General features: G+C 49.3%; 7 protein-coding genes, 1 long non-coding RNA gene and 1 pseudogene across 31 annotated transcripts; 4 read left to right on the top strand and 5 right to left on the bottom strand.

Annotated features, from left to right (window-relative positions):
- The first annotated feature begins 10,219 nt into the window (after positions 1–10,219).
- WIPF2 (WAS/WASL interacting protein family member 2) lies at positions 10,220–49,942 on the top strand. Of its 7 annotated transcripts, none has more exons than XM_082442513.1 (9): positions 10,220–10,399; positions 28,058–28,171; positions 33,853–33,984; positions 37,819–37,951; positions 38,665–38,781; positions 39,137–39,793; positions 47,695–47,904; positions 49,267–49,368; positions 49,611–49,942. In XM_082442513.1, the coding sequence occupies exons 3-9, from the start codon at positions 33,922–33,924 to the stop codon at positions 49,649–49,651; spliced, it is 1,323 nt and encodes a 440-aa protein (XP_082298639.1). In that variant the 5' UTR covers positions 10,220–10,399; positions 28,058–28,171; positions 33,853–33,921; the 3' UTR covers positions 49,652–49,942. The 7 variants fall into 7 exon arrangements, with proteins under 7 accessions (XP_082298639.1, XP_082298641.1, XP_082298638.1 ...); XM_082442515.1 differs by having other exon boundaries at positions 28,058–28,166; XM_082442514.1 differs by having other exon boundaries at positions 10,253–10,279.
- Positions 49,943–50,148: 206 nt separating this feature from the next.
- Positions 50,149–68,081, top strand: CDC6 (cell division cycle 6). Of its 6 annotated transcripts, XM_082442496.1 has the most exons (13): positions 50,149–50,841; positions 56,728–56,792; positions 58,075–58,265; positions 59,120–59,401; positions 59,526–59,725; positions 59,971–60,146; positions 60,558–60,664; positions 61,434–61,573; positions 62,422–62,522; positions 63,691–63,755; positions 66,312–66,514; positions 66,954–67,094; positions 67,391–68,081. In XM_082442496.1, the coding sequence occupies exons 3-13, from the start codon at positions 58,088–58,090 to the stop codon at positions 67,478–67,480; spliced, it is 1,683 nt and encodes a 560-aa protein (XP_082298622.1). In that variant the 5' UTR covers positions 50,149–50,841; positions 56,728–56,792; positions 58,075–58,087; the 3' UTR covers positions 67,481–68,081. The 6 variants fall into 6 exon arrangements, with proteins under 6 accessions (XP_082298622.1, XP_082298623.1, XP_082298619.1 ...); XM_082442497.1 differs by lacking the exon at positions 56,728–56,792; XM_082442493.1 differs by lacking the exons at positions 50,149–50,841; positions 56,728–56,792 and adding an exon at positions 57,142–57,301.
- A 900-nt stretch (positions 68,082–68,981) lies between these two features.
- On the bottom strand, positions 68,982–77,640 carry LOC309650791. 3 transcript variants are annotated; one of them, XR_014257732.1, is made up of 4 exons: positions 73,465–77,640; positions 73,128–73,284; positions 70,563–70,698; positions 68,982–70,014 (listed from the first exon to the last, which is right to left on the bottom strand). It is a non-coding gene; the product is annotated as an uncharacterized lncRNA (long non-coding RNA). The 3 variants fall into 3 exon arrangements; XR_014257731.1 differs by having other exon boundaries at positions 68,982–70,698; positions 73,619–77,640; XR_014257733.1 differs by having other exon boundaries at positions 68,982–70,698.
- On the top strand, positions 73,000–116,644 carry RARA (retinoic acid receptor alpha). 6 transcript variants are annotated; one of them, XM_082442505.1, is made up of 9 exons: positions 73,000–73,135; positions 93,381–93,923; positions 107,741–107,889; positions 109,199–109,340; positions 111,382–111,542; positions 111,794–111,970; positions 113,228–113,432; positions 114,282–114,440; positions 115,087–116,644. In XM_082442505.1, the coding sequence occupies exons 2-9, from the start codon at positions 93,746–93,748 to the stop codon at positions 115,302–115,304; spliced, it is 1,389 nt and encodes a 462-aa protein (XP_082298631.1). In that variant the 5' UTR covers positions 73,000–73,135; positions 93,381–93,745; the 3' UTR covers positions 115,305–116,644. The 6 variants fall into 6 exon arrangements, with proteins under 6 accessions (XP_082298631.1, XP_082298630.1, XP_082298632.1 ...); XM_082442504.1 differs by lacking the exon at positions 73,000–73,135 and adding an exon at positions 81,206–82,083; XM_082442506.1 differs by lacking the exon at positions 73,000–73,135 and adding an exon at positions 93,115–93,134.
- Positions 116,645–121,994: 5,350 nt separating this feature from the next.
- On the bottom strand, positions 121,995–125,735 carry GJD3 (gap junction protein delta 3). Its single transcript, XM_082442532.1, has 2 exons — positions 123,739–125,735; positions 121,995–123,091 (listed from the first exon to the last, which is right to left on the bottom strand). Exon 2 carries the CDS (start codon positions 122,959–122,961, stop codon positions 122,095–122,097), a length of 867 nt encoding a protein of 288 aa, XP_082298658.1. The 5' UTR covers positions 122,962–123,091; positions 123,739–125,735; the 3' UTR covers positions 121,995–122,094.
- Positions 125,736–134,574: 8,839 nt separating this feature from the next.
- On the bottom strand, positions 134,575–160,239 carry TOP2A (DNA topoisomerase II alpha). Its single transcript, XM_082442488.1, has 35 exons — positions 160,082–160,239; positions 159,054–159,209; positions 158,747–158,837; positions 158,197–158,260; positions 156,879–157,024; positions 156,588–156,685; positions 156,126–156,338; positions 155,607–155,780; positions 155,316–155,417; positions 155,069–155,206; positions 153,565–153,703; positions 152,392–152,549; positions 151,965–152,090; positions 151,210–151,320; positions 150,960–151,065; positions 150,759–150,868; positions 150,414–150,506; positions 149,891–150,005; positions 149,679–149,800; positions 148,312–148,460; positions 146,376–146,607; positions 146,049–146,183; positions 145,724–145,924; positions 145,350–145,545; positions 143,184–143,275; positions 142,916–143,080; positions 142,708–142,791; positions 141,766–141,948; positions 141,356–141,446; positions 138,071–138,223; positions 137,704–137,827; positions 137,553–137,596; positions 136,996–137,136; positions 136,357–136,556; positions 134,575–135,681 (listed from the first exon to the last, which is right to left on the bottom strand). The coding sequence occupies exons 1-35, from the start codon at positions 160,100–160,102 to the stop codon at positions 135,553–135,555; spliced, it is 4,602 nt and encodes a 1,533-aa protein (XP_082298614.1). The 5' UTR covers positions 160,103–160,239; the 3' UTR covers positions 134,575–135,552.
- Positions 160,240–177,710: 17,471 nt separating this feature from the next.
- Positions 177,711–190,114, top strand: IGFBP4 (insulin like growth factor binding protein 4). Its single transcript, XM_082442533.1, has 4 exons — positions 177,711–178,306; positions 185,365–185,522; positions 186,472–186,606; positions 188,852–190,114. The coding sequence occupies exons 1-4, from the start codon at positions 177,958–177,960 to the stop codon at positions 188,984–188,986; spliced, it is 777 nt and encodes a 258-aa protein (XP_082298659.1). The 5' UTR covers positions 177,711–177,957; the 3' UTR covers positions 188,987–190,114.
- Positions 190,038–222,830, bottom strand: TNS4 (tensin 4). Of its 5 annotated transcripts, XR_014257704.1 has the most exons (14): positions 220,184–222,609; positions 217,915–218,443; positions 211,899–212,301; positions 210,348–210,769; positions 208,741–208,860; positions 208,290–208,415; positions 207,101–207,193; positions 206,931–207,008; positions 205,429–205,500; positions 204,396–204,564; positions 203,521–203,589; positions 203,254–203,280; positions 202,219–202,786; positions 190,038–199,088 (listed from the first exon to the last, which is right to left on the bottom strand). XR_014257704.1 is itself a non-coding variant. In XM_082442492.1 (13 exons), exons 2-13 carry the CDS (start codon positions 218,351–218,353, stop codon positions 202,645–202,647), a joined length of 2,160 nt encoding a protein of 719 aa, XP_082298618.1. In that variant the 5' UTR covers positions 218,354–218,443; positions 222,674–222,830; the 3' UTR covers positions 201,071–202,644. The 5 variants fall into 5 exon arrangements, 4 of the variants coding, with proteins under 4 accessions (XP_082298618.1, XP_082298615.1, XP_082298616.1 ...); XM_082442492.1 differs by lacking the exons at positions 190,038–199,088; positions 220,184–222,609 and adding an exon at positions 222,674–222,830 and having other exon boundaries at positions 201,071–202,786; XM_082442489.1 differs by lacking the exon at positions 190,038–199,088 and having other exon boundaries at positions 201,071–202,786.
- A 4,268-nt stretch (positions 222,831–227,098) lies between these two features.
- Positions 227,099–231,932, bottom strand: LOC309650766 (methylsterol monooxygenase 1 pseudogene; annotated as a pseudogene). Its single transcript has one exon. The product of its transcript is annotated as a methylsterol monooxygenase 1 pseudogene (transcript).
- Positions 231,933–254,667: the final 22,735 nt, after the last annotated feature.

Below are 254,667 nucleotides of genomic sequence, written 5' to 3' on the forward strand. Positions count from 1 at the left end.
AAAACTAAATGTACACCGTACCTGTGACCTAGCATTTCCATTCCTAGGTGTATACCCAAGAGAAATTAGTGCTTATGTCACCAAAAGACATGTACAATGGTGATCATAGCAGTTTTATTCATGATAAAGAAGTTGGAAAAAACCCAAGTATCCTTCAACAGGTGAATGGACAAATCAATTGTAGTATATTCTTATAATGGAATATTACATAGCAATGAAAAGGAACAAACGACTACTACCTGTGTAAATGAATCTCATAGACATAATATTGAGTAAACAAAGCCAGACATATAGACCACACACTGTATAATTCTGTTTAGAGAAGTTAAAAAACAGGCAAAATTATGGGGATTGGAGTGAAAATAGTGGTTACTCATGGGGTGGGAGAGAGTATTGAAGGGGTGTGAAGAAGCCCTCTGTGGTGATAATAATGTTCTGTATCAGGGACTTCCCTGTGGTCCAGTGGTTAAGAATCCGCCTTCCAATGCAGGGGATGAGGGTTCGATCCCTGGTCAGGGAACTAAGATCCCACATATGCCGTGGAGCAACTAAGCCCTTGTGCCACAACTAGAGAGCCCGCACGCCACAACTAAGACCCGACGCAGCCAAATAAATTAATTAATTAATTTTTAAAAATATGCCCTGGGGAATTCCCTGGTTTAAAAAAAAAGTTCTGTATCTTTTTTTTTTTTATTGAAGTATAGTTGATTTACAATGTTGTGTTTAGTTTCAGGTGTACAGCAAAGTGATTCAGTTATATATATATACACATATACATATGTATATATGTATATGTGTATATATATTCTTTTCCATTATAGGTTATTAAAGATATTGAATATAGTTCCTTGTGCTATACCATAGGTCCTTGTTGTTTATCTATTTTATATATAGTAGTATATATCTGTTAATCCCAAACTCCTACTTTATTCCTCCCCCACTTTCCCCCTTGGTAGCCATAAGTTTGTTTTCTATGTCTGTGAGTCTATTTTTGTTTTGTAAATAAGTTGCTTTGTATCATTTTTTTAGATTCCACATATAAGTGATATCATATGATATTTGTCTTTCTCTGTCTAACTTACTTCACTTAGTATGATAATCTCAGATCCATCCATGTTGCTGCAAATGGGATATTTCATTCTTTTCTATGGCTGAGTAATACTCCATTGTATATATGTACCACATCTTCTTTATCCATTCATCCGTTGATGGACATTTAGGTTACTTCTATGTCTTTGCTATTGCAAATAGTGCTGCTATGAACATAATGTTCTGTATCTTGACCTGGATGTGGTTACATGTGTGTGTGTGTGTGTGTGTGTGTGTGTGTCCATTGAGATTTATATATTTCACTGTAATGCTACAGTTCAACTAAAACAATTCCGATTATTATAATGCTCCTCTGTTTTTGATAAGACTTAGATGAAAAATCAAAATTCTCTCTCTCTGACCTCACCTCCTCTCCCTTCTCTCACTCATCCCACTCCAGCCACGCTGACTGCCTTACTGTTCCTAAAACACATAACACTCATTCTTCTCTCAGGGATTTTACCTTTGCGCTTCCCTGAGCCTTTCCTGACTACTCTGATCCCACCCCTGCACACCCCCGACTCTGTCTCCCCTAATCCTCCTGTGTTTTCTTCAAGGCTCTCATCACTACCTGACATCATCTACTCTTCTTTGTGTATTTGCTCCTCCAGCCCCCAGAATGTTAGCTCCATGAGTCTCTCTTGTTCACTCTTCAGAACCTAGAACAGTACTTGGCACCAAGAAGACCCTCGATACATATTTGCTGAATGAGTAAATTAGGTTGTTTGAAATAGGAGCCATAAGAGGGGGACAAGACACAGGATGATAAATGCTCTAGGAGTTAAACCAAGGAGATTCATTACTCGTCTGGGGATAGGGGGGTGGGGGACAATAAGAGAAAACTCCTTGGGGGACTTCCCTGGCGGTCCAGTGGTTAAGACTCCATGCTTCCAGGGACTTCCCTGGTGGCGCAGTGGTTAAGAATCTGCCAGCCAATTCAGGGGACACGGGTTCGAGCCCTGGTCCGGGAAGATCCCACATGCCACAGAGCAACTAAGCCCGTGCACCACAGCTACTGAGCCTGCGCTCTAGAGCCCATGAGCCACAATTACTGAAGCCTGCGTGCCTAGAGCTCGTGCTCCACAACAAGAGAAGCCACCGCGATGAGAAGCCCGCGCACCGCAACGAAGAGTAGCCCCCGCTCACCACAAGTAGAGAAAGCCCGCGCACAGCAACAAAGACCCAATGCAACCAAAATAAAAAAAAGACTCCGTGCTTCCAATGCAGGGGGTGCGGGTTCAATCCCTGGTCTGGGCACTAAGATCCCACATGCTGTGGGGTGTGGCCAAAAAGTACACACACACACACACAAAAACAGAGAGAGAAAACTTCTTGGAAGAGATGACCCAGTCCTTGAAGCAGGCAAAGGGTTTGATGGGCAAAGTGTGGACATGGGAGCATTGCTCAGCACTGAGAGCTGCCCCTCAGGACACGAGGTGGTCAGAGAGCCCTGTGGGCTGTATGGGGAGAGGATGAGCTTACTTAATAATGTTTCACCTCCTAGGCTGGCTTAGCAGTGAAAAAAAGGTGGAAATAATTTGGTGTGTAATAAATAAAATGTAATAAGATGCTCTCTGGATCTGGTGTACAGAGTGAAGAATTTAAGCAGTGCCCTTTGAATCCACTAGGTGTCGCCACCAAGATTACTTCTCACCACACTTGGGAATAGGGAGGAGGCCTGGGATGGGGAGAGCAGGGTAGAATCTTGAATCTCTCAGAGGGTGTATCTCCAGGCATGAGAAATTTGACCAGAATAACCCATATCTTTCATTCTCTGCCTTTCTACTGGCTCCTTCCCATTAAGCGTTTAAACCCCTCTCAACTCTCCATTTTTACAAACTTTTTTTTGTGTGTGTGTAATCTCAGTTCCCTGACCAGGGATTGGACTCAGGCCACGGCAGTGAAAGTCCAGAATCCTAACCACTAGGTCACCAGGGAACTCCCTATAAACGCTTTCCTTCACCCGACATACCCGCTCTAGCTTCTGTACCCCCTCACTTCCAGTTCTAGGCCAAACTTCCTGAAAGGGTTGTCTCTACCTCCTCATGTCCCATTCATTCCTTTTTTACTTTGCCTTGTTTCCCCAACTTTTCATCATGAAAGATTTCAAACACAGAAAAGCTGAAAGATTAGTACAATGAATACTTAGATCTTTTTAGACTCTATAATTAACATTTTGCTAAATTTGCTTTTGTTCTCTCTGTCCACACACACACACACACACACACTTTTTCTTTTGCCAAGCTACTTGAAAGTAAGTTGCAAACGTTAATATCATTTCATTCCTAAAAGCCTCAGCAGAAATCTCCTAAGAATAAGGACGTTCCCTTACATGTCTACCACAACATTATCACACCTAAGAAAATCAACAGTTGTTCCATGATATCAGCTAATATTCAGTCTATATTTAATTTTCCCAGGTTGTCTCAAAAATATCTTTAAGAAAACTTTAAAAAAATCCGGATCTAATCAAGGTCCATGTGTTGCATTCGGCTGTTATATCTCTTTAGCCTCTTAATCGAGAACAGCTTCTTTTCTTTTCAATGGCATTGACTTTTCAAAGTCTAGGACAGATGTCTTGTAAATTCTTGACTTGTCTGATTGTTTCCCCATGCTCTTGTTTACTTGCATCTCCGTCCCCTCTATAGAGTATAAGCTATTAGTTCTGTCTAGAGAGGAGTGTCCAATACAAATATAATGTGAGCCATATCTGTAATTAAAATTTTTCTAGTAGTCACATTAAAGAAGTAAGAAGAAACAAGTTAATTTAATACTTTATTTAACTCAATATATCCAAAATAATATCATTTCAACATGTAATCAATATAAAAATATTGAGACATTTTACATTCTTTTTTTTGTATTAAGTCATTGAAATCTGGTATGCATGTTATACCCACAGCATATGTCAATTCAGACTAATCACTTTTTTAAAATTTATTTTTTGGGCTTCCCTGGTGGCGCAGTGGTTGAGAGTCTGCCTGCCAATGCAGGGGACACGGGTTCGAGCCCTGGTCTGGGAAGATCCCACATGCCGCGGAGCAACTAGGCCCGTGAGCTACAACTACTGAGCCTGCGCATCTGGAGCCTGTGCTCCGCAACAAGAGAGGCCGCAATAGTGAGAGGCCCGCCCACCGCGATGAAGAGTGGCGCCCGCTTGCCGCAACTAAAGAAAGCCCTCGCACAGAAACGACGACCCAACACAGCCAAAAATAAATAAAATAAACTAATTTTAAAAAAGAAAAAAATTATTAAAAAAGAAATTTTATTTTTTATTGACATATAGTTGATTTACAATGTTGTGTTAATTTCTGCTGTGCAGCAAAGTAACTCAGTTATACACATATATACGTTCTTTTTAAAATAATTTTATATATTTATTTATTTTCTTTTTTGGTTGCATTGGGTCTTCGTTGCTGCGCGGGCTCTCTCCAGTTTCGGCGAGCGGGGGCTACTCTTCGTTGCGGTGCGCGGGCTTCTCATTGAGGTGGCTTCTCTTGTTGCAGAGCACGGGCTCTAGGCGCGTGGGCTTCAGTAGTTGTGGCTCTCAGGCTCAGTAGTTGTGGCGCATGGGCTTACTTGCTCCGCAGCATGTGGGATCTTCCTGGACCAGGGCTCGAACCCGTGTTTGCCTAACTAGATGAATTTGAGCTTTTTCCAGGTCTTGTGGGAAAAGAAAACACCCCAGGACCTCCTCAACAGGGGAGTTTAACAGGACATTCTCCTTCATAAAGATGGGACCCCAAAGGACTACATCCTCATGGTTAGGGTGAACCAGAAATAAACCTGTCCCCTCCTCCCTTGGATGTAGAGTTAATGGAGATAGATTCTAGGCTCAGATGATAATAGATTTTTCACACAGAATGTTCAGTAAGACAGTGAAAGTCATGTGGATAATTCTTGGTTGTGCAGAATGGTCCCTTCCATTGCCAAAATCTAGCATCCCTAACTCCTGCCTACCAAATGCCAGTAGCACGAACTTATCATTGTGATAAACAAAAAAACCACCACAGGGAATTCCCTGGCGGTCCAATGGTTAGGACCCCATGCTCTCACTGCTGAGGGCCCAGGTTCAATCCCTGGTCAGGGAACTAAGATCCCACAAGCCTTGCAGTGGGGCCAAAAAAAAAAAAAAAAAAGCCACCATGAATTTCCAACATGCCCCCATGGAGAACCACTGCCCCATGCTACACTGTCAAGTTGCCAGGGGCCAATTTGTGAAGGACTTTATTATCTCTCATGAAAAGTTAGATTTTATCTCTAGGGCAAGAGGGAAACCAAGTTAGGCAAGTGTCCTCAGAGCAAAAGCCTGCTTCAGTGTTCCACTCATCTCTCTTTATGTCCCCTGCCTTCACTTACTTTGTTTGCCCTGAAAATTCCTCAATTTTCCATCAAAGCATTTAAGAGTTAAAAAAAAAAAAAAATAGGGACTTCCCTGTTGGTCCAGTGGCTAAGATGCTGGGCTCCCAGTGCAGGGGCCCAGCTTCGATCCCTGGTCAGGGAACTAGAGCCCACACGCCGCAACTAAGAGTTTGCATGCCACAACTAAACATCCCACATGCTGCCACAAAGATCCTGCGTGCTGCAACTAAAAAAAAAAAGATCCTGCATGCCGCAAGATAGATCCCACACGTGGCAACGAGGATCCCACAACTAAAACCCGGTGTAGCCAAATAAATAAATAAATATTTTTAAAAAATTTTATCTAGGATTTTTAGTTGTTAGGGAGAAGGTCGCCAAGGTACTTAGTCTGTCATATGGTCAGAATAGGAAAATAGAAATATACAATATTTTTGCACATATTTAATATAATCCGCCTTTTCTAAGAATACAACTACTCTGTTGTTCTGTGTTGTTCAGAACTTTAACAAGAGCTGTTCACCATTTGGGAAAATCAAATCGCAAATGACAACATTGCCCAACATAATACCCTTAGGTCAGTCTGCATTTGTCCCTGTCACATTCTTAGTGATTCTAGGTATGAGTGCTAGTGAAACCGTGCACCTCAGACTGGGACTTGAACCTCAGTGCCAGGACTCGAACCCAGCCTAAACCCAGATTGGGACTTGAAACCACGTGGCTAGGACTCGAACCCGGCCAAAACCCACAGTCTTCCATCTGAGATCACACACCTAGTTTCAGGACTTAATGAAGTTCAGGTTCTTGATGTCTCATGGCAGAAAGAATTCGGTGAGAGACAAAGTGATAGGTAGGAAGGATTTATTTAGAGAGAAGCACACTCCATGGAGAAGAGTGTGGGCCATCTCAGAAGGCGAGAAAGGTCCCAGGGTATGGGGTTGTCAGTTTTTATAGGGATGGGTAATTTCACAGGCTAATGAGTGGGAGGAATATTTCAGGTATCTCAGGAAGGGGCGGGGATTTCCAGGAACTGGGCCACTGCCCACTTCTTGATCCTTGTGGTTGGTCTTGAAACTGTCATTGCACCTGTGGATGTGTCATTTAGCTTGCTGATGTGTTACAGTGAGCGTATACTGAGGCTCAAGGCCTAATGGAAGTCGACTTGTCTGCCATCTTGGACCCATTTGGTTCTAATCAGCTTATGTCATGTCCTTGGGCTATGTCATTCCTTCAAAGGTTGTGCCCTGTCCCCTTCCCTCCTGTTTCACAAGCATCTGAATACTTCACTATACATCTTCCAGTGTAGTGATACCTGAGCATTGATATATTGAAATGCCTTCCTCTTATTTGTCTTTTTTATAGTGAGAGCATTACATTGATATATTTTTTGAAATCATGTTTTTTAAAAAAAATTCAGATAGGTTAAATTAGGTTAATTTCACTTGGGGATAGTAAAGTTGAGTTATATTTGTTATAATAAAGGGATGCTGGGGTCTGGTAGGGTGCAGGGTCATTTGGTATGCACAGGCTCTGCAGATAGTTCTGCTACTTTGTAGGTACGTGTCTTTTTTTCTTTAAACTACGCTATGATATTTATTTTATTTTATTTTATTATTTTTATTTTGGTTGCCCTGGGTCTTTGTTGTGGCACGTGGGCTTCTCTAGTTGTGGTGCACGGGCTCAGTAGTTGTGGTGCGTGGGCTTAGTTGCCCCGCAGCATGTGCGATCTTAGTTCCCTGACCAGGGATCAAACCTGTGTTCCCTGCATTGGAAGGTGGATTCTTAACCACTGGACCACCAGGGAAGTCCGTGTATGTATGTGCCTTTGGACAAGATGGTTAACTTTCCTGTGTCTCAGTTTCTTTATCTGTAAAATGGAGGTAACAATACCTACCTCAGAAAGTTATCGTGAGGATAAATGAGTTATGACATGTGAAGTTATGACAGTGCCTGGCACATGGCAGGTATTTTTAAAATTAATTAATTAATTTATTATTTATTTTTGGCTGCGTTGGGTCTTTGCTGCTGTGTGCGGGCTTTCTCTAGTTGAGGCGAGTGGGGGCTACTCTTCGATGCGGTGCACAGGCTTCTCATTGCAGTGGCTTCTCTTGCTGCGGAGCACGGGCTCACGGCGCGTGGGCTTCAGTAGTTGTGGCACACGGGCTCAGTAGTTGTGGCTCGCAGGCTCTAGAGCACAGGCTCAGTAGTTGTGGCGCACTGGCTTAGTTGCTCCACAGCCTGTGGGATCTTCCCAGACCAGGACTCGAACCTGTGACCCCTGCGTTGGCAGGCGGATTCTTAACCACTGCGCCACCAGGGAAGTCCCTGTATGTATGTGTCTTTGGACAAGATGGTTAACTTTCCTGTGTCTCAGTTTCTTCATCTGTAAAATGGAGGTAACAATACCTACCTCAGAAAGTTATCGTGAGGATAAGTGAGTTATGACATGTGAAGTTATGACAGTGCCTGGCACATGGCAAGTATTGATAAATGTCAGATGTTATGATTACTTCTTCGATCAAATTTCTTGCCTCTCCCATAAGTTCCTGCTCTAACTACATCAAAATGCTTTCAGTTTTTGGAATGGGGCATGATTCTTCTTGTTTAGTTCGTATTCTCCCTCTGCCCTGGAATGCTTTTCCTTACCCTCTGTGCCTGGCCAATTCCTATTTACCCATCAGGTCTCACTTAGATACTACTTTCTTTATGCAGCCTACACCTATTTCTCCCAGTCTAGGTGAGATGTTCCTGTATTGCACCCTAGTGGCTGCTCTTATCATGGAGTAATGTGATAAAAAATGGAGGGCTTACATTAGCTATGGTGGGCAAGGAATGCCCTCTGAGGAGGGGACATTTGAGCTAAAGCCTGAAAAATGAGGAAGAGGCAGAGCGCAACCAATACAAAGGCCTTGAGGAACCACTTGGTGCATTGCAGCACTAGAAAGCGGGTCTGGGGACTTCCCTGTTGGTGCAATGGATAAGAATCCACCTGCCAATGCAGGGGACACGGGTTTAAGCCCTGGTCCGGGAAAATCCCACATGTTGCGGAGCAACTGGGCCTGTGAGCCACAACTACTGAACCTGCGTGCCACAACTACTGAAGCCCTCGCGCCTAGAGCTCGTGCTCCCCAACAAGAGAAGCCCCCGCTCGCCGCGACTAGAGAAAGCCCGCGTGCAGCAACAAAGATCCAACACAGCCAAAAATAAATTAATTAATTAATTAAAAAGAAAAAAGATGTGGGTCTGCACAGTGTATAGTGAGTGAGGAGGGGACAGAATGGTGATGAGGTTGAAGAGCTGGGAGTTTAAATCTACCGTGTCCCTGGTCCAGTCACCCCACCTTCAGGCATATAGGACTACATACCTGAAAATCTTTATCTTTGCACCTACTGATCCCTATTCCTGGAATATGTTCCCCGCCTTCTCTGATTAGCAATAAAATTCTACTGCTCCTTCAAGGCTGAGTTCAAACCGTTTACCAAATCTTCTCCCATTCTTTAGCAGAAAATAATCACTCCCTTGTCTGAGGTCCCACAGCCCATATGTCCCCATGGCACTAATCACATGCTGACTTGTATCTCAGCCAGATGTTTACATGCCAGTTTGCCCACCACCCAGTGAGTTCCTAGGGCAGAGGCTCTGTCTTCGTCACCTCTGTAGCCATCTTCTGATGCCTAGCCCAGTGCCTGGCCCACAGCAGGTACGCAGTGAATGTTGTGACATTTACTTGACTAGTGGGTGGTGCAGAACAGAAGGAAAACAAAAATAATAATGACGTATGGTTTATCACGTGCTTTCCTATTCATTACCTCATTTGAGCCTTCCAACAACCCTATGAAACAGTTGGGACAGGCACTATTATGTAGACCCATTTTACAGATAGGGTGGCAGAGGCCCAAGGGCATGCAGTAAGTAGTGAGAACTAAGTCCCAATTCTGTCCGCTTACTTCGGATTCAGCGTAAATAAGGATGATGGAGAGACCCAAAGGACATTGTGAAGATATAAGACAATGGGGTTGACTGCAACGGAAAAGCACTTTTGTGGGTGAACTAGGGAGGGATCCTTAGTCAGCTGGGACCGAGTTAACAGCAGCCCCACCAGGGAGGGCACAGGATTCCTTTCCCTGACCCAAGCAGCTGGAAGTCCGCAGCACCAACCCCCAGCTCTGGAAACTGAGGAAGCCCAGGCCCGGCAAAGAGGAAACGGATGTTCACAGGTGTTCGAGTCAGGCAGCTAAGATGACGTTAAGGATAACTTGTTAACAAGGCCTGCCTCTGTTGCCGTGACAACCGGAGCTTGACTACTGAGCCCTTGCAAGGTTGACTGGGGCGGGTTCTTCGTTAACTCGAAATTAGGAAAGGACATTTATGGTGTGTGTGTGTGTGTGTGTGTGTGTGTCCGCGCGCGCGCGCCAAAAAGATGAAAAAGATATTCAAAAAGATGTTCAGCTCAGTGATTCTCCACCTCCGCAACATGTTAGAATCACTTTCGCAATTTTAAAAGTTCCGATGCCTAGCCATACACAAGACCAATTAAATCAGAATCTCTGGGGATGGAACTCAGGTATCACTATTTATTCAAGTCTTCCCAGGTGATTCTAATCGCAGCCAAAGTTGCGATCCCTGCTTTTAGCCGCTAAACCAAATTCCTGTGACCTTCTCCAGATGCCGGCCACCCGCCCACTTCCGCCTTTACGTGCGCTGGCAGGGGGAGGGCTTTCCAGGGGCGCATGCGTGTAGCAACTCTTCGCGCTCTGCTCCCTCCTCCTTTTTCCCCCTCCTCCATTTTGTTCGCGGACGCTGGGGACGGTGGGAGCAGATCCATTTCCGGGTTGGCAAAAGGGGCGGCGGCGGCGAGAAAGGGAGCTTGCCGGGGGGGGGGGGCGAGCAGGACGGGACGGAGCCGGAGCGGAGGTGGCGGAGGATTCGCTCCCGGAGCTGCTGTGCCTAGGTCGGGAAGAGGCCGGGGAGGGTGGGTCCGTCGCTGAAATGACCTGAGGACCTGAATGGGAGGGAGAGCCGGGGGAGGGGCGATGGGGGCGGAGCTTGAGGAGAGAGGGGGACTTTGGAGGAGGGGCCTGTGGGAGAGAGGGGTCCTGGGGGCGGGACCTGAGGGGAGGGGGAGTGGGGGCTGGGTCTGAATAACCTGGAGAAGAGGGGCCGTGGGGAATCTAAGTAGGGAGGAGTGGTCGGGAATTGGTGTGGGGCGAGCGCTGACTGTGAAATGGGGAGGAAGGTTATTGAGAGACGGGAAATAAGGGATCCTGAAGGGTTGGGTGAGTAAGACGGCAACTCAGGGTGAGGAACGAGGTAACCGTGCGCAAAAAGGGAGATGGGGAGGGAGGACCTGTTGGGAACAGGTAATTAACAGGATGCTCCGGGTGAGGAGGCCGCCGTGACATTTTGGGAGTTGATGAGTGAAAACCAATGGTTGAAGGGATAACTGAGGAAATTGCTTACACTAGAGGGAATCTGGAGAACATTGGTTGAGAAGGAATCAGATTTGAGTCAAAGGCTGGATTGAGATACTTTGGGGTTCGCATGGGAGCGACCTGCAGTTGAGGGTTCAGGTTGGAGTGATGTGAAGTCTTAGTTCTGGGCACCTCCAGGATCCACCTCCCTTTTCATGGTGTAATTTTTGCCCTGTGTTTGTTTCTGAGTGACTTATGGCATGTTTTGGGTGACTTTTTTCTCCTTTTACAAACCAGAACAGAATCTCAGGGAACAAGGACTCTTAAGGATTTACTAAGCGACTTTGAGGCAAATCATTAAAGTGTCTCATTTTTTTCACTTGGAAATGTAGGTTTGATCCCTCTCTGCTTCTAAAAGATTGTGTTAACCAAGTAGGATCTCTAAAGTGGTTGCAAAGAAGTGATCCCCGAAAATTGGATTGAGCTATTGATATTTAGAAGACATGTCTTTCCCAGTTTCTTCCTCTCAGCCTTGCACATTTTGTGTGTGTGTGTGTGTGTGTGTGTGTGCCAGGGAGGAGTTGGTTTTGATTTGAAACATGCCCAATTTTTAAACTTTTCTCAGTGTCAACTTTTAGTAGCCAAAAATTTCATATTGTTGTGTTACATTGTATTGGCTGCCATCAAGACCGAGATGGGGAAGTTAGAATTGGGAATAAATAAGGTTGGTTGATGGAGAATGTGGAAGAATGCAGTATTTTATTTTCTATTTTATTGTCTTTGAGAATTCACTGAAAAATAGTGTTGTAGACAGTTGAGCCTTTTGCTTTGGTCCAGTCACTTTGGCCCTTTTTGCCAGTTGTTGGGGAACCAGTGTGCTCGTGGACAATTTTAGCTTCTTTATTCTTAATCCTTTAACATCTTGACTGTTCTAGCTTTTTCTTTGGGCATAATACTCTATAAACACTTTGCCCTTAGGTGAATTTGTTTAGCTTGGAAGTGTTCCTGAAGGTCTTGGCATTTCTGAAGTCTGATGTGGATTTGCTTAAGAAGGGGCAGATTCTAACTCACACTTGATATCAGAGTAGTGTTTACCTTAGTTGGTACTGATTAGTTAGGTGATGTCAGCACAAAGGTGAAATGCAGAGGAAAGTGGAAGGTGTTGAGAGCTGTGCAGTTTTCTGGTTTTACTGATGGCTTTTAAGAAGGGAAGGGACGAGTCCTATTTCTTTCGAAGGGAAAATTGTCGGATATTCTTTCTTGACTTCTTGGGCTCTTTGATTGGGAGAGTAACCTGGTGGACTTGAACCTGTGTTCCTATTGTTCTGAAGTAATTCTGAAAACCGGGGGCTGCTGGTTCAGCCTGTTTCAGCAACCCAACCCCAGGAAGAACTGCAGGTATGAAGTGTATACAGGTGGTCCCTGACTTACCGTGGTTCGATTAAAGATTTTTCAACTTCACAATGGTGTGTGAGTGATATGCATTCAGTGGAAGCTGTACTTTGAATTTTTGATTTTGATCGTTCCCTGATTTGGCACCGTACTCTCTTGTGATGCTGAGCAGAGGCAGACAGCCTCAACTCCCAGTCATCCGCACCAGCTGATACACTTAAAACCATTCTGTGCCTATACAACCATTCTGTCTTTCACTTTCAGTACAGTATTCAGTAAATGACGTGAGATATTCAACACTTTATTATAAAATAGGTTTTGTGTTAGGTGATTTTGCCCAACTGTAGGCTATTGTAAGTGTTCTGAGCACATTTAAGGTAGGCTAGGCTAAGCTATGATGTTCCGTAGGTCAGGTGTATTAAATGTCTTTTCGACTTAACAGTATTTTCAATTTACAATAGGTTTATCAGGATGTAACCCATCTGTACACTGATTTGGGAGTAAAAACTTGCTTAATATTTTGCTGTCATTTCAACCTACAGTGTGTCTTTTTGGTTTGTTTTTAAGGTATTGAAGTAAGTTGTCAGAGCTCTGGGCAGACTTTTGATATAGCCTTCTTCTTTCACATAATGGTTTTCCATTTTTCCTATCCTGTCATGTGTTTCCATTGCTCTACTGGAGCCAGTCCCAAGTGGAAAACGGCAAATTGCACATTTTTTTCCTCCTTTTCAGTCTCTGGTGGACATCTTGTCTGTGTCACAGTTTGATACCACCAAATTGAAAGGATTTTTGACTGCTTCAAATGGGGAGGGTGGACAGAAGCTGAGCTGGGTTTGCTGGGCCAGAGAATGGACTCTGTCAAAGCAAAGAATAGTTGCAGAAACACAAACCAGGACCTTGAAGCTGTGACTAACATTTTGGCAACATGCTTCCCTTTGCCACATAACTTCTTTTCTTCTTGAGTGTGATTGTTGATCTCCTTCTCAAAGTAGGCTCTTGTTGCTGCTGTTCTTTACACAGCTCCCGAGCAGAAGTTGGCAGAGTTCCGGTTGACTGTCTCTTGAGGGATGTGGCCCGGATTAGAGTGGATGGGGTGTTTCATGTCAAAGTGAGGTTCATTGGCAGATCCTGAGAGCTGCTCTGCAAGGAAATGGAGGCGGTACTCTTTACTGAATGTTCTTACACGCCTTTATGTTTCTCCTAAATTCAAATCTGTTACTTATTCATCTGGTGATTAAATGCAGAATCATTGCCTTTGCCTAGCTTTGAAAGTCCAAGGCATTGAGGAAGAGAGAAAGAGTGTTTCCAACTTTTTTTTCTCCTCACTCTCAGTCCCAAGCCTTTGAGCCTGGGGAGCCACGGGCTAAACTCACGAGCACTTCTTGGTATTATTATCGAGGGGTATTTTAAAATGCTGAATAGAACTTTATGGAGAAAAACAATGTTAGTAGGGAACGAAGGTGATACATTTGCTAATGTCTGTGTCAGTCTTAGATCTCTTAATATTTTGACTTACCATGCCTGTGGAGGCAAATAGGTTATCAAATAGGGGAGCCAGGAATTGGCTTCTAACTTGCCATTTAGGCTTGGCAAAGTTATAACAATTTAGTATGGCTGTACTAAATACTTAATGCTACTTAGTAAATACCCTTTTCAGTGTGTTCTACTTAGTGAATACCCCCTTTTTTTAAAAAATATTTATTTATTTATTTGGTTGTTCTGGGTCTTAGTTGCTGCATGTGGGCTCCTTAGTTGTGGCGTGCGAACTGTTAGTTGCTCCACGGCATGTGGGATCTAGTTCCCTGGCCAGGGATCGAACCCGGGCCCCCTGCATTGGGAGCGCGGAGTCTTAGCCACTGAGCCACCAGGGAAGTCCCTACCCTTTTGTTTTTCAGGGGATAATTATTTGAAGATAACTGTGTCTCCATTAGGTCTTGGAATGGATTATGAAGATCATTTCTTGCAGTGTGTGACAGTGGCCCTTGGAACATTGGAGATAACCCCAAAACAAATCCTCTTCTTGGTGGCCCTGGATTCACCTTTCTCTTGCCATTGTTAGTCCAGAGTATTCTGTTCCTGATATGCAGGTTCAGATCCAAAGGTTTTGACTCTGGTCCAGGGCTTTGATTGTGGTAACAAATATGATTATTGGAGTTGTGTTCAGCCTAGTCTCAGGTCTTTCTTTCCTGAAGAGTGTCTTGAAGTTTGGCACATCTGTATATCCAAGGAACGTGTGTAGATGTCCTCCCCATTTTAATAATTGGTTTTCAAAAAATTTTTAGTTTCTTAAACTTCATGGATTCATATTAAGCTCCATTTAGATTGAGGCCCCTGAGTGAAAGTAATTTGTTTTTAGTTGGTATTTATGATAATTCTTCAGTACAAATTCATCAGCCGGCTTTCTGTGCTTATAGAAATGCTGAATCCAATAATCCCTTTTTTTCCTCCCAATAATCCCTCTGACTGTGAAACATTCTCCATAAGTCCGGATTGGAACAATTGGTTGTTTAAAAAAGAAAAAAAGACATTTTCTAAAGTGGTACAGTCTACTATGGGACAAGCTGTCTGAGATTTGTGGATAGTGAGTTTTCCTTCTTTCCACTTCTACCTTCCCTGTGCTCAGATGTAGGCAGGGTGTTTGTCATCAAAGATCCAGGTATGAGATTAATTTAAACTCTTGCTATCACTGTCTTATAAGGACAGGACTGTCTTTAACAAATTTTTTTTTTTAATATTTTATTTATTTATTTATTTGGCTGCACCAGGTCTTCATTGCAGCACACTGGATCTTCGTTGCTGCGTGCGGGCTCTTTAGTTGTGGCATTCAAACTGTTCATTGCGGCATGCATGTTGGATCTAGTTCCCTGACCAGGGATTGAACCTGGGTCCCCTGCATTGGGAGCGTGGAGTCTTAGCCACTGGACCACCAGGGAAGTCCTGACAAATATTATTCTTTTAAATAGATAATACACTCACGTGGCCCAGAATTTGAAAGGTAAAAAAAATGGTATACAGTGAATAGTCTGCCCTCCACCCTTGTCTACTTTTCATTGCAGTTCGTCTTCCCAGAGCCAGCTAATATTATCAGTTTCTTGAGATCCTTTCCAGAGATACTGTGTACATGTAAAGCAAATACATACATTTCTTGCATTTTTTTAAACAAGTGTAGCACACTGCTAATTCTATCTGCAGTTTTTAAGAAACTTATTTTGACCATCATTCCGCATGAGCAGTAAAGAGAGTTGGCACCTGCCCTATACTGGTAGATATTTAATGTTTCTAGTCTTTTAGATATATAATGTTTCCAGTCTTTTGCTGTTACAAACTATGCTCCAGTGAATAACTATATATATTTGGCCCTTTGCATGTGTGACTATGTCTGTAGGGTAAATTATAAGTAGAATTGCTGAAACTGCTTGTTTTGGGCCCTGTCATTCACTTATGTGACAATTTTTGAGCTCCTGCTGTGTGCCAGGCACTGTGGTAGGTGCTGGAGATACAGCAGTGAACAAAACTGACTCAGACCTTGCACTCATGCGGTTATGGTCTAGTGGGGAAAACATCCATTAAACAAATAATTAATTACTCTTGCTATAAGTGCTGTGGAGAGAGCTAATGTGAAGCCTAACCCTGGTTCATTGGGAAGGCGGGCAGTCAGGTAAGGTCCCTGAGGAATTGACTTCTAAGGCTGAAACCTAAAGGATGAGGGGAGGAAATGGCATAGATGAAGGTCCTGAGGAGGGAAAGAACTTGGCTATTTTGAAGAATTGAAGGAAGTTCCAGTGTGTCTGGAGCTTAGGGAGTGAGAAGCAGAGAGATAGGAGGCAAGGCTTCAGAGTGTGATCTCTCCAAAGATACAGATAAATGGCATAGTGAATTTTGAGCTCAACCTTTACAATAGACGTTTTTTCCTGCCACTTCTTTCCACATGTAGTAGTTTACCAGTGTTGATGCTGAAACCATCAGTATCATAAAGGAGTATGATGCCTGTAGAGTGGAACATGTTTTCTAAAAACTTTCCTGGGTAAAGCCTATTCTTTTATCTTGATTTCTTTTAGGTCCTGCAAATTAAACTTGCGTGGCTGGATTAGGACTTAAAATTTTGGGCTCTCGAGAACTGGTTTGGAGATTGTTGGGGAGCAGTTCTTATATGGGGAATGATGGGATTGTTAGTTTGCCAGACCTGCTTATTTAGGAAACAGAAAACCTCTTCACTTCTGGGGACTATTGACTGTTGTTTTTGTAAGCCTCATGGGGCTGGAGAGAGAACACAGATGTTCTTATTGTGAACTACTGAATATAATTTGTCATACCCGTCATCTAGGACATATGTCTTAACATGATGCCTACGACTTATTGGACATGCAAATGAATCAGTAGCTCAAGGGCCATTATAACTCTGAATATATGAAAACATTTTTATCTGCTGTATATATATTTTTTAAATTAATTAATTAATTAACTTATGGCTGTGTTGGGTCTTTGTTTCTGTGTGAGGGCTTTCTCTAGTTGCGGCGAGCGGGGGCCACTCTTCATCGCGGTGCGCGGGCCTCTCACTATCGCGGCCTCTCTTGTCGCGGAGCACAGGTTCCAGATGCGCAGGCTCAGTAATTGTGGCTCACGGGCCCAGTTGCTCCGTGGCATGTGGGATCTTCCCAGACCAGGGCTTGAACCCGTGTCCTCTGCATTGGCAGGCAGATTCTCAACCACTGCGCCACCAGGGAAGCCCTATCTGCTGTATATTTTATATTGACGTTTGTTCAGGAATCACAGTACTCTTCCCCAAAGCCCAGATGGTCCTGTTTGATTTAGTACCTTTCTTGTGTAATTGGATCAGCTTGCCCTATTTTCATAGCTCAAAGTAGACTCTTGGTTTAGCAGACCATCACTAGTGATCAAGGAATGAAAATGTGCAAATTTTTCTAGCATTTCAGCAAGGAGCATATGTGTATCTGATGGCTTAAGGGTGTTAGAGTGAGAGAAGAGACTCTTCAATGAAAGTCATAGCTTTGTTATAAGATTATCTGTGGTGAGTTGGGACTTAATCTATTATCTTTGAAATGAGGCATGACACTTCTCTCCATGTGGAGCCTGAATCAACATTTTATGGAGCATCTTCTTAAATTTTCTTTCAGGTCTTTTTTAAAAAAATTAATTTATTTTTGGCTGCGTTGGGTCTTCGTTGCTGCATGCAGGCTTTCTCTAGTTGTGGCGAGTTGGGGCTACTCTGTCGTGTGCAGGCTTCTCATTATGGTGGCTTCTCTTGTTGCGGAGCACAGCCTCTAGGCACGCGGGCTTCAGTAGTTGCGGCACGTGGGCTCAGTAGTTGTGGCTCACGAGCTCTAGAGCACAGGCTCAGTAGTTGTGGTGCACGGGCTTCGTTGCTCCACGGCATGTGGGATCTTCCCGGACCAGGGCTCAAACCCGTGTCGCCTGCATTGGCAGGCGGATTCTTAACCACTGCGCCACCAGGGAAGCCCAGACCTTTTCTTAATGGAGACTGTCATCACTGATTTTCCTTCTGACTGTTCTCTGTATAAACTTTCTACTTTTATATTTGGGGTGTGCAAATGAAGGAAGGCACGTAGAAGCCGAGGGCTAGTACTGTGAGATGGCCAACCTAGAGTGAGAAGAGCTGCTTTTTGTCATCAGTGACTAGGTTTCAGCCTACCTGGTAACAGTCTTTTAATCTCATTAACAGTTTCTTAGAACTTCTAAAGATATTTTGACAACAGATGGTTATTTTTGCTTTTCAATTAGTTGCATTAAATTGAGGAGAAGACCTTTTAAAAAGGGGGCTAAGTTAATTGATTTTAAGATTTATCCCTCTATTTTTGTGCTTACATTTGCAGTTAAATTTTGGTCACGATTTCTCATAGTGGCCTGGAAGTTCCTCCCATATTTGACCTGTGGTGGAGTGAGCTCTGGGGTGGTGAACACTGGTTGCACCCAGGCTGTGCCAGAGATTCGGGTTGCATTAGGCAGCCTGCTTCTGTTACAGTTGAGTGAGACACGGGTTATTTTGGTTTGTTTGGGATTTTCTACTCTCTTTAACTGCATTGGTAGCAGATCCAGTACTGACCTCATTTTTTTGAAATTTTGGTCAGTCTGAAGCTTGGTTTTGCTTATACGGCGTTAGATTTTTTTGATTTTTAGTAATTAAATTTAAAAAATCAATATAGTAAGAATACATCGTTTAAAGAGTCAAATAGTACTATAAGTCTTACAATTTAAAAAGCTGCTCCATTTCTCCTTATTTGTCCTCAATCACTTTGAATACTTCTGGTATTTTTTCCTGATGTATATTACCTTCATGCTTCTACATAGTATACTCACACTATTATGTCTTGGTTTTTCCATTCTTAGATATCTATTGAATTTCTACTGTGGACACTGAATTTTGCATTCTTATGCTGCTTTTCACGCTCAACCCTTCCTGCTATCTGCCTAATAGAGATATATCACAATCTTGATTAAATCAATAATTTGTATGTTTTTGTGTTATATATCAGGATTCAAATAGAAAAACCAACCATTCTTGATGTTTCACAGATTACCAAATCATTGAAAGGCCAGGGGAGCATAGGTCAGGGAAAGCCACTTGCAGGGATTGTAAGAAACTGCAACCATTAATAATCTTGGCTGCCTTAAACACCAAAGCAGGCAATTTACAGAATATTGAAAACTGCTGCAAACCACATGTCTGTCATCTGTTGGAGGCCACACACCTGCTCATTGCTCCTGGAAGGTCAATAATAGCATCCACCTTCCTTCCATCTTCCAGATAGTGAGTGAATGAGTTGTGTCGGTGGAATTTAAACCACAGCCCCATTGACAGGGGATTCTAGGAAAAGTAGTTCCCAGACCTCCAGCCTCCCTCCTCTCCCATGAGTCCAGAAGGGAGTAGAGGTGAGTGTTATCAAAAGAAGAAAAAAAAAAAAAGCATCCAGTATATTGACTGTGTACTATGATTATATTTCCTTCTTTATACTTCTTTCCCCTAAGTATAATAATTGCCTTTTTTCTTTTCTTTTTTTTTTTTTTACTTGATTTTCTGAGTGTCAATCATTAATTCATCCCTAAACTCGGATGAAAGTTTCTCTTTTCAGTACACTCGAACACATTAGTGGAGTCTCTTCCAGAGGCTTTATGAAAAAAGGTCTATAGGAGGGGGTGCATTTTTTGAGGTCTTGCATGTCGGAATCATCTCTTTTCTACCCTCACACTGGTTGGTAGTGTGATTAGATATAAAATATTATGTTGGGGATCATATTTCTTTGGAAATTTTAAGCCTTTGTGGTTTTCTAACTTTCAAAAATCATATTGTGAAGTTTGATGCTATTCCAATTCTAGATTCTTTGTGTGGGATCTGTTTTTCCTCTGAGAGATTTTAGGGTCTTGTCTTTACCTGCACCCCTGGAAGACTCTGCATTGGAAGTGCAGAGTCTTAATCACTGGGCTACCAGGGAAGTCCCATTTAGGGTCTTGTCTTTATCCCTGGTATTCTGAAATGCAATGATGTGCCTTGGGATGGTTATTAGAATTCATCATGCTTGGGAATTCCCTGGTGGTCCAGTGGTTAGGACTCCACACTTCCACTGCTGGGGGCCCAGGTTTGATCCCTGGCCAGGGAACTAAGATCCCACAAGCCCGGTGGTGCGGCCAAAAAAAAAACAAACCATCATGGTTGACCTTCAGTGGGCGTTTTCAGTCTGCAACTTATTTCCATCTGTCTTGGGAAGTTTTCTTGTATTAACATCTTTTATAGTATATTCTCTCTCTGATAACTATTTCTCTCTTCTCTCTTTCTGGGAACCCCTTTCCTGGGAATCCAGATGGTGAAACTCCTAGAATGGCCCCGTAATTTTTTTTCCCTTGTGAATTTCTTTTTTTCTCATTCAATTTTCAGATAGCCTTAGCTTTTTCTTCCAACTCTTCTATTGTATTTTTAATATTTGCTATCAATTTAAAAAAAATAAATTTATTTATTTATTGGCTGCATTGGGTCTTTGTTGCTGCATGCGGGCTTTCTCTAGTTGGGGTGGCGAGCGGGGGCTACTCTTGGTTGCGGTGTACGGGCTTCTCATTGTGGTGGCTTCTCTTGTTGTGAAGCACGGGCTCTAGGCGCATGGGCTTCAGTAGTTGTAGCACGTGGGCTCAGTAGTTGTGGCTCGCAGGCTCAGTAGTTGTGGCACGTGGGCTTAGTTGGTCCACAACATGTGGGATCTTCCTGGACCAGGGCTCAAACCCGTGTCCCCTGCATTGGCAGGTGGATTCTTAACCACTGCACCACCAGGGAAGTCCTTGCTATCAGTTTTTTTAATTTCCAGGAAATCTTTTTGGAATTTTTTTTTTTTAAGTATTTGTTTATTTATTTATTTATGGCTGTGTTGGGTCTTCGTTTCTGTGCGAGGGCTTTCTCTAGTTGTGGCAAGTGGGGGCCACTCTTCATCGCGGTGTGCGGGCCTCTCACTATCGCGGCCTCTCGTTGCGGAGCACAGCCTCCAGACGCGCAGGCTCAGTAATTGTGGCTCACGGGCCCAGCTGCTCCGCGGCACGTGGGATCTTCCCAGACCAGGGCTCGAGCCCGTGTCCCCTGCATTGGCAGGCAGACTCTCAACCACTGCGCCGCCAGGGAAGCCCTAGAATTTTATGTATAAATATTTTTGCATGTTGTCAGGAATTGTGTTTTGTTTGCTTTGATTCCTGTCTTTCATGTTAGAGGTTTTCTTGAAATGTCTGATAATTCTTGGCTATGTCTGTTCATTTTTAAGGATGAGGCACTAAAAAGCTGAGTGTGGAGCCCTGGCTCATCAAATGGTGGGCACCATTTTAGGGTGAATTGGCACTGGTCACTTTCCTCATAGAGGGCTGCTCCAGTCTTCTGCCTAGAGAGTATAAGCCCAGCAGCAGGTGTTTTGGAGCCAAGTGGGAGAAGAGAGCTGGGGATGGGGGAAGAGGTCTCATTGTTGAGTACAAGTTAGACATTCACTTGATCCCTCTGTTTTCATTATGGCTCTGCTGCCCTTAGCTATGACTGGTCCCTTGGTTCAAGAGGCCCTCTGGTTCAACTTCTCTCATCTTCTGCCAGGCATCATGGGGAAGGGGACAGAGAGGATGGAAGAATCTTATTTCTTATACAGATTTTCAGCCAATTCTGTTTTAGCCCCTCCTACACTCCTTTATGCAGAGGTATTAGGTGCCTCCAATTTCTGAGCCTTTTCTGAGAGTCTGTGGTAGGAACCTGCTTGCTTCTTACTGCTGCAAGCATTTAGCTTTTTCCTTTCTGTGAAGTTATTTATCACTAGTGCATCTGCTTTCCAGCTTCCAAAATTTTGTTGACGTCTCTCTTTATGTTGTTGTCGCCTTTCCCGTTTTTTTTTCTTTTTTGAAGTTTATGCCTTAAAAAATCCCTTTGCTGTAATTTTGATGGTGTTTATGTGTGATAAATGCACGGACATATCATGTTTAACCAACGTATTCATCACCTTTTCTTTACTGAAACCCATTCAGATAGCAGTTGATTGCTAATGCTCCTTTAGAACACTGTTTTCCAGACTTCCCTAACACCAAGAATACTTAAGGTGCTCATTGAAAATACAGATTCTCAGATCTCTCTCCTGTGAAATTTCTGATTTTAGTAGGTCTGGATTAGGGCCCAGCAATCTTTTTTGTGTTTGATTTTTAAACAAATGCCCTAGGATGTGTCTTATCTTCAGACAAGTTTGGAAGCTGTGTTTTAGAAGGATCTTCTAAACCATTTATTGCTATCCTAAGTTGCTTTTGTATTCCGACTGTGTTTTAGTCTGTCTAGCTTTGGTCTGGATTTCTGAATTAGAATGTGTCCTTCATCTGATTAACTCCTCTCTTCTGTAGTTAAATGCTGGCTAATGGTAATAACTTTGGCCTTGTATGACTCCATTTTTTTAGCCAACATTTGTAAACCCACTGGTTCCTGGGATGTGTGGGTGGGGAGGAAATATTAGTTATGAATATTGAGCTACTCTGCATCATTTCACTGTCCAAATCCAGGAATCTGTTTTTTGTTTTTGAAATGGAAAATTGACTCAGGCTTTAAAAACAAATCTACTAATTATCTGCCTTAGATTTATGCAGCATCATTTTTGGAGATGTTAAAGCACTGTGATTTGAAGTTTGTTTTTAACTTTGACAATATGAGAGGGCACATTCTCTTCTTTTTGTGTTGTAGATTCCTAGGCCTTGGAAGGAAAAACAGTTGTATCTTTTACTGTTGGTATGTAAAACACCTGGAAATGAGGTGTTTACCGTTGCTCCTTGGTTGCTGTGAGTCGCTTGGAGATCAGGAGCTAAATAGTACCTGTCTTAGCTGTGTTGTAGAGGCCAAGTGTAGTACCCTAGTACTCAGGTGTTGGAAGTCTTGCTGTTATTAGCTAAAATGCAGCCTGAGGAAGCCATGTCAGCTCTGACATAGAGGATTTACATTCTAAGATGAACAGCTCTATCAAAACAGCTCTAGTAGAATTTTACAGGTTTCACTGAAACAGTTTTGCTGAATGAAGCCACAAAAACAGTGCTAAATCTAAAGTGTTATTGTCTTGGGAGTTCCCTGCTGGTTTAGTGGTTAGGATTCCAGGCTTTCACTGCCATGGCCCGGGTTCAATCCCTGCTCGGGGAACTGAGATCTCGCAAGCTGCACGGCCAAAAAATAAAAATAAAGTGTTATTGTCTCATTGACTGTGAATCACTGGCTATGTTTTGAAGCACTACAGCACTCTCAACTATTACTGATTTACTGAAGTTGACTATTTTCTATATATGTTCCCCCACCTTCCCAATACTTCAGTGCTTTCAGGATAGTAGGATTTTCTCTTTGCTTTGAGGGGTGTGGTAGGGGCTGGGGATGTTTGGTGAGGTCATTCCCTGATCTCTGTGTGGGACGATTTTCAGGTATTATGTTTACAGTTGCTCTTGCATTAGTTATCTCTAGCCGTCTTTTTAATGAAGCCATTTTTCACAGATGCGGTTATTTTATTGCACACAAGAGTAGACTTCTCATTGATTTGTGATCATTTTAGATGAGAGGACTTGGCTGCTGGGTTGCCCTGTAACTGGGAATCATAATCTGTGGTACCTAATATTTACCACATCAAGTTGTCTATGAATATGTAAGCTTCTGAGTTTATGTTTTTCGGGCTTTTGAAAAATAATCTGAGACAAGAGGAAAGAGTCATATTAGGGGGAAAAGCTGCATTTTGGGATGTATAGTTATGCTTTTATTAGGAAAATTATATTTGAAAGGATTTCATCATATAGTTATATATCTTTCTTTTGCCTTTATCCTTTTCTAGGGTTGTGTTCTGCTTGTAACAGTGAAAAATCATTGAGGTAAAGAGTAAAACATCCAGGTTTAGTTGTAGAAGTCTAGGATTTTCAGTTTAAATTATCATGGTGTACGTGTGATTTTTTTAAAAATTAGTTTACTTATTATTTATTTTTGGCTGCATTGGGTCTTTATTGCTGTGTGTGGGCTTTCTCTAGTTGCGGCGAGTGGGGGCCACTCTTCGTTGCGGTGTGCGGGCTTCTTATTGCGGTGGCTTCTCATTGTGGAGCATGGGCTCTAGGCGTGCAAGCTTCAATAGTTGTGGCACAAGGGCTTAGTAGTTGTGACACGCGGGCTCTAGAGCGCAGGCTCAGTAGTTGTGGCTCACAGGTCCAGTTGCTCTGCAACATGTGGGATCTTCCCGGACCAGGGCTCGAACCCGTGTCCCCTGCATTGGCAGGCGGATTCTTAACCACTGTGCCACCAGGGCAGTCCCTTTGTGATTTTTTAAAAAATTACTTGTTGGATCAATCAGATTTGCTGCAGAGTTGAATTTCCATGATGGAATATGCGTGCAGTTGGAAAAGTGATTTTTTTCCCTTCATGGAGTAACCTTGGAATTTTAATTAATTCCATTTCTACATATGATAGAAATCTGTTTCACCAGAGGTTTGACTGAATTGAATTTCAAGGGGGAGGGAGCACCTTTTCCATTGAGAAACGAGGGCTGTAGATTATTTTCAGACTATATAAAGCTTTTTGCGGCGGGGGGGAGGATGGTAAAATATGAATAACAAGAATGTTACTCTAGTCTGTTTCCTTGTATTTTAGAGAAACCAAAAATGCTTTAGTGGAAACTCTCTGCTGTATTCTGTCCTAGAACACATGGAGGCGTGTTCATAGTTCTATGTTGACATCAGTTCCTCCGTAATTATAGGAACCTGTTTGGCTCCTGCTGTTCATTAGTCTCCTGCAGTGGCATGTGAATACTCTTAGGCAGTAGCTCCTGGCTGTTCTCCCATGTGGGGTTCTGTGGCTTAGGAACTGGATGCCATTGTGCCACTGTGGCAATGAGCTCCTGCTTCCCCATACTGTACTGCTTTTCAGGAGCAAGGCTGAAGGGCAGGTGGACAGGTGGGCAGACTGCCATCAGGGGACTTTTAACCCTGGAAGGCTTCCAGTTAGTACCTAGGTCTCTAGCTGTACTCAAGCCAATGAGAGATGAGGCGCAGTCTGTGGGATTAGTGAACGAGATAACTGATGGAACTTGTTTACTTTGGGTGTGAAGCTGTTGGTTTGTTTAGACTTCTTTGGTATAATAGGCATATTGGATGGAGAAGGATACTACTTTTGGATTTGGAGGATGGCCTACAGAGGCCTCAGATTTCATCTCCTCTCACTCTTCACCTCACCCTGTTCTAGTTACTCTGGCTTTTTCACTAGTTCTCTAACACATCAAGCTCATTACTATCTCAGGGGGTTTTCCCTTTGATGTTTGTGAATGCTTTTTGGAATGCTCTTTCCCCAGATGTTTCTAGGGCGTGGCTGTTCATGGAGAGACTTCTTCGGAGAGCCAGCCCCCAGCCCCCGCCCTCATCTAAAAGAACACTATACCCTACTCCTGCACTCTCCCTTTATGATTCTCTTTTTTTTCATTCTTTTTGTTAGTAATGGAAATGTTGAGATTATATTTGTTTCCTTGTTTATCTCTTCCTCTAGAATGTAGGCCCCAAGATTGTAAAAAATTGTCTAGTTCAACCTCTAGAACAGGGTTTATCAACCTCAGCATTACTGACATTGTTGGACGGGAGAATTCTTTGTTGTGGGAGGTTGCCCTGTGCACCATAGAGCGTTCAGCAGCATCCTTGTTTTCTGTCTACTAGATGCCAGTAGCACCCCCTCGTCATGACAGTCAAAAATGTCTCCAGACATTTCCAACTGTCTCCTGGGGGACAAAATCACCCCGCTTGGGAACCATTGTTATAGAACAATGCTTTGGCACCTAGTGGGTGCTCAATAAGTGTTTATTGTATGATAGATGAATTAATGAATGAATAAATTCAGCAAGTTAAGCAAGTTAAGATTTTTTGGAACACTGAACTACACATGTGTATATAGCCTTGTGTTTCTTCCTTAACCTCTTTTCTTGTCTTTTCCATTTCTGGCACATTGATCCATCCTTCACTGCTTTTTTCCCTCAACTCAGACTTGCTTGCTCTTTCAGACAATGCTACTTTTAAATTTGGTTCGGTTCAACAAGTGACAGTTGAGCCCCTACTCTGTGCTGTAAAATAATAGGGAAGAACTATAGAAGGATATGGTGCTGTCTGTGCTTAAGAGCTCATTGGGTAAAATGGACACAGATACATGAAATGTTCCTCTAAAGTTTCTTAGTTCAGGGTAATGTCTAAACTGGTACCAGGGCCATTATAGGGTTATTTGAGGAATAGTTGTTAAATGAAATGCTTATCAGAATGGGGTGATTGCTGTTGAATTTGGAATCCAGTTTTAACAAAAACCTACCCATTCAGGGAATTCCTTGGTGGTCCAGTGGACTCTCACTTCCAAGGGCCCGGCTTCGATCCCTGGTCGGGGAACTAAGATCCTGCATGCCGCACGGTGTGGCCAAAAAAAACCTACCCAATCATTTTCTACTTATTTTCATTGTTGCAGTTACCCTTGGTTTCTTGCTATTGAGTCTGTCAGTAACATGGTTGAGAAATATGCAAAGTGGGCTTGCTCATTTTGCACTTGTTTGATGGGAATGTTTCTAGGGTTGGTTATTTTATTGAATGGTCGTGAACAGCTGATTCATCAATGGTTCTTTTTTTTTTAATATCCGTAAAACCTTTTTTTTTTTTTTTTTTTGAAATTCACGTTCTTTTATTTATTTATTTATTTATTTATGACTGTGTTGGGTCTTCGTTTCTGTGCGAGGGCTTTCTCTAGTTGTGGCAAGTGGGGACCACTCTTCATCGCGGTGCGCGGGCCTCTCACCATTGCGGCCTCTCTTGTTGCAGAGCACAGGCTCCAGACGCGCAGGCTCAGTAATTGTGGCTCACGGGCCCAGTTGCTCCGCGGCATGTGGGATCTTCCCAGACCAGGGCTCGAACCCGTGTCCCCTGCATTGGCGGGCAGACTCTCAACCACTGCGCCACCAGGGAAGCCCCTGTAAAACCTTTTTTAAAAAAAATTTATTTATTTACTTATTTATATTTATTTTGGCTGTGCCAGGTCTTAGTTGCAGCACATGGGATCTTCGTTGTGGCATGTGGACTTCTTTAGTTGCGGCATGCGGACTCCTAGTTGCGGCATGCATATGGGATTTAGTTCCCCGACCAGGGATTGAACCCAGGCCCCTTGCATTGGGAGCTTGGAGTCTTACCCACTGGACCACCAGGGAAGTCCCATCATTGAGTTTTTAACGTCCTTGCTTGGAAAATCTTGCCACCTCTATCCACCTGGTATGAAAATACACCAAACAAAAACCCCATTGTCTGTTATGTGACTTTTCTTTGTCCTAGAGCAACTGATTTTTCTCTTTCTGCTGAATATTTATGTTCCATCTGTCATACTGTTAGAGAGGTGTTTTGTTTTTTTTTTTTTTGAACTATGGGATCAGAAGAATTCCATTGGGGGAACATTTGGAACCTTTTCCTCTTGAAGACACAACTGTCTTCTCTTTAGATTATCTGGAGACAGAGTAGACAGAGCTAAATGGTCTTTCAGTGAGAATCTTGAAATGTCTCTTTTAGCTGTCTCTCTGTTTCTTTATATTACGAAGTGGTTTAGTAGGATATTAAAGAATTGAACATGTATTTAACAAAGGAGAGATAATTTTCTTGTTGAAATCCCGAATTCCTATCCATATGACTGAGTCTTGTAAGGTAGAACTAAGGCCCTTGAGACTTTGCTGAGGGAGACAGCCTACGTAAAAATGTTCAAGGTCAGGTGTTTTTTTTGTGTTTTTTTCCCCTGTGGGATTTTGTTGGGTACTTTGGTACAAAAACTGTAATTTACTCTGTAATCAAAGCTGAGATCAAAGGAGAGTGCTGTTACCTAAGGTCGCTCAGCATGAAAGTGGATGTCATTAAGATTTAGATTTAAAATAAAAATTTTTTTCTTTGTAAAATAACTTGGTATTGAAACCTGAGTTTTATAACAGCAGAATACCATTTGAGTAAAGCCCTCAAATTGTAGTGGTAACTGGAATACCTCTTAGATCTTTTAAAATATATGATAAAAAGCAACAACTAAATTGGATTCTTCGTTTATCAAATGTAAAAGGAAGTAGTTTCTGTCTTTGTCCTCAGGAGGTTTCCTGCTCCTAAAGTGTATGAATATTTGAAAATTGAATAGAAAAATAGGTTTTGTCTTTTGAGAAATAGAAGAAAGCACTTTTTAAAAGTGCATTGCTTGAGTTTTATGGAGACTTATCTCTGAATTCTGTGATAAATTTGACATTAAGAAGACTTGAAATAATGCTCTCTGATCTTTATTTCAGAGAAACTGACTCCTGAGGATGTGAAAAGCTATCATGGTTTTTAAGTGGAAAGGCTTAAGAAGGGAATGAGAATTTTTCTGAAAATCAGGGACTCTGAAGAACACAGATGGTGAGGTTTGTAGTTCTAATTTAATAGATGAGAAAGGAAAGACTTAATTCTGTGATGAACCCTCTTTTTTCCTTTTTTTAGTTTAATCTCAGGTTTAACTTCAGGAATGTTAGATTCTTTTATTAAAAAATAAATTTATTTTATTTATTTTTATATTTTTATTTTTGGCTGTGTTGGGTCTTCGTTGCTGCGCACGGGCTTTCTCTAGTTGCAGTGAGTGGGGGCTACTCTTCGTTGCGGTTCGCGGGCTTCTCATTGTGGTGGCTTCTCTTGTTGCAGAGCATGGGCTCTAGGTGCGTGGGCTTCAGTAGTTGTGACACGTGGGCTCAGTAGTTGTGGCTCGCGGGCTCTAGAGCGCAGGCTCAGTAGTTGTGGCGCACGGGCTTAGTTGCTCTGCGACGTGGGATCTTCCCGGACCAGGGCTTGAACCCGTGTCCCCTGCATTGGCAGGTGGATTCTTAACTACTTCGCCGCCAAGGAAACCCGCTTCATTTGTTCTTAACTGAAAGCAGTTCTCAAAGCAGACCCTCTGCATTGCGTTAGTGCTTGTAGTGTCGATCCTGAATTGGTTTGAATAAAGCTTCTTTAGGGAATCTTGAGGGCAAGGAAAGTTATGTTCATTTAAATTTATAGGGCTTCCCTGGTGGCGTAGTGGTTGAGAGTCTGCCTGCCAATGCAGGGCACACAGGTTCGAGCCCTGGTATGGGAGGATCCCACATGCCGCGGAGCAACTGGGCCCGTGAGCCACGGTTGCTGAGCCTGCGCGTCTGGAGCCTGTGCTCCACAACAGGGGAGGCCGCGATGGTGAGAGGCCTGCGCACCGCGGTGAGGAGTGGCCCCCGCTTGCCACAACTGGGGAAGGCCCTTGCACAGAGGCAAAGACCCAACACAGCCAAAAATAAGTAAATAAATAAAGTTTAAAAAAAAAAAAAAAAAGAAAAAAAATTTATATAAATTGGTTTGCTCTTGGAAAATATAGAGATCTGTTTGTATTCCATCACTAAGATAGGAATTTGGAGTGGGTTAAGTTTTCATTTAGGAAAAATAGTAGAAAATTGCTAAACCCAACCAACTTGCAGTGGAGATTTTTTTCATTGGTGAAATAGAAAGGGATCAGGAGACCTGAGTTTGAGTTCTAACTCTGCAGTTTACTCCTGAGTGATCTGGGGGGTCGCGCTTAGCTCAGTCAGTCTGTCTCTCTCCCTAGTGTGCATACACGTAACCCCACTCCTCGAGCTTCAGGGTCCTCACCTGTAAAATGGGAGTGATAATACTCTACTGTAGTGTATCATTGTTTGCTCAGTGTCCCTGGTAGGAGGGTGTCATGCCTGCAGTCTTTGTGGAGACAGAAGAAAAGTTGAGAGCCACTGCGTGTAGTCAAGCATGGTGCTGGTAGTGATTTTTTTTTTTTTTTTGGCTGCGCTGCATGGCTTGCAGGATTTCAGTTCCCTGATCAGGGATTGAACCCGGGCCACAGCAGTGAAAGCCCAGAATATCCTAATCACTAGGATACCAGGGAACTCCCAAAAGTGATTTTTTTTTTTTTGATGGGTCTACTTTGAAATTGGAGTTTGAATTGAGCCTATTTTAAGAAGGCATCTTTAACTGCGTAATGTATTAGTGGTCTTCTGCAGTGGGTGACTTTAAAAAAAGATTTGCCTTGCTAGAGAACTACTGCTTTGCCTAATAAATGACTCTCACTGTCAGACTTAAGTTTGTCCCTTTAGGTCATTTCTTACTCCATAGCATGTAGATTGGATCAACTGTGGATCTGGAAAGAACTAGGGACTTGTCTGAATCTCTTTTCCGGGTCATTCTAGGAGACCATTTCAACTGTGGCAATGGCCAAAGTAGGTAGAACTGGAAGCCCAGAAAAGGTGGGAACTGAGGTGACTGGAATTAGTTGAAAATGTTTGTTTCTGAATAAACTACTATTTTCCTTATTCTTGGGCTGCTAGCTTTAAGACTGCTATGGGGACTTGAGTGGAATGGTCATAGTGAACCCAGAGAATTTTTTATTTTTATTTTTAAAATAAATTTATTTATTTATTTTTGGCTGCATTGGGTCCCCGCCGCTGCGTGCGGGCCCTCACCAGTTGCAGCGAGCGGGGCCTACTCCTTGCTGTGGCGTGCGGGCTTCTCACTGCGGCGGCCTCTCTTGTTGCAGAGCGTGGGATCTAGGCGCACGGGCCTCAGCAGTTGCAGCACGCGGGCCCAGCAGTTGTGGCAGATGGGCTCCAGAGCGCAGGCTCAGTAGTTGTGGCACACAAGCCTAGCTGCTCCGCAGCATGTGGGATCTTCCCAGACCAGGGCTCGAACCCATGTCCCCTGCATTGGCAGGCAGACTCCCAACCACTGCGCCACCAGGGAAGTCCCCCAGAGAATTTAATAGAAGAAAGTTTTTTTCTTCTTCTCCACGTGTTTCTTTCACTTTAACATCCCCCACGCCTCGAGATAGATGTTCTGCTTATGAGGATTTACTATTTTGATCAGTTTTTCAAGCCTAGTATGTTAGATTCCTGGCAAAGAAAGACTAGACTTAATTTTGAAACCAGAAATGAGAAGGTATTTCCCTTAGAGGGGAGTCAGCTGCTCGTTCCTTGAAGTGAGATCAGATATCATTCCCTGTGGGAACCACCTAGCCAAAGTACTGTCCAGTTCTTTGTGATTGGAGGAAAAAGCTCTGTTGGGCAGCCAGCCTAGAGTGGCATTCCACTGGAAGGAGTTGGGATTTTGAAGATGTTCACGGCCATGTTTTTGATCAAATTTACTACCTACAAAGGTTCTTGGTTTTATAGAACCTTTGGAATATTTGCCCTTGTATCATTCTCAGGGCACTGAGAGAAGTGCTTAAGTGGTTACTTCTTTATTCACAGAGAGATTTTGATCACCCATGTAGAGTTTAGAGCCAGACCTCTGCAGTTATTTGGCTTTGACTTTTGGGGGTTCAAGAAGTGGGATTTCCTTGGGGTGACTTTTGGGGGGTATTGTTCTTGAGTTTTAGTTTTATCTTTGCCCCCTGCTTCAGTGCCTTACGAAGACTAAAGTTCCCTGGCTTTAGTCTCATTTGTGAAATGAGCATCACTTACAGACTGTAATAAGGAGACAACTGTATACTTTTTGAAGTCCCGGTTTTTACATTTTTAAAATATAAAAATCAAGGGAATGAGAACACAAGCCACAGAGTAAGAGAAAATATTTGCAAAAGATACATCTGATAAAGGACTGTTATCTAAAGTGTACAAAGAACTCTTGAAACTCAACAATAAGAAAACAAACGGGCTTCCCTGGTGGCGCAGTGGTTAAGAATCCGCCTGCCAATGCAGGGGACACGGGTTCAAGCCCTGGTCCCGGAAGATCCCACATGCCGCGGAACAGCTGGGCCCGTGAGCCACAATTACTGAGCCTGCGCGTCTGGAGCCTGTGCTCCGCAACAAGAGAGGCCGCGATACTGAGAGGCCCGCGCACTGCGATGAAGAGTGGCCCCCACTTGCCACAGCTGGAGAAAGCCCTCGCACAGAAACGAAGACTCAAACACAGCCATAAATAAAAATAAATAAATTTAAAAAAAAAAAAAAAAAGAAAACAAACAACCCGATTAAAAAGTGGGCAAAAGACCTGAACACGAACCTCGCCAAAGAAGATATATAGGGGCTTCCTTGGTGGTCCAGTGGTTAAGACTCTGCGCTCCCAATGCAGAGGGCTCGGGTTCGATCCCTGTTCGGGGAATTAAGATCCCACATGCTGCAACTAAGCCTGCATGCCTCAGTGCAGCCAAAATAAATAAATTAATTAATTAATTTCAGGGCTTCCCTGGTGGCGCGGTGGTTGAGAATCCGCCTGCCAATGCAGGGGACACGGGTTCGATCCCTGGTCCGGGAAGATCCCACGTGCCGCGGAGCAACTAAGCTCGTGTGCCACAACTACTGAGCCTGTGCTCTAGAGCCCGTGAGCCACAACTACTGAGCCCACATGCCACAACTACTGAAGCCCACGCACCTAGAGCCCGTGCTCCGCAGTGAGAGAAACCACTGCAATGAGGAAGCCCACGCACCGCAACGAAGAGTAGCCCCGCTCGCCGCAACTAGAGAAAGCCCGCGCGCAGCAACGAAGACCCAACACAGCCAAAAATAAATAAATAAATAAAATAAATTAATTAATTTCAAAAAAAGAAGATAGGGCTTCCCTGGTGGCGCAGTGGTTGAGAATCTGCCTGCCAATGCAGGGGACGCGGGTTCGAGCCCTGGTCTGGGAAGATCCCACATGCCGCGGAGCAACTGGGCCCGTGAGCCACAACTACTGAGCCTGCGCGTCTGGAGCCTGTGCTCTGCAATAAGAGAGGCCCGCACACTGCAGTGAAGAGTGGCCCCCGCTCGCCGCAACTAGAGAAAGCCCTCGCACAGAAACGAAGACCCAACACAGCCAAAAATAAATAAATAAATAAATAAAAATAAATAAATTAAAAAAAAAATCCTGGAAAAAAAAGAAGATATACAGATGGCAAGTTAGCATATGAAAATATTCCAACATCATATGTCATTTAGGAATTGCAAATTAAAACAACCGGATACTACTACACACCTATTAGAATGACCAAAATCCAAAATGCTGGCAGGGGTGTGGGGCAATAGGAACTCTCATTCATTGCTGGTGAGAATGCGAATTGGTACAGCCATTGCGGAAGGTATTTTGGTAGTTTATTACAGAACATACTCTTACCATATGATCCATCAGTCATGCTCCTTGATGTTTACCCAAATGAGTCAAAAACTTATGTCCTCACAAAAACCTGCACAAGGATGTTTATATCAGCGTTATTCGTAATTGCTAAAACTTGGAAGCATCCCAGATGTCCTTCAGGAGGTGAATGGATAAACAAACTGTGGTACATCCAGACAGTGGAATGTTATTCAGTGCTAAAAAGAAATGAGCTATCAAGCCATGAAAAGACATGGAGGAAACTTAAATGCATATTACCAAGTGAAAGAAGCCAATCAGAAAAGGGTACTGTATGATTCCAACTATACAACATTCTGGAAAATGCAGAACTATGGAGACATTAAAAAGCTCAGTGGTTGCCAGGGGTTCAGGGGTGGGGGGCAGGGAGGGATGAATAGATACAGCATAAGAGATTTTTAGGACAGTGAAACGATTCTATATGATACGACATTGGTGGAGAGTTGTCATTATACATTTGTCCAAACCCATGGAACGTACAACACCAAGAGTGAACCCTAATGTAAACTATGGATTTCGGGTGATAACGAGGTGTCAGTGTAAGTTCATCAATTGTGACAAATGTATCACTGCAGGGTGTAGATAGTGGGGGACTCTGTGTGTGTGGGGGGGCACAGGGGCTTTAGGGGAACTCTGTACTTTCTGCTCAGTTTTGCTGTGCACCTAAAACTGCTCTAAGAAATAAAGTTTATTAATTTAAAAGGTTGCCAAAACAAAACAAAAGAATAATGTGTGACAGAGACCATATGTGGTTTACAAAGCCTAAAGTATTTTTTTATCTGGCGTTTTACAGAAGAGATTTACCGAGCCCTGGACTATATCACAGTGCGACTGGGAGATGAGTGCCTAGTTTCTCTCTGGTGTCATGCTCAGTCCTCTGGTTCTCCTGGTACTCAGTGTCTCTCATGGCAAAGTTGTTCTCATGAATTTATTTCTGTTTCACTTGCAGGTATATGAGTGACCTAAAGCTGCAGATTAAAAAGGAAAGAGAGCAGTGCCAACTGCAAACAGGGCAAGGATGCCAATTCCTCCTCCCCCTCCACCACCCCCCGGTCCTCCTCCACCTCCCACTTCTAATCAGGTAGGTAGTCCATCCACCTGGCTATCTCAAGACCTGAATGGATACTTAGGGCTTCCTGGTATAAGACACAGTGTACTCAAAGACATGTGGTGTAGGAAAATGGAGAATAAATAAGTAAAGTCTGTCTTCCTCAATTCATTCTGATTCCTGAGAAGTCCTCTTAGGACCATAATGGCTTGTGTTGGTTTTTTTATCCTGGTTCAGCCTAAATGGAGATTTGGGCAGGTGGCATCAGAGTAGGAACTAGTGTGTCTTCCCTAAAACTATTGTAATATAAAGGTCAATGTGTCCTTTCCCTGCATCTTTGAGAAAAGGGATGGCAATTCCTAATTGTTGTTTCTTGCTGCCATTTCATTTCCTTCTCTTCTACTCCAAATCAGTTCACTTTAAAGTTGAGTCCATCAGGTCTAAATGCCCCCGCGCACCATATCAAGAAAGAAAGGAGTTAATGGAATTAGGAAGAAGACTAAAGGTTCAGTAATGGGAAGAAAAAAAAGCAATGTGGCTTCTGAACCAAGGAGACAGCCACTTTTACTATATCTGAGTTGTGATACCTGGAGTCACATGAGAAAGAAGGAAGGAACCTGGGTGCTTCATCTCGTGTGTGTGTGTGTGTGTTGGGTGTGTTGGGTGTTTAACAGATGAGAAATTGTGCCCTAAAAGAGGAAAGGTGACTTAACCTAGCTAATTTGTTTCAGAACTAGGACTAGAGTTCAGGTCTGCCAACTTCTGGGTTTTTTCCTGTAATTTTTGGGGTGTGGAGGGAGCTGAGGCTGGAGGTGTAGGTGGGGGGTTTGGAGTTTTCTCTTGGTCATGATGGGGAGATGCTGAAGTCTCTTCAGCAGCAGGAGGAACCTGCTTGGGTTTATATTAGGAAAGTTACTCTTTACAGTGTGGACGGTAGGTTGGGAGTTGAGACTACAGACAGGGAGGTTGAGACTGGAGACAGAAGCCTGTGGCAGTTGAAAATGAGAGTCTAGACTAAAGCAGTGAGGATGGAGAGTGGAGACAAGAGACAATGACAAAGTAAAATCTTAAGAGTCTGATGACAGATGGAAGAGTGAAGAAGAGGAAGGAGATTTGAATGACTCTAGTTGGGGGATTGATTGAATGCTGGTGCTATTTACAAGAGAGACAGGTTTGTGGGGGAGGATATGAGCTCAATTTTGGACATGCTTAGTAATATTTTTCTCTTTACAAAAGTAATATGTTCAAGAAATTTATGAACTGTGGTTAAGCAAAAAGGAGCAGTTACCTGTAATCCAACCATTCATAATGGTTTTGTGTCTAGCCTTCCCCTCCCTCCTTCCTCCTTTTGTATCTGTCTACCTTTTTAAAAATAATTAATTAATTTATTTATTTATTTATTTTTGGCTGCATTGGGTCTTTGTTGCTGCACACAGGCTTTCTCTAGTTGCAGTGAGCGGGGGCTACTCTTCATTGCAGTGTGCAGGCTTCTCATTTTGGTGGCTTCTCTTGTGGAGCATGGGCTCTAGGCACGCGGGCTTCAGTAGTTGTGGCGCATGAGCTCAGTAGTTGTGGTTCGCGGGCTCTAGAATGCAGGCTCCGTAGTGTGGCGCACGGGCTTAGTTGCTCCGCGGCATGTGGGATCTTCCCAGACCAGGACTCAAACCCGTGACCCCTGCATTGGCAGGCGGATTCCTGACCACTGCGCCACCAGGGAAGCCCGTCTACCTTTTTTTTTTTAAAAAAGGCTGTGCTTTATATACATACTGATTTCTGATCGGCTCTTCTTCCTCATTAATACATCATGAATGGCTTGTCATGTCATTAAATGTTTAGTGATATCATTAAAAAATTTTTTACTGTACTAAAAATCCAGAAAAAATTAGAAAACACCAATAAACGTAGAAAATGTTAATCTATAGTTAACCTTTGTTAACATTTTGTATGTTTATTGTAGGAAAACTAGAAAATACAGATAAACATAAATAATTATTACCCCAAATTAACTTTTGCTAGTATCAGTGTATATCCTTCTAGAAGTTTTCTGTATGTGTGTACCTTTTTTGTCTTCACAATATAAGCTAGCTACTACTTATTGAACTCTTACTATACACCAGGCACTGTGCTAAGCTCTTAAAAAGTGTTATCATTTAATTCTCAAAACTACCCTATGAGATAGCTCCTGTTATTATTCCTGTAGAAAACTGGAATCATGCTATATGTATTGTTCTATAATATTTTTTGCTTGATTGTGTCAGATATTTATTTCCATGAAAAGATGCTTACTTCTACATCTTTAAGAGCTTAACTGGCATCCCACTGTATGATTATACCATCGTTGTTCTTTTCGGTTGAACTTTTAGATTACTTCAGCTTTATGCTGTTATAAACTGTTTTTTGCTATTATTATCGTCTTTGTGCACGTCTCCAATTATTTTCTTAAAGTTAATTTCTGGAAGTCGAATTCTTGTGCTAGACTTTTAAAAGGTGTTTGATACATAAATTACTTTCTAGAAAAATCATACCAATTTATCCTACCACAGGTAGTAGGAAAGAGTACCTGTTTTCCTGGATCCTTATGATCACCATAGGGCAGTGTTTTATTCTATACATTGTTTTGAACATCTTCAGTGTGCCAGGCACTGTACAGGCGGTGGTCCCTGCCTTCACAAAGCTAGCAGTCTCTTTGTAATTTTAACCTTTACCAGTATCATAGGTAGATAATGATAGTTTTACACTACATTTTTTTTATTATAGTTGATTTTTTTTCATATTTGTAGGCTCTTTTGACTTCTTTTATGCAGTGTTGTTCGTATCTTTTGCTTATTATCCTGCTGATTTCTAAGTCATCTTTATATGTTAATGCTCTGTAGATTTAGGCCACTACCTTTGTTTCTATCATATGTTACATTTGTCACCGACAATTTTTCTTCCAGTGTGTCATCTGCATATTTACTTATATTCCTAAGTAAATAATTTGTAATAAGCAAATCTGTCGATCTTTTCCTGTATTTTGGTTGTCTTGATTAGAAAGTCCTTCCCGTTACCTATTTTTTTCCATATAGTACTTCTGTGGTTTTATTTTTTTACACTTAAATTTTATAATTCAGCTAGAATTTATTTGAGAGTAAAGTGCTAAGGTAGGTATTTAACTTTATTATTTTTTTCTAAAAATTAACCACTTGTCGGACTTCCCTGGCGGTCCAGTGGTTAAGACTCCACGCTTCCACTGCAGGGGGTGTGTGTTCGATCCCTGGTTGGGGAACTAAGATCCTACATGCCGCCCGGCATGGCCAAAAAAATTAACCACTTGTTATTAACACCTTGTATTTAATAATCTATCCTTTCTGCACTGAAGAAATTACTTTTATTATTTCTATATAGACCTGGGCCTGCTTTATGGACTTTCTGTTTTGTTCCATTTATCTAGCTGTCTGTCCCTATGCTCCTGTTGTTGTTGGTCATAGGAATATTTCAGGATTTAAACAAGATAATGAAAGTAATGTGCTTATTATTAGCACAATGCCTGGGATATAGTGGGGGCTCAATAAACGTTTGCCTTGGTGGTGATGATACAAATAAAGTGTCCGACACACAAGCCTAGCACATAGGTGCTCAGTAAGTGTTGGTGCAGGCCTCCTGTCAGAAGCTTCTGAACAGGAGGAAGACCTGTACCCTTCACAGAAGGTACAGCATGAGAGAAAGGTCTAAGGAGGAGGATAATGGACATCGATACTGTCGTTTGGCACATGTATCTTATTAGGTTAGACAGGCATCTCGTGGAATCCAGTTTGGCTTAAGGCATTTATCCCGAGCTTGTGATGAAGGGGATATTGAGGGTGAACTTATGTTTCCCTCTTCCTTCAGGCCAACACTGAGCTGCCCAAGCTGAGTAGAGATGAGCAGCGGGGTCGAGGTGCTCTCTTACAGGACATCTGCAAAGGGACCAAGCTGAAGAAGGTGACCAGCACGAATGATCGGAGCGCTCCCGTCCTCGAGAGTGAGTCTAAGCTTCATCTGCTGATGAACCACTGGGATCCCAGGATTGACTCGGAGACTAGGCTGGGCTGTCATTTTTATTGTTGGGTCGTGAGTGGGAGAGTTTTGTCTTGGGATGTTCTTTGGCTGTCTTCTCATCTGTTCATTTGGATACCTTAGAAATTTCTTTTTGACCTTTGAGAAGCATTCTCGGGGTCTTAAGCCTCCCATCTCCTACTATAACTAGTGCTTGTTAGGGCATATCCTTGGCTCTTCTCTGAGAAGACCACCACAGTCCTAAAAACCTGTAAGCTGAAGCCAACGATGATTTTATAATTGCTACAAGTGTTCATTCTGAAAGGCCTCTGGGGATTTTCTCACACCTGGGTCCCTGAGCCATTAAGCCCCCTCACCATCTGGGACTTGGAGAGGAAAGCCTAGAGAACTCTGTTGAACAGGTCTTCATCCTGGTTACCGCTCTGCCCCAAATAAAGGAAGATTGGCTCCTCGTTCCTTTTGTTTTCTCTCTTCCATCACAGCACAGAGTTTCATCCCCACACCTACATGAAGCTGTGGAGCAGAGAAGCCCAGCTTTCTGTTTCAGTGGAAAGGCAAAAGCAATATCGGTTTGTTTGCAAATTAAAGCCCAGGTAGAGGAGGGGTTTCTCCTCAGGATTGACTTGGTCACCAGCCTCAGAGCATATGAAATGAAAATCCTAATGGTGTGCTTTCCAGAACCCAAAGGAAGCAGTGGTGGTTATGGCTCTGGAGCAGCTGCCCTGCAGCCCAAGGGAGGTCTCTTCCAAGGAGGAGTGCCAAAGCTCCGCCCTGTGGGAGCCAAGGACGGTTCAGGTATGTGATAAGTACTTTCTTAGGATATTTCCCAAGCGCATTCATTTCCGACTGGTCCCAGGTGGGCCATCTGGGGTTGAGGAGTGTGGTAGAGATGGGAAGAAGGAGGGGTGGGAGCAGGGGAGGAGTTATAAAGTAGAATAAAGCAAAAGCTGAGGGTAAATAAGAATGCATTCAGCTTGCATCAGTAGTATTTGTTAATGGACGCTGAGCCTGAAACCAGGTTAAAACCCAGAATCGTACAGCTATTTGCCCTGCTGCCATGCAGGTTGCACTAAGGAGGCTGGGTGACGTGGAGATACTCAGCAACATAGGTCCAGCTCTGTTGACCCAGTGCTGTCTGGTGTATTTGTAGAGAACCTAGCTGGTAAGCCAGCCCTACAAGTCCCCGGTTCTCGAGCTGCTGCCCCAAGGCCTCCAGGGTGTACAGCCAGCGGGCGCCCTCAGGATGATACAGACAGCAGCCGAGCCTCACTCCCAGACCTGCCCCGGACGCAGAGACCCTCGTTACCGGACCTCTCTCGGCCTAATACCGCCAGCAGTGCGGGCATGAAGCACAGCTCCTCCGCCCCTCCTCCGCCTCCCCCGGGGCGGCGTGCCAACGCGCCCCCTACACCTCTGCCTGTGCACAGCAGCAAAGCCGCAGCCTACAACAGAGAGAAGCCCCTGCCGCCCACACCTGGACAGAGGCTTCACCTTGGTCGAGAGGGACCTCCTGCTCCACCCCCAGTCAAGCCACCTCCTTCCCCTGTGAATGTCAGAACAGGACCAAGTGGCCAGTCTCTAGCTCCTCCACCGCCGCCTTACCGCCAGCCGCCTGGGGTCCCCAATGGGCCCTCCAGTCCCACTAACGAGTCAGCCCCTGAGCTGCCACAGAGACACAATTCTTTGCATAGGAAGACACCAGGGCCTGTCAGAGGCCTAGCACCTCCTCCACCCACCTCAGCCTCCCCTTCTTTACAGAGTAATAGGCCACCTCCCCCAGCCCGAGACCCTCCCAGTCGGGGAGCAGGTAAGTGCCTGGAAGCACCTTATTTTTCCTACTGTACTGAGATGGAGTTCATCCTTCCTCTTCACCCTTTTCCCCAAAGCTCTCCTTCAGTGATTGAAGTGAATACTCATTCAACAGATTCACTGAGTGCCTTTTTACGTGTCAGACTCTGTTGTTAGGAAAACAGCAGTAAATAAAAAAGACAAAAAATCCTGTTCTCCTGGACAGTTAACAAATAAATTAGTAAAAAAAAAAAAAAAAAAAAAAAAATATGTATATATATATATATATATATAAATACATAGTATATAGATGCTTTAGAGAAATATAAAGCAGAGAAAGGGAATGGGATATACTGGAGTGGGGATGAGGTAATATTTTAAATTACAGGGGTGAGGGTAGGGGTGGGGTCAGGGAAGGCCTTACTGATAAAGTGACAGTTTGGCAAATACCTGAAGAAAGTGAGGGAGTACGCTACACAGGCATTGAGGGCAGCAAATGCAGAGACCCTGAGACTGGGGACAGCAAGGAGACCATTGTGGCAAGACCAGGATGCGTGAGGGGAAGAGCGGCAGGACCTGGAGGTCAGAAAGCCAGACGCCGCGGGAGAACATTGGAGGACTTTGTGAAGACTTTGGGTTTTACTCTGTGTGAGATGGGGAGTCACTGGCGGGGGGCGGGGGGTTGGAACACAGAAGTAGCTTTGATTTACCTTTTGAAAAGGCAACTGGCTCTGTTGTTGAGAACCCACCGCAGGAGGACAAAGGGGCCAAAGGAGACCATGTAGGGGGCTAGTGCAATAATCTGAGTAGATGGATAGGATCACAGCAGGTTTGGGGGAAGGTGGGTGTTCAGTTTTGGATGTCAAGTTTGAGGTGCCTGTTAGACATCCAAGAGGAAATAACCAATTGTCGATTGACTCTCAGACTCTGAAGTTCAGGGGAGTGGTCTGGGCTAGAGAGAGAAATTTGAAGGATATTGAGAACCACATGCTGGGGTGAGATCACCTGGGGAGTGAGTATAGGGAAGAGGAGAGGTCCGCGGCCTGAGGCCTTCCTACATGACAGGTGAGAGTGGTAAGAGTACTGAGCAGAGGAAACTGAGAAAGGGCCTCTAGTGAGGAAGAAAGGAGGAATGCCAAGAGAGTAATGGAGAAAGTTCAGGATAGAGTGAGTGAGCAGCTGTGGCCTGTGCTGCAGGTGGGTCAGGGAAGTTGAAGTCTGAGAATGACATTGGTCTCAGCAACGTGGGAGTCATTTTGGGGACCCCAAACTACCCTTCTAAGTAGTTTCAGTGGAGTGCTGGAGGGAGCGTGAGGGTCAAAGTCTAATTGGGGTGGGTTCAAGCATGCAGGAGTAGGAGAGGACTTGATGAAGATAGCAATAGAGAAACTCTAGGGAGTTTGCTGTAAAGGGGAGTGGGGGGTACAGGTATGTGGAATGGTGGCTGGAGGAGGATGAGAGATTGAGGGTTGGTTCCCCCCGCCCCACCCCACCCAAGACGGGAGATATTTCAGCATCTGTTTGTACGCTGATGGAATGATCCAGTAGAGAGGAGGAAATTGCCTGGATAGTGTCCTTGGGGAGGCAAGAAGGAATGGAACCTGATCCACAGGTCAAGGGTTGGCCTTAGATAGAACACAGTTCTTTGTGGTAACAGGAGTGAAGGCAGAGCAGATAGGCAAAGAAGCAAGTAGGTAGGTGGGTGTAGTGGTAGGAGCATGTGGGAAGTTTCTTCTAAATTTTTTTTAAATAAATAAATAAATTTATTTATTTATTTATTTATTTATTTATGGTTGCGTTGGGTTTTCGTTGCTGCGCGCGGGCTTTCTCTAGTTGCATGGAGCGGGGTCTACTCTTCCTTGCGGTGCGTGGGCTTCTCATTGCGGTGGCTTCTCTTGTTGAGGAGCACGGGCTCTAGGCACGTGGGCTTCAGTAGTTGTGGCACACAGGCTCAGTAGTTGTGGCTCGCGGGCTCTAGAGCGCAGGCTCAGTAGTTGTGGCGCATGGGCTTAGTTGCTCTGCAGCATGTGGAATCTTCCCGGCCCAGGGCTCGAACTCGTGTCCCCTGCATTGGCAGGCAGATTCTTAACCACTGCGCCACCAGGGAAGCCCTTTTTTTTTTTTTTGCTTCTATATTCTGGGTGAAATTGAAAGCAAGGACATATGCTGTGAATGAGGGTAAGGAAATAGAGGGAGATTTGAGGAGAGAGGAAAGAGGGCACAAAATGGCCATCTGGGCATGCAGGAGAATGAGTGGAGGAGAGAAGTGTGCTAGGATGACCAGCATCACGGAAGGCCCACTCGAGCTTAGGGGCCACACATTTCAAGTGAGATTCATCAGCTCCGTGTGTGTTCAGCTGTGCCTCTGCAGGTACGGAGTTGGAGCAGAGTTGTATTTAACCAGCTTAGTGTGTTTTAGGCATGTGCGGCTATAATGGAGAGCAGGGCAAGGGAGTTAAGGGTGTGTGTAAGGGAGTGCTTGTAACAAGGAACCATGGTCCTGAACTGGGTAAGGAGGGGATTAAGGCACCTTCAAAAAGGTGGGAGAGGTTGTGTCATCTTACAAAATAGCCTGACTGAAAGCAGAGAGTGAATGAGACCGTGCTGGGGCCTTCTCAGACCCAGGAATTTTGGCTCCTGTATTCTCTTGTTTCATTGGGCTTTGAGCCGCAGCCTTCACAGATGGCTTTTGAACTTTGATTTTAAACAGTCCCTGCAGGTATAGATGAGATCATCGATTAAGCAGGTATGTCATCAGGAAGCATGTATTAAAGGCCCATTAACTGGTACCGCTGCTTGATTAGGTACAGAGACTTGTATTCTAGGAGCTGGCAGTAGCATCAGGCGGTCACACAGGAACCTGGTACGTGGCCGACCCTGTATCTCCCTGGCTTTACCCATAAGGATATAGTCCTAACGTGACCTTTGACTCTACAAAGTTTAGGTTAAAAAAAAAATTATTTTTTTTAACTTAGGGATTTTTAAAAAAATGACCCTTTATCTGAGCAGAGCCCATATCTTTCTGAAGCCAACCAGGAATAGAAGCGGAGAAAAATGTAATTTCTGTGGGTTGAACTGAGTTGTTTTAAATGTCTGCAGACTTCTTGCTTCCCACTTCTCAGTTCTTTTTTTGTGATTTCTTTAGAAAAATGTGAAGTTATGAGCCTTGTTCTTCTGTCTACTAGCCGTCACCAACTTCGAGGCCTGACATAGGCCTCAGCCTGCTTTCTGTATCAGTAACCAGAGCAGCAGTACTTAAGAGTGACACTCTGAAAAAAAATTGAGATATTTTAGTCAGAGATCTTTGAGTATTGGCTCCACTTGTTTTGTGACATTGGGCAGATCACTCTGAGTTTGTTTCCTCATCCGTAAAATGGTGTTCACAGTACTTTTCAGAGGTGGTTATAAATAAAGGAATGTGTAAAAGTGCTTTATAAACTGTGGTGTGCTGATGAATTTAGTGGTTTTATGCAAAGGACTTCTAGGCAGTTTTCATGGACTTATCTCTATGAATAAATCATACGGTGTGATAACATGGGATAATTTACTTTTGTTTCTTTATGAATTATTTACATTTGAATGAGTATGTAGTCTTTTGCCTTCCCTGGGGTGCTCAGAGACCAAAAAGTCCCTTATTATTGGTCCATAGGGTTTGTTTTCTGAATTTTTCCTTTGCAGAGTGAAACACTATTTAAAAAAAAAAAAAATATATATATATATATATATATATATATATATATATATTTTTTTTTTTAAGAATGGAGAAGTGGGAACCTAGTTCACAAACTAACTTCTTTTTTTTCTTTTTTTAAGTTAATTAATTAATTTATTTATTTATGGCTGTGTTGGGTCTTCGTCTCTGTGCGAGGGCTTTCTCTAGTTGCGGCAAGTGGGGGCCACTCTTCATCGCGGTGCGCGGGCCTCTCACTATCGCGGCCTCTCTTGTTGCGGAGCACAGGCTCCAGACGCGCAGGCTCAGTAGTTGTGGCTCACGGGCCCAGTTGCTCCGCGGCATGTGGGATCTTCCCAGACCAGGGCTCGAACCCGTGTCCCCTGCATTAGCAGGCAGATTCTCAACCACTGCGCCACCAGGGAAGCCCTAAAAAATATATATATTTATTTATTTATTTTATTTTGGCTGTGCCGGGTCTTAGTTGTGGCATGAGGGATCTAGTTCCCTGACCAGGGATAGAACCTGAGCCCCCTGCACTGGGAGCGTGGAGTCTTAACCGCTGGACCACCAGGGAAGTCCCTAAAACACTATTTTTTTAAGGGAATTTTTTTTTTTTTTTAAAAATCGAGGATGGAGTGGGAGGTTGGGTTTAGCAGATGTAAGTGATTATATATAGAATGAATAAACAACAAAGTCCTACTGTATAGCACAGTGAACTATATTCAATATTCTATGATAAACCATAATGGAAAACAACATAAAAAAAGAATATGTATAACTGAATCACTTTGCTGTACAGCAGAAAGTAACGCAACATTGTAAATCAACTATACTTCAATAAAAAAAAAAATAACATCATGCTTTCTTTAATACGGGTTTATCTTGGATTACAAAAAGTCAGTCTTCCTACCCCAAGGTTTCTTTTGCACACTGCTTGTTTCTTGGGGTCCTTGGGTTCTGGCTCTGTCACTTGAAAGTCTTAAAACTGGATGTGACAAAGAGCTCAGAAACTTCTTAGAGATGGCAGAATCTGGTCCGGATGACCGGCCCTGAGGGAGGGTGCTGAGGGAGCCAAGCAGGTAGCTCTTGGTCCTGCTCCGTTTTGCCCATCCAGGTTGGCCCTCATCACTGCCTCCTGCTCAGAGTCTAGCTGGTGTCCTTTTGAGCTTGACCGACCCTCTACCTTACTCCCCCGGCCCCGCCCTCGCAGTAGATGCAGACTCTCAGGGCCCTGAGAAATCTGAGTCTTAGGGAAGTATTTTGAGGATGACCTGAAAGAGCTTTGGTTTGGGCAGATTTGGAATGAAAACAGGGTTCGGAGATCTGCTGGGAGGAGTTAAGGAGATTTCTCTTTAATTATGGCCTCTAATGGCCCTGTCCATACTTACACAGACCTTGGAGAGTGAGGGAGAGTTGACATTCTGAGTGTGTTTTATGGGAAGCTAAAACTAACATTTACTGGGCCTACAGTGCCGGACTTCTTGTCTATAAGCATCATCCCAGGGACTTCCCTGGTAGTCCAGCGGTTAAGACTCCACGCTCCCAGTGCAGGGGGCTCAGATTCTATCCCTGGTCAGGGAACTAGATCCCTCATGCCACAACTATAAGATCCCACACGCCACAACGAAGATCCCTCGTGCTGCAACTAAAGACCCGGCGCAGCCAAATAAATATTTTAAAAAAACAAAATCATCCCATTACTGTTTCATTCTTAACTATGGTTACTCTATAGAAATTCTGACAGTAATTCAGGAGGAATGATATATACTCTTATTACTAAGACAGTGTTGTCTGTTAAGCCGAGTAGTCTCCATGTACTGTTTGGTAACATGGCCCAGGTACCAAAAGACACATTTCCATCTCACTGGGTTATACATTTGTTCGGGAGATATTTAATACTTGAGGTTGTTGTGAAAAGCATCGTGTAGCAGTTTTCTTACTATGGAAGAGCAGACGTATGCTGGGTCTATTAGATCTGTGACCTTAGACAAATAGCCTGAGTCCCAGTTTCCTCATTTGTGAAATGGGGATAATGCCTCATACTTGTGCAGTGGTGGCTACAAGAATTTTTAAAGATTTAATGCATATAAAGTGCCCAGAACAGTGCCTGGAACATGATGGATATCAAATAAATGGTAGCTGCTATTATTGTTAGTGCAAAGCATAGAAATAATCTAACTTAAACACATTCGAACCTATTGCAGTGATGTCCAACATGCTTTTTATTTATTTACTTATTTATCGGCTGCATTGGGTCTTCGTTGCTGCGTGCGGGCTTTCTCTAGTTGCGGCGAGCGAGGGCTACTCTTCGTTGCGGTGCATGGGCTTCTCATCGCAGTGGCTTCTCTTGTTGTGGAGCACGGGCTCTAGGCATGCGAACTTCGGTAGTTGTGGCACGTGAGCTCAGTAGTTGTGGCTCTCGGGCTCTAGAGCGCAGGCTCATAGTTGTGGCACCTGGGCTTAGTTGCTCCGTGGCATGTGGGATCTCTCCCCGGACCAGGGCTCGAACCTGTGTCCCCTGCATTGGCAGGCAGATTCTTAACCACTGAGCCACCAGGGAAGTCCCCCCAACATGCTTTTTATTTGTTTGTTTGTTTTTATTTTTGGCTGTGTTGGGTCGTCATTGCCGTGCGCGGGCTTTCTCAGGTTGCGGCGAGCGGGGGCTACTCTCAGTTGCGGTGCGTGGGCTTCTCATTGCGGTGCCTTCTCGTTGCGGAGCGTGGGCTCTAGGCACACAGGCTTCAGTAGTTGTGGCACGTGGGCTCAGTAGTTGTGGCTCGCGGGCTCTAGAGCTCAGGCTCAGTAGTTGTGGCGCACGGGCTTAGTTGCTCCGCAGTATGTGGGATCTTCCCGGACCAGGGCTCGAACCTGTGTCCCCTGCATTGGCAGGAGGATTCTTAACCACTGCGCCACCAGAGAAGCCCCCCCAACGTGCTTTTGACATTACATTATGCTTGGTGGCAAATTTTGTCTTTTAAGGGTGAATTTGATTTTCGAAAATGGCCAAAAATCAGAGTCAGATGTAGGTATGAATTTTTTTGTTGGTGGTGCAACCTCAGAAATGAGAAGTGACCATCATATGACAATATTTATGGATCTGTCTGACAACCGGGGTTTGGAGGCAATTCCAAAAGAGGTGTTTCCAATTTTTTTTGAGCAATGAGCCTATCATTGGAAATATGTAACTTCTGCAGATGAAATTATTATACATAATTTGAAAATCACTCATTTTAGTCTGTACTACTAAGTGTTAGAATAAGTGACATAGCCTGTAAATGCTGTGGGAGAGCAAAGGAGGGAATCAGATTAGAGTGGATTGCTTTGGAAAAGCCTTGAGAAGATGGGACTTGAGTTGAACCTTAAAGAAAAGTAGGATTTGATAGTAAGGGATGAGGGGTGGTATTTCTGAGTATTGTGGGGGAGTCACAAGAGCAAAGCATATGTAATTTGGTTTATTTAGCACGTATTGATTGAAGACCTACCATGTGCTGAGCTTGGGAACTCAGATGAATGGACACTGCTCTGATGACTTTAAGAAATATACAGTACACTCGGGAAGAAGCACGTGTAATACAACATAGTAGTGGTAGAGAGAGACAGAGTCGACAGAGGCAGTACAGAAGAGTGGTACCTAATCCAGTGTAGGAATCAAGGAAGAAAAGAAGGTGCGATCAGGCTGACTGATGTGGTGGGTTACTGTGTAAGAGAGGAAAATGATTGGGTGAGACCCAGTCAGTGTGGAAGCTAAGGATTTGAAACTTTACGATATGGGAAATGCAAAGCCCCTGGAAAAGTTTGAGCTGGTATTTTGGGGAGATTAGTGAGTTGGTGGTATGCAGAATGGATTGGAAGGCTAAGAGATTAGAAGCAAGGAAAACATTTGAGAGGCTTTTTGCAGTAGAACAAGATAAAAATGAGAAAGCCCTGACTTAGAATTGTGGAGGAAGGCATGCAAAAGCAGAGAAAAAAATCATCAAGGATAAGTGGAATTCTTGACTGACTTGTCATGGGAAATGAAAAAGGGTCATAAATTTATTCTGAACTTTGGTATCGAGAAGAATGGTGATGTTGTTAAAGAAATAGGGATGAGGGGAGGGTGAATATGATATTTAACATGCTGCCCAGTGGTTCACAGTGTCTGGTTCTTTGGGAAAGCACCGAGCACTCTTTTGGCCCATGTCTCTCAAATCCCTCCGCCCATCACCGTCTCTACATCCAAACCTAACTGCTTTGAACTTTAATTGCAGCTCCTCCACCCCCGCCACCCATGATCCGAAATGGTGCCAGGGATGCCCCCCCTCCCCCACCACCGTACCGAATGCATGGGTCAGAACCCCTGAGCCGAGGCAGGCCCCCACCTCCGCCCTCAAGGACGCCAGCTGGGCCCCCCCCGCCGCCTCCACCACCCCTGAGGAATGGCCACAGAGATTCTATTACCACTGTCCGATCTTTCTTGGGTGAGTAGCTAGCTGTTTTAGTCTCATAGTTCCTGTGGTGACTTCACTAATTCCAGTGGCCGCTGCAGAGTGGGAGTGGTCGCTTGGTGTCCTCTGTTCACTGCAGTTCCTCTCCTGACCTTCCCTCAGACTTCTGGGTCCCATCCATGGACATCCCTTTCCTTAGGCAAATTCTAGGCACGATTCTTTTGGAATAGATGGAAGTAAAATCAGCAGGTGTTGTGCTAACGCTAAAGCCAATCTCTTGTTCCCCAAGGCTCATTATTTGTGGTTAGCTTTTAGGTCAGAGGCTGTATCCTCTTCAGTATTATTGAGACAGGAATTACGTATCCTCCTAGGAAGAAGAGCTCCTTTCTGGACCTTTGAAAACAAAACAACACTGTGTACACAACTTTTATCTAGTAATCCAAAGCCACTGACTAGTTGTGTTACTTTGAAGAAGTCACTTCATTTTTTTGGACCTCACTTCCCTTATCTGTGAAACAAGGAGACTGACTAGCTCAAGAGTGTATCGGATTAACTTTTCCAAGGTTATAAATGAATCTTAGACCCCACCTAAGAGATTCTAATTCATTAGGTCTGGGATGGAGCACCAAGTAAAGATTGTCCAGCAGGTGTTGTTAGACCCTCTGTTGAGGAAGTCTGGAAGGATCTGCACAGTCCCTTTTAGCCTGAACGCTGTAGATTCTTTAATGGTTGACTCTTCTCTGGCTCTGCTCTAGTCTGTTCCTGTTAAGTGGACCAGTATTTTTGCTTGGAGGATATGCCCTTTGGAATGTGATCGAGCCACACCCATAGAACATTTGAGCCTTCTTGTAGAGGGGTCATGGAAAGTGGGAGCGGGAGCCACGACATGGCCATCCCGACTGTGTTGCAGAGCTCAATGAGGGGAGCCTGGGCCAAAAGGGAATTTTCTGGTCAGATTGTTCACTAGCTGGTGGCATACAGTCCCATTTTAGATTAATTTCTACCAATTTGTGGATTCAGTTCAGTTGGTTTCCCATGGTGATAGTCTCTAACATGACTATGTTACCGAAACACAGAACTATATTTCCTTCTCCTGCCATGCAAACAGCTGGGCTCCTTTCCTGGTATGTGCCTGGTTTGGGGTGGAAACATTTAAAGAACCAGTTCAAAGACTCATTCCTTAACGTAAAGAGCCTTTGAACACACTCTGTGCATGCGAGGCGCAGAGAGTAATGCTGTTGCTGCCCTCACGAACCTTGCTTTAGTGGGCAAGGCAGGCCCTCATGGTACATCAGGAAGCCTGGGAGACTAGTATGGGGAGGGTCAGAAGTGGCAGAGGTGTGTGTGGGAGCACATGGAAGGGTGATATGAATTAATATTCTGTTCCTTTTGCAGATGATTTTGAGTCAAAGTATTCTTTCCATCCAGTAGAAGACTTTCCTGCTCCAGAAGAATATAAACACTTTCAGAGAATATATCCCAGCAAAACAAACCGAGGTGAGAGAAGAGAATCATGGAAGGTCTTCCATAATTGCATAGGCTGTAGAATTGGTGTGTGCTTTTCTTAGCTTAAAATTTGCTTCTCCTTGTCTGCATTTTCTTAAAAAGACAACGAAGCCTTGTCCCAAATTTTAAAGGTTAGCTTGAAGAGTCTGTCTGTCTCTCATTTTAGGAACGTTTGGGTTATTCAGGGTCTGGTGGGTGACCTTGCGTATGTGGCTTTTATTTATTTTTTTCAGCTGCCCGTGGAGCCCCACCTCTGCCACCCATTCTCAGGTGAAGCCTGGCTTGGTCCTGTTCCTCAGGAAAAGGGTGGACCCTCTCCTCTTCTCAGATGGTCCCTTCCATTCTCCCTGAAACCTGCATGACAGCTCCTAACGTGTTTCTCCAGTGCAGCCAACCTCGAGACTCCAAGCGTCCTCCCAGCCACCTCCATCTATGCATCTCGTCTCTGGACTTGGTGACCGGACTCTTTATATTGACAGTAGGGTCTCAAACCCTGCATCCATCCCTCCTCTTGCAAGCCCTGCTGGCCAGATGAGGAAAAAGATTCCATGTCTCCTGCTTTCCTCTGGGGAAAGGTGCCTTGTTGTGATGAATGAACTCATTGTCGGGGCAGGGTGGAGAATGGTACTCCTACCTTCTCCTACCCACTGTGGGGGGAGCTTGGTGGGTATATTATATTTCATCATTTTAGGAGGCTGGCATGGCCAGGACTTCTGGGGGTGGGCATTTTTAGTGAAATGGGAAAGGAGTTTGCAGAGAAGTGATCTGTTTTAAAGGTCAGGTTTAGAGCATGGGCAAGGAAGTGGGTCTGCTTTATTTTTAGGGGTATTTTGGTTTTGCCCTCACCCCACTCCACACTCATACCCAGAAGTAGGTTGGATATAAATACTAAATACTAATCAGTTGAACTAAACATCTGATAAAAAGAGAGGGTGAAGTAAACTGGGGGTCCTTTTAGAGCTAGTCAGTTCCTCTGCGGCACAGGGCCCAGGAGCCATGTGAGCCCTTTGGGGCTCCCTGCTCCATTTCTTCAGGTGCTGAGGCTGAGGGATGTTTTTCCTCCTCTCACCACCTATCCCCTCAAGAGAAAAGTCCCTTTCATTCATTCATTATGGATTCAGAAACCCCCAAAACCTCTAGTGAGAGATAGGAAGATAGGACCTTGGCCTTGGCCTTAACCTTGACCTTGAGGCTGCCTCAGTCTTCTCTGCTTGGCCCTGAAGGCCACTGGCCCTGTCAGTCCTGTTCAGAAACTTCAGCCCCTGATGGGTGCTCCGGGATGACGAAGAAGGGAAGGGTGAAGCACCTTGTGGAAGGGACCAGCTCTGCGGGCTGTGAATGACTTTAACTAAGGCCCGCTCGTTGTGAAGTTCATAGACCATCTGAGTGAGCAGGCTCTTCCTGTTCCCTTCTGCACCGCTCAACCCCAAGACTGCAGGGGTTAACACAGCAGAGTGGAGAAGGGTGAGTAAGCTTATGGGGGTAGTCAAAGATTCCTCTGCCAAAAGCACAAGGACTTTGGTGCGGTGTGCCTCAGTCCAGTTGATCTTCCCTGGCAGCCAGCAGTATGTTGTTTCGTCTTCCAGGTCCTAGTTAAAGAGCACAGAGAAAATGAAGGTTCCCAATCTAGGTAGGAACTGAGCTTGGATCATGGTACAGGGAATTCCCCTTCACCAACAGCACGATGGAGCTCCTGGGCTCCACATCCAGCTGGTTTGGTTTGCTAAAGCTCTTGTCAAGTGCAGAGGCTGCTCAAAGCTTGAAGTGAGAGCAAAGGAGCTTTCATCAGATACATCACAGGCTTAAACTGCCCTAGGGACCTTTCCTATCTGTTGGATCACAGACGAAGGATCTGTACATGGTGCCCAGTGAAACCCAAGTCTTCCCAGTGCTAGATGAGAGAGCTCTCAACTTGGGTTATTTATCTGGGGTCTGCGATCCTTTGCCATCCCCTGGACCATATTGACTGTTGGGGCAAACCATGATTAAGTCTGTGACCATGCTTTTTCTAATCATTCTTTATTTATCATTCTTATTTTCAAATCTGTTAGCAGTTACCTCCCAGCAGTATCCCCCCAGCATCCTGAAGCCAGTGGAGCTTAGAGAGAGGATGCTAGTAGAGGGAAAAGGAGAAAGTACAAGACTTGATACTGCAACAGAGTTCCAGGGTAGATGCTGACCCCAGTTACTGAACTTGGACTGTGAAGTCTTCCCATTTATTTTTGAAATGGGAGTTGATGCCTTTTGTACGATGTTATCAAAGCGTATCTCTTTTCCCCTCACTACTCAAACATAGAGAGCATCGAAATGAGCATCACACGTAAAAGCCAAACCCCAGCTTTTCAGTGGGGCTACTATCTTCCTCCTGTATGACCTGATGCCCCTCATGTTCCCCAGCATTTGGACTGTGTCACGTGGGTATTGACTGTACTTTCATTTTCTTGGCCTCATGGAAAGAGGCCTGGGACTAGATCTAGTCCGATGGATTTTCTTCTTCAGAGCATGTTGATGACACAGTACCTATTTAAATGTCTTTGCCTTATACCTTATTTGGTCCCTGTGTTAATAACAGATTTATTATCATGTATATTTACTATTGATGAATGGGAATGTGAGCCTCATAGTTATTGATCTATTTTGTATGCTGTAAAAAGCTTGTAATATAGGTTTGAGGTGGGCTGGCTACAAGAGCACTAAAACTTCTCACCTTTTAAACTGCTCTTTTTATCTGCTTGTGGGAATGTCATCTCTTCAGTGGAAGATTGGGTGGTCTCACGTTGAGGCTGTTGCCCAGTCCCATTAACCCCCTTATCCCTTCCCAGAAGGAAGAGACATTGCCCAACTAGGCATCAGGAAGCTGTGTTAAAAGCCCTTGTGTGGGTTTGGTTTTATGATGTTTTTCTCGGGTGGGAAAAACTTCATAGTTGTTTCTTACCGCCCTTTCTGGGAAGCAGGCCAGTGGTCTGCAGGTTTTTAAATGAGCTAGATGCCCCTCTCCCCCTCTCCTCTGGTCCCCAGACCTGGATCGTAGCGCTGTGGTGCTCCAGGTGTGGTTTGCTCTTTCGGGGGGGGGCGGGTTTCCTCCAGCTGCAGAGGCCCAGCGTTTTCCCAGCTGGGCCCGCAGAGTGAGAGCACCTAGGGCTATCCCACCCAACGGACATGAGGCTTCTGTCTCCAGAGTTCATCCCAGCCCTCCGAACTGGCAAAGGCAAGGAGACTAGCCACTGGCCATTGCCCTGGGGGCATCCCCTCACCCCATAGCTTCCCCTCTTGAAACCTAAATTTACCTCCAGGGAGAGGTGAGATAAAATTGTAAATAGACTTGCTACAGAGCAACTCAGGGTTGGGGTGTGTTTTAATTCTCCTGATCACTTGAAATAATCTGTAGGCTGAGTGCTTATGGGAGTGGGGGTGAAGTGTGACTGCAGGGTCCTTCCCTTCTGCAAAGCTCTGGGGGTGGAGTAGAGGGCATCTGAGGCCCTTTGATGGCACTACACTGAGCTGTCTGTTCTTCTGGAAACCCAACCTACAATCAACTGCAAATCAGATTCCTCACATTCCAGCTGTAGTCTTTCTTTCCCTGTTGGATCTCAGTCCCTGGCTGTACGTGGTCAAGGTGGCTTTCTGTGAGCCACCCTAATTTAGGGAATGGGAGGCATTACAACTCTGCCTTCAAGACTCGTCTCTTAAAAGCAAAATGAAGCAAAACTACAACCACCTTCAAAACACATACAAAAAAAAGAAGGATAATTTTAACCGAAGGAAGGGTTTGGTTCCATTCAACTCCACATTCATTGTGCCTTTACTTGTGTTAGATTTCTGTGCTTTCTTCCTCTCTCCCTCTTTGAAGCAATTAAAATCTTCCTTGATAACTGCTGTTTCCTTCTTTCTACTCTTGTCTGACAACTTAGTGGGTTCCCTCTCTAATTGTCTTAGATCTCATTCCACTGGTGGCAGAGGGGCCGAGCCTTCTTTTCTCACGTCTAACCCTTGTCCTTTTCCACGGTGACCAGCATGGGAGCCATCGTCAACACTGAATAAAAGACGAGAGTGACGTGTGTGAAGAGTGTATGTATGTATGTGTGCGTCCATCTTTGTCTGCATGTGGATTGGTTTCTTTTCTTCTAAAAAATAATTTATTGTATGATTTATTTTGGAGTTGTTTCTGATTACAGTACTCCCTCTCCCAATTAGCATTGATTTCTTTACCCCCTTCTACAATGTATAATCCGGTCTCAGGTTGGATTCTTTGGTACATTTCTTTCTTCTGGATGCCGTGCAGTTTAATTAAACCTTGCTTAAAAACAAAAGCAAAAACCTGAAAACTGTGTAGTCTTGTCTGGAATACCACCGCAAGTGGTGGCATAGAGGGGAGAAAATCTGTTGCCTCCGGTTAGGGTAGTGGTTTGATTCCAGATCCTGTGAGAAAGTAGAAATACTAACTTGGGCAGAAGCATCTGCAGCTTCCTGAGAGTTTTCTCTCCTCCCCTCCTGCTGTGTTTTGAAAATCACAGTTCCAGTTAGCCAGGCTGACTGACTGATTCTGATAGAGTTGGTCATTATTTATATTTGCCACCTAACTCCCCTTTGCCCATGATTCCAGGGAACTCAGGAGACCCCCTGGCCTTGTGTCCTTTCCTTATATCCCTAATGCTTCTTTCCACCTGTGTGTGTGTGGTAGATTCTCACACTATAGTGTGAAGAAAAGGTGAGGGCAGAACACACAGACTGTGTCTGTTTTTATGTGGGTGTTGCCTTTTTTTCTTCACTGCTTAAGTTGAAATCTTAGCTGGCTTTCTTGAACTTTGACTATAGGTGTCAGAATTGAACCAGACATTCTCTGCTTACTGTGGTCAGCTGACATAATCACCACTAAGATTTAATGAGCTTAACCTACACTTTCATCACTAGCAAAGGTCTTGAAATTATTTCCCGTACTGGTTCATAATAGGTGTGTGTATGAGTCACTCTCACACGGTTTGATATAAAAACCTATGAGGGTGCGGGAGCGAGGGGAAAAAAGGGCCTCCTTTCATTTTCATCCATATTTGCCAGGTTGGCTGAATTCCTGATTCTTTGACCCATCATTGTTATTAATATGATTAATAAACTACCTATTTATTGATTTAATTGTTCCTCCTGTGACTTTGAATAGCCCTCAAATAGAGCTTGCCTAAATGACCCTCAACTTCCTAACCCTGTAAGCTTTCTCTGTCCTATTGGGATGGTATTGCTCGTCTGTGTATGTGTGCACATGCCCAGACACACATAAGGATGCCGGACAGGTTCTTCCTGTGTCATTTGGTTCCTTCCCCCATGACACTGTGTATGGATTAGCAAGTGATAAGGACACTAGTTTGCCCACTTTAGTTATTACCAAGACATAGCCGCTTATGGTGAATGTGCCTCTTAAGTATTTTCTGGCCCAGCCCAGCCACTAACTGCAACTTACTGCAAGGAAGCTACCTGTCTCTGACTTCCTATTACTCTGCAGACAGAGGTAAGAGAACTAAAATGTCAACCTCAGGATCCTAACCACCCCAGAGGATAACTATGGGGAAATGCTTCGTCTTTGACATCACTGGAGCCCAGTCTGGATTGTTTTTACACATAATTGAATTCATTCTCCACTCCTAGGTTTAGGGGTGTGAGATCTAAAGGACTGTATGCTGTCTGACCACAAAAAATGTTGAAGCAAAAGATGGATATCCACTTGGCAGGAATGTCCTTTCCATTCATTCAGCAAGCGTTGATTGCATATTTTACTCTGTGCCAGGCACTGACAATATGAAGACGAATAGGACATGGTCTTTGCCTCCAAGGAGCTCAGAGTCTAGCAGAAGACTTCAGGACAGCCACCAAGGGAAACCTATGCGGGGCATTAAAGGCTTTATGGTAATTAGCCAGGGCGGGAGGATGGTGACTGGCATTCCAGACATAGGAAACAGCAAGGACAAGCCACAGAAGCGAGAAACAGTATGATGGTATGCTCATGTTACTGGAGTAGTGAAAAGAGAAAACTTCAATTAGGTAACCTTTTAGAGAACTTTCAATCTGGACATTCCGTGATTCTCTGCCTGCTTCCACAATAGTCACTTATTCTTGTAGGCTTTTCTTGGACCGGTGCTATATTTCCTGGTGAATGCTTTCATAGGCTCCAATATGCACGTTAAGTACTCATGGCTTCCTCTGCCCCCTCTGTCCCACTGTAACTGAGGTAGTTGTTCACCACCATCCCTTAAAAGCTGGCTGGGCACTTGTTACCATTTCTGGTTATGAAGGACAAGTTTTAGGTGCCCAGGTTATAAAAATAAATATAAACAGTGAAAGTTGCTTCTTTCTAGGTTCTATTCCCCTGTTAAGAGATCAGACATACCAGCTGGTAAAAAAGTCTCCATTCTGTGGTAACACTTTCTCCATTCGTGGCAGCCTACGCTCTTCACTCTTGTAGTTTTCAGCTCCTAGAAAGCCATCTCTCCCTCTAAAACCTGCATCTGTCTATTCCCCCTCGGTATGTTTAAGTGGTCAGGAGTTTGATCTCCTGTCAGACTCCCTGAGTTTGAATTCCAGTTCTTCCACTTACTAGTTGTGTGACCTTGGGCAGATTTACTCAACCTCTCTATTTCAGTCTTCTCATTTGTGAAATGGAAATAATTCCAACTTCATGGGGGTGACTGTGAGAATTAATAAGGTGATATAGGTAAAATACCAGAGCTCAGTGCCTGGCACACACACAAGCACTCAATATTGGCTTTTATCTCCTATATCAATGAACTACAATTAAGTTGATTGTAATATTGTTTTCCTATTTCTCGGCTTGCTCTATTTCATTTGATATTGAAGGATGACAGATAAATGCTTACCATCACCTAGAACTGGGTTTGGGTTTTTAGTGGAACCTGGGTTATTAGCATTGGAAGCTGGCCTGTAAATTACTGCTCTAATTTATATTTTTCATTAAAAGCTCAGATTGCCACTCCTTCTGTAGTGGTCTTCTCTGGCCCTGAAACCCTTGTATTTAGCCATAAAAAAAAATATTTTAAAATTAAGGGGCCATAATTCTCTCCACTCCCCACATTTGTGGATTAATGGGATTAATGATAGGAAGGTGCACAGAATACCGTATTCTTATCTTTAACAAAATAAAAGCAAAGGCCTGGCCCTTTTTCTCACCCTTGAAACACAAATCAGGGAGATACTGTGATGAAGTGCAGTGTATTTATGTATGTATGTAGAACTTTACAAAGAAACATTGCTTTTGGTGTCAGGAAATGGTCCTAGGCCCTTCGAGGCCACCAAAATTCTGTGACCTCTAACTAACCCTCGGCACATTTGCTTTGTGTCTTGCAGTGTTGAGCATTAGATATGTAAAGCGTCTAGCATCATACCTCGCACCCAGAACCGCCCAAATAATGGTAGGTATTATGTAGTAACTCTCTGAAAATCTAGCCCATTAGGGTAAGGAAAAAATGGGTACGTGCAGCAGTGAGAAGGGGTACTGAAGGTAGGGCGTGGGAATACAGTCGCTAGCTGCAAAGACTACAGCTCCCGCCGGGCCTCACTCAGTCGGCCGCGGCGCAAGCGCGCGTCTTTCCGCCGAGGCCCCGGATGTAGACTGCCCCCACGGCTCGGTGGGCGTGGCCTCACGGTGGCGCTGAGGCCTGAGGCTCTCTTATTGGTTGTGCGCCTTCCCGCTTGATTGGTTGTGAAGGAGGGGGCTGGGGCCAAGGCGCGCGGCGCTACGGCGACACCCAATCAGAAACGTGGCCGGGCTTTGGCGGGAGGCGGGAAAGCTGCTGCTGTGCAGATTTGGCGCGAGTGCGTCTGGGTTTTCCGGCTGACGGTGTGGGGGTTTGTCCAGGATCCTGTCGTGCACAGTCCCTTTAGTTTTGTGCGGGAGAAGTGAGAAGGCGCCGGCACTGAGGTGACGCAGCACTGTGAGGTGGAAAGGAGAGGAGGCCCGGGTCCTGGGGGGCGGCGGAGTTGGGTGAGGGGCTAGGGCGAGGACCGCGGGTTCCGTAAGAGGAGGAGAGCTCAGATCGCGGAGGGTGAGAAGGTCGGGGTAGGGAAGGGAGACGTGCGCTGTCGGAGTGCTCTGGCAGTTGTGCTGAGTGCGGCAGGAGGGAGACGTTCCCCGAACATCTGGGGCTGTGTGGGGCCGAGAGTTGGGTAGAGCGGGGATTGAGTGCGGGGTGAGGGCTTGGGGAAGCCGGTAAATGTGGGAGGCTGCTGGGCTAAGCTGGTGTTAACGGTGTACCCCGTGCCTGGAGCCAGGGGAGTAGAAGTACTATGGACGCCAATTAAGATCAACTTGCTATTGCACGTCTCGAGTGGTTAAAAATTTGGGCTCTGGAGCCAGAATGCCTGGTCTTATATCCTGCTTTGCTGTGACGTTGGGCCTCTCTGCCTCTGTTTTTTCATCAGTAAGATAAGGATAATAGTACCTACCTCTAAGGTGGTTGTAAAACTTAAAGGAGTTAATACCTAAGATGTTTATGACAGCCTTTTACTCGTAGTAGGTGGTGTTCGCTGTTGTTGCATAGATTCGGATATGAAGCAGAATTAAATGCTAAAATATTGTTACAACATAATCTACTTCTGAAATGAATTTTGATCTTCGGTATAAGTTACATGTTAGTTGTTTTTTCTTCACTTTTACATATTGACTGGCTGTCCTGTTCTCTTTTTTGTACACAGCTGTGTTGCCATCATGCCTCAAACCCGCTCCCAGTCACAGGCTACAATCAGTTTTCCAAAAAAGAAACAGCCTCGGACATTGGACAAAGCTAAAAACTCCAGTGACACCAAACTAGAACTGACAAATGTCCAGGCCATACCCCGTTCTCCTTGTGCAAAAATTCTGCCTCTTAGCCCCAGGAAACGTCTGGGTAAGCTATCCATTATTTGAGTACAACTTTTTGACTGGTAGCTCTCGACCTCTCTTTCTCAATAATAAGATGCCTTTGAAACAGCTTTCTGAGTTCAGTTAAGACCACTCTGTTCCCTTTGGTTATTTTCAGAATGGTTGCTAAGTGCTTACTGAACTTCAGAGTTAAGCTACTTATTGAGATCACTTTCCGAACTACTTAATGGGTCTAATCTTCAGTTCCTTAATACTGAACTTGGTTCTGTTAGTGTTTTAAACGACCTTGCAGTTAGTTATATAGTATTTTGAGACTTGCCTCGATAGTTGTGAAATTAAGAAAAACAGGTGACAATTCTTGTTTTAGAACAGTGGTTGGTAATCCTTTCTTTTTCTTTCCTTTTTTTAAATTATTTTTTGTTTGTTTTTGTTTTTTCCTTTCTTGTTTTAGATCATCTCTTTTTAATGAGGGGTGATTTGGTAGGATCTGGAGACATTTTTAGTTGTCATAACTGAGGGGGTGATACTGACAATAAAGGCTGGGAATGCTGCTCAATATTCTACAGTGCACAGGACAGTCCCCCACAATGAAAAATTATTTGGTCCAAGATATCAGTGGTGCCAAGGTTGGGAACCCCTGTTTTAGAGCAAGCCTAGAATTTCATCCCATTAAAACCTCTATCAAATAGTAAGACTCAGTGGTGCCATCTGGTGGCCACTAGTTGCTTCTGAATGAGAGGCATTTTATTTTGGTGGTTCTGACCATGATAGAAATTCATCCCCCTTTTCGGTGGGCGGCGGGGGGGAATGCAGAGATCTTTCCAAGTCCTTTTACTATCCACTGCTATGAATGACCACATTTTGATTTTAATGTTTCAGGTGACGACAACCTGTGTAACACTCCCCGTTTACCTCCCTGTTCTCCACCAAAGCAAAGCAAGAAAGAAAATGGTCCCCCTCGCTCACGTACATCTAAGGGGCGCAGATTGGTATTTGACAATCAGCTGACAACTGAGTCTCCTAGCAAAAGAGAACAAGCCAGAGTTCACCAAAACAAAATACGTTCCTCAGGTCCAAAAGGTCAAGACATCGCAACAAATTCTGAGCAGAGACGTCCACTGGAGAAAGAATCTGCATGTCTGAGACTTCTCAAGCAAGAAGGTTGGTTCTTACATGGCAGCTGATAGTGCAGCCTCGTAAACAAGGCTGGTGATTCCAAGTGAAACCTGGTGGGTCTTCTCAGTCACCTCTGTTGTGTCTAATTGTCCTTTCATGTCTGGCACAGGCACTTGCTACCAGCAAGCAAAGCAGCTTCTGACGACAGCTGTCCCAGATCAGCTGCCTGCCAGGGAAAAGGAGATGGATGTCATCAGGAATTTCCTGAGGGAGCACATCTGTGGGAAGAAAGCTGGAAGTCTTTATCTTTCTGGTGCTCCTGGAACTGGAAAAACTGCCTGCTTAAGCCGAATTCTGCAAGACCTCAAGGTACACTGAGAGTCTGAATGCTCTTGCCAAAACGATACTTGGTTATCAAGGGTTAAGAAAAAGTAGAAGTGCTTAGGGGACTGCAGTTTTCCCCAAAATAAGACATTTTTAATTACACTGTCTAAATCTTTCCAAATGAAAGTGGACCTTATTCTCTTGTATGCTGTTAACTCTTCAAAGACACTTCAGGTTCCATCAAACCTTTATCTGAGGCCAAAATAACTCGCATGTTTGCATTTTTCTAGAAGGAACTGAAAGGCTTTAAAACTATCATGCTGAATTGCATGTCCTTGAGGAGTGCCCAGGCTGTATTCCCAGCCATTGCTCAGGAGATTTGTCAGGAAGAAGTATCCAGGCCAGCTGGGAAGGACATAATGAGGAAACTGGAAAACCATATGACTGCGGAGAAGGGCCCCATGATGTAAGCATTGCTCTGCTGCATGTTGCTCTGTGAAAATCTGCAGGATCCATTGCCCACAAACTCACATTCTCATCTCTTGAATTTAGCAGTTTGCTCATAAAAAGAACATTTCCTATATTTTCTCTCTGAGGGGTAGTTACATAAGCTTAAAAGGAAAGAAGAAAAGAAAAAACAAAAACCTTCTAATTTTAAATTGGGGGGAAATGTTTTTAAACTAATTACTTGAAAAACCTGTATGTTATTTTCTGGTGATGATGGGGGTATCATCATAACAGTGACTGGAGGTGGGACAGATTATGATCTTCAAACTGGTCTTAGCTGTAGGAATGTGACCTAGCGTCAGCCCAGATCAAACAGATTGGAGAGTTAAGAAGGTGAACATGGGTACTAATTGTTTCTCTTTTTTTGTAGTGTGTTGGTGTTGGACGAGATGGACCAGCTGGACAGCAGAGGGCAGGATGTATTGTACACACTGTTTGAATGGCCATGGCTAAGCACTTCTCGGTTGGTGCTGATTGGTTAGTGCTCTGTTGTTGATGTTACGTGGTGGTTCTAAAGACCTTTTTTTAATCTCTTCAGTTTATTCATCACATATTTTGTTTTGTTTTGTTTTTTGGCTGTGCCATGCAGCTTGCGGGATCTTAGTTCCCCGACCAGGGATTGAACCCGGGCCCCAGCAGTGAAAATGCCAAGTCCTAACCACTGGACCACCAGGGAATTCCCTTACCAACTATTATTTGGTCTTACACCAGCTTTCTGCTTTCTTACCAAAATAAGAAAGTTACTATAAAATAATAAGAACCTTAATCTAAGTCAAATCAACTTTGTTAACTCTGGATAGAAATGACATAATGCTGCATTTCAGAGACAATTGATTTTGGGAGTATCTGATCCTGCTTATAATTGAACAATTCTAATCCTAACTCGAAAAGAGCATTCTTCGATGATTATGTACATCTTATCTAATGGATATTCAGGGTGGAGGGTGGGGGAAAGTGGGAAACAACAGTTGGAATGCCGGATTATAACTGGAAATTTTATTCAGTTTTTTGGTGGGTGTTTTTTTGTTTTTTTAATATTTATTTATTTGGCTGTGCTGGGTCTTAGTTGTGGCGTGCGGGATCTAGTTCCCTGACCAGGGATTGAACCTGGGCCCCCTGCATTGGGAGCGTGGAGTCTTAACCACTGGACCACCAGGGAAGTCCCTTATTCAGCTTTCAGAGGGTTTAGTTTTCCTTTTACGATGATTTGACCAATGATGCTTAGTGTTATTTATCTCCTTCTCAGGTATTGCTAATACCCTGGATCTCACAGACAGAATTCTGCCGAGGCTTCAAGCTAGAAAAAAATGTAAGCCACGGCTGTTGAACTTCCCACCTTATACCAAAAATCAGATAGCCACTATCCTGCAGGATCGACTTACTCAGGTGAGTGCCAAGCATTGTACCAAGCTGAGTGTTCCTTGTATCACCTGTGAAGATGGTTCAAAAATATTTTGCTTTGATTGCATTACTAAACAGGGAGTTCCTATAGCCCATTCATTTTTATATGAATTTCTACTCTTGGCTCCATTTTAGATGCCTTAGTGTTGGAATAAAAAGAGAGGAGTCACCCAAATGCTTCTCTAATGGCCTTTTAAAATAGGACCTATGGGGACCTCCCTGGTGGCGCAGTGGTTAAGAATCCGCCTGCCAATGCAGGGAACACGGGTTCGAGCCCTGGTCTGGGAAGATCCCACATGCTGCGGAGCAGCTAAGCCCGTGCGCCACAACTACTGAGCCTGCGCTCTAGAGCCCGCGAGCCACAACTACTGAGCCCACGTGCTGCAACTACTGAAGCCTGAGCGCCTAGATCCTGTGCTCCACAACAAGAGAATCCACCGCAGTGAGAAGCCCACCTACCGCAACGAAGAGTAGCCCCTGCTCACCGCAACTAGAGAAAGCCTGCGAGCAGCAATGAGGACCCAACACAGCCAAAAATAAATAAATAAATAAATTTATAAAATAGGACCTATGAAAACACTTTCTCTATTGAAAATGACCAAATAGATTTTAGTTTAGTTTAGTTTTGCTAATTTAAGTTTCAACTGCTTTTTTTTCCCCTTTGTGAACCTCTACCACATTCCTACAAAATGCTTAAGTGTATGAAATCTCCATTTACTTCTAAGCAGAAAAGGCATCTTAGACCCTAAAGGCTGGTCAATCAAGTCTGGGACCTAAATTGCAGAGGGCAAGTCTTATAGTTCAAACTGTCATCTTCTATGTGTTGTTCAAAGGCATCTAAAGATCAGGTCCTGGACAATGCTGCCATTCAGTTCTGTGCCCGCAAAGTCTCTGCTGTTTCGGGAGATGTTCGCAAAGCGCTAGATGTTTGCAGGTGAGTTATGGCACTGTTGGCTGCTTTTATTAAAAAAAAAGAAATGCTGTTAATTGTCTCATGTAACTCAAGTGAATGTGGCTTAAGAGGCTCCATTCTGCCACATTTTACACTCAGAAAGGAGGACTTGTTTCTCAGTGGGGAGCTCTGCATTTCCACCCTGTTAATGTCTGAAACATTATCAGTCCATTACCTACAGAGGGAGAAACAAATGAGATGTTGCTGGCACTCCCTGTGGTGATTATAGATTGGTTAATTACATTTATATTAAAAAAGACTCCAGTTTACTTTTCCATTAGCTGGTCTCAAGCAGGTTTATTTATGGACCTGAACCATCTTTGCCTTTAGACTTTTTTCCCTTCCTTTGCTTTTGTGAGCACCCCTTCCTCCAGTTGGTAGTCCCCCACAGTTGTACTCCAGACCTCTCTCTCCCTTCCCATCCCCCGGCCCCTCCTGCTGGGGAAAGCCTCTGTGCTGACTGATGAAATGTCTTCCTTCCCAGTAGGGACACTTGGTCCATTAAAATGATACTTGCTGCGTTGGCCCGCTCGTCCAACTTCCCCCTACTGCCATGCAGAAGATCCAAGTCTGGCTTATGGCTTCCTGTGGGCAAAGAACTTTGGAGAGAGCAGTGGGAGAGTAAGCTCTTCCTGTTGCTAGATGGTGTGATCCTGGATTTGAGTTTCCCCTAGTCAGCAAACTACTTGGGTAGAGACTGCAACTATGAGCAAGAGTCAAGTAGGCCAGTGTGGTCTTAGCCTACACATATCCTGTGTATAGATAACTGAGGACTGTCCTCTTAGGTCTGGTGTGTATGGGTGGTACTGGCTCTCTTCAGTCAATCACCCACACTACGTATCCTCTCTCCTGTCCATGACGGGTTTTCCTCGTCCAAAATGTTATCATTGGCTCAGTGTACGATGACTTACTCGGCCTCTGTAATAGGAAACCATGTAGTGTTGAAGTTTCTCAGATTCCCTGGTCCATGAATTATTTCAAGGCAATTAAGTCTCCTGGAGCTGAGACATAACCCAATTTTGTCTGGGGGCTTTAAAATTATAAAACATGTTGCTTTTTGTTAATGTGCCTGTTTTTGAGCTTGGTGGTTTGGTGTGGTGTTTGGTTTGGCTCAGCCTAAATTAATTTTAGAAATATTTTTTTTTTACAGGAGAGCTATTGAAATTGTAGAGTCGGATGTCAAAAGCCAGACTATCCTCAAACCACTGTCTGAATGTGAGTAGTTTATCTCCTTTCTGTCTTCCTTTATAATTGGAAGCTTAACTTCTCTGAGGAAAGAGATAGAGAGCTGAAATGAGCATAGTTAAATCCACACTCACCCATTTGTGTATGGGTGTCGTGTTTTTCATCAATTTCATCCACTTTGTTTCCATCTTGCCTGCCAGTGCTATAATCCATGCGTTACTGGAAATGAGTTCTCCAGGGTGTTACATGAATGGTTGGGACAGAGTCAGTTTTCTTTCCAAGCTCTAGGAATGAAAACTAGACAGTAAGGTTGGATCAGCTTCTCTCTGGGTACTTATGTTGAGTGCACTTTAGGTCTCAACATAGGTGAAAGCAAAGCCTGGGAAGTAAGAGAGTCAGACGGGAAAGAATTGAGTTCAACTTGAGATATCGCAAACCTTTAAACAAGTCTAGGAGGGTGGAGGTACAAAGATAGTATTGCTACATTAAACTGCAGGCTTTTACAAAAATGACAAAATTAATTTTCCTTTCCCTCAGCCTTGTTCTCTTAGCTATGGCAGATGTAAAATGGCCATGGACTACATATCTTGTGTTTAATATCCACTCTTAATCTTTAGAAACAGGACAGTCTGATTTGATTGTTTCTTCCTTCACTCCTGCACTGGTTGAGTGTTACTAAAATTGTTTCTAGCACCATAGTTCCACAGAAGACTCTTTTTTTCATCAACTTGTTGAAAGAAAATTACTAAAAATATTTCAGAATTAGCCAAACTTAGTGCTTAGACTCATAGCAGGTAATATTTGCCAATGCATAGACTAGATACTGGTTTCTCTTCAACTTTTCACATTATTCCCTTTTTTCCCTTACCAATAACATTTAGACTTGCCAGTGGACCCTGTGAGCACCGCCCGCACACATACAGCTAAAAGGGGTTGTGAATTCCTGTCATAAATTATTAATCTAATTCCTGTCTTTTGACCTCTGGTAGGTGTGGTTAGCTTTTAATGGCTCTAGAAAGCTATAGGGAGACTGACTTGAAATAGATATAAGAAGACACTCTCCAACAAATAGCACTAACTGGGCTTCTTTGACACAGTGTGGGTACCCCAGTGTTGAAGATACTCAGACACAAGCTGGATAGGTGACCACTTTTTGGGATTGTTTTGAAGAGACTCAGCTGTTGGGTAGGGAGCGAGACTAGACCTCTAAATTCTTCTCAGCTTTAAGATTCTGCTTGTTTGATCGTTGATCTCCAGTTTCTCCATGACGATTAGTCCTCGGTAGCATCCCATCTGTGTTCGTGAAACAGAAGCAAACTCTTGTGAGACAACTGACTTAGTCTCAGGAAGTAACTTTAGGCAAAGGTTGTTACAGAGCAAATCCCTCCTCTGTCTTGCAATTCCTGCGTCCAAACAATGAGGCCACAATCCTCCGAAGCTTGTTGGCAGTTTCCCAACCTCCAGACTCTGAGATGGTGCTATCTGCTAAGATATCCAGTGACATTTTCTCAAGTGTTGCTCTCCTGGAGATCAGCTTGGGCAAATGAACCCAACCTCAAAGGTCATTTGGGGAGGCTATCTAGAGGACTTAGGTAGGATTGTCCACGTTTAGCCACTCTTTTTTTTTTTTTGATGTGGACCATTTTTAAAGTCTTTATTGAATTTGTCACAATATTGCTTCTGTTTTATGTTTTGGTTTTTTGGCCATGAGGCATATGGGATCTTAATTCCCCAACCAGGGATCGAACACACACCCCCTGCACTGGAAGGTGAAGTCTTAACCACTGGACCGCCAGGGAAGTCCCCTAGCCACTCATTTGATTTGAAATATTAGGTAATTTTTTGAGCCTTTAAAAATGACCAGGGACTTCCCTCGTGGCGCAGTGGTTAAGCATCTGCCTGCCAATGCAGGGGACACAGGTTCGAGCCCTGGTCCGGGAAGGATCCCACATGCCGCAGAGCAGCTAAGCCCGTGCGCCACAACTACTGAGCCTGTGCTCTAGAGCCTGCGACCCACAACTATGGAAACCTGTGTGCCTAGAGCCCGTGCTCTGCAACAAGAGAAGCCACCGCAATGAGAGACGCCCGCACCACAATGAAGAGTAGACCCCGCTCGCCGCAACGAGAAAAATCCTGCACGCAGCAACAAAGACCCAACGCAGCCAAAAATAAATAAATGAATTAAAAAAAAAAAAAAAAAGACCAGGCCCAGCCATCTTTGTTTCAAGGTTCTATCCTTCTTTGCCTTTGAGATATTAGGAACCTTCCAAGGCTGAGTACATTGGTTCTCTGTCTGGTCCTTATTCTTTCATGAGGTGGATTTCGTCTCTCTGACATTAAATTGCACTCTACAGGATAAAATAGCTCACCGTTCTGCCCAGAAAAAGGATAACTCTACTTTCCAAGTCATGTCACACTTTGGCATCTTTCTAAGGATCACATTTTGTCTCATCCTCTGGCTTCTAGTTACAGAATTGGAACTTCTGCTTTGCTCTTGAATTTCCTTCTGCTAAAATTTAATATCATCTGTCTCAATACCCACAATATTTAAAAAATCTAATTAAGCTTGATTTATTTACTTTATAGGTAAATCACCCTCTGAGTCACTGGTTCCCAAGCAGGTTGGTGTTATTCACATATCACAAGTCATTTCGGAAGTTGATGGAAACAGAATGACTTTGAGCCGAGAAGGAGCACAAGATTCCTTCCCTCTTCAGCAGAAGATCTTGGTCTGCTCTTTGCTGCTCTTGACCAGGCAGTTGAAAATCAAAGAGGTCACTCTGGGGAAGGTTAGTTGGGAATCTCAGCAGATGGAGCTGGGGTGGAGATGAGAATCTGCTTTGCAGAGCAGATATTTTCCAAAAGGCCTATCACGCTCCAGCTGATGTGAATTAAAAATGGATTTTAACAGTAAGAATAAGTACTGGTATCATGTAAAAGGCAGCTGACTTTATTTCCCTTGGGTTGTGGTTGAGACCTTACCATTAATCTTCTCCCCTTTATTTCTGCCTCTCCCTATGAAATATATAAAGCCCCTTTCTTGCATTACAGTATAGGTTTTTGGCAGTATCTCCAAAATGCCTTTTCAAGGACTTCATTGAAAAGGGAGAGAATTAGGGTATTTAGATAACTATTTTGCAAACCCAGATTCACAGTCTTTTAAAAGATTACAGGGTTACAAGAGATACGACTTTTAAGCAACATTTGTTCTCCCTTGTTTCCTCTCAGTTATATGAAGCCTATAGTAACGTCTGCCGCAAACAGCAGGTGGCAGCTGTGGACCAGTCAGAGTGTTTGTCACTTTCAGGGCTCTTGGAGGCCAGAGGCATTTTCGGATTAAAGAAAAACAAGGAAATGCGCTTCGCAAAGGTACAATGAACTGCTTCTTTGTGACATTGCTTTTAATTGTCCTACTTTGGCGAGCTTATCTTTTGCTCAAGTAAAGATTTAAAAATGACCACAATTAGATAAACAATTTTTTTGTTAGGGTGTGTGAATATAGGGCTGTAGTATGAATGAGATTTTTTTTTTTTTCTGGCTATTGCAAAAGCAGTGTTTAACTTGCTTGCCTCTTGTGAGAAAAGTTTAACACGGTAGAAGTTTGTGTAATAAAAACTGCTTTTGTGAGTTCTCCACCATGAAAAGTCCTTTTCTCTTCTTTGCAGGTGTCTCTGAAGATTGAAGAGAAGGAAATAGAGCATGCTCTGAAAGACAAAGCTTTAGTTGGAAATATCTTAGCTACTGGATTGCCTTAAATTCTTTTCTTTTATACTAATACTCCGCCTAAAATTATCTGGCTGGCATTTAGAGAGGGATGGAATCTTCATTTTATTACTTTATACACTTAGGTCTGAAAGCAAACATGACCTTTTTTACTTAAAACTGATAAAATTTAAGCTATAAATTCATGAATATTAGCACAGAATTATATATCTTTGGGTCTTATTATGTTTATGCATTAAAGACTACCAAGTAGACCCTTTTTAATTATTCACTGCCTCTACCTCTAGTGTGCCTCTAACCAACATGCTTGCAAGTATACAGACTTAGGCTGTGGAAAGTTTATATATTTATCTCTGTTTCCTCAAACATTGGTGTATTTTAAAGAATTTTTGGACTAGAGGAAGAAGAATGAAAAAGGGGATGATCCAGGAAAATAAGCAAGTCCACGTGGAGATCTGGAGGACACTTTGATCAAAGAATGTTTTTCTTTTTGGAGTATACTGTGTTCATGTTGCAGATACGTCCACATTGTGACATTTTAAAGACTCATTGAGTGTCTTGGGCACTCCCAAGCTTGTGGAGGTGGTAAGGAGAATGTGACTACAGATTGTGAATATATTTATTTTCAAGTTGCATTCTTCGTCTTCTTAAGCAATCACATTTCAGGAGAGCTCAAACTTTCGGAAGGCAATGTGAAAATTGTGAAAATCCTCCCCAAACTGTCCCACTGTCCTAGCTGCCCTCAGATGAAGCCACTTGTTTCAAGATGCCTTCATTTGGGGTTGGATTTTCATTGACACCTCATTTTCCCAGTCTTCTTAGATAAATGTATCCATATGGTTACTCAAGTCTCCCCTTTTGTCTGGGTTTGGTTTCCAGTGGCATTAAATGGCAATTTGTGACAGGGACACCAGAGGGCACCATTATAACACTGACTGCCTTGAAAGTGCAGGCATAGGGCTGGGGTAGTTTTGAGAGAAGGGGAAAAGAGAAACTTAAGTTTGCTTCATTTGGGAGGTTGCTGTACTTTTATAACTCGAGCAAATGCTTGGAATGCAAACCATGAGCGCTGTGAATGGTCTGAGAGCCAGTGACCAAGTCTGCTGCTCCCTGAGCTCTTCTGCCTCCTCCCGCCTTCCTGATATGGCTTGGGTTTGAGAACTTGATATGTGTACAAATGATCTGTTGGCCGCTGTTTCGTTCATGCTGCCCACTGTATCCTTGCAATGCGATCTGGGCTACAGCAGGTGGTATGGGATAGAAGGGCACACAGAGCCCTCTGAAATGAACACTACCCACCCGTGTGTGTAGCAGCGCATAGTCTATAGACAGGAGTCTGACTGTCTCACCGTCACACTCCTTTACTAGAGCATTCATTCCCTCTGAGAGCAATTTGTGAGGGGAGGACACAGTTCTATACCTAGAAGCTTGTAAAGTATCTGGGGCTATAAGGGTTAACCAGCATAATTGCAGAGATTGTCCGAAGGCTGATGGAAAGCAGAGACTGAATGGGATTGAGAACAGATGCGAGGCTTGATTTAAATTACATTTTATTGGATGCTGCAGCCTTAAGAGACGTGACTGCTTTACAGTTTGTTTCCACACTGTGGGCAGCTGCTGTCTGTTCTGTGTCCACAGTAGGATCCTGCCCAAAAAGGAGCAGCCTCCCCACCTCGTTGTGTTGGAGGCTTGGCGCCTTCCTCTTAACTGCAGGGCTGGAGTCAGGAACGTGGTTTGCCTCGCAGTGGGGCGGCTATGCATCCTCCATGGCTCTGAGCCAAGATCGCCTTTGCAGATTCAAAGGGGCCAGATTTCTTTCCCCTCTACCTCCTTTCTCTTCCTTTCCCCTGGTATTTGGAAATCAGGTTTTCTGTGTACTGGTTTGTTAGTTTCCTTTCCTTCCATTCTCCCCACACTGTCAATTTCTAGGTCATTGATGCTCTTAAGACTTCAGCAATTGGAACAGGGTTGGTTCTGTCAATGATGCGTGAAGCTGCCTTAGAGTCCCTGCTTGGCTTCCGCTGCCCTTGTGGGAGCAACACCTGATGCATGTTTGTCAGTGAGGTCTTCAGTGTGATTCAGACAGCTGGAGCGGACTGAGGGGGAAGAAAGTCCTTTTCTCACTGAAGCTGACAGCTCTGGTGGGATTTTTAAGGGGCTGGACTGAGCCTGTGGTTACTTGTTTTTTGCCAGGAGCATAGGCTGTTTCGCAGGGAGTAGTGGCAGAGATGCTGACCTACATTCTTCCTCTTGAAGGTGGTGGGCTGTGTGTCTGTATCCTGGTTTATTTATTTTTCTTCACAGTAGCAGATGAAGCTTCCATAGAGTGTTGGTGGGTATTGCCATGGAACGCACACAGACACAATAAAATTGGTGTGAGTTTCAACCCCAGAGCTGCAACTGACATTTCTGGCTCAGTGAAGACCTGCCTGTGGCTGGATGACTGGCAAGAGAGTGTGAGGTCCAAGCTATCCAGAGATCCAGAAAGTCGGCAGAGCTCTCTCTTTCTTCCCCTTCGTTGCTCCCTGCCTTTATTCAGTGTCCTTTTAAGATGCAGCAATAAGAACTGGGAAGGGGGAAAGAGATACGACTTGGGGCTTTTAAAAAATATCTGTGGAGAGGTTACCTTGACTACTGAGGGAGACCAAAAGAGAGAGCCGAGATGGAGATTTTATTTACATTTGTATCTGTCCCCAGCACTTCGTACAGTGCCTGAGACCTGGGAGGTATTCAATAAACTTGTTGAGTGAACAGATACATGACCAAGTAAGATGCTACCTCGCCCTCCATCTCGGGGACAGTTCTAATCTGGAGGCAGACATTGCTCGAGCTTTTGCACCAAGGTGGAGCAGGCCGTTGTAAAAGAGGTGCTCCATCCTACAACATGTGTCAGCACAGCATTTGTCGGCCTCACAGATGCGTTCCAATGGCTCCCTCTGATGTGGTACTTTGCTTGAGGCAACTTCCATGTTGCTCCCAGGAAGCCTTGGCTTTGGGGAGAGAGTCCACCTACAGGCTGGGAAGAGGGGGTGCCTGTCTGGAGGCTCCCTAATGTCCCTAGAGATGGGCCAGAAGCTGTGCCTCTAGTTGGCAAGGGATCAGGGAGGAACCCACCTCTGATGTCCCACTTTTTAACTTCTGGGGAAAGATGTGACCTCCGGTTCCTCCCGAAAAGATCAGGTGCCCTCGAAGACATTTCTGTCTTAAGCTACGAACAGCAGCAGGTCTCCGTCTCCCAGAAGAGGTGGTTCTGTAGGGGAAGAAGGCTTGCCCTCTGGCCTCCGCTTGATTTCAACCCCAGCCCAAGGCGCTGGCAGGAGAAGCTAATTGGGTGCAAGGGGCCTGGGTGAAGGCTGTCTGAAGACTGGCGAAAGGAGAGAGCTGGCTCTTTTTTAAAAAAGCTCTAATTGAGTTCTGAATCAGCCTGGCTCCCTTTGATCCCTCCTCTGTTTCCCACACTGCCTGAAAGAGCTAGATCAGCACTTTATAACAAGGGTGCGCCTGCTCCCCACACCCACCCACCCCCCGCGCTCTCTGCTGCCGCCATCCACTGCTTGTCTCCTTCAGTTAAGATAATGAAGATGCTGAGAGATAAAATGTGTATTTAATAAGGGTGGGGGGAGGGAGGCGGGAAGGGGCAGCCGGGGCCTTCCCTAGTTTGGGGCCCCGCCAAGACTCAAGCTGAAGGCGCTGAAGGCGAAGCCAGAGTAGGACTTGGCCCCAGGGTGTAGGGGTTTCCGGGCCCCGATCCTGCTGACTTCACTGCCTGCTGCTTGCCCTAAATTCCCCCACCTCCACCCTCTCAGCCCCACACTCCTTTCTTTCCTCCCTGCTCGCTCCCAGTGGCAAAAAGGGAGTCTTGCTTCAACCTTATTTTCAGCTGGTAGCTTGGCCTTTGGTGCGGTGCCCCCCACCTCAGAGTCAGCTGCAAGGTCGGGCTAGGGCAGCCCCTCCAGCCTAGGCCTGTTGAAGCTGTGGGTTCACAGTATGGGGCGGGGAGGGGGGTGAAAAAAGCTGGAGTTAATGAAGACCAGCTGTAGCCTGGGTTCTGCCCACAGTTAGCTGCAGGCCAGCCTTTGGTGGTGGTTGGAGGGATGGAGGTGTGTGACCTCCATCCCTGGGCACAAGGATATCCTGTGGCAGCTGAGGCTTGCGCTGCTCTGTGAGCGTGGCTTTATCCTTAGGTTGTAAGAGAGTAGTCTGTTTCCCTCTTCCTCTACTCCTCCCCTCCCCAAATGACACTCAGCCCTTATTGAGCTTTATAACTGTAGTGGTGGCCCAGCTGAGATTTGAATATCTCCAGGCTCTTCTGTAAACACTCATTAACTGCCTGGGAAGAACCGAGAGCCCTGTTTAACAGCTGGGAGAGAATTGAGGCAGATTAGGGTGAAAGGCTTGACCTGAGCTCACCCCATGGACTCCACCCCGGGGCCCTCCAAACTTCCCGTCCAGGTCCAGCTCCTTTCCCCAGTTCCTGCCAGACAGATGAAGAGGTGGAGGCAGAGCTGCTGCCCTCTCCCCTTCTAGGAAGAGGCCATGCCCTCTCCCTTCCCTTGACTCTGTCCCTGACTTCCCCTGGCCCTTCACCCCGTGACATTTTCCCTGCCCTGCTGCTGGGGATATGTGCAACTCTCCTTGCAAAATGTTCTCCCCCTAGCCCTCTGCAGCCTTCCCATCCACCTTTCCCTGGCCCACCTGGCCCACCAACCGTGAGTTCTCCCTTTGGAGAAGGTGGGCTATCCTAAACGGGGTCTGTAACCTTGAAGTTGATCTAATTGTGCATAAGAGGCCCTCTGCCCCCCTATATTTATCCTAAGTCGTACCTGGGAAAATATTCTTTCTTTTACGTATTCATTCTAGTAAAGTCTCAGGATCCTATTAAGGGCTGGGTAGGGGCCCGAGTTGACCCCTAGGTTCTGCGTCCCCTTCGTTCACTGACAATTCCACTTCTGCTAATGGTTGTAACCCAAAGTCCCCCAGCCCCACCTGCTTATACTCTCACCTGGCTCCGTGTATCTGCACACACTCCCAGATCTAAGGATATAAAACTGCCAGTTTCCAACTGCTGTCCAAGTCATACTGCTCTTTTTACTTGCTGGAAATCAGGACTTCCCCCCCCGCCCTTGGCGTGGCCTTCTAGGCAGTTAGGAATAGTGGGGGAGAGATGGGGAGACTGTGCTCTGTCTAGGAGGGGGAGGGTAGAAGTGAGCTCCCGTCCAAAATGAACGCCCCCTTCCCCAAATTCTCAATAGCCAAGCTACTTGGGAGTGATTAGGAAAACGATCTTAACCCCAGCTTCAGTCCCAAAGCCCAGATTCATCTGGTCAGGGCAGGCAGAAGAAATGTCTTCTCCTGTCCCATAATATCGTCAGCTAAAATCAGCCATGTGCTGTGTATTTGACACTGGGGACTCTTGCTGTCCCAGCCCATGACTCAGACCTCGTCTTTCTCCAGTGAGTTCTTTCTGCCCCATCAGTTCAGCTCTGCATCCGCTGACCCAGTCAGGGACGGTGGGAGAGGGTGGGGAGAGCCTCCTGGTTGGAGAGTGGGCTTTAGGACCCAACGGGAACCCGCGCCTCTTGCAGCAGCCTAACCCAGAAGCAGGGGGGAATCCTGAATCGAGCTGAGAGGGCTTCCCCAGTTCTCCTGGGAACCCCATCGCCCCCCGCCGGCACGCACCTGAGCAGGTAGGACCACGCACACCCCTTCCCAATTCTCGGTCGGCCGCCTTCCGCCTGGCTTCTCCGCTTCTGATCTGGTCTTTTCCCTCTCGGCAGTTCAGGCTTTCCCCATGCCTCCTCCCCCACGGCTCGCTGTAGTGCAGGGAGGTGGGAGCCTGGGAACAGAAGGGTGTCTGGAAGCTCAGAGCCCCTGCGCCCTCCGGCGCCCTTGCTGCACGCCCCTCGAGGCATTCCCGTTCTCTAGCTAAGAATGGCAAGTGGGGGAAGGTCTGCCCAGGCCCCAGCCCCTGCACCCTCCTTTGCAGTATTGCCTAATCCCCCTTCCCCCACCTCACCTCGAGGGGAGAATTGGCAGAGCTGGGGTAACAGAGAGCCGGACAGGGAGCCGGACGGGGACCCGAGACTCCCTGGGAGATTTCTCTCTTGCTTCCTCTCTGCCCCCACCCCAGCCCTAAGAGCTCAGGACTTTGCCCCCCACTCCCTACTCACCTTGTAGAACCAGTGCCTCCTTCCAGGCTCATTGCACATTTGAGTGGCCAAAGGCTTTGCTGGAGGGTAGTGGAGGTTGTGAACAATTCTGTGTGTGTGTGTGTGTGTGTGTGTGTGTGTGTGTGTGTGTGTGACCTTTTTCTCTGGGGAAAGTTCTTTCAGGTTAAAGAGCTGTCTTTCCCATCTCTGCCAACACCTCAACCCCTATGAAAAGCACCCCCCCGCACCGTGTGTGTGTGTGTGTGTGTATGTGTGTGTGTGTGTGTGTGTGTGTGTACCATATGGTTGTAAGATCTATAATCTTAGGATGGAGGTGGCTGGGTGCGTTGAGACATCCCAGAGCGTGGCCCAGGCCAGAACAAACTCAGCCCAGATGGCTGGGGAAGGGGGTGTGGACCAGATCAGGGAGGCCGCCCAGCCATGCCAGCTCCCTGGGCTCCTTGGCTTTCAGAGCTCAGGCTCCTGGTGTTACCCCAAAGCTTCTGCCCTCCTGCAGGCTCTCTGGGAGAGGGTTGGATGATACCTACTGTTTACAGTGACTTGTTTGTCCCTCTCATTGGGGGCTGACAGGCCTTGTTCTCTGAAGATCTAGGGCATCTCATTCTGGCTTGGTGGGTTTGCAGGAGGGGTGTATGGCTTGTCGGGGTAACCGTGTTTGTAAGTGTGGGTGTTGCCTCTGGGCGTAGCAGACTGGGGTGGGGAGCAATGGAAGAGACGGGTCACATTTTGAGGGAACCCCTCTAGCTCTCTGTGCGGTAGGTGAGTGGCACATCCCTATCTGGTAACTCTGTCTGGTGTGGGGTGTGTTCTGTATCCCTCCATGACTCCCCAGATACCCGAAGGGTTGGTTTTAGAGGAAAACTTGGATAATGGCGTGACTTAATTCTGCTCTTGACCCAGGAAGGGAAGTAAATTCTGAGTGTGAGCAGTGGACTGAGAATCAGGCCTGAATGAGAGACGCAGCTCGCTCTTTTAACCATGTGCGTTTATACAGCTCTCTAAGCCTCTGGTTTCTCCATTTATAAAAATGGCTATTAGTAACAAGACCCGCTTGCCTAATAGAGATACGGCCATAAAGACCTCATAAAGCAGTGTATCCTACAGCCCAGTGCAAATGGTAGTAATGGCGGGGGCGGGGGGGGGGTTTCTAGGATGGGATTCTCTTTCTAATCTAGGTCATCTCTCCGCCTTCAGTTCCCTTCCCCCATCCTTGCCCATCTGGGGGATGGAGGAACCAGACAGGCTTTTGCCCCAGGGGCTGCAGAATTCCCCTAACGTAGGTTGTAGCCGGCCACCAGCTCTCGTCCTCTGGGGCTCCACACCTTCTCCCCTGAGCCCTGTCTCCACCTTCCTCCTGTCATCCCTGCTCAGCGTCCTTGTCCCTGTCTCTCCCCTGCCCAGTGGCCTCCTTGTCCGGCTCACTGGGCAGGAGCCCTAATCGGATTCGACAGCTGAGATATGTGTGGCGGCTGAGAGCAGGCAGGAGGGAAGCCAGTGGGAGGATGGGATGAGGGCTGCCCCTGGCACTGCCCAGGCCTCCAAGGCACCACCTTGGGCCTGCTGACTCCTGGCTTGGCTTGGCCCCAGGGAAGGGGTGCCAGGGGAAGCTCAGGAACGAACAGGCTGGGGTCTGGAGACAAGGGAAGTGGAGAACACACCTAGGACCCCAGGACCTCTTTGATATTTAGTGCCCTTAACCTCAGCATTTCGCACTCTGACCTGGACAAGAGGAGAGTAGGTGAGAGACCGGCTGGCCCAGCCCCCTCCCCATCCCCAGGGCTCTGCTTTCTTCTCTCTTCTTGTTCAGAAATGTGTTCGCCTGCCCCATCCAGCCCCTCTGGCCAGTTCTTCCTGAAGGGTCACATCTGGGAGCTGCTGGGGCACCATGTGTCTGCCTCACTCTGGGCTGTTTCCTCCACTCCAAGGTATTTCTCTCATTCACTCTCTGGGCCGGGCGCCAGGACTCCTGGGTTTCCCGCCTGCCTCATGGTGCAGGGCTGCTCTGCAGGCCTCCAGAGAATCGCTAAGCTGGTTTCCTTCCTCCTGCGTGGGGAGGGCCTTCTCCCAGGGCTGGGAGGTGTCAGAAATCCCAGGTGGGTTAGGGGTGGGGGCACTGGAGCCCCTGGTGCCCCAGCACCCCGGCTCCTCCCTCCTAACCTCTGACTCAGCTTCAGGGCAGCATCTGCCCAGCCTGGCAGGCATGGCCTCTTCTTGCCTCCAGGCTTCCATCTTTACGTGTGGGAGCCAAGATCTAGCCTCTTGAGCTTTTTTCCCATGGTATCTGGCGGGGGTCTACCGAAACCCCTCTGTCTGCACCCACATGTTTGGGGGAGCAGGGGATTAGCGTAATTGAGGCTGGGGCACTATTTTGTCTTCCTTCCAGCTGGGCCAGGATGAAGAAAACCAGCACAAACTTCCCCACACCAATTCCCTCTGCCCTCAAAAGACCAGTCAGTGGAGCCAGGCCCTGCCCTCTCGGTGCCCACAATGTGGTTGGCACTGATTTGTCAGAAATTGGGAAGGTTTCCCTCTAGACCGCTGGCCTCCTCCCTCCTCCTCCCGCGGGGTAAGGACAGCTCTCTGATTGTAGGCACTTCTGGGCAGGCCTCCCCCTAGAGAAGGGGCGTGGGATGCCCCCGAGATGGCCAAGTTGGCACTAGCCCCAGGCTGGAGGGCTGGACCTGATTTGGGGCTGGGAGTTTGTGGGGGAGAGCAGGACATGGGCCTCCCTGCCCCCTCATTTCCTGCTCTTTGGGCAGCTGTGGGCGAGAAAGGCTGCAGGGACTATTTTTAGTTGGTCTGTCCCCTGGCAGGAGGGACGTGCAGAAAAGCACGGGGCAGGCAGAGGGGCTGGCCAAGGTGAGGGTAAGCAGGAGGGTGGAGTGAGGCAGGGCCAGAGGGGCAGCCGACGGAGCAAGGATGCGTGGCGGGCAGGGGTAGGACCTTGAGAGGGGGAGAAGGTCCTGACCTGGTAGATGGGCTGGACTGGGCCAGGGAGTCCTGGGGACTCCTCAGGGCTCTCTCTGTCCAAATAGACTACGAACCAGAAGGGGCTTTAGAGGAGCCTGGACCATCCCTCCCCCTTACAGAGGGTGAGACTGAGGGCATGTGACTTGCCCTAGGACCTTCAACCGGTCGGTCGCTGGCTGCATTGGAACCCCAGCCCAGGCCCCTCGCACTGTTTGTTTTTCTCTTGTCATGGTCTCTCCCCTCCTGCAGCAAGGGCTGGGTTCCTGGTTTGTTTCCCTCTCTGCTTGTTTACACAGGGTCTCCGGTAAACCCCAGCTGGGTGTGTTCATAAGTCTCCACCATGCGGAGAGAGTCTGTGTTCAGGCTGGAAGGAGGTCAGGGCTGGGGTTTGTTTAGGTGGCCTGTGGCCACTGATGTGAATCAAGGTGCTGGGCAGGTTCCAAAAGTCTCACAGGCTGGCGAGCCGGGAGCTTGGAGACCCCTTTGAGAAGGGGCATCTCGGTCTAACTCCGTTTTAGAGACCCAGAGAGGGCTGGGGGTTGTGCCTACAGTCCTAGGATGAGTTAGGGACAGACCAACTTTCTAGGATGCAGCTTTCCAGACTCTCCAGAGCCTTTTGTGAGCGCCCATCCTGCCGTGCCTAGGTCAAGGTGGTTGTTTGCCAATCTCCCTCAACAAAGGAAGGGAGTAGGAGCGGGGAGATTGCTATTGGCTTCTAATCGCAGTCAGAAGTGAGCCCTTCTGAGGCCTAGAGGCGGAGGCAGCTGGTTGGAGGTGTAGGGGAAGAGAGTTCAGTGCAGAAACATGGTTCCTCAGAATTCAGCCTCATCCCCAGGGCCACCACGTTGCACAGCTGCAGGGGGCGCCATTCCATAGACCAGGGTATGAATGGCACCCTCTCTTTCTCTCTCGAGTTGTTCAGAGCCCTGCCTGTGTAGCCAAAGATGATGCTCCTGTCCCCCACCTTCTTTCTTTGAATCAGCTTCAGATCCTGCTGGAAGGAGGTGTCCCAGACAGGCTTGAATCCAACTCCCACTCCCCACCCTCCCTCCTGCCACCCACCTCCTCCTCAGCAAGCCGGTCTCAGTGGGCCACAGATTGGGCGCAGGGGCCCCTCCCCCCTCTCCACTCAGTTTCTATGTCTCTGGGGGGCTTATTTATCATCCCCCCCCCCATCAGGCCGGCTGCAGTGTATGAGAAATCAATAGTGCAAATGGATTGAGGTTGTTCAGCCGGTCGGCTCCTCTTGGGCCCCATCAACTCTCCCAGGACTTGGGGAGTTACTCAGTCTACTTCTGGCTCAACATACGCAGAGATACACACATCTAGTGGTTGTAGCCTGGGCACCGAGCACGGGAATTATTCTTTCTGTCCATCGCTGTCTTCTCTCTCATTCTCTCTCTCTCCCTCTCTCTCATATACTGGGCTGGTCTTAGCATGACAAATACCCTTGAACATTTATTGTTTTCTAGCTTGGGTGGAGTCCACTGCCAGCCAGAGGTGGGAGGGGAGCAGGTGGGTGAGGCAGGCTGTGCCCAGGGAGGAGGACGAGCTGGGGAAGGGATTGGGTGGCAGCCCACCCCATCAGCCTCTGGTAACTCGATCCCTGCACCCCACCCTCCCGATTCCCCTCCTGCTGAACAACTTCAGCAGCTGCTGGCAGAAGCAGGGCTGGCAGAAGTGTGTATGAGTGCATGTGTGTATTTGGGGGGGGGCGGGTGTTGGTGAGAGGGGCTGTGGCGGCAGGAGGTGTTGCCAAGACATGTTAAAGGAGACTCACAGCCTGGGTACAACTTGGGTGGCAGGCGGAGGCGGGGCTGGGAGAGTGGGTGGTGAGTGATGGGCAAGGGGCAGGCTTCAGGGGAGAGGCAGGGCAGCCCAGGGGGTCTCACAAAACTTGTCTGCACTGGAGCAGGGCCTGGCGTGGTGGGGGTGAGCAGTGGGGAGGGGGCAGGGGCGGGTAAAGCCATGGCTTGCCCCAGGATGCCTGTAATGCACATAACCATGGAGGACACAGCCTGCCCCTGTCCCCAATCCCTGGGCTGTGCCTTCTGGGTATCACAGTCTCGGTGACTAAGTCACTTCTGTCCTGGGGCTGGCAAGGTGCCAGGCTCAGCTCTTCTCGGTAGGTGAGTCACTGCCCTGGCATCTCCCCCGGATGCAGCTGAGTCACTGGCCATGCCTGCTGGGCAGGTGGGCATCACGCTTGGGGGTGGGGTTGGGGGCTATGTGTGTAGCCCCCAGCATCTTCTCTGATCTCTCTCTGGCATGTCCTGGCCCCACCCACAACTCTGCAGAGCCAGGCAAGGCTGGTGTTTCTTCCATATGCTCTGCTGAGAGGGTAAAGGAAGAGGGAGCAGGGTACTGTGTGGAAATGTATTTCGTTCAGAGTAAATGGGAGGGCGTGTGAGGAGGGGATTGTGGGCTTGAATCTTAGGTTTGCCATTGACAAGCTGTATGACCTTGAGCAAGGCAGTTCCCTGGTGGAGCCTCAATGTCCTCATCTGTACAATGGAAGCAGGAGCCCTGCCCTAGATGACCCTCCAGGACTGTGAGAATCAGATGTGCGGAGCCATGAGGGGGCTTTGGGAATGAGCTGGGTGGCTGGGGAGGGGGACAGGAGTCTGTTGGGGTCGGTTCGGGTTCCAGCAGACACCTCCACCCCACCTGCATCCAGATGGTCAAAGTTTCCCATCCTCTGTTCCCATTACCAATGATGCTATTCTTCAGGAGTTCCCCACAGGCCATGAAAGGGAGGCCTTGTTTTGGGGGAAGTGCGGGCTCTCCCGGGGTGTTTCACAGCTGTTTTGTATCTCCTTTGTCTGTGTGGGGGGCTGTCACCGGCCCTGCACCTATCAGGGCTCTCTCAGATTTCCTCTAGTGGGAAGAGGGATCCCTGTCTCGGGAAGCCGGCTGCTCAGGCGCCACCCCCAGCCCCTCTCCTTCTGCCTGCAGCAGGGGAAGGGTAGGCCCCAAGAAGGAGTGTCTTTTTTGAGGAGTGAGGAGCACCTGGGACTGTGGCTTTTCTCTCTGCCAGTCTCCTGCTGCCTCCTTCTCCCTCCTGCATGAGGGTCCCTGGAGGGTGGGGGTTGGGGACACTGGAGTGGGCCCAGCACAGCTGCAGTTCAGCTGGGCAGGGAGGGAGTGCCCTAAAGGCGTGCAGTGTGCTTGTATACTTGGGTGCCGATCTTCTGTGCGTGAGTGACTGCCCCCTGTGGGGAGCAGGTTTGTGGGTGCATGAATTTCTTCCCTCATCTGCCTGTGGGTCTACTGCTCTGTCCGGGAGTGTGCCGCACCCTCTACTTCATGACCTTGTGCACGCACAGATGCCTGTCTTGTATGTGCTTGTTCTGTGTGCATACATATGTGCATACAGGTGTGCTCTGAATGTGCACGTGCGTGTGCATATATGCGTGTCCTGGGTGTGCATTTGCACACCTGCATCTCCGTGTACGCCAGTGTACCTGACCCTCTGTGCTGGCAGGTGTACATGAAGGCCACCCTTCGTGGGAGGCAGTATACCTGTGTTTGTGCACGCTTGTATTTCTGTGTCTGTGATCCTTCCCCTCTAGCCTCCGCGGGAAGGAAGACTGGTAGAATGTAGGCCAGGAGGAGCCTGCGCGGGCTTGGGGGTTGGCTGGCACTAAGTCCCCTCCCAGGCTGGTCCCTCATGTGGGCGGCGCCCCCTGCTGCTGGCTGGACTCACTCTAGAATGCCTTTGTGGGGGGGGAGCTGGGGGGGAAGGGGTTAAGCGTCGGCGTCCACATCTGGGAGCCATTGGCGCATTCCTGCCCGCTGAGCGCATGTTTGCGGATGGATCTGGACGGGACAGGGTGGGAGGGGCTGGGCGGGCGGTTCGCACCGGCGGACGGAAATCCAGACGGGAGCGGGAGACGGCCAGGCCCAGCAGGCGGGAAGGGGCCTGGGGAAGCGTTGCCCGGACGCTCTTCCCCGGTGCCGCCGGACCTCAGGGCACAGCGTCCCGCCGACCCTGCTTATCCTACCTCACCCAGGCTGGGGCCCCAAAGCTGGAGAGAGACAATCAGATACCTCGGTCCTAGACCCGGCTGTGCAACCGGTGCCAGGGTGATCGGGGACTAAACCCGTGTCCACTCCCAGCCTGCGGTTCCTCGTCTATAAAGCGGGGGCCGTCGGGCCGGTGGGTTTGAGAGCTCTGCCAGCCGGGTCAGGCTGAGTCTTCTCACTGGGGTGGAGGCCTGGGAGTGTGGCACTTCCCCTTCCAGTGGGAAGTCCTGTGGGGGCACTTGTGGCTACTTCTCTGACCAGGGACGGGGAGGGGGGTGTTCCCTATTGATTCCTCTTTCTCTCCCCCAGTGGACTGCTAGAGGTGGGGAGATGGTCCTCCCAAACGGAGCAGCAGGCTGGGAGGGGCTTGTGGCTGTGTTGGGGATTGGGGTCTCTGCAGAGGGAGAGTGATTCAGATCCTGCCCCGCTGGAACAAGAATGCGAGCTTTCCTGGCTCCTCCAGCCTGGGCCAGGAGAAAGAAGCTTGGGTCTGAGAGTCCCGTAGCATGTAAGGGTGCTCCTGGGCGCCCCCTACTCGGCTCTTGGAAGATCACAAGAGCCGCTGTCCTTTTGCGGGGAGGGTTCTGGGGTTTGCTGAAGGGTTGGGTTGGGCCAGAGTTCCTCCGACCCACTTGAGCTGGAAACGTGTTTGGGGGAGACGAGGAGAGCAGGTGTACTTGAGGGCGGTCTACCTGCTTTTGCACTCCTTTTTGCCAGTGAGAAAATTAGGACTTAGAGAGAGGAAGCGACTTGCTCAAGGTCACACAGCTCTCATTTTCAAGGGGTTCCTGGAGGAGGATTATAATTATGGGAGTCAGGGGCTTGACAGATAGGGCCGGAGTCACTGTATTCGCTTCCATATTACGTCGCAGCCCCTCTAACCCCGGTTTAGGTGTGAGGGGTGTGTGCGTATGATCCTTAACCCCTGTGAGTGTGGGTGTGTCGTTGGAGGGAAGGGAGTGTGATACCGCACACTGCAGTCCTTTCTCTACCGAGCCCTCCTTCCATTCTTTGCGCAGAACTCCCCCTTCTCGCTCTGAATCTCTCCTTTTGGGGCAGAGGGAGGGATTCTCCCAGATTCCCACGGTCCAGCCTTCTGCTAGGCGCGGCTCCTTTAAGACTCGCCCTTTCCCGGGTCTGTTAAGGCGAAGGGGGGGGCGTGATCCTGTGGGCCCGCCCCTGGTTGGTGATTGGTCGGAGGGCGGCCGGGGGCGGGCCCGAGGGTGAGGTCCTCCCCGCTGCTCGGTACCCTCCGCCCCCCGGTCTGGGGCTCCGGGTAAAGTTTCAGCCTCCGCACGTGACTCGCCATGGCCGCTGCTTTCGCCCCGCGCCCCTGAGCCGCGGCCCCCCAAACCGCTCCTCTCCCTGGACCCCGGCAACCCCTGACGCCGAGCGGCTCCAAGGCTCAGGGTCAGGGCAGACGCCGTGCTCGCGGGCGACCCGGACGGATTGCTTCCCTCCGCTGCGAGGTAACCTCTCCCCCGGGGATTTTGGAGAGCCTCCGGCTCCCGCAGGCATCGCGGCCCCTTGGCCTGCTCCTGAGAGGACCCGTGGGCGGGGACCCGGTGCCGGGCGGGTTCCGACGGGAACCTGGGGTTTCCTGGGCTTCCCAACCCCGCGCCACCGTGCTCAGGGTGGGGGAGCCCCGTCTGTCCCTCTGTCTGCGCCCGTGTCTTCGCGCGAAGCCGTGAGGCGTCTGGGGCCGTCTGCCGCGCGTGTCTCCGGCGACCGAGCTGTGGCAGAACCGCCGCTGGGAACTCCTGCTCTCTCTCACTTTTCTCTTCACAAACAAGCAAAACAAAAAGACTTTCAAACCTGTTTGGGGAGAGATCGGATGCCCAACGGACTAGCCCCCTCCTTCTTTCCCTCCTGTTATCTGAGCCGCCCTGTGGTTTGGGGAGAATCAGCCCGGGGGCCCACCCCCACCAGAGGCAGCCGGTTGGGGGGCGGGGCCCATTCAGCTGGTGTCCCCCGTGGAGCGCGGGGAGCCGTCAGAATTGGGGACGGGAGCCAGTGCAGCCAGGGAGGGATGTCTCTGGGTCGGGTGGCACCATGGGGTTATGGAAGCTTTTGGGGGTGTAGGGGGGAAGGAATAGATTGGTCGTCTTTGCTCTGCTGAGGGTGTCTGGGACCTGGTGCCACCCAGAAGGCGGGGAAGCTGCTAGCCAGATGTGTATGTGGGAGGGGGCGCTGGAAAATCTGCTTGGCAATGCCCCTTCTCCTCTCTGGGCATTGCCCTATTGTCAGGCTCCGTGAGAAGGAGGCCAGGCCTCCAGTGTGCTAGTCTGGGGATGGGGACTAACTCAGGTGGAAATCAGATAAGAAAAGCCCCCCAGTCTTGGAGACGCTTTTCCACCGTTCATCTTACCTTGGATAGGTTGCCCACGTGCTGGCATGGAGGGGTACCCTTGGCCCCCACTAGTGCCAGCTCCCTCTTCTGTAACCAGATTGCCTTCTACCTTCGAGATGAGTGCACGTGGGTGTGTGTGTGTGTGTGTGTGTGTGTGTGTGTGTGTGTGTTTTCAGAGGAACACTCCCCCACTCCCCCACCCCATGCTGCTTACCCCCAACCCTCACTTCCGCTCCTAACTGCCATTCCTCCTCCAGTTTCCTGGTTAGGAGATTCAGGGATGTCTCTTATCCCCTTCCCTGGCTGCAGTGGTCATAGGGCAGGGTTCTGGGGAAGTGGTTCAGTAAGGTTGCCAGGTCTTGCTAGGAAACGGGCTCAAGCCCCAAACTCTCTTCCAGGGCTTGTGCTTGATGGGGAGGCTGGGCTGGGGAAGCCCCAGGTTGCAGTGGGGGGTGGTTTGGAGCCTTGGGGCTTCCCCTGTGAGGGGTGGAGATGAGTCTGGGGGAGGGAATAAGAGAAAGAGTATTTGGACCTGGAGGAAGAAGAGGGGTAGTTGTGGAGTCAGGGAGTTTGTGGCTATGAAAGGTGTTGGTGCAGTGGGAGGGGCTAGGACATCAGTTCTGCCTGGGAGTCTGGACCATGTCATTCCTGAGACAGAGCGGTCACTAGGGTCAGACTGGAGTTGACCCTTGGGAGCTGAGGATCTTGGATTTGGAGGGTGTGAATGAGTGTGCATGAGGCGGTCACCTCAGGACTTTCCCTGCCAGACTGATGAGGGCAGTGCAGATGCAGTGGCAGTTCTGAGAAGACCCTGGGCTTGGAACCGCTTAATCCTGGCCACCTCCTCTTATAGCCCCCAAATCCCCATCCTTCAGGTTGACCCTAAATGCCCCTGCTACCACTCTGGGAAATCTCTCTGGTCCCCCTCCTACTCCCAGCCATGTGGCAGCCTGGCAGGAAGCTAGCTTCGGGCAGCCCCATCCTGATCACCCCCATGCCGCCCTGCTGGGCATAGTCACCCACATGTACCGTGACGTGGTTCCTGCCACCCTGTCTATTGTGGGGGGAAAGGGCATTGTCTGAGTGGCCCTTAAGGTCTGTTTTGGGGGTACTGACCCAGACCCCAGTTAATTAGCTCCCCTTCCCCTAAATCATTTGGTCTTGGAAGCTGGCTCTGCCCTCTGGGAACCCCTCCCCCCCCCAACCCCTGCGCCACTCCTTGCTAAGACTTGAGGGTCTTAGGTGGGTTGTCCTCAGAACTATGTGACAGGGTGGGGCCTGCCCCCAGATAAAACCTCAGTGCCCCATTCCCTGTCCTCTGGGTGGCACGGGCAGGGCAGGACCCAGACTAGGCTGTACGCGTGGGTGTGTTTGGGACTCTGTGGGGTCCATTTAGGAGCTCTGTCTGGGTTTGGGGGTGATGGGCATCTGGGGAGGGTAATCCTATCCCTGTGATGAGTAAATGGGGTAATCTCCACTCGCCCAGCACCCCACACCCTTTCTAGTGGTGGTGGTTTGGGGAGTGTGGGAAGCTGGCAGGGCTCCTGGCAAGATGGCCAGGGTTGTCTTGACTTACTGGGTTTTGGGAAAGGAGTGTAGCAACTGATACCCCAGTTCCCAGGGCTTTGGCTCCATGTCCTCTCTGACGCCTGCTGTCTTTCCTCCCTCTGTTCCCCTCTCCACCCTCTGGCTGCTGTACGGAGCCCACAGGGTTTGTGGGGGGATGTGGGGTGGGAGCGAAGGCCTGGCTCTCCGTGTGTGTCCAGGGAGTGTTCTGGGGATGGGCAGGATTGGCTGAGGAAGTCTGGGTGTCCCTGCAGAGTGGGCGGCACTCGGGGACCAGGCCCAGAGTGGGAGAATGTGTCAGTGTCGGTGTGTCTGTCCTGTCTGGCTTGGGCGTGGGCGTCTCTTGCCTCGTCTGGATCTTGCCTCCCGCTCCAGTCCCCGCCCCCCCCCCCCCCCAGCTGGGACCGCCTGCTTGCTCTCTCTCTCTGCAACTGGAGCCTCCCTTGCCTGTTCCTGGAATTTGGAGAGGAGGAGGAGGAAGAGGCAGGCAGACAGACCTCCCACACTCTAGCCCGCCCGGCCTGGCGTCGTGGGGAAATGAAATAGGTGCGGTGGAACTAAGGTTTCCCTGCCTTCCCCAGACCCTCCAGTACACATCACAGAGTCCAGGGGGCCAGGTATTACAGAAGGGGCCTGGGCTGCCCCCCCCCCAACCAGGCAGCAGTGCCTCCTTCTTTTACCCGGCACCCTGCTGGCCAGGGCCCCTGCCTGGACCTCAGGCACCACTGTCAGCCTGGGGAGCGGGTGGGGGATTAGACTGCTGCCAGCCTGGCCAGCACCTGTTGCCAACCCCCAGCCCTGTAACTGGAGCTGGCCAGGGAGGGGGGCTGCAAAATGACAGGTGGAATTTCTGCAGCTAGGCAACCCCCCCCCCCCCCCGCCACTGGATATGCCTTTCCCTTCCGGCCCTGGAACAAGGAAAGCCTACCCACCCCCCCACAAGTGTCAACATGATCTCGTGGGTGATGTCCCTATCCTGCCTGTGGGGGTTAGGGCCCGGGAGATGGGTAAGGGGATGAGTTTATTGCTATTTGCCCGATGACCGCCAGCCGCATTGCTGGCTGCAGGGCTGGGCTGCCCTTGTGTTTTCTGAGCTCTGCCGCTCTGGCTGGGCTGGGGGGTATGGGGGTGTGTGGATGGGGGTGGTTCTCTGTTAATGTTTTAATTGCATAAAAACTGGGAGCTCAGCTCCGGGCCAGTGGGGAGTCTGGGTCTGGCTAGCCGCCCGGTTTGGGCTAAATATAGTCTGGGACATCTGCAGAGAAGGGGAGGGGGGTGGCGGGAGGTTCCATTCCCCCCGCCTCCGGCCAAGGTGCCCTCGTCTGGGCGAGCACCTTGGAGCAGGGAGGGGGATTCCTCAGCACGAAAGGCAGGGGAGAGGCGGTGGGGGCTGGGCACGGTTGGGACCTCGCCTGCCTGGAGGCCAGGAGACGCCTGAACTGAACTCGGAGGCTCAGGAACCGGGCTGGAGTGGGGCGCGCCGGGGCGGATCCAATGGCCCTGTTCCCTTCCCCCCAGAGCTGCCTGAGGTCAGGCAGTCTCTGTGTGTCACTGCGCCCGGTGGTGTGTCACCGTGACCCACTCACTCTATGTGTGCCTGTGTGTACACACCTACCTTGGAGTAGCTCCCTCCCGGCTCCTCCCCTGGAGAGCCTCTGTCCCCTGGGTCCTACCGCAGGTCCCCAGCCCTCCTTCCTTGTGTCCCTCGCCCCACAGTGAAACCTTCAGGCCAGGAATCGAGAATTGAGAAGGGGAAGCTGCGGTGGGGAGTTCTCTGATCTCCAGTCACGGCAGGAAGTGGAAGGGAGGGGGACCCAGCGGGGAGAACCGTGAGTGGCAGGCGGGAAGGGAGGGCCCGTCAGCCCTGCGACCAACCGAGCACACTGCAGTGGGGTTGGGGGTGTGTGTGTGGCCACCTTCCCAGCTGACCCCTTCCCTCCAGTTACAAGTGGGGGAAACTTAGGGGACAGCTGATTCCCCAGGGGCTGCTAACAATCTTCCTCGCCCCCCCCACTGAAAAAACTGTCTTCCTGTCACGTGGCTGTCACTTCCTGTCCCTCTGTGGTTCCCGGGATGTTTGTTGTTGGTTGCCATGGAGATGGCTGCCTTGGGCACTACCCTGGTTCTTGTGGGGAGGGAGCTGCCCCTCCCCCTAGGCCCACAGTTTGAGGGGGGGGTTGGGGGGTCCTGCCCAGGGGGCTGTTTCAAGCTGAGTGTGTGTGGTCTCCGATGCCCCAGATCCCCCAGGGCCCCCCAGACTTGTGTCTGTGGGAAGGAGTCACAGCCACCTACTCAGACTGAGCGTCGGGGAGACTGTGACCACGTCTGGCTGTGCTTGGCTGTGGCTGACTGTGAATCTGGCCGATTGTGCAGACCCTGTCCCCTCCAGCCTGGGTCCCGCTGTCCCAGAAAGATGCCCGTTCTTGGAACCTCCGCTCCCTGTCCCCTTTCCCTTTGGAGCCTTCTCCTGTCCTGTGTTCTCATGGAAACTACCTTCCCCAGGGAGTTTCTGTGGTTTCTTGGGGTCCAGGCTGGAGTAGGGAGGGGCTCTGGGCAGGATCCCCAGTTGTGTGTGTTTTGGGGCTGGGGAGGTGGTGGTCCGCAGGGCCTCCTCTCCCCTCCACACACAGCCTGTACCCGCTTCGCCCTGACCCCGCAGGCCCTGTGCTTTAAGGGGCTGGTCCTGGGACTTTGTGACCATCCGCCCCACCCCCTGGTGGGCTTCCCTGTTCAGCTGGGGGTGGAGAGGGGAAGAGATTCCCCCTAGTTCTAGCCCCACCTGAGTAGGTGGGTGTGGAGCGTGGGGAGTAGGAAGTTCCTGGGGGTCGCTGGATGGGGGGTGTGGGGCGGGGCACGGTCTGACTCAGGCCCGGTCTGGGGTCAGAGCCAAAAGGATATCCTGAGGCGGGAGGGGGGCGGGGGCGGGGGCGGGCGTTCCCGGCTTCCCTGCAGCCCGGGGTCCCTAGGGAAGGACGCCGGGAGGGGGCTGGTAGCACGGGGTCGTGCCGACAGTCTGTCCGCCCGGGGCAGAGCTGAGGGGTTGGGGGAGGCGGGTTGCAGCCGCGCACCCGCGCACATACCTGCTGCTCTGTGCGCTCGGCAGCCCCCGCCCCTTGTGAGAGTTATGCTTCCTGCACTGCGGAGAGGGGAGACAGTGGTGAGGGGGCAGCTGCCAAGGTGGGGGTGGGGAAAGCCCCGTGCCAGGCTGGCTGTGAGGACGGTGGTTTCCAGGCTGGGGGGCTGTCCCCTTTTGTCTGTGCCCCTTTGGTCCCCGACCCGGACAGAGCTGCCTTTGTGTGGTCCACACACTCCTGTGGTCTGGCTGTGGCCTCGGCAGCCTCATCTCTTCCTCTTCCTGTTTTCTTCCTTCCCCGTGGGCCCTTCCCTCTCCTTGAGGCCTGGGCTGCCCCCTGCCCTTTCACCTGCTCTCTGCTCCAAGAGAAGACTGGGTGGGAGGCTTCAGCTCTGGTTCTGGGTGGGCCCCTCAGCTGCCCTGGGCTTCGGAGGCCCTGGGCACATCTCCCAGGGGGCTCTGGGGTGCAGTCCCTGGGGTGCGGAGTCGGGCCACTGCCCTGACCAGCAGACATCCCCCCCACCCACCCCAGTTCCTCCTCCCAGCACCTGGCCTGTCCTGGGCTTGGGTTGTCCAGTTGCCCTTTCTGCCTGGTATTTAGTCACTGCGGGGCTGATGGCCCGTGGAGGTCAGGCAGCCCTGTGTAGCTGGGGCAGAAGCTTGGGCGGGTACAAGTTGGGGAAACATAAGATCCACTTTTCTGGGACTAGGTGCTGTGTCTTGAGCAGGGGGCAGTGGCAGCATCCAGAGGCCAGACTCTGGACTTCAGCACTCCCCTGACTCTCTCCGTAGATGTGCTCAGGCCCTGCATGTGCTCGGGGCAGGTTTTCCAACAAGTCCCAGCTCCAGCGAGGCAGGCCTGGGCTTCTGAGGACTGGTGGGGAAGAGGTGCCCTCCACCTGTCCCAGCCTCACCCCGCTGATCCTTCTCAGGCCCTCCTGGGGTGGTCTCTTTCAAAATGAGGCTGGCCCTGCTGGCTTCCTGCAGCCCAGAGCCTGGAGAGCAAAAGGTAAACAGAGGACCAGAGTGGCCGGGAGGAGAGAGGGGCCTCTGGAAAAAAGGGGAAAAGGGAGTAATGTTCATCATTCTGCTGATCTGAGGAGTATGGGGGAGGGGAGAGGTCTTGGCTTTGTGTGTGTGTGAGTGTGTGTGCGTTTTCCTGGAAAGTTTATAAATAGTTCCAGCCCACTGTTCTGGTTTGAAATCTGCCCTGTCCCGCCCTGCCCTGCTCTGCCAGCTCCTGACAGGGGAGGGGGTCCAGAGGGGCTGGGTCTTTGCTTCCGTCAGCTCTGGAGTCCGTGTCCCCCACCCCCAAGTTGAGCTTGAGCTTTGGGTGTCATTTGCATATGATTCACTGACTGTCTAGAATGCTTAGGAAAGCCCCTGTCCCCCCTTCTTTTACGCTCCCCAATCCTTATCCCCTCCTCTCAGCCCGTCCAGGACTGCCTAGCTTCTATTCCTTGGGAGCCATGGTAGTGGGGTAGCCTGGGAAGCAGAGAGGAGGGAGTGGATGAAGAAGGGGGGCAGGGCCAGCTGGGTTTGGGGACCCCTGGCTCCTCTCCCCTGAGGGCAGGGGGGGAAATCGTCTATTCCTTTTCCCCTCCTCCCCTCCCCACGTCCAAAGGTTTCCCTTTTTTGGTTTGTGAAACGAAAGAAGGGAATTTGGGAAAGGGTTGTGGTCAGGCCTCCACCCACACCCCGAATATTCCTCTCCCCACATTCCTGTCCTCAGTCTGGGGGGAAGCAGACCCTGGAAAATGGGTAATTCTCCCGCCCAGCCCTGTCAGCAGCTGCTAGCCCTGGCTGGGGAAGGGACAGCAGACATACTGCCCAGGGAGGCCCCGAGGTGGTGCTGGCAGGCGCAGGGGAGGGAGGGGACCCGTTGCCCAGCACCTGCTGTGTGCCGGGTGGGCGCTGTGCTAGGTGCTTTCCAGGACTTTTATCTCTTAAATCACACAGCCCATTGTTGAGGTAGGCAGTTCACAGACGAGTAAACAGATGCTTAGAGAGGTTAAGTGACTTGCCTAAGGTCACCCAGAGTGGCAGAGCTGAGATTTGACCCTTCAGACTTCTGGTTCTTTCTACTGTCTTCACAGCTCGACCAATATTTGCCTTTTTCTCCAGATGTGTGACTCTGGGGACATAAAGAACGGGGCGCTGGGGACACCTGACACTGGGGGAGGGATCCTGGCACCTTTTGAGGGTGAGGGAGGCCCCAGCGGGCAGGGGTGCCTGGCTGGTGGCAGGTGCTCCGGCCCTCCCCCCCACCCCCCCTTTCTGCTGTGCCGAGGCTGGGCTCCGGGTATGGGAGGTGTGGGCCTGTGGTTTTTCTCTCCCTCAAGGGAGGGTGCCCATGGGCAGTGGAGGTGGCGGGCATAGGGTGGAGGTTGGATGTGGGTAATTTGTTTTCCCTTTCTTTGGTGCTGGTTTCGATTCTCTCACAGTGTCTTCTCCACCCCTGGGTGCAGGGGGCCAGGGCCCAGGCATCTCCCCAAGGGTCATGGTTCCAGAGGGACCTTCTGAGGCCGGGCCTGTGCTCTTTGGCCCCGCCCCCATCATCCCTGCCCTTGCCCATCCCTGTTCCCTGGCCAGCCTGGCCCTTGGCCCATTTCTGTAACCTTTGCCCCCTCCCTTGGCTCAAGGCCTTCCCCAGGGAGCTAACTGCATTGAAGTTTGCAGGCTGAGCTTCTTTACTGAGGCTCCGATGGGGGTGGGGAACGCCTTCCAGCCTCTCCCTGGGGTGTGTATCTGTGGTTGAGGTTTGAAGTATGGTCCAGTTTCAAACTCCTCAGGGGCAGAATTGAGGCATTAAGGCGGCTGTCGTTAATCTCTCCTCTGGGGTCAAGGGTTGGCTCCAGAGGGTCCAGACCGAATCTGCTGCCGCACCCCCCGCCCCAAAAGCTGGGTCAGGAGGCCTGGAGTCTGGAGTGAATGGCTTCCTGGGCCTCACCTCAGAGAGGCTGGCCCCCATTTGGACCTGAATCCACCGGTGTGCTTCTCTGTGTCTGTGGACCCTGCTGTGTACTGGGGGGCCGGGCCGCAGGGAGGCAGGTGCATAGGTTCGCCTGGCTGGGTGAGGGCCAGGGTAAGTGCAGTTTGGGAAACTCTGAGGCTGTGGTTGTGCGTCTGTGGGGAGCTGTGTCCCGGGCCGGGCACGCAGGCCTGGAGCCGGCTTCGCTGTGTGTGGAGCCCAGGTGTGGAGGGATCGCATCTCCGGGTTCCCTCTCCTCACGTGTCACGTGTGTGCCCGCATGCACCCGGGCTGGGCGTGCAAGCACGCGTGCTCTTGGCCACCAGACGCTTTCCCTGGAGCTGCGCGTGTGAGTTTCTGGAAGTGGGTGTGCACGTATGTGAGGGTCTGACTGTCAACGCTGGTGAGGCTCAGCCAACCCCTCCCTCCCTTGCTGGCTCGAGTTCCCCTTGTGTGGCGCCCCTCAGGGTTGTGGGGGGCCAGGGCGGCAGCTGGCCGACGGGTGGGGTCCCTGCTTCTCTGACGTCAGCCTCGCAGCCCGGGAGGGAATTGGCAGGGGCCTGGGGAAGGAAGGGGGCACCTCATTCAGGAGTAAGGAGAGAGGCCCTGTGGTCGTCATAATTAGTAACAGTCAAAATCATGCTCGTTAACAATAGGGGAGCTGCCCCTTTCCTTGCAAGTACCTGTCCCCCTCCCCCTCCCTCAGCCCCGCACAGTCACAGGCTGGCTGGCCGGCCCGGCTGGGCCCAGAAGTCCTGGCCTCGTCCATAGTGGCCTTGGCAGAACTCCCCCATCCCAGGCATGGTCCTCAGCCAAATGCTGGCCATGTGTGTGTCCCCTGGACTCCAGGTCTGAGCCTGGAGCCTGGAGCTTGGAGCCTGGCACGGCCTGAGCTTGGGGAGGAAGGGCTTGGAAAGGGATGTAGTCCTTATTTGGGATCTCTGTGGCCCTGTTTTCTTTTCTTTTCTTTTCTTTCTCCTTCCTCCCCGCCTTTCTTTCTTCTTAACAGCTTTATGGAGATATAATTCATATACCATAAAATTCACCCATTAGAGTGTACAATTCACTGGTTTTAATATATTCACAGAGTTGTGCAACTGTCACCACAATCACTTTTAGAAAATTTTCATCACTCCAGAAAGAGCCCCCATACCATTCAGCAGTCACTTCCCATTTCCCTCGAACCCATGCCCCAGCCCCTGGTAACCACAATCTACTTTCTGCCTTTATAGATTTGCCTATTCTGGACATTTCATATAAATGGAATCATACAATAGGTGGTCTTTTACAACTAGCATAATGTTTTCAGGGTTTATCCATGTTGTCGTGTATATCGGTACTTTGTTCCTTTTTATGGCAGAATAACATTCCATTGTATGGATGTGCAACTTTTTATTTATCCATTCAGCAGTTGATGGACATTTGGATCGGTTCTACTTTTTGGCTATTAGGGCTGCTGGTATGAACATCCACACCCACGTACAAGTTTTTGTGTGGACTTACGTTTTAACTCCTCTTGGGTAGATACCTAGAAGTGCAATTGCTGGGTCGTATAACTCTTGTGTTTAACCTCTTAAGGAACTGCCACACTGTTTTCCAAAGCAGCTGCACCATTTTACATTCCCACCAGCAACGTCTGAGGGTTTCGATTTCTCCGCATCCTCACGTACTTGTTGTTATCAGTGTTTTTGATTATAGCCGTCTTAGTGGATGCAAAGTGGTATCTCATTGTGGTTTTGCTTGGCCATGTTTCTGTCTCTTTTCTTTTGTCTCTCATCTATGTCATATGTGTGTGTATACACACACACTCATATATAAATACGTGCATATTTATTGATACTCTTTATATATATCCTCCTGGACCTCTTGTGGATGCTTCTTTCTCCGTCTCATTCTCTGCTCTTGTTGCTGCCTGTCTGTCTCACTGTGTCGTGGAATTTCTGGGTTCATCTCTGTCTCTTGCTACCTGTGGTGTTATCTCCGCGTGTCCTTGGGTCCCAGCTGTTCAAACAGGGTATGGATTTGTGGATGCACTGGTGGAGGGGCATCTGGCCTTTCATCTCCTGCCCACCTCCCACCCTCTCCAGGGAGGTTGCTTCTGCAGACAGAGTATGTGGGTGAACTCTGAGATCAGTCTCCCTTGCCCCTCCATTGCCTGGGAGTAGGGGGCTTCCACCCTGGGCAGTCCCTGCCCATCATGCTCTTAGGCAATGGAGGTGATACCCAGGAGTCCTCGGTTCCCATTTCCCTATTTGTATGTATGTAAATGGGCCTCCTCTCCGGCCCGTGGGACAGACCCATCTGGGGTGCTCGGGCTTGGATTTGGGGGGGAAGTGGTGTAAGCGGGGGCCCCCTGGCTTAGGAGTCATTTTTCTGAGAAGTGCCACCGCTTTAGGGAAGCAGCTTTTCCTCCCCCTCCCTCCTCCCCTCAAGCACACGTTCTCTGCATCTTGACCTCAGGTAACCTGCTTTGGGGGAAGGAGGGCCAGCTGCCTTCCTCTGCTGCAGGAATCTTCTGGGGTGGCATGGTACCGGGGACCCTTTCCTCTCAGGATTGTGGGTGAGAGGCCCTCCTCAGCTCTGGGCTCTGTCCCCGTCTCCCCAGCCTGGCTCTGCTGTCCTGCCACCCCCAGCAGTGTCTGGGCCCTACTCCCAGGCCGTCTCTGCCAGCCAGGCATGGTGCCAGCTGTCTGCTCAGCCGGGTGCCACGGGAAAATCTCCGGCTGCCCAGGTTGGGGAGCTCCGCGGGGGATGCCCGTGCGCCTGCTCCTCGGTGCCCACTCACCTGTCTTTTTTCTCTCTGCAGCATCACAGGACATGGCCTCCCCAGCCACCTAGCCGGGGCCCACCTAGGAGAGGGATCCTTTCAGCGTCCTGAAGGCCAGCTCTGGACCTTCCTGGGAAAGTGCCAGCTCACAGAACTGCTTGACCAAAGGACCGGCTCTTGGGACGTCCCCCAGCCCACCTGGCCCCCAACTGGAGTCGGGGCTCCAGGAGGCCGAGATCAGCCTGCTAGCCTTGGACCGCAGCTCCAGGACAGAAGGGGGGGGTGGGCTGACCACCCAAACCCCCTCTGGGCCCAGGCCCCATGACCCGAGGAGAGGCGGCCTGAAGCCTGCCAGAGCCTTCCGCCAGACTGTCTGCCTGCTCTTCTGACTGTGGCTGCTTGGCATGGCCAGTAACAGCAGCTCCTGCCCGACACCTGGGGGCGGGCACCTCAATGGATACCCGGTGCCCCCCTACGCCTTCTTCTTCCCCCCCATGCTGGGGGGACTCTCCCCACCAGGCGCTCTGACCACTCTCCAGCACCAGCTTCCAGTTAGCGGCTATAGCACGCCATCCCCAGCCAGTAAGTGGAGTGGGGGGCATGGTGGGAGGGGCGGTGGAGGGCGGCAGGCCGAGGCTGGGCCTCTTCGGCAGTGGTGAGGGCTCCTCCAGACAAGGGGGATCGTCGTCTGGGGGGCTTGTAGGCTGATGGCTGGGACTGTGTTTGGTGTTGGGGGGACAGAGGGAGAGCTGAACAGTGCTGTCCTCCGGCGCCTCTCACGCCCCCCCCGCCCCAGTGCCGTGGAGGGCCTTATAAATAGCTCCAAGGACTGGACACGGAGGCTGGAGGCGGGTAAACAAACCTCTCGACATTTGGTGGAAATGGCAGCTCTACTGAGAGCAGCGCCCCACCTCCGCCCCGCCCCATCCAGTGCCTCTGGGGGAAGGGGCTTGAAGGCGTAGAATCCCCTCCCCTCGCCTTGGCCAGGCTAGGTGGTGCTTCCCTTTGTGGGGAGGGTGAGGGGGAGGGGCCCACAGGCAGCCTGGCGGGTCGGGGCAGTGTCCCAGGAGGGGGCGCTCAGCCTGGACTCCGGCTGCGGACGCCAGCCTGCTCTTGGCAGGGCCTGTGTTTTCTCTCCGCCTCCGCCTTCTGCCACAGGGGTCGCCTGTTGGCTGGGTGGGGGTCTCGGTAACCTTCCCTGGCTGGCCGAGCCAGGTAGTGGGAGGTGGCAGCAGCTATGGCCAGCTGGCAGAGTCCAGGCCTCGGGCCTGCCAGGCCGCTTACAGTAACTCTGGCCCCCAGGGCCCAGCTGGGCGCCGGGCCAGGGCTTGGCGGGGGGAGGGAGCCGGGGCCTGGCCTGGGGCAGGAGGGGGTGGAAGCAGCAGAAGGGGGCCGTGGACGGCAGGCTGGCTGGTCAGCTGCTGACCTGGGAAACGTGTCCCACCTCTCCTGGCGGGCAGGTACTGAACACCCTGCCCCGGGCACCCACCGCCTCTCCCGTGGCCACTGGCAAGCTGCCTGGCGCCGCTGCCCTGTGCGCCCGGCTGGGCTGGGTCAGTGCCCCCTTCCCAGCGTGGGGGCAGCGCCCTCTCCCCGGAGCCAGGGAGTCTCTTTGTCCCTGGGGCAGGCCCTGGCTGGGCGCCTCACTGCCCGCACTGGCCGGCTGCCCACTGCCACCGCTGCTTCCTGGCTCACCTCCTGTGGCTGCACGGTGGCCCCCTCCCTCCCGGGCCCCACCGGCCACTGGGCGCAGGGGCTCTAAGTCTGTGCTCCTTTAGGTCCCTACCCTTTGTGCCCTGGGGCAGGGGACAGGCGGATGCTGCCTCCTCAAACCTCCACCTTCTGTTTCCTCCCTTGGCGGGTGCGCAGCCGGCAGCACTTGGACCTGGGAGTCGGAGTCGGGAGCCCGATTCTGGCCTGGTCTTCAGTCTATGCTAGGTGACGGGGGAGGCCAGTGTCTGGGTTCAGGGTTGCGGGGGAAGGGGCGGGTGTGTCTGTGTGGGGTAGTGCCTGCATCCCTGGGGACTGGGATTCATATCCCAGCTCCAGTGACTGGAGTGTCTGCTTCCTGCCAGGGTGGGGTTTTCAGGGAGGGAGACATCGAGGGTGCCCAGCCTGGTGCCGGTGGACAGCTTGCTCTTCCCCAGGTGATGGGAACAGCGCCCCAGACACTCTGTCCACCTGGGGCCTGGCTCACGGAGGGTTGGATGGGGCTGGGCCTGACCCCTGACCTTGCCCTGTCTTGTGCCGGACAAGCAAATGTTTTGCCCTTCTTTGAATGTTGCAAGCTTCTTCCTCTTTCTTAGAGGTGGGTGGGGAGGGTTTCCGGGTACCCCACTTCCCACCCTGGTAACCTTCTTCCCCCAGGGTGGGGTGCCCACATTTCGGGTTAGGCAATGCCCCTTCCTGCCCCCTCCCTTTGTGAGCCTGTGGGTTGCCCTGTCCCTTGCTAGTAAACAACAACAACTTCTCTTCCTACCCAGGCCCCCAGCCTCTGAGCTTCTCCCTGACCTTCCCCTTCTCTGGGACCAGAGGTGTGGCCAGGAACCTGAGGGAGCCCGGCATCTCCCTCCTTCTTGGGCAGGGCTGAGGGGCCTGGAGACCCTGGCTCTCAGCTCTGGGTAGCGAAGCATGACAGATCAAAGTTCAGGCATGGAGGCGGCCTCGCCTTCCCCGCTCTCCCCACCTGGGGGCTGGTGCTGGGGGTCAGGCAGTTCCTAGGAGGGGTGGACATCCGTGGCCCCCATTCCTGTAAGGAGCGATTATATGCTCTGGTCCTCTGCCACCCTTTCTGTAGGCAACCTGGCACATGAGGCTCCCTCCTCCCACTTCCCACCAGCAAAGTGTTTGGATAGTCCTCCCTCCACCTCCCATTCCTCTCCCCAAGTCAGGAGGAGGCTGGACCTTGGGTGTACCCTTCAAAGACCTGGTGGCCTGTGGAAGGACAGAACTGTTCTCCAGGTCACTGGGGACAGGTGGGTATCTGTCCTGCTGTCATCTCCCAGGGAGCCGGAGTGGGTGGGAAGCTCCAGACATGGGACAGGATCCCCCCTCTAAACCAGCCCCTGGGGCGTGGTCTCTGAGGACTGGTATTTACTGTGGAGGGTTGGGATTCAGTGTGCCTTGTGGGGAGGGTCAGGGTTGGGTGTGTTTTAGGGGTGGGGAGGTCAAGGTTGGGTGTGTGTTGGGGAGGGGGTGAGAGGGTCAGAGTGTGTATGAGGAGAATCAGACCCAGAGCCGGGGAGGGGGTGTCAATTTGTGTGCTGGAGCGGGCGGTGACTTAGGGCACAGAGGGTGTAAGGGGGAGGCGTCTGTGATTGTGTTGTGTGTTTGGGGAGGGAAGGGTCTCTATTTCTTATCGCTAGTCTAGGCTGGAGAGGAAACGAACTTGCCTTTTTTGTTGCTCCCCCTGGGAATTCCACGGGGTCGGGGGCGGGGGTGGGGTGGGGGGAGGTGGAGTAGGCTGTGTAGCGAGTTCTGGCTTTGCCACTTACTAGATGTGATAACCTCTCTGGGCATGTGTCCTCGTCTGTAACCCAGGGATCTGACCAGAACCTCCCTCAGAGGGCTGAGATTAGGCAAGATCATCGCCGTAACGCACTCTGCTCCTCACCTTGCATGTGATCATCGCTGTCTCCTTGCCGTGGTACCCCGTGTTAGGACAGTGGAAAGGGACTGTGGCCCTAGCTGGGTGGGGGCTGGAGAGAACGGGAGGCTAACATCTGTGGAGCACCTACTGTGTGCCTGGGACTTTATCTCTGTTTTACAAATCTTAATCCCAACAATCCTGGGAGAGGGACATTATCTCCATTTACACATGAGGAAACAGCACCGGTGGTTAAGTGGCTGAGCTAAGTGACCTTACAGCTGGGCTGTTTTCTACCATCCAGATAGGCAGCTGCGGGAGGGTACTGTGGGGAGCCCTCCTGGGTGTGAGGAGCCTTGGGTGGGGAGATCAGGGCCATGGTGAAACCCCCTCTCCCGTGGCTGAAGCCCCGCTTCTGCCTCAGGACCTTCCGCTTTCACCCAGTAGGGGGCGTAGGGGAAGGCCTCCCCCCTAGCCACGCCCCCTTTTCTGTTTTTGATCCTGAAGGCTGGAGGGAAAGACTGATAAGAGGCCTGGGCCAGATCTCCATCCTGTCCTGGAAGCTGCGGATACAATCTGTTCACACCCATCCCCGCCCCCAGATCAGCCCACTGTAGCCCGGGGAGTTTGCAGAGCTCAGCGGGCACCCTGCCTCCATCTCCATCCAGACAGACACTGTAGGAACAGAGTGTAAAAGCTACCGTTCTTATTCTTATTTTGTTTCCATTTGTGGACTGGGGGCAGGGAGGTTGGAAGCTATCTGTAGAGGAGCTGGGGATGGGAGCCCCGAAAGACCGGGTCCAGACTTTTCCTTTCCATCCACACATTTGCTGTGTGTGCCTAGAAACTGGGGAGCGGCCTTGGGGTCTGGAGGAGCCAGGCGAGACTGGAGGGGGTGAGCCCTTCTCCTTTCCCTCTCCTCTGCCACTCCCCTTTTCAGTCTGTATCCTCCCTCCCCCCCCCACCCCCCGCTCCTGCCCACTCTTTCCCTGGACAATAGGAGGGACAGCCCAGGGAGAGGGGGGACTGCTAGCAGTGCCCTCCCTAGGGTCCAAAATGCAGAGTCAGCCAAAAGACTGTTGGACGGGGTTTTGAATGAAAAGGCGGCCCCCTCACCTTTTATCTCCAAGCATTGATAGTGCACAGGCCCCCTCAGGGCAGGATCCCAGCATGGGCAGGGGGAGGGGACTCAGGGAAGGAAGCCTGTCCTCTTAGGCTGGCCAAGACCTGAGACACTGTGTCCGCCCGTGCCAAGGGCCCTGTGCCCATGGGGATGTGCCAGTGCACGCCCTGACTACCCTTTGAGGGGTAGTGTCTGTGGAAAGAGGAAGTGTTTCCCTTCTCCAAATCACTTTGGGGCGGTGCCTACAACGCCTTCCTTCTCCTCTCCGTTTTCAATGGTGGGGCACAGCCCGTGGAGCTGGACCTCCCAGGGTAGACTGGAGGCCCTCTGCCCCGACTCGATCAGAAATAGAGGCCCTCCCCTCCCTATTTTGACTTCTGAGTTGCTGGGAACCTCAGCCCACGGACCAAGGTCCCCCTGGCAGAAGTCTTAAAGGACAGCTCTTCCTGCGCAGCCTTTGGCAGATCACTCACCCTCTCTCGAGTCTGAGTCTGTTTCCTCCTCTTTAAAGCAAGACTCCTAATCCGTTGCTTGCTGGGCAAGTTGCTATGAGGCCACGGTGACCTGCTTGCTGGTGAGGGCCTGGGCGAGCTTCAAGTACCCTGCAAAAGCAGTGATGACGAGGGGTGGGTGGAGCCGGGCATTGTCTTGGGGGATGGCCACCCTGTACTGGGACCCAATGTCCGTCTGGCCCCGGGCCTCATGATTTCCTGTTTGTTATCCCCTCCAGATGGGGTTGGGAACTGGAGGGAGCCCTGCCTGGCACAAGCGGGGGCCACTTCAGTTCCGCCCGTACCTGCTGAGGGCCTGCTAAGCACACAGTCCTGGAGGAGTTGTGGGGGACACGGCAGAGGAGGACGGGGCCCCAGGCCTGCCACTCGGTCCTCCCCACCTCCCCCACTGCCCCCCCCCAGGTGGCCAGAACCTTCCTTTTTCCCTCTTCTCCCATTGCCCCAGGACACTGTGTTCTGCTCTGACCTGCCCCATGACCTTGCTGTTGCCCAGAACAGGCATCTCACCCCGACTTCTCCACTTCTCCAGCTCCATAAATCCTATCCATCTTTCAAGGAACATCTCAAATACCGCCTCTTCCCAGAAACCTTCACAGATGTTCCCGCTTCCTTGCTCACTCGCTCCCTCCTTTGAAGGCCCGCAGGTCCTTATTTTTTCTCTTAACAACACTCATCTCTCTACCATGAAGTGACTCCTCTCCGTCTGGTACCTGCAGTGAGCTGTATCATTTGGGAGATCTTTTCCTGATCACCAGGTCTTTGATGGCAGAGACAGTCCCAGATCCCTTAGTACCTTGAAGCTGTGAACACAAGGCCTAGCACATAACTGGTGCCCAGGATCTACGTCGTTTGGGAGGAGATACCAAGCGCCGTGGAAGCAGTCTGCCCTCCTCCCCAGCAATCTCATCCACAGCCAAGGCTTGCACCCGTGCCCTAGGCCCCAGTGTTCCGTCTGCAGCCCAGCAGCCCAGACCTCACTTAGGTGAGACCTCATTTTGGAGCCCAACACCCACCTGTCCACCCGCCCAGTAGACTTTTCTACTTCGCACTCTTGGAAACTTTGCTGTAGCACAAGCCACACACCAGAGTCTTCTTTGCTACCTCCTTTCCCACACTCCCCCCTACCAGCCCCCCAGCCACATTGATTACTTTCCTCTGTCACCACTGCCAGTTTCCTGGGCTGTGCTACTATTGTGTGCTGCCTGGACTGTTCTAACTGGTCCCTCTTGCCCTCCTACCATCCATTCTTCATACAGCTTCACACGGTTAAATCTGATTTATAACACTGTAAATCAGATCTTGCCTCTCCTCTGCTTGGAACCTTTTTGTGGTTTCTCCCTGCATTTGAGATAAAATCCAGCAAGCTCACCTGGTCTGGCCTCAGCCCATCTCTCCAGCCTGGTCCTCTGCTCCTTTTTCTTTTGAATTTTATGTTATGTCCTCTGTTAGTTCCCTGAATGAACTCACCAACTTCTGTAACCCCAGGACCCTTGCACAGGCTCTTTTACTGGGATTCCACTCCTTCCTACTCTTTACCTAACTTCTAAACTTCTACTCTTTCTTTAGGTCTCTGCTTTGACCCTCCAACCCTAAATTAGGTGCCTACATTAATTCTCCTTCAAAGCATAATTTATGTGCTTACTTGTGTCATAATACCAATTATCTCAGTTTGCAATTATTTATAATATGCAGTAATAAACATAAATATATATATTTGTGATTATTTGCTAAATGGCTGTTGCACCATAAGGTCTGCAAAGGCAGGCTCCCCAGGGTATCCACCTGGGAGGTGCTCAGAAAATAGTTTTCCTTGAATCGGCCTGGCATGGTGGGAATATGGGCTTTGATGGCAGAAAGTTCAAATACTCACTCTACTCTTTAATAGCAGCGTGATCTTGCACAACCCACCTAACCTTGCTGAGACCTTAGTTTCTTTATTTGTAAAATAGGAATAATACCACTTATCTCTTAAGAGTTGCTGTGAGGATTAAATGAACACATATGTTAGGAACCTGGCTTTTAGAAGACTATCCTCGGGAAGCACGTAAATTCCTGTCAAATGAGGGAGCTCTGCTGCAGGGTCAGAGGGAGCAATAAGATACTCTCTTCTCCTGGGGCATTCCCCCCACCCCCTGCCCCCCGCCTTCCTGGACCTACCCAACCCAGGTCTTTCTTCCAGTGAAACCGGCATCCCGAGGGCTTCCGGGAGGAAGTGGTCAGCTGAAAGGCACCAGCCCCTCCTTTTCTCTCTCCGGGGCTAGACGGTGCGGTGGGGGGCCCGTGCTGGTTCCGCCTCTGGGAGACACCCTGGGCGGGGCTTTGCTCGACTGAAGCACGCCGGGCGTTGCGGGGAGAGCCCCCTCTGCACGCGTTTGTGCCAAAGCACCCGAGCTGCCGCATCGGGTTCCGGCGGGCGGCCCGAGTCACACATGATGTCACAGACAATGACACAAGCCGGGTGTCTCATTCCCACGCGGTGCCCGAGCTGCACAATGTCACACCCGGGACACCCGGCACGGCGCTAACACTTGGCCACACGCACCCCAGACCTTCGCCTCCTGCCGCCACTCTCCGCGTCTCCGGGGGAGCGGCCCGACCGGGCAGGGGGCTGGCGAGCGGGTGATGTCACGGGCAGCGGTGGGTGGGTCACCCGGAGGTGAGGCGCCGCCAGGCGAGTTCAGAGAGAGTTCAGCCGCATTGCATTAGGCAAATGAGGCCCGGGCTGGGTGGGGGTGTGTGTTAGGGGAGGACAGCGGGACCACCCCCCTCCTCCCGCCCACCACTTCCCTCGCCTTGGCATCGCGGGGCCGGGGACTGACCAAACCACGGGGGAGGCTGGGAGCCGGAACTGGGACGGGGGAGACGCCCGCCCCTCTTCCGTCCTGGCGCAGCCCCCTCCTCTGCCGGTACCCAGGCTTCGTCAGTACTCCGTGCACTCCTCCTCTCGAGCCTTTTACCCCTTCCGTCCCCTCTTCTCTCCTCCCCCTGCCCGGGCTCCCCCCCCCTTGCCTTCCATGGCCCGCCTCTCCCTCTCAGTTCCCGGCTTGGCGCCCGCTGCAGCCGGACCCGCCGGGAAAGGGTTAAAGCAGGGGCGGTGCCTGGACGGGACGGGGCGGAGGAAAGGGGGTGGGACTGCAGGGGAGGGGGCGCGTAGGCCGGGGTTGGGGGCCCGCGGCGCGCACCGCCGGAGACCGAGCGCAGGGCGGCCGCCCCGTGCCTGGTGGAGGCGGAGGCGGAGCCGCGCGGTCCCCACCCCACCCGGAATCCTCGCCCGGGAGCCCCGGCTGGGAGGAGGAAGTGCTCGGTGACCCCCCGCCCCGCGCCGATCTCGCCCCCGGCCGGCGCACTCGGGGAGCCGCGGGACGCTGCTTCGGACACCATGAGACTCGCGACGGGAGCCCCCTCGAGGTGAAGACGCCGAGTTCCCGGGCCTCGGCTGGGCGTTCCCGGGGTCAGCCGAAGAACCCCCCCCGCCCCCCCCCACCAGTACACACAACTTCCCTGCTTTTCACCTGGGACTCGCAGAGCGGCCAGCCGACTTGGACGCGAGACTAAGGGCAGAGGGCGGCCCCCTGCCCGGGTCGCCAGTCGGGGCGGGGGGACGTGCCCCTCGCCCCCAGCAGCTCTCGGATGGCGCCGCCGGCTGAGTGAGGGAGGCAGCGCGCAGGACTTATCCGCCCGGACCTCTTGTCTTCGCGGGGAAGATGTACGAGAGTGTGGACGTGGGGGGGCTCACCCCCACCCCCAATCCCTTCCTGGTGGTGGATTTTTATAACCAGAACCGGGCCTGTTTGCTCCCAGAGAAGGGGCTCCCTGCCCCCGGTCCCTACTCCACCCCGCTCCGGACTCCGCTTTGGAATGGCTCAAACCACTGTAGGTACCGGCCTATCCCTCCTATTGTGGGAGTTGGGGGGTGAGGGTGGGCTGTAGGGCTTCCGCTCCACCAGGAGATGCAGGCCTGGGGGCGTAGTGAGGGTCTTGTCTCTACCCTCCACTTGTCTCTCTTGCTGAAAGTCGGGTGCCCTTGTTGGACAATTGGACTCCCCCGAGTAACCCTGGGCGCTATTTCTGTTGTATTTGGACTGAGGAACTTTGGGGGTTCCTCCTTTCAGGAAACGTTTGTTCATCTCTCCTTCCACTTCTTGCAGGGGAAGTGAAGCCCCTTGTCCCCAGTTTATATTCTTCTTGCTTGCAATCCGATAGCTTCACAGCTGAGTGGTCCTTTCTCCCACCCTGAAGGGTGGGGTAAAGGTCCTATCTGTGGGCTTGTCTGCTTCTAGGAGGAGGGGCCTCCTCCCCAGATCCCACCCCTGCCAAAGCCTGGGGGAGAGCCTGTCCTGGGCGACAGCTGCTGCCCCCAGCTCTTGGGTGTCAGGGGAGCGCTCCATGTTTTTGGTGTTGGCAGTGGGGTGTGGCAGGAAGGGGCAACTCCATCAGATACCCGTCGGCCATCCTAACTGACCCTTACACCTTGGGGAAGGGCACCTGTCCATCTGAGGGCTGTCCTGGCCCTAGACACTTGGCTGGTACAAGCTTCTGTGCCAGGAATGGAGGGGAGACGCTACTCTGGTGGGAAGAATCCCCCTCCCCATAATCCTAATACGGTTTGTTCTCTGGAGGATGAGTTTGATTTTTCTGTGGGTCTGGGGCTACTCTGGAAATGAGGGCTGCATCCCCTCCCAACTCAGCCGTGTCCTTTTGTTACCGTGTTTTCACCTGCGGATGGGGCAGGCACTGGGCTGTCCCTTCCTAAGAGGGCCGCTGATGAGAACCCCGGAGTCCTGGCACCTCCTCCTCGCTGTCCTCTGGCTGGGTTCAGGCTTCCCTGGAAGGGAGGGGCTCTGTACCCTGGCGGGAGCTGTGAGTGCCTGCGGTGCACACCTGGGCATGTTTATACCCAGCTGTGAGGTAGTGTACCTGGTGGGGGAGAGCGGTGCTTAGGGGGTTATTGTTACTTGGCTCCGGTTCCGTCCTGCTCTGGGCTCAACTCTTCCCTGGGGGGCTTCTCCCACCCTCCCGGACTGGCTGCCTCTCTCCTGCCTGCCAGGGAGGAGGGGTAGAGTGGGTCTCTGGGGGCCTGGCAGATTGCAGTAGGTTGAAGGGCAACCCCCAATGCCTTTGCTCTAGGAAGAGAGACCTGAGGTGCAGACACCCATCTCTGCCCCTTTCAGAGCCACCTCACCCCCAGCCTTTATTGTCCTGCCCCCTGACCTTTGCCTCTGGGGCAGATTGCCTGGGAGGCTGCAGGCTGCAGACCGTGGGAGGGAGGGAGGGGTGCGCGTGGGCGGACTTTAGGAAAAAAGGGACAGGCGAGAGGTTGACACACACTGGGACCCTTCTTCCCATCCTCCCAGAACTGGAGGAAGGTGTCCCCTCCTAAGTGGGGTACTTGGGGCATGGCTGCCATACTCCCTCCACAGCCTTGGCCGCCTTTGCCAGAGGACTGGGGAGGAGATGGGATCTGAGGGCTTGGGCTCCAGCCCTTGGGGGCAGCTCAGCTCTTTCTGGCCCCAAACTGGCCAGGCGAGGTAGGGGGAAGCCTGGAGTCCAGCGGGCGATGGGGGAAGTGGAGGCCTGTTCCCCCGCACCGTGTGTGGGGCAGGGTGGAGCCAGAGGCCTGTTCCCTTGGTGGGAGTGTCGGGTCTGTGGCAGTGGGCTCAGCCCCCAACGCTTAGTGGGCCGGGAAAGTGGCTGGGAGGGTTGTGGTGGGGTACAGGAAGGGCCTGGAGGCTGGGGGTGGTGACTTGAGTGTGTCTAGATTACACGGGGTCATGACCGAACCCCTGGGTGTGTGTAGGTCCTCTGGTGACAGGAGCCCTCCTGCCCCCTCACACCGAGTTCTCCACTCCCTCCTGCCACCTCCACCAAAGGTGGGAAGAGACTGCGCGTGGGCTGGGGGAGAAGACCTTCCCGATCCTGCAGGGCCCCGGGGACCTTGCCTCCCTCCCCCAGAACCCCCGTTTCGGGGCGCCAGAGGACAAGGGGTACACAGGATGTGGCTCTCCATCTGTCCCCCACCAATCTCGCGGCTCACGCCTCCGCCCGCTCCCAGACGTCCAAGAATGTGAAGCACGTGGATGCCCGTAGTGGGGGGAGGGGGAGAGATGCTTATCGGCGGCCGCTGGGTAGGGGCCTTCTTCCGCCGCCGCCGCCGCCGCCGTGCTACACCCAGAGTCACCCCCACCCTCCTCTGGGGTGGAGGAAGGGCGGGACCCAGCGCCGTGCGCCCCCTCCCCGCCCCTCCCCGGGGGCTGCCAGCGGAGCTGCGGAGGAGCGGGCGCCAGCAGGATTGGGAGGGGAGCCGCTGGCCGGGGGCCCGGCTGATTTCCTGCTGATCTCCTCCAGGAAACCGGCCCCTTGTGCGGGCCTTCGAGCGGCTCTGGGGCGCGGGGACTCCGGAGCGTTCTGCCCACCAGGAGCCGAGCGGGGGGCGGGGGAGGGGCAGCCTGGCAGCGCGGGCGGGAGGGGATGCCTGGCTCCCTGGGCCGGTGCCATCCCTTCGCTGGGCGCTGGAACTTTTGAGCTGAGAAGGTGTGGTGCTTCTCCCGCCTCGTCCTTCTGCAGGAAGAGGAGAGATTTGTGGGCTGGGGCCTCTGGGGAGGGAGGTGAGCGGGAAGGGGCCAGGCCGTGGCAGTCCTTCCCCCGCTGGGTGTGCAGAGTTAAGGCTGCGTCCTGACTCTTGCAGAGGCTGGGAGCGTCCTAGAGTGCCCCTGCTCCCCTTGGCTGCTGGCTGGTGGCCCGGGAGGTGGGGACTGGGCCGGGGCTCTGGGTTCAAAGGGCACAGTGGGAAACCTCAGAGCTGTTACCTGGGTGACAGGTGGGGATGTGCTGGGCATGGGGCATGCAGACCAGTGTGATAGCCTCAGAGGCAGCCAGCTGCTGTGGGGTGGGCTGCAGGGAGGCCTCACTGAGCCCAAACTGTGTACCCTCACCTTCGGTCATCTCCCCCGTCCTGCCAAAAAGCGCAATTTGAAAAGCACATTCTTCCAGTTTCATAAACAGTCTCTGGACTTTGCTTCAGCTCCAAATTTCTACAGACCTTTGCCCCTCCAGTCAGTCCTGCTCTTAAGCTGCCTGTCCCTCATCTGGATGTCCCCTGTGTCTCCCCACGGCCCCCTCCCCTCTCTCAACCCCACTCCGTACCCCAAAGCTCCCTCTGTCCTTTCTCTCCCTCCCCTCTGGTCCATTTTAGAGGTCGGGCCTTGGGGGAGGTGGGCCCAGGGCAAAGACTGGATGGGGAGGGAGGGAGGGGGAGGGAGGTCAGAGCCTCCTTCCTCTCTGGTCTGAACGCTGACTGGGATTCTAGGCCATGGTCCCTCCCCACACCCCCTTGTCCTTGACACCCCCCCACCCCCCACCAGTCTGGATTGTCTATTGTGACTCCTTTTACGTCTTGGAAAAAGTTAGCACAACAAAAGGCTCCTTTGTCGCTCACCCCTCTGCCTCCTGGCCTCACCCAGGCCCCCCAACCCCGCCCCCCCCCCCCAGCAGCTGTTCTCAGGCCTCTCGCCTGTCTGATTTGCTTGTCTGGCCTCTGGGAGAGTGAGGTGGGGAAAACCAGGCCAGGACAGTTCGATTTGGGGTGAGGAGCAGAGGGTGGGGGAGGTCAGCGAAGAGTCTGGATCGGTGGGGGTGTGGTGTCGGCAGCCACTGATCCTTTGCTGCAGGCTGCTCTCTGGGCAGGGACAGGGACATGGGGCCACAGCAGTGCTGGTCAGCCGGGCTGACCAGGGAAGTGGTGCCCAGGCCCAGCTAAGAGCCAGGAAAGCCCTGCCAAGGTTGTTGGCCTGGTTCCCTGTCATCAACCGCCTGGCAGTCCCTAGTTGTGTTTGCAGGTAAAGGGGGAGGGTAGTAGCATGCAGCTAGCCAGCCCCCCACCCCTCCCCGCCCCCATCCAGGTGCTTCTTTTGCCTGTGCCTGGACTTCGGGGCCACATGAGCCATGAGGTGCTATGAGGTGCTTGGGCAGGAACTCTGGGCCCCTTTGAATTCCAGAACCTCGTGTGCTGGAGTTTGGGGTGAGACTAGACAGGATTCTGGGGTGTGGGAGGAGGCAGGGATCTATCTACTCAGGGAGGCATCCTTGCCCCTCCTTGGCCCTGGGCAAGTGGACTTGGCAAAGCCTCAGGAGGGTGCTGGGTGGCCCCTTGGGAATCTGGGGTTGACTGGGTCACAGTTCTCATCCAGTACAGTACACCCCCAGCTACCCTGGCTTCGGGCACAGACAGCCCCCACGCAACCCAGCCCTGTTCTGCCCGGGGTGATGGGCATGGGGCCAGGCACTGGGAAGGATTTGTAGGGGGGGGCTGCCCTTGCTGGCTAGGTCACCCTCCTGGCTGCCCTCTTAGAGCTGAATAACAGGAGGGGAGGGGAATAGTAACTGGGACGTAGGACATAGTATCGTATGGAGGCCAGACAGACAGAGCATTGATGGGAACAGACCCCCTTTGTCATGCTTTTCCCCCCAGACAGGGGGCACCCAGAGCAATGGGCTTCCGGGGCCCATAGGGACTCTTCTCCCTGTCTCCAGGGGGTCCTCCTGCTTATCTCAGGGAGTCCCCGCCTGCTGTGCCCCAACATTTGTGACTCTGCACACCCTGCCTTGGGTCCCTGGCCAGGGGATTGTTTGGGTGGAGGAGGGGCTGTGGCTGCTGGCAGAGGGGGTGGAGGGGGGAGCGGAAGCAGAGGGGGTGGGGGAGTGGCCGGCTATGAATATCCTGTTGACCCCAGTTTCCTCTGTCCCCAGCTTGTGTCCTCTTCCCTCCCTCCTCATCAGGCCTTAACTCCTTCCTAACTTGGGGGAGCTGGGGCTGGGCTGCCCAGGGTCCAGGGCTGTGGAACCAGGCTGACACCTACGCCCAACCACCAAGTATAGCCACGTCCGTGTACAAATCTGATGGTTTATTATCTGATCTTTCTGGTTTTGAAGGTGGGGTCCTGCGGAAGTAGGCAGGACTGATGGGGTGCTGGAGCTTCATCGGCCGCCTCATTTCCCCAGTTGGGCTGGGAAGTCCCAGGTTTCCTGAGACTGTGTCCCTGCCCCAGAGTTTAGAGTTTGACTCCTGGCAGCAGTGGGGTGGCTGGGAGAGGCTCCTGGGAGAGATCAGGAGGCAGGGTGGGCACCATATTAAGGATGGTGACCTGGGTCTCTAACCGCCCTTCTCCTCTTGTCTCTCTAGCCATTGAGACCCAGAGCAGCAGTTCCGAAGAGATAGTGCCCAGCCCCCCCTCGCCACCCCCTCTCCCCCGCATCTACAAGCCTTGCTTTGTCTGTCAAGACAAATCCTCAGGCTACCACTATGGGGTCAGCGCTTGTGAGGGCTGCAAGGTGAGTTGAGGGGGTCACTGGGAAGGACCTCCCTGATTAGGTAAATGGGATGTTCCCACTGCCGAGTGCTGGGACTGTGCCGGTGGTGGTGGTGGTGGTGGTGGGCGTCCCTGAAGCTGCTGATCTTACTTCTGTGCGGGAGGTGGCAGCAGCCTTGGAGGGGAGGAAGACTTCAGCAGAACCTCCTTCCCCGCAGATGAGCAGGGGTCCCCCAAACCAGAGGTCCCCCTCCTGCCTCAGCTCTTTTCCCCATCATCTCCATCCTCCAGCTGGCAGGGTGTACACCCGCTCTGCTACCGCTGCCCGGGTTGCCATGGTGAGCTGGCTGCCAACCGGCTCTTGGCTGGGGACCCAGGAGGCCTGCCCTCTGTGGCCCTGCCTGAACCTCGCCACGGCAGCCTGGCAGGAGGCCGTTAGGAGCAGGCGCCTTGCCTTGGCCTCTCCTTCAGGTGCCCAGGCTGTGGGCTTCCCAGAGTCTGGCTGGATTTCCACGTGCCCGTGTTTGGCTCCAGGGTGCAGATGTGGCTGCCACCTTCCCAGCAGCTGTGGGCATGGCCTCTCCTCCTCCCCTCCCCAGGGCTTGAGCCTCTGTACCCGTTTCTTCCCCAGAGATTGGGGCTCAGAAGCTGCACAGCTTTCAGGCTTGGGGCCCTGGGCTGCCCCTCAGTGCGGGGCAGAGATCAAGGGCAAAGCACCAGGCCTTGGACTCTGTGTCTGCCTGTCCTGTCTGGTTGTTCTTGGTCTGCCTTAGCCTGTCTGTCAGTCTCTCTGTTAGCCCGTGTGGGCAGCCCCTGACCAGCCTGGTCTACCTGTGATCAGTCTGTGCTGATCACACGTGTGAACGTGTGTTTTGCTGCCTTGCTCCTGAGCGCACTCTCCACCTGTCTGGCCAGCCTGTGTGTGTGTCTGTGTGGCCCCTCCTGCTTGCCCTCTCTTCCTGTGCTCTGAGCCCAGCCTGTGGGTTCCAGAGCTCTGCCTCTCTCTCATCTAGCTCCGTCTACCCCTTTTCTTGAGTCACCAGCAGCCCGAGGTCCTTTTCCCCAGGAGAGAGGAAGCTGGGTCTATGCGTGTGGGTTGGGGGAAGCCCTCTGCCCGCCTGCAGTGTTGAGGCGGCAGGTACTGGGATTCTTCTCGGGGTATCCTTGCAGGTGGACCCTTCTCTCTGCCTTATCTGGTCTACTCAGGTAGTTGATGGCCAAAGCCTTGGGGCAGCAGCCGCCTGGCCCTCTGCCCCCACGGCTGAGGCCACAGGCCAGCGCTGTTCCTACTGTGGGTGTGGCTGACCTGACTCCCTGCCCTCCATACCCAGGGCTTCTTCCGCCGCAGCATCCAGAAGAACATGGTGTACACGTGTCATCGGGACAAGAACTGCATCATCAATAAGGTGACCCGGAACCGCTGCCAGTACTGCCGGCTGCAGAAGTGCTTCGAAGTGGGCATGTCCAAGGAGTGTGAGTGCCATGGGCGGGGCGGGGCCATGCATTGGGCGGGGCACGAGTGCCTGGCCCCTAAAGCTGGGTGATCAGGGGCATGTGGATGTGTGTGTGGATGTGAACGGGCGTGCTCGTGACGTGGTGTACAGGCTTGTGGTTGAGGACGGTTCACCTATAGCTGCAGGGACCTGTCTGTCTGTCTCACTAGTTGTGTGTCCATGTGCGGACAGCCCTTCCTGTTCGAGCGAGGCAGGCTGTGTGTGCTCGCCCACGTGTATGCACGTGTCTGCTCCTGCTGGCTTGCTTCCAGGTCCTGGCTGGCTTTGGGGTGGGGCTCAGAGGTATCCCTGAGACCCTCCGATTGTGCATCTTAGGACAGGGGTGCTGCTGGGTATTTGTGTGTGTGTGGGTGGCGGGGAGGTGCTGCAGGCATAGGGATCTTAGAGCCTTTGTCTGGTGGAACCTGGGACCGGGAGTTGGAAGAGAGAATTGGGACTTCTCCGATTCCAGAGGAACGGGGGCTTCCAGTTTGGGCTCAGCTGAGGCCCGATGGAGGGAGAGAGGGAGGGCTGGACGGGGAGACCCTCTTGTGTTGAAATCATGGGTGTTGCCGTGGTGACCGGTGATTGATGATGTCAGAGATAAATGACGCTGACAGACGCCTCCTTGTCTGCGTGGCCGTTGCCATGGTGCCTGAGCCGTGGGGGATGGAGTGGGGGAGGGGGCTGCAGGACCCTCTAGCCCTTTGTGGGCAGGGCAGTGGAAGAAGGAAGCTGGGAGGGGACGAGGGGGGGACACGAGCAGCCCCAGACAGGAGCAGAGGGATCCTGCAGCACCCGGCCACCTCCTGCCTCAGGAGGAAGGGGCTGCATTGTCCGAAGCCCAGGAAGTGGCTGCTGTGCGCTGCAGAGCCGGTGACAACTTGGGACCCACAGGCCTGGGACCCTTCCCTGCAGGGCCCAGAACCTCCTCCTCCCTCTGCTTCTGCCACTTTCCGCTCCCAGAGCTTTTCATCACAGAAGGACCAGGGTGGGGACCCCCTCTCCCTTCCACCACCAACTCCCCCTTTCCCTCCCTCCTTCTCCTCTCTGGCTGCTCTGTGCCCCGGAGCTGAGCAGCTGCCATTTCAATAGAATTAAAGCTTCCGAATGATAAACGTCTTGTCACAGCTGCAATTTTCTCTTCCCAAATTATCCCCCCACTCTCTCTCTCCCTCTCCCTTCTCTCCCTTGCACTTTATTGAATTTGCAGAATCGACATGAGTGATCTCCAAATTATGCCTGCCCCCCCACCCCGCTGCCCCTCCCTGGGCCCCCCACCCCCACCCTCTCTTCCTCCAGCGTCAGCAGCCGCCACCACTGGTCCTGTGAGTGATTGTGTGTCTGGGATAATCGGCTGGTAACGACCCCATCGCTTCTTTAAAGCCGAGTGGTGTGTGCGGCTCAGCGCCCCCGGTGATTTGTCAGCTCCCCCGGCTAATGGGCCGAGAGATTCTCCCACCCGGGCCCCCCACTCTCAGGCTGGGGAGCCCTACTCTTCGCCTGGCCGCCCAAAGAGCTCTCCGAGGCCGTCCCCGGGACCCCAGGGAGACGGCTGCCCGGAGGGCTGGGGGATGGTGGAGGCAGGAGCCGGTCCTCCCTGGAGGCAGAGGGAGCGAGAGGCAGGGGGAGCGGGAGGCAGGGAGGCCGAGCACAGACGTGGGACACTCTGCACACGTGCCTTCAGCCCTGGACCCCCCGCGCGTGCGCACCCGGAGTGTGAGCTGGAGTAGATTCGTGGGAGAGCGGGCGTGCGTGCGGTGGTCACGGGGCCCTGGGGCAGGCCTCGGTGTGTGGGCCGGGTGGGCACGGCGGGGGCGGGGGGGCACCGTGTGTTGTCATCCGGCCTGCCTGTGCGCTCGCGTGTGTACGCATTCATGTGCGCGCCCCCGCTGGATGGCCTCCTTCGCAGCTGGCTGCTCTCGGTCTGGTGGGAGGAGCTCGGGCTGGGGATGGACGGGCTTGGGGACGGACCGCCGGCCGCACTTGCCCTCTAACCGCGCGGCCTGGGCCCTCCACAGCCGTGAGGAACGACCGAAACAAGAAGAAGAAGGAGGCGCCCAAGCCCGAGTGCTCCGAGAGCTACACGCTGACGCCGGAGGTGGGGGAGCTCATCGAGAAGGTGCGCAAAGCGCATCAGGAGACCTTCCCCGCCCTCTGCCAGCTGGGCAAATACACTACGGTACGGCCCCCCGGGGGCACCCCTTCTTCTGCCAGGCCTGCCCCTCCGCACCCCTGCCTGGGCCACTGCCGTGTCTCCCCCCCCCCCCGCCCCCCGCCTCCCGCCTCCCCCCTCCCCTTCCTCCCCGCCGCCTCCTGTTGAGGAGCTCTCAGGAAGTGAAGGCAGTAGAGGGCAGGTCTGCGGGGGCTGGTGGAGCCAGGCTGAGAAGGGTGCCACGAGGGGAAGGCCCTCACTCTCCCCCGTCCTCCCAGAACAACAGCTCAGAACAGCGTGTCTCTCTGGACATTGACCTCTGGGACAAGTTCAGTGAACTCTCCACCAAGTGCATCATTAAGACTGTGGAGTTCGCCAAGCAGCTTCCCGGCTTCACCACCCTCACCATTGCGGACCAGATCACCCTTCTCAAGGCTGCCTGCCTGGACATCCTGGTGAGGGTCTGCACCCTGCCCACCTGGGCACTACCCCCGTGTCCTTGGAGGATGTCCTGCCACTCCAATAACCACCTCCCTAAACGTCCATCTGGAATCGACCTGCCCAAATGCCCACCCACCCAAATAGCCACCCTTCCTCTCCCCCACGTGTCCACCTGCCCACTTAGCCACTCAGCCCCCGGATGTGCACTGGGTCACCCATATAGCTATACACGCATCCATCCACCCTCAGCCCATCTTTCCATCGGACCTTCCTTCCAACCACCCATCTTCCCATCTATTCAGTCTAATAAAGATTCACCTGGGACCCTGTGTGGCCAGGCCTTGAACTGGGTGTCAGGAACAGAGGTGAACACACCACTGTCCCCTCTCGAAAATCTTCTATTGGTGGAGGCAACAGATATGTAAACAGAGCTTGCAAAACTGTGATAAGCGCTGGCTGGAGATGGGGGAGGGCTGTCCCCTCCCTGAAGGACAGAGAGCCACACTGCTGGACCCTAGGGAGGGCGCCCCAGAGGAGGTAGCATCTAGGGGTTTGTAGAAGGGGCGTGTGAAAGGCCTGCTGGGGTGGGACCAGCTGGATTCGGGGGACTGCAGGGCATCTGGAGGCAGGATGGGGGCGGATGGGATTGTCAAATCCAGGGCTGGAGGGAGAACTGTCCTCCCTGTCTTCCCTGATGGGCTCAGCCCACCTGTTCCTTCTGGACCACCTCCAAGGTGGTCGAGATGTGGAATGTTGTGGTGGGATGTGACCAGGTTGCTCTTCCTGATAGGGGTGGGGTGGGAGGTGGGATGCAAGAGGCAGGATCAGGGTTTGAGAGAGCTGAAGACAATATACATTTATGGAGCTCTTGTTGCGTACCCAGTCCTGGGAACTGTAGACATAAATCCACTGTGGTCTTTGCCTTCTTGGAAATTCTAGTTTCCCTCTTAATTCTCTGCATGGAGGCAGGATGAGCTCGATCCGCTGTCTTAATACGGAAGCCACTGGTCATGTGTGGCTATTTAAATTTAAATTAATTAAAATTAAATTCAGCTTTTCAGTTGCACTTGCCACATTTCAAGTGCCCAGCGGCCACACTGTGGCCGGTGGCTACTGTATTACATGGTGCAGGCGTAGAGTGTGTCCAGCATTGCAGAAGGTTCTATGGGACAGCACTGGTCTGGCTGCCCGCCAGGTGGTCCTCGGGGGTTGCTGGTGCTAGAAGTGCTGGGGGATGTGAGTTCCTGAACTCGAGAACCCTCTGCATCCAGATCCTGCGGATCTGCACGCGGTACACGCCCGAGCAGGACACAATGACCTTCTCGGATGGGCTGACCCTGAACCGGACCCAGATGCACAATGCCGGCTTCGGCCCTCTCACGGACCTGGTCTTCGCCTTCGCCAACCAGCTGCTGCCCCTGGAGATGGATGATGCTGAGACAGGGCTGCTCAGTGCCATCTGCCTCATCTGTGGAGGTGGGCAGGGGGCCTGGGTCTGGGGGCCAGGCCCAGGGTGGTGGTACAACCCCCAGAGCCTCTCCCGGGGAGAAGCTCAGGGATCATCAGATCAGAAAGGGACCTGTCAGACCCTTGTCAGACCCCTGTTAGAGGGGGAAACCGAGTCTCAGAGGAGCAGGGTCTGGTCTGCAGCCACACGGCAAGGGAGTCGTGATGGAGACCTGGATTCTGGTTCCCTGTTCCCAGGCAGTGCTCCTTGTAGGGGGCTTAGGAGTGAGGACTGGAAGGTCAGACCACCCAGGTTCAAATCCTGGCCAATGTGTGACCTTTAACAGGTTGCTGAACTTCTCTGAGCCTCTATTTCTGTAAAATGGGGGCAGTAATGGTCTTCCCCTCATAAAGTTGATGGGAGGATTAGGAGGTAATAAATAAGGCACAGTGTGCCCAGAATAAGACCCAGTAAAAATGTTGGCTGCTGTTATTATTTTATTATTATGAGTTCTACCTTATCAGGCTGGTGTCCAGAATAATGGGCAGGAGTGGGAGACCTGTCTCTGATGGCACTGCCATCAGAGTGCTGTTCAGGGATCCCACCTCCATGAACTGGGCTCTCAGGGCGACCTTTGGGCAACCCCTGTCCCCAGCCCCTCTTTGCTCACATTTGAGAGCCTCGTAGGGCCTTTATGTGTGGGGACCGCCCCCGCCCCTCCCCCTCCCCCCTCCCCCCGCCCCTAACCCCCGCCCCCCAGCAGAGAAGCTCAGTCCGTGGTCTGGGCAGGCATGCCCCCTGGTGGTCAAGGCTGGAAGTGCAGCTGTGTTCCTCGCTGGGCTAGGGCAGCGACTCAGCGGGCATCTCTGCTTCCTCAGACCGGCAGGACCTGGAGCAGCCAGACAGGGTGGACATGCTGCAGGAGCCGCTGCTTGAGGCACTGAAGGTCTATGTGCGGAAACGGAGGCCCAGCCGCCCACACATGTTCCCCAAGATGCTGATGAAGATCACAGACCTGCGAAGCATCAGTGCCAAGGGTGAGGCTCCCACACCTGGAGATGCCCCATGTGTCTGCTGGGGCTGGGCCCCAACACCTGGCCCAGGACCCACCGTCCATGTCCAGGGTCAGGCCTCCTGCATCTGAGCTGACACCCCACGTCTTTGTGCCCATGTGATGCCCCACTCACCGGACCCCACCTTGCCTAGGTGACCCCTGCCTGCGAGCCCCAAGGTGGCAGTGTCATCTTTGCGTGGGGGTTAAGGGCATGGCTCTGGAACCAGACTGTGTGGGTGTGTGTGCTTGAGCAGGTCAGAGAACAGCTCTGAGCCTCAGTTTCCCGTCTGAGGAGTGGGGATAATGATGGTGTTTACAGAGTTGTTTTGAGATGTCAGTGGGAGAGTCCACAGCACACGGCGCATAGGAGGGGCCCAGTGTCAAGCCCAGGCGGTCTGACCCCAGAGCCCGAGTTTGGAACCACTTTGCCCTGCTGCCCCTCAGCCGTGGGGGCTTAGGAGGGCTGCCTTATGTCAAAGAGCTGAGCCCCGACTTCAGTGCACGGTGGAAGCTGATGTTGGTAGTATTGATCCTCCCACCCCCTCCACCCTCCCTCCTGGAGCCACACTTGCTTGTGGGGCTGGAGGAGCAGGGCGGGCATGCTGACCTCTGTCCCTCCTTTCCTGCAGGGGCTGAGCGGGTGATCACGCTGAAGATGGAGATCCCGGGCTCCATGCCACCTCTCATCCAGGAAATGTTGGAGAACTCAGAGGGCCTGGACACTCTGAGCGGACAAGCGGGGGGCGGGGGGCGGGATGGGGGCGGCCTGGCTCCCCCACCCGGCAGCTGCAGCCCCAGCCTCAGCCCCAGCTCAAACAGAAGCAGCCCGGCCACCCACTCCCCGTGACTGCCCGTGCCCCGTGGACACAGCCCTCGCCCCGTGCCCTGGCTTTTCTCCGCCTTTCTACCAACCATGCGACCCCCGCCAGCCCTGCCCCCCACCCGTCCTCCCTTCCCTGGGGGACCGGAGGGAGGCGGCGGCGACTCTTCGGACAGAGGCCCGGGCCTGCGATGGACTGCCCGCTCCTGCAGATGTCAGGGCTGACATCGGGGGCAAGGACTGAGTGAGGACCCCTGGTCCCGCGCCTCAGGATGGGGCCCAGGGGCCTCGTGTTCATCAAGACACCCCTCTGCCCACCTCTCCACATCTTCATCACCAGCAAATGCCAGGACCTGGCTCCCCCATCCTCAGAACTCGCAAGCCATTGCCCCCCCGTTGGGGAACCCCCCTGCCTCGGTTGGTGACAGAGGGGGTGGGCCGGGGTGGGGGATTCCCCCTGTACATACCCTGCCGTACCAACCCCCAGGTATTAATTCTTGCTGGTTTTGTTTTTATTTTAATTTTTTTTTTTTTGGTTTTGATTTTTTTAATAAGAATTTTCATTTTAAGCACATTTATACTGAAGGAATCTGTGCGGTGTATTGGGGGGAGCTGGATTCAGAACTGGAGGGGGGTGGGTCCTGGGGGAGGGGAGTGGCTCAGAAGGGGCTCCCCCTCTCTAAGTCCCTGTGCCCCCTAAGCCCTCCTCCCCAGCCTTTTCCTCATCAGTTTTCTCTTTAAAACTGTGAAGTACTAACTTTCCGAGGCCTGCCCTCCCCTCTCCCTCTGCCTAACCACTGGGCGTGGACAGTTTCCCCGGCAACCCCTGGAAGGAGGGGGCTCCCCCAAGAGATGGGGCAGGGGCAAAGCAAGGGGGCCTCAGAACATAAAGGCGTGTGTTTCTCAGCCTCGTGTCCTTGGCAGTGCTGCCTCCTCGCCAGAGCCCACATCATCGAAGCCCTCCAGCCCCATCCCGCGCCCCGTGAAGGCGCTGGCCAGGGGGTCCGAGCTGCCCCTGCCCCCCAGCCTCACAGCCACCAGCACCGCCCGCAGGGCCCCCAGACACACAGACACACACACACACAAACACACACAGTGGACAGACGGGCCGGCAGACACTTGTGGCCTGAGTTCCTCCATTTCCCTGGCCTACCCCACCCCCGTGCCCCCTCATTGCCCCGCAGGACGGGCCTACAGGGGGCCCCCTCCCATCGCCCCTGCACCCCCGGGTTGGGGGAGCTGGCTCTGCCCTGCCCTCCTTGCCCCGGGGTTGGGGTCTCATCCCCCCAGAGCCCGCTGGTGCACCTGTTACTGTTGGACTTTCCACTGAGATCTACTGGATAAAGAATAAAGTTATATTTATTCTACACATGCCTCAGAGCCTCGCTGCCTCGCTGCCTTCTCTCGGTGTCTGGGCAGGGGCTGGGGGTCAGCTGTGGGCACTGGGGGGGGGGGCAAGCCGCCTTTGGAGCCTGCCTTGCTGTGCTGGGATCTTTGGAGACCCTATGGAAGGAGATGGGCCTGCCCTTAGAAAGCCCTTGGTCTAGGGGCTTTCACAGCCCGTTAGGGACCCCAGTGTGGAGTGGGGGAGGGGAGAAAGGGAGAGACTGCCTGCGCCTTCAGGGAGTCCCCGGTCCGAGGGAGAAAGCCACCTCGGCCCTCAGAGAGTCCCTAGCCCTTGGGAAGCCAGAGGTTGAGTCTGGGGGGGGGGTCACTTAGTGGCAGAAGAGTTCTATTTTTGGAGTGACCACAGATGACCTTCACAGCAGGAGTGGCAGTTGGCATGGGGACCTGGGTCAGGGGCTCGTTGCAACCTAAGAAGAGCTCAGGATTGGGATGGAAACTTGGGAGGCCAGCCCTCTTGTCCCTCTGCCTCCAGGAAGAATTGTCCTGCCCTCCCCTGTCCGCCCCTAAGCTCACTTCTGTGGGCAGGAGGCACAGAGGACAGACAGGTGACAGGGCACCTGGATGCTCCTGGTTGAGAGGATGGAGTGTGACGGGCCTTGAGGGTCCTCAGAAGCCAGTTTTCCCCCCCTCCTCCACCACTACACATCAAGGCCCAGAGAGGGCAGTGCCCTTGCCCGTGGTCACACAGCAAGTTAGTGGCAGATCGGGGAACAGTACTAAGGGCTCCTACCTCTCAGCCAGGGCTCTTTCCTGTATCCCTGAAGCCCTTGAAGAAGCATCAAGCACTGAGATCTTGGGGGCGGGGGGCGTCTGGGAAGGTGGCAGTGGAGGCTGCGTTTGGGGAGGGTTAGCAGGGCGCCTGGGCGAGAAGAGATTCCTGGGCGGGAAGAGTTCCTTCCACGGGGGTCCACCTGCCATTTCTACTTTAGCCATCAGGTGGAGCCAGATCCTCACTTATGTCACAGTCTGGCCCAGGCTGGAGCGGGTGCTGAGGACAGAGGCTCTCTTCCTCTAGCAAATATTTTCTAACACTTTCTAACAGGTTTCTTTATGAACCTGACATAATTTAACATAACATACCAAACACATGCTTTAAAAAGTCACCATGCTGTCACACTATATTGTAAAGGAGAAATTCAGGGAAAGTACTGTGAATTTCCATGTGTCAATGCTTGGGCCCAATCATTGGGCAGATAGGACACAGTCCTATGCTTGCTTCTATTTTGAACGAACATTTGGATTTAAAAGAAGTAAGAAGGTCAGAAGCTATTCTGTAGAAGGATCCTAGGAAAATTAAAGAGTATGGGTGGATAAAAACCAATAACGAGGGCTTCCCTGGTGGCGCAGTGGTTGAGAATCTGCCTGCCAATGCAGGGGATGCGGGTTCGAGCCCTGGTCTGGGAAGATCCCACATGCTGCGGAGCTACTAGGCCCGTGAGCCACAACTACTGAGCCTGCGCGTCTGGAGCCTGTGCTCCGCAACAAGAGAGGCCGCGATAGTGAGAGGCCCGCGCAACGCGATGAAGAGTGGCCCCCGCTTGCCGCAACTAGAGAAAGCCCTCGCACAGAAACGAAGACCCAACACAGCCAAAAAATAAAATAAAATAAAATAAATTAATTAAAAAAAAAACAACCAATAACGAATAATAAAACCATGCAAAAAAACAAAAATCCCAAACTAAACCCTTAATGTTTTATATGTAAAACAGGGTCAGGTTTTGGGTTCAGGTAATTATAAAGAGGTTGTTCACTATGTAAATGTCAGTGGGACGTTCTAAAGGAGTGTGTGACAATTCTTTATTGTGGGGGGACATTGGCATTCCTAGCCCCTACCCACCAAATGCCAAGAGGGTGCCCCTCATTGTGACGACTAAAGCAGTGACGCCCACACTTACAAAGCGCCCCCCTTGGGATAGTAACTTTGCTGCTGGGGCTTGAGGTTGCTCTGGATGGTTCATAGTTCACTGTAGAGCAGAGTTTCTTATCTACGGCACAAGTGACATTTTGGGCTATGATTTATTTGTTGAGAGGGGCCGTCCTGCACACTGTAGGATGTTCAGCAGAATCCCTGGCTTCTATCCACTAGTTGCACCTTCCCTCAAGCTGTGACAACCAAATATATCTGCAGACGTTGCCCAATGTCCCCTGAGGGGCAAAATCGCCCCCAGTTGAGAACCACTGCTGGAGTCTGGTCATCGAGGGCTGACATGTGCTTTGCCTATGGGAGCACAGGGCAGAGGCATTTAACCAGGCCTGGAGCAGGGCTCTTAAGGCTTCCTGGAACAGGTGTTCCCTCCCAGCTAAATCTCTAAGGGGAAGAGTTAGCCAGGTGGAATGCAGAGGTAATAAAAAGCTTCTGGTGATCAGAAACTATCCCCAGCTCTGTGTTTTAACCATTTCGGGTTTCGGTTGAAAAGGCAGAACAGGTGAAGCTGTAGAGGCTGGGACGGACTGGTCAAGGCCAATTCAGGAGCTGGACTTGATCCTGAGGGCAATGGCAGTGAAGGATTTGAAGCCAGTGAGTGAGGTGTTCAGATTAGAATTGCAGGGGACGGGCGCAGAGGCTGAGGAAGGGAGTACCCCAGGCCATCGGTGACCGGCTGACCCTGGGCAGCCTCTGAAGGGGTGGAGAAGAGTGGCCAAGGGGAGGAAATGCTTAGGTGGTAAAACAAGAGGACCAGGTGATTGATGGGATGTGGAAGGTGGGCAGAGGACGGGCTCTGGCAACAACAGACGGAGGTGGCCGGGGTGGATGGGGACCCCAGCCACTAAGAGGAGAGCTAAGGAAGTTGGGGCACCGTTTGAGTTACTAGTGACCCCCTCCACGGCCCTCACTCCACTCCTGCCACACCAGCCTCCTTGTTGGCCTCCAAGACCTCCAGCTTATTCCTGCCTCAGGACCTTTGTTCTTGCCATTCCCTCCAATGGGAACGCCCTTCCCGGAGAAGCTTCATGGCTGGCAACTTGCTATGTTCTGCTCCCCGTCACTCCTTGGGGGTGTCACTCTCTCTCCCCTTACTCTTTACACTGGCTGCTGGTACAGTCTATATTCATCGTCTGCCTTCTCCACCAGAATGTAAGCTTCACAGGGGCAAGTTTTGTTCACCACTGGAGCCCAACACCTTGAATCTGCTAATACAGCAGCCACTCGCCACAGGTGGAGGCCGAGTCTTAGATACGTGGCTGGTCCAAATTGCGATGTGCTCCAAGCGCAGAACACACACCAGACTTCAAAGACTTAGTACAAGATGAAGAATATAAAACATCTCCTCGATACTTTTTTTATATTGATGGTGTGTTGAAAAAAATACTTAAAGAAAATATATTACTAAAATGAATTTCACCTGTTTCCTTTCACTTTGTAATGTGGCTAATGGAAAACTTGGAATTATATAGGTGGCTCACATCCTCTTTCTATGAAACAGTGCTGATCTTGCACACTGCCTGGTGTACACTATGTGCTCAAGAAGTATTTGTTGAATGAATATATATGGAAAACAGCTGGACATTCACATCTGAGTTTGTGTGGAAGGGTCCAGGCGGGAGACACAGAACTCACTGTAGGTGGAGGGACGGTGGCACACACCGTGAGCATGGATAAGTGCTTGGGCCTGGGGAACACCTCCAGTTCCTCATCCAGAGCAAGTTTACTGAGCACCTACTATGGGCCTGCGAGGCGGAGAGAGCTATGCATCCAGCAGAAGTGCTGCCTTGGGGCCTCCAGCTCTGGTTTGGGGGTTGGGCTGTCTGTACAGGAAGGCCTCTATTTTCTTCCCAGGTGAGACCAAAAGGCAGGTAGGCATTAATTAGCTAGGGGGAGGGGGCGCTGCAGAGAGGGAAGCTGCTCCAGGCAAAGGAACAGCATGTTGAAACACTTAGAAGCAAGATTGGGTACCGTGCTTGGTAGGAACAGAAAATTTGGTATGGTTTGGGGCATGGCAACCCTGGAGAAGCTAACGGGAGGGGGCCTGATGAAGCAGGGCCAGACGTGCAGGGCTTCAAAAGCCTCGTTCCGGTGCTGGACTTACCCTGAGGACGGAGGAGCCCCAAGGACGTAAGTAGGGGGGCTATTTAGAAAGACTCCTCCAGCTGCTGTGCGGAGCCAGGCAGGAAAGCTGAGGAAGAGGCGTGAAGGAAAGGAGGACAGAGAGGAAGCGACCAGGGACATAGAAGACTGGGGCGCTGGCAGCCTGCTCAGCAGGGCCTGGTGAAGCCCCAGAGGTGTGGTTAGATGGTGGCCCCTGGATTTTTCAGTTTGGTGCTGGCTGCTTAAGGAGAGCATCCCCACTGGGGAGGTGAAGGAGGAAGAAGATGGGGGCAGAGGAGAGATAGGAGGGGAACAGGAGGCAGACACGTAGACAGATCCTTGTATTTCCCCGGGGGTGGGGGTGGGGGTGGGGTGGGGAGGGAGGAGGGGAAGAGGGCTGCAGGAAAATGCAGGGCCAGGAGCGCGTTCTGGGGGAGGTTTCTTCTGAGGATGTTTATGGACTGGGGTAACAGCAGCAGGGTGAAGAGGGGGAAGCTAGAAAAGTCCTGCCCTCTGACCCCACTGCCCACCCCCACTCTATCTCCATGAAAGGAGGGCCCAGCCACTTTGCCCAGGCCACAAGGTCGAGAGTGTAGGTGGTGCCCAGACTGAGGCCTCCCCTCCCCCTCCCTTCCGGTGTGGGCTCCATCAGGAGGGCAGATCATCCTGTGATGCCCCTGCAGGTAGGGGGGGAGCCACCGTGGCTGCTGCTGGCACTGGATCCTGGCCCCTCGCACAGTGCGTGTCAGAGATCACACACATAGCTCACACAGGGCACGCAGATGCACGCGCATACGCAGAACGCACACGGGGTGGGCCCACACACGCACAGAGAGCCTGCAGAGGTTGGACATGTGCTTATGCACACACGTGCACAACCAGAGCTCACCCAGGATATATGCGTGCATGCACACACACACAAAGAGCTCACACAGGTTTTACGTGTGCTTGGGCACCCACAGCTCACACCGTATGTGTGTGTACATGTGTGTGCACATACACAGAGGGCCCACACAGAGGCCACGCCTCAGTCTGAACAAGGAGAGGCCCCCAGGGATGCTGGTATCACCGTTGTTTTTGTCCCCAGTAAAACAACCCGGGCTCCACCGGACCCTCCACTTTGCACTAGCTCTGCCCTCCTCTTGTCCACTTTCTCTCAGCCCTCCGCCTCCTTCCTTTTTGCCTGGATGACGGCACCAAGGACCGGCCTTAGTTCATTAGGTGTCCCCAGCTTGGCTGGGAGCTGCAGATGCTGCCCGGCGGGCCATGCCCCCTGTGTGTCATCTGCTGGGCAGGGGACCCTGCGAACAGTTGCTGCAGAGCCGCTTCTCGCTCCGGGGTGGTGGGGTCTGGCCTCTGACCTCACCCCCGCCCCAGGCAGTTCTAGATGGCCAGGTCCTGGCGGATGGTGGCCAGCGATGCCTTGCTGCGGCCGCTGCCGCCCTCGCTGTCGCAGGCCGGCGCCCGGTGAGCGTAGGAGGGCGGGGCATAGGGGTCGGGCCCCGGGCGCCTGGCGGGCAGGGCGGGCGGCGGCGGCGGGAGCAGCTGCTGCGCCTCCTCGTGCGCGCGGTTGCAGCGGTTGTCGCGCTCGGCCGCCTGGCGACAGTGGCCGGCGCGCGTGCGGCCCTTCCAGAGCAGGTGGCCCAGCTCGGCCACGCTGAGCAGCGCCGAGAGCAGCCCCACGGCGAAGTAGAAGATCACGAAGACGGTCTTCTCGGTGGGCCGGCTCACGAAGCAGTCCACCGTGTGTGGGCACGGGGCACCGGCGCACACGAAGTGCGGGGCCACGCGGAAGCCGTAGAGCAGCGCCTGGCCCGCCAGGAAGGCCAGCTCGGCCAGCAGGCGCAGCGCCACGCTCAGCAGGTAGCAGCGGCGCGCGCCGCGGCCCTCCGGGCGCCCCGGGGGCCCCAGCGACCCCGCCCCGCCGGCCGCGCCGCCCGGCTCCTTGCTGGCCCGGTGCACAGAGTAGATGACGAAGAGCACCGGGGGCGCCGACAGCAGCAGGATGTGGAAGAGCCAGAAGCGGTAGTGAGAGACGGGGAAGGCGCGGTCGTAGCAGGTCTGGCGACAGCCCGGCTGCAGCGTGTTGCACACGAACTCCTCCTGCTCGTCCTCGAACACGGCGCCGCCCACCGTGGCCAGCACCAGGATGCGGAAGATCAGCATGACCACCAGCCACAGGCGGCCCACGAGCGGCGACTGCAGCTGCACGGCGTCAAGCAGCGAGCCGAGGAACGCCCACTCCCCCATGGCGCTGGGGATGGACGCGGGGCGGGCAGTCAGAGGCTGAAGGAACGGGATCCCCAGCCCTCCGTGCCCGTCGGGGTGGAGTCAGTTGGACCTCCTCTAACTTCGAGGTGAGCCAGGGGGTCAGCCAGGCCTGGGTTTAACAGGGACTTTGTGGGAACAAAGGGCTTAGCAAGGGGCGCGGGGGCGGGAGGGGTTAGGTGATTCTCCACTATGGGCGCTGGGGAGGAGCTCCACCCTGGTGCTCTAGTCAGACACCCACGGGCCTGCTGGGTTGGACCCTGTGCTCCTCCAGAGTCCAGGTTGGTGGGAAAGAACCTTGGAGACCAGCCCCCCACCCCCCGCGGCCTCTGACTGCATTTGTAGAAGCGGAAACCCAGCAGCGCCCTCATGTGCTCAAGGATGCTTTCTGTGGGCAAGAGTGGTGCCCCAAACCCAGCTCTCCGTCGGACCCAATTTGGTACCCCTGGGAGAAGTGGAGCCAGCAGACCCAGAAGGACCCACCTCCTTCTTTCTCCGCCCATTTTCCTGCCCTTTTTACTGCAGTGAACTGCTCTCAGAATTGGGGAGCGGACACAAAGGTAACCCCACTTCCATAACTCTACCCAATGTCCTAGGTGTCCCCTGCCATCTGAGCCCAGTGTGGCAGGAATGCCGGCCCACCTTCTCCCATCTCCTCCCTGGTGTCCCTGTTTCCAGCCTCCCATATCTCTCGAGAACCTCCCCAACTCCCCCCACCCCTCACAGTCCCACAGGCCCCTGATGCCCCCAGACTCTCACCCGTATGTAACCACTCGCCCTGTAGCTGACGCTGGGATGTTAAAGCCGAGTAAAGGACCTTGGGAGATGGCTGGGACCTGTTCCTCCTGGTCCCTCTTTCATTTTCCCTTTCGGATTTTGCCGGGATGGATGACAAGACAGGATGGCTGAGAGGGGCTAGCTCTCCCCCTTCTCTTAAAGGGACAGGGTGACCCTGTTGGCTGGCTCCACCCCTGAGAACAGACCCAGGGCCACACCCCTTGCTGGGCTCTGCCAGCCTCCCTTTCCATCCCCTCACCCGCCCCCACCCCTCGGCTGTGTCCCCACCTGGAAATGAGGGAAGGGGTTAACCAGAGCTGCCTCTCTCTTTTTTTAAAAATAAATTTATTTATTTTTGGCAGCGTTGGGTCTTCGTTGCTGCGCGCGGGCTTTCTCTAGTTGCAGCGAGCGGGGGCTACTCTTGGTTGTGGTGCGCGGGCTTCTCATTGTGGTGGCGTCTCTTGTTGCCGAGCACGGGCTCTAGGCGCGCGGGCTTCAGTAGTTGTGGCACGCGGGCTTCAGTAGTTGTGGCACGCGGGCTTCAGTAGCTGTGGCTCACGGGCTCTAGAGCGCAGGCTCAGTAGTTGTGGTGCATGTGTTTAGTTGTTCCGCGGCATGTGGGATCTTCCTGGACTAGGGCTTGAACCTGTGTCGCCTGCATTGGCAGGCGGATTCTTAACCACTGTGCTACCAGGGAAGCCCCAGAGCTCCCTCTTTTATTGAAGGAAGCCTATCGCCAATAAATTCCCCCAAACTGGAAGGCCTAGGTCCACTATCAAGTGACTGTCCCCTCTGAAGGCCGTCTTCAGGGCTGGAGCGAGGTTTGCCGCCGGTGTTGGAGGCACTGGTATTTTAAGAGGCAGCAGACACCTGGTAACTCTCCTTCTAGCTCTGCCACTGCTAACTTTGGAGCAGTCACTCAGCTCTTCTGGGCCAGAGTCTCCTGGCTTGTCAGCTGGGGAGCCTGGGCCGGCTGACCTCCAAGTTCCCTTCCGGCTCTGCGTCTTAATGCTAAGGTCCCAGCCATGTTACAGAGAACAAAAAAGCCTAAGCCTGGAAGAAATTCCCTTTTGGAAAAACCTTGAAGTATCAAGAGTGTCTGGCTTTGGGACTTAAATAAAAGCTTTTGCTTCCTTCCTGCTTTTCTGTAGTTTCCAGATTTACTGTAATGAGCATGTCATTTCATAATGCGAAAAATAAATAGAAAGCAAGGCTTCTTTTCCCCCATAAGGCTCTGAACTGAGTCACCTACTGCTCTAGGTGGCAGGAGAAGCTGTCCCATAGGGGAGGAGAGTTAGGATGACCAGTGGTGACCTCAGCGGCCAGGGAGGGGACACTCCCAGGTTGAGTGCTTGTTTGTTCCCTCTGCCTTTTCAGGAGTCTGCCCAACCCACACCATTCCCCTCATCCACCTGTGCAGATGCTCCGGGCCAGGCCCTGCGCCCCACTCATCGCGCGAGTTAGCTCGCTTAGCCCTCCTGGTGAGCCGGCAGCAGGGCAGCTGAGACTCAGAGCGCTAAGCCACTTGGTACACTCACGCGGCAAGAAAGAGCAGCTCCTGGCTGCACGCCCAGCCTCACTGGTTCGGAGCCCATGTTCTTAAGCACATAGTGGAACTGTCCCCTCTCCAGCCTGGCTGGGCTTCCCAGGTGGTGTCCCAGGGCCTAACAGTCCCCAGGGCTTTGTGTGGGGCTGGTGGGAGCCATGCCAGGACTCCTCTTCGGTGACACTTTCTCTCCTTTCCAGCCATGGGGGCCTGTATAGCTTTTCATGGGCCGATGGGGACACCTGGCCCGATTTCAGGAAGGGGTGGGAAAGGTATCCTTCACCCACGCTGGCTCAGGGGCCCGGCCCAGCCTGGAAAAACCCTAGGTTAATGCTTGGGAGTGCTGGAGTTCCCTTGGGACTGGGCCTGGGTGGGGAGACACTGGCCTGGACCAAGTCCAAAGGAAAGCACATGCTGGGGCCCATTCCAAAAACAGGATGTGGCGTGAGGGCACTGCTGACCTCCCCATTCCCAGCCTCCACCTGCTTCTGGCTAAAGCTGCTCCCTGCCCCCTGCCCCCTGTCCCCCGGCCATGGGGGCTCAGGGACATACCTCATCTCCCCTGGAATGATCCCTGCCCTGGATGCATGGCCACTGCCGGCTCAGGCCACCAGCCCAGCCTGGAAAAATCCTCATCAGACCAGACCCATCTGCCCTTGGAGAGTGGAAAGTGGCAGAGCTGGTGGGCTGGGCTGGGGGGGTGGGGGACATGGAACCCATGGTTACCCTGTGCTGTCCCCAGTCCCTGATACCACAGGGCCAGACACAGGAGACTCTATAATCTCCGGGGCCCATCCTTCTTCCCAGATAGCGCCGTCCAGCCTGGGAGGAGGTGTCGCTGATGCTGCCCAGAGCTGGCGGCACGTGGCCCTGTTCTTGGCCAAATGTGAGATCGGGGGCTGGGCTCAGAGGCCTGTACGGCCCTGGTCCACGTTCAGTCTCTGTGTCCGGCACCTCACCCTGACCTGTCAGGCTGTGGAGCCACTTCCCATGCATGTCCATCACACATGAACACACACGTGCAGGCACACACATGTCGGCACCTGGTAAATTAATACTCGTGACATCATCAACACACGGCTGTATTTTCTCTCCCCTGTGTCCCTCTAACATTTAAAAAAGTCTTTTCATAAATGCTGCCTTTTAGTGAGGCTTTTCCTTGCTGCCCTAACTGGAATTTAACCCCTGACCTCCTATCCCCTTTCTCAGCTTTATTTCCTTTGCACTGACCACTTCATAACATACTTTATATTTTTCTTATTTATCCTGTGTAGCATCCGTCTCCTCCGTTAGCGTGTAAGCTCCATGAGGGCAGGGATTTTTGGTGCTTTATACACTGTCCTGCTCCCAACACCTAGAACAGTTCCTGGCACTTAGTAGAAGATCAGTAAATATGTGTGGGGTGACAGAATGAATGAAATGGGGTGAGAGGATTGCGGAAGTTGCAGAGCTCTTCTGCCCCAAGAAGATGAGGACGCTGCTGGTCTGTTGGACACTCTGGTCTCTTCCAGGGCTTTGATCACTTAGATGGCCAAGGGTCTTTGGAAATCTTGCTGTGCGTTGGACCAGTAAAAGTAATTGCAGATCTGAAGGCAGCTTGGAGTTGGCTTGTTTTTACTGATTCCTTTTTGTTTTTCAGAGCAACTTGACTGCCTGCTCTCGAGATGTCATTATCAGGAGTTATATCTGCCCAGCCTTACACGGATCAGCTGGTGGGCTGCAGAGCTTGTGAACTTTTTCTATCTGGGGGTTGTAAAGACAGAAACGTAAAGACTACAAGGCTCTTCAGAAGATGCTTTAACGGAAATCATCATCTCCTCTTTAGTCATTCCAAGAGCATCCACTTTGATGTGGGTGAGACATATCGCGAAGGTGATTCTGTGTTCAACTCTAGCCACAGCTCAGCAGCTTGGCAAACTGTCTCCTCATTTTCCACAGGTAAATTGTCACTAACGAGAGTGCCTATCAGTAGGTCAGGTGGAGGCGGCATGGAGGCTTTCTGGTGGTACCCAGAAGCGAACTTGTGCCCACCAATTTTTAGCATTTTAATTCCTTACAGCTGAAGGGGTCGGCAAAACTCAACAATTCTCCTCATTTATTATTTTTAAATTAAATATTCTTGACAGTGTTGCAACACATATTCTACTTGTAGGAAGCACGTTGTTTCATAAAACTGTTCTACAGTGCTGTCATTTATTGCCGCGTGACCATGTGTGCACACGTTACTCCTAAGTATAAGGCAGTGTCGTGACACCAGTGTTCCCTAGGTGTGAGTGTGTCTACTATCACTAGTTCATTCATAAACATGGCCGGGAATAAGAAATACACACTGCAAGAATCAACTTATCGCAAGGGAGTTCAGTGCCTTCAATGCAAATAGTAGGCCAGTGAGGAGCTGCTCTTGGTTAGTTTTATCTGTTCCAGCAGACACAGCATATTCAGGATTGATCTCTTCTCCTTGTGATGCACATGACTGCATCCTATTACTATCTTTAGGGCCAGACTGGAAAAGTCAGTCTTTCTAATGAAAGAGAATCAAGTGAATGATTCCTAAGTAAAGAAAGGAGGATCTTCATGCGATCGTTTTTTTTTTTTGCTTTTATTTTAAAAAAGTTTTAATTGATGTATAGTTGATTTACAATATTGTGTAAGTTTCTGGTGTACAGCAAAGTGATTCAGATATATATATATATATATATTTCTTTCGAAAGATTCTCTTCCATTATGGGTTATTACAAGATATTGAATATAGTTCCTTGTGTTTACAGTAAATCCTTGTTGTTTATCTAGTTTACATATGGTAGTGTGTATCTGTTAATCCTATACTCCTAATTAATCCCTCCCCCCTCCCCTTTGGGAACCCCTTCCCTTTGTTTTTTCTATGTCTGTGAGTCTGTTTCTGTTTTGTAAATAAGTTCATTTGTACTATTTTTTAGATTATACGTATAAGTGATATCATATAATATTTGTCTTTCTCCGTCTGACTTACTTCACTTAGTATGATAATCTCTAGGTCCATCCATGCTGCTGCAAATGGCATTATTTCATTCTTTTTTTATGGCTAAGTAGTATTCCATTGTGTATATATACCACATCTTCTTTATCCATTCATCTGTCGAAGGACACTTAGGTTGTTTCCATGTCTTGGCTATTGGAAAGAGTCCTGCAATGAACATTGTGGTGCTTGTATCTTTTCTGGATATATGCCCAGGAGTGGGATTGCTGGATCATATGGTAACTCCATTTTTAGTTTTTTAAGATACCTCCATACTGCTTTCCATAGTGGCTGCACCAATTTACATTCCCACCAACAGTGTAGGAGGATTTCCTTTTCTCCACACCCTCTCCAGCATTTATTATTTGTAGACTTTTTTTTTTAAGGTTCTTTTCCTATGTAGGTCATTACAGAGCATTGAGTAGAGTTCCCTGTGCTGCACAGCAGGTTATTATTAGTTATCTATTTTATATAGTAGTGTGTATATGCCAGTCCCAATCTCCCAGTTTATCCCTCCCCCACCTCCTCCTTATCCCCTGGTAACCATAAGTTTGTTTTCTACATCTGAGACTCTACTTCTGTTTTGTAAATAAGTTCGTTTGTTCCCCTTTTTTAGATTACACATATAAGTGATATCATATGATATTTGTCTTTCTGTATCTGACTTTACTCAGTATGACAATCTCTAGGTCCATCCATGTTGCTGCAAATGGCATTATTTTATTCTTTTTTATTGCTGAGTAATATTCCATTGTATATATGTGCCACATCTTCTTTATCCACTCTTCTGTTGATGGACATTTAGGTTGCTTCCATGACCTGGCTATTGTAAATAGCACTGCTATGAACATTAGGGTGCATGTATATATTTGAATTATGGTTTTCTCCGGGTATATGCCCAGGAGTGGGATTGCTGGATCATATGGTAGTTCTATTTTTAGTTTTTTAAGGAACCTCCATAATGTTCTCCATAGTGGCTGCACCAATTTATATTCCCACCAACAGTGTAGGAGGGCTCCCTTTTCTCCACACTCTCTCCAGCAATTATTATTTGTTGACTTTTTTTTTTTTTTTAAGCAGTTGTTAACATTTAATGAATCTTCTACCAGGTGGCTTCAAGCTACTAGGACACATGCCCCACCCACACCCTTAATCTTCTCAGCTCTTCTGCTGAAGAATTTGACCTTCACGATGCAGGCTGCTTTGGGAGCTTTCCCTTCCTCAGAACTTTGCATTGATAGTAGCCTGATCGCACCACATCAATGATAGGAGCAGCTTGTCTTGTTCTTGACAACATTTACCTGTGTCTGCTCACCTACCAAGGTTCCACAATTTATCACGGTTGAGAGCTGGGCAGAAGCTCTGGTTCCTCTTTAAGTGGTAATGCCAGATAACAACTTTCCCAAAGTATCCTGGGTGATATTTGTGGAAGTTGATCCTGTGGTGATGCATGCCACCAGCATTACCCCGGCCTCCTGTGTGCTCCTGGTGTTTGCTGTTGCAGCTGTGGCTGTATCTCGTGTGGCCCTAAATTTCCAGGTCTCCCTCAGTCTGGATGGCTGTAGACTTTTTTTTTTTTTTTTAAAAGGCTTACTTTTTTTTTTTTTTTAATTTCCATTTATTTATTTATTTATTTATTTATTTATGGCCGCGTTTGGTCTTCGTTTCTGTGCGAGGGCTTTCTCTATTTGCGGCAAGTGGGGGCCACTCTTCATTGCGGTGCGCGGGCCTCTCACTATCGCGGCCTCCCTTGTTGCGGAGCACAGGCTCCAGACGCGCAGGCTCAGTAATTGTGGCACACGGGCCTAGTTGCTCCGCGGCATGTGGGATCCTCCCAGACCAGGGCTCGAACCCGTGTCCCCTGCGTTGGCAGGCAGACTCTCAACCACTGTGCCACCAGGGAAGCCCCGGCTGTAGACTTTTTGATGATGGCCATTCTGACCGGTGTGATACCTCATTGTAGTTTTTTGTTTGTTTGTTTTTTTAAAAATAAATTTTGTTTATTTATTTTTGGCTGTGTTGGGTCTTTGTTGCTGCACACGGGCTTTCTCTAGTTGCGGTGAGCGGGGGCTACTCTTCATTGCGGTGCGCGGGCTTCTCATTGCGGTGGCTTCTCTTGTTGCAGAGCACGGGCTCTAGGAGTGCGGGCTTCAGTAGTTGTGGTATGTGGGCTCGGTAGTTGTGGCTCATGGGCTCTAGAGCGCAGGCTCAGTAGTTGTGGTGCACGGGCTTAGTTGCTCCGCAGCATGTGGGATCTTCCCGGACCAGGGACTGAACCTGTGTCCCCTGCATTGACAGGTGGATTCTTAACCACTGTGCCACCAGGGAAGTCCCTCATTGTAGTTTTTTTTTTTTTTTAAATTTTTATTTATTTATTTATTTATGGCTGTGTTGGGTCTTCGTTTCTGTGCGAGGGCTTTCTCCAGTTGCGGCGAGCGGGGGCCACTCTTCATCGCGGTGCGCGGGCCTCTCACTATCGCGGCCTCTCTTGTTGCGGAGCACAGGCTCCAGACGCGCAGGCTCAGTAATTGTGGCTCACGGGCCTAGTTGCTCCGCGGCATGTGGGATCTTCCCAGACCAGGGCTCGAACCCGTGTCCCCTGCATTGGCAGGCGGATTCTCAACCACTGCGCCACCAGGGAAGCCCCCTCATTGTAGTTTTGATCTGGATTTCTTTACAGGTCCATGTGATCTTCTCTGCATCATTCAGAGCCAAGGCTGCCGCATCCACTATCCTAGGTCATCCTGGGTTCTTTAGGTACCAAAATGGACTTTGTATAGTCAGGGTTCTCCAGAAAACAGAACCAACAGGAGATATATATATAATTTGTTACAGGAATTAGCTCACAGTTATGGAGGCTGGGAAGTCCCACGATCTGCAACCTGCAAACTGGAGAATTGGGAAAGCTGGGGGTGTAATTCAGTTTGAGGCTGAAGGCCTGAGAACCAGGAGCACTGATGTCCAAGGGCAGGAGAAGACAGACGCTTCAGCTTAGAGCGAATTCACCCTCCCTTCACCTTTTTATTCTATTCAGGTCCTCAATGGATTGGATGATCCCACCCGCATTGGTGGGAATCATCTTAACTCAGTCTACTGATTTACATGCTAATCTTTTCCAGAGACACCCTCACAGACACACTCAGAAGTAATATTTTACCAGCTATCTGGGCATGCCTTAACCCAGTCAAGTTGACACATACAATTAACCATCACAGAGTTTTTCAATACAGCCTGCAGACAGCCTGCTCAGATTTGCAAGGATGCAGCCCATGAGTGAAAAACACCTGAGGGCAACTCCTGGAGTGGTACCAGTTCAGCATCATGTTAGAACTGGAACCCATATATTACTTTTATAACCAGAAAAAAATTAAGTTATTTTCATTTTGAAAGAAAACATGTAACATAACTATTTTTGTAAACTATAGGAAGATACAAAGAAGAAAACAAAAATCACCCAAATCTCATTATCCAGAGAAAAGCAACTGACATTTTGCTGCAACTTGCAATAGGGCCTTTCAATGCATATTGCATTCTCGAACTTTAGTGTGCATCAGGATTAGCTGGAGTGCTTGTTAAAACAAGTGCTTTTAAGTCAGTAGTTCTGGCGTGGGACCGATAATAAGAATTTCTAACCGCCTCTCTGGTCTTGCTGCCAGTCAGTCCAGGGGCCACATGCAGAGAAGCACTGGTCCAGAGTTTACACCTCTGCTGTTCCAAGCAGGGTCTCCAACCAGTAATACTGACATCACTTGGGAACTTGTTTGTTAGTAATACAATTTCAGGCCCCACGCCAGACCTACTGAATCAGAATCTGCGGTTTAACAAGATCCCTAAGGGATTTGAAACACAGGTTTGAGAAGCACTGGTTTATATTTGAGCCTCATACTGTCTGAAAGATAGCTTTTCCTCCCTACTTTATTTATTTATTTTTTCTCCCTACTTTATTGTGATCTAATTTACACACAGTAAAATGCACCATTTTATAATTGAGTTTTGACAAATTATATAAGAGTTTGGTATCTTTCCCCCCTCTTCCTAACAGAATGAGAACTTTCCTGTGCTACCAAATATTTTGGGAAAACATGACTTTTAATTGACTCTATAATACATGGTAAGTAAGGATGTGCCAGTTTAATTAGTTCTTCTATTGTGGGACATCTATGCTGTTCCCGGTTTTTCACCAATGTAAATAATGCTTCAATGAACTCTTTTGGACACAAACGTTTCATTCTTCAGACAATAATTTTCCAAAAGTGTTATTACTGAGGCAGGCAAGAACAAACATCCATTACTGTAGGAAAAAAAGTTAATGAATTAAAAAATTTGCTATGTGGGAATTCCCTGGTGGTCCAGTGGTTAGGACTCTGCGCTCTCACTGCCGAGGGCCTGGGTTCAATCCCTGGTCGGAGAACTAAGATTCCGTAAGCAGCGAGGCACAGCCAAAAAACAAATGCAGATTTGCTATGTGTTTGGGTTTCAGGAAAAATGGCCAGAAATCACTTAAAAAAATTCCACTGCAGGAGGGAGGGATGCAATGTATCCTAAACAAAAAGGCTTAGAAAACTTATTGTATCACTTATCGACTAATTTTTGAATCCCTTATTTTCTCAATAGCCATTCTTTTTAATTTATAGTTGATGTAATACATATTTATCTAAGCAATGTTGCATATGTGTAAGGAATAACTACATTCTATAAAGGGTTTAAATGTGTATAACCACGAAGTTTATTAGCACTAAAATTTTTATCTCCTAGAATGTCAGTGGCTTAAGGAATGAAGAGTCAAGGACTGAATTCACTTGGAGTCTTTTCAGTTAGCAAGTGCATTACTGATCAGGAGAGAGCTTCTAGTTTTGAGAGGGAAACATTTCTGATTTTTTCCTTTCCAAAGAAGGTTTATATGCTTTTGTCCCACCATTTATTTTGCAAACAAATGCATACATACCAGACAGGGATTTCACCTTTGATTTGTAACCTGCTTTCTTCACTCAGCAATGTCCTAAATACCTTTTCATGTCAATAAATAATATGCATGATCATTCTTTTTTTTTTTTTTTTTTTTTTTAGCTGCGTGGCATGTGGATCTTAGTTCCCCGACCAGGGATCGAACCTGTACCCCCCGCAGTGGAAGCGCAGAGTCAACCACTGGACCGCCAGGGAAGTCCCTGCATGATCATTCTTAATGAGCACCTGGTATTCCTCACTGTACCATAATTTGTTTAAACTAATTGTTTTGCTAGATGTCTCTTGTTGGACATTTAGTTTACTTTCAATTTTATTATTACAGAAACTTTAATAGGCATCTTTGTATGTGGCTTTTTTTTGCGATAATTACAGATTTACATGTAGTTGTGAGAAATAATACAGAGATCCCTTGTACACTTTGCCTACTTTCCCCCAATGGTAGCATTTTGTAAAATTATGTTGTAACCAGGATACTGATATCTTTCGTTACTTGAACTTGCATTTGCGTGTATTTACATAGCTTTTTGCACATGTCCAATTCTCCTGAACTAAATTTCTTAAAGTGAGAATTGCTGGGAAAAAGAGTTTGACCTTTTCGTCCAGGTTCTAGTGAAAGGGCTCATTTTCCATATCTTTGTCAATACCACCCTCGGGGATATGTTTAGGATATCCCTCTGTAACTCAAGACTACTTTTCTTCTAGTACTTCTTTAGTTTTGTTTTTGATATTCAGTCTATTTGAGGGACTTCCCTGGCAGAGTGGTTAAGACTCCAATGCTCCCAATGCAGGGGGCACGGGTTCGATCCCTGGTTGGGGAACTAAGATCCCACGTGCCACATGGTGTCACCAAAAAAAAAAAAGTCTATTTGAACTTAACTTTCTGGTAAGATGGGAGGAAGGGGTTAGATTTTTCTAAATTTTTTTCCCCTAAATGGTTAGCCAGTTGCCCCAATATAACTTATTGATATCATCAAGCAGTTGACTAGTTTATCAAAATATTGTTAAAGTAGGGAATCATTAAAAAAAAAAAAGTTTATATTTAAAGTTATTTATTGACGTAGAGCCAATGCCTTTTGAGTGTGGAAGAGATGAATTTAGCACCCACGTTTAAAAATCTCAGGAATAAACCTGGTTGGCCCCAGTTAGGTCATGGTGCCTCTCTCTCAGAACTATCACTATGGCCAGGAGCAGGCACATCAGAAAATGATCAGAATTGTTCTCAAAACTATTTACAGTGAATAGTGAAGAAGGATATATTTTAGACTAAGGGAAAGAGTGTAGTGCAGGGGGAAAAATGGACAACAATCACGGGTTGCAATGTCTACAACATTTTATTAAAGCATAAAATTGTTGGAATTAAGCTAAATAGAAAAACATAGTAAATATTTACAAAAACATTGATAACACCACTCAACTCACACACATATAACGAATGCAGGAAGGTCTTAAAAAGTTTACAAGTTGAAAATTATGGAGATTTCCTCAAATTGGATGTAACAGCTCGCTGCTGAGTATGGCATCAATATAATATATAAGATCTTTGAGAGAATGCTGTCCCCGACTCTTCTGCAATCTAGTGCCTCCTAGAAATTTGTTCCTTGGGAGATTCAGACTCACAGGCAGCCAGAGGGGACAAGTCTAGAGTTGAGATAATCTCAACTTAGGGTCTAATTTTCTTCATCTGATTGACTATGTTGAGGTTATCTAGACACAGCCACGGTGTTTTTCTTCAGCTTATTCAAAAAGATATGAAGAATATGAACAATTTTTCACTGCTTAAAAATTCAGCACATAAAAGGCTGAGTGAGGAGTATTTGGTACTGGAACTACATAAAGTTCTATCTGATGGAAAATTATCTATGAAACTAAGATAAAACAGAGAAATTAATCATGCTGTATCTCATATTTACAGAAAGTAGGCAGAGTAGAAACTTTTATGTCAAAGTGCTCCAATTTTAGCTTAATGAGTGGTCAAACTACATTATGCTGAAGTGACCATGCAACTGTCTCTAGAGGCCAGAAGAACCTAAAATCAGATTTAAAAGGCAAAAGAAAACAGACTCAATACATATACAAAGCAGAGAAAAAAACAATCCCACGAGATGGTCACTACTTAGACAGTATTATATAAAGATAAGGGACACTTGGGCTCTACTTCACTTTGATGGTTCTGAATTAAAACTACCTTCCCCAAACTAAATTCAGAGGGGAGGAAACTGAGAGATTCACGTAACTTTAAAACCAGTCTTGGGCTCAATAAGACAATTACTTAAAATAATCACCTCACATTTTAAAACAGATCATCTTCATCTGATTCTTCGAGGTACTTTATAGGTTTTTTTGTCCGTCCAGATTTTGCCCGAGAAGCCACAGCTGAGTCTAAGTCCAGGTGGAAGTCATCGCTGTCCTCCTTGGGTTTCTAAAAGAGAAGAGCCCAGGTAGTTTGTACAGTGTCAACCTGACAGCAGAATTTCGATGCAAAAAATATATCAACAGACTACAACTCAAGGAGTTTTCCACCTTCTAATGAGTAGTAAGAAACTGGGGCTTCCCTGGTGGCACAGGATATCCGCCTGCCAATGCAGGGGACACAGGTTCGAGCCCTGGTCCAGGAAGATCCCACATGCCACGGAGCAACAAAGCCCGTGCACCGCAACTACTGAGCCTACACTCTAGAGCCCGCAAGCCATGACTACTGATCCCGTATGCCACAACTACTGAAGCCTGCGCGCCTAGAGCCCATGCTCCAAAAGAGAACTGCAATGAGAAGCCGCGTACTACAACGAAGAGTAGACCCTGCTCGCGGCAACTAGAGAAAGCCCACGCGCAGCAATGAAGACCCAACGCAGCCAAAAATAAATAAATAAATTAAAAAAAAAAAAAAGAGAAAGGAAAGAAATAGACCGAAGGCAACTCTCTCATTGACTAATTAGTGGCATATTTAACTTTTTTACAACTAAACTACATAGAGTAAAAGGCTAATGGACTATGGGATTTAAATTTATTTCCTTAAAAATGTGCCAAATTATTAGGAGCAAAGCTTGGTTATGTGCTTCAAAATACCTGCAGCAAAAGGACTGACTAGGATAAATACCTTGCTTGTGACTGCTTTAGAAATCATTTTCTCAAAATTAGAGTCGGAATCATCAGAAGTGGACGGCTTCCTTTTGCGGCGACTCTTGGTTTGGGGGGCATTAGGCTTTTTAGAGACATCAGAATCCAAGTCTGGATCCTTTTTGGTTCCTTTTGGTGCAGCCCTTTTTTTGGCCCCTGTAGTAGAGGTGGAAGACTGACCTGCAAGTGAACACAGGCATTTGTCAGGGCCACTCTTAGCTGAATTGTTCCCACAGTGAACCTTCTTTAGCAACCTGTTGACTGCTTATATTTAACATAGGAAAAGACAACCTAACAGAGATGAAATGCATTAGAGAATCAAAGTATTCTTAAGCATATGATTTTTTTGTAGGTATATGCTTCATGTTAAACATTTGCAACTGTTTCTAACTCCCATCCCTGTCATAGAAATAAGCTAACACCTGGCATTTTGAGAAACATGCTATTTTTAAACCTTTTGACTCGCAATTTTGATTATGAAGATCTAAAGATTTGTTTTCATTTGGTAAAGGCTTAATTTCAATATCTATAGTAAATTTGGGGAATAAAAAATTGAAGCTGACTTGTGGCAGCCAGTAGTTTATCCCAATATTAACCCATCTCAAAGACCAAGGCTCACTTTTTGCTGCCGTCTTCTTCACTGTCACATTCTTTTTAGGAACAGGGTTTATGGTTTTAGTTACAGCCGGGAAGTCAGCAGCAGGAGAGCTTGGAGGAGGTGGTACATTACCCTTGGCATCATCAGCGTTAAGGTCCGTTACTTCAAATGGAAAGGAAAATAGTACATATAAGCAATACATGGAAATCTGTTTACTGCTTTTGTCCCTGCTCTGAATTCCTATTTAAACACCAAGTCTGTGACTTTTCTGGAATATTTCAAACACACTTTTATAACTCTGTTCTAATTTCTGGGTTCTTCATGAGCAAACAGTATTTTTTTGTATCTCTAGCACCTAGCATAGTACCTGGCAAGCAAATGATTACTTTTAGTATATTAAATGTAGAACCTATTTATGTGCAAAACTAAACCTAATGAACAATATCAGTGTAATGCTAACAAGAACCCACATTTATTTTCAAAGACAGGACTTGGATAATGTAGGCCGGGTTAGAAGCCGGGTGGACCTGAGTGCTCCAGTAAAGCAGACATCTCACTATTTTTACTTAAATACATACCTGATGTGGCACTTTTCTGTGGCTTCAGTTCTTTGTTAGTATGTCTGGAATAATAATAATAAAAAAATCCTGACAACTGAGTCTAAATGTGTCAATATCATCAACTATTAAAAACCATCATGATAAGATCCCTATGAGAGAGGATACTTACTTTGGGGACGTTTTGGTCCCAGGTGGACTAGCATCTGATGGGACAAAATCTTCATCTTGAGCGTTTTCATCAAAATCTGAGAAATCTTCATCTGAATCCAAATCCATTGTGAATTTGGTTTTTGCTGGTAAAAAAATATACATATACAAAGAATCAAAGAGGATAATAGGAGAAATATTTAATCCACAGATTAATATAACATTTCCTGAAGATATACGCTTCAGTTTAATCTTCTAAAAGATGTTTTAGTTTCTCAAAAATGTAATTACTACTCTAAGATATAACAATTTCTGGGATTATGTGCCTTGAAATAGATCGCCCATTCGAATCTTTCAGAATATGCAGCATGTTCTTCACTCTTCCTTACTTGCTGCTCTCCGTGGCTCTTTTTCTCGGGGAGGGACATCAAAATTACTTTCGTTACTGCTCATATCTGATTCCGAATCAGACCAGGGGTTTCTCTTTTTGGCTTTCTTGACTGGTTTAAATGGCAATGTAGTTTGTTTCTTTGTCTTGGTACCTGGAAGGGAGATAGGAATTAACCATGTTTACATATTCTTTGACTCACTTTTCTCCATCTATCATCCATCCATCCTTCAAATATTTATTGAACTCTGTGCTAGTACTGGGAATAGAATGGTGAACAGAAAAGGACATAGTCCCTCTTTCTGTGGAGCTTATAGTTTGGTCATCTAATCCCATATATAATCATAATCCCACATGGCATATATGTTTACACAGGGCATGTAGTATGTATGCGTATGTATACGTATAAGAGGCTTTTCCAAGAAAGAGATGCTTGAGTTAACTAGTTGAAGGGAGGCGGATGACCAAACATTCCAGTTTAGGAAATAACATGTACAAAGCCCTGTGAGAAAACATGGTGCACTTAGGAAACTGAAAGAAATCCATTATGGCTGGAAAACAGAAGTCAGAGGGAGAGTGGCTGGTCTTTTTTAAAAAATCTTTGGCTGCACCCCGCGCCATGTGGGACCTTAGTTCCCCGACCGACCAGGGATCGAACCTGCGCCCCCTGCATTGGAAGGCGGGGTCTAACTGCTGGACCACTGGGGAAGTCCCAAGAGAGTGGCTGGTCTCGTTAAGGCTTTTGTTTTAAACAGGGAACCAATATGACCAGATATGCATTTTAAAGAGTTCTCTCAGACTGTAGTGTGGAGATGGGAAAGGCACAAGAACAGATGCAAGATCAACAGAAGGTTACTGCTGAAGTCAAGGCAAGGGAGACAACTCAGAGGGAAAAGAATGGCTAGGCCCAAACCTTGAGGAGCATTTAATGGCTGCGTTAAGGAGGTTTGAAGTCACTAAGTCTTGTTAATTCTTTTCCTCCAATGTCTCTCATACCCATCCTTTGCTATTTATTTCCCTCATCTAGGCCCAAAGATAAGGACAGACTCCTTATTGATCTGACTTAGTCCTTTCTTCATATTCTTTCTTCATACACCTACCTATTTCATATTTCCTAGTTGAATCTAAGCTTATCCACCCACCTCCAACAACCTGGTTTTCTAACTCTCCATAATCTGGTTTAACTATTTTCTACTATTTTCCACTCTGTTAAGGGGCCTTCTCATTGTCCCATGCATATTATATGTCCATTTGCCTTCTCCCAGTCTAGAATACCTAAATCTTACCCAATCTTTAAGACTCTAACCCAAGTTTTACCTCTTTCACAAAGCCTCTACAATCTACACGTACCCACACTGATCTCACCTTTCTCTAAATCCCTACAGTGGCTAGTATGGACTGCTTTACCTTTCTTTCCTGATAAACCTCTTGAGGGTAAGTGCCATGCTTCCCCACTTCTTGTGTCCTCACAAGATTTGAGATAGTGATGGGAAACGTGAATGCTCAAAATACTTATCTGATATGCTAATTGTTGCTAGGTAGGTTTAAAGTTAAATATGTGCTGTATTATAAGGCCAATATATAATTTTCCACAACACAGCACACACAAAATACTTTTATTACTTCTTTTTAATACTAAGATGTTTCCATTTGTTTTATTCATCTTTGTATTCCCCACAGAACTGAACGTTATGTATCAAAAGCAGATACTCAAGGATAGACATATACATCAATCAATGGAATAGAGTTAAGAATCCATAAATAAACCTTATTATTTATGGTCAATAGATTTTTGGCAAGGGTGAAGACAATTCAACAGGGAAGAAGGTTTTTCAGTATATGGTACTAGGTCAACTGGATATCCACATGCAAAAGAATGAAGTTTGACCCCTTCCTTATGCCATATACAACTTAATTCAAAATTACCTAAATGTAAGAGCTAAAACTAAAAACTCTTAGAAGAAAATAAGGGGTAAATCTTTTCTTTTTTTCTTTTTCGCCATGCCGTGCGGCTTGTGGGATCTTAGTTCCCCAACTAGGGATTGAACCCGGGCCCATAGCAATGAAAGCATGGAGTCCTAACCACTAGACTGCCAGGGAATACCCTAGGGGTAAATCTTAATGACCTTGGATTTGGCAAAAGATTAGATATGACACCAAAAACATGAGCAACAAAAGAAAAAAAGAAGATAAATTAGACTTCATCAAAATTAAAAACTTGTGCTTCAAAGGACACCATCAAGAAAATGAAAAGATAATACACAGGCTGGCAGAAAATATTTGAGAATCATATATCTGATAAAGGTCTGGCATCTGGAATATAAAGAACTCTTACAACTAACTCAACAATAAAAAGATAAATAACCCAATTAAAAAATGGGCAAAGGATCTGAATAGACATTTCGCCAAAGAAATATAAAAGCCCCAAAGTGGAAACAATCCAAATATCTAGCAGCTGATGAACAAATAAATATAATGTGGTATATTCATACAATGAAAAACTATTTGGCAACAAAATAGAATGGAGTATTGATACATGTTACTACGTGGATGATCCTTGAAAACATGATGCTAAGTGAAGAAGCCAGCCACAAAAGAACATATTATATGATTCCATTCATATGAAATGTCCAGAATAGGCAAATCTAGACACAGAAAGTAAATTGGTGGTTGCCTAGAGGGAGGGGGAGTTGGGAGAAAATGGGGGGTGACCACTAATTGGGTACAGTGTTTCTTTCCAGGACAAGAAACTGTTCTAAAACTGAGTATGCTAAAACCACTGAATGGTACACATTAAATGAATGAATTTGGTATGTGAATATCTCAATGAAGAAGTTAAAAAAAAGTAGATATTCAGTAAAGGCATAATCAAATGGTTAACAGAATTGTTACTTCTATTTAATTTACTGAGTGAGTGTTAAGTATATCCCAGGCATGGTGTTGAACTCTAGGGATAAAACAACATGACTAAGATATGGTGACTGTCCTCAAGAAGCTTTACATATGAATATATTACATATATGAAAACCTCATAACTGGCTAGAAAGTGAAATCTAATAAACTGAACATTTTCTTTAGATCCCAACAAACTATTTCATTACAAAATGATCTCTTCTAAAATGAATCAAATCCCAAGGGCAATGTTAGGGAAGTTCAAGTATACTTCAGACATAGCCCTTCTTCATGTACCTCAATAAGAACTTCTGAATGTCTATATGGAACGTACTAGGTAACAAACATAATTTAGTCTCAACTCTATATGATTTTCCTTAAAATGTTTTAATACCTGGTTCTCTTTTCTGTTTCTTTTCTAATCTCTGTTTTAGGCCTTCTATTTCCATCCCATCCTCTTGAGGGCTTCCTTCAGTATTTTCATTCTAAAAGATAGCAGGACAAAAATGGTTAAGTTCTGCCCATTTATTATTTGGAATAATATAAGGTCAAATATACAAATATATATCTGGTCAAAGAGTGATTTTTTTTTCTTTGTATTTTGGCTAAAAGCTCTGAATAAAGAAAGGTATGGGTATGACTTTTTCAAGATACTTAAACATTAAAAACATCAGGCTCATAAGAAAGGAAAGTTATGATTAGTTGATAAATTCTTGACTACGGGATTAGAAGTTTTATGATTAGTTCAATTTTAAGGGGAAAATATTTAAAGTGTTTTATGTATAATGCTTTCAAGAGTATTACCTTAATTTTTTTTTTAATTTTCTTTTCTGCCTCTGCTTTCATCTCTATGGTCACTTGGGGGATGACTCTTTTTCCACATGGAGAAGGCAAAACTTCTGCCCTTTGTGTTTTTTTCCCCTTTGCTTTCCCACCTTTCCCAGGAAGTCCTATTTGTTCATCTTGTTTCTCCTTTGCTTCAACAGCCTACAAAAGGTTGATATAAGAAAGCAAGTTTATAAGCTAACAAAGACATTACAGCATCGATGCCACTTTATAGGGACAGAATAAAAGGCAACGGTTAAACTGATTTCAATTTGTTACATCTTAACATAAATTTGTGATAAGCTGTTCTATCAGGTATACCACCAACATTAAGGCACACTTTGTAAACTCAATTAAGAAATAAGAAAGGATGTGATTCCAGTAATGTACATTTATCCAATCAACTGATTACAAGTTGGACATCCAAACTGAAGTACAATAATATAAATCTGCATGTTAGGCCTTTTATCTTAATTTATGAAATACTTTTTCTTATGTTAAGATAATACTGGAGAACAAACCACATTAGCAATTTTGGTAACAGAGGATCTCCTGAAACTACTGATCAGCTAGCCCTGAAGGAAACTGTTTTTGTCCTTTCAGGTTTACTTGAGGGACTGGGCTGGTTTTCTTCCGTGTTTGAATTCTCTTTATCTTCTCAGTCCCAATAGGTCAAAAATCAACTCCTGCTCTTTCCCTTCTTTGTCCAAAAACTTCTAGGTAGTATGTTTCTTGGCACCATTTACTTTATTCTAACTAGTTTCTAACAATCTGTTATTTTATGTGTTATCTTGGAATGTATCTCCATGCCTCCTATATTCTTTTATTGCCAATTGTGAAATTTCTTGACAAAGAGGTATATTGCTAGAATACATTATTTCATTAATAAAAATTCTAACACAGGCATTATAAACTACACACCTCCAGCTCTTCAATAAAAGCAGCCAAGTCTTCTTTCCACAAATCTGATGGACTCTTTCTCTTTAATGTTTCTAGCTCTTGCTCCTTCATAAGATAGTCAGAAAATTAAGTTAATTTATGTGCATAAACAGCGTTTTCCCAAAGCACACAATTTACTTTCACCATTAGAATACAACCAAGCAACATGTACTATCCATCAACAACTCACTTTTTCATTTCTTAGTTTGCACAGTTCATCTTTCTTTTCCTTGGTTAGATACCAAAGAGGCATATCAAGAAGGTAGTTGAAGGTTGGTCCAGAATCTGTTACAGAGTCACTCTTTTCAGTTTCCTTTTCATTGTCACTCTCTTCATTTTCTTCTTCATCTGGAACCTAAAGGAGAAATTAAAATGTAGCTTTAATAGGAAATGTGAAACATAGACATTAGACTATACATAGTCTTTAATAATACAGAAAATGCTAACCAAGAAATTACCTTTTGCTGGGCTTCTTTCCAAGCCTTCACAGGATCCGAATCATAACCTCTTTGAATCAGAACTTTAATTAATTCTTTCTTAGGCTTGTTTTCTGTTTAAACAAATGTGAAGAGAGATAGTAGTTTTGAGCAATTTTTTAGGAAAGGGATAAGGTTTTACCATATTAAGTGAAAAGATTAAAACTGGAGATTAAACTGTCTTCTTGCATAAATTTGTACATCCTGGTGGATAGTCAAGTCGGCTCCCTAAACCACTGACAAATGTAAATTACCACAAGGGGGCAGTCAAATCATATATGAGGTAGTGACTTAATCATAACTCAGAATAACAGAAGACAATCAAAACCTTTATTTCTGATAAATATTGACCTCAATTATATTCCCTGGTCTTTTATTTATTTATTTTAAAAATTTATTTATTTATTATTTATTTTTGGCTGTGTTGGGTCTTCACTGCTGCGCACGGGCTTTCTCTAGTTGCGGCGAGTGGGGGCTACTCTTCATTGCGGTGTGCGGGCTTCTCATTGCAGTGGCTTCTCTTGTTGCGGAGCACGGGCTCTAGGCACATGGGCTTCAGTAGTTGTGGCACGCAGGCTCAGTAGTTGTGGCTTGCGAGCTCTAGAGTGCAGGCTCAGTAGTTGTGGCGCACGGGCTTAGTTGCTCCGCGGCATGTGGGATCTTCCCGGACCAGGGCTTGAAACCATGTCCCCTGCATTGGCAGGAGGATTCGTAACCACTGCGCCACCAGGGAAGTCTCCTCCCTGGTCTTTTAATTTCAACACCCGAGTGGGCAAGTTTTTAGTGCCACCCATTCAGACATTGATTTCTCTTGATTATAGTCCCCTATAATGCATTTGTTCCCTTTTTTCTATAGCACCCCTCTCCCAATGTTTACTGCAGTCAATTTATTAGACTTTGAGGGACACTGAGAGTTACTAGCTATAATAGAGTGAGGTTTTGAGTACCACCTTTCCTTTCATCAATTAACTTGATATAGGTCACACTTTTAGGCCCTTTATATTTCCTCCTCAAGAAGACTGGATAGTCTCTAGTATTTCCTAAATTCCATTCAACTAAATACAATCTTTACTTTTTATTTTTCTTTGAGTTATAGCCAATATTACTTATTTTAGCTTTGTCTTAAGCAATAATATCTGTGAAATTAGGGGATTGATATGCCATTGTTATTATATTTTAAAATATCCATGAAAATGAACATGTAACTAAGTAAGTTAAACATTTTCATGTACCATTAGAAAATGATCCTGTGATCACTGGTAACTTGTGTTGTCATGTTTTGGGACTTGCTACTACAAACCATAGTTACCTGGCTTTTCTAGTTTACTCTGGCCAGAGCTGGGCCATTTCTTTTAACCTTCCAGCTTTAGTCAAAACGGTTTTCTTGGGGGCTTCCCTGGTGGCGCAGTGATTGAGAGTCTGCCTGCCAATGCAGGGGACATGGGTTCGAGCCCTGGTCTGGGAAGATCCCACATGCTGCGGAGCAACTGGGCCCGTGAGGCACAGCTACTGAGCCTGTGCGTCTGGAGCCTGTGCTCCGCAACAAGAGAGGCCGCGATAGTGAGTGGCCCGCGCACCGCGATGAAGAGTGGCCCCCGCTTGCCGTAACTAGACAAAGGCCTCGCACAGAAACGAAGACCCAACGCAGCCAAAAATAAATAAATTAATAAAAAAATAAAAAATAAACAAAAGAAAAAAAAAAACTGTTTTCTTCCTGGTTACTTAAACTCTGATTTAGTTGCTTCTAGAATGTCTTAAAAAAATTCCCTTAGACATGACTTTCAGTCTTGAGTATACCATTTACTTATAAGTCATTTAAAATCCTCCTTCCTTTTTTTGTTTTTCTATCAGACTTATCTCTGCTCTTTATCAATCAGTTTACACAGGGACCTCTTCTAGCTCTCTGTTCTCTTCCTGTCTAAATGTTAACTAAATCTTGATTTCTCACGATGCTCAATCTAGGAAAAGCTATCTCTTTTAAACTATAAATGCTTATTTAGGTATTTGAAAGAAGTACTTGTACGTGTAACCAGTGGAAATAAACGGATTTTGCCCGCCCTCCCCATCATCCCTCTCACCAAAAATGTTTAAAGGAAGTGAGGCACGATAGTGATTTTAGTACAGGAAGTTATTGTTCCAAAAACATACCAATGATTATTTTGCCATCTATTTTCTCTAAGATAAAGCGAGCCTGATTATTCAGTTTAGCAGATTCAGCGCCAAGCATTCCTAGAAGCCATTCTTTTCTTAATCCATAATATTTAAGCCTGAGTTCAAAGAAGTCTCTTAGAATATCCAACACTGTGTCGTATTTCTTTAAACAGCCTACGTGGTCAAAAAGCACCTAGAAAAGAAAAACAAGATTAGAGTCAACAACAGATAAATCGGCTAAACATTAATGGTTTTAGAGAAATGACTTTATTCTTTGAAACTGTAAAAGTAGCCTAAGATATCCTTTTAAAATTGATAATAGTCTTTAATATAAATGGAAACATACATATTTCTCATGAAACAAGACACACCATAGAGTTGCATGTGAGACTAGTTTGGAGTTTGAAGACTTTGTGTAGTCCAACTCTCTCTGCCTCTGCCAGTTTTTCTTCAGTCATCTTCACAACAAACTTCACAGTGGTGTCTGTGTGGTATTCCCTATAATCTGTTATCAGAGGGGGTGTCTTCTCAGTGCCATTCAACATGGGTTCTAGAACCTGTTCTTTATATGTCTGAAGAAAGAAAGAATCCTTTTGTAAGTTTCTCAGACATAGGCTCCTGAATATTCAACAAACATCAGTATAAAAAATGTTTCCCCGATCACAAAAATCAAAAAAGAAAACCATAATTACTTACCTGGGTCCATGTTCTGATGGGAAGCTCTGAGATTTCAATGGTTGTAGAATTAAGAATAGCCACTTCACCACTAATCACATATTGATTTGGAGCCAGCTCGTCAATAGTACCCTTGAAGTTCTTGTAACTTGGAAGCTAAATTGGTATTTTAAAACAGAATATTTTCTAAATGTGATACTAAAACAAATCCCAACAGCATTAAACAATAAATCTAACTAACATTAAGCATGAAATAAATTTTCTACTTGTGTCCTCTTTAACCATATCATCTGCTGAATTGAAACCAGAGGAAAACTAATAAGGTTCCTAGTACCACAGAATAGTTACCATTGGCAAAGGTTCTTCTCCATCCATCAAACGTCTGATGTTATCCACAACTTCACGAACATCAAAGTTGGGGATTTTGCAGGACCAGCCAGTACCAATCCCTTCAGCGCCATTTATCAGCACCATGGGTATAATAGGAATGTACCATTCAGGCTCAACACGTTGGTTGTCATCATATAAAAACTTTAACGTGTGATCATCTTTTGGTGGAAATAACAACCGAGCCAAAGGGCTAAAGAAAACAAAGAATGTTATTTTAGAAAAATATTGGCTATTGACACAACTTTCACGGAAAGAACATATGTTATCTCAGATATATACATGAAAACTACTTTGGCTTTACTTGCTGACTAATATTCATTTACCAATATTATTTATTGAGTACTTTCTACATGCCAGGCACTGCAGATATACAGTCTCAGTCTTCAAGGAGCTCAGTACAGGGAGCTATTCTAGTACAGCATTTTGTCAGGCGGTACGGTAAATGCTAAATAGAAAAATAAAGTAGCTAAGATTGACTGAGGGGATGCTAAGAAACTGAGAGAAAGAGTACTGCAAGCAGAGGGACCAGTAAGTCAGAGGCCCTGAAGGCATGTTTGACTATAGGCAAAGGGGCCAGGTGTGTTTGAAGCAGAGATAGTAGGAGATGGAATCAAAAGACATGGGGAGTGGGAGCACATATCTTATAGGGTCTGGTTTGCTAAAACAGGGCTTTAGTTTTTCTCTGAATGAAGAAGTTGGAAGGTTCTGAACCAGAGTAACCTATTTTAAAAAAATCAATTGGCTGCCAAAAGAAAGAAGAATGGTAGACTATAATAGTCTGTATGAATATAACGAATGGGGTGGCTTAATATTTTTCCAATGTGGAGCCCACAGGGATGCAAGTGTGGAGAAAAGGAGTCAAAGGTAACTCCAAATTTTGAGCCTGAGAATTAGAAGGATGGCTTTCCATTTACTGAGACAGGGACTAAGGATATGGTTTTGAACTTACGTTTGAGATACTTATTAGACATCCAAGTAGTAAATGTTGAGAGGGGACATGAAATTTAGAGGGTAGGGCTGGAGCTATGAGACTGGATGTACGAGGTACCATCCATGGATGGGAAGGCAGTATAGTTAGTGGAAAGAGGTCTGATAAAGGAGCCTTAGGGCAGGCCAGTATTTGGAGGTTGGGAAGATGAGAAGGACCCAGTGAAGACTAATAGGGAGGAGAACCAACAGTCTGGTGTCTTGGAGGACAAAAGACTTTCAAGGATGGAGTGATTACTGTCCCCTATGCTGTTAAAAAGCTGAATAAGATGACAGGTGAAAATTGACCACTCATAATGTACTTTCCATAGACTTGTAAAGGAAGTAAAATTTCAACTTGTGGTATTTAAGAAGAATCAAGTTCTTCTTTACTCCGGCTCAAACTCTACAGGGTTTCCCAACCTCGGCACTACTGCCATCTTTGTTCTTTGCCATGGGGGTGCTGCCCTGTGCATTACAGAATGTTTAGCAATATCCCTGGCCTCTGCTCACTAGATGCCAGTGGCATGGTTCCCTAGTCATGACAATCAAAAATGTCTCCAGACATTGCCACATGTCCCCTGAAGGGTAAAATCTACCCTGGTTGAGAACCACAGCTCTATATGGAGAAAGAGAAGAAAATAAAAGAAATGGGAGCAAAAACATTTATAGTTTGGCAAGGAAACAATACTTCTAAGGGATACAAAGGCTAAGCTATCAAACTGAAATAGAATTTTGACTTTCTACTCATTGCAAAGAGTAGCACAGTTCAACTTTAAAGAGCTAGTTTTAAACAATTAATAATCCAAGCATCTGCATCAAAAATCTATTTTCCGATTAACTGGATTTTTCTATTTTTGGTCAACTAAATCTCACAATACTTCAAAATTGGAAATGGCAATTCACAAAAAATCGGAAGCACACCCACCTGAGCATTGTGAAGATGTATCGAGGACTAGCAGAATCCTTGCCACCATGCAGCCTGGTACCAAACTGACCAATGGGCTGCAAGAGGTTCAGATTATTGCTACCCACAAAGTTCTGAGCCAAATTGATAATGGTCATCATTAGTGACATCTGTGGGTGGGGGGAAAAAGATTCATTAATCTAATCTGTAGTCTCTCAATAATAACATGTTTGTTATTATGAGTGTGTTTCACTATAATCCTGTAAGGTTTTATGAAGTGTAGATATTTATTGGCTTTTCCCAGATAAATACATGGCAGAAGTAGTACCTTAAACCTAAGAATTCTGGCTCCAAGTTCAGGGATCTTGCCTTCCAGTAATTTCTATCAAGTCCTACTCAACCTTGAAGGTATACCTCCTCTATTCACCCTCAGCAGAACGAAATATTTCCTCCTTTGTGTTAAACACTTTGCTCATTTCTATTCTAGCATGTATCACTCTATTCCATAGGTGTGTGTGTCTGTGTGTGTGTGTGTGTGTGTGTGTGTGTGTGTGAGATATAGTCCTCTGGTTAAACTGTGATTATACCTTAAAGGTAGAGAACACGTATGATTTATCTTTGTATACTTGGTACATGGTAAGCATTCAACAAATGTTTATTATGTGAACACTTATTGAGTACCTGCTATATTTTGATTGAAGCAACAAGCAAGACAATCATTACCTTTAAAGTTCTAGAAACTTATAGACAATCTAATTCTTTAAAACTGTTTTACATAATAAATGCAAAAAAAAGCAATTTCAATTACAAAATAAAAAATGAATAGGTATATGTTTGTATTGATATAAAGTCAAACAATTTAGACATATATGAAAAATTGGAAAGGTGCCCTTTCCAATTCCCAGTGATAACCAAAGTTGGCAATTTGGAGTATACCCTTCCTTTAAGTATTATTCTGCCTCTTTTTTCTTTTCCCTCACCTGACAATAGAACATGGACATTCTTCAATGTTAGTACATATAGATTTACTTAAGTTATATCACTGATTCCATGCATAGATGTGTCACAATTTATAATAATTTTCCAATTGATGGACACTTTCCATGTCTAAATTTGGGCTTAACAAAGTTATAGCAAACATCACTAAATCTCTTTGAACATAGATCCTTGCATATCTTTTGATCTATTATAGTATCCTTTCAGGAACATTATTTTTATAAACAGATTTGTTAGGTCAAAAAATAAGCAATTTTATAGTTTGATATATTTCACCACATTGTTCTCTACTATGGATGTATAGCTTATACTTTCATCAGCTGTTTGGAGAATGACTTTGCAGGTATTTCTGCTATAATGCTTTCTGGAAACATTACAGATTATGTGTTTACCTCACCATGATGATAAGAGGACATCTCAGCTACTGACCCAGCTAACTGGGCAACCTTCACCTCTCGCTTGTCATTCCGTTTGAAACATGTAAACAAAACCTTTCTCTGACCTGGTTTCAAACCTTTAAAATGAAAGAAGTGCAAATATTAATATCCTCAAATTAACCATTTCTGGGCATTGATTTCCATCTTATGATAAAAATAGAACTCACCATCCACCATAGATGGGATAGACCTCTCATTATCAGAATTTGAGAACAGGATAAGTTCCTTGTTTATGAAGTCATTGTATGTCAGATATGTGGTAGTTTGCCCATATAAGTAATCCTGAGGAACCAAAGAGAGTATTACATGATCTAGTTTAAAATAAAAAATATCACTGGTCTTAACAATGCTTAATACAAAAATAAAACAAAGACACATGTTAGCATTATCACTTCTATGATAATTGTTAAGTCCCTCAAAAGCAAAGAATTATGAAGTATTTTATATGTTTTAAAGACAAAACGAATTTAATTGCTGCACAATCAGGAAAAAAGTGCATTGACTCTGTAGTTTCTTTCAGGTCCAATACATTTATGCAGCAGTCTAAATAAGAATAAGGATATTTATAAATAGTTATCTGTTAACTTTTTTACTGAGGTACTTATTATTCAGTAACTTTAATTTGCTATAATGTCAATTCTAAAGGTAATAAATAGTACATTTTGTGGGATATATTTAACATTTTTTTACCTCAGGAAGGCCAAGTAACTTTCGTTGCCTTCTATCTTCCATGAAATGAGTTAACCATTCCTTTCGATCATCTATCTGTTTTTTGCTAAAGGCCTACAAATTAGAAGATGAAAAAGATGTCACTGGCACTAATAGGTTCCAAAATATTTCTTCTATAAAAAATTAACAAATAAACAACAAAACTCAGTTTCTAAAATATCTGGCTCCTTTCTTTGGGATATGCTTACTAAAAACAATCTATTTTATAAAACATTTTATTATATGAAAATTTAAATGTTTCAATTGACTAGTGGAAGCATTGATTTCTAAAACTAGAAGGTATGTATGAAATACACTCAAACTCACCAGGCTGATTGCAGCATCATCTTCAGGACCTGAATATTTGAATTGGATACGATGTCTTTTCATATCTGCAAAGTACTCTTTAGCTTCTTTTGATGTGCTGGTGCCCAAACCTACAAAACCAAGAACACCAAGTTACTCCATATGATATTGTACAATGGTATATAACAAAATGAGAAGTTCTATGTGAGTTTCATTACAAACCTTTGTAATACTTGACTTTCCATTTTTTATGATTTGGCATAGAACTCTTCCATTCTTCAAACTCAGGAAGGCTATAGAATGCCATTTCTTGCTTGTTTTTAGACACCTGAGGTAAAAAACACATTGCTGTGGCTTTCCACACTTCTGGGTCCCCTGCATACCATCATACATCACTGGGGTTATATGTGTATCCAGGGTTGAGGAGTAGGGCCTTAAAATATCCATTATGGGATCTTAGAAATTAGTATACCTTTACAATGGGAGTGATAAATTCTTCCAGAAAACGATGTCGCAGAAGAGAGGGCCAGTTATGATGGATAAAATTAATCAGCAAGCCTTTGATATGGGAACCGTCTTGGTCCTAGAAATATTTGGAAAGCCAAAACGCAAAAGAATTGTTTAGAAACTAAAAAGAATTATGATTAACTTACTGGTAATTTCTCAAAATTTTTTCTATGGGGATTAAAAAAAGGCTATTCAAATTCAGACTCACTTAACCTATATATGTAATATACATAAAATACAAACATAATATATCTTATTAGATGTGGATTAAAAATAATGAACAAAGCTCCAAGTTAAGTAATTTCCTTTCATGGCAGAAAAGCAATGCAACAATAAGATGTGTTTAATTTAGGTTAACAATCTAAAATATTTGCTATCGGGCTTCCCTGGTGGTACAGTGGTTAAGAATCCGCCTGTCAGTGCAAGGGACACGGGTTCGAGCCCTGGTCCCGGAAGATCCCACATGCCGCGGAGAAACTAAGCCCATGCACCACAACTACTGAGCCCGTGTGCCACAACTACTGAAGCCCACGTGCCTAGAGCCCGTGCTCCACAACAAGAGAAGCCACCGCAATGAGAAGCCTGCGCACTGCAACGAAGAGTAGCCCCTGCTTGCTGCAACTAGAGAAAGGCAGCGCGCAGCAACGAAGACCCAACAGAGCCAAAAATAAATAAATAAGTAAAATTTAGAAATTTAAAATATTTGATAACAAATCTGACCTGATCTGTCATAATCATTAACTTCCCATAACGCAGAGTCTTCAATGAATCTTCATCTTCATAGTTTTTCTTGTACTGAAGACCCACAATCTTGATTATATTGTTAATTTCAGCATTTTCCATTATCTGAAATGGATGTATAGCCAAAAAAGTACTATTTTGTTTATAAACTTTAAAAGAACAAAGAATTACAACAGTATATGTTGCTTGGGTTTTCTTGAACTCCAGTATTTTGAGTATATTAGCCTATACTTCAGTAAGTCAGAAAGATCTGTTAAGATATGCTACAGTGTACCCAATTTCCTAAAATAACAAAAAAAATCCAAGATATATTTCAAAATGCCCAATAAAGGAATGAAATACAAGCATGAAGTCCTGCATTATAAAACTAGATTTAGATTCTGAAGATAGTTTTTATGTATTCTACCTGTTTATGAGAAGCTTCTCGAACATTAAGCAGTTTTCCTCTAAGAGGGAAAACCCCGTACTTGTCTCTCCCAACCACACCAAGGCCTGAAACAGCCAAAGTTTTAGCTGAGTCTCCCTCTGTCAGGATAAGTGTACACTCAGTAGAGTTTCGGCCTCCTAAAATAAACAAATTAATATTAGCATTTAGTTCAACCTCAAATATACTAACTCAGACATGTGATAAAACACAAATAATTTATAATTCATAACAAGTTGGCTGAGGAGTCAAATGGAGCTAAGTAATTAGATACACAGTTTAGCTAAAGTTTGTAAGTTAATAAAGTCTTAGTTTCTTAGACTAATTTCTCATGACAATTGTACTGTTGCTAAACATTCATTTAATCATATTACATTTAATATATTTGTTGGTGATGAGGTTTAAGACATGCTACCCCAAAATATGGCACCTTGGCATACTGAATATCTTAAGCTGAGGGAGTTTTGAGAAAATGGTAGAAGCAGAAAGATCTCTCTGACCTCCCTGTTAAACTTTGCCCCTGAAGCATGTCGTAAGACCCTCATGAGGAGATGCCCTCTTTATACCCAGAGGAAAGGAATATTCTAATCCAAGATTGAGGGTCACCAAGAAGAATCTGGATGAAAAGGCCTTGCTAAGTTTCCCCAAGTTTACTATACTTAGCTCATAATCATTGTGCTATCATATCTTTCTACAACTTTCCATTCTTCATCAAAGCTAGCATAAAACCACTTAGGTTTAACCATTTCTTTGGGTCTGCATTTCCTTACAATGTTCTGGTGTCACAAAAAACCATATTAAATAAATTCACATGCTTTTTTCCTGTTAATCTGTCTTTGTCAGTTTAATTTTCAGAGATAGCCAGGGACCTAAGAAGGTTGAGAAGACTTTTTTCTCCTCTACATTAGGTAATAGATTACTGTAGAAACATTCTTGTTTTATACCCCAAAATAATCATCTCAACACTATTTTTAACAGCTAAAAATTGAAATGACCCAAGTGTTCAATAACAGGGAACTGGTTGATTTTTAACAAAGTACAAATATTCCATTGAATATTAAGTGTCCAGGGAAAAATATCCACAGTATGCTGTTAATGAATAAAACAAATAACAACTACAAGATTTAAAGTCTGGAAACATTATTCAATGTGTACCTGCATCATTGGCATCATCAAGTTTGGGAATTCCTTTGATTCTGTTATGTTTTACAGCTGAACACTTCTTGTTTAACTGGATTTGGGCCTTAAATTTCACCCAATTTAGTATGCTTTCTACAATACCACAGCCAGTTGCCTGAAAATGAGAGGATTCATGTTAGGGAAGAAGAGTTCTGTCAGAAATCTAGAGTACAAATGAGCTCACACAAAAATAAAAAGAATTCAAAGATGAAAAGAGGTAGAAAAGTAATGTCTGGATAGAGGGTGGCACATCTTCCTGTCTCGGGTTACCACTACTGAGGGAGCTGGTTCCTTTGGGTTCATTCATTCAATAAATATTTACTGACTACATACTTATATTGTGCCAGGCACTGAGCTGCATGTGGAGATCTATTGGTTAAAACAAATTAGACATGGTCCTTGTCCTCAAGGAGTTTAGTTTACAACAAGGAAGACAGAAATAAAATGAGAAATTACAAGTGTGACGGGTGTTACAGATAAGTGAAAAGCATGTTACATATAGTAATGTATGTCCAGTGTTATATGGGAACAAACTTAGGGAAAGAAGTAGAAAGTAAAGGCTTTCCTGAGGAAATGACATTTAAGACCTAAAGTAGTTGGGGACTTCCCTTTGGTCCAGTGGGTAAGACTCTGCGCTCCCAATGCAGGGGCCTTGGGTTCGATCCCTGGTCAGGGAACTAGATCCCGCATACATGCTGCATCTAGAGTCTGCATGCCGCACCTAAGAAGTCTGCATGCTGCAACTAAAGATTCCACATGCTGCAACTAAAGATCCCGCATACCGCAATGAAGATCCCACGTGCCACAACTAAGACCCAGCATAGCCAAAATAAATAAATAAATATTAAAAAAAAAAAAAAAAAAGACTTAAAATAGCCAAGTGTAAAGCATTTCAGGCAGAGTAATCCTCTGCCTGAAATGTGAAAAAGCTCTAAGGAGGGGAAGAGTACTCTGCTTTTGAGTAATTTAAAGCCAGTAGAAGTGAAGCTTAGATAACGTAGGAAAAGTGGTACTGAGATGAGGTTGGAAATGGCAGGGTCTTGCAGGCCAAATTAAGGAATTTGGATTTAGATTTATGCAAGCCAGTGGTTAGTTGGGGCCTTTGACTAAAACAGGAAATAGTTTTGTTTTCTGGGGGTGGGGGAGTTCCTTGTATGGCGATCAGTTAGTACGGAGAGAACTAATTCAGTTTTGGATGTGTCCACTGAGAGCAACTTTAGGCATTCAATGCTTGGTAAGTAGTTAGATGGGTTAAATTCAGAAGTGATCTAAACTGGTGACATGTAATGGGTAAATATAGATGATATATAGATGGTAATTAAGGGCTTGGTAAGACCTGGTAAGAGGTAAGAGTTGTTTTTTTATTTCCTTTTCAGAGTGAGAAGACATGTGGGAGGAAGCTTTATTTCTGCAGGGCTGAGAAGGGCAATGGAAAATAAAGGAAGGTGCTTCTATTTTTTATTTCCCCCTAAGTACTCACAGCTTTGATGAATTTTTCACTCAATTGGCATGTTGATCCAAAGCTCTTGACTTGTAAAGTCATGTTCTCTTTTGTCTGGGAGTCGAAGGTTGGGTTTTCAATTAAGGCATTCACAAAAATCCACATGTGATTTTTTACCTGCAGTAAAAGTTGATAATAAATCACTAAAAACTTAGTCATGTTTTATTTATAGCCTTTCTCTTCTTTCTTGACTTTCGAAAAAGAACACTGTGTTAAAGTATCATACCTGATGTGCTTTTACTGCAACACCACCCTTGTTCTTTTTCTTCACAACATCAACAAGTTTAGTCACAATCTGATCAGCTACATAATCAACATGTCTGCCACCCTAATGAGGAAAAATACCAAACTGTAAATTCATTGCCCTCAAAATTATAATAATAAAACATTAAAAGAAATCTAATTTAGCTTCCTTTATGCCAAGGTAGCCAAATATTCAAGTTCATTTTATATATTTAAATCAATAATACTTATATGTAAAGGTAAATCATGATTAATAATTCAAAAATAAAATTACCTTGGAAGTGGCAATGCTGTTGACAAAGCTGATTTGCTGAAAGCCCTTTTCACTCATCGTTAAACACACTTCCCACCTGGGGTTTACTTGTTCGTGGATAATTTTCAGTGGATTGCCAGTTTCATCTACCTTATCCTTCAGATACATATCTACATAGCTACGGAATCCTTTTATCTAAACAGGAATTCAAAATAATAATATTAAAAATTTATTTAAAGTAAATTAAAAAGTAGATTGTAAAGATTTTTCAAAACTAATGAAATGGTGTTCACTGATGGGCATAAGAGGATGGTCATTAAAAGACACAAAAGGATCTATTTAGGAGATTCTTTGAGAAAGACTTTAGTGAACTTAAAATGAGCTAACTGATTTTAAAAAACGTAGCATAATGTTTTCTTTACAGGAACATATTTGAGAAGTGGTTAAGAAAAATATATGGGATGGAAAAATAAAAATCAGCATTGCCTTTGACAATGATCACAATAGTCCCTCATTGCCCACACCCAGGAAAGTACTTACTGGAAGCTTATTTCCATTGAGAAAGACCTTGACATCTTTAGTGGATCCAGCAATATCATATGCTCTTCTAACCATCAGTGCAACAATATCTTTGTCTAGGCTTTGCATTTTAAACTTAGACAAATCAGGGTGGAAGGTAATACATGTATAATCTTCTCCACTAAAGGGCTTGAGTTCCATCTCACCAGCTCTCCCCATGTTATCCATCCATGTCTATGGAAATAGAGGAGAGAGAAAAAATTCAAGTAATCTCACAAACTGGAACTAAATAACACAAATTTACAAGTCCTAAAAAAAAACCCCAAACAAACAAACACCAAAAAACCCCCCAACCCCCCCAATATATGTTTATGAATAATTTCCCATGATGTAATAGCTTATAAATTATGTTAAACCATTAATACCACTATAAATTGCTATAGTACAATTTATAATCAAGGCACAAGATACCTATTTACTTGCCTGTTTGAACATTCTCTTGTATTCTCTACTGGCTGTTTCCACAGTAAATTTGGTACTGAATATATTACACAATTTGGCTCCATAGCCATTTCGACCACCTGGGCAAATAAATGTAAAATACTATTTAATTGTTCTTATCTCATTAACAGCTTTATTTCTTAATCACTGGCAATGTTATTCAATTACAGAGATTTATTTCCATGCTTTTAACCTTTATGCCACAGACAGTCATTTAAAAGATGTATTTTTTTTCAGCAACAAATATGTTTTTTATTTTCCTCAATACTCTACCCGTTACTTTCTTTTCTTCATCATCATAGTTACTAGAAGTTAGAAGTTGTCCAAAGATGAGAGCTGGGACATACATCTTCTCAACTTTGTGTTCAACAACAGGAATACCTTTTCCATTATTCCATATACTAATTAAATTATTCTCCCTAAGAAAAGAAGAGTGAAAAATTTTTTTATAAAACAGATGTTAAACTAGTGCTTAATATTTTTTAATATTTAAATATTATCATCTCTAAAATACATGAGTTCACAAGTCTCAATTTCTTTATGACTCTTTTTCATATATACCTTTTGAACTTCAGCATGCTTAGTTCCTAACACTCCTGAAATAGGAGCCAAGAGAAAAAAAAAAAATCAATCCTTTTCCAACACCTGGGCAGACACTGATAATATTGAAAAAATAGGAAATTTTAAAATGTTAGGATAAACAAAGGGAAATGATTTATGCCCAATGGAAAGAAAAGGACAAAATTTGGAAACAATATTATTATATCACTTTTAAGGGGATCATCTGTACTGTCCCAGCACCCTTAGCTTTCCCACCCAACAAAGTACATTGCAAAACAAATATGAAAGGGCATTATTAATTGTAAACTTCCCTGCTCACCAATAAAATGCTAAAAACTTATTTGGACTTACTTATCTCCTAGTTATTTTGATTCTCAGAAGATAATATATTTTAGTTATAACCGGAAACACACTATGGTTCTTATTACAAATAGTACTGAGTATTATCTACAAAAAAGACTAATTCAATCTAGCTTAACATTTTTTAAAAGACTATGATATCAAGTCCTTAGGAGCATTTGAGTACATCATTAACACATTTCCCAAAAAGAGCCTAAAGTATAGTTTATGGTAAAACTCATCAGGCTAATAACAAGGGGAAGCAACACCCTGACTACCCACAAAGGGCGACATTTATGGGCAGAAATGTTCGATCAAATTATTCTCTATCACCACCTGCTGGTTTACCATTTGAATAGCATCATGAGAAAAAGTTACAGCTATAGACTCCAGAATACTTAGAGCAGTTAGTGGAGATGCTTACTAAAATATTTAGGGATGAAGTGTCATAATGTCTGTAATTTATTTTGAAATGATTCAGAAAAAATATAGATGGAGCAAATATGGCAAAGTGTTGATAACTGTTGGATCTAGATTGTAGGTATCATAGATTGTTCATTTTAGCCTTCTACCCTTCTGCACTTTTGCAAACGCCCATTTAAAAAAAAGCCAACTTTACTATAAATCAAAGTAAATGCAACTAACAGTAACAACGAGCTATAAAAAACAAAAGACTAAGCAAGAGACTTACGGGTCAATTGTGACTCTAATACAAGACATTTTTGGGTCCCTTTGTTTGTTGTCTGCAGCATTGACTGAAAGAAGATAAAATACACATTGGTCAAAAATTAAAGTATTTTAAAAAACATCCTTTAACTCTAAGACATAAAAAGAAAAAAATCTCAAGCAGCACAGGAATAACATTAATGAGGTATTCATTTAGCAATTTTTATAAAAAGGAAAAAATCTCAAGCAGCACAGGAATAACATTAATGAGGTATTCATTTAGCAATTTTTATTTATAGGCCTGTTTCTAGGAAAGAAGTCAACTTCCTAGATTCCAGCAGACTGCCTCACCTTTGCCAACTGTTGTTTGAAAGGATAGGATTTCTGGCTACAGAGGGTTTGCTAGGAATGATACTTCTTAGGAAGGATCTGACCAGTGGATCTTTGTATTAAAGAATATACTCACCTGCATATAGCTGATTGACTTTGTTATACAGCAGAAACTAACACAACATTGTAAAGCAATTATATTCCAATAAAGATGTTTAAAAAAAAAAAAAAAAGAATACACTCACCTAGAATCTCATCAAAGATTTTGTACAAACCAGGAACAAAAGTGACTTCCCTACAGTTAATGCCAGTATCTTCATCGTAAACCCACATTTGCTGGAAATAAGGCAAAGAAATATGGTTACTTTGACCATATACTTATTCTATTTTATCATCATGATGACTGTAAAGTCTTCTGGATTAGTAGGACAATATACATGATAGATTAGGCCAGTTCCAGTGACACTCCAAGTACATGAAGTACAGAAAATTAACCTGGAAAAGTACACATTTTAACTACTTAGTAACTGCATTTAATTAGCTTGGTTTTACCTGGGTCACTGATTCCACAGAGCCAATGTAGGTGTCTGGGCGGAGCAGAATATGTTCCAGTTGTGTCTTCTTTTGATAGATTCTTTCAATAGACAGTCTTTTCTTAGCATCTTCATTTTTCTTTGTTTTGTTGACTTGCATATTGTCATTTACAGGCTGGCAATTTTTTAAGAATTGAAGAGAAGGTATTTTGAGTCACAGGTTTATCAGAAACCATAAACAAAACACCTATCATAGTGATCTGCTTACACACACTATAACAAATCACAACCTTTTAGTAGGTATCAGTGGAGTTGACATCGTTTTGTACAAACACGGCAGTTTAAGTTAACTGCAGCCAGGTTCCCAGGTGTCCGTTTAAATTGACATATTATTTTGCCAAGTGTATCTGACATGGAAATATTTTTACGTGTTAGACGCCATCAATAGCATACACCCCCTTCTTTCACCTACTCCACACATATTTACTGAGTGCCTACTAGGTCCCAGGCAATAATAGATTCTAATTCAGCAGCAGCAGCAGCAGCAGTTTGGGAGGCTATGGATCCCATCCTTTGGGCACGTTAACGTTTTGAACACAGGAGGGACGTATTTTGAGCACCTCGGGGCTGCCGGCTGCACAGTGGGAACCCTGTGCCTTGCTCTGCACCTTCCAAGGTCAGGGGCGTTCAATCCCATTTTCAGCCCCAGGTAGAAGAGGAGAGCATCTGTCTGTGCCGCTTAAAGCCCCACGCGGACCATGATCCCACCGATCTACTCCAGGACTAAGTGAATTCCTAGACACAGTGAAACACAACGGCACACCTTAGAAGCCAGGTTAGCCGATAATACTTCACTATTAGCACGAGAAAGGGGTTTCAGCCTCTTCGCGATCACGCCGAGCCCAGGGGACCCGGATCGACGCGGAACACCGGCGCCCAGTCAGCCTCTGCCGCACCACAGCCCAGGCGCCTCCCCCTCTCACAGGCAGCCGAAGGGATGCCGCGCCGCGTTGAGGCCCCGCGACGCGACCCTTCCGCGAGCAGTACCTGTAGTGGCGACACCTCCATGGTGACGGTCGTGAAGGTGCTCGAGAACCCTGCAAGCGACTAAGCTGGCGCGACCTTTGAGACAATCACGGAGCAAGCCGCTTCTCCACAGACGTTCGTCGGTTAGGAAAGCGCTTCCACTCCGGTTTGAACGTTCCGCTAGCCCGCCCAAATCAGATAAGCCAATCTCTGAGGCGCTCTCACTGGCACCGATCCGAAAAACCAATCAGAGCTGGTCTTTTATATTCACCAATGAATGACTGAGCTGGCCGGGGGCCCGTTCGAATGAACCAATTAGGCAAGGGAAGCGGGACTAGAGGGCATTCAAAAGGCACCACTCGGAATCGTAGCGGAGAGACGGACAGGGAATCTAGCCAATGACGGGGGCTGGCTTGTTCTCCGTGTGTAACTCTGAGGAGAGGCGCTGTGGGAGGGGGTTTTCTGAGGTACGAGCTGGGGTAAAAAGAGAAAAGGAGAGGGTATGTATACCTCAGGAGCTGCTAACGTCTTTCAGACCACTGAAATATAAAACCCATCCTCCATCCTGAGGTTTTGGGTTTTTTTTTTTAGCGAGAAGAACGGGAGTCCTAGCTCCGTTTCCTGAGGAAACTGAGCGCCGGCTTTCTGGACAGACACCCCGTGATTTGGTTCAGTTCAGCGAACAGGCCCTGGCGTCTGCTTCAAACTCCGTCCCCCTACCCCCCAAATTTATTTATTTATTTATTTAATAAATTTATTTATTTGGCTGCGTTGGGTCTGAATTGCTACGCATGGGCTTTCTCTAGTTTGCGGCGAGCGGTGGCTACTCTAATTGTGGAGCACAGGCTTTAGGCACATGGGCTTCAGTAGTTGTGGCACACGGGCTCAGTAGTTGTGGCTTGCGGTCTCTAGAGCGCAGGCTCAGTAGTTGTAGCACATGGGCTTAGTTGCTCCGCAGTATGTGGGATCTTCCCGGACCAGGGCTCGAACCCGTGTCCCCTGCATTGGCAGGCAGATTCTTAACCACTGCACCACTAGGGAAGTCCCCCAAATTTATTTTTAAAGAAACAAAAGCGGTATAGTTGGTGGGTTTTTGTATAATAGAAGGGCATAGAGAGGCCACACAGAAGAGAGAGCAGCATTCCAGGCCCCGGGGAAGAGCGGCGTGGGGCTGCGACTGGGCAATCAAAGGGAATAATTTATAGTCACCACCTCAGGAGTTGAGGATGGTTTAGGGGTCATTCTAAGACCATAACTTTTCCCTCAGACGGCCAGCAGGATGCCCTCGTACTTGTTACTTTTGCTCTCCTCTGTTTTATATTCCCTGAGCCCTGCAGTCCAGATTTGACAAGGAAATGCCAAAGACCGAAGTGTTAACTCTGACGTCTAAATGTTTGAATGGGTTTCTTCTGTCCTCCTCAATCCACAAGGTTAAAATGACCAAAAAAAAAAAAAAAAAAAAAAAAAAGTCGTTGCCCTTACAAGATGCTAGAAAAAATAACTGCACAATTTGAGTGATTACGAATCCCATCAGGACCACCTCCTTCCAATCATTATTACCCCCCCACCTCCCCGAGTTTCAATCCCGACTCAGCAATTTGCCAGTCATGTGGTCTTGATGGAGGCAGGCTTCTTGGTGTTTTCTTCTCCTCCTCTCACAAAAGAGGAGAAAAATAACTGTTACCTCAGAGTGATGTGAGAATTACAGGGCATAAACATAAGGTGTTTAGAAATAGTAAACTAACAGTATCAGAATCAGGAAGCAGGGATTTTCCTTAGGTTGGCATGACAATTTGTGGATTTAATCCTTCTTTTTTTTCCTTCGAAAAGAAATCAGGTCAACCAATTGTTAAATCACCACGGAGTATCCAATGCCCACTCTGTTGGCAAAGCCCCAGGGAGGGCCAGTGAGGAGGGGGTGTGTTGTGACAGGAAGTCAAGGATGGAAGTGGCCCACGGACTAGGGTAATTGGAAAAGCCAAAGGAGTGGAGCTTTGGCATTGTTCTGGCCCCTGTCCTCTTGGTCTCCTGGCCTCCAGTAGTTTCTGAGTGTTTTCAGCTCCACCCTGCTCAACACCTGCTCTGTACTGATACAGAAAGGCAGCCTCCATGCACAGGACCACCAGGGTCTCAGAGCGGTTGTAGGGAAGCCCAACCACATCCAGTAGCTTCTGCCCATCTGGAAGGCTGAGCAGGTCCTGGGCTCCGGGGCCAGCCTGTCATTCTCTGCAGCTTCCCCGAGACAGAGGGTGACCCTGACAGAGACCAGCCATGCCTTCTACCTCTTGGAACACAGAGGCCCCAGGTAGTAAGGGTAGGTGGGCATTCCTCCCCCAAGGATGGCAATCCAACCTCTGCCTCTTGGCCTCCACCTTGTAGCTCATCCCAGCCTGCAATTCCCTGCAAGACCCATCTGGGGATGAGGCGAGGGGAAGTTAATAAGCAGCTCCAGCCCTATTTTCTGGTACCCAGCTTTAAATCTCCCTGCAGTTTAGCCTGATCCTGACTGTGTGGGTCTTTGTTCCAAAGGCCCTGAAGCAGAACTGGGGAGTCAAAAGGAATTTGGAGTCATACATGCCTCAGTCAGAAATCTCCCTGAGCCTCAGTTTCCCCATGTCATTATCCTTCATCAAAGGTGCAGAGGGCTAAATGAGATATGGAAGCACCTAAGGCAACCTTCCAGTTCTCCAGCCCAGGATGGTCTTGTGGTGGGGTGGGGCAGTGGGGGTGGGCTTCTCTTCGGGACACAAGCTGTTTCTCTTTCAGCCCCTCCTCCTTTCCAGAGCCTATCTCAGAGGGTCCTGCAGGACTTGAGGTGGGAGAGGGGGAAGAAGGGAGTCTGGGACAGGTGGCCTGGGAGGCACCGTCCACAAAGAGAGTTCTAGGTGCCTGCTAGCCTCTAGTCCTGGGAGGCAAGAAGGGATTGGGGGTCAGTTCCAAGGAGAGAGGAGGCTGCCATCACCCTCATCCTCCCCCGACCCCTCCTTCCCCCAATTCTGCAGGGGCCCAAACTAGATACTCTGGCCCTTGCCCCCATCTTTACCCCCACCTGTAGGGGCGAAGTTGAGTAGCTGAGTCAGATTCCTGATCTGCTGGTTGTATGACCTTGGGTGAGTCACTCAGGCTCACTGTACCTCCATTTCTTCATCTAAAATGGGGATAATGAGAGTACCTCCTCATAGGGTGGGGTAACACATGCAAAGCCCTTAGTGCATTGCTTGGCAAATTAGTAAGTGCTCAAAACATGTTGGCAGTTATTACCTCTACTCCTTTTCAAGACCTTCCTCCCAAATCCTGGTCCGTTTTAACAAGTCCATTCTTCCAAAACCAATTCAAAGTTTCCCTCTTCCAAGGAGTCTCCAGAGAATCTTCTCAGGGCATCTTTCTTTACTGAGGCTCCCTCAAGACCTTTGGAGTACATTTGCATATGCGGATGAGTTCCTTTCATAAGTATTTCTTCTGGGTGTCGTGCGTTTCCTGTCTCTCCACTCAGTGGGGGAGGGGGTCTCCATCCTCCCACTGGGAACTCCCCTTGGAAGGGCAGTGTTTCTTTCATCTAGAATGAAGTTGATCTAGGTGTACTGATATGGAAATATCACTAAGACATATTGTTAAGTTTTAAAAAGTGAGGTAAAGAATAGTATGTAGGGCATAATCCCATTTGGGTAAATGTTTATGTATGCATTGAAAAACATCTAGAAGGAATTGTAAATATATGGAGGCAAAGGAAAACTTTTCATATTTTCCCTTCTATCCTATGTGAAAAATTTAAAATTATAGACATATTATTTTTATAATGTGAAAAATTAGCATAAATAAACAAAATTTAAAAGATTTCCCTCAGTAATCATGGGTCTGGGTAATTCTCTGTTTCATTACCTTTTGCCATGTGGCTTACTAAGTGTTTGTTTTCATCCATGCCCTACACCCTTCTCACTGCTGTCCCTTTTCCCCACCTCAGTGAAGGCATGGCATACCTGACTATACAAGTTTGTGTGAGAATGTGAGCTTTGTAGATAGAGAGGTTTTCAATATACAGGGGGAACTTGCAGTTGATTGAACCCAGTGGTGAAGACTCTGCAGAAAAACTCAATCTTTGGACCAAATTGAGGGACAGTGTGTGGTGGTGGGAAGTCCTAGCTCAGCTGTGTTGTCACTAGTTGCATGACCTTGGGCACATCTCCTCCTCTCTCTAGGTCTCGGTTTCCCCACCTGTAAACTGAAGCCTATGCCTTCCTCAGAGTCTTAGAGAGGTGACGGCGAGGATGGGGAGGTTGGTTAGAGGAGGTGAGGCCCAGGTTCTCCAACCCAGAGAAGCTCCATTTTCATCTTTTTTTTTTTTTTTTAATTTTATTGAAGTATAGTTGATTTCCATTTTCATCTTCTATGTCCTGTGTAAGATTCTGTGCAAGATTTCGTTTGAAAATGATGATCCACTACTTACATTAAAAAAACAAACGAACAAAAATGAACAAACAAAAACCCTGGGCAAATGATTTTTAAGGGGGGGAGCCCTTCTTGTTTTAACACTGTGTGATTGCAAATATAACTTTTTGTGCATTGAGTTGGTTTAAATCAGGGTATGTCTGCATCTTTGTCTTCCCCTCCCCTGCCAGTGCCCCAGCCTGGAGCTGCACCAGAGCTCAAGCCCACTGGGAGTCTGGGGAGGAGGAGAGTGGTCTCTGATTCTTTCCACTCCTTTGTGACACCCCTCCCTGCCACCTCCTGACCTAGTGGCATGGCTGATCTGACCTTAGATCTCTGCCAAGACCCCTAGACTCCTGGGCTTCCCCTCCCTAGCACCAGTGGCAGCTGATGGCAGCTTTTGGAACTGGAGCTTAGAGTTGGCTCCTGCGCTTGCTGGAGGCTGCTGGGTCAGTAAAACCTGGGCAAACACAGTCTGGAACCCCTCCTTGCTCCATCACCCTCAGACTCTGCAGCTCCCCACATCCTTCCTCTATATGCCACAGAGTAGAAGCAGTAGAGGAAGCAGGTCAGGGAGGGCCTCCCATCAATTAACAGAGACCAGGGCTGTGCCTCTCTGCTCTCTCGGCTGCTCACACCAAGAAGGGAAGGCAGAGCTGGACTGAGTATTTTGATGGTCAGGCTACCTGAATTCTCATCCCTAGTACAGTTTACCTGATCACTCTGGAGCATGGAAGGTCATCACCGAGGAAAGCTGTGGCAGAATCCTCCACCTAGGAAGCAAAAAAAGTACATCTCTGAGGTGTCTTCTGTCTGACATTAATCTGTCTGACATTAATCTGACAGCTGTCCCTCCTCCTGATACCTCCGTGGCCACCAGGGCCAAGTTTATGTCTACAGAGGCCCCTTCACAGATGATCTGAGAGACCAGGCAGGTTGCAAAGGGATGGAGTGGAGTTAGGAGCAAGTTATTCACCTAAAGAAAATAGAAAGCTATACCTTTTTGTCTGTGATTGAAGAAAATTATGGTGTTTCCCAAAGGCCTACAGCTAAATGCTGCTTCTGTATTTCTCTTCCGTCTTGATCATGAAAAGAAAGAAGCTACAGAGGCAGAAGGTGGGAATTTTACAAAGTACAGAGAAGGCTATCCGATGGAGCAGGCAGTTAGTCCTTTTCTTACTAGAGGAACCAGAAACTGCCACTGCAGAAAGCCTCCACGGGCTTTTGAAATCAAGCTGTTTGAAGCCTTCTGAATGTCTAAGAAAGAAGTTTTGACCTGAGAGATAAACATTTAGGGCAAGTGTAAGGACGTATTCTATTTGAGGATGGGAAAGATCCAGGGTAAGATCAGTCTTTGATAGGTTAAAAGGAACAATTCATAAGACAGATACTGAAGTAAGAAAGTACCATGTAAAGAAAAGCTGTCCTCTAACTGGAAAATTTTTCTTTACATGGTCCTGTCCAAGAATGGACATCCTTAGGAGAGAGGGACTTCTCCCACCACTGGAATGCTCAAGAAGAGTCTAGATGACCATTTCCAGGTATTGTTGCTAGAGAGATCTCTGCAGAGTGAGGGTTGGATTCAAAGGGCTACGAGATCCCTTCTAACTTTAAGATGTTATGGTGATTTTACCTAGGAGTTTACATTTCTATAAATTGTGCTATAAATTATTTATCAGATTCAAGCCTAGTATTATTTAAACACTTACGTTTTACTCGTTTAACAGAGTGGTTTTTCAAAAAGCCTAATCAAGTGGGGAAATGTAATATAGCCCCTGTCTGGAGTAGCCTCTGCTTGGAATGATGTCTGTGATGGTTAATTTTCTGTGTCAACTTGGCTAGGCTAGGGTATCCGGGTGTTTGGTCAAACTCTAGTCTAGATATTGCTGTGAAGGTATTCTGTAGATGTAATTAGCATCATCTACAATCAGTTGACCTTAAGTAAAAGGATTAACCCTTTATAATTCCAGTGGGCCTCATCTTATCAGTTGAAGGCCTTAAGAGCAGAAAACTGAGGTTTCCCAGAAAGAATTCTGCCTCAAGACTGTAACATAGAAATCCTGCAAGAGTCTCCAGCCTGCTGGTCTGCCCTACAGATTGCAGACCTGTCAACCCCCATAATCGGAGCCAGTTCCTTAGAATAAATCAGATATACGTAAATTTCTGAGTGCCGGTTATGTACTAGATACTATCATAAGCGCTTTACATAATTTCCCCCCGATCTTTACAACAACCTTTTAAACTGAGAAAACTGAGGCTTGGAGGGGTTAGGTGATTTCCTCAAGATTGTGAATTTCTACTTACCTTTCAAGACTTAGATCCGAAGTCTCCTCCCTTGGAGCTCTTCCTAACCACTCTGGCTCCTCTCTGTTTTCTTGGCATCCGGGGCATTTCTCTCTATTATGCAGCACTGACCATGGTGTGTTTACCTGCAGGTCTCCCTGTTCAGACCGCAAGCCCTTCTGAAGGCAGGGATTGCCTGTGTCTTTGGAATCCTCAGCACCTTGTACGATGCCCATTATTCCCCCAGAGGGTCTCCGCTAACGGTACTATCAGTAATATCATTGACCACCTGGGGGCAGCATACCAGCAGCAAAACCCCTGTTTCAGGCGCGCAGGACTCTGGAGGGCTGGCCTGGCAAAGTCAAACACTAAAGTGAAGGGAAATGCCTCTGCTTGCGCCCCCCACTGGAAGCTAGGGCCCACTGTACCAACAGTTTGCTCCATCCTCCTGGGATTCAGCGGAAAGCTCAGTATCTATTACTGATGTTGGCTGGGCTGCCGTTGGGGACACTGGGACTGTCCTGGAGCATCTGGGCCTTGGACTCAAAGACCCAGTGAAGGAGTTGCAGGAAAGAAAACCCAGAAGAGGCAGAAGGGGTCAGCTGCAAGTGTCCCAGGAGAGACTTTTCCTGAGTAAGTCTGCACCCCCATGAGGTGAAAAGGGGAGGAGGAAGAATTCTCCACTAGGGCGAATGAATCCTACTCCTAACTGGAAAGTGGGTAAAGAGTCAGCAGGCCCAGCAATCTCATTCACATGCCCTCCTCCTCCTACCGTTCTCTCAGATATTCTGTTCTTCCCAGATCACTTTTTTTTTTCTTTTGGCCTCACCGCTCAGCTTGCAGGATCTTAGTTCCCTGACCAGGGATCGAACCTGGGCACCTCTAAGGATGGGGTGAGGTGGGGGTGTGCATAGGTGTGGTGCTTCTATATCCACGTGCCTCACATGCACTCAGCAGAGAGGTGGGACTCAGGTTAGGTCTGTCCTCTGGAAGCAGAGCCAGGGCAGTCCCACGGGGTCCCTGTAGACACCCTTCTACCTCTTTTTCTTGGGGCTACCTGAATGCAGAAGGTGTGTGTTGGGGGGTAGTGATGGGGGTACTGGCAGTAGGGAGGAGGGCGTCCACTGATGCCACTTGGAAAGAGGCAGAGCAGATGAAAGAATGAGGGGAACGGCAGGGTATTGCAAAGGACAAATTTTGAGCAAACAAATGAGAGAAGAGAGGATGAAAGGAGCATCTGGAATCATTTATTCTGAGGGGAAAAAAATACTTTCACAGGCTTCACTGACATATGAGAAGTGAGATGTCCAAGATCACACAATTCCCAGACTATTGATGTTCTACTACATACACTGCCTCCTCAAAGCCAATTAATCTCTAACAGTGGATGGTGAGATCTGAAAGGCAGATTTGAGAACACTGCTTCAGGGAGGAAGAGGAAATAAGAGAGAAAGAGGGGACAGCAGCCATGAAGGAGGGGTCCTGTGTCCTGTCCTCTCAGGGAGATCCATCTGAGCATAGATGACATTTCCAGATGGACCTGGGGCTCCAGGAGGCCCCTCCAAGCCTATGGGACAAACCTAGGGCATCCATGGAGCCTCCCTCTGCTTTTTGGCCCTGTACTGGGAAGGGGGGTAGGACACAGGATGAGATGAGCTCTTCAGTCCTAGGGAAAGACCCCCAAAGGGAGAGAGAGAGGTGGGAGAGAGGGGAGGTGGGGTAGAGGGTCAGTGAACCAACAGTAGATATGCCTGAGCATCTATTATGTGCCAGTCTAACCCCACACAGGGATGCGTCGGACACAGTGTTTTACATGTGAGCAGCATTTGTTATGGGAAAGGTTGTAGGGAAGGATGGAGGTGAGGTGCTAAAGAAAAGGAAGGAGGGAGAAAGTAAAGAAACAGGGGGAAGAGGAGGAGAGAAAGGCCCAGTTGTCGATGTCCAGTAACTCACATTCTACTTGTGGCAATAGGACAACTAGAAAAATGATGGCTAAAACTCCATGATAAGTGAGCAGTCCCCAGAAAGAAGTTAAAAAGGGTGTTGAGGGAGTTGCAGGCGGGCTCGGGATAGAGGAGACTGGGAGCCAAGGTGAGTGGACCTGGCTGACTCGTCTGGCCTGGGGGAAACTCTTGCCCAGAGGGTCCCCACCGGTCCCTGACCTCTGTGGGAGCCCATGTGGGCTTGGCAGCCTTGGACAGCCAGGGCTGCCCTGCGGTTCCTGGGAGCCCACCAGTCCCAGCCCCTAGGTATCCAGGGTGGCTCTGGGAGTCTTCATGGCCAGGGTATCCCTGACGTCCTGGGGGTTCTGGAAACCACTGGCAGCCAGGGGGACCAGGAGGCCTAATTCCATCCTATATGTGGAAGGAGAGGCAGGAGGGGTGGAGGTGAACCACAGAAGGGGAGTGTATGTATTTGGGGTGAGGGACTTTTGTAGGGGAAGGCAATGGGGCCAAGCCAGGAGCCCTGATGGGAGTAGAAAGTTATCAGAGGGTTAGAACTTTTGGTCCCAACCCTGACCTCGGAGGAGAGAAGGGCCAGAGATTGAATTCAATCACCAATGGCCAATGATTTAATCAATCATGCCCATGTAATGAAGCCTCCATAAAACCCCAGAAGGATGGGATTTGGAGAGCTCCTGCATCAGTGAACACTCAGAGTGCTAAGAGAGTGGCTGGGTAGGAGAAGCTCCACCCACCTTTCCCCATACCTTGCCCTATGTCTCTCTTCCATCTGGCTGTTCCTGAGTTATATCCTTTTATAATAAACCAGTAATCTAGTAAGTAAAATGTTTCTCTGAGTTCTGTGAGGTGCCCCAGCAAATTAATCGAACCCAAGGCGGGGGGTCATTGGAACTTCTTATATATAGCTGGTCAGTCAGAAGCCCAGGTGACAACCTGAGCTTGCGATTGGCATCTGAAGGTGAGGGGGGGGTGGTATTGTAGGACTGAGCCCTTAACCTGTGGGATCTGATGCCATCTCCAGGTAGACAGTGAGAATTGAGTTAAATTGTAGGACACCAAGCTAGTGTTGTAGAATGTCTTGATGGTGTTGGAAAACCCACACATCAGAATAGGTGTCAGAATTGCAGGGGGCATTAGGGTGGGACCCTGAAAGGGAGGAGTAGGATGGGGTGTGGTGCTGTGTACCTCTACCCGCATCCATCTGTCTCTCTGGCCATCTCATCTCTTTGGGCTCCAGGCCCTTCCCTCCCTCTCCTAATGCATACTTGCTTGTTTGTTTGCTGGTGGGGGGAGCCTGAGTAGAGGCTGAATGTCAGTGTGATTTGACAAAACATTGAGCTACTAATTTGTAACCTGTGTTCTGGGATATATGTCCTTTCACTTATATGGATAGCCTCATTTGATACTCCTGATAGCCCTACAGAGTGAAGTAGGGACTGGCATCCCCATTTTACAGATGAGGAAACTGAGGACCATCATGGTGAAGAGACAAGCCCACAGTGCACACAGTTCATCAGGGCACAGCTGGGATTTGAACCCCTAGCTCTGACTGCAAGAGCTCTCTGACCTATAGCTTGTGCACCCCAACCTGAGGGCAAAGCTCGTCTCCATTACGGGCTGTCTGGTTTTCCCCTGGCTTTGGGCCCAGCTTCTGCTGCTCTTTAGATCATCATGACTGGGTGGGGGTGAGGAACAGACTGCACAGATACTGAGGATTACTGGCTCCAAATATCAAGCCTCTGGGAACAGTGAGGGCTGAGGGGTGAGGGTGGGAGGAATACAGGCTTTAGGAGAGAAGAGGATGGTGGTTATGTGAAAGAGGGGATGTGGTGGGGGTGCCAGGTGGAGCTCTATCATCCCCCAAAAGGATTTAAATCACGTTTAGTTCCATGAGACCTTAATCCAGTCTTTTGACTACTTGGAGCCCCGTCTATAAAATGGGTTTATAGGGTTACCATGGTGATCAATCATCATCATGGCTAATACGTATCTGTGCCGGGCACTGCGCTGACTGCTTTACATAGATAGTCTCTGTAGGTTCTCGCACAGCTCTATCAGGCTGGGCTGGCGTTATTCCTCTTCTACAACAGAGGGCATTTAAGGAAGATGTCATTTGGCTAAAGTCACAGGGCTAGGAAGTGGCAAATCCAGAATTCAGTGCAGGCGCTTTGGTTTCAGGCCCTTCACCTCACTAACCTGGCTGGTCATGGCTAATAACTAACACTCATTGGACACTTAATAAGGAGCAGGCATCATTGTAAGCATTTTACACAGATTCATTCATTTAATCACTATAGCCGCCCTATATAACATGATGGGTGATTAATATGAAAGATGAGGGCACTCAGGCACAGAGAGATGTGCTAACTTATTCTAAATCTACTGCCAGAAATCCAGTCCAGGCAGGATGACTTGAGAGCTAGGGCTCTTTAAAAAAATATACAAAAAAGTTTTTTCTTAAAAAAATTAAAGTGTAACATACATACAGAAAAGTGCAGAAATAAGAAATGTTTAGCTCAGTGAACATTCACATAGTTAATACACTATGTAACTAAATAATAAACATTACCTGTACCCCATAAGACCCCTTCCAGTGATTATTCCCACCCTTTTCCCCAAAAGTAACCTGATTTCTAAAACCATAGATTAGTTTTGCCTGCTTTTGAATAATAGAATCATACAATATTAGTCTGTTTAATATGTGATTCATCTATGTTGTTGGATGTAGCGATAGTTTATTCAATTATAGATTTATCTATTCTACTATGGATTCCAGTGTTTGGCTGAATAATGCCACTATGAATACTCTTATACATGTGTTTTGGAATACACACAAATAAACACACACAGACCTTTCTATTGGGTGTATTCTCGGGGTGGGATTGTTGGTTGCTTCCAAGTGGTTGTACAAGTTTGTTTTCTTGCCAGCATTGTACGAGAATCCCCTTACTCCACATTCTGGTACTGTCAATATTTACAATTGTTACCAAGTCTGGTGGAGGATATGTAGTAGTATTCCATTATGTTTTTCCATATGTATTTATTAAATGAGGTATAGCCAGAAGGAAGCACTCTGTACAGCTTCTCATAACAATCTCATGAGGTTGGTATGGTTGTCAACCCTATTTTGCAGGTGAGGGAATGGAGGCCACAGTTACTCCTTTTCCCCTTTCTTTCTTGCAGTCCACTCACTTCTCCTTGGTGGGGGGGGGAGCCTTCCTCACTTTTCCCCAATGGTGTTGGGATGTCGGTTACCAAGCTTGGGAAGCTCCTCAGACCAGGGTGTTCTCCTGGGTGGGGAGAAGAGGAAGGCTGGGGTGGAGTGGGCAGGGGTGGGGAGGAGAGAAGGGGTGAGACATCAAGCCTGATGTGAGGGACCAGGGCTCTTGGCTCTGGACGTGGGGTGATGGGGCCAGAAGAGAGGTCTGGGACTAAGCAGAAGGTGAGACTGGGGCTATCTGTGAACTCCTAGTGCTGGTAGGGAGAGGGCGACGCGTGCAGCTGGGGAATAGGGCCCCTGTGTGAGTGTTGGCATCTCTCTGGAACCCAGGCCCTGTCTCTTGGGTTTTACTGAATCTGAGGACTCCTCTGTGGGGTCTCTAATCCTAGAGCTCTTTTGGGGGCGATTCTTTGGGGTCAGCGGTCCCTTGGTAGAGTCTCTTTGGGATTTTCTAAGGGGTAGGTAGCAACCTCTTTTCAGGGCCAGGGGAGTAGAAGGCAGGGCTTGGAGTCTTCCAGGGAGTGGAAGGACTTGGGGTCTGCTCTGATTCTGAGCTTCTGAGCTATCAGGCCAAGAGGCACCTGGCAAGCAGACACCTTGCTCTTAACAGGTGTCAGGGGAGGCAGGGAGAATGATTTTCCCACAGATTTTCCCACATCTGTCTCTCTTTGCCCGGAGTTGCCTCTGTGTCTCTACTTTTGCAAGTGTCTTCTGCATAGATTCGCCCAGGTAGCATCTGCTTTTTCTCCCCCGCCCACTGCCCCCATCTCCACCTTCCTTGAGTCTTGAACCCATGGCTTGCTGGCGATGCCCTGGCAGCAGGGGTAGCGTGGCACAGGGGGCTAAGTCTGTAGCAGGCAGTAACTGTATCTGGCTTAAGTCTAGGCTGGATTACTTACTAGCTGTGTGCCTTTGGGTGAGCCTCGTCACCTCTCTGGGTGGTGACAGAGCTCTCAAAGAGCCCAACATCATTCACTTGGCTCGTCTGCTGTGCAGGCTTTGAGCAATGAGACAGAGATTTTGCCAGTGCCAGTCAGCCTGGAAACAGTGCAAACTCTGGAGGGTTGGAAGCCATGCCGACACTGGGCCTAGGACCATGTAAAAGAACTCCAGAGGTTCTAGATTCCTAGACTGCTCCAGCTGGAAAGGGCTTCACAATTCAATGAGTTCTCCTCCCCCCATTTTACAGATGGTAACACTGAAGCCGAGGAAGGGCAAGTGGCCACAAAGCTGGCAAGTAGCAGAGCAAGATGGGCTGGAGATATGAAACTGGATCCTGGCCAGCCCAATGGCAGATGGGCTCTCCTTTCCCCACTCTCTCCCCTGCCCGGGTGTTCACTTCTGGAGCTGCATGACCTGCAGGAAGGACTCAGGCTCTGTCCTCTGGACAAGACCTCCCTCTGTGCTGTGGAGTCTTCGTGGAGATCCTTGCTCTCCTGATCTGGTCTCGCCAAGTGTGGGGCACTGGTGGGCAAGGAGGCAGCCATACTGAGGTGCCATTGCTCAGCCCACACCTGGGGCGACTACGAAGGATGTTGTATCGGGGGCTTGGACATCAGCCAACATGGAGGGAAGCTGAGCTCCCTATTTGGTGTGGGCACAGTGGACAGTCCAGGGCAGCCAGGGAGGGCCTGGGAAGCCAAAGTTATGGGGAGGCCTGGGGCCCCGTCCCATGTCAATGCCTCCTCTGCTCTGATCCCCTATACCCAGCTTGCACGCTGTACCATATTCTTTTGCTCTTGGCATTTGTTTAGAATGCTTCTGACCAGCTGTTTTGGAAGGCAGTAAAACATAAGGGTTAATCATACAGACCCTGGAGCCAGATTGCCTGGGTTCACATCCCTGATCTTCCACTTACTTGTTGTGTGACCTTGAGTAAGTTACATACCTCTCTGTGCCTCACTTTCCCTATCTTAAAAAGGGGATAATGATAGTGACTACTTCATGAGGTTGTTGTGAAGGGGACACAGTGAAGCGCTTAGAACATGTCCAGTGTATGGTCCATGCTCATTAAATGTTAACCTTCATTATTATGTACATTTTGCCTACTCCATCCTATGAGATGCTCCCTGGGGCAAGCCCATCAGATCGGGGGTTCCCTGAGGACAGGACTGTGTCTTTCCCTTGGGAAGAGAGCTCTTTTTCTTATTGATTCTCTAAGAAGCCCAGCTGTAGCCCAGTAGACATTTGATACTGAGCTAACAAGGGAGCTAGTGAGACTCTTTCTAAGCAACAAGCCAGTGAGGGTGTTGGGTGGAAGAGGCTGAAGGGAGCGAGGATTTTCACCCCTCCATTAGGAGCATCTTCCTGGCCCCACCCCGGGTGTCCAGGAGGTGAGGGACAGACAGGAATGCTGAGGGGGGGGGAAGAGTTCCTTTTACCTGTAGAGCCCTGGGCTGGGGAAGACCACAGAGAAGGAGAACCAGGTTTCTGCCTCTGGGGGGCTCCCAGTCATCAAATAGGTAGCAGTCAGGTAGAGAAAACCAATATGCAGCATCTGCTTCTCATTCCTCGGGTTCCAAAGCCCTTTCTCTTCCATTATCTCACTTTTTCTTGCAATCATCCTGTGGGGCAAGCCCAATTATTATCTCTCTCTCTCTCTCTCTTTTAACATCAAGTGTGTGTCCAAAGTCACAAAACTCGTTTTTTTTTTAAATTGAAGTATAGTTAATCTACAATGTTATGTTAGTTTCTAGTGTAACAAAGCTCTTAAGTGTCTGTGCTGCAACTCGAACCCAGGTCCAGTGACTCCAAATCCCATGCCCTTTATATACAGCCTCTCCCAGACACCAGCAGGCCAGAGGAGGAGGAGATACTAAACCCAGTCCACTGGGAACTTCTGGTCTGGTGGGGGACACACGGATCCTGCCACCGGGGGATCTCCAGCCACGTGGAGAAGTTAGTTTCCACCAGGGAGGTACAGGAGGGAGCAAACACTTGGTGCCTACTGTTTGCTGGGTACTGCACGGGCCACTCTTTCTTTCTCTCTCTTCCCTCCCCACCTGTCTCTCTTTCTTACCATTTTCCAGGTAAGGACAGGAATAAAGACGCAGACGTAGAGAATGGACTTGAGGACACAGGGAGGGGGAAGGATAAGCTGGGATGAAGTGAGAGAGTGACATGGACTTATATATACTACCAAATGTAAAATAGATAGCTAGTGGGAAGCAGCCGTGTAGCACAGGGAGATCAGCTCGGTGCTTTGTGACCACCTAGAGGGGTGGGATAGGGAGGGTGGGAGGGAGATGCCAGAGGGAGGAGATATGGCGATATATGTATATGTATAGCTGATTCACTTTGTTATACAGCAGAAACTAACACACCATTGTAAAGCAATTATACTCCAATAAAGACGTTAAAAAAAAAAGAAAGAAAAAAAAAGTGAAGCTCAGAGAGTAACTTGTTTCAGGTTCCCCGGTGACCTTGGTGGCAAAACTGGGATAGAATCCAGGTTAGCCTGATGCTACCTGTGTTTGTTCCTCTAGCATGGAAGACCGTTGGCTCAAGGGTCACCTCCTCCATGAAGTCTTTCCACGCCCTGGATGTTGAACTGACCATTTGTGCCTCTGGCCCACCCTGCCCCCTATAAACACCCCCAGGGCACCTGCACTTATTTTATTCAGATGTCTGTCTCCCCTCACTAGGCAGTAAGCTCCCTGAGGGCGGACAGTGGTCTCGGCCGTGTCTGGATCCCCTGGATGTAGCAGAAAGCCTGCACACAACAGGTGCTCAGTAAAGGTGGGTTGCATGAATGGTGGGGAGGCCTCCTCATGTTCATTTTCCTGCCTCCCAGGAATTATCCTAGATGGTGATGGGGGTGAGCCCGAGGATGGAATGGGGGGCTGCTGGGGTAGGAATGGGGGCATCTGTCTCACCTGGAAACCTGTCCAGATTTCCTACACTCACCCGCACTCATGCTTCATCGCCAGTTCTGCCCTCCTTCCTCCATGTCCCAGTACCTTTATCCCTCCCAGGTCTGCGGTCTAGGAGACAAGTCTGGCATTGGGATCAGAACTATTCTTCCTGGTCCCATTTTATTCTCACAAGAGCTTCAAAAGCTAGGCTAGGTGGAGATGACCTACCTCCATTGCAGTTAGGGACATTCGAGCTCCAAGGGGTGGCGTCCAAGTTCACACAATAAGTTTGTGGCAGAACTGGGTCCAGTGATGGTGAAGGATGGGGAGGGGGCTGGGGGCAGTTTTCTGAATCAGGGACAGGCCAGGCTTCCCCCAGGGACTTGAGGATCCTGGTTCTCTTTACCCTTCTCCAAGGCAGATGGGGCAGAAGAGACCCCAGTAGTCCATGAGCTGGCGCGGAGAGAATCCCAGACTCTTGTCCTCAGCCATAACTCTCCAGCCCTTCTGCAGTCTTTACGGTTGCCAGTAGGGGCCGTCAGTTTGCAACTTTTGGTTCTGCCCCTGCAGGTCCAGCTTCTAGCCCCTCTTCCTCCTCTCACCTGGACAGTCTGTACTTGCAGAAAGTAGGAGAGGGCCCAATCCCTGTGAGATTGAAAAACCCCTGCCCTGGGAGAGGAAGCAGGAAGAGGGTCTCTGATCTGCACTTCAGCTTGGCTGCCCTGCAGCTTTTAGGCCAAACCAAAAAAATCCACAGTAGGTCACCAGGTATGCCTGGACAGGCGCCCTTACCCTGAAATCAGCTCCAGGATAGCAGAAAGTTTTGTGGGGGAGGATGAGTAAACCCTGGGGGGACCTGAGAGACCACCTAGGAGAGGAGTCCCTTCTCCAAATGCTACTCTAGAACCCCTCCCAATCCCAGCAGGACTGAGGCAAAGGGTAGGGGATACAGGCACCAATAGGATCTCACAGAGGGCCTAGCCACCCCTGACACTAGCCCAAATAGCACTGCTGGGTGAATTAGAAAAAGGCACCCCTTTCTCAAAACGCTTGAGTGCCATCTGCTGGAAAACAGTCACAACAGCTATACAAGTCTACAATGACTACCAGAGAAATGGTGCCCCCTGGAGTTGTGCAATGCGCAATTTGCACGTGAGAGTGGCAGTCTCCTCAGCTGATATCCCTCTGGGAGTGGGTCTGGGCAGTAGAAGCAAACATCCAGGAAGGAGCAAGCGTCTTGGCACCTCCCTCTCCGGGTGCGAGTTCTGTTGATGCCATCCTGTGTAAGGCAGAGGGGACAGGGGCCCAAATGAACCCTGGGGAGATTGGGGGCAGGGGCAGGTTGGAAGGGGCAAGTGGGGAGAGAGCCTATCAACCTCTTAGGGCCATGCGGCCCTTCTGGGCCCCCTTTCCCCTCCTCAGCAGACTTGGTCTCCAGCGGCTGAGGCTGGAAGCACTGGAGCGGGGTGGGAAGGACTCTGGCCAGGGAGACTGAATCCCCGGAGCTGAGAGTCCGGGCTAGGAGGCCGCCGCGCTCTCAGTGCGGGGGGACTGCGGGGCCATCTCAGTGGGGTCCGGGGAGAATCCTCCAAGGTCGGGGGAGGGGGCCACGGAGCCGCCCCTTCGCTTTCGCTCGCCCTTCGCTGCCCTCCCGGGCTCCGGTTCAGAAGCGCTCTCGGAGCCTGCCGTGGCTTCCAAACTGCGCCGCTTTCTCCTGCGGCAGAAAAGGACTTTCAGATGTAGTAGCAGCGGCGGCGGCAGCAGCGATGACTTAGGACAGCGCCCCCTCCCCCTAACAGCCGCCTCTCCTTCTCCCTCTCCCCGGGCCTCCCCCCCCATCCCGTCCCTCCCTCCCCCCCGGGAAGGCGCTGGGGGTGTGGCCAGAGGCCGGTATAAAGTCCGGGGGAGCCGGTCCCGGGCAGCAGCTCAGCCCCCTGCCCCCCTACAGCCAGCCGCCTGGGCCGGGCCGAGGATGCGGCGCAGCGCCAGGCTCGCTCCCCTCCGGCCCGCTTGCTAACTTCCTCGGCTTCGTCCTTGTCCGCCAGCGGAGCCGCCCCGTGTCCCCGCGCCCTCCGGGTCGGGTCCTCCAGGCGCGCCGGGCGCTGCCTCTGTGTCCCCCGCTGCCCGCCCGTGCCCCGTCCTCGCCCGGTCATGCTGCCCCTGTGCCTCGTGGCCGCGCTGCTGCTGGCCGCCGGGCCCGGGCCGAGCCTGGGCGACGAAGCCATCCACTGCCCGCCCTGCTCCGAGGAGAAGCTGGCGCGCTGCCGCCCCCCCGTGGGCTGCGAGGAGCTGGTGCGAGAGCCGGGCTGCGGCTGTTGCGCCACTTGCGCCCTGGGCAAGGGGATGCCCTGCGGGGTGTACACCCCCCGCTGCGGCTCCGGCCTGCGCTGCTACCCGCCCCGGGGCGTGGAGAAGCCCCTGCACACGCTGGTGCACGGGCAAGGCGTGTGCATGGAACTGGCAGAGATCGAGGCCATCCAGGAAAGCCTGCAGCCCTCTGGTAAGGTGCCCCATCCCTTGCACGCCCTCCCTGGGGTCCTCCCCTCCCAGAAACCCCTTCCCCATTCGTGCTGGCCCGAAAGGCTCTTGAAAATCCCCTGTGAGCTGAGCAGAAGGCAGGTATGTGGCAGGGCCCGACTGGCATGGGACAGGGTCAGCCAAGGAAACTGCTATCAAGTCCCTAGCAGCCTGTTGCCACCATCAAAGAGGACTCTTCCCATCCCTCCGTCTCAAGGGTGCCTATTTGGGAAGAGAGGTCTCAATGGTAGTCCTGGCTGCTGGGGCAAGAGTGGAAAATTAAGTGACTTGGTCCAGCCCACAGCCTGCAAGTGAGCAGTCTAGGGCCAGATACCTGGAGGATGGGGTTGGTGGCAGTGGAGGCTTTCTGTTCCTGATCCAGGGACCTCCCCTCACCCTGGACCCAAGTGGAGGCCCCAGGGGTCTGAGAAGCCAGGGCTCGGGCTTTTGACATTGAGGTGGGGTGGAGTGGGACATGTAAATTAGAGTGGCTTTGGTGGTGAGAGGCATCAGAGTGGCCCTTCCTCAAAGCCCCAGGCCGGCTCACCTAGCTTTTTGAGAGGTATTGGGAAGACAGGGGTCTCTCTGCCAGGCCTGGGCACCTCTTCCTGCCCTGGTACACAGGCGCCCTGCTCCTTTCTCCTGGCAGGTGCCATTTGAGGTGGCAGAAGAGAAGCAAGTCTTGGCTCCCAGCCCAGAGCTGCAGAAACCTAACGGGATAGGCAGTAGAGAGGAGAGGGATGGGGCGGGGGGGGGGGGGGCAGGGAGAGAGAGAGAGAAAGGAAGAGAGAGGTTTAGAAGGTCTTTTGCCCTAAACTCATTCTTACACTTTCTCTTTCTCTATTTCTCAGTGAGACTTTCAGTTTCTCCTTACAGTCTTTCTGTCTCTCTCCTTCTTTCTCTTGTTCTTTTGTTCTTCCCTGCTGCGTCTCTCAACCTCTAGTTTCACTAACAACATTCTCAGATTCTCCTTTCCTCAATATCTCCTGCCCGTTGTCAGTTTCCTTCCCTTTCTCCTATTCCTTTTCCTGTTTTTGCTGCCCTGCTTTGCTCACTTTCATCTCAGCCTCTTTCCGTTGCTCATTCTCTTGACCCTGTCACCGTTTCTCTTTCCGTCTTTGTTCCTGTCTTTCTCTGTCGCTTTCAGAATCTCTCTGTCTGCCTTTCTCTACCTCTGCCTCTGTTTCGTGTTCCCTCTCGGACTCTGTTTTGCTCTCCCTGTGCCTCTGTCTGCTTCTGTCTCTTTTCCTGGTGCTTGAAGCTTCCATTGTTGCAGTCCGGATGCTGGGACTCCCGGCCCCAAGCTTCCTGCCCTGGGTCCCAGACCGCTCCACTTCCTCAATCCTCTGCAGCTTGCTAGCCAGAGGAGAGCAGGATGCAGGGAAAACAGGAAGGAGGTGGACCCCAGGGGTCTGGGCCTCGGGCCTCTCTGCCCTTCCTGCCCCCGGGCAGCGAGAGATAGGTCAGCAGAAAACATTCGAGGAGAAATGCCAGCCTGGCACCCAGCACATCTGGGAAGCGGGGGTGGGGGGTGGGGTTCTGGGGGTGTAAGTCGCTGATCCTGGGGCAGAGATGCCAGCGCTAGTGGGAGAGCAGACTGGGAGTGAGGGCTGAACCCTTGGGCTCCCCGGGTATAACGGGTTCCTTTTGCTTGGTATCTCCACCCTCCACCGGCCAGCGGGTATCTGGCACCAGATTAGGATGGCTGGTGAGCTCCTCCTCTCTCACCAACTTGAACGTGGGACAGAAGAGCCCTCAGTGGGTCTTGGGAACCCCTTCTTCCCTGGCTGGGTAGGAACACCCCATCCTGAAGTGGAAGAAGCTGTTCCCCTAGGAGCTTTGGGGAGGCATGGCGTGAACAGTTTGTGAGTGTCCTGTGAACATCGCGTACACCAGCCTCGAAAGGCAGCTTCAGGCCCCTCTTGGATTACAGGGCCCAAGGTCTCCTTGCCTTGGCCTCCACCCTTGCAGTGCAGGCAGATATCGGGAGAGGGGAAGGGGAGGTCTGGGGGGCCCTGGGGAAACTAGGTACCTACTCAGCAAGCTGTGTCCATGCCCTCTTACCTCCCAGTCATCCCAGAAGTACCCCTGCCACGGCCCGGGCCACACTGCACTGTGTGAAAGGTGCCCCCTAGAGTCGTGCAGTAGCCCTGCAGGGTGCCTGGTGAGACCAGGCGGCCAAGGCTCGGCCCCTCTCCCCGCTGTTCTCCTGAGCCTTCCACTGTCGATAGGCTACTGTCCCTTTTGCGTCCCAAAGCTTGGGCCTTCTTGCCTGGGGAATAGTTTGGCAGAGAGGTCAATCAGGCTCTTCTGCCTGCCTTTTCCTCTTGGGACTGAGCTTCAGCAGGTGACTGGGGAGGGCAGTCACTCAGCGTGCCCCCTCTCTTGGCCTGCTATGGTCCAGAGGCCCACTCTTTGCTCCTGGGGCAGGTCTCCCCCATCCCTCTCTAGGCTACCCCCCTCCCCCGTGCCCTCTGCCGTGACCCCCTGTCCCAGCTTTCCAAGCCAGAAAAGGTTGTGGATTAACACAGCTCAGGCCACCAGAGGTGGGGGCGGCGTGGGACACGTGTGTCAGAAGTCCACAATCCTGATTCAGTGTACTGACCCTCGACTTGTGGAATCTGGGGGAGTGGACAGTGGGAAGATTAGCGTTTGGACTGGGGAGATCCTAAACTGTGCTCTGGGTCCCTCTGGGACAGGGTTAGGGAACATGCAGGCTGGGTTAATTTTTAGTCAACACAGCAAATATTGTCCCCCCTACTTCAGTACTGGGAATCCAGTCATGTCATGGGAACAGGGCCTTCCCAGAAATTCTGTGCCTTGGGGGAGGGGGGAAGGAGGAGCATGGCTGCTTAACATTTTTTCTTTAGTTTTGGCAAAGCCAGAATTATTGGTGCCTCGGGTATCAGGAGTCTTTCCATTTAAAGACATAGGAGCTGCAGAGATAAGTTCTTCTCCTTTCCTCTAGCCAGACTGCTTCATTTCCTCATCTGTAAAAAGGGGGGACAGTAGGACCTATCTTGCAGGGCTGGGGCATCTGGCATGGAGTAAGAGCTCAGTATTGGAGCAGTGATGAGGATGGTGATGAAGAGGAAGCCGAATGGATTTAAGTTGAAGCTTAACTTCTCCTCTGATGCTGGGGCTTTGGGGGACAGTAGGGCAAGTGAGCAAAGCTGGGGGGACATGCAGAGGAGTGGAGGGGGTAGGGTGGAAGGGCCAGCTGTCCTTCTCTGACTCTTTAGTCTGAGGCCAGCAGCATGGCACAAGGGTGAGGGGGACACCCCTTGAGCCAGACCTCAAAGAAAGGCCTGGTACCCAGCATGGGTGGTCTTGGCTTCTCCAGCCAGAGTGCAGGGGAAGAAGGAAAAGGCCTTTGTTGTAGGGCAGGTGGGTGACCCTCCAGATCGTGTCTGGTTGGCTGGGCCCACCTACCTCACAGCCTCACCCTGGGCGTCTTGAGGGGAGTGGGGGCTAGAGTTGAAGGGAAATCATGAGGATGAAATCAGGCAGCAAGAAAGAGGAAATCTTCTAGCTTTGACCATGAACTTTGCAGCCATTGGTGCCAAAGCTGTGAAACCTCTTCTTTCTCTGGGTGCCTGCCCTTCCTCTGTGGCTGGAGCAAAGACCAAGGTTTCCCCTGTGGCTGGATGTCGTTGGCCTAGCTCCAGCGGGGCAAGAGGAGGTGACCTGGCCTACCTCGGAAGCCCCGCCTCCCAAACAAGCCTTTCAGATGTCGGGAGGTCCGACCTTTGGTGGGGGGCGGGCAGGTTTGACTCGGCTCCCGCTCAGAGGGGATCCCACCAGGATTGCAATTTTTCCAGAGGGCCCCACCTGGGTGAGCAGCTCGAGGAGGATGGACCTCCTGCGTGAGCAGGGAAGTAGCAAGAATTTAGCCAGTTTTAGAGATGGGAAGGTGAACGGTTTTTTAGAGACTCAAGGCTATGACCCTCACCCTCCCAAGCCTAGTGCCTAGGGTGGATCCTGGGGTGGGGTCTCAGTCTGCCAGTTAAACAAGACTGGGCAATAAGAAGTTACAGATTAAGTGGAAAGTCAACAGCCGGGGTACAGTCAGTGTGCTCTGGCCAGGGCAGGGTCAGGGCGCCTGGGTGCATGTGGGTGGGTGTGCACGCGTGGACCAGTGTGTGTCTGGACACGTGATCGTTTGTGTATGTTTGTGATCGTTGAGTCCGAGCCTGTCTGTGTCTGAGCTGGCAGATAGGGACGTAGTCTGTGTACCCCCGCCCCTGCGAGAAGCAGTACGGAGCCACTCTCCCTGCCTGCCGTGTTCTACTCTAAGCTGAGACACAAGCTGCGGCTAAGTGTGCTGGGTGGTGGAGAAACCAAGGTGGGGGAGGCCAGGCAGGCTGCCTGTTGATAATGCCCCATGTGACGGGAGCCCTGCAAGAACATGAGCTATGTTTCCAAGCTCGCCCTATGCCCTTCGCGTCCCCAGGGTTCAGTGAGTGGACCCAGCTGTCCTCCTTCATGGCACTTCCTAAATTAAAGGATAATCATTCCAAATATCCTTTAATAATCCCCTGAGTAGCGCAGGGAGATCAGCTCGGTGCTTTGCGTCCACCTGGAGGGGTGGGATAGGGAGGGTGGGAGGGAGACGCAAGAGGGAGGAGGTATGGGGATATATGTTTATGTATAGCTGATTCACTTTGTTATAGAGCAGAAACTAACACACCATTGTGAAGCAATTATACTCCAATAAAGATGTTAAAAAAAAAAAAAAATCCCTCCCCCGAGTGTTTTTGTGAACTTGACTCATAGAAACACAATGTTGGAAAGCAGTCGAATTTCTACGGCAGATCTCTCCGGGTCCTTGAGACCTCTGCCACCCTGACGTGCCACACCTCCAGGGCAGAACTCTACCTCCTGAGGCAGCCCCGTGCATTAGAAAACTCTGCCTAGGGAACCTAAGAACATCTGGCCACTTACCAAGAGGGACAAGTGTCACTGTGCACAGCCGTGCTTTCCTTTATGGTCATGAAAAGAAAGCAAACTCAAAGGAAGAACAACAAAACCTTTCCGGTTGAAGGGGGCCCTCAAGGTAGTGTCGTGGGTTGTGTCAAATGAGCCCCTGGGATCCTTCCAGACTTTCCAGGTAGAATGGCGGCCCCTTTGTTCCAAGCTCGCTCAGCTTCTGTGGTTCCAAGACAAATCTTTCAATTCTTTTAGGCCTTCTATTTCCTTTCTCTCCAATCCCCAGCTCCAGCCTACACACCTGCAGTGCTGTGACCCCATCCACTAGTCTTGTGGCTTTGGACAAGGCGGACGCGGTGATGGGGGGGGTGGTCACTGGCCAGCCTGGGCCTTCTTAGCCAGAAGGTTCCTTGGGAAGGTCTTCAGGGAAGAGCTTAGATCTCAGGTCTTCTCTCTGGTTCCTGCCTGGGGGCTTGGGGTCTATCTTCCTATAGCCCCCTTTGCACAATCCTGGTCTTCTGAAATTGATCTGCCCCTTCTTTTGCCGCCCACACCAGCTGGGAAGTCTTTGCTGTAGTGGCTTCTCCTTGGTTGACCTTCGGGAACTCAATCTTTTGGGACAGAAATCCCCTCCAGACTGCCCTTCTTGGGATGTTAAATATGCAGAAGGAGGGATTATATCTATCTGCTCCATTTATTCCTTCCCTCTGTTTCTTTTTTCTAAGCTAGCCCTGCATCAGTGACAAAACCTCTTCCCATCCTTGGTGACTGAATTTTATAAATAACCTTTGGTGTGGAATCTTGACAAAGACTTTCTGGGGGTCTAGATTCCTCCTTGCCTGGTTTCCCTTTATCCACGTGCTTCCCCCTGCACCCCCAGAACTAGGAGAATAAAAAGAGAACTAACCCCCCAACTAACTTTGGCTCGGCAGAAAAATACCATTTAACCCAGAGGCAGCTCTGGGACTGCTGCCATGCATGGAGGAACCTGCTAACTCCTTAGGAAAAAAAATCCTGACGCAAACCAGATGTAACCTTCTGTCCTGCTGCCAACATCTGGAATGCTGGCAGGGGCTCTGCACTCAGGCCGGCAGCAAGTTGCCAAACCCGAGCATTTCAGAGGTGGCTCTGATCTGCGGAGGGATCTTGCGACCTCTTTCTCCAGCTCAGCCCTGTGTTCTGGTTTTGGCTGCCTGGATGGAGGAGCAGTGGTTACAATTCTGGGACTTCTGGATGGGGTTTTTCTTGAGTTCGGATAGAGCCTTTAGGAGAGCCCAGGGAGAGCGTGACGGTTCAGCCTCACCACCCCCGTCTCCACATCCCCAGTGCCCTGGCTCTGGGCAACAGATGTGCACTTTGGATGGGGTCTGAAATGTAAGGATGGGAGACTTTGGGGTGGGGGGGCTGAAGGGACGTGTGAGGGTGTTCTGTTGGTTCTGGGGCCACACAGTGTCTCAGACACACACGCACACACACACACACACACAGACACACACACACACACACACACACACACTCTTTCACATGCAGGCATACACACCCACTCCCACTTCTCCTCTGCAGCCAATGGAGAGAGTTTTTGGGCCAGATTTCTCATCACTCATGGAAACTTTGATTCTGGCCGTTTGGAAGAGGGTCAGCAGAGCTGACAGCCCTGGGGATCCCCTGGCTGGCTCAGCCAGATGCTGAAAAGAGCAGGAAAGGCGAGAGGAAGAAAGAGCAGACCGAGAGGGGGATGGTAGGAAGAGCTGAATGCAAGGGGGAATGAGATTCGGTGTGGGGCCCCCTGCCTGCTTGAGACCTCCCTGCAGGGCCCAGGGGACCCTCCTGCTGTCTGGGCAGCTGCAGCTGGTGACTCATCTGAGGGCTGGAGTGGGTGGAGTGAGGGACAAATCAAGGACTTCAAGAGGAATATTCTCCTGAGGAGATCCTGGGGAGTGGGGAAGAAACCGGGGTGCTGCTTTCATTTCTTCGCACCCCCCAGACCCCCTGCTCTTCCCCAGCGCCAGGCTGGAGAATCCCTAAGAAGGAGAAAGCAGGCGGGAGGCTGGGTTGCTGTGCTGCCTTGTCGTTTCCCATCGCTGACCTTTCCCCATCTTGGCCTGATTGCAGACAAGGACGAGGGTGACCATCCCAATAACAGCTTCAGCCCCTGCAGCGCCCATGACCGCAGGTGCCTGCAGAAGCACTTCGCCAAAATTCGAGACCGGAGCACCAGTGGGGGCAAGATGAAGGTCATCGGGGTCCCTCGGGAGGAAGCCCGGCCTGTGGTGAGGACCTCTGACCAAATGCGCACGTGCATAGGCACACACACCACCACCATCCCCAGATGTGGACGATGTCCGTTCAGCAAACATTCTTTAGATGTCTGCTGTGTGCAAGATGCACCTAGGGTGCATCAACAGGACCCAGAAAGCCCTCACCCCTCTTCTTGAAATTCCTTTCCTGCTCACCAGTTCTAGACATTGGGATAGCTGAAGTTATTGTTAAATACTGAGACACTTCCGTACTGGTTGGTGAACAGCAGTGGCCCCAAGCCTCCTGATGTTTCTTGGCCCTTCCCAGGGATTCCCCACCCCAGAGCTTCTCAGTAGCTAAAGGGTTCATGCTGGCCATAGCAGGGAGCCTTGGGACCCTGCTCTAGGGTCTGGCTAATGTCCTTTCTTTTTTTTTTTTTGAAATTGGGCAAAGATGTGTTGGGCAAGTGCAAAAATTAGAGAACATGGGTGGCATTATTAATTACAGACAAAGCAATAGTGAAGTCAACTGCAAGCATAAATCACAAAAGAGGAATGTTTTTTGATAACAAAGGACAAATTCATAAAACTTAATCACATAATGTCCTTTCTGATGGGTGTTTCTGATGGATCCATGCCTGGGTCTTACAAGTTGTTAATTATATGATTTCATCCATCACTCCTGTTTAGAAATCATCCCCTTCCTGTCCTTCACCGTAGATTTTCTTTCCCCACAAGGTCCCTTCACTTCATACCCCTCCTTTCTAGAAGCTCTTTGGCTCAAGATCCTCTCTTCAATGTCCCTCTGTTCTGCCCGCCAGTGTTCCCTGAGCCCGAGCTCCTCCTTTTACCTCATTGGGCCCTGCTCAGCTTCCAGGCCTTAACCCTCCTTTCAGAGCCTGCAGTCCTGATCTGACCCCCAGCCCCCGTCCTCCTGCCTCTCTCCCTTCTGCTGAGCGGTTTCGTCCTCCCCCTCCTCCAGCCCCAGGGCTCCTGCCAGAGTGAGCTGCACCGGGCCCTGGAGCGGCTGGCCGCCTCACAGAGCCGCACCCACGAGGACCTCTACATCATCCCCATCCCCAACTGCGACCGCAACGGCAACTTCCACCCCAAGCAGGTGGGTCTCCATCTCCACCGACTCGGCCCGGCCTCAGCTCCAAGATGTCCAGGATGGAGGTCTCAGGAAGGGGGGAGCTCCTCAACCCAAACCTAACCCTTTGGACCCTCCCCCAGACCCTCCCCCAGCCTCAGGACCTCAGCTCATTTTGCCCACTCACTGATTTTGCAGATGAGGAGACTGAGGCCCAGGGAGGGGTAGAGGCTGGCCCAAAGTCACAGAGCGAGTTAAAGGCAGACCAATTACCCTGCCTCCCCATCCAGGCTTATTTCCATGACCTCTGTAGTCACCATCTGTGATGCAGACCTGGCACTCCTGCCAACCTCTGCCTCCCAACCCTCTCTCACTCCCCTTCCTCCATTCCTGTGAGTTCTCCTTTGTCCCTGGATGTCTGAGGTTTCCACGTGTGTCTTGTGGGATCTTAGTTCCCTGGCCGGGGATCGAACCCAGGCCCTCACAGTGAAAGCGTGAAGTCCTAACCACTGGACGGCCAGGGAACTCCTGATGTCTGAGGTTTTATCTGGGAATGGAGGGGCTAGGTCTGGAAGAGTTGAGGAGGAAACTCAGCCTGCCCCTTCCCCCAAGCTGAGCCGCCGAACGACCTGGGGTTCAGCCAGGCTGGAGGTGAAGCCAGACCTGACAGCTGGAGACGGAAACTTTAGGTGCAGCAGAGGAGGGAGAGGGCAGGAGACAAGACAGGAATGCAGAAACCTCTGTACCTCCACACGCCCTTGGAACATGGGCTCCTCTGACAAGCCCCCAGGACGCTGGGATGGTCAACGAGGTTGGCCTGCTCCAGCCCCATCTCTGGCCTGTCTCAGTCGGGCTCATTCGGAAGGGTGGCATATCTGGGCAGGACACTGGGTGGGGTACCTCGTGCTGGGTGTGGCCTGGATCTCCTCCAGCCCTTGTGGGTGTAGGCACACACGTCCTCCCGCTCCGTGCTCTACAGACGAATCCACAAGGTAGACCACCACTCAGCCAGAAGAGGCCTAGCTAGGAGGAGAAAGGCGGCCCCCGAGTCTGCACACCCCAGGGTGGCATGAGGAGGTTATGAAGAGGTGTGTGATGGAGGAGGACCACAGAGGTCTCCCCGCCAAACCAGCGCCAAACCTCTCTCCAGCCTTTATCCCAATACCAATTTCATCCTTGGCCCAATTTTTCTTTTTCCTTTTTTTTGACCGAGCCGTGTGGCTTGTGGGATCTCAGTTCCCCAACCTGGGCCCTCCGGCAGTGAAAGCACAGAGCCCTAATCACTGGACCGCCAGGGAATTCCCCCTTGTCCCAATGTTTAAATCGCCCCCCCCCTTAAAAAAATCAATAGACTTTATTTTTTAGAGCAGTTTTAAGTTTACAGAAAAACTGAGCAGGAAGTACAGAGTTCCCATCTGCTTTCCCACCCCCAGTATCTCCTATTAACATGAGTGTGGTACATTTGTTACAATTGAGGAACTAAAATTGATTATTAGTTATTAACTAAAGTCCATAGTTTACGTTAGGGTTCACTCTTTGTATTATACACGTTTATGTGTTTCCTTCCCCCCAGTTTTTATCCCACTGAAAATTCTGACACTTGACCCTTTATCTTCAGGTCAATTCTGACCCTTGAGACAACCTTCACTCCAACTCTAATCCTGACTCTGAAATACACCTTTACCCCCCTACTCTTCCTCCTCTCCTGTCTAATCCGGACCCAAACTTTAGCCCAACTGCTTTAATTGTTCTGACCTTGACCTCTGTCTCTATCCCAATTCCATTTCTGACCTGGGCTCTAAGCCTCACCCCACTCAAGTGTTAGTCATAATTCCCAATTCACCTGCAACTCTTATGCTGATCCTACCCTAACTTCAATGTGGATAATCACAATCTTAACCATAATCCTATTCTTAAAGTCCCCACACAATCAGAACCCAAACTAAAACACAATCAGAACACACATTAAAAACTTCTCCAACCTGAACCCTAGCCTGTCAAATCCAGCTGCCCCTTTCAACTCCGTGGATCCAGTCTCCCCTCCAGGTAGGCTACAGAACTTCCTCAGGACCCTGCCTTCTGGACCTTCTGGACCAAACCTCTCTGGACCTTTCCTTCTTGGCCAGCTTTACTCCAGTGAGCTCAGAGGACCCGTGTTCAAGAAAGCCTCCGCCCTTAGAGTCCATCTTGGAGCCCCTGTCTGACTTGGGGGCTGGGCTGGGATCGGGGCCGGCTGCCTGAGATCTGACCTCTCACACCCTTGTCTTGGCAGTGCCACCCGGCCCTGGATGGGCAACGCGGCAAGTGCTGGTGTGTGGACCGGAAGACGGGAGTGAAGCTTCCGGGGGGCCTGGAGCCGAAGGGGGAGCTGGACTGCCACCAGTTGGCTGACAGCTTCCGCGAGTGAAGCCCTGTCGGCAGGCGGGGGGGGCTCGCTGCCCCCTGCTGCCCCCTCCCCTGGAGGCTGCAGAGCTGACCTGGAGCCTGGGTCTGAGTCCTGGCCCTGCTTCTGGCCCAGAAGTTTCCCTTGGGGTGTGTTTGCGTGTATGCGTGCGTGCCTGTGTGTTTATGAGCGTGGGTGTGCCCTTGGGGTGAGCCGAAGCCTAGGTGTGTCCTTCTTTGGGCTTAGATAGCCTGAGAGAGCCCTGGTATGTTTCCAAATTGATCCTGGATTCATTTAGCCCTTCAGCCATCTATAAACACTTCTTGACCACATACTACATGTCAGCTCTAGTTTTCAGCCCTGCGGGCTCTTATTTTAACTCCCTCTGATTTAGACATGTGAGGCCACCTCCTAGAAGGTGAGCACGAGTCTGTAGGAGAAGAAAAGTCCCAGTCCCATAATGAGGGGAGGAAAGTAGACAGGTACCTTGACCGTTGTCCCTCCCCTCAAACTAGTCAGAGGGTAGAGGCCATAGGGAAAGTGTGGGGTAGCAGGTGACTCAGTGGTTAGGAGATCGACTGAGACCCAATTCCAAAGCTAAAGGCTGCCAGGCTCCCCTTTACTTCCTCCCCAGGTCTCTCCAGGGGGAAGGACCTGCAGGGACAAGCCCACCTTAGCTTGGTTGCCTGGCAACTGAGACCCTGCTTTGGGGGAGGGAAGAGGTCAGCGGAAGGCCTGCAGGACAGAGGGCTGGGGAGGTGGGGCCCATCTCTGAGCAGTCAGGGGAGGAGGAAAGAATGCACAGCTGGAGTGCATGTGCCTGATGGAGAAAGGAAACCACATGCTGGGAGGTGAGGGACTTACCTGGGGTCCTGCTTCCACCCCCATCTGTGGTCACAGCCAGGAAGTCACCAGGATGACTCCATCCTTCAGTGGCTCACTGTCTGTGGCTCTGCCTCCCTCCCCACACCTCCTTCCCTGGACCTTCCTCCCCGATATTTCCCTACCCACTGGGCATTTTCTGGCTTGACTGGATGGAAAGAGACTTAGGAACCTACCAGTTGGCCATGATGTCTTGTTTTGTTTTTTTTTTTTTTTTTTTTTTTTTTTTTAACAAAACAGAACAAAACCAAAAAAACCATAGACAATGGTGTTTGGTTGATTTATTTACAATTAAGAGACAGGGATGCACCAGGGGTGGGGAGAGCTGTCTTACATAGTAAAAGGACTGCAAAGGGTCAGCCAATTCACCCTCCTCTTCCTTGCAGCTCCTTCCTGGGGAGCCTCTCTGTCCCCAAAGTCTGTGCTGTCTGTGTTCAGACTCCTGGTGGGCCAGTAATGGCTTCTGAAGGGAGGGAACAAGCAGGGACAGCCCTGCTGGGCCAGAGCTATTTCTGGGATCAGCTGGTGTGTGAAGCCGGGGCATTTCCTAGGGCATCAGGCAGACTGGGTTTGCGTCTGGATTTGATTTATCGATTTAGTGAGGGGAGGTACTGCCCTGAAGCTAGGGAAAGGGGGTAAGCTCTCCAACACATTCCACAGCTCTGACTGCCTAGATTCCTGACTGGGGGTTGGGCTGAGATTTGATTCTGAGGGGTTGGGAGTGGGGGTATCTTTGATCTTGCTGTCCTGGACTCGCCGGGCTGTGGGCTCTCAGTACCAGCCCCAGATGTGTGCCCACGTGGTACCACTGGATTCCTGGTCATCTCCCAATGCTCCTTACCTCTCACCTTTGTGCTGTGTGTGTGTGTGTGTGTGTGTGTGGTGTGTGTGTGTGTGTGTGTTTGATCTCTTGAGGCACTCCCAGGCTTCTCGATTGCGCTGGCCCCTGATGCACTGGCACCTGTGCCGTCTGAATCTCGAGCCTGGGGCTGCAATCCTCATCTCTCTAACTCTGCCTCTGTGGCGGCATCCCACAGCCATCTAGTCTTCCTGAGGCACCACAGGCTGCTGCCAGCAGCAGGAGATAAAGAACAAAGTGACACTCCTTCAGCTAGCGGGCCTGCTCTTCATAGAGCCCCCTCCTTCCGGGGCCGAGGCCAAGGCATGCTGGGAGAGGAGGTGAGTGTAGGCTGAGGATGAAGGTTTAGGTCCCTAAGCCAAATGTAGGGAGAGTATCTCTTTCCCTAAGGCATCTCTTTAAATTCCCCTTTGTCTCCGGCCTCCCTTCCTAATGCTCTATTCTTGCATCCTTGGAATGGGTGGTAAGAGGTCCTTTTCTTTTCATGTGCCTCCAGAAAAAACCTGGGTCTGCTTGGCAAGTAGCTGCACGTGTGGCCTGGGATGTGCCTCTGTGATAGATGTGTATTTATAACGTGTGGGTGCACATGTGTGTGCATACAGTGAAGTGACACCTGAAATGTGAGTGAGAGTGTGGGCTCTTACAGGGCGTGTGTACCTGGGCTGGGTGTGTGTAGATGTGATGCACATTTGTGTGGTGTGTCTGGGTGGGCTGTATGAATCTGAGTATGAATGGGTGTGATGTGAAGAGAGAGGGAGTGAAATTCACAGTGTATGTGTGTACTTCCCTCCGCCACTCATTAGGTGTCCTCAGTGCAGGGCTTGTAGGGAGCTGTCTAGCACAAGAGAACAGAGGATGTGCACTTTGGGAGTGGGAATCCCACATCCCACAGAACGCCCCCCACCCCTGGTGCTTGCCCGCACCATCTGGGAGCCAGGTCCTAGTTGTCAAAAAAGAAGGAAATAAAAGCAACTCTGGGGCCTTCCCTGGTGGTCCAGTGGTTAAGGCTCTGCGCTCCCATGGCAGGGGGTGAGGGTTCGATCCCTGGTCGGGGAACTAAGATGCCACATTTTTATTTTGGCCATGTGACAGGGCCAAAATAAAAGCAACTCCGTGTCAATGTGGACACCCTCTACCACTGCCAGGCCAGAGGAAGGGAACTGCCCTGGGTAGTGTCACAGTGGGGAGAACCGGGCTGCAGAGAGGAATTGCTGGTCTAGTTTGTACCTAAGCCCTCCCGTGGCCTCCAAATACCCTTGAATGGTCACTCGAGTTGCCACAGGGGCATCAGCATCCTGGCAGAGGTGGAAGGGAGGGGGAGGCAAGGACCAAACTCTTGTGTCCTGGTGGGGCCACCATACCTAGAATAACTTTAATTTTTAATTTATTATTTTTTTAAAGTTTTTTTTTTGATGTGGACCATTTTTTAAAGTCTTTATTGAGTTTGTTATGATATTGCTTCTGTTTTATGTTTTGGTTTTTTGGCCCCGAGGCATGCGGGATCCTAGCTCCCCAACCAGGGATTAAACCTGCACACCCTGCATTGGAAGGTGAAGTCTTAATCACTGGACCACCAGGGAATTCCCCTAGAATAACTTTAAACCAAAGTCCTTGAGTGGTCTGTCCTGCCTCCCTAAGAAATGTCATTCCTCCCACTGTGGTTTGGAGCAGGGGGATGGGGGACCCCCATTGGTGCTGACTGGCATCAGGCATTCATTCGGTTTCCATCTCCCAGCTCCCCAGTGGAGATCAAGACCTGATGTCTGGCTGAGGGGTGAGGGCTGGGTTTTGCATTGTTCAAGAAGGCCAGGTGGGAGTAGAGAGAAAAAAAATGGAGACTTGGATTGATTCCAGTACTGGATTCAGGTGGGGGAGTCTCTGGGGAGCTGGCCAAGCCTCCTGGCCCCTTCTCCTATCAGGGACCTGAGGTTCCAGACACAGCCATTTCTTCAACCCCTTCCAGGAAAAGGCTGCTTGTTCTAACCCCTCTGCCCTCTGGGCTAGATTCCACCACTAAGTTACTCCAGGAATGTTATGAGGCATGCAGGACTTGGGGCTCCTGCTCAGGGGTCCCCCTTCCTGGGGGGATCTGGCTGTGTGGTAAATGACCCTGAAATATTCCCAGCCAGAGAAACTCCCCCTGCATTCCAGACCCCTATGGCAATGTCACCTCTGACCTCGAAAGAGAAAGTCAAGATGATGTGGTTGGATGGAGCTGGGAGGCACTGGCAGCTGGGATGCTGGGTTGTCCTAGGGAAGAGGGGAGGAAAGGGGCGCTTTGTGAGTCTGGGGAGAGGGTCAACGAGGAGGAAGCATGTTCAAGGGGGAGGAGGGAGTTAACGGGAGCAATGAGTGGAGGAGGGGCAATGGAACGGACCTCGGGGCACACACATGCGCATGCGCGGGGGAGCAGGCACCGCGCCAGCCAGCGTGGTGCCTAATTAGATCGTAACTGTAGAGTAACCTGTCCCCTCTATGTCTGAGGCCCCAGAGGTTGGGGAGGCTTGGGGTCAGGGAGTAGAAGTGGGGGTGCTGTAGATAATTAGAAACATACCCTAATGAGTGAGCAGGCGCCACCAGGACCACCTCTCCCCTCACTGTCCCCCTCCCTTCCCCAGGTCCCCAACCCCCTTCTCCGTGACCTGGACAATTCCAGCCAGGCAAGGGGAGGGGCTGGTGGAGCCTGGGAGTGGAAACCCGGTGGGATTGGCTTCCTGGACCCTTACACAGTCTCTAAAGTGCAAACAACATATTTTTGCCATGCAGTGGTATTTAATTACACATAAAAACAGAGCCATTAAACTGAAATTAAACCCTTGTTGGAATCACTTAATTCAGGGCATGACAAATTGCTTTCAGTGGAGGCAGCAGTGAAGTCCCCTCAGGGAGAGATGGAGATTAGCGGCTTCCATGGCTGGTTGCGTCACCTCTTGGTCTTGGCCCCCTTGCTGGCTCTAAATTCTGAAATTGGGGTCAGAACCTTCTAAAGACCACCCAAGCCAAGGGGAAGCCTCTAGGTTTGTTCAGGATGACAGGAATGGAGGGTTGGAGAATCACAGAATCATTGTTCAACCCAGTTTCAGACAACTCGGTCCATTTTATCCATGGGTAAGTTGAGGCCCAGGGGCCTGTGTCATCCAGAGCCAGGAGAGAACCCTGGCGCCAAGCCATGACCGGGAGGCTATTTTATCCTTTCACCCTGGGCCTGGAGACAGAGGTTGGGGCTGGGTGGGTGATGGAAAACAGAGCAGGCCCTGGTCCAAGTCTGGAGGCAGCAGGGAAAGCAAAATGGGATCCTGGGGCTTGGGCTGCTGAGGCAACCTTGACTTTGTGGAGGGCAGCCTAGTGCCCAGACTCTGGCTCAGACAAACCTGGTCACTTAACTACTTGGGTGAGGTTGGGCAGGTATGACCTTCCAATCCTGCGAGCCTCAGTTTTCCTATCTGTCAAATGGGGATGGTGATTCCTATCTATAGAGTTCCTGTGAGGGCCAGTGGGCAGAATGCCTGAATAGGGCTTGGGGCCAAGTCCAGTAAGCGGTTCTACTGGACTTGCTTCTCAGGACCTCTGGTCCCCATTTGTAATAAAATCCAGCTGGGACCTGGTGGTTTCTAGGGTTCCCTTGCTCTGTGTTTGCAGCCCTTTCTCCTCCCTCCAGGCCCCTTCTTTCCTGCAGTTTCCTTCTCTCCTCTGTGGTCTAGTCTAACTAAGGGCAGAGGTCTGGGGTGTATGGTTAGACCACTGGGTAGGAAGATGCAGGCCCAGGCCCCCTAAAGTTTCCCTGCCTCACCTAGTCTTCCAGTGGCTGTGTGTGAGGCCCCTCTGGGAGGTGAAAGGGGGCCACACTGTGGGGAGGGGTGCTGGGGGTGCACAGTGAGGTAGTGAGGCTGTGAGGTTGTGGTCTCCCTCCCCCGTGTGCCCTCCACAATCTGGGAACCAGCTCTCCTGATTGGAACCAGATGGGTCCGCTGTGGCCGGAGGCCTGTCTTGGGCAGTCCACTTACTCAATGTCCTTCCCTGGGAGGGGAGAGGGGGCGTGGGCTAAGGGGAAGTGGAGGTGAGGAGGGTCCTTTTCATCAGGGCTGGGAGAGAGAGTACTTTCCTTCTCTCTCCTCTCCAGGCTAGTGGCCTGGGAACTTTTCTATTACCCACGGAGGATTATGGTGGGACGGTGGCCCGCTGAGGACAAGTCTGTCACTGAGGCCTAGGGGGGCAGTCTTAGAATTTATGACGCCTCCCCTGGGAGCTTGATCCCATCCCTGAAGCTCAGCTCAGCTGCAGGTTGCCAAATAGGGGCTAACTATGCCTGTCGCCCGACTCCAGGAGTGCCCCGAGGTCATCCCCCTCACCCTTGGACTCCTTGGCCTTGGTAGACTGCCAAGTTCCTGCCCTGGGGGTTGGGGTGGAAGGGCTGGGGCCGGGCTGAGGCCCAGGGTTCCCGTCACTGCAGGCCTGGCAGCTACCCGGCTGCAGATGGCCCTCCCGCCAGCCTGGCGGCCAGCACAAATGCTTTACAGCTGTACCTCTATCGGCTTGCCCCGAGAGCCTAGAGACAGAGGTAGGGAGCTGGGGGGCACAGAGCTACCGTGGGTGGGGGGCAGGCTAAGAGGGCAGCCCAGCGAACCCAGGTTGCTAAGACAGAGAGGACAAGGAAACTTGAGGATCCAGGAAGAGCTTCCCGAGCAAGGACCGCGGGGAGGATCCTGGGTGCTACCGCCTGGCGGGTCCAGGGATCAGGGTCCCTGCCTCCCTTCTGGGTCCTGGTCTCTGAGTAGAGCCAGAAGCTTCCAAGTTGAAGCAGCAGGAAGGGGAGCCCAGGCTCGTCCCCACCCAGGGGAAATTGGACCAGACTGCTCAGGAAACAAATTCAATTTTCCAGCATCATGGAAGGTTAGTCAGACAATAGAGGGTTTTTTTTTTTTCCCCCAGAAAACATACGAAAAAAAACATCATAAGAAACAAAAGTCCAGTTGCCTTCGGCTGAGCTGTTTCCCAACTTCATTTCTCAGCTTCAGGTCAAGGCTTCTCATTCAAAGTGACATGTGACTGCTCAGTGACCCTGGCCTGATCTCAGGCCTGTGAGGAGCCATGCTCCCAGGGTCTGTGACCACCCTGACTTCCAAAAGCCCTGGGTGGGCCCAGCGCCATGCACCAAGGGAGGGGCAGTGGTAAAAACAAAAACCTTCCCCCAAAGAGATTTTGGATTTAGGGGCTGGTGAGTCCTAAATCCCAGGCAACAGGCCCAGATGGGTTTATATTAAAATGTAAACGGACCTGAAAAGTTTTGAAAAGTTTTCTTTTTGCGGGGTGGGGTGGAAGTTGCCTTTAAAATGCAAACAGACCTTGTAAACCCTTGCTTGGGGAATTTCTTGGGGCTGGAATGAGGGGAGCTGGCCTTGCAGGGAAGGGCCAGCCTCCAGTTGGGTCCTCTGCAGATGGTGGCCTTGTAGGGGACTCTGGGCACTGGCCGGGGAAGAGAGGGTCAGCACAATCTAAAGTAGAGGGCAGGCCCAGAGTGGGGGAGAGCAGAGGTTGCCGGGAGACAGATCCCAAAGTTCTAGGGTGGGAGGTGGGCGGTGGGGAAGACCACACAGGAAGCTTTGGGGGGAGAGCTGGGCGGCATCTCCTGGGCTGGAGATGGGGGTGTAGGGTGGGGTGGGGGGGAGTGGTCAGGGAGAAGGGATGGTTCCAGCCTGATGGCTGAGAAAGGTCCTTCCCAAGAAGACCGGGGCTGGGAGCAGCTTTCAAGTTCTTCTCCAGTTCACCCATTACGCAGATGGGAAACAAAGGCCTAGATGGGGTCTGTGATTTGCTTGCCTGAAGGCATAAATGAGCTGGTGGCACACAGATTAGAACTCAGGGCAGTGGTCTTTTGGCACCATCTCCCAGTGGGGGCAGGGGAGACTCTTCAGGCTCCAGAAAGGGGAAGCTAGGAAGGGTTATTATTTGGTAGGAAGGAAGGAGGTCCTGATGGAAGATTCTGGGTGGAAGATTACAGGGAAATATGCCAGCTTTCAGGCAGACAGAGGGACAGGTGACTTTTGCAACAGCCTGAGCAGCCTGGTGTAGTGGCTGGAGTGGCATGGGGACCTAATCGCTGGTGGGAGAAGAGGGGCTTGGCAGAGACACCAGAAGGAGGGGCAGACAACTCTATCCTGGTGTAGATGGAGGCAGGGGATTGGACTTGATGACCTCTGGTTCAATAAGCTCCAAATGTCATCATTATCATCATCACTATGGGTTTGGGTCCAAATCGCTTGGGTTCAAATCACACTTTACCATTATTATGGTTGGACCCTGGGAAATGGACTTAATCTCCTAATCCACAGTTCCATATCCATCAAATGAGGGTAAATAATGAAACCTACATAGTGTTGCTATCAAGATTAAATGAGATAACACACGGCAAAGCTTCTAACAAATACTGTAGGCCTGATGTGCGCCAGGCACTGTTTTAGGTGCTGGGGATCCAGCAGTGAACATGCGAGTCTCTTTCTTCGTGGAGCTCCTGTTCCAGCAGCCTGGTACTTGGCATGTATTAGGTGCTCAATGAGAGGTCGATAGGAGTGCTAGCCTTCTCAGAATGAACATTGGTACTCCATAGGCTACAAAGTGTGTTCACGCCCAGTGTGTCTCTAATTTTGTGAGGCAGATATTACAATCGAGGAAACTGAGGCTTAATGCCCAGGGAAGTGGCTTGCCCTAAATCATGCAACTAATCAATGGCAGAGGGGACCTGCCACCCAGATCTGTCTGACCACCAGGCTTCTAATTCTTGATGCAGAAGAGAGAAGTTGCGTGTGTGCGTGCGCATGGGACTGGGTTGAACTAAGGAAAGGATAATACATCCCATCTCGGTATTCACGGGGTGCCCAATCTGAATGCTGTGGAGGAGAGAAGCTCTCTCCTGGGTCACGTGCAGGCCTCTCCCGACCTCCTAGCCAACCGGGGGTCACCTAATTCTGCATTGCTCACGTGGGCGCTCAGCACGGTATTTGGTGACCCAAGTGAATGAGTGAGTGAGAGTCATTGTTCCTTTCCCCCCCCCTCCTTATTCTCTCTTTCTGGTTCCCTCTTCCTGGCTTGTCTTCCTGCCCCCTAGGCCTGCTCCAAGCCAAGCTCCACTTGCTCCCTGGCAAGATTTGACTGGGAAGGGGTGAAGGCTGAGACACCTTCCAGGAAACAGAGAGTTACAAAACGAGTAACTCTTGAGTCTCCAAGGGCACAGACTCAAGAAGAAGAGGGTCTGCTTTGCTGGGGCTGAGAGCCCCAGCCTGGCTGGGACTGGGGGAATTATGGGGGTGGGGAACATGGCTGGGGCAGGGCCCTGTATGGAAGGGCCCTATGGATTGAATTGTGTCCCCATGAATTCACAGGTTGAAGGCCTGACCCCAATGTGATTGTATTTGGAGATAGGACTCTTAGGAGATAATTTAGGAGGTTAACTGAGGCCATAAGGGTGGGGTCCTAATTTGATAGGATTGGTAGCCTTATAAGAAGAGGAAAATGCACTGAGGAAAGGCCATATGTGCACACAGCAAGAAGGTGGCCGTCTGCAAGCCAAGAAGAGAGTCCTCACCAGAACCCAACCATGCTGGCACCCTGATCTCACACCTCCAGGCTCCAGAACTGTGAGAGAATAAGTGTCTGTTGTTTAAACCACCCAGTCTGTGATATTTTGTTATGGCAGTCTGAGCAGACTAATACAAGGGGGAAGGGGGAACCCCAGTCCTGTTCTTTCCCACACGGTCCTTTCAAGCTCGGAGAGAACCCAGGCCTCAGGCCCAGATCAAGTAGGCTTCTGTCCCATGCTGCCTCAGGATGAGAGCCCCTATCCCTTTCCTGGCCTGAACTCCAAGTCTTCACAGCCTCCTCTTCCCATCACACTCCTCCCCAGCCCAGGCCTCAGGTCCTTTCTCCTGTCCCCACAAATCTGGTTACTTACTCCCTGTCTGAAAAGCCTCTGATGTCTCCCCATTACCTACAGGATAAAGTCCAAGCATGTTGCCGTGTACAATTGTGCATCATGCAACTTGCACAACTGTACACAGTGGTCCTGAGTCCAACCTCATTCATTCATTCATTCATTCACCGAGTAGTCATCCCTTGGACATTCTCAGCTTAGCACCCAAGGCTCTTAATGATCCAGCTCCTGCCTCTTTCCTTTGCTTCCTCTCTTACCTACTCCCTTGGGTACCATATGCTTCAGCCACACTGAACAGGGACTCTTTTCATACCTATGTGCTTCATGCACAAATTCATCCATCTGCTTGTCTGAGAGTGCTGAGCCAGTGGAATGGGCACAAGTTTGGAATTCTTTTTCTCTGCCATTTACTAGCTGGGTGAATGTGGGGAAGTTAACCTTCTGAGCCTCAGTTTTCTAATCTGTAAAAAGGAATTAAACATATATAATGTACTTCACATTGCACTTAGCATATAGGAGCCCCCTAGCAAAAGTTGGGTTTCCCCCCCTCTTTACTGTTAAACTCCTATTTATCCTTGAAGACCCAACTCAAATGTTACTGCCTTGGTAACGTTGCCCTCCTTCTCCCCAACTGGGGAAAGTTCATCTTCTCTGTACCCTTCCTGCCAGCTCTGTATGACACTTACAAACCTCCACTATAACACTGTTATATTTATCCATTTTCCTGGCTCACATGAACAAAGCATGCAGCCAGAAAACACTGCTGCATGAATCAAGGTACTGACTTCTGGGTTGGGGGCCTTTAGCCCCCCAGCCCTGCCCTCTTGTTCCAAGCTCTCAGTCTATTGGATAGCATGAGAGTTAGGACAGGGGTAGGGGGTGGGGGTAGGGTGTTAGGGGCTGAGGATGAAAGCAGAGGTGAGCCACCTGCGGGAGATGAGTATGGGGGGTGGCTGGTCAGATGGGGTAGGGGTGAGGGTGCTTCAGCCCTCTGGGGAGTCCACTCTGTAGCCAGAGAGGAGGCAGGGGTTAGAGGACGTGGGAATCTGGGTTTTGAGAAATGGTTGGTGACACAGCGGGCTGCTGTCCTCCCTTCCCATCAACTCCAGCAGCAGCTGGGCTTTGCTGTGGGTCTAGCCACTGGGGACAGAGGGGCGAGGGGATTAAATGGGACAAGAGTAAGGAGAAGGTTTTTCTGTAAAGGGGGAGAGGATGGGTTTGGGGGTGGGTGGGTGGAGAAGGTATGATGAGAAGAAGGGTGAGGAAGGAGAGAGACACTGGGAGGGGGAGGGGATGGAGGGATGGTGTACTTATGTGTAGAGAGAAGGATGAGAAAGGGATGGGGCAGGGTGGAAAGTCGGGAGACGTGACATTGTGGGTACGGGGGAGAGAGAGGCTTAAGACCCAGGACTGCAAGGCCTGGAGAGGAAACCCCTGGGTGTCCCTGCATGGGTGCAAAGACCCCTCCCTTCCCAGCTCCTGCCTTGGTGGAGGTCCTTCTTCCCTTCTGCCCTTGCTGGGCTGGCGGCTCTGCCCATCAGCAAAAGTCAAGTCGAGTTCTCTATGAAATCTTCCTAGGGGAAAGATGAGCTATGTAAATGCAGTAGAGGTCATTACCTCCCGCGGACTCTGTCCATGGCCAGGGAGGGGGCTGGGCGGGGGGCTGAGAGGAGTCCCCTCTGGAACTGCAGTTGGGCAGTGGGAGGGGCGGCAGGGGCTTCTCAGTGGTGGTTCAAGGGCATTGGGAGGGTCTCTTCACTTCCTCCAGAGCAGCCCTTGCCACTGGGTCACACAGCTCAGCCTGAACAGAAGCAGCAGCTCTCCCCTTCCCAAGGCTCTGTAGGAAAGGGACATCGCTGCAGCCCCCTCCTGAACCACTCGGCGAGGCTTTCCATGGCCTGTCCACCTTGAATCCCTAACTGTGACAGGTCTGGAGAGGTCTGGGGGGACATTACCCCAAGACTGGAGGCAGAAGCAGGATGAATGATGGGGCCATTGCCCAGGTCTCCAGGGCTGGGCTGGTAGCTCGGGGTTCCTCTGGGTTCAAGGATTCTTCTGGAATTTTCTTGAGCCGCCTATATTTCACCAGCCTCTGCTCTCCCTCAGGGAGCCCGAGTGAGACTCTGGAAGCTGGCAGGGCTGTCACACGTGCTCACCTCAGCCCTGGCACTCACGGGAGAGCCCGGGCCTCCTGTCTTCCTAGCACAGTGGCAGGAAAGGGGTTGTGAAGAAGGATAACGGGTGTGTCGGACACGTGGGGGACACAGAATGATTTAAGCGACGGTTATGAAGTGGAAGTCAGTGGAGACTGTCCTGCCGTGGCCAGGGTTGTGGCACACGTGGTCTTCTCTCAGACACAGCTGCCACCTGCCCAGCCAGGTCCCCTTTTCTGTTCAGGTTTCCATCGCTGAGGGGATAGCCCTGAATACCGTAGGACCAACTCTTGTGCAAAGACAGACACTTTATTTTCCATGACGGGAGCTACAAGGCACCCATAGATATATGGGGGGGGGGTTGCTCTCTGCCAGCTCGCAGGCTGTGACCTTGAGAACTTGGGCGCTGTGACCTTGAGAACCTTGTCTGGATTCTGTAGTCTCCAGGGTGGGGCAGTGCCTGACCACAGGCTGGGTGGGCTGGTCTCAGCCAGTCCCGCCAGCCCAGGGCCGCTTCAGTCCGGTTTGGTTTTCTGGGTTGAAATAATAACCCTTCAGGCCCAACTTTGGCCAAAGATAATGATTCTCTGGCAGGGCCCCCAGCTGGGCGGGGTCAGGCACTGGTCCCTCATGGAGCAAAAATGGGCTTCTTTTCTGAGTCTTATCTTCTACCCTCATAGTTTGGTTTCCTTAGGACCCCAGGTCTGCTAGACAAACAATTCCAGATTCTTGGGGGTCTTAATGGGTTAGGATTAGAGTTGAGGGCGGTGTGGGTGGGGCGGGAAAGACCACCCAGCTTCTCCAAGCCTCTTGGGGTGGCTGCCTGTTTGCATTCTTGACTCTCTGCTGCCCCCATGTGGTTACAAGGTCAGTTGCCGCCACAGTACTGTAGAGGGCTGTGTGTGTGTGTGTGTGTGTGTGTGCGTGTGTGTGTGTGTGTTTGTGTTGTTGGAGTGCAGAGGACTCAACAAGACTGGGGCTGAGGCAGAACCAGAGAGAGCCAGCTCCTGTGTCTGCTTGAGTGAGCAGAGGTCTAGCTGCCGCCACCCCCAGGTGTGAGTGACACAAGTAACACCAGGGCAGCTGTGGGACACTCACTTATGAGAAATTGAAAGAAAAGATGGAGCTAACGCTCATTTGCAATGGAAGGGATTAGACATCAAGATCGTGAGGACAGCTGGGTCATCTCTGACCATGGGGGCAAGTTTACACTTGTTAACCTGCCTAACAACCAGGGCCATGTTGGCTGAAGAATCCAGGGCAGGCGGATCTAGCTTTGCCCTGGGAATAGTAGCTCAATAAGCTGTCAGGGAAATGGGGAAAGGAACAATATGGAGGGAAAGAGAGTCAGTCCATCCCTCCTTTGGTCCTCAATGCTGGCAACCCATCTGCTCTCAGGCCAGCCTCGGGCCAGGGCCCAGGAGTCCCGACCCCGTACCTGCGTTTGCCATGAAGCAGGGGTCACGGGTCTCTAGCTCAGGCTACTGTGTCGGGAGCGTCCAGGAGGATGGAGTCAGGGGTCTTCAGAGGTTATTTTCGTGTGGGGGGGTCCTCAGATGTGGGTGTGCTTCAGGATCACAGGGACCTTGTTAAGATGTCCACAGACGTCTGAGAAGAACAGCTGATCCTGTCTGTTGGCCTCCTTTAAGGTTAAAGAAACTGAGGCCCGGGTTGGGGGGGGGGTCTGGATGAAGGTCACCGCTGAAGGTCATACTGAGTTCAAGGGTTTCAACTTGGTACCGCTCTCCTCCAGTCCAGGGGATTGGTCCATCAGGATGGTAAGAGGCCTCTTGCTCAGGGTGGAGGGGGCATCCTGAGCAAGCCCACTGGGATGCCTAGGAGGACACACAGGACGCTCCCTCCCCTACATCCTTTCTGGGTCCTGCAGCAGAACACCCACTAGGCTGATGACCTGTGAGGCTGGCTGGACAGTGTCATACTCCGCGAAGAGGTGGCACACATTCTCCTGGGACTCGGTCTGGCTCTTGGCCACAAACCCAAAGATCCTGATGGGAGAGGAGAGCCTGAGTGAGGGGTGGGACCCAGGGAGGTACCAGGCTGGGAGCAGCTTTCCTCCCTGTCCTTCCCCAGCCCAGCACCTCGTTATGACGGGAGCCTCCCCTGTCAGACCGAGAGATCCCTGAGTTTAAGATCTGGGTTTCCCTCCTTTGGAATGGGGGCGCCTGAGGACACGACCTGTGTACTCCCCATCAGAGTCGAAGCTTCCTGAGGGGGAAGGTGAGTCTTGACCATCAGCCTGAGGCATCCTTACAGACTGAAGCCTGCGCCTCCCACATAAGACATCAAGCTGGTGGCTCCCCGAGGGCCAGGGCCTGTGCCGTCCCGCATCAAACCCATGGGCTCTTAAGATCGGGGCGGGGCCTCCTTCCTTCCCTCACTCCCTCCCCATGTTGGGTCCAGGCCTCCCCGAGGGAGACCTCTCATGGCGACTGAGTGGAGAGGAAGGCCTTACCGGGAGGGCTTGCAGTATTTCTGCCACCTGTGGGAAAGGAACATGACAGTCCTGAGTACCAATTCTTTGCTCCATTTCACAGGAGTCTGGCTGAGCTTCGGGAGATAATGGTCAGTTGTGTCCCCACTCCCGCCATGTCCCCCTCCCCTCATTCTGTTGCTCCTGACCCCTTGAGGTTCACAGGCTCTGTCTGGGATCCGAATCCCAGAGTCAGTGGGCGGCTAGGACCTGGATGGTCTATTTAGTTTGGCCCAGACTTGAACTTACTTCCGTTGCCTGGGGTCCATACCACAGAAGCGGAGGGTGGCGAAGGGGTAATGGCGCCGGAAAAACACCCTGGGAAGAGGCCGGGAGAGAAGGGGAGCTGGTGAGAGCCCGTCCCAGTGTCCTGCCCCACCTCCACCATCTCCAGCTCCCTGTCCTCCAAGAAGCTCTCAGTTTGATGACCCCTGACAGGCTGCCGTGACCTTTCCCACCGCTGGGCCCGGGGCACGTGTTTGCACTTCTCTCCTTTCGTGAAGTGCATCTGCCTTCTGTCCTATGTGTTGGGGTTTTCTACCACCCTGCTCCACCCCTACTGCCTATCATGTCATTTAATGAAGATAGGAATTACATCTGGTCATCTCTCTCTTTTTTTTTTTTTTGGCTGTGCCACGCGGCTTGTGGGATCTTAGTTCCCCCACCAGGGATTGAACCGGGGCCCTCGGCAGTGGAAGTGCGGAGTCCCAACCACTGGACCACCAGGGAACTCCCAGCATCTGGTCATCTCTTATTCCTCCAGCCCAGGACCAGTATCCTGCTAGACTGAATCCCTGAGCCTGGGAAGGAGTGATCTCATTGGTCAGCCAGAGTCTGGCCTACAGGAGATGTTCCATCAGTGGATACAGATTTAATCAGTGTCCAATGACTATTGGTTAATTCCAAATCCATCGGTCATGATGAAGCGGGACTTTGGCAAGAGGTCATTGGACTGAGGCCCAGAGAAGGCAGGGAACTTGCCTGGAGTCACTCAGCACGTCACTGACCCTGCTGGGTCCAGGAGTCTGAACTCCATCTCCATTACTGCTCCACAGCCATCTCAGCCATCCCCTCCAGCTTACCCTGCCCAGCCCTTCAGCCCCAGGGCAAGGGAAGCCCCTTACTTCCTCTGGATGTCAGTCAGGGTGATGCCCTGCTCGGTGACTTTGAAGTGGACCACGGTGGGTGTGGGGAGGACATCCCTCTCCAATGTGGTTGAGATGGCCTTTTGCACAGCCAGGGCTCCGCTCAGGGTCTCCACGCTCACGGAGCTCAGGTACAGGGCATGGCAACCTGGGGGGTGCAGATACTGCGTTGGAGCCCTGCCAGAATCTACTGGGGGGTGGAGGTCACCCAGGCCCTGGTTGGCCCTCTGCCCAGAGCCAGGGGATAGGAGTGCCTTCCTTTTTTGGAAATCTAGCAGGGCTCCTCTTTGAGCCACCGGACAGGTGGGCAGGGAATGTATGGGCCACTGAAATTTGCGGCCAACCCCAGGGGACTCTGGGGTCGTCTGTCGTTTGCATTGCTCTGGCCCCTGGCCTCCCAGCAGGGGGCAAGGGAGGGGATGGTGCCCCGTATGTAGGGACGTCCAGTCAAGCCTTCCTCTGTCCCACAGCTGGTGCTGCCTCCACCCCGCCCCACCCTCCCCCTGGGGCCCTGGTTCCTTGCTGAGAGAAGGAAGAGGAGACAGGAATGGGGAGGGGGCCGTCGTGCTCAGGGCACAGAGTAGGAGCTGCCACTCAGACGAGTGCTGACCCGTGCCTGGCCCTTGGAGCGACCCTTCCCCTGTAGAAGCCCCCAGGACTCGGACCTGACACTCCACAGAGAATCCCACCTCCAGGGCAGGTCCTTCAGACCCAGAGAGACCCCAGCACATCTGTGTGCCCCTCCTGAACCCGTGTGTGCAGGAGGGGGTGTAAGCCTCACTGTGCCCCTCCTCTCCTGCCCCTCATCCTCCTGGCCCACTGCCTGCAGCCTCTCATCTCCTGGTTCACAGGGAGGGGGAGGAATGTGGCACCTTGTTAAAGATGAAGAAACAAAGCTGCAATGGGAAACACGTGTGGACCTGCGTGTGCGTGTGTGCGCAGGGCTGGGAGGTGCCCTGCGGGTGGTGGGCACCGCCACGCCCGGAGCCTCCCCCTGCCCCATACCACTCACCCGCAGATTTCTTCAGGCAGGAGGCCCGGCCGTCTGCAGAGGGGTCTGAGGCCCCGTCTCCACCTCCCAGTTCTGAGCCAAAGCAATGGAACAGGCCCCCAGGGGGCGGGGTACAGTCAGTGGACCCCCCTCTTGGAACAGGCCTCGTTCAGCCCTTTGAACCTCTTCCACCTCCGCCCACACCTTCGGGAAGTGACTTGGCTGAGAAACCAGGTGTGATTCCTGTAATGAGGCAAACAGCCACCCCGGGCTCCCCAAACGCCTCGCTGGCAAGCCTTTTGATCCCTCCTGCCCCTCTCCCTCCTCCAGTCCCTAGAATGTGGCAGTGACCTGGCCTCAGAGGCCCCTGACCTCCTCATTCTTTGGGACCCCACCGGAAACCCAGGCCATTTTTGCAGAAAGCAGGGAGGCTCTCGCCATCACCACACCACGGGCTCCCCTGGCCTTGACTCCTCTCCCAGAAACCCCCTAGCGGCTCTCCTGCACACCCTGAGGTGTGGGTGCGTCTGGGGGTGCATTGGGCTGTAAGCTTTGGATGGGGCTTCCTGATCTGGGTTGGAGGTCTGACTCTGTGCCTTTGGGCAAGTTACTTAATGCCTTGAACCTTCCTTTCCTCCCTTCCCTCCTTCCCTCCCTCCCTCCCTCCCTTCCTTCCTTCCTTCCTTCCCTCCTTCCTTCCCTCCTTCCTTCCTTCCTCCCTCCCTCCCTCTCTCTCTCTCTCGTTGTTTCTTTCTTTCCCAAATTTCACCCATTGATCATTTATTTGTTCTCATAATTCTCTTCCCTGATTTTCATGATACAGCCGCGTCCTTGCTCTCTGTTAGTTCCCTGAACACTTTGGAACAAGACAGTAAGAGAGACTTCGGTTCAAATTCGAACCTTCCTTTTCTTAGCAGTGAAATGGGGATAACGGCAATGCCTACTTCACAGGGTTGGAGCGAGCTGTGAATGAAGGAGAGGGTACCCAGTAAATGCTGGACCCGGAAGTAAAAGCCAAACCTCGCCGAACGGGCAGATTTATGCTCCTTTCATCCTCTTGAGGAAGGAGCTACTCTTTCTCAGAATCTACTCTGCGCCAGGCACTGTGCCAAGAGCCTTGCCTGAGCTTTCTCGCTGCATCCCCACACCAGTCCTAGAAGTAGGTGTGCTGGAGACTCTGCTCATTTCATAGATGAGGAAATGGAGGCTCAGAGAGGTTGACCTTCTCAAATTCTCACAGCCAGGAAGTGATGTGGACGGACTCCAGAGCATGCACTTTTTTTCTTTTTTTTTTTTTTTTTTTGGTCGTGTGGGCCAGCTTGCAGGATCTTTGTTCCCTGACCAGGGATTGAACCCGAGCCCTCGGCAGTGAAAGCGCCGAGTCCTTACCACTGGACCGCCAGGGAATTCCCCCCAGGGTGTGCACTTTTAACTATGACCCTAAAATGATCCCTAAATAAGGTGAGAAGTGACCACCAGGAGCCTTTCTACTGAGAACAAACAGGTCTGGGGCCCCAGCCCACCTTTCTTCGGGATGATGAGCTTGCAGGGCAGGGCCAGGGCCATGATGGAATGCTGGCACACGAAGGCAGAGAGGCTCCCTGCAAGGAAACAGGAGCCCGGCATAAGGAGGCCTTCCCCAGGCCACCCGCCCCGACCCCAGGGGCCTGGGGGCTGGAGATGCTCAGCTCACCGAAGTGGGGCTCCTCATCGGCTCCCTTGAGATGCACCCCTCTGGCAGAAGACTCGATGAGGAAGTGGCGGATGAGGTCGTTGCCATCCTCGCCTGGACAGAGGAAGCATGTGGATGGGAGTGCCACTCATTTCCTGACCCGCCTCCTCGGGGCCCATCCAGAGGTTAACTTGTCCATCCCCCTGCCTCTGGGTGGGGCAGCAGGTAGGAATCCTATCCTCAAGGCCTCCCACGAAGGAGGTGCCCACACCTTTGCTCAAAGGCTTCTGTGTCCAGTAATTCTTTTTTCAGGAGACCTTTCTTTTGGTTTCAACAGCCATCAGGGATGGCTGCCGGCGCTGTTTAGATCAAATCACAACTCTTTGGCCTGGTTTCCCTCTCCCCCTACCCACCCCCCCCTCCCAGGTGCTATTATTCTCCACCAGATGGTCCCTGCTGGCGCCAGGCTGGCCCTGGGAGGGGGGACCACGCCCCCTGCCTCTTCACCAGCCTGCAGCTTCCTGCTTTCTTTGCGCTCATTGGCAAGGCTTCCTTGATAACTAACACTGCCCAGAGGTCACTTTCTTATTTAAACAGAGAGGCGTGGTGTAGAGAATGTGGATACGGGGTTTTTATCCTCTTGCTCTATCACTTGCTTGCTCTGGGGGGTCATTAACTCCCTCTGGGAGTGTCTGTTACCTCACCCATTTGTTGTGTGAGAGCTACTGTCAGTCCTGGGCCTTAGGTGAGGGGCTGTGACCCAGGTACCTTGTAATGTAATGCTGTGTTTCTATCTCTCTCCCCAATGAGGTCTCCCCGGTGCCTTGCACAGTGCCTGGGGCAGGGTGGGTGCCCCATCGATGAGTGTTGTATGTGGGGTTAAGCTAGCACACGTGTTATTACTACATTAGGTTCCCTCACAAGAAATCCGGTCTGGACAGAGGTGGACACCCAGGAGAGAGCAGCCTGGAGAGGGGGCTGGGACCATCCTCCTCTTCCCACCATGAAGGTAGAGCAGGGAATCTGGGGACTCGGGGATCCTCAGCGCTGGGGGGCAGCGGGGAGGGGGCTGAGGTAGGCCCTCCTCCCAGGAGTCATTATGGGACTGGCCCAAGGTCACCCCACAAGCCAGGGGCAGAGCCGGGATTGGAACCCACCACACCCTGTGGCCTCCTAGAGGTCTTGAGTGAGGACAGAGACTGGTGCCTACCTGATCGGTTCTCGGCAGGTGCAGGGGCCTCCTGCACCTTCAGGGCAAGACCGAAGGAGCCTCGGTATGAAGAACTGTCCCTCACGATGAAAGCCCCCGGCTCTTCCTTCCTCAGCAGCTCGATGGCTGAAACAATCCTTGGGTCAGAGACAGTCACCACGGAACCCAGACACCCTCTGTGCCTCAGCCCCGTTGGGTCTTCATAGAGCAGATGGTACGGAATCACCTTTGGTTCCCCGGAAGTCCTTTCTATTGTCTAATCTCCAGCATTCCTGCTGCAGTCATTATTTCCTCAGGTCATGGGGTTCACGGGACACCCGCCTTCCCTGGACCTGCCATTTGCCGTTCCCTCCTCTACATGGACCCAGGGCCCCATCTGCCCCATGTGGGGTGCCAGGACCTGGACCTGATTCCTGGGTCACTCATTCCCTAAAACAGGGCTTCCCTTTACCTTGCTCTCGGGTGATGCTTGGCTTAAACCAGTATTTAGATGTGTCCATTACAAACTTCATGGTGGGCTGCATGTCCCTGGCAGGACCTGGAGACAGACAGAGGAGGGGGACCCTGTAGGCTGGAGAGAGGGGAGCTGAGAGACCCTCCCCCCTCCTCCGCCCAGCAGTCCAATTCAACCCACCCTCCCCTACCCCTACTCCATTGTATCTCCAGATGCCTAAAGGGGCAAAATCCCTTTAGGCTAAGTAAATGTGCTCTTTGAGATGCTAAAATGCCCATTTTCCTGGGTCCCTAAGGCAGAGAGCCGTGGTTCTCAGTTTCGGCATCTTGAAAAGGTGTGTCGTGGCCAGCTGAGAGTAACTCATTATAAAAAATGTACTGAGATCTGCAAATGATTTGTCCTAGGAACAGATCAGAGCAGCTTCAAAGGCACACTCGTCACCTCATTTTCTCTTGCTTGCACCGACGTGGCTTCCTGGGTGGGAGCGAGCAGCGGGGTAGAGTGAACATTTCACACCCCCCAGGAGTGCCTTGATGTCTGTGGCCCAGTGAGGACTGAGAGCCCCGGGAGCCTCGTGGCTGAGCCACGAGGGAGCCGTGGGCTCTGCTCCTGGGAGAGAAACACCCTGGGGGTGCTGAGGCTTAGCCTCTGTGTTTACTGCTTTGGGCTCTGGTTGGCTTTGTTCTTTTTGGACGCCTGTAGTCACAGACTACGGGAAGCAGGGTGTTTGCTGTTTTGTGGTTTTTAGCTGTCTGAACTGGAATGCATTGTCTCCCGTTACCCTGTCCACCCCCTGGCTGTGTTCGTCATCCACCAATGTCAGAGTTAGGACTGACTCTCCCTCTCCCTCTCTTGGGTTAGTCATCGAGCCTGCTGCTTCCATATCCTGAGGGTCTCCTGGCTCTGTCTTCTCTCCTCCACCCTCTGGCCTGCCCTGGACCACTTTGTGATGAAAACCCAAACAGAACCAAAGAAAAACTGCTCTCCCTGCCAAGCCAGGCCCTGCAATCCATCTGCCACGCAGCTGCCAGAGTGATCGATTGAACGTGTGTCTCTGACCCCATCGCTCTCCAGTTTGAGAGTCTCTGACGGTCCCCTATTGCCTAAAGGGTAAAGTGCACTCTTTTGCTTGGCGTTCAAGGTCTTTCCCAATCTGGCCCCAAATTACTCTCAATGACCTCATCCCGCACGCAACATTCCAGTCATTTCCTAAGCATGCCACGTGCTTCCACACCTTCGTGACTGTGGCCTGGCTGTTCCCTCTGCTGTGACTGCCCTTCCTCTCCTGCTCTGGTCGTAGACTTCTCTGATCCACTTTCCAGCCTTTTCAGTTCCCAGATGAAAAGTCTCACTCCTTCCTCTGTAGCCCCATAAGACTTAGAACATCTCTTTACCTCTGTGTTTATCCTACTCTACAGTGATCCTTTGGTTTTTTTCTCTCTTTCTAGACTGTGTCCCTACTATGTGGCACAGTGCTAGGCACACAGTAGATACTTATCAATGTGTTGACCTGCTGTTGGCAGAAGCAAATGCACTGGTGCTTTGTCTATTCCCCATTAGCCAAACCTTATAAAGTGTGAGGTGCTGATTGGTTTACAACTTACCCTCTGGGGATGTGGTGAGAGGGGCATCTGGCAGGGTCTGGCTGTGGCTCCTGGTGGCTGGACAGGGGTTGCTGGAAGAAGTAGCCCCAGGGTAGACAAAGTCCTGGTGTCCTGGGGTCCTCTGTGACGGGGGAGATCCTGGTTCTGGGCAGCTGTTGATCAGCACGATAGGTATGTCCACCATGGAGTTGGTGATGGATGGGGGACAGCTACTGGCATGTTCCTTGGCCAGTGGTGAGGAATGGGTTGCTCTGGGCTGGCCCATGCTTGGGGTGGGGTTGCTGGGGACCTGGAGGTCACTGGCTCTCGTATACAAGGACACCGGGCCAAGGCTGTGGAGGCTGGAGGAAGAGCTGGCTGGGCTTTCCAAGGATCTCGAAGATGACTGATGGCTGGAGATGCTGGAGCAGAGGAAGGACTGGCTGTGGTATGGGGAGAGCACCAGACAGGCAGAGTTTTAGCGGATGGGGGTGGACACTTGGGGGCCAGAGCTAGGCTCTGGAATTTAGTGATCTAGGTACCCACGGCTTTGGTCAGAGTAGTGCATACTCCACCCACCCCCCATAGCCCTGAGCAAAGGGTATGCCCACTTGATCCCCAAGGGATGCTGAAGGATACAGGAGTGTACCTGCATTGCAGGGTCTGTGGTCAATTAAAGTAGCCAGTGGGCTGGCCCCCTGCAGGTCACATGGGCTTAGGCTAGACTCTATTCCCTCTGCCTTCCCAGCTAGGCAGGTCCAACTGAGTTGTCACACCAGCCCCCCAGCACTCCCAAGAATCCTGCACACAGGCTGGACCTGAGCTGGACCATGTCCATGGCCCATGCAGACGGAATTCCCCAGCTGGAGGAAGAGAAGGAGGCCAGCTCTGCATCCAGCCAGGCTTCTCCCTGAGCTCAGAGGCCTGTGCCAGCGGGCATGGCTGTGGAATCCCAGTCTCCTTGCCAGGGACTGCCTTGGCACAGTGGCTTTGGAGTTGGTATGGGGGACAGAGGTCCTGGGGTTTGGTCTTCCTGGGCAGGATGGGTATGCGTGTGGCTCTGCTCTGAGGCCTGCAGAGAATTGGGCTGGGGCGATTGTAAATAATGCCCAGGCAGGTTTGTCTCCTTCCTGCTAGATTTTGCCAGGAACAAAGATGAAGGTGGTTTTTCTTTCCTGGATGGTTCATCCCAGACCCCCTGATTCTGTTTACATCCTGTGTTTGGGTTTTTTTTTTTTTTTTTTTTTTAAAAAAACCTTCCTACAGATGGGCTGTAGGAAGGCTGGAAAGGATACAGGTGAGCCTCATTAATGCATTGGTTCTTTTCCCGAGAGGTAGGTAGAAGTCAAGATTTTTGTATACTGAATCATATTCTAAATGCTTGAGAAAAGCTTGAGAGCCAAATGGCTGTGATGGCATAAAAAAGAACATTCACTTTTATTTTTGGTACATGCCCAGATTTTGCTCAGAAAGAGTAGGGTGTCCCTCTGTGATTTTAGGATGCGTGTGTGTGTGTGTGTGTGTGTGTGAGTTGTGGAGGCAACGTCAGAAGCCACAGTGGGAGTGACCTACCTTCCAAACACGTAACTGACATCAGATGCTGGGCTGGCTGACAGCACGGAGACCCTGCCCCCCAGCCCCTTCTCCAAGGCTGGGGAAGCCACCAGTGGGGAGCCCAAGCCATGGCGGCCTGAGGCCTTGTTTCCCATTCCAGGGATGGAGATGCTGGGAGAGGGTGGGGGATGAGGGGAGGGGGCCTCCGAGGGGGGAGAGGGGCGCTGGTGTCCCCTGCCCTGGCTCCCGGAGAAGATGAGGCTCTCACTGCTGCTCCAAGTCTCTCGGGGGATGTCTCTGGAAAGGAGAAGGGCGCCACGGCCAGGGGAGCCGAAGGGTGGGGTGACAGACGGGCTGGAGCAGCTCTGGGGGCCGTCGTGGCACCTTGATCTGGTCGAGGTCACCTCGATGTACTTTATATCTTTGGGGAGAGAAACAGAGCATTGGTGAAACCGGGGAGACTGTACTCGCAGAACAAGGATGCTGGAAGGGTCCTCAAGACCATCTGGTCTCCCCTTTCTTTATACATATATATACACATGTATATATATATGTATATATATATATACACACACACACACACACACATATATATATATACATATGTGTGTGTGTATATATATATATATATATATTTTTTTTTTTTTTTTAAATTTTTTGGCCAAGCTGCGTGGCATGCGGGATCTTAGTTCCCTGACCAGGGGTAGAACCCGTGCCCCCTGTAGTGGAAGCGTGGAGTTTTAACTACTGGACTGCCAGGGAAGTCCCTCCCCTTTCTTATACAGATGAGGAAGTTGAAGCCCGGAGAGAAGTTTGTTGGAATCAGAATCAGCATTCAGCTCCACCTTCAGGGCCCAGTTTCAAAGTCACCCTCTCTGTGACATCTTCCCTTGGTTGGGGAGAGGCAGTGCCATGAACACGGGTCCTGGAGGTAGACAGACCTGGGTTTCAGATCTGGCTCTGCCACTTACTCTCTGAGAGAGCTTGGCCAAATGACTTCACCACCTAGAGCCTCAGTTTCCACGCCTGTAGAATGGGGCAGCTATACCCAGACTCTTGGTGTTACATTAAGGATGAACTGAGATGAATGTAGGCGGCACAGCACTGCATCTGGCACATAGTAAGTCCTTTAAAACTGGGAGATCCTCTCCTTCGCGTGGGTTCCACTCCCCAGGCTGAAATGACTGCACCAGTCACATCTTCGGACGCCCCTATCACTCAGGCCTGTGAAAGCTGTGTCTGTGTCTGCGCCTGCAATGCACGCAGGGGTTCTCAAGCTTTGGTTGCATGCTAGAATCACCCGATGAGCTCTTAAAGGTCCTAAAGCCCAGGCTCCATCCGGTGCCAATTAGACCAGAACCTCTGGGGGTGGGCCCAGGCCTCAGGGTGGCTTAGCTCCTCAGCTGATTCCAGTGTGCACTGGGCCACGCCGCTGTGGTCCCCAGCCCAGCGGCACCACTTCACCTGCGAGCTGAGAAGTTATGCAGAATCTCTGGCTTCACCCCAGGCCTGCTGAATCAGAATCTGCATTTTATCGAGATTCCTGGCGATCTGGGTGCACCTTGGAGGTTGAGGAGTTCGCTTTAGGGTTAGCTTTAGAGCGAGAACTCTCTGGGGGCAGGGCATGCCGCCTTACTGAGCTGTGGGCCTCTTAGCACCCCAGGCTGCTGACTCACTCTGATGCTCTTTCCATTCCCCAGTGGGGGCATCTAGGACTCTTGTTCTGAGACCTTGTTTCTTCCTAGAGTGGGGCACCCTGTGGTTCTCCCATGGTGAGGATGGGCACCTCTCCTCCTGACTTGGGGGGAGGGGAGCTGTCCTCGGTGCTGTTCTAGGAAAGGTGGTGGAAGATGGGGGTTACCCAGCTTCTCCCTCTGGAGGGCTGTGAGTCCTGCCTCTGGCTTCCCAGGATGGAATCTGGGGCAGAGTCAGTGGGAAATTGCACCCTCAGCTCCTGTCTGCCAGCCTCCCACCCCCTTGGGCTCTGGCACACGCACCATCCCCCCACCCAGCGTGACTGTGGAGTCCCTGCCTGCCCCAGCCCGCTCCTGGGGAGGACCTTCTGGCCCTGCTCATGGCTACTGCCTCTGTCTGAGCCTGCGTGGGCCAGGTGGGGGTGGAAGATTGCATCAGATGAGGGGCGCTGGCATGCTGTCCCAGCAGGTAGAGGAACAGGCCTGGCTTTGTCGACAAACCTGGGTGTGAGTCTTGGCTTTGCCACTTTCCCGCCAAGAAGCATCAGGTAATTTTCCTAACTGCTCTGAGCCTCAGTTTCCTCATCTGTAAAATGGGGATCTAAAACCACCTTTCCAGGGTTGCGGTGAGGATGAAATACACTGATGAATGGAGCCTGGAGCCTGGAGCCTGGTCCATGGTGGGCTTCGAGGAGCATCTCCTGCCTTCCTGCTTCTGGGGGGCAGTATTGGCCAGATGGCTAATACTCTCTGGCTAAGGTGGGGGTCTCACTGCTGAGGGCAAGAGTAGAATATCTGGCACAATGTATTGTGGGATCTGAAAGAGAAGAAGTCTTGGAATGGGGTGGATTCTTCTGCGAGGTTGGCAAGCACAACTTTTTGTTTTTTTTTTAAATAGGATTTTATAGTGTTTATACCCATAATCCTCTCAAGCCTCACAAGAGCCTTTATGCCCAGTGCCAGCAGGCGTTGCTTTTACAGAGGAGGAAACTGAGGCTTGGAGAAATGTGGCGGTGGAGCTCACATTTATTGCACCGTTTTTAATAAAGGCTGGTATTTACTGAGTACTGTGCACCAGCACTGCTACAGACACGTTACCCGTGTTTGTTCTTTTAAACCTCATGACTCGATCGAAGTAGGAAACATTCTTAATTCCATGTAACAGATGAGAAATCAAGGCTCAGAAAGGTTGAAGAAACTGAGCCCTGCTCCTGTGCTCTGTTTGGGGGCGGGGTGGGCTCTTCCACGGGGAGGGACTCCTCAGGACCCTTTCCCAAGACCTTGACCGTGAGAAGGTGCCTGGCTGCTTTGGAGGGGGGGCGTCTCTCGGCCTGGGAAGCTCTGGGTCCTACTCACAGGGTCATCCAAACACCTACCAAAGAAAGGCCTTGCTTGGGGGCCAGGCAAGTGGAGGCGGCCGGAAGGGAGGGAGGGGTCCTAGAGCTGTGAGTCACTCCCGCTGCTGCCCCCGGGGTGGATGGGGCTGGGCAGGTGGAGGGCCGACACCCTATCACCTGGGAGCAGCGGCTGTTTACAGGCCCGTGGGGCAAGTCTGAGCAGTGCTGGGTGGATGCAGGCGCCTGGCACCAGGCCAGGTGGGTGGAGGGTTGGAGAGACGGTTATTAAACACCCTTCACTTGGGATTGGCAAACCGCCTTGCCTGGCAGAAATTCTGGAAAATAAAATGCGGGGCCCTGTTCCAAAGATGGGGAGGGGTGGCGGAGAGGATAAAGGAAGGGATGTGGTATTTGCTTCCAGAAGCCATGTTCCCTGTGGGACTGGTACCCCCTCCCCCTCCCCCCCAGGGTAAATCTGAAGGGAGGTAAGCAAGAGGCAGAGGCAGGGAGCTGGATGAAGGTTTGGGAGCACTAGGGCGGTGGAGCCTCCCTGAAGCCCTGGAGGGCAGGAAACTAGCTCCAAGGAAGAGAGAAAGGCAAGAACGTGGACTTTGGAGCCCAGAGGCCCGGGCTTTGAGTTGACCTACCACTCACTAGCTGTGTGACTGTGGCCATCGCTTCCTTTCCTTGAGCCTCAGTCTCCTCATCTGTAAATGAGGTTTCCAGTATTTCCTTCACAGAGTAGATGCTGGAATTACGTGCTACAAAAATCTATCTGGACATTTTTAGGGGAGGGATCGACACTAGATCGCTGATGTTTAGTTTTTGCTTTTGCCAAGTTAGGACAAAGAGAAGCAGTGAACGTCTGCTAGCATCACAATTATAGAACGTCTTCCACTTAACACCCCAAAAGTAGGATGGATGAGAGTGCAAACAGAGGAGTTCTACACACTGGATACGTCTGGCTGGATGAAAACTCACTGCGGTGCCATGGGCTGGGAGAGCTTTGTCACCAGTAGCAGTGGTCTGAGGGGAGGGTTTGGGGAGCAAGGTGCAGCCACCACAGTGACATGCAGGATCTCTCTATTCTTAGCGATGGCAGAGAACTTTCTAACGGGGAGCTGACCTGCTGGTTGTCCGAGGAGGTAGTGAGCTCCCAGGCATCACAGGTGTCCAGGCAGAGGTTGGAGGAGAGGATTTTTAAAAATTCCATCAGAAGGAGCGAGGGCAGAGCTAGGTGGCTTCATCAGGACCCTCTGACCACCGCTGCTCTCTGGCACCCCCTGCTGCCCAGAGTCTGGTGGACACATCCTCACGATGGCAGGTTGTGCCCAGGGCATCTGAGAACGCAGACAACTGCCCATCGGTCCCTTGGAGGAAGGGCCCTGTTATCAACACCCTTACCCTGTACAAGCGCACGCCCTCCAGAGGTTGGTCCTGCCCCAGCTGGCCTTGAGTGTGTGGAAGCCCTGCCCTGGGGCATGAGCGTTAAAGTCCTGGGCTTGCTCCGGCCAGTGATAATTAGTCCCAAGCCACCTTTCCTGCAGAGACATGCCCACGACTGGCCTTAAGAAGCAGGAAGACTCTTGAGGGATGGAGGTGGTTCTTTTAATAGGCCTGTCAGGCAATGCTCGGTGGGAGGGGCAGAAGGCCGGCTGGAGACCAGGAGTCCGGGTGCCAGAGGACCTGTGTGCCGGGCTGACCTCCACCCCAGAGCCTGAACCTGTCCTGGGGCTGGTCTTAGTCGCAACCCCAATGTTGACTACAAACAGCCACCATTTTTCATGCCCTACGGTGTCCCAGGATTTGTGATTAACACCCATCAAATGTTATTTTTTCAATCCCCGCAACACCCTTTGAAGTGCAAACTCATCTCTATTTTACAGATGAAGAATCTGAGACTCAAAGAAGTGAAGTAAACAGCTTGTGTAAGGTTTGCCTGATTCCAGTGATTAGGCTAGACTGGCTCCTTCCTCAAGTCCATCAACCTCAGTCTTTTTGTTTGTAAAATGGGGATAAAATATTCGTCTCATGGAGGTGGATTGGGAAGATCAAAGATTCAATTATTAAGAGCTCAGCACAGTGCCTGGATAGAATGATAAATGCTCAATAAGTAGAAATTCTCCTGGATCCCATCTCTAATCCTCACCACACCCTCTAACCCACGCTGGTTAAACCCCTGGAGGCCTCAGTCTTCCAGCCTGTCTAATGGGGCTGCTGCTCCGTGACCCTCATCCTCAAAGTGTACTTGAAACTCTTTGGGAAACTGAAGCCAGATGCAGAGATTTCTGGATACGCGTGGACGTGGTGGTATCCTGGAGTTGGCTTGAACCAGCTCATGAAAGCTGATTGTTAAATTTTCAAGATTTTTTCCAGTTGGTTGCTAAATTATATGAACATTGTAAGTTTGTGTAGTTTAATCTTTAGTAATGGCTAAACCATTACTAAAGATTAAACTACACAAACTTACAATGAAATAACATATTAAAAACAAAAGTAATAAACACTCAAAAATTCATCACATCCCAATTATTTACTATATTTACTGTTATCTATACTTGAAGTTATTTACATTTATTGTTACTGGTAAGGTGAAAATACTAGTCCTATAAAAATTTCAGGGTGCCAGGTTAGGACCTAAGAGAGACACCATAGAACAGTGAGATTCAGGGACACCACATTTATCAAGCTCTTATTTATATGCATGGCATTGTATAATATGCTTATCCATATTAGCTTATTTAAATTCTCTGAAAAATTACATAAAACAGGTATCCATCACTTTCCAAACTCAAGAACCAAATAGAATTGGACAGTGAGAGCTACTTATATTTATCTCTTTTATAGAGCAGAGAAAACAGGGAGGTTAAGTAACTTGTTTAGAGCTGCACAGCACTCCTCAGTAGGACACTGTCCCCTGCTCCTCTGATTTGATAGAAAACTCCTTCCTCATGAGGTCTGGTCCCCAAGCCCTCCTCCTGGCACTGTGCCCCAGTTCCTTACCCAAAGCTTCAGGCTCTTCTTTCTTTCTCCTCGAGGTAGTGCTCTGGGTGGGCTCAGCCCAGGGGCCACCAGGCCCTGGAGGGAGCAGCTGGAAGGTGGGGTCCAGTTCCAGAATCATCTGGTTGAGGCTCTCCAGCGAGAAGTCAATGTAGGAGTCAAGGTCCTCCAGGGCTCCCGAGGCCTGCTCCCCAGGGGACTGCGGGAGGCAGCTGGCTTTGGCTCCAGCCTGTGGGGCCTGCTGGAGCCTGCTGGGGGGCTCCTTGCTGGGCATGGGGGCCATCAGGGTCTGAGCTCCCCAGCCTTCTGTGGTGTAGTAAAGACACTGGGGCGGCAGGCCGGGGCTGGGTGCTGGGTGCAGGGCCCTCCTGGGTTCCTCACAGGGAGCCAAGCCGACTGCGGGGCCTCCTGCCAGCAGGCGGCTGGACATCACCTGGGACATAGTGGGGGTAGTGACCTGGCAGTTTACCTCCGGCTTCCAACCAGCCTCACATCCCACAGATGTCACTTGCCAATCAGGAGCTCTTGGGACCTGAAAGAAGCGGAGGTGGGGGCGAGGGTGGGAACTGAGTAAATTCTGTAGATGAAGCCCCGGGCTCCCTTCCCCCCAAACAAAGGCATATTTATTCACTCATTTAAAAGCATGGCTGCTGGAGCCAGTCTGCCCCAGGTTTGCATCCTGGCTCCACCACTTACTAGCTGTGGAACGTTGGGCAAGTTAATTAACTTCTCTGTGCCTCGGTTTCCTTATCTATAAAATGAGCTAATATTTGTAATATGTTTAGAATATGCCTAGCACATAATAAACATTATGCAAGTGATGATTAAATAAAATAGCTTCAATAGACGTTTGTTGGCTACTTACTATGTCCCAGCCTTATTTATTAAACACATACTAGCTAATATTTACTGAGTAATTACTATGCACTTACGCCCTAGTATTTACACATAAAACCTTTAAAAATCCTCATAACAACCCTATTAGTAGATGCTATTATTATTCCATTTTATAATGGGAGAACTGAGATACAGGGAGGTAAGTAACTTGCCCAAGGGTCATCAGGCCAACAGGTGTCAGAGCAGGACTGGACCCCAGACTGCGTGATGTCAGGGCCCCTGCACTTAGCTGCTACTCCATGTGGGCCAGTTGGTGAAACAGACAGGTAAGCAGGCGAACAATCATAAACAGTGCCATCGGGGAGGAGGGGAGGTGGGGAGGCAGAGGGGACTCTGTAGGCACTAGTGGGGGAGGTCAGGGAGGACTTCCTGGAGGAAGGGATACATAAAGGGAGACAAGAAGGAAAAGCAGGAGCTGGCTGGGCGAGCCAGGTAGGGGTGAGGAGGCAGGTGTATTCAGAGGCCTGATGGACAGGGGAGATATTGAGCATCTGGGAAACAGAGAGAACCTAGGGTGGATGGAGGGGAAGTTGGGGTGGGGAAGGCAGGCTGGCCAGACCCTGCAGAGCCTTGCAGGCTGGGCTCAGTAGTGCTGACTCAACCCCGAGGGCAATGGTGAGCCACAGAACAGTTTTGATCTGAGGAGTGACATCATCAGATGATATTCACTCCCTGGGGGCTCATCTGGTAAAAGATGTCTCAACTTCCTCATTTCCCTTATGTGGGAAGTTCTTCCCCTTGTCTAGCCTTAATGCCACACGTTAGTGGTTTCTTACAGGAAGTAAGAGGTTCTGGAACAGAGGCTGCCAAGAAAACTGTAAGGAGCTGGGATATGCTGGTTGTGCTACCACTGCCTGCTCTGAGCCTCACTGGCCCCAACCCCCCACCCCGACCAAGGTACCCTCCAACGCCTCTTCTCTCTTCTTCTTTTTTTTAATTTTTTTATTTTTTAACATCTTTATTGGAGTGTAATTGCTTTACAACGGTGTGTTAGTTTCTGCTTTATAACAAAGTGGATCACTTATACGTATACGTATGTTCCCATATCTCTTCCCTCTTGCATCTCCCTCCCTCCCGCCCTCCCTATCCCACCCCTCTAGGTGGTCACAAAGCACCGAGCTGATCTCCCTGTGCTATGCGGCTGCTTCCCACTAGCTATCTATTTTACGTTTGGTAGTGTATATATGTCCATGCCACTCTCACTTTATCACAGCTTACCCTTCCGCCTCCCCATATCCTCAAGTCCATTCTCTAGTAGGTCTGTGTCTTTATTCCCATCTTACCCCTAGGTTCTTCATGACCTTTTTTTTTTTTCCCCTTAGATTCCATATATATGTGTTAGCATACGGTATTTGTTTTTCTCTTTCTGACTTACTTCACTCTGTATGACAGATTCTAGGTCCATCCACCTCACTACAAATAACTCAATTTCGTTTCTGTTTATGGCTGAGTAATATTCCATTGTATATATGTGCCACATCTTCTTTATCCATTCATCCATTGATGGACACTTAGGTTGCTTCCATGTCCTGGCTATTGTAAGTAGAGCTGCAATGAACAAGATGCCTCCACCACATCCTGCTTTAGAGTCAGACCCTAGTGTTGGAAAAGGCATTGCGACCAGCCTGGGGCAAATGAAATGAATGCGAACTCTCGAGTCTGAAGATTCAGATTCGAATCCCAGCTCAAACAGTTCCTTAAGGTGTAACTCTGACCCTCAGTTTCCTCATTTGTGAGATGGGAATAAGAATTCCTGCCTTGTCCCCTCCTGGAGGGTGGTGTGGAAGCAGCAAGGTCTTGCTTGTGAAACCAGTTGGACAATTCTAAATATTACTTGGAAATAAGGGCTTATATATCAATAGAATATAATACCTTCATAATAATAAATAATAATAGCTCCCATTTTTTTGAGCTCTCACCATGTACCAGGCACTGATTTTCCCTATGGTAACTCTTTTTAATTCTCTCATAACCCTAGGAAGTACTGCATCCCTATTACCAGCCCATTTTACAGATAAAGATACTGAGATTCAGAGAGGTTAAGAAATCTGTATCGGCCACATGTCCAGAAAAGTGGTAGAGCTGGGATTCAAACGCAGGCTGTGGACTTTAGACTCTTAGCTCCTTATACCACATAGAGTTCAAATGCCGAGGAACACCTGAGGTCCAGAGAGGAGGTGTGAGTTGCCCCAAGTTCGCACAGTAAGTTAATGAGAAAAGCCAGAACCCTCTTCTCCCCCACGGCTCCTGCCAGCCCTGCTGCCAGACTTCTCCTTGGCCAGGCCCTGGAGGGGGCGGGCGCATCCCAGGCTCGGGAAGCGTGTCTATAAATGGCAGTGGAAGGGAATGGGCCTCCGAGCTTCTTTCTGGGGGCAGCTGAGGACATGGAGCTTTGGCTCCAAGTGGCCTGGGTTTGTTGGGGCAGAATCTCAGCACACCCTGCAGGGTTTTTGGCTGGGCCTCAAAGAGGAGCCTGAGGTTACGGTCCTTGGGGAGCACACTGGGGACCTGGGTCCTCCCCCAGGACCAGGACCCGGACCTAGTATGTCTGCCTACTGATTTGGAAACTGCTTTTGTTCCACGCTGGGCAAGTGTCCGTTCCTCTCTGGGCCTCAGTTGTCCCATCTGTATAATGGGAATGTGATCATAACAGACACTTAAAACGTACTCATTTCATTTTCTCAATGGTTCCTTTGAAAAAGGTACTCTTCCTGTGGGGCTGGAGAGGTTAAGGGATTTGCCTGGGGTCATACAACCCACAGAACCCAGTAGTGGAACTGGGATTTGAACCCAGGTGGTCTTGGCTCCAAGTCCCACACTCTATGCCACTGCTTCATAGATTTAAGATCCCTTTCACCTCTCTCTGCCCATTCTGGGATTCCGGAACCCAGTGGGACAGGCCTGGGATCGAGCAAAGGGCAGGCAGCCCCTTGGGATCTTTTTCAAACTCTTCTCACTTTTAACACTCCCTGAAGCACCACTGGACCTCCCAGGGCTGGTCTCACTCCTTTATTCCTGGACACCTTCCCTCTCCTGTCCCCACCAGCACACTTCTCTAGCTCTTTCCTTCCTGCTCTAAAGGTGAAGGGAAGGTCCCTGGGCTCAGTGCTGTGTGTATGTATATAGGCGGGCTGTAGTGGGTAGGGAGGGCCCCTTTTTATAGGACCCGCCCACTCACTGGACGGGAATCTCTTTCTTTGTTCCCAAGGGCTCTGGAGGCAGGGGGATCCTGATTCCTGGGCAAATCCCCTCATCCATTTCATTGCCAGCTTCTTCTCCTGACTTACTCTTTCCCTTCTACAAGCCCAGGTCAATGGAGGGAGAGGGCAGCAGAGGGGGAAGGCTGAATCTCTCCCCAAAGCACCTTGTCCCAGTAGCCCAATTCCCCACCCCACCCCCTTGCTCGAAGAGTGGCTTTGATTGTCCCATGCTCTCCACCCAGACCCAGTGAAGCAGACCCTGGGACAGCAGGCAGGGACCCGCAGGACCAGCGCAGGCCATGCCGCCACTCCCTGGATTCCTAGTGGCCTCTGAAGGGCCCAGCACGGGGGCTCAGCTCACGGCCAGGCCCCAGGGACTCCGGGCTGGGAGGCAGGAGGCTGGGTTCTGGGTCCATTCCCTTCCCAAGCCTCGGGGGGCCCCCGGGCAAGCCTCTTCCCCTCCCTGGACCACGGTTCTCTCATCTGTACACTGAGGGCTACAGATTAAGTTCTCCCAAAGTGCAGAACTCGGGTCTGTGGTCCCGAGACCATCTTCCGCTCATGCCCAGCCCCTCCCCCATTTCTCTCCACCTTCACTCCAAGCCCCAGGAGAGGTGGAGAAGCTGAGCCTCCCTCTCTTCTCCTTAAAGAATAAAGGCACCTACCTGGTGTCCCGGGCAGGCAAGACACTCCTGCGTTCACTCCTGGCTGCTGGGACGGAGAGAGGCTGTCAGAGCCCAGGTGAGGAGTAAGGGGAGGTGCAGTTCACCTCCAGCTCCGCCTTAAGAGCAGCCGGCCAGCCCCGCCCTCTGTCCTCCCTCCCAGGCCCTACACGTGGCCTGACAGCCGGCAGGCCCCACCCGCAGGTCTGCACCGCTCAGGTGGGGCTGGCACGGGCAGGGGAAGGGAAGCATTGGTGGGCGGCCTGGCCCTGGTGGGCACTGGGGCAGGGTGTGTGTGTGGGGGGGGTCCCAAGCTTCCTGCTGCCCATCCCCTCCCTGGGAACCACGTGCTCCGGGGAACCCCTGCTTGGACAGGGCTTCTTAGGACCGAGGTGTACTGTAGGCATTCCCTTCACCCAGTGCCAGCCAGGGGAGGAACCGGGGGTTGGCAGGGCTAGCAGAGAGTGAAGCCTTGGCCTTGAGGGAGCAGGATGCCAGGGGACAGGAGACCCTTCCCAAAGGCCCCCCCTGTGCTCTCTGGGCTGGGTCAGTGTGGCAGGCACCGCGTAGGGGCCCGTTGGAACTCAGGCGGGGCACAGATACTGTCTTTTCTTCTTAGCCTGGGAATAGGCTTCTAACTCAAGGGGAGGAGGTTCTGAGTGTCTAGAGGGCTTTGAGAAGGGGCTCAAAGCCTTGCTGGGCTTCACTCATTCACTCATGGACTATCCCTCTGCACGGTATTGTGGAAGTTCCATGTGGGAGCGATGGCAGGCAGTCCAAAAGTCCAGGCATTCCCTCTCCCTGGCTCCAATCCCTCCCTGTTCTGTGCCAGGGGTCCCAGAGTATTGTGAGGGGACATCCAGCCATTGTGGGGGAGGGCCGCTGCTGGTAGAGCTGAGCCCCAACTGGGCAGGTTGGTCTGAAGCTAGGAAGCCAGCAAAGTCTCCAGCCCAGGGACTCATGGTGATCTCCGAAGTGGCTAATCTCAGGGATGGGTGGGCTGCCCAGTGCCCCCATAATGCTCAGTGGAAGGGCTTCTGACCTTAAAGTTTTTGATGTTCTGTGGCTTCATGGAGGCATGATGAGCTTGTGTCGTGGGAGGCGAGGGACCACAACGGTGCAAAGTTGTGAAAGGTGATCCCTCTTGACGGTGGCATTGAAAGGCGTCTCTGGGTGTTCACGCAGCCCAGCTGGCCCATAGCCTGGTGAGCAGTTGTGTCTCTGAATGAAGAAAATGGTGCCCCTCCCTCGGGGTGGGTGCAGCTGCAAAACAGAGTGCACTGCCCACAGCAGCCTTATTCATGGGCAGCCAGCTGCTGAGATTCTCAGGTGGAAGCGGCAGGTTACGGGGGGTCAAAGTGTCGGGCCAGGATTGGAGTGGTCCTGGTGTTGGCCCTGGCTGCCTTCCTGGGGGCTGACACCGAGGCCAGTTTTTGCAGTTCTTCAGGTCTGGGATCCCCAGGCTTATGACCCTGTGCTTGAGGGTTACAGTCTTTCTTGGCAGGTTTGACTCTTTTGGTTCACATTTGGCTGCTTCCTTCACCTTAAGCCAGTCCCAGGAACACTGATTCCAGCCTCAGCCACCTCACAGACCCTGCCCACTCAGCCCCCCTGCCTCTGCCTCATCCCCCACCTCCCTCTGCTCCCCCTACCTTCCCCCCACCTCCTCTTGACATGATCAGCCTCCCAAGGGGCGGGACAGAATTTCTTTCTGCACCTATGGATAGGAGTGTGTGATTTTCCCCCCTCTTTTGCTTGTTGATGTGATGGAGTACATTAATTGAGTTTTGAATATTGAACCAATCTTGCATACCTGGGATACATCCCACTTGGTTGTGTTGTATAATTTTTTATACACTGTTGTACTCAATTTGCTAATATTTTGTTGAAGATGTTTGCATCGATGCTTATGAGAGACATTGATCTGTGGTTTTCTTGTAACGTCTTTGTCTGGTTGTGGTATTCGAGTGATGTTGGCCTCATAGAATGAGTTAGAGTATTCTCTCTGTTTCTAGCTTCTGAAAGAGATTGTAGAGAATTGGGTAATTTCTTCCTTAAAAGTTTGGTAGAATTCACCAGTACACCCATTGGGGCCTTGTGCTTTCAGTTCTGGAAGATTATTAATTACAGATTCAACTTCTTTAAGAGACACAGGCCTACTCACAGCATTTCTTTCCAACTTCAACATATAGCATTTTCCTGGCTGCTGGGGGCAACTTGTTCTACATCTACCCTTCCAAGAGAAGGGATTCCAAGCCTATATTTTGAGGGATTCCGAACTCCTCTCACTAAGGAAGAGGGAAAATCCAACAAAAAAACAAAAAAATGTAGTTTCTGACAGGGCTTTTTTTCTTGTAGAGAATCTGTTACACATTCATTCAAAATACATTCATTGAATGTTCTTATGTTTAGGCACTGGGATACCAAGATGAATGGGACAAGGTTCCTGCTCCCAAGGAGCATGCTGTCTATGGGAGACGATGACTCATAGGCAAATAAGTCCCCACATCCTACAAAGGAGGGGAAATGCTTGGTCCTCTCTGGTAGCCATCAGTCACATGTGGCTATTCAGCCCTTTTGATGCGGCTGGTCCAAATTGAAACGTGTCATAGGCGTGAAACACGATTCGGATTTCAAAGACTTAGTATGAAAAAAAGGATGGAAATATCTCATTGATGCTTTTTATATTGATAACATGTTGATAATATTTTATAGATATTGGGTTAAATAAAATATACTATTAAAATGAATTTCACCTGCTTCTTTTCACTATTTGAGATGTGTTTTATTAGCTTCCTGAGGCTGCTATAACACATTGCCACAAACCTGGTGGTTTAAAACATCGAAAATATATTCATTTGCAGGCTGGAGCTTAGAAACCTGAAATTGGGTTGTTGGGAAGAATCTGTCCCTTGCCTCTTCCACCTTCTGGCGGCTGCCCTGGAATTCCTGGGCTTGTGGCCACGTTGCTCCAATCTCTGCCTTGTCTTTTTTTTTTTTTTTTTTATAAATTTATTTTATTTATTTATTTTTGGATCTGTTGGGTCTTCGTTGCTGCGCGCGGGCTTTCTCCAGTTGCGGCGAGCGGGGGCCGCTCTTCGCTGCGGTGCGCAGGCCCCTCACTGAAGTAGTTTCTCTTGTTGCAGAGCACAGGCTCCAGGCGCGTGGGCTTCAGTAGTTGCAGCACGCAGGCTCAGTAGTTGTGGCACACGGCCTTAGCTGCTCCGCAGCATGTGGGATCTTCCCGGACCAGGGCTCGAACCTGTGTCCCCTGCATTGGCAGGCGGATTCCCAACCACTGTGCCACCAGGGAAGTCCCTCTGCCTTGTCTTCACTTTGCTTTCTCCCCTGTCTGTGTTATCTTTTACCTCTGTCTTATGAAGACCATATGATGGCATTTAGGGCTCCCCTAGATAATCCAGGGTAATCTTACCATGAAATCCTTAACTTAATTACATCTGCAAAGATCCTTTTTCCAAATAAGGTAACATTAGAAAGTTTCAGGAGTTAAGACTTGATACTTTGGGGGTGGCCGTTATTCAACACGTGGCTACTAGAAAGTTTAAAATTACATGTAGATTACATTACTGTTGGACAGCTTTGGGCTATGGTAACCCCTGTCTCCTGGAACCAGAGAAAGCATCTCAGACTCAGAGCACATTCAAAGTGGAGGGGTATGGTGACCCGCCTGGGCAAAGTCAGAGAGGTGAGAAGGAGCCTGGGGTACTCCCAGGACCATTGGAGTGTTCTCTGTAGCTGGAACTCAGGGTGAGGGTGGGAAGAAGGCTGGGAGAAGAATCTGGAGAGACAGTGTGTATATAGCATCGACCTCCACCCACTCTTCTCCTAGTGAGCCTTCCTTAGCTGGAGAAGCTGGACCCTGACCACTGTGTTCCTCAGACTCTGTTGCGGCTAGAGTTCTGATTAGGCAACAGGTTCTGTCAATCGAACGGACTTGGGAACTTGGCTTGTTGCTCAGCCTGGTTGTGGAGACACTGATTTTGGGGGGCGGCTGGCTTCTAGCATCCAGTGTCCAGTTTTGTGGGTATGGAGAAGTTGTTGCTGAAATGGTCTCCTGACCCCTGAATCAGTTAGGTGATGCTTCTTGAAGCCAACAGACCCTGGGCGGCTCCTGATTTTTTACCTTCCTGACGGTGTCAGAGGAGGTGTTTCGCAAGGTGCGTCCCATGTTTTTCTGGGAGCCATTCCTGCCGGTGCAGCCTGTTCCTTTAGCCCTTCTGATGATTTTGTCAGCATAGAATTACCTGCGTGAAATTCCTTTCTGCTTAAATTAGCTAGTGTGGTTTCTGTTTCTTGCTGGTGAGTGATGCAGGTGGGCTCACCTAGGGGGTCAAGGGCATGGAGGTCAGCCTAAGCAGCCTGGCTTTTCTGCTGTGGGTGATGGAGATACAGGGATGCTGTTTAAAATTTATTTATTTATTTATTTATTTTTGGCTGTGTTGGGTCTTCGTTTCTGTGCGAGGGCTTTCTCCAGTTGTGGCAAGCGGGGGCCACTCTTCATCACGGTGCACGGGCCTCTCACTATCGCGGCCTCTCTGGTTGCGGAACACAGGCTCCAGACGCGCAGGCTCAGTAGTTGTGGCTCACGGGCCCAGCTGCTCCACGGCATGTGGGATCTTCCCAGACCAGGGCTCGAACCCGTGTCCCCTGCATTGGCAGGCAGATTCTCAACCACTGCGCCACCAGGAAAGCCCTACAGGGATGTTTTTAAGCAGAGCAGGAGCAGGGAGGGAGCGATGTGAACACCTTTGTGCCAGAGAAAGATCATCTTGCTTCAGGGAGCTGCTGAACCCCTTGAGAGGGTAGCAGAGGTGCCGACCTTACTTTTCTCTGGGACTCTTTTCTCTGGGGTTAAGACAGATGCCAAAGATTGGAGAGGGATATTCTTTGCTACAATGGGGCAGAAAACTGAACTGGTTAACCTCCTGAACATTCTAGGCTTTATTTGCAGCATGCAAGACTGAAATGAATAGCAGGAAGGGCTTCCCAACAGAGACAAGAGTGAGAACTTTGGTAACTAAGCACCAGGCTCTGCGTCAAGGCCCAGAGAGAGCAGAGCAGGTAAAAGGCCATACCTAGCACTCTGGATGCTTGCATTTACACTTAGTTTCCATTGCCAATTTGCTGTGCTGCTCCAGGAAAGACAGTTACCCTCTCAGAGCCCCTGAGCAGTAGGGAAGTCTTGTTTTCCTTCTGCTGCAGTGGGAGGGGTGAGAAGGGGAAGACTGTGGTCCTTCTTATCCCTGGGGAGGGGATTTTGGTCTTTATGATGGGGCTGCCCTTGCGAGGTGAAGCCTTCCTCATGCCTTACTCTTTTGTACTTCTGACTCCTTAGCTATAAAATGTGCATGCCTGAGCCTCCACCTGTATGCCAGGTGAGGCCCAATCTAGGGACGTCTCTGCTATGAATGTCCCCACTCAGAGTAGAGTGTTCTCCATGTGGCCTCCAGTGCCAGAGCTGGAGGGGCCCCTTGGGCATTGCCGTCACCCGGAACTCAAACTGTATTGTTCATACATCACCAGTAAAAAATGTTGAGCAGGCATCCCTGATACCTATTTGTTTATAACTCATATACGTAGAACCTAATAAATCATAAACATGAACTATATACGTAAATATACAATAGCATGTACATTACAAAAGTATATCTATTATAAAATATTAGGTACACTATAATATATGAATAAACTAGACACTATGTATATTATTATTTTGCGCACATTATAAAACTGTATAACTAGAAATGAAAGAGGTAATAAATAAAAACCGTTTTAAAGAAATTTTTATGGCATTTCATTTCATAATGGCCTAAAATCCCTTTTTGCTCTCATAGCGAGAGCGACACCATTGAATATCCTTCTTTACTTTTGAAGATCCTGGTTTCACACAGTGACTTGAATGTCTGGTACTAAGTACGGTTTATTTCAATATTCAGTTTGAAAGGCTGTCACAGCTGAAAAGGAGGCCTCGTGAAAATATCTAGATCCAGACGGATGAGGTGCATTGTGGGCTCTGCTCATTAAACCATGACATTCATTTTTCAGTTTTCATTGCCATCCACCAATTATGCAAAGGTTCTGTTCACAATTGACTTTCAAATTTCCATCTTCTCTCATGTCAATCAGTTCTTCCTGCAAAGAAATTGGAATGTGTTGCATTTTAATACTTTCACCAAATGGATTTTACACTCACTCAAACTCTTCATTTGGAAGGTTTTTAAACAAGTTAAAAATTCCTTTTTGTTTTCTTTGAAGTGTAGATATGAAAGATCTTGGGAACACACAAGGTTTTCAGCAATAAAATCATATAAACAATAGGAACACTTTTCAACGTTATCTCTAAATTCTCTCTCATACTATAGTCCTTCCAAAAAAATTACTTCCTTAACGACTGTTTAAACTTCACCCTTATCCTCATGAAAAAAGATTTCACTTTTGGAAATCTCCGCTGGAGCACTCAACACGCAACCTTTGCTTTTCCTTCCTGAAATGTCAGATGAAATCGTGGCCTAGGATCAGGGGAAGTGTGTCTACTTTCTTGCCGTTTCTTGGCAGAAATCTTTTTAGGCCACTTGTCCTTTTCTAAGGCAGGTTAATTTAGTTTGAATCAGACATTGCAATCTGTGAATTCCACTGAACTGGGCATATGTAAATGGCAACATGTTCCCATAGGTTGGAAGTTGAGTGATAGAGTGGGGGTGCCATCCTCAAGTTCTCTGCCTGATGGAGCGGCTGCACCTCCTTCCAGATATTGACTAATGTGGAGGACACGACTGACCAAAACAGACTGAGTTGGGGTGCCTGGGTCAATTTTTATGTTAAATATTAGTAGAGCTAAATTCCTTTCTTACTTTTAAATAGAAAAACACGTGGACACATATATATTGAATTCTAAAATTTTCTTCCCCCTGGAAGAAAATGGATCATTCTGTGTTACCTGTGGGGTATGTGGTCAGATCTCCCTGGACCGATGCGTCAGCTGAGGTTCGGGCCGGGAAGGGTGGGGCGTTGCTTAAGGACCCATTGCAAGTGGTGAGAGAATCAGACTGAGACTCAGGTCCTTGCCTTCCGGGGCCCTCCCCCAACCCGCACAGAGACATGTGGAGGCAATGCGGGGTGGTTACTGCAGCCCCATTCCCACCACACTGGGTCCTGTGGCCTCAGGGATACCTGTTCTCCTGGGACCCAGGGCTGGGACCTTGGCATCTCCTCTACTCTGCTCTCTGGGGAGTACACTGGGTGGGCCCCAGCTCAGGTGTGCACATGCTTCCTCTTAGAACACTCTTTTCCTTTCCCACCCCTTCCTCCCTCATGACAGACAGAATCTGCGTCACTCTGACCAGGGCTAAGTCATGTGACTTCTCTGGACCACATAATTTGTCCTTGGCTTTGGGACATAATTTGGTGATTTTTATACCTCAGGGTTAAATCTGAAAAGAAAATCAGCCACCTGTATCCAGTCACAGACAGGCTGGGGACTCAGCACTGTGACCCTTGGGCCTGCCCAGCTGGGGGGAGGGGAGGAGTGTGGTTACTCCTAGGGACATCAGGGCCTGTGCGTTACCCCTGGCCAGAGCAGCTATGGCCAAAGCTGCTGGACCATCTGTCCAGGGCCTGGCCTGGAGAAGGGGGCCCTGGCCAGCTCGGGGGAGGACAGGGGGTTGCTGCTGGTGATCTTGCATAGCCCTAGGCCCAAGGTGAGCTCATCGGATGAGCAAGGCCTCCTGCTGAGCCTAGTGGGTGACTAAGAGGACACTTTGTGCTCTCACAACTCCCCGGCCCCTGCCGGTGTGCCCGCCCTGTCTTCACTTCTTTTTTTTTTTTTCAAACAAAATCACGTTTATTTCAATAGCTCCAAGTGCAAATACAGCAAGTCAGTACACAGAGTTTCAAGATACAGCTTTAAGTATAATGAAAACTTGATATACAAAAAAGAAAGGGTAAACAGCAGAAATAAAGCTCAGTGTTTAAAAAATTCAAGTAACCTGAAAACCTTTAGACTAAAATAGTCTTTCATCAATTCAGAAGTGCCTTAATTTATAGATAAGAGTAGTACATTGCAATCAAAAAGGACTTCTCAAAGAAAGAGAATCACCCCAAACTGGTCAGCTCCAGATAAGAGTAGAAATTCCTGGTGCTGGCTATTTCAGAGTGAGGATTCACTCACACTATACAGATTGGTGTGGTTCAACCCATGGCATTTGATCTTTAAGCAAATTCCAAAAAAGTGTTTAAAGTTCAATACTACTAAGAGTTCTTGAAATGGCCACTATATATTTAGAAGGTTTGAAGACCAATTTCAGCTTCAGGCCTATGGTACAACTTGGGGAAAAGACATACATTAATATTCCTTCCATTACTTAAATCCTTTTTGTAAGGTTAGCAACATGGCCTTTAAAGCTTCCTCAGGGAAACTGTACTTAAACATATAAAAGTTCCCACTAGGGAGATAATTAAAAGTTGTTAATGTTCTTTTTATCACTTAGCAACCAAGACACATGTTTATTTCCACTCCCCAGAAGCAATGTTAGCTACTAGCTTTAATTCAGGAAATGTGTAACTTCAGGAAGGTTTATGTGAGATGTTTATTCAGTCTTTTTCTCAACCTTCTTCACCTTCTCATTGTAGGCAATAAGTTGAGAGTCTGTTCCAAAAAGTCTATCCCACCATGTAAATGTCGAAGCATAGTTTCCAATGAAGTTCATGTGGTGGAAATCGTGTTGCTGAGAACCAGCATAGAAAGGAATGAGATTTAAAGGGTTGAGAGGAATGTCGTAACCACTACGGACATCAACAGTTTCTGTCAAATGAACGGTCACCCAGGCCCAAAGAAGAATAACAGGATCACATAAAAGCATGATTCCAATGATATATCCAGTTCCAAGAATTAGGGTTTCCAGAGGATGTGCATATTCAGCTTCCATTCGAAATGGAGCCTGAAACTCATGACAAATTTTATGAATATGCTTATGTATTCTTTTGTGGTTTAAGAGCCTATGCAGGAAATAGTGCCAGGTATCCGCAATCACTGCACAGCCAAAGCATCTTGCCAAAAGCATGTACCATCGTGGCATTGTTTCCCAATCATAAGGAATATTGAAATACTCTGTAAAATAATAGGTTCCACAAATCAAAGAAGCTGGATACAAAAGCGATTAAAGAGAAGTACTTTAAAATATTTCCACTGATTTTCCCACGTTTCTGGTTTATCCTTTTGAATTTTGTACTTTTTCATGTAAGGTATAAATTGAAACAAAAATCCAGGTAAACAGAGCAAGTAATAAAGGACCTCATGCACTATGAGGGATCCCCATGTTGCAATCTGGAACTTTGTATAATTATTCAACATATAGTTCCAAGCATTTTGAAATGGTTCCTGCAGAGGATTCTCAGGTAAAAGTGAATCTACATATCCCACAGCCAGGGATGCTGAACTAAAGATGCTGATACTTTCTTTTGTTGCCATTCTTCAAATCTCAGCAGACAGCCTTATAATTCTGCACACCGCTGGGTCTGCGGCCGCCACCTCCGGAGCTTTGCTAGGCACCCGTCTTCACTTCTTGAGCTTAGTTCTACTGTCACTGACGGCACCAGGCAGCCCTTTGCATACAGCACCCCTGGAGCCACATGTGGCCAAAGCATGTGGCATTCATGGCAACACGCATGTGTCTGTTCTTCAAATTCAATTCCTTTCCCTCCTGGGCACATAGTAAGACTACATTTCCCAGTCTCCCCTGCAGTCAGACAGAATCATGGGCTGAGTTCTGGCCGGTGGAATGTGGCTGAAGAAATGTAAACCATGCCACGTCCTGGTCTGACCTCTGAAAACTCCACCTTGGCTCACTCTCTTCCCCTGTCCGGTGGCCGGATGTGGAGGACCCAGGGGAGGATGGCAAGGCCCTTACCACAGTGGGCTGTCAGGCGCTTGAGTTCCTGAAGAACCATGAGGAGAAGAGCCTATGCCCATTGCACCTGTGTGAGAAAGACATCTTTAGATGTGAAACCATGGAAACACTGGAGTGGGTACAGCAGGTGACAGCCCGAGTAACAGTGTCTGACCCCAGATGAGAAGTCAGGGGGTTTGAATTCTTTAAGATTTTTTTTTTTGGCCATGCCACGTGGCTTATGGGATCTTAGTTCCCCCACCAGGGATTGAACCCGGGCCCTCGGCAGTGAAAGCACTGAGTCCTAACCACTGGACCGCCAGGGAATTCCCAAATTCTTTAAGATTTTTTAGTGTGGGAGTTACAGGTTTAGTCTCTGGAGCTGGACACCCAATTTCTCCCATAGATGGACCACGTGACTCTGGGAAAATTGATTAATGTTTCTGAGCCTCAGTTTCCTCACTTGTAAACGTATGTGCATCGCAGGGTGTTTGGAAGGTATGTACAGTGATGGGCACACTAGGTTTGTTGGCCCTGCTGGACTGTGCGGGATCCTCCAAGGCAGGGATGGCTTTTGATTCATGTCTCTGGGTCCCTGCTGGGCCTGGCACAGTGTCCAGTGTCCAGTGGTCCCTGCCCAGGAGGCTCCTTGTCTGGAGAGGACTCAGAGCTCTCAGCTGTACCCTAAGGCAGTCTGGGATGTGCCATAGAGGAGAGGTACCAGCAAAGTGCTGTCTGGGGGAGATTAATTCGGCCTGGGTTTCAGGCTGAGGACTTCATGGAGGAGGTGGCATTTCATCAAGTCCTTGAAGGAGAAAGGGTGGCATTTGTATCACAGATGTCAACCACACTTGCTCTAGGTTAAGCAAAGTTCCCATGAGTTAAATCCTGAGGTAGAAAGAGCTGGACATGCTTGGCTGGAACAGGCTCCCACTAACAGTTTCAAGGCCTGGGGGGAAGATTTCAAAAGGAGGCAGTGGTAGGCAGAACTCTGAAGATGCTCCCATCCTAAGACCTCATCCTCTGGTTACTCAATCAAAAACAAATCTAGGGGGACTTCCCTGGTGGTGCAGTGGTTAAGAATCCACCTGCCAATGCAGGGGACATGGGTTCTAGCCCTGGTTCGGGAAGATCCCACATGCTGCGGAGCAACTAAGCCCATGTGCCACAACTACTGAGCCTGTGCTCTAGAGCCCGCGAGCCCCAACTGCTGAGCCCATGTGCCACAACTATTGCAGCCCGTGTGCGTAGAGCCTGTGGTCCGCAACAAAGAGAAGCCACCGCAATGAGAAACCCACACATGGCAACAAAGAGTAGCCCCTGCTCGTCGCAGCTAGAGAAAGCCCGCGCACAGCAACGAAGACCCAACGCAGCCAAAAAAAAAAAAAATTAATTAATTAAGAAAACAAAAAACAGGGCTTCCCTGGTGGTGCAGTGGTTGAGAATCTGCCTGCCAATGCAGGGGACACGGGTTCGAGCCCTGGTCTGGGAAGATCCTACATGCCGCGGAGCAACTAGGCCCATGAGCCACAAGTACTGAGCCTGTGCGTCTGGAGCCTGTGCTCCCAATAAGAGAGGCCGCGACAGTGAGAGGCTCGCGCACCGCGATGAAGAGTGGCCCCCACTTGCCGCAACTAGAGAAAGCCCTCGCACAGAAACGAAGACCCAACACAGCCAAAAAAAATAAATTAAAAACAAAAACAAAAACAACAACAACAACAACAAAAAAAACAAAAAACAAATCTAGGTACTCTATGAAGGAATTTTGCAGATATCGTTAAAGTCCCAAGTCAGTTGGCCTTAAAATATGGAGATTAATTAGATGGGTCTGACCTAATCAGATGAGCCCTTTATAAGAAGAAGAGCATTTTCTCCTCTCTGGTAGCAGAATAGGACGTTAGAGAGATTGAAAGCACGAGAAGGATTTCAGTCAAGAGCAACTCTCAGCTGACAGCCAGCAGGGAAATGGGACCCTCAGTCTTACAACCACACGGAACTGGATTCTGCCAACCATCTGAACGAGTCTGGGAGTGGATTCTTCCCCAGAACCTCCCGATAAGAGCCCACCTTGATTTTGGCCTTGTGGGAGCAGAGAACCCAGTTGAACTCACCCAGACTTCTCACCGCAGAGCTGTGAGTTTAATAAATGGGTGTTTTTGCCACTCAGTCTGCGGTCATTTGTTATGCAGCAACAGAAGACAAATACAGATGAATACCACAAGTCTAAATATTCCAAAGCCAAAAGTCAAGCTTACGAACTGTTAATCAAATATGGTCTACCCATCTATCTTGACATATATACCTTCATAATGACCTTGAAGACCAGGGCCAAATTCGTAATTCTGATGATTTAGAATTCTGTGCCAGCAGGTAGCTGCCCAGGGAGGGCTTGCCCTTGGGTCCCAGTCCCTGGCCTGTGGTCTGACCCCTCTTCTCTTGTCATTCCTGGTTCCATCCAGCACCAGGAGGGGTGGAGAGCCCAGGCCAGATGACCTAAATACAATTCACTCTCCCTGCAAACAGCTGTCCCTTGCCTGGCCCTGGGACCCAGGGTGTGGTTTGCCTTTAGGAAAAGGAACCTGGAGAATCTGAGGACTGTTCAGGCTGGAACGTGATCGTCCTTGGTGTGCCATGTATGGTCTAGAAGGGAGGCCACGGCTCCGGTGGGAACATCCACTAGGACCTTCTGACTCCTCCTTCCCCTGGGGCGGCCAGAGCAGGATTGCTCTACAGCTGGGGAACACAGGGCAAGGGTCTTGCTTGTCTCCCTTTAGTGTGTTAAAATACATATAAAGTTTACCCTAAGTGACATCTGATACATTCACAATGTTGTGCAACCACCTCCTCTATCTAGTTTCAGAATATTTTCATCACCCCAAAAGGAAACTTCCAGACCCATTAAGCAGCCACTCCCTAGTCCTCCCTCCCCCAGGCCCTGGCAGCCACTAATCTGTGCTCTGTCTCTATGGATTTACCTAGTCTGGATATTTGATATAAATGGAATCATACACCCTGTGGTCTTTTGTGACTGGCTTCTTTCAATTAGCACAATGATTTCAAGTTTCATCCGTGTTGTTGCATGAATCAGTACTTCATGCCTGAAGTAGTGGCAGAATAATATTCTTTTGGATGGACAGACCCCATGTACAGTGGCCTTTCTGGCCAGGGTCTAAGATGGTATCAGGCTGGGGATTGGGGAAAGTCAGCTGGTGGTTGGTTCTGCCCCTTTTTTCTTTTCTCCTCTGTGACTTTTGGGGTCTGTCCATCTAGAATACGCTGCTGGGGCCCTGGGGATGCAGGGAGACAGCCAGTCTCGCCTCCTCCCCTAGTCTTTGCAAGCTGATCCCGATATCCCGCCCAGTGGTGGTGGCGGCATCAGACACAGCTGGTGGGGACCCGTCCCAGGAGGGTGCCCCTGTTTCGGGGTTTCCAGATGTCTCCGGTCGGGGGTGGGTCTCAGCTGAATCCATTAAAAGCTGGAGCCCTTCTCTGGTGACAATTCTGAGGTCACATGGGGTGGAGAGGCTGCTGGTGGGGGAAGGGGTGCATGGCCTCGGGAGCTGGGATTGCTCAACCACTGGGGCTGGAAGGCAGTGGGAGTGCAGCCTGGCACCGGGCGAAGTCGGCTCCACGCCCAAAGAGACGCTTAGATCTTCACTTGCGGGGCCTGTTTAATTCCACAGAGAAATTTAATTCCACATTGTTTGTTCTCTGCTCCGCAGACGCCTCAGCTGAGGAAACCACGGAAATCTCATTTGAAAAAGAATTTGGCCCCTGGAGACCCCTCCCCATTTGCTGGTGGGAGGGGGCCAAGACTTTGGTTGCCATCACACCAGCAAACTCCAAACCACAGGAATGCGGTGGGGTCACCTGGGGACAGAGGGAGAGTGGCTGGACAGTGGGTGGGCAGTGAGCCAGTGGGCCTGTGTCACACAGGGGTCTGCTGTTTTGTGACAGGAGTTCTGGGCTCGGAGCCCCCAGACCTCAGTGTGGATCCAGGCCCTGCCACTCTGGTCTGGGTTCTTGGGTGGTCACGTCTCTGGTTGACCATGCTCACCTGGCCACCTGGGGACTCTGCCAGCCTCCGGCGAGGAGCTGAGCTTGGCGGTGAGGGAAGCCACAGATGGGATTGGGGGTGAGGCAGGGAGGGAAGGAGGTGAGCTGGTCTCGGGCTCTGCACCCACAGGCGTCTTCTAGTACCAGGGCACAGAAACCGCATCGATTATGGCATCAACCAGGGGTCAAGCAGTGCAGCAGGCACGTTAACGTCGTTCAGGGCATTTCTCCTTACAGCAGCCTCACAGAGTGGCTGCCGTTATTCTCTTTTACAGATGAGGAAACTGCGGAAGGTAAAGGGGCTCACTTAGGGCAACAGGTACCGAGGGCAGAGGCTGGGCAGCGGGCAGTCGTCCTCGAACACTGTGTTCTTCTACATCGTGTCACTAGTCCCTGGTTTGGCCCTCAGTCTTGTTTCTTGGGGGGATTGCAGTCAAAATCATTGTGTTTTTTTTTTTTGGACTTTTTTTTTTTTGGCCGCACCATGTGGCTTGTGGGAACCTAGTTTCTTGACCAGAGATTGAACCCACGCCCTCGGCAGTAAAAGCGCAGCGTCCTAACCACTGCACTGCCAGGGAATTCCCAAAATCATAGTATTTTTGAGCCGGAACGGACCTGGTTCAAGTTGCCATTTTACAGGTGGGGAAATTGACGTCCTCGAAGGGGAAGCGACTTGTCCAGAGTCACCCACCAGACAGCAGATCACTGGCCCCGATGCTCACTGGCCATTTGGCCCATGTGGGTAGAGCCCAGTGGCCCTGAAGTCAAGACTGTCTGTAGTGCCCAGTGAGATAGAAACTCCTTGCTCTGCCCGGGTTCAAAGCCTGTCTATAGGTCTGACCCTGCCTCTGGTCCTGAGAGAGTGTGGATGGCTCAGTGCAAACTGTGCCCACTGTCCTGACAACTCCGAGTCCTGCTGACAAGGTTCAGCGCCGTGCAGGGAGATGAAGGGCCACTTTGTGCATTCTCGTCTTAAACAGGTCAGTGTCACCTGTGTTGACATGAGGGTGGGAAAGAGTCCAGCTTCCCATCTCAGCTCGGCCACTGTCCAGCAGTGTCACCTGAGCCTGGTCACTTCATTGGTTGGCCAATATTTATGGAGGGTTTTCTGGGAGCAGTCTGCGTGCTAGTTGCTGGGGAAAACAAAGATGAAATAATGCCTTGCCCTCAAAGAGCTCTCACAGGGGAGGCAGATCTGCGGTTAAACAACAATTTCACAATTTCATGACGTCCTTGCCCTGAAGGAGGACGTTTAAGATACGGTGGGAGCGTGGGGGGAATCAGGGTGGGCTTTCCAGAGGAAGCAGAGTTGAGCTGAGACTGAAAGGATTATTTGCCAGATGGACAAGGCAGAGGATGTTGAGTTTAGAGAGTGGATTTAGCAAAGGAATGGATTTGTGTCAGGGGAATTAGGAATAATTTAGAATAGTTGGAGCGTATGTGGTGGGATGGTAGTCATGATGGCGTGGGATGTTAGGTTGGCTAGGAGGGGATGGGAAAGCCTTTCTACCACACAGAGGTGTTTGACTTCATCCTCAGGGCAGCTGGGGAGGCATCAAGGATTTCGATCAGGGGACAAACCCAGCCAGATCTGTGGTTTGGAAGGTTTGACTGGGCTGCATCAGGGATGGCCTGATGGGGGCTGGGAAAGGCAGCCAGGGCGCCAATGTGTGGATCTGGGTTAAAGCAGTGGGGAACCCTCAGGCTGGGAGTGATGGAGAAAACCAAGGGGTGATGGGATTGAGGGGCTGTGATCAGCTGGTTGTAGGCAGTGGGAAGAGGGAGTTGGTTTCTGGCTTGGGTGACTGGGTAATTGGGATTCCATTCATACCAATGGGGAAACTGGAGGTGGAGGTTTGCTGGTGGGGGTGGAGATTCACATGAATTAAGTTTAGGATCTGATGACTTGAGGTGCTCGTGGGACATCCAAAGGGAGAGGTCTGGCTGATGGTTGGTTGATTTAAGGATTTGGAGGCCAGAGGAAAAGTGAAAACTGGAGTTAGAGATTTCGAGGTCATCACCCTAAATCAAATGCAGATGAGTTAAGGGACCACAGAATGCTCTGGACACAGTACAGGTTGATTTTGGCAGAAATGGTAAGTGCCCTGTCCATATCCCCTTGGCATGGCAACCCTGTAGCTCTTCCAGATGGCTTTCTCTGCAGTGGAAGCAGGCCCGGTCTGTGCAAGAGACAGGCCAGGAGTGTCCCCAGGAGCAGGCTCAGCCAGTGAAAGATGAGACCTAGATGATGGAAACCACAGCTCTTCTCCCTTAGGAAGGTCTGTTCCTTGAGGTCTCCTGGAGGTCCCCGGTGGGAGGCGCTCATCAACCCTGCTCTATTGGCTCCTACCCTTCTCTGTGTCACTTTTCCATTTTCCTACCAGTGTTCCCTGGGCTCACCCCCCAAGTAAGTGACTGGCACGCTCATTCTTTTTTTTTTTTAATTGGAGTACAGATGATTTACAATGTTGCGTTAGTTTCAGGTGTGCAGCAAAGTGATTCAGTTATACATATATACGTATTCATTCTTTTTCAGATTCTTTTCCCATATAGGTTATTACAGAATACTGAGTAGAGTTCCCTGTGTTATACAGTAGGTCCTTTTTGGTTATCTATTTTATTTTATTTTATTTATTTATTTTTTTATAATTTATTTAATTTTTTTTTTTAAAGGGGGTGGAGGGCTACTTTTATTAATTTATTTATTTTGGCTGTGTTGGGTCTTCGTTTCCGTGCGAGGGCTTCCTCTAGTTGCTGCAAGCGGGGGCCACTCTTCATCGCGGTGCGCGGGCCTCTCACTGTCGCGGCCTCTCTTGTTGCGGAGCGCAGGCTCCAGATGCGCAGGCTCAGTAATTGTGGCTCACGGGTCTAGTTGCTTCGCGGCATGTGGGATATTCCCAGACCAGGGCTCGAACCCGTGTCCCCTGCATTGGCAGGCAGATTCTCAACCACTGCACCACCAGGGAAGCCCTCTATTTTATATTAGTAGTGTGTGTATGTTAATCCCAAGCTTCTAATGTATCCCCTCCCCACCCCATGTTTCCCCTTTGGTCACCATAAGTCTGTTTTCAAAATCTGTGAGTCTGTTTCTGTTTTATAAATAAGTCCATTTGTATCATTAAAAAAAAAGTAGATTCCACATGAGCGATATCATATTTGTCTTTCTCTGTCTGACTTACTTCACTTAGTATGATAATCTCTAAATCCATCCATGTTGCTGCAAATGGCACTATTTTGTTCTTTCTTATGGCTGAGTAATATTTCTTTGTATATATGTACCACATCTTCTTTATCCATTCCTCTGTTATTGGACATTTAAGTTGCTTCCATGTCTTGGCTATTGTAAATAGTGCTGCAGTGAACATTGGGGTGCATGGCATGCACATTCTTTTTTTTTTTTTTTTTGGCCGCACTGAGCAGCATGTGGGATCTTAGTTCCCCAACCAGGGATCGAACCTGCGCCCCCTGCAGTGGAAGTGCTAAGTCTTAACCACTGGACCGCTGGGGAAGTCCCTGGCATGCACATTCTTGTTGTAGAGTCTGCCACGGGGGAACCCAGCCCAAGATACCAGTTTGCTCAACTGGGATGAGAGTCTGCCTTGACCGCTTCCTACCTGTCTTGACCCCCAGCTGGCCTGGAAGCGGCTTGCAGGTGCTTTTACCTTTGTGTCTCCAGAACCACGACAGCCAGGTCAAGGGATGACCTGGCAAGCTGCTGTTGAATACAAGAATGACTAAACCCATCAGTGGCTTCATGTTGCCTTTCAGAAGCCAAACTCTCCAACAAGCCCCACAAGACTCCTTCCTGCCTCTCCATCCTCAAGTCATGCCATCCTCCTCTCTGCTCTCCAAACTGCAGGCCTCTTCTCTCCTTCCCTTAAAGTTTCCATGCTCCTTCCTCCCAGATGGCCCACATAGTTCTCTCTGCCTGTCTCTGCCCCACGCTGGGCCTCTCAAGATAGGCTTATTTAACAGCTTCTCCCCCTCCCCCTCCGTCACCCCTTCCCCCTCCTCCTCCCTCAAGCATCTCCTCCCCAGGGAAGACTTCCCTGACCACCCTTCTCCAGCCCCGACCAGATGGGGTTTGTACCATTCCATTCTCCATAGCACTCTGTCCCTGCGTGCTCCCTATCACAGACTTTAGTTATGGGCTTATGGAATTATGTAAATAATATTTATTTTAGACTGGTATTTCTCAAACCTTTTTGATCATGACCAACGGTAACAAATACATTTTATGCTGCTATCCAGTTCACGTAATACATATACAACCGAAACAGTGTTTTTCCTTTTCTTCCTATTATGTGGGATACAGTGATATTTTCCATTGCATCCCATCCCATTCCATTCCCTCCCATTGCATCCCATCCCATTCCATTCCATTCTGTATTTCATTTCTAAAAATACTGGCAGTGACTCACTAAATGGACTGCAATCTTGCCACTTAAAAACTGGTCTGGACACTAAGCAAGATGCTTGTAAATTCAGGAGAATAGGGGTCCAATCCACTTGCACTCATCACTGTAGCCTCAGGGCATAGCACGGGGCCTGGCACAGAGAAAGGTGCTCCATCAATATTTGTTGAATGACCTATGATAACGTACGAATCCGGATGAATAAGTGAATGAATTGCCTACCCCACCCAGACAGGAAAGTGTGGCTTTGATCTGATTCTTCCGTTACTGAAAAAAACCAGCCCACTTCCTGTGGCTTTGATCTGCAACCTTCATTCTAAACTGCCCTGCCTCAAGCCAACAGCTCCCAGGAGCTCATTTCCTTTTGGCCACCTTATCTCCCTCTCTAAATATTCCTCAGCTTTCCCTTTCCCTTTTGGTGAGAATGCATGCCTCTCCCCACTCCTGTTCCTCCTTGGCACACCTTTGGCACAGGGTGGGGCTCACCTCTTGGGTCAGGTACTTCCCAAATTTCAGCCCACCGGGGTGCAGAACATTTCTAGGTCAGATGTGTCCCTCAGCTGGGGCTGGGCAGTGGTCTATATCCTGCTGACAGACTTTGGGGCAGGAGGGGAATAGACATTGATGAAAGAACCATGCATATGTATAATTACAAATGGTGAAAGATGCAATGAAGGAAATGCTGTGGTTGCTTTGAGAGTATGTAATGGGGAACCTGCTTCTGGGAGATCAGGGAGGGCTTCTCCAAGAAGGAGACAATTAATCTGATGTCCAAAGACAATAAGAATTAGGCAGGCAAAGGGTGTGAAGGCAGAGAGAAAGAGCTGGCAGGTGGAGGGAACGGTAAGTGCAAAGGTCCTGAGGTAGAAGTGATAGTAGTCCACTTGAAGAGCCAGAGACAATCAGTGCAGCTGGTACACAAAGAATGGGGCTTACAATGACAAGGCTGGAGAGGTAACCAGGCCCTAGCCCTTGCAGACCGGGTTAGATATTTTAGATCCATCCCAAGAGCAGTGGGAACAACAGTGTTTGAAGAAGCATGATGACACTGTTTTGAAAGGTCCTTTGGCTGTGGTATGGCTGAAGGATGGGACTGGTGGTCAACAGAGGAAGCTGGAAGACTAGTTCCGAGGTTGTGGCAGGTCCGAGAGGGTGCAAGCTTTAGGGTGGTGGTGGTGGAGATGCGGGCACGTGACCGGCCTTAAGAAATACCGTACCTACTAGGGTTTTCAACACTTGTAAACACCCATCGTGAGTGTGCTCTGAGCAGAGTGACCTGGGGAGCCGGAGCCAGGCTGGGCTCTGCCTTCAGGCAGCTCATTGCCTGTCTTGGAGGACAGGCTGGAGGCAGATCAGCCAGGGTGAAGTGCCAAGTGCGCAGGAGAGTCAGCTGGCACGTGTCCAAGGCGCATGCCCAGGGGGAGACCAGGCACCTGCAGTGGGTGTTTTCCTGCAAACGCTGTTTGAGCTCGTTTGAGCTCCGGGCAGAAAGAAGTCAGCGCTCTGGGAGAGGAGTTCATTAAGGTCCCCTCCCGACCCTACCAGCATTTACAGGACTCTTGGCCCCGGGAATCTTCCCTGAGCTGCACAGGGGCTGGTCTCCAAAGACCCTTTTCTGGAAGTAGTTGTGCCTGAGGGTGTGCGAAGGCACAGGAGTCTCCCAGGTGCCCGGGCAGCTGAGCCCACTGGGCCAGGTGAGGGCTTCTCCTCTCTCGCTGCCTCTGAGTCACTTTTCTTGGAAGCTCAGCCCTTGGGAACCCTGCTTATTCACGGAGTCTCCACCCTCCACCCTCAGCCTCGCCCTGCCCTGGGGGAGGGAGTCGTGGTGGAGCCCTGAGGTGTCTCAGTGAGCGAGCCTGACCCAACCCCTGCTACACCCCAAGTAAGGCCTGGGTCTCCCCCTTGGAGTGGAGCTCCCTAAGGGCAGGGCTGTTTCTTTGTCTTGAAACTGGGGCCTTGAGGAACGTTCCCTCCCAGAGTCCTGGTTGCCAGGTAACTCCCTGCCACCCGCAGGCCCCCCACGAGGCTCTGAGGAACCCTACTGATGTATGGCGTGGTGAGTGGCGGGGGTGGGTTTGTGGGGCCGCAGCTCTGTCTCCCCATCTGTCCGTCCTCCTGGTGCCGAGGACTGTCTGTGGTTCTGGTAGGGCTCAGGCCTCAGGCTGCGGGGTGCATTCGCTGGCTTCGAGGTGCTTCTCCACTCATTTCATTCATAAAGCCCCAGGCCCCACTCCCTGCTGTGGCTGGCATTGGGGTCTGGATTTATGGGGATGGTGGGGACACATGGAGTTCAGGCCTCTGATCTCGGGCTGGTTTTCCCACTGGCTTCCTTGCCTCTGGCTCCCTCCTTTGCCTCGTGGGTTTGCTTCCCAGACCAGTCAACAGACCTGCACAGGGAGGGGAAGAACGTCTTCCTGGAAGGTCGGAGGGAAAAGAGACTCTGCTGACCAGCACCTGGGGCTCTGGGAGCAGCCCCACCACTGATCTTCAGCACTGAGGGCCCAAGGTCATCCAATCCAGCCCCCTGCCTTCCTTCCAGGGTAGGATTCTCCAATGTGAGCTGTGAACTGAACAGCCTCAAATCCTTGCTCTGGTCTCACTACCTTTGGGTGTCCACCCAAAGTGCTCAGGTCACAGGACAGGGTGCATGGGGGACTAGAACACCTGCTTCCCCTAGTACTCTCGGTCTTTGGATGAAGTGTCCTGGTGGGATAGGAGATAGATAGGCCCCAGGCTGAGCAGCTGCAACTGGTCTCCTGCTGACACAAGATACCAGCAGGAGCATCGGGTCCTGAGTAAGTGAAAGCCCAGCCTGACACCTGCGCAGAAGGGGTCCTCAGTCCAGGGGAGGGACAAAAGGAGGAAGGAGTCACCAGCCCATAATATGTCCTGCCAACCTCCCAGAAACCTTCGTGCTGGAAGATGCACGTGGCTGAGAGATGCATGTGCACACCAGGAAGGACTCTGAGTCAGAACAAATATGGGCACAAGCAAGATGGTTAGCTAGAGACAACCCAGAAAACCCGTATGAGCAACTTAAGCCACCCCTATTGTGAGCAGCTCACTCCAAGTTCACCCGTGTGCTCGTCCACATGTACTTTGCTACTAATAAACACTGTCTCAATTTCACAATCTTGATCTCTTTGCTGAGTTCTTTCTTCAAAGAAGACCAGGACCAAGGTCCTTCTTCCAGGCATTCCGCAGCCAGAATCAGTGGAGCTAGAGGGCTTTAAAAGAGGCGGTGGAGTTTAACAGCTGTGCAGAGGCGACAAGAGAAGAGAAAAGGCAGTTAACTGCCAACAAGCATCATTCAGTGGCATCTTCTACATTCAACATAGAACCGATGTGCAGGTGAAGCAAAATCCCTCCTGGAACCCAGGGATGCTCGAGCAGCTGTGGGAAGGTCCAAGGGCACGGGGGCAGCCGATGTCTTTGAGGACCTCAGAGATATCCCACACAAACTTCCTTCTAGAAGAACTGGGGAAATAACTCTTGGTAGTAGCATCTGAATCGGGCAGGGTCGAACCACGGCGGTTAAAAGACAGAGGAGTTCAGAAGTTTCAGATACTGAGCAGGGAGAGGTGTCCAGTGGCGGAGGCCTCAAGGAGAAGCCATATTTTCAGTACTTCCGGGGTCAAGAGCGGCGGAACCCAGGAGCAGTGAAGGTGAGACAACTCCCCTGGCCCATCTTCATCTGCCACCTAGGAACCTCCTGAATGGAGAGGGAAATCCCGATTTAAACACACACAACAGAAAATGCTTGCAAACAAACCCTGTACAAAGATATTCCTAAAAAAGAAGGGAGGATGCCGGACCCTTTCTTCAAAGGGAAGCTTGCCAGTCAGTGTAGACAAATAAGACAACGGTAATCCAGTTAAAGGGGGCTGGGCATGGAGGAGAGGGGTGAGCGCCCCAACTGTTCAGGACCCTCTGTCCTCCTGTCCTCTCCCCTTCCCCCCACCAGGGTTCTATACCCTGTGATATGTTCCCACCTCCTCCTGGGCAGCGGAGGAAGACCGCCCTGGGTGTGGGCTTGTGGCAGAACAGGAAGAGGTCCCCAGCGGACCCCTGCCCAGCGTTCATATCCCCACCCCACAGTGTGGTCATTGCTGGCATCCCTCCATTCGCAGAGCCTAGGAAAGAGCCAGCTGGACAAGCTCCCTGGGTCTACCCCGAGGAGCCCATGTCCAGAGTCACTTGGGGGCTCCAGAAAGAAAAGAGGGAGGTGTCAAAGGCCATCTGAGGCCCCATTTTTGGGTGGGTTGGGGGCGTGGGAGTGGGGTCCAGGTGTGTCTACCCCTCCCCAGCAGCCGGGGTGGCTGCAGGTTGTGGAAGGAGTCAGAAGGTCTGGGTGTCAGCCTGGCGGTGTAACTTCTTTGGGTCTCAGTTTTCTCAATTGTAAAATTGGCAAAATTCTCTGCTACACCAGCCTGGTGTTGCTGAAGACAGAACCTTCACGTTCTGTAACAAGACGCCCGTGAGTGAATTATGCTTCCAGGCTGGCCCCCAGGAGCCCCCGGGCCCACTCTGACCCTCTGTATCTTCCTTAGCGTTGGAGCCATCCTCACAGTGCTCCCTGAACCTCCCCGGGATGAGGAGCTCCTTGTGGAATGTCCTCCCACACTGGGAAGTGTGGGCAGTGGACCGTGGCTGAGGGGAACTCCCTGCGGTCACCTCATCGACTCCCCAGATGCACAGACACAAACACATACGTATCCTGAGGTACTGAAGAAAAATTTGCCTCACCCTGGAGATGCTTTCCACAAAGCCATGAGTCACCCGACTCCTTCACTCTGGGCACCCTGCTAATTGATATTTGTCTTTTTCAGGGACCACATGTCCCCTTGCACAGAAGCCAGAAGGCATAGGTTCAAGTCCCTCTTCCCCCAGGGATCAATGGCATGCCATTGGTCACGTGTTACTTGCTAAACTCAGTTTTTTCATCTATAGAATAAGGACAATCGTGTCAACCAATATATATATATGACAGGATGGAAATTATTAGTGTATGAGTGTTCTTTCCCAGGCTTTCCCTTCTCCCTGCCCGTTGGAGAAAATTCTGGCTTGGCTGACTCAGTTTCTTTGCCTCCGTTGGCCTCTAAGGAAGGGTCTGATTTGTCAGAAAAATCCCTGGGCAAATGTGCTATAGAGTTGGCAGGATAGAGAGAGGAAGAAGGAGCAGGGGCAAGACTAAGCGAGGAAGGAGGTTTGGGAGCAGCTGCAGTGTATGAGGGAGAAGAGCGGATGGGAGCAAGACGACTGAAGAAGCATCGCTGTGATCTATGAAGCCCTGTTGTTCCGGTTCAGGCATTTCAAGTCAACAAACCGAGTTATTTTGAAATTGTAAATTTTTGGTTGCCACCTTTGATGATAGCACAGCTTTGAGACCGCACCCCTGGGGTATGACCATGTACATGATACATATGTCAAATGCTTGGTACACAGTAGGTGCCGTGACTGGGGCTGTATCTATTCAACTTTGGATCATGCTTGTTTGTGCCTGCGCAGTCCCCCACTCTGGACTGGGTGTCCCCTAGTGTGGGTGTGACCGCATCAGCTGGGGAGCAACTCCAGGGCTGGGACTATACTGTATCTCCCTACCCCACCCCTCATTAGACTAGGGGTTCCTGGAGGACAGGGACTTTTCATTCTTCATGACACCAGTGACCCCCAATATGGGTAGTCCGTGTGAGACCCCAGAACAGGGTCCCGCTTACATATAGTGTCATAAGAGATATGACACCAAACAGAGGTTTTGCTTGATGCATGGCCTGACCCTACCTGTGTCAGAGGTGAAGGCAGAGGGAGGAAGAGGGGAGAGGCCAGGACCCCAAATGTTTTCTTCTGTCATGTGCTTCCCAAGAAGGCAAAGGAGAATAACAGAGAAAGCATCCTGCCCCAGCCCAGCCACAGAGCTAAACATGTCACTCTGGAGGATAAAAAAATCCTATCCCCACCCAGTGGGTTCCCATAAATCCAGGTGAGCTCTGTCTGGTCCTCCTGACTCTGTCTCATGGGGTGTGGAAAGGGCCGAGCCAAACCAAAGTTCTGTCTCCTGGAGTTGAACGTGTTTACTTGTGTTTGGCACAGGGGCAGGACTGGGGGCGGAGGTCATGATGACAACAGCTCAGAAACTCCTACAGGAAAGGAACAAGGTGTCTGCGTCATGGACAAGTTAGAATCTGTCTTTCTGGGTCACGGCTTGGTTTTTGTATCTCAGCCTGGCAGTTGTTTCAGGCTGTCCCTAATTGAGGTTAGTTTGTTGCAATTCAATTAGATTCCAACACTTATTGAGTGCCTACTCTGTGTCAGCTACCACAGTGGGTGCTGGGGGGAAACTTAGGAACAAGATCAGGATGCTGCCTTTGGGGAATCCTTCTCCAGCAGAGGGACAGATGTGCACACAGCTCTCTCTGTCGCAGAGAGATTAGAACTACAACGGAGGTGTGAACACGTGCTAGGGTTGGGTGGGGGCACAAAATAAAGAACCGTGAACCTTCTGGAGGGTGGGAGAAGACTTTGAAATGTGGGAATGTGTGATCTGAACATTAAAGACTGAGCAGGCGCTCAAAGAGGTAGAGAAGGAGGGAGGTGGAAATAGTGTAGAACAAAGTGGAGCATGGTGAGAAGCCCAGTATGAAGTGGGGAGAAAGAATAGTCATCAGCATTTACTGAGCACCTACTAATCACCAGGTCTGTGCCAGGTACGTTGCATGTATACTGTCTCATTCAATTCTCCCAGTAATGTAAGGAGGTAGGTACCGATGAGTGAAGTAACATTTGGAGAGAACAGATGGTTGAGCCAGGATCTGAATCAGGTTTATTTGACTCCCAATTCCATGCTCTTTTTACTAGGCCAGTGGTTTCTTGAGTATATTCTATGAAATGTTTAAGATTCTGAGGAGATGCTTTAGGGACATGTCTGATTTTAGTTTCATATTTAAAATATATTTTAATCAACACACTCAAATGTGTTATGTAATAAAAAATAGTTTTCCTTGCATCTCTGTGCATATTTTTGAATTTCTTGTAAATGTGTCATCTCTTAGAAAGACTTCGCACTCTGCTCAGTAATATTGTAAAAATGTAAAAATGTAAAATTGTAAAAGAGAACCCAGTCCCATGCCCACCACCCACCACCCCCCATTACAAGGCAGGTGGGACTTCCAGTTTGTGATGGCCAACCAAATGCACATGGGTTTATCTCCTCCTTCTCAGAAATGTCTCAGAAATAAATAATAAACATATAAGTCTTTCCAAAGAAAAGAGTTGGGGGGAGGGCTTCTGTGGACAAGAGAAGTCTCAACAAATTTCTGGACGAGTGGTTTGATGGAAGAGTCGTGACTGAGGAAGAAGGATGGAGATGCTGCAGGCTGGATGCACATGGCAGGATCTGCAGCCAAGATGGGAGCTGACCCACCCATGGAAGCCTGAAGAAGCTTGAGATTGGACATGCTGGGTGCAATGGAGGGTGGGAAGTGGGTATGTGGCTGAAAATGGGGATCTAATTGAAAGTCTATAAATGGGACAAAAAATTTCTCTGCCCCTCGTACGCAGAATACTCAGCCAGGTATGCAGAGTGCTCAGCTCTGCCCCTCCCTTTCCCATATTCCTCCTCCCCACTAAAAGGGAGGGTCTTCTTTAAAGAAATGAAACTGTCTGAGGAAGACTAGGAGAGCTGGTTTTAAGGTGGTATCCTAGAGTAAAGCACATTGCAGGCTGACATTTAGAAGTCCCCAGACACAAAGACCAGCTCGCTCTGAAACAAAGCCTGCCATTCAGTTCCTCTTATCTGTGTATACAAAGCTTTCAGGAAACTTTTCTACTGCTTCATTCTTAACTATGAATGGGCAACCATAAGCCAGAAGTTATTTGAGGAAACCTGAAATATGAAGTAGAAAGAACTAAGATAAACAAACTGAAAAAGAGACCTCCAAGAAAACAGAAACAATTTATAGGTAGAAGAGAACTTAAAAAGAGAATTCAAGAAGACACTATATCTATGAAACATGAGTAGTGCTATGAAAAAGGAACAATTAGAGAACAAAAAAGTCCCTGGACATAAAAAATATAGCTAAAATTCAGTGGAAAGATAGAAAGTTAAGGTCAAGGTAATCTGTCAGAAAATAAAGCAGAAAGGGAAAGAAACAGAATTTCATTAGGGAAAAGATAAGACACAAAAAAGTGCTGGAGGTCTAGGATTGATCAATAAGTATTTTAGGTAGAAGAGAGAAAGCAGGAGAGAATATTCAAATAAATAATTGAACAGAATTTCCCAGACCAAAAAAACTCAAGTCTTCAGATCAATAGATCTCCTCTAGTCCCCAGCATAGAGAACAAACAAGATTTTGAAATTTCAGAATACCTAGGAACATGAGAAGATGTTCTCTAAAAGTTTCCAGAGAGAGAAAAAAGTCACCTACAAAGGAATGAAAACCAGAAAGGCACCAGATTTCTCAACAGCAGTGATGGATGCCAAAAGACAGTGGAACAATATCTTCAAAATTCTGAGGGAAAATGACTTTCAGTTTAGAATTCAATACCCAGCTAAACTGTCCATTAGGTACCAGGGCAGATCAAAGACATTTGTAGACACAGAAGGACTAAGAGAGTTTACTTCCCACATACTCTTTCTTAGGAAGTCATTTGAGGATGTGCTTCAATAAAGCAAGGGAGACACCAAGAGGGGGGGAAACATGGGATTTTTGTCAGCTTGCAAGTTAGCTTGGTATGTAGTTTTAATTAATTAGTTAATTAATTTGTTTATTTAGTGTGTGTTTTCTCTTTGTTAGGTATCAGGGTTATGCCAGCTCTGTAAAATGAACTAAATTTTCTATCTTTTTATGCTCTGAAAGTATCTGCACAGGGAATAATCTCTTTCTTGAATGTTTGCCAAAAAATAAAAATGAAATGTACACACACACACGTGTGTGCGCACACACACACACACACACACACAAACCCAACCCATTTAGATCTTTTTAAAAAAGCAATTCTTTGACAATATTTTCTATGTTTTCTGTCAGCATTGTTTTGTGACCTTTCTGGCAGGTCATTCTGCTATCTAATATTCATTCTTATTCTTCCTTTATTTGAAAGAATACAATTTTGCCAAGTTAGAAATTAAATCAAAGGCCCTTGCAGAGAAGTGGGGCAAGTGACACAGTTCTAGCCAATGAGATGAAAACACACATGTTCTGAATGGAGTTTCCAGAAAAGCTATTATTTTCCTGATAAAAGGGACAGACTTAGCTGTCCCTTTGGCCTTAACCCTTCCTCCCACCTGGGATGTAGATAGAATGATTGGAGATGGAGAAGAAATCCTGTGAATGTGAGGGCAAAGGCCACTTGGTAAAGATGGTGCGACAGAAAGACAGAAGGAGCCCTGGTCCTGGAGCTTCACACGGATCCAGGACTGCCTGCCTCTGCATTTCCTGTTGATTAAGAAAAACAGATCCCTTATTAGTTTAAGTTACCAATTGTTTAATTTCCTGTTTTGTTTGTTTATTTGTTTTTTTTTTTTCCAGCAAATTCACCTTCAATTGACACAACCTTTAACCTTAAGGGTGCTTCCTGGAACACAGAGGTTTTTAGATTCTATGAAAAGGTATTGAGTGAATTGAAGGCTGTCATTAAGGGGGACAATTTTCTCCTCTCTGCGTTCTCCTATCAGCCCATAAAACAGGAACTGACATTCTCTTGGAAGTTCTGGGATGAAACTTTTTTGACTTTCTTGGCACCCACTTCCTGTTCCTCACTGGGAGGGGAGGAGTGACCTCTTGGGTTGGCAGCATTGGGAAAATGTATCAAGTGTGCCTTGCTCAGCCCATTCCTGGCTCTCTGTCTAGAACTGATCGAACTACAAGCAGCGTGTGTTCTCTGCTCCTACCTCCTCCAGGCAATGAACACCAGGGCAGGCCCAGCCCCTTCTCGGGAGGACTTCAATGGCCCAGCTGCTCTGCTGTGAGTGGGTGGGTAAGGTCAAATCAGGAGAGAACGAAAGGAAGCCCATTTGGGCCTTGGGTCTAAGCCACATCCTCCAACCCATCGGGACCAGCAATAAAGCTGACATTTTTTATCCCTACTTGTCTCCTGTGACTATTTCTTAATTGGATCAGAACTTGGAAAAGTGAGGGGTGTGATTAACTAGCACCCACAAACCCCAACATCTGTTGAATACTTAGCATCAGTGGGAAAAGGCACAGTTGGATGAAAAGAATGGTTTACCATTTTGATTATTATTAGACAGTACTTCTCTGTGCTTAATTGGCTATATGTCTTTTCATCTCACTATAAAATGTGTATCACGTTATTATTGTTTTTTTAAGGTGAGAGTCTGGATTGGGAACGATAAGGCTCTTCTGGGGTTGGCTACGGCTAACTTGCTCTGTGGATTGACTTTTCTGGGTTTCAATTTTATCAGTTATAAAATAAGTGGATTAGACTAGACGATGGATAGGAGCCAACCCAAGGCTTGACATTCTTTCATTCATTCAACACCCTTTTACTGAGTAGCTAATTTGTGTTGAATGCTGTGCTGGAGGCTGGTTATACAATGTTGGACAAAACCAACACGGCCCCACTGTCTCGAAGTTCAGAATCTAGCAGGAGAGACAGACATCAAATAAACACATATGTAAATGTATAATTACAAGTTCAATAAAATTTTAATAAGTGAGCGATTGGATTGTGTACAACGTTCCTACTAATTTGCACTTACCCACACTCAGGGAAAGCCTGGCTGGTTGGTCCAACAGCCTTTGGCACATGGTGGTCTCACTACTTACACAGCTGTGTCAGGGCCACTGTGCTCAGGAAGACATACAAAGAAGCTTCCAAAGGGCTGGCCTTCAGGATTAAAAAAAAGGTTAAACAATTTTAAAAAGTTACAAATTAATAACATGCTTTTTACAAAACTTCAAGCAATACAGAAAAGATAAATTTAAAAATATTTCCCTTTCTCCTTCCAAGGTCAGTTGGAAATAGAAACAATGGGCATCCTTCCAGCGAGCTGCATACTTAATTGTAGGCTCTAGGAGGGCAGGGATGGGACCTGCCCGAGTTCCTAGCAGGGATACCTGCTATATCCCTGGTGAGAGCTTAGTAAATATTTGTTGACTGAATAAATGAAAAGTAAAAATCACTCATAAAGGCTCATATATAAATTCTGTTTTTAAGATCAAAAAAGGGAGGGGATTGCCTGGCAGTCCAGTGGTTAGGACTCTGTGCTTCCACTGCAGGGGGCATGGGTTTGATCCCTGGTCAGGGAACTAAGATCCCGCAAGCCGTGCAGTGTGGCCAAAAAAAAAAAAAAAGATCAAAAAGGGGATCATGCTATGTATGTTTTTTTTCTTGCACCTTGCTTTTTTTTTTTTTTTATACACTACCAAATGTAAAATGGATAGCTAGTGGGAAGCAGCCGCATAGCACAGGGAGATCAGCATGGTGCTTTGTGACCGCCTGGGGGGGTGGGATGGGGAGGGTGGGAGGGAGGGAGATGCGGGAGGGAGGAGATATGGGAACGTGTGTATATCTGTAGCTGATTCACTTTGTTATAAAGCAGAAACTAACACACCATTGTGAAGCAATTATACTTCAATAAAGATGTTTAAAAAAAAATAAAATAAAAATAAAAGATCCATAATGGACATTCTTCCATAATTTATTCCTAATTCATCCATTTCCCCAGTTATGGGTTGAATTGTGTCCCCCCAAAAGATATGTAGAAACACTGATTCCTGGTAACCATGGCGTGACCTTGTTTGGAAATAGGATCTTTGCAACTGATGAGTTCAGATGAGATCATACTTCATTAGGGCAGGTCCTCATCCAACAAGACTGGTGTTCTTACAAGAAGATGAGAGACAGAGACACAGGGAGAATGCCACATGATGAAAGAGGCAGAGACTGGCGTGATGCAGCCATAAGCCAAGGAACACCAAGGACTGATGGCCACCACTGGAAGCAAGGAAGAGCAAGGAAGGATTCTACCCAGACTCTCAGAGGAAGCCTGGCCTTGCTGACACCCTGACTTTGGATTTCTAGCTTCCAGAATTGTGAGACAATGAATTTCTGTTATTTTAAACCACCCAGTTGGTGGTATTTGTTACAGCAGCCCTACGAAACTAATACACTCCTCTTGAAGGATATTTAGGTTGATTCCAATGTGGAACTGTTATAGTAGTGATTGACTGCTGCCATTTTCTGAGCCATATGGTTGGGGCCTGGACTGTTCAGAGCCCTAGGATTTGTTCTTTTCTCCAGAAATCCCTTGGAACAATCACGGACCCCAGCCTTGGTGCCTTAGACTCAATTCATACCTTGGCAGTGTTGCCAGATGAAACACAAGATGCCCGTGTCCTATTTGGGACACACCTATTCTAACAAATTATTTGTTGCTTATCTGAAATTCAAACTTAATAGGCATTTACATGTTTATTTGCTAAATCTGGCAACTTTAAATCTCGGGCTCCCTGTTGCAATCCCAAAGAGTGGGTCTGTGGGCAACCCACACTGTACCCGAAGGAGTTCAGAGATCCTGGTTTTCTGCAGGACCTCTGGAAGATCTCTCCTGCTCCTGGATCCTGCCTCTCCCCTAGCACCCTGATGTTCCTAGTGGAACCTAGATGTCCTGCAGTGCCTGCCACTCTCAGAACCAGGCTGAGCCCCTCTCCTGCCCATATCAGAAACAACGTGCTCATTCACTCCACGCCCCCTTTACACTAGCAGTTCAAGTTCACCTCCTTCCAATCTGCCTCTCCCTTCACTACTCACCCCCACTGAGCTCCAACAAGACAGATGTGTACCTGGCCCTAAGGAACTAACTAACCCGTTCCAGGTGTGCCGAGTGAGACTGGAGGAGGAAGAGCGCGGCGAGAGCCTGTGACAGGGGTGGGCAGGGTCTCCCAAAGTGCGCTATTTAAAAAATTGCCCGGGGCTTGTAAATACTATCCCTGGTCTGAATCAGAAATCTCCAGGGAGGGGAAGTGGCCTAGTCTGGAGACTCAGGTAAGGCCTCTGAGAGGAGGTATGTCCAGCTGAAGCTGAAGGCTCAGTAGGAGTTAAGCAGGTGAGGTTTGGGGGCAGGATGGGGAGGCTGGAGAGGAAAGAACACAAGCAAAGGCAGTGAGGAGGAGGAGAGTCTGGCCCGAGACCAGAGAAGAGGCCGGTGTGCTTGGAGTGTTGAGAGCTGGGAAGAAAGAGGTGAGTTGAGCCTGGAGAGAGTAGATGAGGCCACTTCTGGCCAAGCCTTGTTGGACTGGTTAAGAAAAAAAGCAATGAGAATGAAAAAAAAAAAAAAAGTCGTGAGAATGGAAAATAAAAGCGCTGAGAATGCGCTCGGGGCAGGGACCATCTGAGCCTTTTTTGAAGGTGGAGCCCTGGGTTGCTGCCCTCCTCTGACTCCTCTGGCTTCTGGAAGTGCCTAGTTGCCCCTGTCTTCCCACAGCTGCCCTCTTCCCTCCAAGGTCACTCTGCAGGGGTTGGGGGGGGCGGTGCTTTCTGCTAAGTCTGATGCCTTGGATATTCCTTCCATGGAGGCAGGAGACAGGGGGACTGTGGCTGGCGAGAGATGGGAGTTCACAGACAGATTTAGAAAATCTCCATATCAGACAAGTAATGT

The sequence above is a fragment of the Balaenoptera physalus genome (assembly GCF_965194825.1).
Source record: "Balaenoptera physalus genome assembly, chromosome: 20".
NCBI lineage: Eukaryota > Metazoa > Chordata > Mammalia > Artiodactyla > Balaenopteridae > Balaenoptera > Balaenoptera physalus.

Coding starts and splice junctions, on each gene's coding strand:
- WIPF2 (XM_082442513.1), top strand. CDS start 33,922: ATGCCAATTCCTCCTCCCCCTCCACCACCCCCCGGTCCTCCTCCACCT. Junction 33,985..37,818: donor CACCTCCCACTTCTAATCAG/GTAGGTAGTCCA, acceptor CTCTTCCTTCAG/GCCAACACTGAGCTGCCCAA. Junction 39,794..47,694: donor CCCTCCCAGTCGGGGAGCAG/GTAAGTGCCTGG, acceptor CTTTAATTGCAG/CTCCTCCACCCCCGCCACCC.
- CDC6 (XM_082442496.1), top strand. CDS start 58,088: ATGCCTCAAACCCGCTCCCAGTCACAGGCTACAATCAGTTTTCCAAAA. Junction 60,147..60,557: donor GCGGAGAAGGGCCCCATGAT/GTAAGCATTGCT, acceptor CTTTTTTTGTAG/TGTGTTGGTGTTGGACGAGA. Junction 67,095..67,390: donor AGGAAATGCGCTTCGCAAAG/GTACAATGAACT, acceptor TCTTCTTTGCAG/GTGTCTCTGAAGATTGAAGA.
- RARA (XM_082442505.1), top strand. CDS start 93,746: ATGGCCAGTAACAGCAGCTCCTGCCCGACACCTGGGGGCGGGCACCTC. Junction 107,890..109,198: donor GCGCTTGTGAGGGCTGCAAG/GTGAGTTGAGGG, acceptor CTCCATACCCAG/GGCTTCTTCCGCCGCAGCAT. Junction 114,441..115,086: donor GCGAAGCATCAGTGCCAAGG/GTGAGGCTCCCA, acceptor CCTTTCCTGCAG/GGGCTGAGCGGGTGATCACG.
- GJD3 (XM_082442532.1), bottom strand. CDS start 122,961: ATGGGGGAGTGGGCGTTCCTCGGCTCGCTGCTTGACGCCGTGCAGCTG.
- TOP2A (XM_082442488.1), bottom strand. CDS start 160,102: ATGGAGGTGTCGCCACTACAG. Junction 153,704..155,068: donor GTGAAAAATTCATCAAAGCT/GTGAGTACTTAG, acceptor TCTCATTTTCAG/GCAACTGGCTGTGGTATTGT. Junction 137,597..137,703: donor GGGACCAAAACGTCCCCAAA/GTAAGTATCCTC, acceptor TTATTATTCCAG/ACATACTAACAAAGAACTGA.
- IGFBP4 (XM_082442533.1), top strand. CDS start 177,958: ATGCTGCCCCTGTGCCTCGTGGCCGCGCTGCTGCTGGCCGCCGGGCCC. Junction 185,523..186,471: donor GGGAGGAAGCCCGGCCTGTG/GTGAGGACCTCT, acceptor CCCCTCCTCCAG/CCCCAGGGCTCCTGCCAGAG. Junction 186,607..188,851: donor GCAACTTCCACCCCAAGCAG/GTGGGTCTCCAT, acceptor TTGTCTTGGCAG/TGCCACCCGGCCCTGGATGG.
- TNS4 (XM_082442489.1), bottom strand. CDS start 220,423: ATGCCTTTTCCAACACTAGGGTCTGACTCTAAAGCAGGATGTGGTGGA. Junction 210,770..211,898: donor GTCAGTTACGTGTTTGGAAG/GTAGGTCACTCC, acceptor CCCATACCACAG/CCAGTCCTTCCTCTGCTCCA. Junction 203,281..203,520: donor ATGGACCCCAGGCAACGGAA/GTAAGTTCAAGT, acceptor CCTTTCCCACAG/GTGGCAGAAATACTGCAAGC.